This window comes from Pecten maximus, chromosome 1 (genome assembly GCF_902652985.1).
Source record: "Pecten maximus chromosome 1, xPecMax1.1, whole genome shotgun sequence".
In the NCBI taxonomy this organism is placed as follows: Eukaryota; Metazoa; Mollusca; class Bivalvia; order Pectinida; family Pectinidae; genus Pecten; species Pecten maximus.
In genome coordinates, this window is record NC_047015.1 from 4,041,889 (window position 1) to 4,330,246 (window position 288,358).

The window sequence follows — 288,358 nt, forward strand, 5'->3', positions numbered from 1 at the left end:
TTGTAATAAATCTGTACTGTATAGTGTTGTAATAAATCTGTACTGTATAGTGTTGTAATAAATCTGTACTGAGGTGTTGTAATAAATCTGTACTGTATAGTGTTGTAATAAATCTGTACTGTATAATGTTGTAACAAATCTGTATTGTAGTGTTGTAATAAATCTGTACTGTATAGTGTTGTAATAAATCTGTACTGTATAGTGTTGTAATAAATCTGTACTGTATAGTGTTGTTATCAATCTGTACTGAGGTGTTGTAATAAATCTGTACTGTATAGTGTTGTAATAAATCTGTACTGTATAATGTTGTAACAAATCTGTATTGTAGTGTTGTAATGAATCTGTACTGTATAGTGTTGTAATAAATCTGTACTGTATAGTGTTGTAATAAATCTGTACTGTATAGTGTTGTAATAAATCTGTACTGAGGTGTTGTAATAAATCTGTACTGAGGTGTTGTAATAAATCTGTACTGTATAGTGTTGTAATAAATCTGTACTGTATAGTGTTGTAATAAATCTGTACTGAGGTGTTGTAATAAATCTGTACTGTATAGTGTTGTAATAAATCTGTACTGTATAATGTTGTAACAAATCTGTATTGTAGTGTTGTAATAAATCTGTACCGTATAATGTTGTAATGAATCTGTACTGTATAGTGTTGTAATAAATCTGTACTGTATAGTGTTGTAATAAATCTGTACTGTATAATGTTGTAATAAATCTGTACTGTATAATGTTGTAACAAATCTGTACTGTATAGTGTTGTAATAAATCTGTACCGTATAATGTTGTAATAAATCTGTACTGTATAGTGTTGTAATAAATCTGTACTGTATAGTGTTGTAATAAATCTGTACTGTATAGTGTTGTAATAAATCTGTACTGTATAGTGTTGTAATAAATCTGCACTGAGGTGTTGTAATGCATCTGTACTGTATACTGTATAGTGTTGTAATAAATCTGAACTGAGGTGTTGTAATAAATCTGTACTGTATAGTGTTGTAATAAATCTATACTGTATAGTGTTGTAATAAATCTGTACTGTATAGTGTTGTAATAAATCTGTACTGTATAGTGTTGTAATGAATCTGTACTGAGGTGTTGTAATGAATCTGTACTGTATAGTGTTGAAATGAATCTGTACTGTATAGTGTTGTAATAAATCTGTACTGTATAGTGTTGTAATAAATCTGTACTGTATACAACCCAGGTTTCTTGTCCAGTTTACCCGAGGTCCAAGTTCTCGTGTCCAGTATTACCGAGGTCCAAGGTTTCGTGTCCAGTATTACCGAGGTCCAGGGTTTCGTGTCCAGTATTACCGAGGTCCAAGTTCTCGTGTCCAGTATTACCGAGGTCCAAGGTTTCGTGTCCAGTACTACCGAGGTCCAAGTTCTCGTGTCCAGTAATACCGAGATCCAAGGTTTCGTGTCCAGTATTACCGAGGTCCAAGTTCTCGTGTCCAGTAATACCGAGGTCAAAGTTCTCGTGTCCAGTATTACTGAGGTCCAAGTTCTCGTGTCCAGTAATACCGAGGTCCAAGGTTTTGTGTACAGTATTACCGAGGTCCAAGGTTTCGTGTCCAGTATTACCGAGGTCCAAGGTTTCGTGTCCAGTATTACCGAGGTCCAAGGTTTCGTGGCCAGTATTACCGAGGTCCAAGGTTTCGTGTCCAGTATTACCCAGGTCCAAGGTTTTGTGTACAGTATTACCGAGGTCCAAGGTTTCGTGTCCAGTATAACCGAGGTCCAAGGTTTCGTGTCCAGTATTACCGAGGTCCAAGGTTTCGTGTCCAGTATTACCGAGGTCCAAGGTTTCGTGTCCAGTATTACCGAGGTCCAAGGTTTCGTGTCCAGTATTACCGAGGTCCAAGGTTTCATGTCCAGTATTACCGAGGTCCAAGTTCTCGTGTCCAGTATTACCGAGGTCCAAAGTTTCGTGTCCAGTATTACCGAGGTCCAAGTTCTCGTGTCCAGTATTACCGAGGTCCAAGGTTTCGTGTCCAGTATTACCGAGGTCCAAGGTTTCGTGTCCAGTATGACCCATGCATGACATTATAGTTATCACACAATTCAAAATGTCAATTAAGAATCGTTTTTATTTACCGCTATATCATAAGTTTTGTAAATGTCACATACCCTATTTGGTAGTATTCCCCGTCTTTCTCCCACGTGACCGGAACCTTCTTCGCTTTCCGCGCATGTCTCCTGCACTCCGATCCTCTATGACTCGAACCTCGACCCCACTACTCTTTAGAATACCACCTAGCGCTGCTATGTAGTGGATCGCCAAGCGAAGTGTTGCGATCTTTGACAGTTTGTGGTGATCACTAAGGTTCGATTTTGGAACCACACGGCGCAGATTATCGAACGCGTCGTTGAGGGAGTGCATTCGCTGTCTTTCTCTTTCTGTTGCTCCCTCACGAATCAAATCCGGCACGTCTCTTGACTTTTTATTGCTGCAGTTTCTCTGACCTTGGTTCGATTTAGCCACCTGTTGTTGTATATCACAGACTTGGTATTCCTGTGGCCGACTGTCGTACTGATTGTCCAATCCACAGACAGCCATTCCCTGGTCGTTGTTGGACATACAACATTGTTGGTAGCCGTAACCATAGTTTTGCTGAGCCGAGTCGTGACAGTCTGGAGACCACGTGTCTCCGTTCTCCACCCAGTAATCCATGGGGTAGTCCTGGTACCCACTTAGTCCCTGGTTAAGGTCGAAGTATTCCTGGGACGTCCCTCCCGAAACCTCTGTGGGGAACATACTTCTGACACAGATTAAAACGATGTACAATTTCACACAGGCAAATGTAGATTTTTTGTGGGACACTTTTCACGTAATATAATGCGAGTTCAATAATCCCATGAACGATTCTTTCTGTTTAAAGTCTCGAAAGTAAATCCATGTAGAGACAATGATTTTGTTTGTTGTCCGAATGAAATAGGTATTTTGTAAAATTTAAACAGAGGTTCGTGGAATCAGAAAAAAATACATATACCAAAATTATGGGAAATGTTTCCGAAACAATATGCTGCTCCCCCACGGATAGTCGTTGTGGACATTTACTTACTCTAATAGTCTCTAGTAAAGATGATCCTCCCCAAGTCATCACCGCACGGAACACAGCCGACCAATGAACAGCATTTGATAGTGTCGGACTGTATTACAGAAACAGCTTTATACAAACATGACAAGCAGGGAGGGGGATAAATCTAACTCCCCCTCCAGTAAATTAGCCGTACCAATCCCATAAGTCAGATTCGGCGACGAGTCCTACACGTCACTCAATCAAACAGAGTGTGGCATTGGATCGGCTGCCTCTATTACGTATACCTGGTGGTGTACGGAGAGGGGCCGAGGGCGAGGTATAACAGGAAGGTGGAGAGGGCCGAGGGTGATATGTAGCAAGAGATGGCCAGCGGCTAAGGGCTAGGCGTAGCGGGAGCTGGAGAGGGGTCGTGGGTAAAACAGGGTATAGAGCGGGGCAGAGGACGAGATGTAGCGAAAAAAGGGAGAGGGGTCGTTAGTGAAATGTAACAGAGGTTGGAGACGGGCCGAGGGCGAGGTGAAACACGACATGGAGAGGGGCCGAGGGCGAGGTGAATCACGACATGGAGAGGGGCCGAGGGCGAGGTGAAACACGAGATGGAGAGGGGCCGAGGGCGAGGTGAAACACGACATGGAGAGGGGCCGAGGGCGATTTGTAACACGAGATGGAGAGGCGTCGAGGGCGATTTGTTACAAGAGATGGAGAGGGAGCCGAGGGCGAGTTGTAAACACGAGATGGAGAGGGGCCGAGGGCGATTTGTAACATGAGATGGAGAGGGGCCGAGGGCGATTTGTAACATGAGATGGAGAGGGACCGAGGGCGATTTGTAACATGAGATGGAGAGGGGCCGAGGGCGATTTGTGACATGAGATGGAGAGGGGTCGAGGGCGATTTGCAACATGAGATGGAGAGGAGTCGAGGGCGATTTGTAACATGAGATGGAGAGGGACCGAGGGCGATTTGTAACATGAGATGGAGAAGAGCCGAGGGCGATTTGTAACATGAGATGGAGAGGGGTCGAGGGCGATTTGTACCACGAGTTGGAGCGGGGTCGAGGGCGATTTGTAACATGAGATGGAGAGGGGCCGAGGGCGATTTGTAACATGAGATGGAGAGGGGCCGAGGGCGATTTGTAACATGAGATGGAGAGGGACCGAGGGCGATTTGCAACATGAGATGGAGAGGGGCCGAGGGCGATTTGTGACAAGAGATGGAGAGGGACCGAGGGCGATTTGTAACATGAGATGGAGAGGAGCCGAGGGCGATTTGTAACATGAGATGGAGAGGAGCCGAGGGCGATTTGTTACAAGAGATAGAGAGGAGCCGAGGGCGATTTGTAACATGAGATGGAGAGGAGCCGAGGGCGATTTGTAACAAGAGATGGAGAGGGGTCGAGGGCGATTTGTAACATGAGATGGCGAGGGGTCGAGGGCGATTTGTAACATGAGATGGAGAGGGGTCGAGGGCGATTTGTTACATGAGATGGAGAGGAGCCGAGGGCGATTTTTAACATGAGATGGAGAGGGACCGAGGGCGATTTGTAACACGACATGGAGAGGGGCCGAGGGCGATTTGTAACACGAGATCGAGAGGGGCCGAGGGCGATTTGTTACAAGAGATGGAGAGGGGCCGAGGCCGACTTGTAACATGATATGGAGAGGAGCCGAGGGCGATTTGTAACACGAGATGGAGAGGGGCCGAGGGCGATTTGTTACAACAGATGGAGAGGGGTCGAGGGCGATTTGTAACACGAGATGGAGAGGGGTCGAGGGCGATTTGTTACAAGAGATGGAGAGGAGCCGAGGGCGATTTGTAACATGAGATGGAGAGGAGCCGAGGGTGATTTGTAACACGAGATGGAGAGGGGCCGAGGGCGATTTGTTACAACAGATGGAGAGGGGCCGAGGGCGATTTGTAACACGAGATGGAGAGGGGTCGAGGGCGATTTGTTACAAGAGATGGAGAGGAGCCGAGGGCGATTTGTAACATGAGATGGAGAGGAGCCGAGGGTGATTTGGTACAAGAGATGGAGAGGGGCCGAGGGCGATTTGGTACAAGAGATGGAGAGGGGCCGAGGGCGATTTGTAACACGAGATGGAGAGGAGCCGAGGGCGATTTGTTACAAGAGATGGAGAGGGGCCGAGGGCGATTTGGTACAAGAGATGGAGAGGGGCCGAGGGCGATTTGTAACATGAGATGGAGAGGAGCCGAGGGCGATTTGGTACAAGAGAGGGAGAGGGGCCGAGGGCGATTTGTAACACGAGTCGGAGCGGGGGTGATGGGGTTGGGGGAGTGTAGAGAGAGGCTGACAGCGAAGTGTAGCAGGAGTGAGGAGGGGGGGGGGGGGGGGGGGGGGGTAGAGAGGGGCTGACGGCGATGTGCAGCGGGAGATGTAGAGGGGATGAGGTTGATCAGGTCAGAAGATAGGCTAAACTAAATTTGACATGTAGGACTTTTATTTCTGGCGACATCGGCAATCAGTTCTCAACATCGACTTATTAAATAAAACATGCATATATGCTAAGTTAATTTATTAACAATAACTTAGAAATTTTGTTAACTTGATGAGGAATTCATTCATTTTCCCGCTGTCTTGCCTGGCTGTTTTAACCACAACTTTTACTATATTACACTATAACGCGTACATCCCCGGTCGATGGCCGATGTCTCGGCATGTCCCGTCAGATATCACTCCTCGATATATATATATGTTCTGTATTATAATATTATTTCAAATAACACAATGACTAGTGCGAGTCGACAGGAGATTCATCAGATTACTAACTCCATCACTGAGGGGGATTCGCTACAGAAGGTATTTTTTGGTACACAGTAAATGGATGTGGCTGTTTTGTTTAGTGCTTATTGGTGATGGCTATACCGGTCGGGCATGTTGACATCATCATGATCGTCGCCGTCGCCGCCGTCGCCGTCGTCACCATTCCTGAAAATAAGAGTGAATACAAAGAAGAGAACGTCGTGCTATAAGTATGTGTATAATATATCCTGGACCGTGTTTCATTGGCTGCGCCAGTCAAAAATTGATTGTGACGGCATAATATGAACAATTACGTTACCTTCATGAATTACAAATGTACCAGCAAAATGGTTGCTCCGTAAGGGTTTGACTATGTTTCTACTTTAAATGTTTTACTCATGTGACGAAAAGAATCTTAGATTTGTTTTCATTCCATGTGATGTTTATGAAATTATATCTCGGCATGTGCCGCTCCTCAAAGAACGTAAGCGCCATCTTTCACAAATTCGCAGCGAACAGCTCTAATATCGTCATTACCTTCCTTTACTTTAAACATTAGTCTGAATAAGAGATTAGGCACAAGTTATTGAACCTTCTCCCATCATACAATTACATGATTACAATGACATAGACGTAAACACGGATTAGATACATATCTTATACCAGGTACAATTATACAACATAAAACTCTCAAAATCTATTGTTGGATGTAAAGAAACTGTACACACATCTAATCACACTGGTGTTGTTTTTTTTTTTTTTTCCAAACAAACATTTTATTCACTCAGATTTATAGCAATACACATTACAATATTTGTCCTCTCACAAGAGGGCTCTCACTCGTCATACTTCATTCACACACTAATTTAATTTACTAGTTTCCATATTGTGTACTGTACCTTATATATCTATTGACTAGGCCTAAAAAATAAAAATAAAAAATATATTACACGGTTTTTGTGTTGTTTTTTTAAATCCGCTTATCCGACGACCGTATCGTTGTATTACCCGCCATGCTTACATTTCCGGTTTATATTGGGCATGTGGATTACGTATACGGTGGTGTGTGTGCAGTGTACGTATCGTCACACTGGTGTTAAGGTCTGCACAAACACCTGAATTACCAAACAAAAGTAGTTCTAAGTTGAGCTCAATCACTAACGAATTTAAAGTTTGGAGCATAAGGGGCTTCCATTGTCGAAAGAATGACAATAAAAGAAAAAGTAAAATGAATTCTCACATGAATGTCCACATCTTCAACCAGATTCACACTATAAAGATCATATTTGAGGGAACAGCATTTGTGTCTCAGTCTACTATATAAAATGTTCAACTTTCGTTCTCCAATACTGAAGTAAATAGGTAGGAATGACTGTATATTTAAGGTAAACTTTAGATAAATCCTGGAGGGCATTGACCGACCTGATAGACCTAATGAGGTCCAGCTAGGAGTAGTGGAGGGTATAAAGGAAAAATTTGTAAGAGAAAGCCCAAAAGGAGGTAGTGCATATCATTGTCATTTCTAACAATGTACTGGTTATTTTTCTGTTACAGTAAGAGGGAGGAGATCATTTAGATCTTATATACATTGTAACAGCTTACCCTATTTCAGAATGTAAATCAATTTCAATTTCAACAAATTTTATTGACATGGATGGAAAGTCAATAGGATTAGACATCAGGCATAGCCTATCTAAGTATTCTCCTTAGAAACAACAGGTGGTAAGAAATACAAATATAATGTATATGTACACATTGATATATTATAAATTGACTTAAGGGGAAGCAACTCCTTGAGGTTGATAGACTTATTCAATGTTGTTTAGGACAGTAACCCTTTGGCTAAGGGTACTTAATTTTAAATACTCGTTTATTATATTATCAGTGAATAATAGAAAGCAATAAAATATTAATATTCATATAAGTATACTGTTAAGCATAAATATTGGTGATATTGAATTTATCCCCCAACAGATACAGGCCACACAGAATGTTAATCTTCGATACTCGCACAATAAAAAGTCCTGTTATGATATGAGCAGCTTCTCTTTGGCTTTCTTTAACTTTTCATATTGAGTACAGCTATCCCTTAATTCACATTCATATTCTAAAACTGGCCAAATTAATGATTTGTATTTTTTAAAACACTATTCGACTTAACAAATATTTCAATATTTAATTTTCCATATTAATTTTCTTTATTATAGAGTTATATATGGCATTGATAAAAGTCCCCTCTTTTGCGCTGGAAGGAAAAACTACACCCAAATACTTATGATGATCTGTAAAATTTAAATATCTATTGCATCAAAATTTAATTAAAAATCTTTCATTCTTGTAAGCAGAACTTGAAATAAATATTACCCATGTGTTCATGTGTAAAATTTATCACCATCGTAGCGAGCATATCCTTAAAGTGATTTATTTGACCTGATACTTACAAATGTGTAATCTTGACACTTGTAAACAGTTCCAACAATGTAATTTTATTTCCCGGTGATATGTAATATTAGCCATGTGACCTTTACCTTTAAATATGTGACCATATGCAATGGAACATTCTAATGATTTCCGGTGTTACAGTGGTAACAGTTGACAGTGACGTAGACGTTGACCTACACTCAAACCAAAATACCATACATGAACCGAAGTGTCCTAATCTTAGACAGATAAACGAAACGTTTGAGAGAAATCTGAGAGCGCCACCTAGTGGTCAGACGTCTGACCTATATCTATGGAGAACCTGTTTAAAATTTAAGGAAGATCTGTGTTGTAATTTCTTAAAGAAATGTGGTTAAATAAATACTGCTGATTTCATTGTCAATCTTTATTGGCATATTTTTACAAATATAACAAGAAAGTATTAATAAACCTTGCTGAAATAGTAATTTCATACATTCAATGTTTTATGCCAAATGTGGTCTGTTTTAACAAAAATAAAGTAATCAGTATTCCAAGTAGCAAGGGCCAGAGGAAACTCGGGCAAGAGTCCAAGATACTGTATCCGAATCACAGGCGGTCCAAATACTATTGTGTTACAGACCGTGAAGACATTGTATTGGTGTAGTACTGTGTAGTACTGTGTAGTACTGTGTTATACTGTGTAGACATTGTATTGGTGTAGTACTGTGTAGACATTGTATTGGTGTAGTACTGTGTAGTACTGTGTTATACTGTGTAGAGGTTGTATTGGTGTAGTTCTGTGTAGACATTGTATTGGTGTAGTACTGTGTAGACATTGTATTGGTGTAGTACTGTGTAGACATTGTATTGGTGTAGTACTGTGTAGACATTGTATTGGTGTAGCACTGTGTAGTACTGTGTTGAAATTGTATTGGTGTAGTACTGTGTAGTACTGTGTAGTAATGTGTAGACATTGAATTGGTGTAGTACTGTGTAGACATTGTATTGGTTAAGTACAGTGTAGACATTGTATTGGTGTAATACTGTGTATATATTGTATTGGTGTAGTACTGTGTAGTACTGTGTAGACATTGTATTGGTGTAGTACTGTGTAGACATTGTATTGGTGTAGTACTGTGTAGACATTGTATTGGTGTAGTACTGTGTAGACATTGTATTGGTGTAGTACTGTGTTGTACTGTGTAGACATTGTATTGGTGTAGTACTGTGTAGACATTGTATTGGTGTAGTACTGTGTAGACATTGTATTGGTGTAGTACTGTGTAGACATTGTATTGGTGTAGTACTGTGTAGACATTGTATTGGTGTAGTACTGTGTAGTACTGTGTAGACATTGTATTTGTGTAGTACTGTGTAGACATTGTATTTGTGTAGTACTGTGTAGACATTGTATTGGTGTAGTACTGTGTAGACATTGTATTGGTGTAGTACTGTGTAGACATTGTATTGGTGTAGTACTGTGTAGTACTGTGTAGACATTGTATTTGTGTAGTACTGTGTAGACATTAAATTGGTGTAGTACTGTGTAGACATTGTATTGGTGTAGTACTGTGTAGACATTGTATTGGTGTAGTACTGTGTAGACATTGTATTGGTGTAGTACTGTGTAGTACTGTGTAGACATTGTATTTGTGTAGTACTGTGTAGACATTGTATTTGTGTAGTACTGTGTAGACATTGTATTGGTGTAGTACTGTGTAATACTGTGTAGACATTGTATTGGTGTAGTACTGTGTAGACATTGTATTGGTGTAGTACTGTGTTGTACTGTGTAGACATTGTATTGGTGTAGTACTGTGTTGTACTGTGTAGATATTGTATTGGTGTAGTACTGTGTAGTACTGTGTAGTACTGTGTAGTACTGTGTTATACTGTGTAGTCACTGTATTGGTGTAGTACTGTGTAGTACTGTGTAGACATTGTATTGGTGTAGTACTGTGTAGTACTGTGTAGACATTGTATTGGTGTAGTACTGTGTAGTACTGTGTAGTACTGTGTTATACTGTGTAGACATTGTATTGGTGTAGAACTGTGTAGTACTGTGTAGACATTGTATTGGTGTAGTACTGTGTAGTACTGTGTAGACATTGTATTGGTGTAGCACTGTGTAGACATTGTATTGGTGTAGTACTGTGTAGTACTGTGTTATACTGTGTAGACATTGTATTGGTGTAGTACTGTGTAGACATTTTATTGGTGTAGTACTGTGTAGTACTGTGTTATACTGTGTAGAGGTTGTACTGGTGTAGTACTGTGTAGACATTGTAATGGTGTAGTACTGTGTAGACACTGTATTGGTGTAGTACTGTGTAGACACTGTATTGGTGTAGTACTGTGTAGTACTGTGTAGACATTGTATTGGTGTAGTACTGTGTAGACACTGTATTGGTGTTGTACTGTGTAGAAATTGTATTGGTGTAGTACTGTGTAGACATTGTATTGGTGTAGTACTGTGTAGTACTGTGTAGACATTGTATTGGTGTAGTACTGTGTAGACACTGTATTGGTGTTGTACTGTGTAGACACTGTATTGGTGTAGTACTGTGTAGACATTGTATTGGTGTAGTACTGTGTAGACGTTGTATTGGTGTAGTACTGTGTTGTACTGTGTAGTACTGTGTAGTACTATGTTATACTGTGTTGTACTGTGTAGTACTGTGTAGTACTATGTTATACTGTGTAGTACTGTGTAGTACTATGTTATACTGTGTAGAGGTTGTACTGGTGTAGTACTGTGTAGACACTGTATTGGTGTAGCACTGTGTAGACATTGTATTGGTGTAGAACTGTGTAGACATTGTATTGGTGTAGTACTGTGTAGACACTGTATTGGTGTAGTACTGTGTAGACACTGTATTGGTGTAGTACTGTGTAGTACTGTGTAGTACTGTGTAGTACTATGTTATACTGTGTAGACATTGTATTGGTGTAGTACTGTGTAGACACTGTATTGGTGTAGTACTGTGTTGTACTGTGTAGTACTGTGTAGTACTATGTTATACTGTGTAGACATTGTATTGGTGTAGTACTGTGTAGACACTGTATTGGTGTTGTACTGTGTAGACACTGTATTGGTGTAGTACTGTGTAGACATTGTATTGGTGTAGTACTGTGTAGACGTTGTATTGGTGTAGTACTGTGTTGTACTGTGTAGTACTGTGTAGTACTATGTTATACTGTGTTGTACTGTGTAGTACTGTGTAGTACTATGTTATACTGTGTAGTACTATGTTATACTGTGTAGACATTGTATTGGTGTAGTACTGTGTAGACATTGTATTGGTGTAGTACTGTGTAGACACTGTATTGGTGTAGTACTATATAGACACTGTATTGGTGTAATACTGTGTAGTACTGTGTAGACATTGTATTGGTGTAGTACTATATAGACACTGTATTGGTGTAGTACTGTGTAGTACTGTGTAGACATTGTATTGGTGTAGTACTGTGTAGACACTGTATTGGTGTTGTACTGTTTAGACATTGTATTGGTGTAGTACTGTGTAGACATTGTATTGGTGTAGTACTGTGTAGTACTCTGTAGTACTGTGTAGACATTGTATTGGTGTTGTACTGTGTAGACACTGTATTGGTGTTGTACTGTGTAGACATTGTATTGGTGTAGTACTGTGTAGACATTGTATTGGTGTAGTACTGTGTAGACATTGTATTGGTGTAGTACTGTGTAGACATTGTATTGGTGTAGTACTGTGTAGTACTGTGTAGACATTGTATTGGTGTAGTACTGTGTAGACATTGTATTGGTGTAGTACTGTGTAGACATTGTATTGGTGTAGTACTGTGTAGTACTGTGTAGACATTGTATTGGTGTAGTACTGTGTAGACATTGTATTGGTGTAGTACTGTGTAGACATTGTATTGGTGTAGTACTGTGTAGTACTGTGTAGACATTGTATTGGTGTAGTACTGTGTAGTATTGTGTAGACATTGTATTGGTGTAGTACTGTGTTGTACTGTGTAGACATTGTATTGGTGTAGTACTGTGCAAAACAAAGTTTTCATACAGCTGGTGTAGCTTTATATGAAAAGTATATAAACCACAAGAACGACCAACCAAACAACTATTTATTGAACGTTTTGCCGACCAACCAAACAACTGTTTATTGAACATTTTGCCGACCAAGCAAACAACTATTTATTGAACATTTTGCCGACTAACCAAAGAACTATTTATTGAACATTTTGCCGACCAACCAAACATCTGTTTATTGAACATTTTGCCGACCAACCAAACAACTGTTATTAACTATTTTGCCGCACGATGTCCTATAATATCCAATATAATTCACTGCAGTTGTTCAAACACGAAAACATTTTAACTCGTTGCATGACATACTCTATCGTAAAAATATTAGCCCCTACTCCTAATATATCAACAAGTCCGATCTTCTAGTTTTACATTGTTGATATAGTTGGAGTAGGGTTAACAATTTCCTTACGACATATACTAACCAGTAGTCCGAATTTTCTGACGATCTTACTACATTTTGTACGTAGATAGGCCTACGTCAGAACTTCTTACATACATAAAATAAGCAATTTTTCCGACCTACCCTCAGGTCGGCGTTTGAACAACATTTACTCCATTTCCCCTCAATCTGACACATAAAAGGTATAAATCAATTAAAAGGTAAGATACAATTTTATTAGCTTACACACTTATATTACTCACTGGTTATTGTTCACTAAATATATCCGTCCGCATACTTTGCCCTCTCGTTTTCAGAGAACTTCAACGCTACCACCATTACTCGGAACTCCTCGGATGTAACTCCGCAACATCACAGCACAGCCGAGGAGTTCCGATTGTACCACCATAGCTAATCACGTGACCCAAATCTCGTCACAAGGGAGTTTTGCCTGATCTGTTTACATTAGAATCTCGCGAGATCTTGTGTCCTGACGATGGCGGCCATTTTCAAAACTATGCTGAAAACAGGTTTGAAAAGAATGTTGACGGATATATATAGTGAACGATGACCAGTGAGTAAAATATATATGTAAGCAAATAAAATAATATCTTACCTTTAATTGATGTAGAGTCTATACATTTTGTGTGCCAGGTTGAAGGGAATAAGGAGAAATATTGTTCAAACGCCGACCTGAGGGTGGGTCGGAAAAGTTGCTCGTTTTCTGTATGGGTCGGGTTCTGATGTTAAATCGACACAAGGCAGCTTGAAAGGCGATATTAACATCAGAACCTTTCGGAGTAACTAACCAGGTGAGACGTCTTACTACGGACGGAAACCCGTACGAGTTGTGTCCCCTACATCTGTGGTTATACTGTACGAGTTGTGTCCCCTTCATTGACTACTTTAGTGTAGGGGGAGGGGGGGATTAAACATTAAACTCCATTGTTCAATTCGCTGAAGAAGCACGACATGAGTAAATCAAAATATAGCAATGTCCCTAAAGATTTAAGGATCTGATGTATACCTGTACAAGTACGTTTACTTTGACGTATCTGACAGCTATGGACGACTTACGAATCACAGAACTTTCTGTTGGTGTTTTTTCCTTGTCAAATCTGATGTTAATTTCATGATCTGTGTGAAACACGTGATGAAGCCATTTAGGTATTAAGTAGCTGTATGTAATCACTCACATTACCAGACTAAGACTTTATTACCTGCCTATAACCTAAACAACGGACTCGTCCTGCTGTAAAATGTATTATCAGATGACAAAAAACATTCTGTCTTTGCTGTGAGAGTTATCGCTCTTCGCATGCGATTTTACATTACCCGCGCGTGACTTTGAACCACCCGCAACTGGACGAATGATCATGGTTATTTTCTTTTGTAGTTTGCCAGTGGAATTTATAAAATGATACGTCATACACTTTTATATGAATTTCTTTCCCTAAGGCTTCATGATAAACTAGACCTATAGTGAATGACGATGTTACCCTAGACCAGTACCGTACAGTTTTATAAACAATACGACCTTTCTCTACAATGACGTCCATTTATTTAACTGTATTAATTGTGCTTCGTTTCAAATCTAAATGTATTATTTTACCAATTTGTTTGAAGCAGGAATATCAAACTTTTAAACTTCTTAAATGTCTCGGATGTCATGAACATACTACATGTATATGTAATCTGATGATAATGTAAGCTTTACCTATATATGACTGTTCACCCCAAAACGTAGTCCACTCCCGAGACGTGATAAAGAATACACCTGCTTCAAACTAATCAAAATTAATTTTGAAGTGAAATGAAATGTAGACTCAGGGTGTAATTACGACTTCAGATGTGAATTCTTTATTTTGGACGTTACAGACAAACCAGGCTTCCCGAGTGGACCATCGTCCTTGTGGTCAGTGTCCCCATTAACTACTTACACGTGTACCTGAGTAGTAGTAATGACCAGAGCTAGAGTATACGGCCGAACTGTCGTGAGTTACAGTCAGGAGTGCCATGGTGGCAGGATCTCAGAGAGGGTTACAGACGGGTCGAAAGGGGTGCTGGGTAAAGTCATACTGTCCGTTTGTCACTGGTCTGATACATAACACTCACATGACCACATACTTTCTCACACACATACAATGATACCCACGATCACATTACTTGCACATATACAATATCCGTATACCTGGTCTACACGTGTAAAAATGCATTTTATACAACGTTATCTCCAGATTCATGTAAATATCACGGTTTACCTCCAAAAGATGACAGTTTCCACGAGTGGAGAAGATGCGTTTGGATGTAATTAAGATATTTAAGAAAAGTCTCAAAATATAGCATTTTAACCCCAAAATACAGAGCGACGCATTACAAAGTGACATCTAGCCTCACACTTGTTTGACTTCAAAACGTAAACAGAATACCATGATCCCCATCAATTGTCGCATGTTTCACGAGTATTACTAAATATCGAGTCATAACGTCCCATTCTGTTATACGAGTGAAATATATAGAATATCAGGTCTTGAGAAACCACTCAATTATCTAAATTCATTTCTAGAGGCGAAAAGAGAAGAAAATAGAAAAATCGATAGCGCTATCTAAAACGTCCTAATCAGTGACGAATTGTTACATAATAGACTTAAATAAAAACAAACTCTCCTTACTTTCGTGAAGTTTATCTCAAACTTCTGGCGGAAACTCAAAGTTACATATAATTCATACGCGATGAAACAGAACATGGACAATAATTACCAGCTTAACGTACAGCATTTGAGGGAGTTTGGCGACGACTGGTTCATACAACAACCTCCAAAACACACACTTATACTGTACACTACACGCAAACATCTCGCGCATTTAGTTTTTAATTTGGTTTCTATAGGTTTACGTAGATAAAACTGTACACAGTGGCTATCTATCAGATATCGATATAATCTACCTTTCGACGAACCAGATATCTTTGTTAACATGTTTTGTTTTGTAAAACATCGGTCAATCTGTGCTCTATGATTTTAAAAGCTTAGTCTACTGGTAAGTAAGAATAAAAAATATGCTCGATACCTAAAGCAGCTAATTCATTCTTAATGTAACATATCCACACGTCGTTCATATTTACCATTTCATCAAGACATGTTTTCAATACCAAATTATCCGATTGTTTCATTTTTACCAATATTTGAAGACTCTTCATTTTCTAATAATAATTCATGGTAATTTGCCCACTTCACAATAAACAAAGTCATTGAAAGTTGATTTAGACACCTTCAGTAATTTTTTTTTACAGAATTTCAAATGTACGCTTTCGACATCCGAAGCTTTATGGAATCCTCATATTTCCGATGCATATTGCATAACATAAAATACTGTTTACCTGCTAATCAAAAACAGAACAATAAGTTTCCACATTCAAGCAATGATTTCTTAGAGAAGTTGTCAATGAAATTAAAGCTTTTCTACCTTGTTCTGCAAAATGCTTTTGTATCCATTGTAGTTGAACAGCATACCTAAGTATTTAAAACAATCAACAATTTCTATATTGTCATTATTATATTTCTGTGACTCATTATTTCTTATATTTCCACCATTTCTAAACACCATGATTTAGAAACAGTAGTATTTCATCTCGTGAGGTGGAAACTGCGATATTTTTCACCCCACTCGATGAAATATAATTGTTATTCATCAAAATCAAAAACAATACCCTATATATATGTATGTGTAAGACTAGTTGGATGGGTATAACCTCGCGGCATCCGGATTTTAGAGAGGGTGTTTCCCTCGGTGATATTTTGAAGACCGTTAACTGGACTATATATATTAAATCTTGTTTAGATTATGTATTTTTGTAGTAATTGATTATATTATATCTAGCTGTTGTCGTTGCTGTATATTGCTGTTTATATCCTTTAAATAGGCTACCTTACCTGGAAAGCTACAAAAACATTACCCTTAACCGGGCCTTCGAGACGGCCCGCCCCCGTGTGTCCCTGTCCATGATGTGGATAGCAAGCCTGTACTTTTGAAATGTGGTTCTGGCGTATATGCCCGTGCTTTTGTAGGCTAGCTTATTTAGTTTAACAATATTTTAAATTCAAAATTCTTTCAAATATACATACATTTTTATAATTTGGGATTGGAAGTAAGCTTATTTGCATATTGTATTCTCTAAATCAGGGCCCCCGTGCATGAAAACGGAAATGCTGCCTTATAACTGTCACTGTGACATGTTCCAACAGTATAGCATTGTATGATGCATTGTATAGATAAACTGAATGCGTGCCACGTATACATGAATCTTCAACGAGATGCACTATCTGTATTATAAGAAATTAGCTTTGTGTCGTGTTTTATAGCGGGACCATGGCAGTAATCTGGGAAATGTTACGTACAGCCATGTTTACCATAAATGTCTAACACAGAATCCACTAATTAAGGTTTGAAGCTCACGGTCTTTGGCTCTACAATGACAATTTACATATACTTTAAAGAAATCACGACTCCGTTTATGTCAAATTGCATTACCAGTGTAAACACGTGACATCCGACTGATGTCGTCTGCGCCCCACGATCGATCTCTCGTTATCAATATATAGCGTGCTACAGACTTGTATCATTTGTTTGATAGGTTTCCTCCTGTATCCGTTCTGTCAGAAACAGTTTCATATTTCTAAAATTAAAAGCGTCTATGTAATTCCCAGCACTTAAAAAGATCAATATACGCTAGGAATTTCCCGCCAAAATCACCAGTGATTTCCTGTTTCCCCCGCTCTCGTATAGCTTTTATACATGTAGTCTACGGCACTGAAGTAAAATCAGAGTGGATCCCAAGTGTGATCGCCATGACCATTTAGTATAAAGCTGATGTATTTGGACAACCTACCTCGTTTATGTCATGTTCAAAATAATTTCAAAGTCTTCAGCTATACATGCATAACCTTCAGAAATGTAAATTTTATTTTCAGGTATTCAGAGATATAATATCTGTTGTAACTTTTACATTTGTAAGTGTAGTCTTTAAATGCTATTCTACCTTCCACACTTACGACCACATTTGAAGATTTGAAATAAAATTAAGATGTACATAATAACAATGTTAGGTTGTCACTTATTTGTTATTATGGTTTAGTTACCAAGAGTACTGACGAAAAAATGGACTCAAACTTGTTTAAAGACGATATATCTCCGACAAAGAGTAATTATGATCAACTGAATTAATTTTCGGATCATCCGCAAATAGGAACACTTGAGATGAAACACATTCAGGTAAGTCATTAATATATATAACAAATAGACCTGGTCCAAGCCCAGATCCCTATGGAATTCCACTGGTGACTCTGTGCCATTTGGATTGAGTTCCATTGACTTGTACACATTGCTTCCTATTTTCAAGAAAACCTCTGATCCAGTCCCGTAGCTTCGTGTTTATTCCTAACGCTTTGAATTTCTCAATAAGCCTGAGATGTGGCACTTTATCAAAAACCTTCATGAAGTCTAAGTAAACAGTATTTATGACTCCTCCTCTGTCTAGTATTTCAGTCCAGTTATCTAACACTTTCAATAATTGTAATGCCGTTGATCTTTCTCCTAAAAACCCAAACTGGCTTTCGCTAAACAAGTTGTTCTCATCCATGTAATCCATTATTCTTGCTCTGATCAATTTTTCCATCATTTTACACACAATTCTTGATTCTCGATATGCAGTGGACACCGATAGCCATGAATGAATTATCAAAACAATGAACAAATGTTATACAAAATGGTTAAATCGCTGTATCTAATCGTAGTCACTTGAATGAAACGGTCGCTGCATCTAACGTAGGCCTAAGCCAGTAGAGATTCCCTTTTAGTTCGGTGTCATTCGGGACGGATATTGTACTGGGGAAAATATCAACGAATAAACACTTTCTTATCATTCCACTTGCCTTTATATATATATATATATATATCCCAAACACAAAAATGTTAAGAAATCTTTTTGGAACGTTTGACTCAAGTCAGTAAACTGATGAGATTTCGTGTAAACACACTGACAAATATGAAATACATATTGCTCAGCCCTCCAGCTCGGTTTCCGAAATATTTGTTGAAATGCAAGGTGTCTTGAATGAATAAATATCAGAATGAATATTAATATCACAATAACCAGTAATAGCATACCTACAAAATCCAGGAAGGACTGATAATTGAATCCGACAATGATTAGTCTAATATTCAGCGGTGACGTTCGACTTCGCGATGACGGTGTCGTCTTCGAACATATTTGAGCAGAGTCATTTAAAAAAACTACCTCTCAATAAATAGTTTTGTAAAATTATATCATTTACAAATAAAGTATAGAAGATATGAGTCGTGCATCTAAAATAGATGATAAGCTTTCGTTCACAACGACCTATATTTTGTCGCGAAGTGATTTGGTTCACGGAATTCAGTTGCTACGTTGGGAGAATTTGAACTTGACAAGCTTACATTTGTAAGTAAAGAAGTTATGGGATAAACAAGTTCCCCTACTCGTGACGACTGTTTTTCATTTTTATCCAACTCTCGTTAGTTAATTTTCTAATTTTGAAAAGGGTTATTAATAATTGAACTTTTTCATGTTCTCTTTAAAAAAATAAAGGCTTTTCTTCCTTGAGACGCCAATGTATTTTGTGCTAGTGAATCTTCCATTGTAATGAAACATTAATCAAAGGTAACAAAACCTGTCTACAACTTCAATAAAAGTATAATTCTTTTGCTTTTTCTAAAAACAACAGTTTTTGTTTTATCAATATTAACCTTTAAATTCCATTCGTCAGTTTAAGTATACAAACAGTTAATTGTGTATTGAAAATCATTGGCCACTTCCGAAAATAAAATCATGTCATTGGCATACATTTTAAACATAAACAGGTCAATCAATTGTAATCCATAACTCTTATATTAGAGTTTATAAACTCGCTCTCCATGTAATTTACAAATAATAAAAAAAAACATCGGCGACAACGATACACGTATAATAAATTGATCTAATAGAATTTAACAATTTATGTCTAATACCGCTTTTCCAAAGTTTGTACAATAAATTCTGGTGAGTTACACTATCAAAGGCCTTGCTATAGTTTACTAATACGCAGTAGGGTCTTTTGTTTGGTTTTAATGAATTAAACTACATTTATACGTAACACAAAAATAGCGTCTTTTGTTTCAGGCTAAGATTTGAAACAAAATTGAGCATCTGTAACAATAGTCTCCCTTGCACTCCATTCTAAGAATCATTTATTTAACAAAGAAGTAGACATTTTAATGACGTATCAATGTAAGTCCCCTGTATTTATTGATGTTGTTCTTCCCTCCCTTCTTATATAAAGGTACAGTGACTCCTTGCGCCTATGAAAATATATGATCTGTAGCATGAAATTAAATGATATTAACAAAACAGGAGAAAATGCATCCTTACATTCATTAAACTAGATCTATTTGTTAATAATCATATTAATACCTTGTGATTTTCTGACACTGTCTCACTTTTGGTCTTTAGTTGAGCGTTCGCCCCTGTGAGGAAGGCTTTGGGTTCTGTCCCCTAGCCGAGACATACCAGAGTCTTTAAAAATGGTAGTTGCTACTCCTGCTTAGCGTTCAGCATATTTGGAGTGGGACGACTGGTTGGCCCGTTGTCAGTATAATGTGACCGGGTGGGGTGTGCTGCTGGGTGTCTTCGGCAGTATGCTTCATACCGCAGCCTCCCAAAACACACATACGCACTCACCACACACATGCTTGTCGCACGCACGGGAGGCCGTCCTTAAATGACCTTAGCTGTTAATAGGACGTTAAACTAAATAAACCAAACCAAACCAACTCCTATAGATATTTCCTTAATTACAGCAGTAACCTCACCAAGACTTAGTCTGGGTCTAGCTACACATTCAATATGACTGTCTTTTAAAATATTTTATATTGCATCATACAATATCATCGAACCAAGGTTTATCTTTTTTCAGTAGAAGTATGGCGGAGCATAAACAACCAGGTACCTATTGGAAACACAAAAATCAAAGAAAACGACTGTCAATTGAATTCCATCCATAGTAAAGTAGTGATGTCGATCTCGACCATGACGCGGAGATGTTTCGTGGATGGTTGTATTCACGGTGATTTTGGAAACTCCATATGTGAACCAGCGAACTATGACCCGATACCAGCGTTCCATCATTGACATAGGATTATGTGTTAACCGGTTTTCTTGATGGAATAACGAAGGTAGGTCCGTCGATAACGACGATCATTGGAAGGCTAGGGTGACTGTTAGTTTTCCTGGCTGTTCAACACAAATAACGGCTTTGTGTTACAATTTAAACAAATATTTTCTTATATGAGCATCGATGGGTGTCATTTTTACCGAGTGTTCATTAATTCAGAAGCCAAAGTCTGAAAATGTGCTACATGTACACAATAGGATAAGTCAAAATACACCTACTGAGTAGAGTAAACAAAATTGCAGGCCCCTTGCTGTGTTGACGTAGACAGGGCCATTTTGTCGGTTGTTTCTTTATGGCTTTAATTCAACTTCCTATCATTGCCCGATGATTGTGTGTGCTTTGCATGCTTTCTATAATGACAAATGACAAACTTGCAGGGTAGGCCAGTCAGCTATACTGATACAGTACAGTAACGGACTGATGTTCTCGTTCAAATGAAATGTCATATCGTTTTACTGTGTAACCCTACCAGTTTATTGCTGGTATGCTATGTATCTACTCAAAAGTTCAGCTTTTAAAGCTGACACCGACGATGACGACTGCCAGATGTAAACATAAGCAAACGACGGTGTAACACCGCGCGCGTGAAATGCTATGTAAGATAGATATTTTAACATAGCTATCTTACATGGGCAAACACTGTCCAACATGGCGAGATATGAGAGAATACCATTTCATTTCAAATACGTGTTTATTTCAAGTACATTGTTTCTCCGTATCACACAAGCGTAGAGCATCACATCAAATTCTCCCATATAACAATAGTGTTAAGCATCAAATTCTCCCCTATAACAATAGTGTTAAGCATCAAATTCTTCCCTATAACACAAACGTAGAGAATCAAATTCTTCCCTATAACACAAACGTAGAGAATCAAATTCTTCCCTATAACACAAACGTAGAGAATCAAATTCTTCCCTATAACACAAACGTAGAGAATCAAATTCTCACCTATATCATTAGCGTAGAGAATCAAATCCCCCCTATAACACAAATGAAGAACATCACATTCGCCCCTAGAAGCGTCGATCACCGTCTAGACCCTAGTGTCAGTATATATATAGAACATCACATTCGCCCCTAGAAGCGTCGATCACCGTCTAGACCCTAGTGTCAGTATATATATAGAACATCACATTCGCCCCTACCGTCTAGGCCCTAGTGTCAGACGATGACAGAAATGTTAGAAAATACAATCACTGTTCATTCCTATTATGCTGAAATATAAAGACATATATCTGAAGAGACATTTTAAAATTGTCTTTATCGGACTGATGACTCAGAGAAACATAATTTGAGACAGATATTACTCGACACGGAGACAAAGGCACTGGACATTGACATGGGTATCTGTATCTATTAATATAATTACCAATCAGTGAACCCAAAATTAGATAGGCATTGTCACTCTTCACATCTGACCCCTGATGATTGGTACAGATGATATAAGCATGGTCACTGTTCACACCCGACCCCTATGGGCGTGGTCACTGTTCACACCTGACCCCTGATGATTGGTACAGATGATATAAGCATGGTCACTGTTCACACCCGACCCCTATGGGCGTGGTCACTCTTCACACCTGACCCCTGATGATTGGTACAGATGATATAAGCATGGTCACTGTTCACACCCGACCCCTATGGGCGTGGTCACTCTTCACATCTGATCCCTGATGATTGGTACAGATGATATAAGCATGGTCACTGTTCACACCCGACACCTATGGGCGTGGTCACTCTTCGGATCCGGGCCCTGATGATTTGGTGTGGGTGATATTAGCGTGGTCACTTCACATCCGACCACTATGGTCGTGGTCACTTCAGATCAGGTCCGTGATGTTTCGGGGTTGGTAATATTGATTGATTGATTGATTGGGCTTAACGTCCTTGTTCCGGTTATAACCGAGTCTAGGACACCGATAGTTAATTTGGGTGCAGCCACTCTTTATATACCTTGGTGATTTCATATAGTGTAGCTGATGTGGGCGTGGTCACTAGCCACACCCGGCCTTCAGATGATTGGTTAGTGATGTTTGGGCGTAGTTAATATGGGTGCAGCCACTCTTTATGTACCTTGGTGATTACATGTAGTGTAGCTGATGTGGGCGTGGTCACCAGCCACACCCGGCCTTCAGATGATTGGTTAGTGATGTTTGGGCGTAGTTAATATGGGTGCAGCCACTCTTTATATACCTTGGTGATTACATGTAGTGTAGCTGATGTGGGCGATATCACCAGCCACACCCGGCCTTCAGATGATTGGTGTAGTTGATATGGACGTAGTTAATATTGATGTCCAGCCCTCTATTGATTGGTGTAGCTGATATCGACGTAGTCATTATTGATGTCCAGCCCTCTGTTGATTGGTGTAGCTGATATCGGCGTAGTCATTATTCATAACTGGTCCCTTGGACAATGGTCACTCCCACTAAGCGAGACACACGTGCATAGAACAATATTTACCAGTGATGTGATGACAGGTCTTAGTTCGGTAGTATAACATTGTATTATTGATGCTGATTGCGCTACATCTAGTCGTACTCCGACCCGATGGTTATGCTTATCTCCCCTGGGTGAATGTAGGTGGAGTGGTACCATTGATTTGTGTCCACTACAACTGTGAAGGGAAGCGGAACACATGTATACAAGGTGTCATATTTTGTATTATGTGAAGTGTCAGTTACAACGCGAGTAATATTTTTGTGGAAAGTTTCTAGCTTTATTGACATGATATTAGGATACCATAACAATGTTTTATCCTTACTGAGGTAACATCGTCATCATCGTTCTTTATTCCTCTAATTTGAGAGTACAAAGCAACATTGGAGAAGAAAAGAAATAAATTGAAATGGACATATTTACATATTGAATTGTACAATTAAATGCCCTTGCGATGAAGAAATTTAAGATAGCATCTGTCGCCAACTTGTGCTTAGTTACCATAATCGTTGATACCCGGAACAAGACTTACTTATGTCTCCCTTCTGTACAGTGATGTTCATACTGTGACACAGGTGTTCACACTCCGGGGTCGGAATCAAGCTCCACGTCTTCTTACCGGAGATCTGGGCCTGCCAGGATGGCCGCTGTACATAGTCTAACTACAACACACAAACACGCTCGCTGTACACAGTCCAACTACAACACAAAAGATGGTCGCTGTACACAGTCCAACTACAACACAAAAGACGGTCGCTGTACACAGTCTAACTACAACACAAAAGATGGTCGCTGTACGTAGTCTTACTACAACACAGAACGATGGTCGCTGAACGTAGTCTTACTACAACACACAAACACGGCAGCTGTACGTAGTCTAACTACAACACAAAATATGGTCGCTGTACGTAGTCTAAATACAACACACAAACACGGTCGCTGTACGTAGTCTAACTACAACCCACAAACACGGTCGCTGTACACAGTCAAACTACAACACACAAACACGCTCGCTGTACACAGTCAAACTACAACACAGAACGATGGTCGCTGAACGTAGTCTTACTACAACACACAAACATGGTCGCTGTACGTAGTCTAACTACAACACACAAACACGGTCGCTGTACGTAGTCTAACTACAACCCACAAACACGGTCGCTGTACACAGTCAAACTACAACACAAAAGATGGTCGCTGTACGTAGTCTAACTACAACACAAAAGATGGTCACTGTACGTAGTCTAACTACAACACAAAAGATGGTCGCTGTACACAGTCTAACTACAACACACAAAAGACGGTCGCTGTACACAGTCTAACTACAACACAAAAGATGGTCGCTGTACACAGTCTAACTACAACACACAAAAGACGGTCGCTGTACACAGTCTAAATACAACACACAATCAGGGTCGCTGTACACAGTCTAACTACAACACACAAAGACGGTCGCTGTACACAGTCAAACTACAACACAAACACGGTCGCTGTACGTAGTCTAACTACAACACACAAAGACGGTCGCTGTACACAGTCAAACTACAACACAAAAGATGGTCGCTGTACACAGTCTAACTACAACACAAAAGATGGTCGCTGTACGTAGTTTTACTACAACACGCAAACACGGTCGCTGTACAGTCTAACTACAACACACAAACACGGTCGCTGTACAGTCTAACTACAACACACAAACACGGTCGCTGTACGTAGTCAAACTACAACACAAACACGGTCGCTGTACACAGACTAACTACAACACACAAACATGGTCACTGTACGTAGTCTAACTACAACACACAAACACGGCCATTGTACACAGTCTAACTACAACACACAAACACGGTCGATGTACACAGTCAAACTACAACACAAAGACGGTCGCTTTACGTAGTCTAACTACAACACACAAACACGGTCGCTGTACACAGTCAAACTACAACACACAAACATGGTCGCTGTACACAGTCTAACTACAGCACACAAACATGGTCGCTGTACACAGTCTAACTACAACACACAAACACTGTCGCTGTACACAGTCCAACTACAACACAAAGACGGTCGCTGTACACATTCTAACTACAACACAAAAGATGGTCGCTGTACGTAGTCTAACTACAACACAAAAGATGGTCGCTTTACGTAGTCTAACTACAACACAAAAGATGGTCGCTGTACGTAGTCTAACTACAACACAAAAGACGGTCGCTTTACGTAGTCTAACTACAACACACAAACACGGTCGCTGTACACAGTCAAACTACAACACAAAAGATGGTCACTGTACGTAGTCTAACTACAACACACAAACACGGCCGCTGTACACAGTCTACCTACAACACACAAACACGGTCGCTGTACACAGTCAAACTACAACACAAAGACGGTCGCTTTACGTAGTCTAACTACAACACAAAAGATGGCCGCTGTACGTAGTCTAACTACAACACACAAAAGACGGTCGCTGTACACAGTCTAACTACAACACAAAAGATGGTCGCTGTACACAATCAAACTACAACACACAAATAGGGTCACTGTACGTAGTCTATCTACAACACACAAACATGATCGCTGTACACAGTCTAACTACAACACAAAAGATGGTCGCTGTACGTAGTCTAACTACAACACAAAAATACGGTCGCTGTACACAGTCAAACTACAACACAAAAGATGGTCGCTGTACGTAGTCTAACTACAACACACAAACACGGTCGCTGTACACAGTCAAATTACAACACAAAAGGACAGTCGCTGTACGTAGTCTAACTACAACACACAACCAGGGTCGCTGTATGTAGTCTAACTACAACACAAAAGATGGTCGCTGTACACAGTCAAACTACAACACACAAACAGGGTCGCTGTACGTAGTCTAACTACAACACACAAACACGGTCGCTGTACACAGTCAAACTACAACACACAACCACGCTCGCTGTACACAGTCAAACTACAACACAAAAACACGGTCGCTGTACACAGTCTAACTACAACACACAATCAGGGTCGCTGTACGTAGTCTAACTACAACACAAAAGATGGCCGCTGTACACAGTCTAACTACAACACAAAAAGACGGTCACTGTACACAGTCTAACTACAACACACAATCAGGGTCGCTGTACACAGTCTAACTACAACACACAAACACGGTCGCTGTACGTAGTCTAACTACAACACAAAAGATGGCCGCTGTACACAGTCTAACTACAACACAAAAAGACGGTCGCTGTACACAATCTAACTACAACACACAATCAGGGTCACTGTACGTAGTCTAACTACAACACAAAAGATGGCCGCTGTACACAGTCTAACTACAACACAAAAAGACGGTCGCTGTACACAATCTAACTACAACACACAATCAGGGTCGCTGTACGTAGTCTAACTACAACACACAAACACGGTCGCTGTACGTAGTCTAACTTCAACACAAAAAGACGGCCGCTGTACACAGTCTCTTCCACCTTCAACTTAGTAAACTCTGACTGCGAATAGATTAGCATTTATGCAGTGAAAAAGGCTCGGCGGATTAATAAACGCGGCAATCGTTAACATAATTATGATGTTGTCTCTTTGTGACGATATCGAACCCTCAACTAGACGTTGCCATTTTGAAAGGACTGATCAACCCAATTTTAGCGTTTTCTTCTGTTACCCGATGATATCTGCACAAAAAGCTAATGTCGACAAGTGAGTGTTTTGTCAAAAACTAAACTGAAAATTGCGGAAGTGGGTGCATATTGGACTTCGCCATGGGGTAAGCTAACAGCAAATGGCTGAAGCGGACAGTTCCTAGAAAACATTTGACCACGTCACTACTAAAGCTGTGTCAATACACGCTGTGCTTGACAACCATAGTTAATGCGAGACGGAAATTGTGGATTGTGAATATATCAATTAATCAAAAACGTAATAGGTATTTCACTTGTTTTCGATAAAGAAACATACGATACGCATTCCTTATAATATTTCCAAAACAGTTGATGTAATACTGGAATTCCAAAATGGAGACAACTCCTGTACTTACGTGTATGAAGGCACCCAATCCGGTTCCGCCCATGAAGATCCAGTCCAGCGCACTGGATTCCGAGTCGTTTGGTAGGAAGTACGGTTTTTGATAATGTTCTCTGAGAACGCTCGAAACACCAGGGTGACAGTTACTCCTACAAATCAAAAACAACATCTCGTATTGCCAAGTAGCAGAAATTGTAACTCGATATCGACATAACGAAGGGGAAATGTATATATGGGGACGTTTTGAAAAAGTGCGATGACAGTTAATACAGTTTGTTCCGAAAGAGGTGTCTTTTTCGTTGTTTTTTTTCACCATCGACTCTGCCAATTAAATACATGACACATTGTAGATATGTAACGTGCTCATAGTGAGAGCCGTGCTAATGGCAAAAAAAAAATCAACCACGCACAGCAACAACAACAGAGGCAATGGAACTTAGCAATGAGATTTTTTATCGGCTGTGTTTAGTTTAGAAGCCTCTTAAACATATACTTGTGTCACCATTCAGCTGTCATGGAAATGGGAACTCTCATACGAGAATGTTTTTGTTTTTTAAGGATGGAGTCAGGTATGTTAGTTAGTATAGGGAGTGGAGAAATCAAATATTATTGTAGACGTTTTAGGTGTGGATGTTAAAGGCCGATCGAAAGCTCTGTGGAGTTCTTTAAAAGCAATAGCCCATTATTTCCATGTCTGGAATATACAGTATCACAGCTGCGACTGAAGTCTTTATCAAACCGTATTAAGAATGGTAGTTCGAAGTTCTAGGCTTGGCTGAGTCAGTAATTAAACGCTGATAATGACGTCTCTGAAATATTAGGCAGTCAATAAGTATGCACAATACGAGATAGGTCCATATTACTATAATAAGACTGTTACCTGAATGTTAAAACACCAACTATTGTACTGTATGTATGGAATCAGAAGAATACAGATGGTTGTTCGTTATGACACGATTGACATGCTATCTCCGTCAACATTCCGTGTCAGGCGACAATGGCTGATCACTTGTTATACCATCTAGAGTTACCAACACGTAGGCATACCAGATCACAAAACAGGCTTTCTAATTTTATTTACAGAAACACTGGTGATAAAACCAATGTGATTTTTTACATGTTCAGTTTTAACTGTCTCGTGGTAATGCTCTATGGGCAAATATTCAATCCTTTCATATGAATAAGCAGTTAAAAGAGCGAGAAAACGCTAAATCATGTGAGGTAAGCTTCCCGGGGCTCGTTCTGAGATATCGTGATTTGTTTATAGTTCCCGCCAGACTTGTCCCTGTCTTCTGACATGGACAGATGATCTCCTGGACGTGTTCGGTTTCTCTTATTGACTACTCAAATCTTCGCGTGTCTAGTAGCTTTAAAATCGCTTAAAATATCAGTTATCGCAGATTTTATATATACATTTATGAAGATGTTTATCACTATGACTAATTTCTCATCAAGAGCAAAAGGTATCTAATTTCACGGAAGTATGTGACGTTTTACAACGTGCGTTAGCATCAACAACTGACAGCAATTCATTGCAGCAGAAGAGTAGACCATTATATCTAGAAAAATATCGGCCAATATCCCTACAGACATTTACCGTGATATAGTTCTATCATTACAGTACAGACATTTACCGTGATATAGTTCTATCATTACAGTACAGACATTTACCGTGATATAGTTCTATCATTACAGTACAGACATTTACCGTGATATAGTTCTATCATTACAGTACAGACATTTACCGTGATATAGTTCTATCATTACAGTACAGACATTTACCGTGATATAGTTCTATCATTACAGTACAGACATTTACCGTGATATAGTTCTATCATTACAGTACAGACATTTACCGTGATATAGTTCTATCATTACAGTACAGACATTTACCGTGATATAGTTATATCATTACAGTACAGACATTTACCGTGATATAGTTCTATCATTACAGTACAGACATTTACCGTGATATAGTTCTATCGTTACAGTACAGACATTTACCGTGATATAGTTCTATCGTTACAGTACAGACATTTACCGTGATATAGTTATATCGTTACAGAACAGACATTTACCGTGATATAGTTCTATCGTTACAGTACAGACATTTACCGTGATATAGTACTATCGTTACAGTACAGACATTTACCGTGATATAGTTCTATCGTTACAGTACAGACATTTACCGTGATATAGATCTATCGTTACAGTACAGACATTTACCGTGATATAGTTCTATCGTTACAGAACAGACATTTACTGTGATATAGTTATATCTTTACAGTACAGACATTTACCGTGATATAGTTCTATCGTTACAGTACAGACATTTACCGTGATATAGTTATATCGTTACTGTACGGACATTTACCGTGATATAGTTCTATCATTACAGTACAGACATTTACCGTGATATAGTTCTATCATTACAGTACAGACATTTATCGTGATATAGTTGTATCATTACAGTACAGACATTTACCGTGATATAGTTCTATCATTACAGTACAGACATTTACCGTGATACACATCTAGCATTACAGTACAGACATTTACCGTGATATAGTTCTATCATTACAGTACAGACATTTACCGTGATATAGTTCTATCATTACAGTACAGACATTTACCGTGATATAGTTCTATCATTACAGTACAGAAATTTACCGTGATATAGTTCTATCGTTACATTACAGACATTTACCGTGATATAGTTCTATCATTACAGTACAGACAATTACCGTGATATAGTTCTATCGTTACATTAGACATTTACCGTGATATAGTTCTATCATTACAGTACAGACATTTACCGTGATATAGTTCTATCATTACAGTACAGACATTTACCGTGATATAGTTCTATCGTTACATTAGACATTTACCGTGATATAGTTCTATCATTACATTACAGACATTTACCGTGATAAAGTTCTATCGTTACATTACAGACATTTACCGTGATATAGTTCTATCATTACAATACAGACATTTACCGTGATATAGTTCTATCATTGCAGTACAGACATTAACCGTGATATAGTTCTATCATTACAGTACAGACATTTACCGTGATATAGTTCTATCATTACAGTACAGACATTTACCGGATAATACTATGCGTTTGTATGTTGTTAAAGAAAAGAATGATTAGTTTGGTATTATATTTTGAAGTCCTACAATACTTACAGTTATTGAAGGACGGTTTATCAGACGTGCAAGCACCATGATGTCTGTGGTGAGTGTACATGTTTGAGAAGCTGATACCAACTTAATCGTGTTATCCCACTAATCTGCTGAAGAAACCCAGTCACCCCGGCACCCGATCACATGACAACAGGATAATCAGTCATCCAACTCCGAAAATGCTCAGCAGTAATGGCAACGAGAGGCTGGTATGTAACGTAAACGGGGGGGGAATTAATGTAAAGCCTTTACGGGGAGGGGGTCGTAGAATTAAGGTAAAGCCTTAACCACGTGGAGGGAGTAGGTCGCAGAATTAATGTAAAGCCTTTATCAAGGGTGGGGTGGGTGGGTGGGGGTAGGTGGCAACAGAATTAGAGTTAAGTTGTCCTCACGGGGACTAGGGGAGTGGGTTGCAGAATTAAGGTAAAGCGTTCCTGACGGGGAGGGGGCATGCAGAATAAACGTTAAGCTTTCCTCGCGGCTGTGGAGCAGAATTAACCTAAACGTAAAGCCTTCCTCGTGATGAGAGGGGTGATGGCCCCTAGAATTAACGTATAACTTACCTCATGGGGAAGTGGCGGTCGGGGGGGGGGGGGGGGGTCACGCAGAATTAACGTAAAGCTTCCCCTTAAGGAAGGGGGCTCAATTAAAGACCAAAAGTGAGGTGGCATTTGGAGGAAGAATGTAGTTTAGAAAGAAGATATAAGATGCTAATTAAGTCGTCTCTGAACATTGGTCATGATGGCAGTGAAAGGCTAATTATACAGAAGATACAGAAGATGAAACATCGTACTTACCATCCCACATACCAGTGTTTCTCTCCTTCTTTAAAATCGGCTCGATCTTCAGTCATATTTAAAACGTCTTCGAGAGTTTCAAACTCTGTTTTATATGGAAAAAATTGACATTCCTCTTCAACAGCATCTAATGAACCGTTGACGGATTTGTAGAGATCCCTAAAAAATCTGAAACTGAAAGTGTCCATGGCCGTCCATAGCCGGGTAGCGTCCTTCACGAGGACGGGTACGGCGGTGTAGGCGTACTTCCGGATAAACTCCTCTGTGGAAATGTTGGTTTCCATAGGAACAGAAAGTAGATTTTCACAAATCTGACAATTTGTTTTCGGTCTGGTTATTTCAATGACGAAACCATTGTTGTCAATAATACATCTAGAGTGCTTTAAAGCCATCACTATCTCTTCTTTAAAATCGTAATGATACGCAAGACCTCCCAGAAAAATGGACAAAACAGCAATGACGATGGCTAGGCCCCACAACACCCTGTTGACCCAAGGTTCGATTCTCACTTGGACGGTTTTCCCCTGGAATATTGCATGAATGACATCCGGGTCCAATCCTCTATCTATCCCCTCTTTGCGAAGTTCACAAAACTTGTTGAATAATTTAAGCTTTACTTCACTTTTTGCATTCATGTTTTGATCAGCAGTGGAAGCTTGTGAATATTATGTTTCACTGACCAGTGAACCCAAGATATTGCAATAGGTCCGTTTATCTACACGTCTGTCCTCAATTTAATTGGTGAAGTGTGTTCCACCTGTTACTGGTGTGACGTATTTATGTCCGGTCACTGTCCACGCATTGAATTATTCATCCATGTCACATCAAGCACATCAATACGACTGAGTTTACGACACAAATCATCCCCTATTTTCACTCCACTATCAAGGAAGTTAAAGTGTGTGGATCGTTTGTTAAAAACAGCCTTGTATGTACAGTGTATGTTTACAGACTCGTTAAGTTATAAATAGAGTCGGTAGATAAGCTGCTCCCGTACTAATCTGATCGACCGGATCAGACTTGTCGCCAAGTACAACACCGGTACGTGGAGAAATTAAAAAGCCCACGCTTTACCGGTGTTTATACATACAACCGTGTACTAATGTAGTGTCGGCGGTATTGACAATCACCTCATCTATATGTACATCACATAATTGGCCTTTTTGATTGGAACGTGTTTATAATTAATTAGGTCGTACTGGTTTTACTTAATGAGAGAAAATAATGCGAGAACAAATAAAATACATATATAATCAAAATGTTTCATTTTTTCAAAGAGAAAAGATATTCGTGTAACAAGACAATCATTTGACATATATATGGATATTACAATATTATTCAGACCAAGGGCACCTGTCAAACAAGCATAGGAGATTGAAAATTGTATTTTCTAAGGTTATATGTCAACTGTACTTAACGAGGACTTCTTATTTATATTCAAGTTAACCTAACCCTGAATATTTACAGTTGGTAAGTTCAGATTCGCCAGGTTCCCTTTTAAAATCCTGTAATAAATCAGTCGTTTAACAGGTGCCCTTGTTGACAAGTTTAGAACGGTGATGGAATTAGACATTTTTGTCAAACTCGGAGTTGCTGGTCTTTATTCTTAAGTCAAACACCAAATTTAAATGCGTTTTTAAAATAATTACTTATTTCTATGGATGATCGTACTTGGATATGTTTACAAAGTTCCTTATCTTTATAATATCCCTGGTGCTTTATCACGACCCTGGTTTGAAGTTTGCCGTCGAAATCTAAGAAATGGTCACAGTCCGACAAAATGGCTGTCATAGAAAACGAAGACAAGATGCAGTGGACTGTGTCACACATGCTCCAGAGAAGTACAACTTCAGGAAAGACTCTGACAAAAATACCACCCAACCTGGCACTGTGTTGTTGGACGTTACAAAGCATTTCATCTGTTAGGATGATTATAGGAATGAATTTCGTTTCATGCGATAATGGTGTGTTTGGACGATTATTACTGAATTTCATTTTACGTTAGATTGAACTGATAAGATAACTATTACTGAATTTTGTTTTTCGTTAGATTGAACTTATAAGATAACTATTACTGAATTTTGTTTTTCGTTATATTGGACTGATAAGATAACTATTACTGAATTTTGTTTTTCGTTATATTGGACTGATAAGATAACTATTACTGAATTTCGTTTTCCGTTATATTGGACTGATAAGATAACTATTACTGAATTTTGTTTTTCGTTATATTGGACTGATTAGATAACTATTACTGAATTTTGTTTTACGTTAGATTGAACTTATAACATAACTATTACTGAATTTTGTTTTGTGTGACACATCGGTTTGTATCGTGTGGTATTAAATACATGCCCGTCCCTTAGGAGGGACACACTTGTGCTTTCCTTATATTTACGTCAAACAAATCGTTTATAATACAGTACGGAGAAAAAAATTCAAGGTGTGTTGCGACATTGGTAACTACGGCAGCCGTCGTTGCTAAGATACATTCATGTAATATAGCTCCAGTTAATCTACGTAAAGACACCAGTATTGTTAACAAAATTAAAAGAAACAACGTTTTTGTTTTATAGCTTTTACGTTTTTAATTAATTGATATATTTACAATCCACAGTTTCCGTCTCATATTAACTATGGTTGTCAAGCATATGAAACGCCAAATTAACATATATTCAATTAATTGAACCTATCTTTAAATAATTAAAGATAGGTTCATTTCAATTAAAGATAGGTTCAATACAATTGAAGATAGGTTGAATTCAGTTGAAGATAGGTTCAATTCAATTGAAGATATTTTTCACTGATTGGATATGTACTAATGAACATTGTCGATGGAAAATATACCTAACATTACATATTGTGTCTAAGCTAACACACAGTCAAGTTTATTGTTTGTGTTTTACCAATATAATTTGTTTATTGCATAGAAATGAAATATATACACATATATACGTCCCTGTCATTAGTGTCTTTCTGAATTGTCATCTCGTACCTTGTTGATAATGTTGAATTCAAGTTGGAAACAATTTTGTTTGAAAACCCGCATGTTACCGTGGACCTGAATTCAAATGCCGATTTTGCTAGTAACACATATCTATAGGCATTGTAGAAGTTAAACAATAAATAATAAATTAGAAAAAAACAATCAAAATCGATGATGGCTCAAGTGAAAAGGGCCGCGGCGGCCGAGTGGTTAAGGAGTCCCGACACTTCTGGGTAGCGTGTTCGAAATCCACGTGGGGCAGTTCGACCCCTGGTACTGACCGTAGGCGAGTGGTTTTACTCCGGTTAAACAAAATAAACCAAAACCAAACCGGCTCAATTGTCTGCTGTGCAGTTTAAGCAGATATTTGTGTACACTTCCTTTTTACAACAGCAACTTTATAATAATTTGAAAAATCATATATTTGTATCTAACTGATTTATGAGGCGCTGTAGTTTACTATATATTGATTCACGATTTTTATATAAAATCAAATTTTTGGTTTTAAGATATAAAAAATAAAAGCATTAAAATCAACCCCGAAATTCTTGATACAATAAAAAATGTTTGTATAAAATATGTGATAATGGGGTGCCGTTTTATTATTTATTCATCACCACCTCATTTTGTTTAATATCAGAAAATCGATTTTTTGATATTTTTTATAAACAAAAGTGCAGTAAAACGAAGGGCTAGTAAATTTCTGATGTCCAAAGATAGAGATATTTTGTAGTTATAGTAAATGTAACATATTTTCTGATACCCGAAAGTGAATTTTATATGAAAATATTAAAGAATCGAATTCTTGATATCCTGTACCGAACTCTGACATGAATTAGTGGTCTGACGCCCCAGGGTTCGAACGAGTTATGTCCCGTTGATATATTCTTGTTTGAGATATCATTCCTCGTTCAAACTTTATATTTTGATTATTTTAATTCAAGTTTTAACAGATTAATGAGCACTATGAAGTTATATTTAAATTTAAATGACATAGACACTTATTTATTATTGTTTTGGTTGGTGATTTTACCCAGCATGCAGTGCGTAAATAGTTTCAAAATGGAGCACATAGCAATGGTTTGAGGTCTGAGAGCATCATAGTTTCTAGGGAGACAATATATTAAAGGACATATTCCAGATTTTAGCGACATGTTTGCATAGATATATGTGGTATGTATGAAAAAAATCATTACCGTTTTGTCAAATATTAACTGTATCATTTTAAAAAAGACAGAACACATATTAGGCCGAACAGATGAAGTTTCGTCTCCCGTTAACTTCACCTGTCCGGCTGAGATTTAATTCGTTTAGTATACTTATAGTCAATTTGAAATACTAGACAATCATGATACAAGTCCATGTTAATACGGTTGTTTGAAAGACAGGTTATTGGCATATCTTTCTGATGGTAATAACTCGTCATAGGAAGCTATGACTTGTGTGACTTGTAACCTACCTGGTAATTTCGGACCCTCAGTAGTTTCTTGAGTCTACAATTTATATATATAATGATTTGTTTAATAATTCGAACAAAGATATATACCGCCGACGAAAAAAAAAGAAGTAAAATAAGGCCGAGCGGAATTTACCTCGAAACGACCATTATGCCGAACGGGATTTAGGACGAAACGACCCGTCACCGGTCTACATATATATTTAGACGGACTGCAGTAGCTATATTACAAAGGCACTGCTAAGTAAATATCATGGGAATGTGAGCGTTTGTTGAGTACACTCTTTAAGATAAGATAAAATAATAATGAGCATTGGGTTATGTTGAAGTCACGACCAGTAGAAAACTAGAAATAACTTTTGCATATATAAAACTAATGAGAAAAAGTAGGTTTCTTGGGTTAGCATTGGGTGAGAGGGTTGGGGGCCCAATAGGGAAAATAGAAGCAAGTCCTTTTAATGGCTACTTCTAGTTTTAAATAAACCATTGAGATCCCCACCCCATAACCATATAGCATTGTTGGGCATCGAGAGATAAAACACAATCCTGATGTAAAAATAGGCCCAGGGGTCTTTCCCAAACCCAAGGGACTTTGTTCCTTTTAACACATGTACAATATTCATGTTGTGAAAACAATCCTTGGTGTCTTTTCACACACTTAGGGAGTCTGGACTTCGTTCCTGGATTATGTCTTTAAGCAGTTGAGATCCCCACAACATACTGGTAACCATATATAGCATGTTCAACATCAACAAATTAAGCTTTTAACAAATTGAACATGAACATTATTTTGATGGTCATATCCATCCAGGGGAGCAACACAGGCCCTCGGGGCCTCTTGTTTCATTTTAAATTGTACACACTAGGTACATCTTTCAAATTTAAATATACATGTATAACATAAGTATGTGCTTTCATTATTTCAGTTAAAAAAAATTGTGAACCTAGTGCCAGAAACATGGCTGTGTATTTTGATCATCGCCTGGAAACAGATCGATCAGGAATTAACACAGATGCATCATGGTTCAGTGGCCCCCCTATCATTGCTGTCACATCCTATAGTGATGAGAATGGTGGCACAGTTAATCTATTTCTTGATGAGGTAATGTAATTAAATTTAAAATATATATAATATATGTATTTAGCAAGGAAGAATGTGCATTGTGTATTATTTATAACCGACTTTAAACAACTTTGCTGATTTAAGTATCCTAAGTCTGCTACAAAAATTTAACTTCAAAATAAATAAATGTGTAATAGGAAGGAGTATAAAAAATATCCTGCTTGTGCCGGGCTTTAAATAAGAGACCCTTCGCTCTCAGGCAAACATCCTACCAATAAAGGGAAATTCCTTGTTGTCTGAGCTAGCAAGGCGACCTTAAGCTTATACTCTCTACTGTTAAAAATGTATTGAAAACACTATCAACAGCAAAATATAATATTATAAGGTAACCTTTTTTTTGCATTCAGTCATTTATTTTCCTGTAAAAAAAATCTAGATAATTTTTATTTTGATGCAAAATTTCACCATGGCTGTATGTTAATGTTTTTGTTTTTTAGGGTGAAAAGTTATTAGATATTCCTTTACACCGTGCGGGTCAAGCAACATCAGTGGCATGGCACCCGACAAAAAAAATTGTTGCAGTTGGCTGGGAAAATGGAGAATTACTAGTTTGGAATGAAGTTAATCATGAATTGTTTGAAGGTTTACCACTGCACAAAACTGCCATTACTGTATTACACTGGAGCTCATCAGGCTCCAGATTGTCCTCTGGTGACAAGGTGAGATATCATATGCTGAAAAATGTCTTTAGTAAGATTTGCTAAAGCTATTGATTTCTTTTAGCAATTTACTAAATGCTTTAGCAATACAAAATGCTGAAATGAGTAATTTTTCCTTTTGCAATTTTGCTACTACATTCATGTGAAGGATGACACAATAAACAAGTGTAAGCTGTACAAATCATTATTTTACATTGATATTCCTTTATCTGGTGACACAAAATTATCTTTAGAAAGATGGCTTTATTCCTAAAACAATGACTCCATGAATGACAGGTTGCTTTTTGACAGACCGCATTGCCTGAATGAACTGATCATGGCAATATCAAACAACTGCTTTAAACATATAGAAATGGAATTATATAGACAAATCCCATCACCCCTGGCCATGTGAATTGACTGCTGTAAAATGTTATGGCTATCTGCAGGTATCAGACAAATTCACAATTCGTCTGCATCAACTGGCCATTTTAGTGCTGAAATGTAATCGGTAAAACACTTGAAGCTTATCACACAAGAGTGTAATATATTCAAACACATGAATGCATGCATTGCACATAGGTCTATGATAACATGCTCATCATTATGCATATATATACAGGCAGTATTCACAAAGATCGCTATTGTACGAAATTTATTTTATGCATATAAATAGTTAATGTTGTTGGAACTATTTGATTTAATTGATTATTACATGTAGTTGTTTTACCTCAGACTCGACCTCGACCATGATTTTTTGTGATGGATTATGGTTTGACTATTATTCTCTTTATTTCCTCCAAAATGAAGATTTTATAAACAGAATACATACATAAGTGTATATACAAATACATTTGAATGACATGCATGTAGGAATAATTAAATGTGCATAATTGTTTACAAGTGGAATTAATAATAGACTTGTGCATTATAGTCGATTAGTGGTACTATGTACATAATCTACGATAATATGTCTCTATAAACAGACATTACATTTAAGGTGCATTCGAATATCACTTTCAGACATATATATTTACATTCTCATATATTAAATTACTATGATTAATAGATTACACTTTAAATCATACATGCAAACCGTAATTAATGATGTACATGTATATTCATTCAAAAAAAAAAAAAAAAAAAAAACTTTAAATGTAGTGACGTTAGTCACGCTACCGGTAATAAGTTTTTGACATTTTTTCAACAGCAACTACTGTTATTCTTCTGAATTCATCAATATCTACTTTACTCAATTCGAAATGAATTGGTCTACCAATTAGGATATGTATAAGTTCTTTATCCGAGAGGGAATGTAGATAGACACTCAACAATAAACCTGTGTCACTAATACATGCGATGGAACACCATAATTGATCTCTCAGATTATCGATGTAACTACACTCTAATATGATATGGGTTAAAACATCTCTATACATATTGCCGCATTTGTGACATAGCTCTGTCAATTCATTTGTAAAGTTGGAAACGACAATTTTCATAACATAATGTATGGAGTTTCTGCAGCGAGGATATTTCATTGCAAGTTTCCATAACACATGCGGTTCTAATTTATTATGAATAAGCCTAAATCTACTGAATTCATTATCGCTCATCATTCTCTCTTTCCACTCTTTTTCTTCTTTTGACAACACTGACGCTTTCACGAGTTTCTTCCATTGCGGTTTTGAGGGAAATGTACTTGTTTGAATAAATAATTTGATTACATCATTCAATTTATATTTATTAATTACTCTCATAATATCATCCACAATTCCACCTTTGTTTTTGTTTCCACGTAACATAGATTTGTAAAGCCTTCTTAAAAATATACAATATGTCAAAGTACTCTTCTCTAAATGGCATAATCTTCCAAAAAACAATAGTTTTTTAATGTCTATATAACCTTCTAAGGTTGTCCATCCAATCAACCCCAAACACATATCGGTATGGGTCCTGTTATTAAATCCTTGAATTGCTTTGAGAATAAACCTATGTGCCCTCTCTAACATCAAAACTTCATTCCTAGATAAAATCCATAGTTCGCAACCATATAGTGCTGACGTATACACAGTTTGTTTGATTAATTTACCAGCAGTCACGGGGTTCAGTGCACTAGGGTGTGCACCACTCCTAATTAGACACATTGTACCACTTTTTAATTTATTACATGCGCGTTTGGTGCGTTCGTATGAATGTAATGTACAATTTAACATTATACCTACATGGACAATATTTTCAACTTCTTGTATACTTTCATCGTATAGATAAAAATTTGACTTGATATTCTTGTGTTTACTAAAACACATAATTTTACTTTTGACTGAGGAAAACAAAAATCTCCATTTCTTACTATAATCTCACACATCTTAAGCATACATTCTAAATCATTACGTTTATTACTAATAAGACATATATCATCCGCTTGAGTAGGGACGTTTACTCTTATATCAATTACCATTGACCCTTTACCGCTCTGCTCAATATCTTTCAACAATTGATTGATAAATACTAGATACATTTTCGCTGATAACGCACTACCTTGTAAGATACCTCTTTCCATCGGTACATATCTGGACTGTAAACCATTAAACAAAATTCTACTTCTGACACCGGTATATATACCTTTCAATATTTTCCATACTTTGGATTCTAAACCAACTTCATGTAACTTAAAAAGCAGGCCAGCATGCCATACTGTGTCGAAAGCCTTATTGCTATCTAAAAAACTAACATATACATTTTCACCGTTCTCCGTGTTGTACCTCACACATTCTTGCAAGTTAAAAGATGTACACAGACTACATAAGCCTTTCTGGTAGGCCGATTGATGTTTACTAATAAGCGAATCGGAATCTAGAACTGAACTTATTCGTTCTGATAACAACATCTCAAATACTTTAAAAATAACCGGTAACAATGTTATCCCTCTGTAACTGTTGGGATCGTCCTTTGGTTTATTATTTCCTTTGTATAACGTTATAATGGTCCCCCGTTTCCAGTCCGTCGGTATATATTCATACTCTATAACTAGATTGTATAACTTTGCTAGGTATCTGAAAAGCGTTTCACTACCGTTTAAGAGATGTTCGTATACAATGCCGTCATATTTAGATACCTTAAAACATATCCACAACATTCTCCCCCATATTGGTTAATGTTTTTGCAGATATTTCCCTTTTTGTTCATGATAGATCAATAATCAATCATCGATCATTTAAGAAATGGCAATGATCAATCATGAAAGTAAGTGATTCCCAACACTAATAATATTTGTATTTGGATTCATATCGTGATGCAATGTGTCCCATGGGGACAAGGTGAAATATCAATTGAGTTGTATTACCTGGGTCAGGGGACAAGGTGAAATATTATATGACTGTTTTATATATAATAAGGGTCCCATATTTCCCATTCATGTATGCAAACAAGGTCTATGTTTCTATAATCATGATCAGCTTTACTGCTTTTATCAACAATAAAACAGTATTTTGTAAATACTTTACACACTATTTAAACCTTCATACTGTGACTTGATTGTAGTGATCATTTATATATATGTTAATTATGTCTACAGGCGGGTGTACTGATGGTGTGGAAGTCGGATGGGAAGGGTCGTTTACAACAGAATCCCCTGCACCAACACCATATCCAGGAGCCTCTCAGTAAAATACTGTACAGACCAATCCCTCCACCAGACCCTGAACAGTGAGCTATAGATCTATAAATTATAGAGAGCTCCTCATATCTTTGCTTTCTTACAGATTATGATTATTGACAACATCAAATAAATAATCCTATATGCACTGCTTGTATATATAGTCAACAGATCTTATAGTTTTTGTGCTCCCCAAGATATCTCGGCATTGTATATTGAAACGAAGAATTAGGCGTATCTCATCATTTAATTCTAACACAAATTTAATTCAAGGATAATATATATTCAGTTAACTCTTCAGTCCAACAAACAACCCAAGATGTGTACTCCTCATTAATTATATGTAATGTGAATATGTAAAGCATGACTTTCTGAAAACAAAATGATTTGAAGGATGTTTGCAGAGCGATAAATTAGAATTATATGTGAAGTAATCTTAAATTCGTGTATTATTTTATTAGTGATATAGCAGCACTTGCTAGAGCTGCGGTCAGTGGAGACGAGAAAGCTTTGGATCTCTTCACGTGGAAGTCCAAGGGTAAAAGCAATGCCAAGATGACATCGATGTTTGGTCCAACTGAGGCCTTGACATTCTTTGTAGGTGGAGAAAGTGGTACGTAGATTTATTGATCATGGTTCAGTTACATCTACTTATTAGATTCTGTATACTCAATAAATGAATAGAAAGCAAGATTACTGTCCTTAATATTCTTTTTATTTAAATATCTGAAAATATGTATACTTTGTTTTAAGGTTTGGGTAGAACACATTGTATTTATAGAAAATGTGACTTTTAGTTTCCTAACATTGACAAAAATAACTTAACATCATATTCAAGGTTTTATGCTGAATGTTCCATTAATGGTGTCATTTTCAGTTTAAACAGGTACCTCTGTTTTGTTTAATGGACTTTATGAAAATATATGGGTCCTTTTTATTTTCTATATATGTTTCGAATTGCTATAAGAAAAGCTTAAATACAAACTCTAAATAAAATAATTTTACAGGAGGTGTGTATTATATGAATGAGAATGGTCAGTGTACACAGATCTTCTCTGTGGACACTGCTATCCTCCGCTTCCTGTACTACGAAGAAAAGAATGTTTTGATCACAGTCACTGAGAACATGATGCTTACACAACATGCTATAATGCCTGAAGGTGATGCCAAGGAACTGATGAGGGTAAGTGTTTTACCAGGTAACACAACATGCTATAATGCTGGAAGGTGACGCTAAGGAACTGATGAGGGTAAGTGTTTTACCAGGTAACACAACATGCTATAATGCCTGAAGGTGATGCCAAGGAACTGATGAGGGTAAGTGTTTTACCAGGTAACACAACATGCTATAATGCTGGAAGGTGATGCCAAGGAACTGATGAGGGTAAGTGTTTTACCAGGTAACACAACATGCTATAATGCTGGAAGGTGACGCTAAGGAACTGATGAGGGTAAGTGTTTTACCAGGTAACACAACATGCTATAATGCTGGAAGGTGACGCTAAGGAACTGATGAGGGTAAGTGTTTTACCAGGTAACACAACATGCTATAATGCTGGAAGGTGACGCTAAGGAACTGATGAGGGTATGTGTTTAAACAGGTAACACAACATGCTATACCTAATAAATGTGTTGGACCAATAAAAATCAAACAGCAATAATCCATTGAAATCTTTGCTGATTGATCATGTGTTCATTACTTCACTTTTAGAAAAAGGAAACTTTTTTAAAAATGGTAGTCATTGTCCAAAATTGTTTTACCAAATTTACTATTTACTAGCATGTGAAACCCACTAATCCAGTATTTGTCTTAGTCCAACATCTGTATAAATATGAGCATGATTACCTGAAATAAAAAGACTTATATTAAATTATAGGTGAAGATGAGTGGGAGGGGAGAGAACCCTGTTATTTGTTGGGCCGGCAAAAGTACCATAGCAACTGCTACAGGAGAAGGTGTTGTAAGGTAAGTCTGCAATAACTGTACAGTTAGAAACAAATTATTCAACTCTCATTAATTAAGATTCCTGGGACTAGTTGAATTCTTAATGAAATTTTTATGTATAGTCGAATATGTGATAAGCGACCACTCAAGAGAATTTGAAAAACGGTCTCTTAATGGAGAGTGGTTCTTTATCGAGATGATATCTTAGATCTTAATAGATGATCATAAGCTTTTTATTCACTTTTAAATTATTAAATGGAATGAAAAGGATCTTTTTTTTATTTATTTATTTTTCTATCGCTTTGATTTTTATTCATAAAATGTTTTTTAGTGTTATTCCAATTAATGGATTTAATCAAGATTAGTCGTTTTACGTCTGACTATGACTAATCAATCATGATTTTTTGTGATCGATCATGGTTTTTCAAGGCACACATATATCCCTATAATGCCCTTAATGCCTACATCACACATTAAAACACACCACTGTCTTTATCCTTTTATCTTTTATCTTTACCCGTGCACAACTAATAGAAACAAAAAAAAATCACTGCAAATAACCCCATTCACGCCTCTGTGTCAGGACCCCGATGATATAATCATCAGACTATAACATGGACATTTCAAGATTTACATTTGACTTCAACAATTAATAAACGAACAATATCACTGGTAACTTGAAATAAAAAGGCATTAAATCAACATTATTATCGTACCTACCCACCATCCTCATGCAGAGTACGATTCAATGACAAATTGAATACTTGTATAAACTTCACGTGCTGTCCCTGTCACAATTCCAATTTTAACTGTCCTATTATATTTACTTGGCTCTCATTGGTTGATTGTGATCACGTGTTACCTACGACTCTACTGAATTTACATATACGCAAAGATGTAAACAAACCACTGTATATTCATCTGTAAGCTTGAGTACACCACAGGTAAGATGAGGGTTTACCATTTAGCAATTATTTGTATGGCTGTGGTCATTTACGTTTAATTAAGAACCATCACCATATAATAATGATCTACATATATTTCATATGGGTCTCATTCTCCTTTTATAATTATACCGTATGTCTTTACAGAAATTTCAGTATTAGCAATTTGTAGCGATGATACAGACATCGGCCAATAACTAAAGTTTACAGGCCTAGACCTACCGTATCAACATCCCAGCATGTGCTTAACAATTAGTATTTTTGACATCGGGAGCGACTCCCACGAAAATTATGTTTGCCGTTATTGTCAAATTGCGAAAATTTAATTTGTGAAAATTAAAATTTTCAGTTTTAATTGAAAATTGGGAAAATTTTGACCCACGAAAGTAACCGGCTATATGATATAATATAAAATGAATAGAATTTTTTTTTTTTTTTCTAAATGTGAAAATTCTGCTTAACATTTTGTTTTATTGAGAATGAATTTTCTGGTAATAAAGAAATATGGTCAGAAAAGTTACTGAAATGATATTTTGTTTTATTTTGCAGGATGTGGGATCTGGACCATGAAGAAAACTATGTTCTGTCCTTGGATGGACATGGTAGCTACGACTCATCAGAAAACATCATGTGTATCAGTTACTGTGAGGAAAAAGGTAAATAGATTTTTGACAAAATTTTGGTCGGGGGAGCTGTAATTGCTCTTCCACCTGCTTACCTTGACCATGACCTTTGTGGCCTATGTACATTAAGAAAACTTTGGTTACTATATGTTAACCATATCAAAAAGAGCTTTCATATTTGTCACTGGATCTTTCTATTGGTACTACATTTGCGGGCCTGTAGACCTGTTGACTATGACCTTTGACCTACTTCTAAAAACCTTTTCTTTGTGAACAGTCTTTAACCATATTAGCTAGAGCTTTCATATTTGACACATTTTCTTTTTTACAAGACCCTTCTATTGGTACTACAATTTTGGACCTGTTGACCTTGATTGTTACCTTTGACCTACTTTAAAAAGCTAATTCCAAATTTCAACCCACTCGGCAAGCTATGTTGTCATAGATCTGTCAACTCTTGTGATAAAAAGCTTTTGGCATACATGTACTCAGATGTTTACATATTGAAATGATTCATTAAAATCCAGGTCACTAGCTAAAAATAGAACAATACTATCACATTACTGGTCTTCACTCTACCGATACTATTCCATGTAGCAGGTAATACTGTATGTGCCAACATTTGATAAAACTTACAAAATTGATATTCTAACATGGATATTATCTCTCAAATGTTAAAATCACTGTTACTTTCAAAAGAGTTTCTTCAATGAACAAGAAATGTAGGTGGTTGAAGTGAGGAAGAAGGGTATGGTGGACCTTCTGACATTTCCTTTAAATTAGTTGATTGTTTTTTTTTTTGCATTCAATTTTATCTCTTTGTGTAACAGGAGTACAAGAGGATAGGGACTAGAGAGAAGTGTACCTTAATTTGGTGGAATGTTTTGTATTAACTTTCTTTTTATATTACAGGAGTACTTGCTGGGGGTACTAACCTTGGAAATGTAGCCCTGTGGAGGTATTCACCCCCCTTGGGAAGTCGAGTGGTGGATGGAGAACACAAGTGGAAGCTGCAAGCACCAGCTACTGTGGAAGGAAGTATCCGACAGCTCTCTGTAAGTTAACCTAGACTTAACGACATACATTTATTTCTTAATCCGACAGCTCTCTGTAAGATAACCTAGACTTAACGACACACATTTGTTTCTTAATCCGACAGCTCTCTGTAAGTTAACCTAGACTTAACGACATACATTTATTTCTTAATCCGACAGCTCTCTGTAAGATAACCTAGACTTAACGACACACATTTGTTTCTTAATCCGACAGCTCTCTGTAAGTTAACCTAGACTTAACGACATACATTTATTTCTTAATCCGACAGCTCTCTGTAAGTTAACCTAGACTTATTGACTTACATTTGTTTCTTAATCCGACAGCTCTCTGTAAGTTAACCTAGACTTAATGACTTACATTTATTTCTTAATCCGACAGCTCTCTGTAAGTTAACCTAGACTTAATGACTTACATTTATTTCTTAATCTGACAGCTCTCTGTAAGTTAACCTAGACTTAATGACTTACATTTGTTTCTTAATCCGACAGCTCTCTGTAAGTTAACCTAGACTTAATGACTTACATTTGTTTCTTAATCCGACAGCTCTCTGTAAGTTAACCTAGACTTAACGACACACATTTGTTTCTTAATGTTTTTTTTAATTTTAATTTTCATCTTTTTACTGATACTGGTTCTGATAGTCTGGATTTGATGGTTTCATTTATATTCCAAGGATTCCTGATTTTATTTTCATTCCAGTTAAAATAGTCAGACTAATTAAAAGTGATATGTCAATTATGTATTTATACAATTTTACTAATTGTAATAGGAAATATATTTATTTTCATGCTGTCAGACATCATTCTGTCTAATCTTGCAAATTGAATTATTAATGATATCATTGTATCTAATTTGATTCCATTGTCACTGTGTTTACATGGTTTATGTTGGTTGATTTGTGATTTACAGTGGGGATCAAACAAGAACTTATTAGCCGTAAATACCATTGCAAATGTGTTCATGCTCAACGAACAGACAATGAGCTCAAGCTTTTCCAGTCAGGTATGCCTTTCAGTCATAAAAAAAAATGTTTGTAATTATAATTAAAATTGAAGAGTTTTGTGTGTTGATACAGGGGAGATGTAATTATAATTAAAATTGGAGAGTTTTGTGTGTTGATACGGGGGAGATGTAATTATAATTAAAATTGGAGAGTTTTGTGTGTTGATACGGGGGAGATGTAATTATAATTAAAATTGACGAGTTTTGTGTGTTGATACAGGGGAGATGTAATTATAATTAAAATTGGAGAGTTTTGTGTGTTGATACAGGGGAGATGTAATTATAATTAAAATTGGAGAGTTTTGTGTGTTGATACAGGGGAGATGTAATTATAATTAAAATTGGAGAGTTTTGTGTGTTGATACGGGGGAGAATATCCTGTGGCACATCTGTTGTTTGTCCATTAGACTGTTGTCTGTTCGTCAGACATCTGTCTCTTTTTAAAGCTTGATTTCAATGTTTTATCCTTCAACACTACTACTTTTCCTTCGGTCTTAATGAATATTAGCAAAACTTTATTTAGAATTCTAAAAGTATTTAATAGTGCCAGCCATCCGAGTACAGTTACTGTAACTGAAAAGATATGATGCTTGAGTTCCAAGAGAGTATAACTGTGACAAACTATCCACACCAGGTGTCATTCAATTATTGAGACAGGGGAAAAGATTTTGTGACCAGTGATCAGCTAGACTAAATTCAATAGATATATAAGCCTACAGGATGATTTGCATTGAGGAGTAATCCATGGTTTGTCCTCTGTAGCTTTAACAAAATAGCTTTTGGAATACATTTATTTTCCTCTTGGCTTGAAACTGTTCAAATATTATCAAACTTCCAGTGTATCTTTATCGATATTGTTTAAGATTATATAGTAGCTACTTATAAATCTGATCTGTTAATTTTAAAAGGATCCTTTTATTCCCAACCAATGAGTTGTGGTCATCCATCAGTATGACTCACAGAAAACCATGCTACACTAAGCTCACTCCCTGTCATCAAGAATTCACTTTTAGTCATACACAATAACGAAACTGGTTGTTAACAGGCTTCAGACAAAATGTACCATGGGGTATTAACAACCTACCTTGGCACAGTTAATACTTATTTCCCTTTATATACACCAATGTCAACCCTTTATTGCTTAATCTGATTTGTAATATGTTTAAAGACTAATTATTAAGTTTGTAAATCTGACGTAACTGCAACATGTTAATTTGATCTTGAAATTACCAAAATGTAGATTGTTGATACAGATACAACTAAAAGATTGGTCAGAAGTATTTCTTATTTTCCTGTGTGTGTATTTTTTCATACCTACATGTATTTACTACCAGTATGTTGATTATGTTTGGTTTGCGTTCTAACAGACCGCTGTGGTACAGTTTGGCCCAAGCTCCTTGGCTCTGGAGATGTTCACCACTGGGGCACATCATGACCTCAAAACAGAGATCCAAGTCAAAGGTGTCTGTACTACTAAGGTAAGGTGTCTGTGCTACTAAGGTAAGGTCATTTGTCATGTACTACTAAGGTAAGGTCATTTGTAATGTACTACTAAGGTAAGGTCATTTGTAATGTACTACTAAGGTAAGGTCATTTGTCATGTACTACTAAGGTAAGGTCATTTGTCATGTACTACTAAGGTAAGGTCATTTGTCATGTACTACTAAGGTAAGGTCATTTGTCATGTACTACTAAGGTAAGGTCATTTGTCATGTACTACTAAGGTAAGGTCATTTGTCATGTACTACTAAGGTAAAGTCATTTGTCATGTACTACTAAGGTAAGGTCATTTGTCATTTACTAACAAGGTAAGGTCATTTGTCATGTACTACTAAGGTAAGGTCATTTGTCATGTACTACTAAGGTAAGGTCATTTGTCATGTACTACTAAGGTAAGATCATTTGTCATGGAGTCCAACTTCAAATATGTTTCTGACGTCCTCACTCTCAGTTTTGTTAATGAAATATTCCTCTTTTAAATAAATATTCAACCAAAAGCGACACATAACAAAAAGAACTCCCCGGCAGGTTTAGTTCATATTGTATAGCCATAGCACTGCTGCATTACACCAACAACACGATCAGATGTTGGTGGTCATCAGTCAAAGTTAAATGTTACTTTCAAAATGAAGAATCAATCTCAGAACCTCCATAGAGAAATATTTCCTATTCACACCTTAACATCATAACAACAAGTTTGTAACACCTGTTTACATTTGGTGGTTATTGGTCCGTAGTCCTCATGTTGATTATTTTTTCTGTCCTGCAGGATACTTTAGCAGTGTGGAACGGACGTAAAGTGATCACTTACGAATATTCTGAGGATAGAACTATCATTAAGGGTGCAGGTAAAACTCCAATAAATGCAAATATATTAATATGAAAACAGGAAAATGTCTTTTAGACTGTTAAATCATATTTTAGTATTAGAGATCCTCCAATATGGATCATAATGAGTAGAATGTGTAGAGCATTAAAAATGCACAAAGATGAGTGTAACATACAGATTGTCTCAAAGTTAGCTGTTACATGGTATGTTTACTTTGAACTCAAAGTTAGCTGTTATGTTTTCGTAGAACTCAAATTTAGCTGTTATTTTTACTTAAAACCCAAATTTAGCTGTTATTTTTACTTAAAATCCAAATTTAGCTGTTATTTTTACTTAAAACCCAAATTTAGCTGTTATTTTTACTTAAAACCCAAATTTAGCTATTATTTTTACTTAAAACTCAAATTTAGCTGTTATGTTTACTTTAATCTCAAATTTAACTGTTATGTTTACTCAGAACTCATTTAATGTTTCTATTATTATATAATGTGAGTCATATGATTTTATGTTTTCAGGAACATTTTCTACGGAAACAATGGAGGTGCGACTTTACGAACAGAATGTTTACTGTGTAGAGATAGGCAAGGTTCAGGTCCGCACCCACCAGGTAGGCTACGATTGATTGAACTAGAAACTAACAATGAATTTCAATATTTAAGTCTCTGTCATTCAATAATATAATTGAGCTAAAGGTAAATGTTGATATTGGTGTAATTTGCTGGTATATTGTGATGTTGGTAAACATTGCCCTGTTAATACTATTGATATTGATATTGTAGGGTACAGTAAAGCAGGTCATCAACTTCTCGGATGCTGAAGGTCAGCCTGTCAGTTTGGACGTATGTGGTACATCGCTAGTCATCGCCACAAACAACGGGGTGGTCCGTGTGTATGATTTATCTAGGAGGTAACTTTCCCTTTACATAGACACAACATTGGCTAGGTCTGTAACTTTCCCTTTACATAGACACAACATTGGCTAGGTCTGTAACTTTCCCTTACATAGACACAACATTGGCTAGGTCTGTAACTTTCCCTTTACATAGACACAACATTGGCTAGGTCTGTAACTTTCCCTTTACATAGACACAACATTGGCTAGGTCTGTAACTTTCTCTTTACATAGACACAACATTGGCTAGGTCTGTAACTTTCATGTGATTTGTTGAGAATAAAACATTTATCAAAACCTGTTTTAAAAGGCAGAAATCTAATGTTTTGAGAAAAAATCTGGTGACTTTGTAGTGAGAACATTTGATTTTAAATATTGGTAAATTTTTATCTGATTACAGTCATACTTGGTGTTATTCTGTTCATATTAACATAAAGAAAGAAATTAAAAATGAGGGGAATATACATTTCCATTTGAAACATGGAGTGTTAACAAAATTATATTCAGGTAATACCAAGAATATTGAAAACAAAAATGTTTAAATTCTACTGTAATGACAACAATTATTTTGTGCCTTAAAATAATTACTTTGTGTTTTAGGATGTAGAGATCAATGTGATAAAAACTGTTTCCGAGCACATCAGATTTGAAATGAAAATGATAATACTGTATATGACCTAATATGGGTGTCCCTATCCTTTTTCCAAGAAAATTTTTTTGAGTGACAAAATTTTAATGCTGTTCAAAATTAATAATCCGTGTGAAATGTTTTGCTACTTGATTTGTTAAATTTTCTTTAGTATTACCATTTTTACCATTTCCACAGCCTTGGGTATTTTGCTATAAGGTATAGTCTGTTTCATAAATTTCAGAATAACAAATTTTTATAAGGACGCCCCCACTGTCAATAACCCGCACCCTGTGCCCTTATTAGGTCATATACAGTATTTTCAATTGTGGAATTTACTTGAAATTCTTTAGTTTCTCCTATCAATGTTTTGTACTGACCCCATTTAGTTGTTATCTAACATAATGATAAACATTCATTTGTAGATGTATCTTTTTCATAAGTCGTAAAAATTATACAGTAAAACATCAGCATTATCAGAAATATTATTACACATTCACTGTCTTATTTGATTGATTTAAACATACCTTGTTGTCCAACGACAAATGGATGAGAGTTAAGTTCTTACAAATAACAAGCTCTTTCGCTTTTTTCAGAGAAGCTAAGCCAACCAGCCAACCAAAGAATTTAGGGGATGTCATCCCCGGCTTTAATGGAATCATTTCTGCTAGGTGTAATTCAAATGGATCCAAAGTCAGTGTTCTTGTCAAAAATGTAAGTCCATTTCAGGTATTGCCATTCTGAAAACTACAGAAGAGGTATAGGTAATCTTATAAAAATACAGATCATCATTATACGCGATGTGAATATGAAGATCTGACGGTGGCTTGTAAGGGGCCGTGTTTAGGTGACCCCAAACCTTACCAGGCCATATACTATCAAATTTTGTTTACCTTATCAAAAGTGTCTCTTATAAAGCTGTTTGGCAGTGTGTGCAAATTGAACAGGCTGTTGAAACAGTGTTGAGAACATTAATTAGCCTCCGATCTATCTGTTTTTACTTTATCATCTTCCCAGGGTAGTGTCAGTTATAACAAGGAAATCCAAAATCAACACATTGTCTACTAAATATATCATCTTGGGCATGAAGTCGCTGGGAAACAGACTCTGGCATGATTTTGCCAGTTGCATTTTAATTGGGTGGTTGGTGATTGGAACAGGACTCTTTACCAGCCAAGATCATATCTTCAAAACATACTGATGATCTGTATTTTAATGAAATTGAGAAGAGGTAATACATTTCAGAAACAGTATTTTGACTTAAGTCCAGAGTTCTATTTTTATGTAGCATTCTTTATTTGACATATCATACATTGAAATTTGGTAGATAATTGAAAGAACATCAGTTTATGTTAAGTATTGTTACTGTTGGAAGAGTATTCATGAAATGAACAGCGGAATGTATGACATCATTTTTCAGAGTACAAACCATGCAGATCCTAAACTGTACTTTTGGGATGTGGAGTCCGACATTGTTTCTTACTTCAACTTTGAGACTGGGCGTGGTGAGCAGGATGACTTTCCTCCAGAGCAAATAGAGGGTGTTGAGGGGGATACAAATGATGCAGAGAGGTAAACGTCATTGCTCACACAATTCAAGTTTAATCATTTGTCTATAATGAAATATTAATTATTATATTTTTTGGACATCTACCTTCACTGTTTTAGATTCATCTAGTAATCCGATTGTTACTGTGGTCGAAAAAAAACTAATTTATACAACTATCAGGATGTGGCGGTCGCATATTTTGTTAGAAACCAAGTTTTGAGAATTATTATACACATAACACAGAGGAAAGATCCAGGCGGCTGCTGACATAGCTGGGCGGTACCCTATGACCCATTACTGGGATCCCAATGACACCAAGCTGATTGTGTGTGAGGCCAAGGTGATGGCCAGTGCTGTGGAGAAGAAGGAGAAGGAGGAAAAGAAACGCCACTCTCTAACTAAAGCTGTGGAGGAGGGACCAGTAAGTGTTAACTACCTACATCCTATTTCTTATTTTATGTTTTTACAGAGGATTGATGGGCTATTTATTTCTGAATGAGATCTAAATGGACTAGACAAATTGCTAACTGATGACTGTTTTTCGCAGGTGGAGGTGATGCTTGTGTCACTTTTCTGTACACCAGAGAACGGCATCCTGATCCAGGACAGCTTCCAGATGCCAGAGCATTTTCAGGCCCTTCTCGGCATAGAGGTGCCATACTACTACTTTATCAAAAAGGTATGACAGACAATAAAGATGTTTACATTAACATATAAATGGCACAATATAAACTCTGTACAAAGACAGGTCATTTAAACGACTGTACAGTAAATGCCATTCAGTGTGTGCCTGTTATGTTTTTAGCCCACCATCATCAGATGGTGGGCTATTCAAATCGCCCTGCGTCCGTGGTCCGTGGTCCGTCCGTCCGTCCCTCCGTCCCTCCGTCCGTAAACAATTCTTGTTATCGCTATTTCTGAGAAAGTACTGAAGGGATCTTTCTGAAATTTCAGATGTAGGTTTCCCTTGGTGCCTAGTTATGCATATTGCGTTTTGAGACCAATCCGAAAACAACATGGCCGACAGGCAGCCATCTTGGATTTTGACAATTGAAGTTTGTTATCGCTATTTCTGAGAATGTACTGAATGGATCTTTCTGAAATTTCATATGTAGGTTCCCCTTGGTGCCTAGTTATGCATATTGCGTTTTGAGACTAATCTGAAAACAACATGGCCGACAGGCAGCCATCTTAGATTTTGACAATTGAAGTTTGTTATCACTATTTCTGAGAAAGTACTGAATGGATCTTTCTGAAATTTCATATGTAGGTTTCCCTTGGTGCCTAGTTATGCATATTGGGTTTTGAGACCAATCGGAAAACAACATGGCCGACAGGCAGCCATCTTGGATTTTGACAATTGAAGTTTGTTATCGCTATTTCTGAGAATGTACTGAATGGATCTTTCTGAAATTTCATATGTAGGTTTCCCTTGGTGCCTAGTTATGCATATTGCGTTTTGAGACTAATCTGAAAACAACATGGCCGACAGGCAGCCATCTTGGATTTTGACAATTGAAGTTTGTTATCACTATTTCTGAGAAAGTACTGAAGGGATCTTTCTCAAATATCATATGGAGGTTCCCCTTGGTGCCTCGTTATGCCTATTGCATTTTGAGATCAATTGGAAAACAATATGGCCGACAGACCGCCATCTTGGATTTTGACAATTGAAGTTTGTTATCTCTATTTCTCAAAGTACTGAATGGATCTTTCTCAAATTTCATAAGTAGGTTTCCCTTGGTCCCTTGTATTGCATTTTTGGACCAGTCTGTCCTGAAAACAACCTGGCAAACAAACAGCCATTATCGTTAAATCTCAAATTTCTTATATAGCTAGGATTCCCTTGTTTGAAAAGTACTGGAGGGATGTCTCAATTTGCACAGATTAGTAAAATGAAGGGAAAAGTAGAGAAAAGATCAATCTGACATGGAACCTATGAAGATCATTCAATGGTGGGCGCCATTGTTTATTTATTGGATTCATAGAAACAGCTACAGTTCAGACCCCATCACACTTTTGGTAATTAATGACATATTTGACTTTTAACCAATTGAAATTATCATCTATATAAGACAGTAGAATGTGAACAGGGTGTACAGTAAGTATAGATCTGTCTTATTACCATGGTACTTATAGTCATGTAGCTTTACTGGCTAACATATTGCATGCTGTTCTTTTAACAATCATTTTACACATTGTCAAGTTAACTGATGTTTCTATTCACTTGAATTCTTTGTGAATATAGAAATGCTCTAAGGCTCTAAAATATTTATGCTGTCAACAGGATCCAATTTAAAAAAAAAAAAATTTAAACAAGAAAGCAAGGAATTCCTCTTTTTAATCTCTTTGAAGTTTTGTCCCTATTGAAAGAGAAAAACATCAATTTTAAATTGGAGTGATGTCATTGTGATATGTTAAGATTCCAGCAAGTATCATCTTCTGTTTTTGTTAACAGTCAGAAAACCTTAAAGATGAAGAACAGGAGAAGGACGATGCTTCAAAACCAGAAAATCTCATCAAGTCTGAAACTGTCATACAACCCAAACTGGTGGCCAGGAAAACCATGCGTGACTTTGTAGGGCTTGAAAACAGTGACAAGAACACGCGGGAGGCTATGATGAACTTTAGTTACTATCTCACCATTGGCAACATGGATGAGGCATTCAAATCCATCAAACTCATTAAAAGGTTAATTACCAAACAGCCTTGGTCGGCCATTTAGCCTTGCGATACATTCTACCCACTGTCAGAAAATACATTGTATATAATTTGATACAGTTTTGATGTAAAGGCACTTTTAATATCATCATAAAATATTCTGTTTTGAAACTTGTATTTGACATGGTATTAAAAAATTCTGCAAACTTAATATAAGTAGCTTCATTGAATTCATCACGTTTTGTTTAACTTAATATAAGTAGCTTCATTGAATTCATCACGTTTTGTTTAACTTAATATAAGTAGCTTCATTGAATTCATCACGTTTTGTTTAACTTAATATAAGTAGCTTCATTGAATTCATCACGTTTTGTTTAACTTAATATAAGTAGCTACATTTATCACCTTTTCTTTACTTGTATATGTTTAGTGAATCTGTGTGGGAGAACATGGCCAAGATGTGTGTGAAGAGTCGGCGTCTGGATGTGGCCAGTGTTTGTCTAGGTAACATGGGCCATGCTCGTGGTGCGAAAGCACTGAGAGAGGCAATGAAAGAACCAGAATTAGATGCCAAGGTCGCAGTCCTCGCCATGCAACTAGGACTCAAGGTAAGGTTCCCAACACAAGGTATTGAAAGTGTCCTATTCCTGTATAGATTTCTGAGATGTGTTCACACACTAATCCTATTTGTTATAATTTATCATGCCAGATTTATTTTCAGAATGAATAGCCAGTTTGATTTTGTAGCATATGCACAGTCTCATTTAAATAAACATCTAAAAAGGCAAGAAAATGTCTAAGACTTGCTCTTTTAGCAGGTATATACGATATTAATATTTGAATTGTCTCCCTTTATACGCATAAATGTATGAACATTTATATTTTGTATCAATATTTTGTATCAATATTTTGTTGGAAATTAAGAAAGATTTCCATAAATAATGGCATAATTCTTCAAAAAAAAAGATATGTCCAGTGAAAATACTGTAAGATCAGATAAAAACCCCCACAAAAACCAAAACAATAACATGCAACAACTGAATACATGTAAAAAAAAAAAAACACTAAATATAGGATTTACCACTACTATGTCTAAAATGTATCCGTTATTTGTGTATATATGATACTTAAATTCCCAAATGATAGTGACATAGGGATGTATGGGAATTTGTCCAGAAAGATAATGATCTGATTGTTTGTACTGTCCAGAAAGATAATGATCTGATTGTTTGTACTGTCCAGAAAGATAATGATCTGATTGTTTGTACTGTCCAGAAAGATAATGATCTGATTGTTTGTTCAGATTCTATATGCTTTCTTTTTGTTTTGGATTTGTAGGAAGATGCAGAGAGATTACTAAAGAACTGTAAACGATATGATTTACTGAATGAGTTCTACCAATCGTCTGGTCAGTGGATTAAGGTATGGATACAGATCATGGTTCCAGTCTGGTAGTCAGTCATTAATGTGTGGAATAGATAATTAAATGAATTCACTTGACTTATGTTCACAACATCTAGATACATACATGATATAACATTCTGCAATACTGATTGTTAACTAATTTCCAAGTTGGTCAGTAGGACAACATTGTCTAAGAGTAACATATTTTTACAATCCAGGCATTAGAAACAGCTGAAATGTATGATCGTATTCATCTCAGAGCCACCTATTATAACCATGCGAAACACCTGGAAATCAAGGGAGAATACTCTGATGCTATTCCAAAGTAAGTCTAGCTATTGAAATAACATTACCATATCTGCTTTTATTAAAAGAGACCATCACTTTTAGGAAAAAATATCAGGAGCACTATTTAAAAAAAAAAAAATTACTTTCCCTTCATTACAAACATTAAAAGTGTCTGTGTACACTCATCGGTCACAACCACCTGACTCTATTTGGCTTTCTCCCTGTAGCATTTTATACAAATAGCATTTTAAGATTCGAAAACATAATGTTTCTTGAATATTTTTTATGATATAAGAAGAAATCACCGTTAAATGAGTATGAAATCAGCAGTTATATTTACATGGCCTTGTGGAGATTTTATTTTGATGAACTCTAAAGACATGTTCCTTTTTTTTTTTACATTACACTATTTATTTGATGTGATTTTGAATTGAAAATGAGAGTCAAGGAAGGGAATCACAAGTCTGCACAGGAAATGTCAGATTTATAGTGAGGGAGTCACAGGTCTACACAGGAAATGTTATATTTATAGTGAGGGAGTCACAGGTCTACACAGGAAATGTTAGAACACAGGAAATGTTAGATTTATAGTGAGGGAGTCACAGGTCTACACAGGAAATGTTAGATTTTTAGTGAGGGAGTCACAGGTCTACACAGGAAATGTTAGATTTATAGTGAGGGAATCACAGGTCTACACAGGAAATGTTAGATTTATAGTGAGGGAGTCACAGATCTACACAGGAAATGTTAGATTTTTAGTGAGGGAGTCACAGGTCTACACAGGAAATGTCAGATTTATAGTGAGGGAGTCACAGGTCTACACAGGAAATGTTAGATTTATAGTGAGGGAGTCACAGGTCTACACAGGAAATGTTAGATTTATAGTGAGGGAGTCACAGATCTACACAGGAAATGTCAGGTTTATAGTGAGGGAGTCACAGGTCTACACAGGAAATGTCAGGTTTATAGTGAGGGAGTCGCAGGTCTACACAGGAAATGTTAGATTTATAGTGAGGGAGTCACAGGTCTACACAGGAAATGTTATATTTATAGTGAGGGAGTCGCAGGTCTACACAGGAAATGTTATATTTATAGTGAGGGAGTCACAGGTCTACACAGGAAATGTTAGATTTATAGTGAGGGAGTCACAGATCTACACAGGAAATGTTAGAACACAGGAAATGTTAAAAATTGGAGAATTTTCTCCTAGTAATATGAAATTTGAATATGAGTTTGTGTATTCCAGCATATTTTGACTGGTTCCATTTAAACATCCCCAGTAGTATATTTACATTTTTATCGTAACTTGTATTGATTTTTCTAAGTATTATATAATTACAAAGTATTCCTTGTTTTTTTTTCTATTACACTAACAGCTATGAGAAGTCGGACACCCATCGCTTTGAAGTTCCAAGGATGTTATTTGATGAGCCGGAGGCATTAGAACAATACATCAGTAGACATAAAGACAAGTATGTCATTAAACACCTCACAATGAAGGGTATACTGGTTGTCTGTCCATCTGTCCATCTCTAGAGGGAAGATGGCCTGACAAACTTACAGTAAACATTAAATACCTCACAATGAAGGGTATACTGATTGTCTGTCCATCTGTCCATCTCTAGAGGGAAGTTGGCCTGACAAATTTACAGTAAACATTAATTAAAACACCTCACAATGAAGGGTATACTGGTTGTCTGTCCATCTGTCCATCTCTAGAGGGAAGTTGGCCTGACACACTTTTGTATACATTCCTAGCCAGTTTAAGATGCATCGTACAGATAATCATTTAATTAGGGCCCCGCATCGGGAGATGCGGGTGCCCTATAGTAATCAGGTTGTCCGTCCGTCTGTCCGTCTGTCCGTCTGTCCGTCCGTCCGTCCGTCCGTCCGTCTGTCTGTCCGTCCGTCTGTCCGTTTTTTTTTCTTCTGCACAAAAATGATTGAAGGAGATGAAGGATTTGTATCAAATTGGAACTGATGATTCCTCATGCATCCTAGATCAGATGTGTAGTATTTCATGCAAATCGGATTCAAAATGGCTGTTAGGCGGCCATATTGGATTTTAACATTAACATGAAAATACTGGATCTTTGTTGTTTTTAACTGTTCACTATTCGATTATGCAAAGTTGTCAAGAAATAAACCAAGAGTTAACTGACAGAATGATCAAACTCATAGTTCAAGGTCACAAGTGCAAAGGTCAACGGTCAAGGTCATCCTGGGTCGGCTTCAAAATGCCAGGTAATCGACCCTTTTGGATTTTAGCAGTCAAAACAATTTTGACATTTTCTTATCAATGAATGATCTTGTTTTTGATATGCTTTTATATAAATTTGAAACATTAGTTATAGCAGATTGCAGAATTGTTTATTAGGGCCCCGCATCAAAGATGCGGTGCCCCATAGTAATCAGGTTGTCCGTCTGTCCGTCTGTCTGTCCGTCTGTCCGTTTTTTTCTTTTGCGCCAAATTATTGACAAGAGTTGGAGGATTTCAGTGAAAATTGGTACATAGTGGTATTTAGGGAAGCCAAACACAATGGTACCACTTACAAAATCGTCTGTTGCCATGGTAACAAATGGAGGTTTCTGATTGGTTGAAATTTCGATATTGTTCGATTTCGGTAAAAATTGGTACATAGTGGTATTTAGGGAAGCCAAACACAATGGTACCACTTATGAAACCGTCTGTTACCATGGTAACAACTGGAGGTTTCTGATTGGTTGAAATTTCGATATTGTTCGATTTCGGTGAAAATTGGTACATAATGGTATTTAGGGAAGCCAAACACAATGGTACCACTTACGAAACCGTCTGTTGCCATGGTAACAAATGGAGGTTTCTGATTGGTCAAAATTTAGTTATTGTTCAATTTTGGTGAGAGAATTGGTATATAGGGGTTTTGAGGGAACAATGGTTCACCTTTCCAAAACCTGTGTTGTCATGGGAATGAAACAGAGGCTTCTGATTGGTAGAAATTTTGATATTATTTGATTGCGGCGAAAATTGGTACATACAGGTATTGAGGGAAGCCGATTTTCGATGATGTAACATTTTACATATTGACATAAAACCACAATACACACATACATATACAATACTATTACAGTCTTCCATTAGCATAATTTATGACTTATGCAAAGTTGGTCACAATCAAACAAGGTATCAACTGACCAAAGTTCAAAGTCAATGGGTCATATGTTAAGGTCGGATTGACATTTTTTAAATGGTAAATCTTAAGTTGGTCACAATCAAACAAGGTATCAACTGACCAAAGTTCAAAGTCAATGGGTCATATGTTAAGGTCGGATTGACATTTTTAAAATGGTATTAAAGATTTTGTTATGACATTATGAAGGTAAGTTGGTGTCAAGCGACCAAATTTTGAAAATTGATTGGGTCTAAATATAAAAAGTTTTAAAACAAAAAAAGGTGAAAAAAGTACTGGTTTGGATTTCTTATACCTCAAATGACAAAAAAAGGACATTATTAAAATATTTTAAAAAATCCTTTTTTTCTCCCCTTTTCTTCACATTTGGTATGTTTTGTTTTTCAGAAAACCCTCTCAAGTTTACCTTATTAGAATAACTGCATTGAGTTTATATCAGTTTGTGTGCTCCTTGATATTAGATTTGAAACAAATTTGAAAAGTGTAATGCTAGTAGAATTCTTTTAGCTAGCTTTTCCATACAATAATAATAAGCAGTATTGTCAGTGGCCCTATTAATGCTAACATTAATGAAACAATAGCAAAGGTTAATCAAAAACATATATCTAATAGTTTCATGTCAATATATTACAATCAGTGTTTTTCCTGGGTATTTTGGGAAAACTTCAATATGCCAAATTGGGAAAATTTGAGCGCAAACTGTAAATTACACCCAAACACACACATTGAATTTTCTATGCTAACCAATTTTACAGTGCACAGTGTATTCCTAAAAACGAAACTGGGAATTTTTTCATTGATTGTGAAAAGTCGTCATACAAATGTTATTTGGAATTTTCAAGTTGATTTTGGGAAAAAATCAGGCTAAAACGCATTGAGAATGGGGTCGTTTGGCGCACCCAGTTATATAGGCAGGAAAAAAACTGACAATAATTATTACATTTACCCTGAAGGGTCAGACACATAGCGGGGCCCTTTCTGACGTGTCAGTGTTCTAGTTAACTCGAGTGTTAAATCACTAGACACAAATATAAGAATTGTCTAACACTTAGGCCACAATTAAAAACATGTCTATTTCCCCTTGCCCGACCCTATGTTTTGAACTTGGGTAGGTAGGTATGAATTTTTTTTAAAGAAATGAAGATATTTAATGCAGATATAAAAAGTCATGTATTAATACATATAAAAGGTACAACACAAAAAGTTAAGATGCTTGTCGTGATTACAAATTTTATTTACATCACAATCTTCCTGAAGTTTTCAATATAAATTATATTGAAGACAATTAGAAATGAAATAATACTGTTGTAATAATAGGTTTTAAAACAATTATTTCATTTTGTAAGACTGTAGAAAAAATCACGCATTTTCAACATTTTAGAAGCAAAAAACCAAGTCTGACAGTGGTTTTCATGTCCTTTTGGGATGATATGTTTTACAAAGATTGTTTTTCACTCAAATCTTGAATTGATATCTACTTAATTTTCCATTGATTTGATATTGATGAGTGAACGTTTTTAGCCCAACATTATTATATGTTTGCGTCGGCATTGGTTTTTCAAATGTTAAGTTTTTGGTGCAAGTGTTGAAAGGCATAGTAACTTATGGTAATATGGTCCCTGTTAAACTATCCCCTGCCAGAGTTAAACTAAAAGTTTTTTGGGGAAAAAAACAGATTTTTGAAAGTTTTTGGACTTACACAATTTGTGCATGAAGTTTTTGGTGCAAGTGTTGAAAGGTATGAATACATCACTTTATAATTGTACTAGTGTGCTGATAATTGGCAATAGAGCTCTTCTGGAGTAAGACTATCACTTCCTGGAGTAAAACTAAAAAAAAAAGGATTTTTTTTTTTTAAATCTTTTTTTTTTGTTTTTTTTTTTTTTAATATTTGGACTTAGAACATTTTTGTGTTAAGTTTCTGTTGCGAGTGTTGAAACACATAGTAATACATGGTATTAGGGTCCCTGTGGGGGTTAAACTATCCCTTGCAGGAGTTAAACTGAAAGATTTTTTTGGGGGAAAAAAACGACAGATTTAAAAAAAAAATTCTGTAAGTGTTGAAAGCTATTAACACATCATTTTATAATTGTACTAGGGTGTTGATATTTGATAAAAGAGTCCCTCTTGAGTTACACTATCCCTTCTTGGAGTGAAACTGAAAAAAAAAACCCAAAAACAATATGAAAATGCTCACATTAGACAATTTATACAGTTCCACATTTTTCAAGGGAGACAACTCTCGTTAGGATAGTTATCAAAAAACTGAAGAAATAGGTCCAAAAGCAATTATTTAATATATTTATTCAATTTACAACAGCATAGCTTGTCTCCTGAATGTTTGTCAATAAATAATTTACATATATTTAAGCATTGTTGTCATTTTTTTTTAGTTTCATCAGGGTATGAAACAAATTTTGTTTGCAAACTGTATGAATCTGCGTAGCGGATTCTTACAGAAGTTTGCAAACAAAATTTGTTTCATACCCCGATGAAACTAAAAAAAAATTGACATCAACGCTTATAATTTATTTTTGAAAATGATTTTCTAATTTAAAACATGTTTATGTATAATTTTACTGGTTTTAAATGGGATTCTTTTTCTCAAATCAATACGCAACGTCAATATTCGTATTGTGACGTCACATTTTTCGCGCCATTCTGGGAATTTCTTTCATAGAAGGATGAAAAGAATTTTTCGACCGATCACATAAATTGGTATGGTTTTGAAAATTGCATACATACACAATCTGATCATACAATATAAATATTATTAATGCAATTTGTGATACCATACCAATTAATATATTTTAATTATTTATTGACAAACATTTGTGAGACGAGCTATGCTATTCTTGATTCTTTGATGTTTTCTGTTTTTACGTGCATGTAGTGTACCCTTGACATCGTGTGTGGATGATAGTTTTGATGTGTGAATCACAGCTGTACGAAATGGGGCATGCTGGACAATATATCGGAACTCATCAAGCATTTAAGAGACCTCAAACTTCAGTGGTTGATTAAAATTACAGCATGCAAGGTTTCTTTTTAAGTAAAACGAACTAAAAAAAAAAAATTGCAATTTACTTTAAAAAATTTATTCGAGTTGGCAAGATTTCGATGGGTCGGTTGGGCAAGGGGAAACAGACATATTTTTAATTGTGGCCTTAAACTAGGGCAGCTGTACTATTTACAAGGTGACTTTACTATGTAATGTTTTATACAATAGTTTCAGGAATGTTTAAGCTGCTTCAAATGAATAACACTTTGTAACAGTTTGAGTGAACATCTCATTTTATGATTTTAAAGAGAGAGAAATTCTTTGATTGAAAATGATTGATTAGGCATCTTGTGTGGATCTAACTGTTGTGGTATGATACTTCAGGGCGTTACACAAGTGGTGGGCCCAGTATATGGAGAGTACCGGTGAGATGGATGCTGCTCTTCAGTACTACGAGACTGCCCAGGATTTCCTCTCGTTGGTCAGAGTCTACTGCTATTGTGGTAAAATGGACAAGGTACACAGATTTACAGTAAATTGTTTACAACAGAACCTAAAAATCAGCCTATAGTACGTCTTTTGGAATAGGCTAACTTATAGCAGAAATTTTAAATAGCCAGTATTATATAGTAGTCATGTTTTTCAAAGACTTCTAATAATGCAGTTTATTTTTTATATGTAAAATGTAGTGATAAGAATGTTTGACTATTCCAGCTATAAACATATTTGTTTGTTCCATAGGCCTCAGAAATCTGTAATGAGATAGATATTAACATATTTGTTTGTTCCACAGGCCTCAGAAATCTGTAATGAGATAGATATTAACATATTTGTTTGTTCCATAGGCCTCAGAAATCTATAATAAGACAGATATAAATATATTTGTTGGTTCCACAGGCCTCAGAAATCTGTAATAAGACAGATATAAACATATCTGTTTGTCCCACCGGCCTCAGAAATCTGTAATGAGACCGATATAAATATATTTGTTGGTTCCACAGGCCTCAGAAATCTGTAATGAGACAGGTGACCGGGCTGCTTGCTACCACTTAGGTAGACAATATGAAAACCAAGACTTGATCAAAGAAGCTATCCACTTTTTCCAGCGAGCACAAGCTTATGGAAATGCTATTCGACTTTGTAAGGTAAGTAATTTAGCATTTTCAGCCTTAGTGACAGAACAGAGACCCTGGATCAAATGTTGATATTATATATCTATTGATGATACCACTGGTTATATATCTATTAAAAAAACCCCTTTTAATCCCACGTTTATTTTTTTTAAAATACCACTGGTTAATATCAATTTAACCACTGGTTAATATATCTTACCAGGTTTATATCTATCCAGGTTAAATTTCTATCCCAGGTTATTACGAAAAACCCACTGGTTATAATTTTTGGAAAAACCACTGGTATTTTTATCAATTTATAATACCAGGGTTAATTCTTCCACGTTATATCTATTGATAATACCACTGGTTATATATCTTAAAAAGGGTTATATATCTATACACGGGTTATATTCATACCAGGGTTAATTCTATCCCTGGTTATAAAATTTTAATACCACGGGTTTATAATCTATGAAAACCACTGGTTATATATCTATACCATTGGTTTAAATCTAAAACCCCCTTTTTTTTTTGGGGTTTTTAAAAATTCCCTTTAAATCCCAAAGTTTATACTTACCACTTTAAACATACCACGGGTTTAAATCTATTGAAAATACCACGGGTTATAATCATACCACTGGTTATATATCTATACCACTGGTTATATATCTATTGATAATACCACTGGTTATATATCTATATACCACTGGTTATATATCTATACCACTGGTTATATATCTATACCACTAGTTATATATCTATACCACTGGTTACATATCTATTGATAATACCACTGGTTATATATCTATACCACTGGTTATATATCTATACCACTGGTTATATATCTATACCACTAGTTATATATCTATACCACTAGTTATATATCTATACCACTGGTTACATATCTATTGATAATACCACTGGTTATATATCTATACCACTAGTTATATATCTATACCACTGGTTATATATCTATACCACTGGTTATATATCTATACCACTAGTTATATATCTATACCACTAGTTATATATCTATACCACTAGTTATATATCTATACCACTAGTTATATATCTATACCACTGGTTATATATCTATTGATAATACCACTGGTTATATATCTATACCACTGGTTATATATCTATACCACTGGTTATATATCTATACCACTGGTTATATATCTATACCACTAGTTATATATCTATACCACTGGTTATATATCTATTGATAATACCACTGGTTATTATACTCTATACCACTGGTTATAATCTATAACTCACTGGTTATATATCTATACCACTAGCTTATATATCTATATACCACTAGTTATATACTTCTATACAACTGGTTTATATATCTATTTGATAATACAAGATGGTTATATATCTATAACCCACTGGTAGTATATCTATTTACCACTGGTTATATAATCTATACCACTAGTATATATCTATACCACTGGTTACATATTATGATAATTACCCAATGTTTATATACTATCCCACTTGTTTATATACTATACCACTGGTTATATATCTATAAACACTTGTTATATATCTTACCACTGGTCTTATCTATTTGATAATCCACTGGTTATATATCTATTGATAATAACACTGGTTACACTCTAACCAGGTTTTTTTAATATTAAAACCATGTTATTATTTTATACCCGGGTTTTATTTTTATACCTTGTTAAAAAATCAACCTGGTTAATTTTTAAACCCCCGGTTATATACTTTGATAACCACGGGTTTATCTTTTAAATACCACTGGTTATATTCTATTGAAAAACCAGGGTTTATAATCTTTAAATTACCACTTTTTTTAATATCTTTTATAATACCAGGTTTTTTTAATTTTATTTTCTACCCCACGGTTATATATTTCCCAGGGTTATATTTTAAACCACTTTTTTAATATCTAACCACGGTTAAATCTAGAAAATACCACTTTTTATAAAAAACCAGGGGTTATATTTATCCAGGTTTAAATTCTTTTGATAATCCATGGATTTTACCCCTATTTTTAAAACACGGGTTTATAAAATCTTTTGTTCCATGGTTAAAATATTTTCCCGGGAAAATTTTAACCAGGGTTAATATCTATGGATTTTAACCCGGGGGGTTTATCATACCCTGGTTAATATCTTTTGAAAAACCCATTTTAAACAACCCCTGGTTTATTTTACCCCTTTATTTTTTTAATCCCACGGGTTTATAATCTTTGGGAAAATTTACCCTGGTTTATATCTATGATAATCCCCAGGGTTACATATCAAAAGGGTTAATACAAAAAGGTTTATATCAAAAAACCACGGGGTTTATTCTATACCAGGGTTAATACTATACCACTGGTTATATATCTATACCACTGGTTATATTCTAACCAGGTTATATTTTCCATACCCGGGGTTAATATCTATACCAGGGTTATATATCTATGAAAATCCCACGGGTTTATATATCTTTTATAAACCACTGGTTAAAAATTTTATCCCACGGGTTTTAAAATCTATGAAAACCACGGGTTTATTTTCAAAACCCTTTGTTATTATTTACCCGGGTTTTTTATTGATAATCCACTGTTATATATCTATACCATGTTTTTTCTATACCATGTTATATATTTTTGATAAAAAACACGGGTTTATAACTTACCACGGGTTATATCTTTTTAAAACCACTGGTTTATATCATCCACGGTTATTTTCAAAATTTTATACCCCATGGTTTTTTTTTTTTAAATCTATACCACTTTTTTTTCCCCCCCTTTTTAAAAAACCACGGTTTATATCTATTGAAATCCCACGGGTTTTATTCTTACCACGGGTTATTATCAATTTATATACCCACGGTTTATATCTATTGATTCCATGGTATAATCTTTTTTTTAAACCTTTAAAAACCAGGGGTTTATATCTTTTTCCCATTTGGTTTTTTTATCTATACACTTTTTTATATCTTTTAAAATACCACTGGTTTATTTTCTATTGATAAACCCTGGTTTATATATCTATACCACGGGTTTATCTAGATATACCCGGGGTTATATCTATACCCTGGTTATATTCATACCTTTGGGTTTACATTCTAACCACGTTTTATCTTACCACGGGTTTTTAATCTATTTATACCACTGGTTATATTACCCCTTATTTTTGATAAACCACGTTTATATATCAAAAGGGGAAATAAAATCCACGGGTTATAATCTATACCATTTTTTTAAAATTCTATCCATGGTTAAATCTACCCCCGGTTTATATCTATACCCGGTTTAAACTTTGAAAAAACCAGGGTTATTATTATACCACTGGTTTATATCATCCCATGTTATTTTTTAAAATCCCAAAATTTTATATTATGATAATACACGGTTTATATCTTTTAAACCACGGGTTAATTTTTTAAATCCAGGGTTTTAATTCTTTTTAAAACCCTGTTTAAAATTCTTACCAGGGTTTTAAAAATTTATTGATAATACCACTGGTTATATATCTATTTCCAGGGTTTTAATTTTTATTGATAATACCAGGTTTATATATCTATAAAAACAGGGTTAATATCTTTTTAAAACCCGGGTTTAATACCCCTTTAAACCACTGGTTAATATAAAAGGGAAATTAACAGGTTAAATTCTTACCATTGGTTTATAAACCTTTTAATTTTTACCAGGTTATATATCTTTTGAAATCCCATGGTTAATATTTTAAAACCAGGTTATATATCATAAAACCATGGTTTTTAACTTTAAAAACCCGGTTATATATCTTTTACCACGGTTTATATCTATACCAGGGTTATTATCATTGATAATCCACGGTTATATATCTTTTGAAAATACCACTGTTATTATCTAACCCGGGGTTTAAAATTTTTTATAAAACCACTGGTTATATCTTATCCCAACTGGTATATTCTATACCACGGGTTATTTCTATACCACTGGTTTTAATCTCTTACCACTGGTTAATATCTATCCCCTTTGTTAAATTTATTATAATACCATGGTTTAATCTATTGTAAACCACTGGTTATTATCTTACCACTGGTTATTTTATTAAATACCCTGTTTTATCTATTGATAATACCAGGTTATTATCTTACCACGGGTTTAATCTATACCACTGGTGACTATCTATTGATAATACACTGGTTATATATCTATACCACTTGGTTATATATCTATTGATAATACCACTGGTTATATATTAATAATACCACTGGTTATATATCATTACCACTGGGTTATATATCTATTGATACCACTGGTTATATATCTATTGATAATCCACTGTTATAATATTCTATACCACTGGTTATATATCTATACCACTGGTTAATATATCTATGAAATACCACCTGGTTATTATATATTGATAATAACCGACTGGTTATATATCTATACCACTGGGTTATATATTATATGATAATACCGGACTGGTTATATATTCTATACCACTGGTTATATATCTATTGATAATACCACTGGTTATATATCTTACCTGGTGAGATATCTAACCACTAGGTTATATTCTATTGATAATACCACTGGTTATATATCTATTGATAATACCAACTGGTTATATATCTATACCACTGGTTATATATCTATACCACTGGTTATATATCTAGTGATAATCCACGGTTTTTATCACCCCCTGGTTATATCTTTAAATATTTATATTTTTTATACCACTTTTATAATTCCCTTTATATACCACTGGTTTTTTATTGAAAGGGGTTTAATATCTTTTTAAACCCTTGGTTTTTTATCTTTTCCCACTGGTTTATCTAAAAATACCACTGGTTTATTCATACCACTGGTTAAAATTCTTACCACTGTTTAATAATCTATACCAGGGTTTATATCTAACCACTGGTTTATTTATACCACTTTATATTATTTAAACCACTGGTTTTATATCTTTGATAATCCCATGGTTTTTATTTTATACCACTGGTTATATTCTATACCACTGTTTATTCATCCACTGGTATAATCTAAATTTAAACACTGGTTTTATCTATTGATAATACCACTGGTTATATACTATCCCCACGGGTTTAAATTTTATCCATTGATATAACCACTGGTAATATCTATCCCACTGTTATTATCTATAAACCCGGTTATAATCAAAATGTTAATACCCCTTTATATCTATAAAACCTGTTTTTAATCTATTGATAATACCAGGGTTTTTAATCTTACCCGGGTTAATATCTTTTTAAACCACTGTTATTTTCAACCAACGGTTATATATCTTTTATTCCCACGGGTTTATAATCTAAATTGGAATAATACCACGGGTTATATCTATACACGGTTATATTATACCAGGTTTATTCATCCCTTTTATATATCTACCACGGTTATAATTTTAAAAACCACGGTTTATTTAAAAAACCCTGGTTTTTTCTAAACCACGGGTTTTATATTTTTCATTGATATACCACTTTTTATATATCTATTTGTAATACCACGGGTTAATATCTAAACCCACTTTTTATATCTTACCACTGTTAAACTTTTAAACCACGGTTATTTCTATTAAAATCCACGGTTAAACTAAGGGATAATCCCCACTGTATATTTTTAAAACCCTTTATTTTATACCACTGGTTATTATCTTCCACGTTATTACTATACCCGGTTATTATTAAAAAACCACGGGTTTTTAATTTTTTTATAATACCACTTTTATATATTTTTATAACGGGTTATTATTATCCCTATTATATATCTAAAATAAAAAACCCACGGTTTATATAATTTTTTTTTGAAATCCTGGTTATATATCTATACCACTGGTTATATATCTATACCACTGGTTATATATCTATACCCCTGGTTATATATCTATTGATAATACCACTGGTTTTTTACCCCTTTAATTTTTACCCAGGTTATTACCCCTTTTTTTCAACCCTGGTTATATATTTTAAAAACCCGGGTTATATATTCCCCGGGTTTATATACTATTGAAATCACTGGTTTTATCTATACCGGGTTTAAATTATCTTACCATGTTTAATTTTTTAAAATTGGGATTATTTACCACGGGTTTTAATTTTTAAAAACCCAAATGGTTAATATAATACACTGGTTAATATCTATACCAAAGTTATATATTTTTTCCCAGGTTAATATCTATACCACGTTTAACGAAAAACCCAGGTTTATATTATCCACTTTTATACTATAATTTGTTATATATCTTCCCACTTTTTATTTTCTATACCACTTTATAATCTATCCACGGGTTATTATTATCCACTGGTTATATATCTATACCACTGGTTTTATCTAAAAACCATGGTTATATTTTATGATAATCCCGGGTTAAATTCTAACCACTGGTTATATTCTTACCACTGTTAATATCTTACCACGGGGTTTATATCTTTTAAAAACCACTGGTTATATCTTTTAAACCCACGGGTTTATATCTATACCCGGTTATAATCTATACACGGGTTATATATTACCACGGGTTTTATTTTATACCATGGTTTTCTAGATAATCCAGGGTTTTAATATCTTTGGGATAATCCACTTTTATTATTAAATACCACGGGTTTTATATTTTGTAACCAGGGGTTAAAATTATCTATCCCGGGTTTAAAATTTCTATGAAAATCCACGGTTTATATCTATACATGGTTAAAATTTTTAAAACCAGGGGTTAAAATTTCTTTTGGGTTTTTTTAACCCTGGTTATATATCTATACCACTGGTTATATATCTATACCACTGGTTATATTCTAAAAAACCACGTTATAATCCTTTTTTTAACCACTTTATTTTTTCTAAAAAACCAGGGTTTAAATTCTATTGTAATACCACTGGTTATATATCCATTAAAAATTTAACCACGGTTATATACTTTTAAACCAGGTTATAATTAACCCTTTTTTTTTATATATCTAACCACTTTTTATTCTTGTAATACCCCACTTTATTTTTAACCCTATTAATAATCCCACTGTTTTTTCTATCCATGGTTTATTTTATTAAATACCACGGGTTTTATCTTACCGGTATTTTCCAAACCCACTGTTATATATCTTTTGAAAATCAGGGTTTAAATCATAAAACCACGGGTTTTATTTAAATCCACTGTTATATATCTATACCAGGTTTATATCTTTAAGGATTACCACGGTTATATATCTATCCACTTTTTAAAATATTATACCAGGGTTTATATATCTATACCAGGGTTTATATTTTAATAAACCACGGTTATTACACCAGGGTTTTTTATCTATAAAACCACGGTTAATATCTAAAACCCCGGGTTAATATCATACCACGGTTATATCTATACCAGGTTTTAAATCTTTTAAAACCACGGGTTATATCAAATTTGGGATAATAACCATGGTTAAAATCTTTGATAATCCAACGGGTTTATCTATCCCAGGGGTTATAATCTAAAACCACTGTTAAATCTATACCACGGGGGGGGTTTTTTTTTTATATATCTTTTGGGATAATAACCACGGGTTTAATATCTATAAAACCACGGGTTTTATCTTTTTTCCACTGGTTTATATCTTAACTGGTTATATATCTATTGATAATACCAGGGTTTATTCTTAAATTCCCCTTTTTTATAATCTTTTTCCCACTGGTTATATTCTTTGGGTTTTTAAAATTTACCAGGTTAATATCTATACCACTGGTTATATATTTATACCACTGGTTATTTCTTTATAAACCATGGTTATTAATCTATTGATACCATACCACTTTATAATCTATTGAAAAACCACTTTAATATCTATTGAAAATCCCCCTTTTTTAATATCAACCACTGTTATATATTTTTAAAAACCCCCTTTTTTATTATTTTTCCACTGGTTTAATTTTTTAAATACCACGGGGTTATATTCTTTGGGTTTAAAAACCATTAAATTTTTCCCCCTTTTACCTTCCACTGGTTTATTCTATACCTTTTTAAATCTATACCACTGGTTTATTCTATAAATACCACTGGTTTATCTAAAAATTCACGGGTTTATATTCTTACCACTTTTAAATTATCAAAAACCCAGGGTTTTAATTTTAAATCCCAAAATGGTTATTCTTTGATTCCCAGGGTTATATTCTTCCCACGGGTTTATATCTATAAACCACAGTTTAATCTTTAAAAACCACGGTTAATATCTAGAATCCACTGGTTTTATCTATACCACTGGTTATATATCTATACCACTGGTTATATATCTATTGATAATACCACTGGTTATATATCTATACCACTGGTTATATATCTATACCACTAGTTATATATCTATACCACGGTATATTTAAAATCCACGGTTTATTATCTTTGATATCCACTGTTATATATCATTAAAACCACGGGTTTTAAAATTCATACCACTTTATATATCTATACCACTGTTTTTACAAACCCATTTTATAATCTATACCCGGTTTATAATTTATACCATGGTTATTATCTTACCACTGGTTAATTCTATTGATTTTTTCCCCACGGTTAATATCTATGAAAATACCACGGGGTTTTTAATCTATACCCTGGTTAAATCTATACCATTTTTTTTTTAACCCGGGTTATTATCTTTTACCACGGTTTTATCTATTTAATCCCACGGTTATTATCTATACCACTGGTTATATATCTATACCACTGGTTATATATCTATACCACTGGTTATATATCTATACCACTGGTTATATATCTATACCACTGGTTATATATCTATACCACTGGTTATATATCTATACCACTAGTTATATATCTATTGATAATACCACTGGTTATATATCTATTGATAATACCACTGGTTATATATCTATTGATAATACCACTGGTTATATATCTATTGATAATACCACTGGTTATATATCTATACCACTGGTTATATATCTATTGATAATACCACTGGTTATATATCTATACCACTGGTTATATATCTATACCACTGGTTATATATCTATACCACTGGTTATATATCTATACCACTGGTTATATATCTATTGATAATACCACTGGTTATATATCTATACCACTGGTTATATATCTATACCACTAGTTATATATCTATTGATAATACCACTGGTTATATATCTATTGATAATACCACTGGTTATATATCTATACCACTGGTTATATATCTATTGATAATACCACTGGTTATATATCTATACCACTGGTTATATATCTATTGATAATACCACTGGTTATATATCTATTGATAATACCACTGGTTATATATCTATACCACTGGTTATATATCTATTGATAATACCACTGGTTATATATCTATTGATAATACCACTGGTTATATATCTATTGATAATACCACTGGTTATATATCTATTGATAATACCACCGGTTATATATCTATTGATAATACCACTGGTTATATATCTATTGATAATACCACTGGTTATATATCTATTGATAATACCACTGGTTATATATCTATTGATATACCACTGGTTATATATCTATTGATAATACCACTGGTTATATATCTATTGATAATACCACTGGTTATATATCTATACCACTGGTTATATATCTATTGATAATACCACTGGTTATATATCTATACCACTGGTTATATATCTATTGATAATACCACTGGTTATATATCTATACCACTGGTTATATATCTATTGATAATACACTGGTTAAAACCCTATAAACCACTTTTTAATTCTTACCACTTTTTAATATTTTTAAAAAACCCCGGGGTTATTATTTTTAAAAAACCCACTGGTATATATCTATCATTTTTATATATTTTACACGGGGTATTATCAAACCCACTGGTTATATATTATCCACTTTATATATTTTATACCACTTTTAATATTATACCATTTTTTTTTATATATCTTTTGGGGAATAATAAAACTTTATATACTATACCACTGTTTATATTTTTAAATTACCACGGGTTTATAATCTATTGATAATACAGGGGGGGGTTTAATATCTTTAAAAACCACGGTTTTCTACCCCCTATTATAATACCACGGTTATACATCCCATGGTTAATATCTTACCCTTTTTAATATCTATACCACTTTATATCCCCCTTTTTTGAAAATTTACCATGTTATTATCTATACCACTTTTTAAACCCTATACCACGGGTTAACTATTGATAATACCCTTTTTTCTATATATCTATACCACTGGTTATATATCTATACCACTGGTTATATATCTATACCACTGGTTATATATCTATACCACTGGTTATATATCTATTGATAATACCACTGGTTATATATCTATACCACTGGTTATATATCTATACCACTGGTTATATATCTATACCACTGGTTATATATCTATACCACTGGTTATATATCTATACCACTGGTTATGTATCTATTAATAATACCACTAGTCTTAATATCTGCTGTGACTTTGTATAACGTTGGTACCTTAATATTGTAGACTGTGATAATTTTTTATCATTCTCTGTAGGAACATGGTTATGAAGACCAGCTGTTGAATCTGGCTTTACTTGGACGTCCAGAGGACATGATGGAGGCTGCTCGCTACTACGAACAGAAACAAGGATCACAGGACAAGGCTGTCATGCTCTACCATAAGGTATGTAGGTGTGAAAATCTTGGTTGTAATTTCTAAATTGGTATTTTGATTTGACAGCTCTTCTCGCAGTATGTATGTCACTTCGGGAATAGATGGTCATATATTGTTTTGTCCCATCAGTACATGTTCATTAATCAAAATGTATTCTGTTTCATTCTAGGCAGGAAACTTTTCCAAAGCATTGGATCTCTCCTTCAGATCCAAACAGTTTGGAGCATTACAGATGATTTCTGGAGACTTGGATGAGCGAGCAGATCCAGAATTATTACAAAGATGTGGCGATTTCTTCATGGACAATGGCCAGTATGACAAGGCAGTAGACCTCCTTGCCATCGGTAAAAAGGTTGGTGTTGTTGTACTGGGCAGTGAACAATGGTTTGTTAAAGAGACAGCCTGACTAAACCATTAATGATACGAAAAACAGAAATTCAAATACATCAATAATGTCAATATGTGCTGTGTCACTTCTGATGAGAGGTGGGGCTGCATTCTGTAACCAGTTTAGGTGTAAGGTGTATGTAATGTAAGTTTACAATATGATATATAAGATATTTTAGGTTACAAATTTCTTCATGAAGAAGTTTTAGAGATGAAAAGGGTAACTGCAATGTACTTCCTAGAATTAGTAACTAAAGACTAATTTGGGTGAAGAGGGAAAGACTTTGTTTAATTGGGTGTCAACTTGTCCTGACACAAAGCCCTTTGTTTAATTGGGTGTCAACTTGTCCTGACATAAATCCTAAGACTCGAGAGGAAGGTCAAAGTTTTAGTGTGTATATCTGTGACTTATGTGATAGTAGTTATCTTAATGTAGAACATTTCCAATATTACCATAGTTGATACACTGATATATGAGAATATGTACTGGGGGTTTAAGGCATGTTAATCTCACACTCTCCAAAAATGGAAGTAAGTATTATATTGTTTGGTATATGGGACATATTGAGTCATACTTTGCTGTGAGGCCAGTGTTCCAGTGGTTATCAGTTGCAGTGTACAAGACATATGACACAGATTCCACCTTGCTGATCATTTCACATAGCTAATTCTATTGCTGGTTTAGACACACTTTCAAATTGGTTAATAAAGAACTGTAGAATGTAGCCTTGCTTTGTTGTAGCTTTGTTGTAGCTTTGTTAACATGCTGTTTCAGTATTGGGAAGCCCTGAAAATCTGTATGGACCAGCATGTAGAAATAACTGAAGATCTGGCGGAGAAACTCACGCCCAACAAGGAAGACATGGGCAGTGATACAATGGAGCGGGTGAAGATCCTCGAGGCTATAGCTGAGGTGTGCATGCACCAAGGCCAGTACCACCTGGCAACCAAGAAATTCACCCAGGCTGGCAACAAGATCAAGGTATACCATGGTTCTCTCATAGATTTTAGAATGTTTGTGACACCTCATCAAAACAGCTACTTTACACATCTGTTTAGCAGGACATAGACAGATGAATATGTATGATTACCTAAACCTATATATCACTCATATATTATTAACGTCAGGATGCCTTTGGCACCTGCCGTTATAGTCGTGGTGGGTAAATTTTGTTAGTGACACTTTTGTTTCCGGCTAACAATTCCTCTTTTCTGTCATACAACTGATATACATCCGCAGTCTAATATAGTTCCTATTGTGACAGCAATTATTGACATGATTTAACTTATGGTTCCCGTGTTTACTGCAATTATTTAAAATGAAATATGAATGTTTGGTGTTCTAGACTATTTTAGAGTATGAATATAAACATTTTCCTCGTCAGTATATGCAATTTTGTTGGCGTAGGATTACGTAGTTCTGTCTCAATCCTGCCTTGAAAACGAAAGTAAAAAATCAGTTTGATCGTCGTGAAAATTTACATGCGTCCCCAGAGAAACTATCCACATGTCTTAGACTCATATGTTCATCCTGAGTTCATACGCAGGAACATTTCATATAAGCCCAAAACCAACCCTATTTTATGTAGTCAAATGCAGCCGAGCATTCCACGAGATAACTTCAGCTGTCACGTGGCTAATCACGTGATCATCACTAATCGGCCAAAATGGCGGTCATGTCTAAGGTAACTAAACCAACGACCGTTCGCAGTTTCATATTCATTTGTATGTCGCTAGAATACTTAAGAAATATCACCAGGAATCGAAGGCAAGTTGTAACAAACTACATTGCCGTTTTTCATGAGGATTTTATTAAATAAGGTTATTATTTGGTTTTTGAAAAGAATCTAACGATTATGATCTGTGACTGATGTACTGGCGTCTTGTCAAAACTAGATATGCCTCGTCGGACAACGCGACCGCAATTTTCTATCGGAGTTAAAATATGGTATTAGGGGTCATAAAATAGATGTTTGCTAGGCCTAATTAACATCTTATAATATAAATAAAATTTAAAAAACCTTAGGCTGTGTACATCTTGGATTTTATCTTTGGCTATACAACATGTTCTGTTAATAGACCAATTTGTCGATCTTGGATTTTATCTTTGGCTATACAACATGTTCTGTTAATAGACCGATTTGTCGTTCAGTTGATTTTTTTCAAAGTTTACAAGCAGCTTTACTGATTCAAGAGTATATCAATAATCTTCCACATGCATAAAAGAAATAGGGAAAGATTTATACTCAGCTATTGGAAAGTTGTCAGCAGATAAATATGTTATGCATGTTTTCTTGAATATATATAGAATAGGAATAACCAGATTAAGACATTTCATCTGATACAAATGTAACTCTCTGACTAAAAGATTCAATTTTAAATTTCTTATTATATGACCTCGGACCCTGACGTTTCTCAGGGCCTTTGGCCCTTTGATCTAAATGAGTTACAGTGACTGTTGTTTGATTGAATTTGTAAAAAATATCACTAAAAATATCTAAACCTTCTAAATGATGTTGGAAACCAGTAGGGGAACCTTGAAAATGTAAATGCTGTGTGATGTACTAGAAGTGTGGACATTTTATAGTAAACTGACCGATTTATTATTAATAACAAGTGTGACATACTGTGTTACTGATTTATTATTAATAACAAGTGTGACATACTGTGTTACAGGCTATGATTTATTATCAATAACAAGTGTGACATACTGTGTTACAGGCTATGATTTATGATCAATAACAAGAGTGACATACTGTGTTACAGGCTATGATTTATTATCAATAACAAGAGTGACATACTGTGTTACAGGCTATGATTTATTATCAATAACAAGTGTGACATACTGTGTTACAGGCTATGATTTATTATCAATAACAAGTGTGACATACTGTGTTACAGGCTATGATTTATTTTTAATAACAAGTGTGACATACTGTGTTACTGATTTATTATCAATAACAAGTGTGACATACTGTGTTACAGGCTATGATTTATTATTAATAACAAGTGTGACATACTGTGTTACAGGCTATGAAAGCACTGCTGAAGTCAGGAGACACCGAGAAGATTACATTTTTTGCTGGTGTATCGCGACAGAAGGAGATTTATGTAATGGCAGCCAACTATCTTCAATCATTGGACTGGAGGAAAGACCCGGAAATCATGAAAAATATTATTGGCTTCTATACTAAAGGGAGAGCACTGGACTCTCTGGCAGCCTTCTACGATGCTTGTGCTCAGGTAGGCAGAAGAATTCTCAATACAACTGTACTGACTTAGTTAAACTTTCCAGGAGAGATGTTAGTCATTCACTTTGCATTAGCTATCTATATGCTGTATGATGGTCCTGTTCACTATCTGTATGCTGTATGATGGTCCTGTTTGCTATCTATATGCTGTATGATGGTCCTGTTCACTATCTATATGCTGTATGATGGTCCTGTTCACTATCTATATGCTGTATGATGGTCCTGTATGATGGTCCTGTTCACTATCTATATGCTGTATGATGGTCCTGTTCACTATCTATATGCTGTATGATGGTCCTGTTCGCTATCTATATGCTGTATGATGGTCCTGTTCACTATCTATATGCTGTATGATGGTCCTGTATGATGGTCCTGTTCGCTATCTATATGCTGTATGATGGTCCTGTTCACTATCTATATGCTGTATGATGGTCCTGTTCGCTATCTATATGCTGTATGATGGTCCTGTTCACTATCTATATGCTGTATGATGGTCCTGTATGATGGTCCTGTTCGCTATCTATATGCTGTATGATGGTCCTGTTCACTATCTATATGCTGTATGATGGTCCTGTTCACTATCTATATGCTGTATGATGGTCCTGTTCGCTATCTATATGCTGTATGATGGTCCTGTTCGCTATCTATATGCTGTATGATGGTCCTGTATGATGGTCCTGTTCACTATCTATATGCTGTATGATGGTCCTGTATGATGGTCCTGTTCGCTATCTATATGCTGTATGATGGTCCTGTTCACTATCTATATGCTGTATGATGGTCCTGTTCACTATCTATATGCTGTATGATGGTCCTGTTCACTATCTATATGCTGTATGATGGTCCTGTTTGATGGTCCTGTATGATGGTCCTGTTTGCTATCTATATGCTGTATGATGGTCCTGTTCACTATCTATATGCTGTATGATGGTCCTGTTCACTATCTATATCCTGTATGATGGTCCTGTTCACTATCTATATGCTGTATGATGGTCCTGTATGATGGTCCTGTATGATGGTCCTGTTCACTATCTATATGCTGTATGATGGTCCTGTTTGCTATCTATATGCTGTATGATGGTCCTGTTCACTATCTATATGCTGTATGATGGTCCTGTTCACTATCTATATGCTGTATGATGGTCCTGTTCACTATCTATATGCTGTATGATGGTCCTGTTCACTATCTATATGCTGTATGATGGTCCTGTTCACTATCTATATGCTGTATGATGGTCCTGTTCACTATCTATATGCTGTATGATGGTCCTGTTCACTATCTATATGCTGTATGATGGTCCTGTTCACTATCTATATGCTGTATGATGGTCCTATTCACTATCTGTATGCTGTATGATGGTCCTGTTCACTATCTATATGCTGTATGATGGTCCTGTTCACTATCTATATGCTGTATGATGGTCCTGTATGATGGTCCTGTTCGCTATCTATATGCTGTATGATGGTCCTGTATGATGGTCCTGTATGATGGTCCTGTTCACTATCTATATGCTGTATGATGGTCCTGTTCACTATCTATATATGCTGTATGATGGTCCGTTCACTATCTATATGCTGTATGATGGTCCTGTTTACTATCTGTATCCTGTATGATGGTCCTGTTCACTATCTATATGCTGTATGATGGTCCTGTTCACTATCTGTATGCTGTATGATGGTCCTGTTCACTATCTATATGCTGTATGATGGTCCTGTTCACTATCTATATGCTGTATGATGGTCCTGTTCACTATCTATATGCTGTATGATGGTCCTGTTCACTATCTATATGCTGTATGATGGTCCTGTTCACTATCTATATGCTGTATGATGGTCCTGTTCACTATCTGTATGCTGTATGATGGTCCTGTTTACTATCTGTATCCTGTATGATGGTCCTGTTCACTATCTATATGCTGTATGATGGTCCTGTTCACTATCTATATGCTGTATGATGGTCCTGTTCACTATCTATATGCTGTATGATGGTCCTGTATGATGGTCCTGTATGATGGTCCTGTATGATGGTCCTGTTCGCTATCTATATGCTGTATGATGGTCCTGTATGATGGTCCTGTTCACTATCTATATGCTGTATGATGGTCCTGTTCACTATCTATATATGTTGTATGATGGTCCTGTTCACTATCTATATGCTGTATGATGGTCCTGTTTGCTATCTGTATGCTGTATGATGGTCCTGTTCACTATCTGTATGCTGTATGATGGTCCTGTTCTCTATCTATATGCTGTATGATGGTCCTGTTCACTATCTATATGCTGTATGATGGTCCTGTTCACTATCTATATGCTGTATGATGGTCCTGTTCGCTATCTATATGCTGTATGATGGTCCTGTTCGCTATCTATATGCTGTATGATGGTCCTGTTCGCTATCTATATGCTGTATGATGGTCCTGTTCGCTATCTATATGCTGTATGATGGTCCTGTTTGCTATCTATATGCTGTATGATGGTCCTGTATGATGGTCCTGTATGATAGTCCTGTATGATGGTCCTGTGTGATGGTCCTGTGTGATGGTCCTGTATGATGGTCCTGTATATGATGGTCCTGTATGATGGTCCTGTGTATGATGGTCCTGTGTGATGGTCCTGTGTGATGGTCCTGTATGATGGTCCTGTATGATGGTCCTGTGCTCTCAGTAAATGTTTGAGGATGTTTATTTCATTTGTTGTAATCTCTCTTGTCATTTTTAAATCAATGCAGAGATCATGCAAATGATAAAAAGTAAAAGTACAGATGGTTGCGTTTCATATATGTAGGTGGAAATAGACGAGTACCAGAACTACGACAAGGCCTTGGGTGCTCTGGGTGAGGCCTACAAATGTCTGAGTAAGACAAAGATGAGTGATGAAATGCTGCAAGAGGAGAAACTGACACGTTTAAAGAACAAGATCACACTTATTAAGAAGTTTGTGACAGCTAGAAGGTAAGTGTAACAAGATATTTCATCACAACTTGCCAGTTCTACAGCCACAGTCAAAATTAATTTGAGTTATATACTCACAGATATTAGCTCTGATCAGCTGAATCTTACACTTGTGGCTGTGTGATATGGAAATTCTTAACTTGTTAGATATCTTATATTAAGTTATTATTGGGCAGAACTTGTTTGATATATTGCATATGACATGGCCATTATTTCGAATCCTCAATTTGTGGTCATGACCTCAGCTGTCGCAATATATTTCAACCTTTGACTGATTGTCTGCCCTTGTTTTTAGGTCACCTGACCATAGGTCATGGTGACCTATTGCGATAGTCTTTTGTCCGTCGTTGTCTGTTAACTTTTCCTTGTGGACACAATAACTTGATTAAATGTAAACCGAGATTGATGAAACTTTATATACAGCCTTATGTCAATAAGATCTTAGACAAGTTCAGAATTGGGAATTATTTGACAGTAACTTACAGAGTTATTGCCCTTTGTAATAATAATATTATTTGACCTTGTGAACACAATGATTACTTGAGTAAATATCAACCAACTTTGTTAAAACTTTGTATGCAGTGTAATATCAATAAGATTTCGTACAAGTTCGAAAATCAGAATTATTCAACAATAACTTAAATTACTTTAAGAGTTATTGCCCTTTGTAATGATAATATTATTAGACCTTGTGAACGTGATTACTTGAGTAAATATCAAACAAGTTTGATGAAACTTTGTATGCTGCCTATGTCAATAAGATATCAAACAAGTTCAAAATTGGGAATCATACGACGGTTACTTACAGAGTTATTGCCCTTTGTAATAATATTATTATTGGACCTTGTTGAAGCAAATTTTTTCTCGCCAAAATTCGAAAATCATCCAAAATTGCAGATAAATAGTTTCTTCTCTTTTATCTATACATATGAAGGCTTGATATTTAGCACATCGATAGCATGTATGGCTGGCTTCAAATGTTATGCTTAACTTTGACCTTGACCTTCATTCAAGGTTACAGGGGTCAAATGATGAAAAAATTCAATAATTTCAAAATGATTTATTTGGGTCATATTTTGAAGCACCTGCTTTATGAAGATGTGTGCAAGGTTTCTAGGTCAAATCATCAAAAATCTCAGGTGATAGTTAAGGCCCATGGGCCTGTTGTTATATAATTACTCTTGGCTCTCCTGGGCTTCAATGACAAGTGAAGAATTCTCCCATGGATTTCACAGATGGTTGTAACTTCTTGTGCCCTGTTTTTTCTCTGATCTAAATCAAATAAGCTCAGATTTAATTTATAATTGACTGACATTATATTTGACAGGGCGTACGATGAGAATCCAGAGGACACCATCAAACAGTGCCAGGTGTTACTGGAGGAACCTCACCTGGACGATTCTGTCCGTATGGGAGATGTCTATGGCCTCATCATTGAACATTATGCAAGGAGAGAGCGTTGGAAGGCGGTAAGCTATAACATTTCTTGTAAGAAATGTGGTGGTGTTAAACAATTATGAAATGTTAATGGGACAGAGATATCTGGACTTGATCTTAAGTTCATGTGGAATTCCTTAAGTCTGTAGAAAATTTAACGTATTACTTCAGTTTCCCTTACGTAACAGTGTGAAAGTCTTGTATAAAGTTGAGACAAATTAGATAATTTGGAAATTACTTGAAATGTACTTATTTTTATCATTGATTTTATGCGATACAATTCCAGGCCTATGCTGCAATGGAAGAGATGAAGAGTCGAATACCTGCTCTAAACATGGCATACTATGTAAATATGAGAACGATAGAATCAGTACACCGGGCCCTGGATATTCCTCTCAGTAGGACTATCACTAGTAAGATGAATGGTATATATGGAGGGGGTGGGGATGAGGAGGACGGGGAAGTTGTGGAGGAGGAGGTCGACCACATGTACACAGGAGGAGACGATGTATGATATACACTGTTATTTATACCCATAGGACATTTCATTAAATACAGAATGTGATATGGAAATGTGTGAACCAGGATTACTACTACAGCATCACAACTTACAAGTTCTAATTATAATAATTACAGTGCCAAGTGAACCAATAAACTATGCATGGATAGTCTGGTAGTGAGACTCAGCATACCTAGTGAAATCTGATGAGATTGTCAGTACGATCAGCTGATGACATGCATGGTGGTACATTGTGATCTGGTAAACATTGGTTAATGTTACATATAGATAAACGATAAGATAAAAAAGATGAAAAGAGTCAGGCCATTAGGTCTCTTTCTGTTTGACAGACAAGTGTAGTTCTTGTAATATTTCTTGTAATATTTAAAAAGAAAAATTATTAGTTTAGAAAATCAAATTTTAAAAATTTAGAATTGAAGAGTCTGAAACTTTTGGTTCATTTTCACAAACCACAAACTGAATACTAAGTCTGCTGTAGGTAGATGATATACAATAAGTGGTGAAAGTCAAGTGTCCTTTTATCTACAGTCTTATCACTGTTAAACTGATGGCTATTCCATTAAAATTAATAAATCACTTCTATCCATGGTTGGATTGCCTTTCTATTACTTCTATGTATTGTATTAAATAAATTCTAAGGGTGGTACCCCTTAACCAAACCTGGAGTCCTTGGGTGGGGAAGATGTTTTACTGGAATACCCCTTAACCAAACCTGGAGTCCTGGGGTGGGGAAGATGTTTTACTGGAATACCCCTTAACCAAACCTGGAGTCCTGGGGTGGGGAAGATGTTTTACTGGAATACCCCTTAACCAAACCTGGAGTCCTGGGGTGGGGAAGATATTTTACTGGAATACCCCTTAACCAAACATGGAGTCCTGGGGTGGGGAAGATGTTTTACTGGAATACCCCTTAACCAAACCTGGAGTCCTGGGGTGGGGAAGATATTTTACTGGAATACCCCTTAACCAAACATGGAGTCCTGGGGTGGGGAAGATGTTTTACTGGAATACCCCTGATGATCTGTTTTCTAATATTCTGATTGATGGTATCATTTTCAGTCAGAACATATAAATGATCTATTCTATTTCCTCTGTTTAAGAAAATGTTTATTAATTTTAAATTTGTATCAGCTCAAGAAGCTAAGAAATAATGAAATCAAGATGAGACCTATTTTAATTTAAAATAAGCCTGATGTTGATTATGTTGTGTGTTGGTTCTATTGACTTGTAAGTGTGTGTGACTGTGTGGTGACTGGTTATGATAGATAACTGAGGAGGTCCATGTCAGAGTGCTCACTCAACAGCTGTATATCTTATATACCACTAATAAATCATGTGCTACAATAAAATGAAAATTGCCATACTATCAAACTGTGATTTAGAAGCAATAAAATAAATGAAGTAATAAGCGTTTTAATTAAGTACTGAACTGTTATTATTAATTGTACATTCCAAATATCTCATGTAAATTTACCTGCATTAAATCATTTAGTTTCTTATTAATCAAAGCGCTGTATACCAGGATAATCTCTATAGTACAATGTATCACTATTGCTGCTTGTTGTTGATATAGTAGTGCTTTGTAATTTATAATCATTTAGTTATTTATGTATACAGTACATATTGCCTGTGTATTGACATGTACAAGATTTGGTTGTTGTTTATTTTTATAATGTCAAGCATTTTGTATCACTGTTGATACCAGATTAAGATCATTGTATATAATAAATTGTATTTTCTTGATAAATGTTCATTTACATACTTCAAGTAAATTGAAGAATAATTTGTTTGTGATAGATAATACAATGTCGTATAACAACTCTAGTGTGATGTCGGGGTTGTCATACCAATATAACAACTCTAGTGTGATGTCTGGGTTGTCGTACCAATATAACAACTCTAGTGTGATGTCTGGGTTGTCGTACCAATATAACAACTCTAGTGTGATGTCTGGGTTGTCGTACCAATATAACAACTCTAGTGTGATGTCTGGGTTGTCGTACCAATATAACAACTCTAGTGTGATGTCTGGGTTGTCGTACCAATATAACAACTCTAGTATGATGTCTGGGTTGTCATACCGATATAACAACTCTAGTGTGATGTCTGGGTTGTCATACCGATATAACAACTCTAGTGTGATGTCTGGGTTGTCATACCAATATAACAACTCTAGTGTGATGTCTGGGTTGTCATACCAATATAACAACTCTAGTGTCATGTCTGGGTTGTCGTACCAATATAACATCTCTAGTGTGATGTCTGGGTTGTCATACCAGTATAACAACTCTAGTGTGATGTCTGGGTTGTCATACCAATATAACAACTCTAGTGTGATGTCTGGGTTGTCATACCAATATAACAACTCTAGTGTGATGTCGGGGTTGTCGTACCAATATAACAACTCTAGTGTGATGTCTGGGTTGTCATACCAATATAACAACTCTAGTGTGATGTCTGGGTTGTCATACCAATATAACAACTCTAGTGTGATGTCTGGGTTGTCATACCGATATAACAGCTCTAGTGTGATGTCTGGGTTGTCGTACCAATATAACAGCTCTAGTGTGATGTCTGGGTTGTCGTACCAATATAACAACTCTAGTGTGATGTCTGGGTTGTCGTACCAATATAACAACTCTAGTGTGATGTGTGGGTTGTCATACCAATAGAACAACTTAGTGTGATGTCTGGGTTGTCATACCGATATAACAACTCTAGTGTGATGTCTGGGTTGTCATACCAATATAACAACTCTAGTGTGATGTCTGGGTTGTCGTACCAATATAACAACTCTAGTGTGATGTCGGGGTTGTCGTACCAATATAACAACTCTAGTGTGATGTCTGGGTTGTCGTACCAATATAACAACTCTAGTGTGATGTCTGGGTTGTCATACCAATATAACAACTCTAGTGTGAGGTCTGGGTTGTCATTGGTAAAACTTTATGGTGTTGGCTTCAGCAGTCAAAGTCAAATACCAATACTCATTTAATTGATCTGATCTGCTCTTCGGTAAGTTTGTACAACTGTTGTTCTTTAATGAGAAGTGTTTAGTAACAGTTTTGTCAGTATCAGGAAATCACTTTATTTATGATAAGGACAATACCAGTCTCCATTAAAATTCTCATTTTTCCATTTTCATTTATGCTTACATTCATTCCAAAAAAGAATCTAATTTGCTTTTATTCTCACATCACTTTTGTGTAGTAATACATTTTGTGTAATAATTAACGACCACTTAGAATACTGATAAGTTAAAGGTACTCATTGAAAGATGTCATGAAATATGTTTATTATGTGTAACTGTGATTTTGCTGTAGGACAGATGGAAGCAAGTGTACATTATTGGTGTGTCCACTGGCTAGTGTAGATAAGGTTTACATTCTATATACTTTGCACATGTTGGTTTACAAATATAAAAATGTCGTTTGTTTATGTCATAGCACTGCCGTCCACAACTGATGATTTTAGAATCTCTTTATTCTTAATATGCACATCCATCCTTCTACCCCCATAGGAAAGTTAATCCCACCTCATCGTCCTTCTACTGTAAAGGTTTATTAATCCCACCCCAAGGATGATTTTTTTGATGTCTGAGACAAAGTATCTGACATCTTATCACAGATAGGCCACTGTTTCAGAAAGGAAGCGATAGTCTGGAGATTAGAACTAATGATAGTGTCAATAACCTTATTTTTGTGAGAGATTAATTTCTGTTTGTTTCTGTGAGATAATTATGTAAGTTACCGACTTAGAAATCCCAACATACCTCATCACTCTGATGCATTAGTTTGATGTTTGATCTGAAGACTGAAATGAACTTGTTGTTAACAACTTTCTCCTGTTCAACTGCTTACTCTTTTGCTACTACATCTTGTATGGAAGTTTCTATCCACCAATTCTCGGTTGTGATCATTTTATTATCGTTTTTATTTTCCTGCCATTGCTGTTGTAATCATGCAAGTTGGCTTTACAAGTGAACGATACATACTGGGATATAATTATATGATAAGTGTATAATTATATAATTGGTTATTGGTGTCTAAGTGTATAGTACTATTATCGTATGTTAATTATATGGTACTAATGATGACAAATTGTATACAACATATCTCTTCAGCCGTCCAACTTCTTAACTTGTGAAATGAATGATTTCCAATAAAATGGAAAAAAAAAAATTAATTTTATTTTGTTTGTTCACATCATTTTGATGCTGCTGTATTGTAGGTATATATTTGACTGGTCCACATCAAAATGTGGTGTGTTATAGTAATCAGGTTGTTGGTGTCTGTCAATACTTACTCAACTTGCTAGTGGGGGTACATTAGTGTTTCATTCAGTTGTCACCTATAGGAGATATAATATACTTTGATTTAGGTTTTATCACAAAATTCTCTCTCAACATGTGCTTTGTAGCGACAGAATTAACAAAAATTAAAATATTTTTTGAAATTCGGATTGACTTTCAGGTTGTACCTCTAAAGACAACTCCCCATCCTGGCCATTCTCCATGAGTTTTTGGGTTACTGCTCATGCAATATCTCAAGTGCTGATGACATTTACTTTCAAAACTCTACTCCTGGATAACCCCAAAGCGAATTGCTATGTTCTGAAACATCATTGAGGAAGGGCGATCATATTTTATATAAATAAGGCTGCTCTGACCCTGGGACCTGAGTGGAGGGGATCCAAAAGAGGATTTTTGATGAATTTTTGCTTTTAAATTAAAACCCTACTCCTTAACCATTGGGTTGATTACAGCCAATTTGGTGTGAAACATAATTGAATGGGGGATCATATCTCATAAACGCCTGGTGCGTGAGTAACGGGGCCCGAAAAGGGGAACTTTGGCGAATTTTGATTTAAAACCCTACTCCTTCTTAATCCTTGGATGGATTACCACCAATTTTGGTGTGAAACATCATTGGGGAAGGGTTATCATATTTTATATAATTGAAGCTAGTGTGACCCATGGGGCCAAGAGGCAGGGGCCCCAAAAGGAGAACATAGCTGTAATGTTGCTTTCTATATATGATGGTTCAATTGTCAGATGACCGTTAAGGGCCATGGTCCTCTTAGCTCATCACGGTCCTATATAGTCAGAAGTAGTAGGACTTAAAAAGAACATTATTCAGTACATCCTTCAATACATCACAACATATCAATCATCCTTCGTATCAATTCTCAAAGTCGCTCAATGTTCCAATGTGAACAATATGTGAAGAAGATATTACCGTAAACTATTCTACCAAAATGACGTAGATATGGAAGAAGTCCTCAAAACTGAAGTGTCCTGGGCATTCAGAAACAATTGATGGAACAACTACAATGGATGAAACCCTGCAAGGAGTGAAATACTCTGATAGGAACAATTGGAAGACCTTAAGAAACATCAAGGACGGGCAAATAGGATAATATCAAAACCAGCATCTTCGAAGGTATTGAAAACAGAAAGCCATTCTCCAAGTATAGAATTAACTCCATCAGGTCAGTCTCCTAAAATAAGGGGATACTATTAAGTAACAAGCAGTCAATAGGGTACATTTTCCAAAATGATTCCCAGAAAAATCATACCAATAGTTGAGAAGCGTATTGTCTCTGGGGGAGTCGACCATAATCCTCATATTCCCCTATCGTATACGATATCATGACGATGCCAACGCCCTACTGCTTGCCGACGTTTGCATAAATACCACCGGGTAAATGCGGATCTTCAGCGGGACCTAGACAACTTATAAGAATGGTCGGATACCTGGCTGCTAAAATTCCACCTGGACAAATACAAAACGGTGTATTTAGGAAAGAAGAATAGATCTATCCAACAATTTACATTTGTATCAGGATGTCGATGGTCTAAGAAAAACAGTAACGTTATCAGAGGAAACGGAAGAGAAAGGCATTGGAATAATTGTCGATAATAAATTAAACTTTAGAAATCATATACAAGCAGCCGTAGACAAAGCTAACCGAATACTTGGAACAATCAGAGGATCATACACACGCTTGGATAAACAATCATTCTGCTTACTGTATAAAGATTTAGTTCGACCCCAGTTTGAATATAGAGCATGCATACGGAAGCCATACAAACAATAGGACATTCATTGATCTGCTAGAATACAGAACTAAAAGATCTCTCGTATGAAGAACGATTACGTCGCTTTAAACCCCCGTCGTCACTTTATCGACGTAATAGGGGCAACATGATTGACGTTTTCAAAATGATGAAGAGCGACTATGAGTCGACAGCATTACACGGATTTTTACAAATATAGCAAGACAGAAGGACCTGGGGACATTCACTCAGCCTAGACAAATCAAGACGTAGACTGGACATGAGGAAATATTTGTTTACTCAAAGACTTGTGGACAACTGTAGCTATCTACCAGCAAATGTAGTTCAAGCTCCAAATTTAAACAGTTTCGATAACCGCTTTGACAAATTTTGGAGTAAAGTCAAAACATAAACACTGATATATCTTTGTTTAAATATCATATGGATACGATCTGAATACAGAAGCAATTATGTCTGCGTTCAGCATATATTGAGTTACTTATTTATTATCAAAGCGTCTTCCAAAACAGCATTCAATATCTGAAGGTATAAGAAGATCTTCCTATATGCGTTACCTAGAGTAGATATGTAACAAATACTTTGTGATATTGACGACTTGTTGACACTACAAACTCCTCATTAACAGTCGTGTATCTCAATCATTAATTGCAACGTTACCAGAGGAGACAGCTTATGATGAACACGATTAGCATTTCTAGATAGTAACAACCCTGTTTTTTCCCTTTTGCCCTCGGATTTTCGGGTTTGAGTTTGAATTTCTATTTCGTTTTGATTGTAGGATGTCATGTGAATGTTTATAAAAATGTGATACATCTATTAAGTACTTATATTCAAGATGTGGAATAGTATTATCAATACCCATTACCCAATACTGCAGACAAACTATATCAGTAACACCACCAAATTGTCACCCATACTCAAATAGTGCATACAAATTTTATCAGTAATACAAATTGTCAACTATACTGCAGGCAAATCATATCAGTGACACCAACAAATTGTCACCCATACTCAAATAGTGCATACAAATTTTATCAGTAATACAAATTGTCAACTATACTGCAGGCAAATCATATCAGTAACACCACCAAATTGTCACCCATACTCAAATAGTGCATACAAATTTTATCAGTAATACAAATTGTCAACTATACTGCAGGCAAATCATATCGGTGACACCAACAAATTGTCACCCATACCCCGATACTGCAGACAAACTTCATCAGTGACACCAACAAATTGTCACCCATACCCCGATACTGCAGACAAAGACATTAGTTCCTCCTACATCGCGTCGTTGCACTTCTCGTTTGCTGATTACACGGAAGTTAATCTGATGATCATTTCAAGACTTGCGATCCCTCCTTTAATGCGATTCATGAGAAGTGACGGACCGAACCTTCATAATAATATAACCAGGGTGACTTAGATAGCCATTGGAAGGTAATAATGTTTTTAAATTCAAATCTTACAGTATTAACTCATATAACAGTTTCTTTCATTCTTTATGTCTATATCTATTTCCGTGAATAACTAACCGAAGAATAGATTGCACTGTCCCCGATCTCTGATAAGACAGAGAACAGACGCCATTCTTTCCACACGTATCACGCATGCTCAGGTCAGCAGAACTCAGCCCTTTAATCATATCCTGTCTGGAGTCAAGCTTACGTTCACGATTAAAATTGTATTTCCAGAACTAGATGTTTATAAATATTGTGTCTCATTTTGAAGTTGACGTTTACTTTTATTTAAGTTGTCTACATATAAATATGAGTCAATCCGTATAGCTTGTTTATATACTTAGTATCAAAATCAAAGAAAGACAATCGAATAGGGTTTTATAAGAGGATTTCGTTGAATGATAGAAATTCAATAAGATTAACGTTTAGTATTAAGTATACATATAAGTAAATTGCGATTTCTAGCAAATATTAAGTTAATCAAATCTATAAGCTTACAGCAAGTTCTATGTCTGTTTGCTTTACTTTTTTTTTGTTAACCATTGTTAGACCTCTTTTAAACATCTAGGACGGAACATTTTGTTATCTCCAACACCGCGCCATTGCTGGGCCTGTGCACTAAACCACCTAAACATGTTAGACAGATTACTGTATTTCGCCACCTTGTCTGTGATATTTCGTTACGGTAAGTGTTTGTAGATGAGTTAGTAATGATGTACACGTTATATAATGATACTATGATTGTATTATGGTTTGACATGTACACAGTATATAATGATACTATGATTGTATTATGGTTTGACATGTACACGGTATATAATGATACTATGATTGTATTATGGTTTGACATGTACACGGTATATAATGATACTATGATTGTATTATAGTTTCACATGTACACGGTATATAATGATACTATGATTGTATTATGGTTTGACACGTACACGGTATATAATGATACTATGATTGTATTATGGTTTGACATGTACACGGTATATAATGATACTATGATTGTATTATGGTTTGATATGTACACGGTATATAATGATTGTATTATGGTTTGACACGTACACGGTATATAATGATACTATGATTGTATTATGGTTTGACATGTACACGGTATATAATGATACTATGATTGTATTATAGTTTCACATGTACACGGTATATAATGATACTATGATTGTATTATGGTTTGACATGTACACGGTATATAATGATACCATGATTGTATTATGGTTTGACATGTACACGGTATATAATGATTGTATTATGGTTTGACATGTACACGGTATATAATGATACCATGATTGTATTATGGTTTGACATGTACACGGTATATAATGATACCATGATTGTATTATGGTTTGACATGTACACGGTATATAATGATACTATTATTGTATTATGGTTTGACATGTACACGGTATATAATGATTGTATTATGGTTTGACATGTACACGGTATATAATGATACTATGATTGTATTATAGTTTCACATGTACACGGTATATAATGATACTATGATTGTATTATGGTTTCACATGCACACGGTATATAATGATACTATGATTGTATTATGGTTTCACATGTACACGGTATATAATGATACTATGATTGTATTATGGTTTCACATGTACACGGTATATAATGATACTATGATTGTATTATGGTTTCACATGACGATATCTACAGCCTTTCTCTCATTGACACACATATATATATATTTAATTGAAACACTATATACTTTAATAGTATCAACAAAACAAAAACAATACAAAAATATTCGATGTTTGACAAGTATTCTTACGCAGTTGACAGTTTGGCCTTTCCAGGTAAAAATATAGAAATTGCGATTTCTAGCAAATATTATTCATATAATGAACAATAGAAATGTAAATAAAGGAATGGTAGTATATTTTCTCTTCAGCCATCAAAACACGACATAACTCCCCATACACCCTAAATCATCAAGGACTGAGCTATGAAATAAATATATCAAGTGGTTGATTATATAAAACGTTGTCGGAATCATTCTTTGCTAAATTTATAGTCAACTATGTAATAGATACATAATGGGTACGAGTGATGTATCGGATATATCACACGAGTGCGTAGCACGAGTGTGATATATGCGATACGTCACGAGTACCCATTTTGTATCTGTTTTATCCAATGACAGCCGAGGTTTTGTCACCCACGTGCCTAGGGGTGGAGCTATAAAATTGATCAGAACCTGTCACTGTGATATGTTTCCCGCCAATTTCTGACACGTTTTGTTTTCTGTCACAGTAGCCCATTCATTTCTAGTGAGACTGTCAACCATGACGGATCAGGTACTGATCACTGATGTCGATGTGTTCACTGACCTCGACGATATAACATTATCACAGGCCGTAGATAAGTATGAGTATGAACTTGAAGATAGTGACACGGTAGCTACTGACATTGGAATAGTTGATACCAAGGAATTAGCTCAGCCAATTGTTGTAAATGAACTGAATGGTAATGTGAAAAACATGTGAAAGGCTGCAGGATTCGAGGGAAATTACATAAACCATTCCGGAAAGAGGACCTGCGCTACTTCCCTTTACCAAGCAGGTAAGTCTAAAATCATATCGTTTGAACAAATTGTGAAATGAAATATTTTTCGTAAATTTCGATATTCACAATGTCACAAAATCCTTTCAAAATCCGTGAAATTGTTTAAAGAAATCAATGAATCGGTTAATCGGTATTTTTATCCACTCGTCTTGTTATCATTTTCATCACTATTTTGTTTATGATAGGATTTTTGTGCAACGAAAGTATATTGTTACATTAAGCGTAATCTGTATAACCATTTTTTTTAAATGACTGAAATTTGATATGTGATCATGTAATGTATGCTTTTTTTTACTGACCTGTTAAAATAGATTTTACTTAATAAAATATGAACAGGGTTTTATATTCTGTTTGGTCAGGTTTTGATGAACAACTCGTGGACAGAACGGTACATCGCAGCAGGGCTGTACGTGCATACAAGGTGAAGAAAGAAGACGGAAAATTTCTAAACGGCACTCGTATTTCATTAAATTTTGTTTGAAATGCATTTCCTGTCTTTGTTCATTTGTCACGCCTACATTTGAAATTGGCCCCGCCTCAAGACTGAGGCATGGACCAATCAGAAATGCCATGTGATATTTCAGATATCACATATGTGATATTTGAAATATCACATATGTGATATTTGAAATATCACATAGTATGCAATATATCGCCAACAAAAGATCAAAGAAAAACCGAGGCGTCATTGGATAATTATATAGATACAATGTTGTCTGAATCATTCTGCTAAATTTATAGACCACTATTGATATAGACAAAATTTTTTCTGAATCATTCTGCTTAATTTATAGACTACTATCTATATAGATAAAATGTTGTCTGAATCATTCAGCTTTATGTACCACCAAATATATAAATGTATCGAAGGATACATGCATGACAAAATCTTAAGAGTTCTTTTAGAGGCAACATTGTTCAAGACCGTGTAACTACAGAAATCACTACATTGTTCAAAAAGACCGTATAACTACAGCAATCACTACATTGTTAAAAAAGACCGTGTAACTACTGCAATCACTACATTGTTAAAAAAGACCGTGTAACTACAGCAATCTCTACATTGTTAAAAAAGACCGTGTAACTACAGCAATCACTACATTGTTATAAAAGACCGTGTAACTACAGCAATTACTACATTGTTAAAAAAGACCGTGTAACTACAGCAATCTCTACATTGTTAAAAAAGACCGTGTAACTACAGCAATCACTACATTGTTATAAAAGACCGTGTAACTACAGCAATCACTACATTGTTAAAAAAGACCGTGTAACTACAGCAATCTCTACATTGTTAAAAAAGACCGTGTAACTACAGCAATCACTACATTGTTAAAAAAGACCGTGTAACTACAGAAATCTCTACATTGTTAAAAAAAGACCGTGTAACTACAGCAATCACTACATTGTTATAAAAGACCGTGTAACTACAGCAATCACTACATTGTTAAAAAAGACCGTGTAACTACAGCAATCTCTACATTGTTAAAAAAGACCGTGTAACTACAGCAATCACTACATTGTTAAAAAAGACCGTGTAACTACAGCAATCTCTACATTGTTAAAAAAGACCGTGTAACTACAGCAATCACTACATTGTTAAAAAAGACCGTGTAACTACAGCAATCACTACATTGTTAAAAAAGACCGTATAACTACAGCAATCACTACATTGTTAAAAAAGACCGTGTAACTACAGCAATCACTACATTGTTAAAAAAGACCGTGTAACTACAGCAATCTCTACATTGTTAAAAAAGACCGTGTAACTACAGCAATCACTACATTGTTATAAAAGACCGTGTAACTACAGCAATCACTACATTGTTAAAAAAGACCGTGTAACTACAGCAATCTCTACATTGTTAAAAAAGACCGTGTAACTACAGCAATCACTACATTGTTAAAAAAGACCGTGTAACTACAGAAATCTCTACATTGTTAAAAAAAGACCGTGTAACTACAGCAATCACTACATTGTTATAAAAGACCGTGTAACTACAGCAATCTCTACATTGTTAAAAAAGACCGTGTAACTACAGCAATCACTACATTGTTAAAAAAGACCGTGTAACTACAGCAATCTCTACATTGTTAAAAAAGACCGTGTAACTACAGCAATCACTACATTGTTAAAAAAGACCGTGTAACTACAGCAATCACTACATTGTTAAAAAAGACCGTATAACTACAGCAATCACTACATTGTTAAAAAAGACCGTGTAACTACAGCAATCACTACATTGTTAAAAAAGACCGTGTAACTACAACAATCACTACATTGTTAAAAAAGACCGTGTAACTACAACAATCACTACATTGTTAAAAAAGACCGTGTAACTACAGCAATCACTACATTGTTAAAAAAGACCGTGTAACTACAACAATCACTACATTGTTAAAAAAGACCGTGTAACTACAACAATCACTACAGTGTTCAAAAAGACCGTGTAACTACAGCAATCACTTCATTGTTAAAAAAGACCGTATAACTACAGCAATCACTACATTGTTAAAAAAGACCGTGTAACTACAGCAATCACTACATTGTTAAAAAAGACCGTGTAACTACTGCAATCACTACATTGTTAAAAAAGACCGTGTAACTACAGTAATCTCTACATTGTTCAAAAAGACCGTGTAACTACATCGATCACTACATTGTTAAAAAAGACAGTATAACTACAGCAATCACTACATTGTTCAAAAAGACCGTATAACTACAACAATCACTACATTGTTAAAAAAGACTAACTAAAGTGTAACTACAGCAATCACTACATTGTTAAAAAAGACAGTATAACTACAGCAATCACTACATTGTTCAAAAAGACCGGATAACTACAGCAATCACTACATTGTTATAAAAGACTAACTAAAGTGTAACTACAGCAATCTCCACGTTCTCCACGCACTGGTCATTTAAAATAACTGTTCAACAACTGTTTTAGTCTGTCCTCCTACAAACTTTGCTGTGTTATTTGTCGATCACTACATTGTTAAAAAAGACTAACTAAAGTGTAACTACAGCAATCACTACATTGTTAAAAAAGACAGTATAACTACAGCAATCACTACATTGTTAAAAAAGACCGTATAACTACAGCAATCACTACATTGTTATAAAAGACTAACTAAAGTGTAACTACAGCAATCACTACATTGTTAAAAAAGACAGTATAACTACAGCAATCACTACATTGTTAAAAAAGACCGTATAACTACAGCAATCACTACATTGTTATAAAAGACCGTGTAACTACAGTAATCTCTACATTGTTAAAAAAGACTAACTAAAGTGTAACTACAGCAATCTCCACGTTCTCCACGCACTGGTCATTTAAAATAACTGTTCAACAACTGTTTTAGTCTGTCCTCCTACAAACTTTGCTGTGTTATTTGTCGATCACTACATTGTTAAAAAAGACTAACTAAAGTGTAACTACAGCAATCACTACATTGTTAAAAAAGACAGTATAACTACAGCAATCACTACATTGTTCAAAAAGACCGTGTAACTACATCAATCACTACATTGTTATAAAAGACTAACTAAAGTGTAACTACAGCAATCACTACATTGTTAAAAAAGACAGTATAACTACAGCAATCACTACATTGTTAAAAAAGACCGTATAACTACAACAATCACTACATTGTTAAAAAAGACTAACTAAAGTGTAACTACAGCAATCACTACATTGTTAAAAAAGACAGTATAACTACAGCAATCACTACATTGTTCAAAAAGACCGTGTAACTACATCGATCACTACATTGTTAAAAAAGACTAACTAAAGTGTAACTACAGCAATCTCCACGTTCTCCACGCACTGGTCATTTAAAATAACTGTTCAACAACTGTTTTAGTCTTTCCTCCTACAAACTTTGCTGTGTTATTTGTTGATGTAAACTATGTAAATCACTCAACTAATTATATTTTAAAAGTGGACAGTACTTTATGTGGCAGACCTTTTATCCAACCGCACGAGGTGAAAATCGTAGGAGGACGGGTCGCCAAACAAGGATCACTGCCATGGATGGTATGCTTATGTTTTTATATATCTCACAGATAACATTACCATGCATTGTATACTTACTTTGTTACGTATATCATCACACCACTAATAACATTACCATGTATGGTATACTTACTTTGTTACATATCTCATCACACCACTAATAACATTACCATGTATGGTATACTTACTTTGTTACGTATCTCATCACACCACTAATAACATTACCATGTATGGTATACTTACTTTGTTACGTATCTCATCACACCACTAATAACATTACCATGTATGGTATACTTACTTTGTTACGTATCTCATCACACCACTAATAACATTACCATGTATGGTATACTTACTTTGTTACATATCTCATCTCACTAATAACATTACCATGCATTGTATACTTACTTTGTTACGTATATCATCACACCACTAATAACATTACCATGTATGGTATACTTACTTTGTTACATATCTCATCACACCACTAATAACATTACCATGTATGGTATACTTACTTTGTTACGTATCTCATCACACCACTAATAACATAACCATGTATGGTATACTTACTTTGTTACGTATCTCATCACACCACTAATAACATTACCATGTATGGTATACTTACTTTGTTACATATCTCATCACACCACTAATAACATTACCATGTATGGTATACTTACTTTGTTACGTATCTCATCACACCACTAATAACATTACCATGTATGGTATACTTACTTTGTTACATATCTCATCTCACTAATAACATTACCATGTATGGTATACTTACTTTGTTACATATCTCATCACACTAATAACATTACCATGTATGGTATACTTACTTTGTTACATATCTCATCTCACTAATAACATTACCATGCATTGTATACTTACTTTGTTACGTATCTCATCACACCACTAATAACATTACCATGTATGGTATACTTACTTTGTAACATATCTCATCACACTAATAACATAACCATATATGGTATTGTAATGTAGTTATGTATTTCATCTACCAAATAATATTGCCATGTATAGTATAGTGAACCTTTATATCACAAAGTTAATATTATGTTGGGGTCCTTGTATAATACAAAATTAATAATAGGTTGTGGACCTTGTATAATACAAAGTTAATAATAGGTTGTGGACCTTGTATAATACAAAGTTAATACTAGGTTGTGGGTCAGGTATAATACAAAGTTAATACTAGGTTGTGGGTCAGGTATAATACAAAGTTAATACTAGGTTGTGGACCTTGTATAATACAAAGTTAATACTAGGTTGTGGACCTTGTATAATACAAAGTTAATACTAGGTTGTGGGTCAGGTATAATACAAAGTTAATACTAGGTTGTGGGTCAGGTATAATACAAAGTTAATACTAGGTTGTGGACCTTGTATAATACAAAGTTAATATTATGTTGTGGTCCTTGTATAGTACAAAGTTAATAATAGGTTGTGAATCTTGTATAATACAAAATTAATAATAGGTTGTGAACCTTGTATAATACAAAGTTAATACTAGGTTGTGGGCCTTGTATAATACAAAATTAATATTATGTTGTGGTCCTGTTATAATACAAAATTAATATAATGTTGTGGACCTTGTATAATACAAAGTTAATAATAGGTTGTGAACCTTGTATAATACAAAGTTAATAATAGGTTGTGGACCTTGTATAATACAAAGTTAATATAATGTTGTGGACCTTGTATAATTAATACTAGGTTGTGGACCTTGTATAATACAAAGGTAATATTAGTTGGTGGACCTTGTATAATACAAAGTTAATATTATGTTGTGGACCTTGTATAATACAAAGTTAATACTAGGTTGTGGGTCAGGTATAATACAAAGGTAATATTAGGTGGTGGACCTTTTATGATACAAAGCTAATATTATGTTGTGGACCTTTTATAATACAAAGTTAATAATAGGTTGTGGACCTTTTATAATACAAAGTTAATAATAGGTTGTGAGCCTTGTATAATACAAAGGTAATATTAGGTGGTGGACCTTGTATAATACAAAGGTAATATTAGGTGGTGGACCTTGTATAATACAAAGTTAATACTAGGTTGTGGACCTTGTATAATACAAAGTTAATACTAGGCTGTGGGTCTTGTATAATACAAAGGTAATATTAGGTGGTGGACCTTTTATGATACAAAGTTAATTTTTATGTTGTGGACCTTGTATAATTCAAAGTTAATATTATGTTGTGGACCTTGTAAAATACAAAGTTAATTTTATGTTGTGGACATTTTATAATACAAAGGTAATATTAGGTGGTGGACCTTTTATGATACAAAGTTAATATTATGTTGTGGACCTTTTATAATACAAAGTTAATAATAGGTTGTGGACCTTGTATAATACAAAGTTAATACTAGGTTGTGGACCTTGTATAATACAAAGTTAATACTAGGCTGTGGGTCTTGTATAATACAAAGGTAATATTAGGTGGTGGACCTTGTATAATACATAATTAATAATAGGTTGTGGACCTTGTATAATACAAAGGTAATATTAGGTGGTCGACCTTGTATAATACAAAGTTAATATTATGTTGTGGACCTTGTATAATACAAAGTTAATACTAGGCTGTGGGTCTTGTATAATACAAAGGTAATATCAGGTGGTGGACCTTTTATGATACAAAGTTAATATTATGTCGTGGACCTTTTATAATACAAAGTTAATAATAGGTTGTGGACCTTGTATAATACAAAGTTAATACTAGGTTGTGGACCTTGTATAATACAAAGTTAATATTATGTTGTGGACCTTGTATAATTCAAAGTTAATATTATGTTGTGGACCTTGTAAAAAACAAAGTTAATATTATGTTGTGGACCTTTTATAATACAAAGTTAATATTAGGTGGTGGACCTTTTATGATACAAAGTTAATATTAGGTGGTGGACCTTTTATGATACAAAGTTAATATTAGGTGGTGGACCTTTTATGATACAAAGTTAATATTAGGTGGTGGACCTTTTATGATACAAAGTTAATATAATGTTGTGGACAGTGTACGATAGGATGTTAATAACTTGCTATCTTTGTTTTGTCCAGGCCATGCTGATGGAGGTCGGTGAACAAGCGTGTGGCGGCAGTATAATAGCAGACAATCTCATTCTCACCGCCGCCCATTGTTTCGAGGAGTACGTCTATATATTTGTATTAAGTTACAGAAATCATTGGTAGAAATTAATGAATGTCTGTGCCAGGTCATTCTCCCTCTCTATGTCATAGTCAGTTATCATTATCTACAAACAATTTATAATTTTGTACAAATCATCACAAGCCATATTTACAAGATGTTTGTGACATCATGTTACACACGTGCTTGAATATAATCTTGAATGTCTACACAGACTAATCACCACGTCTATATCCCAATTCACCATCGGTTAAGTACACAACTTCCCTAAATCTTATACGTGTTAATTGTTAAGCCAACTCTGCGTTTTTTTAACGTCCCTTCTTCTGGAGTTTCACACTTTTAGTTCATGAGAATATATAAAGAAATACAAAATATTGTTATAGCGCAGTCTTATTTTCATTGTTTAAACAGTTAAACCTATTTTGATTCCCCTTATATCAGATGGCGCAGTCTTTTTCATTATTTCAACAGTCCTTTAAACCATTTTTATTTCCCTAATATCAGATTGTGCAGTCTTTTTTTTTTAACTATCACACTAGCGTAAAAATATAATTTTTTATGACATTTAGACACGCGGTCTAAATTTATTTTAATGTCACACTGACCTACTTCCGTGGAACGTAAAAATGTTCTTCAGTTAGATTGGGTGGCCGTCCCAGAAGCGGACGCCTGCGCATTACGTCGCGACTTCAAGATAGAGACAATGACAACAGAGACGACACGTCAAATTGTCGGCGCCCGTGGTCGGCCAGTGTGTCCAAGAACGGATTGCAATCGGTAGCGAGAGTTTCAATTAAGGTCACGATGACCCTATGTTGGTCAACAACTTACGCAGAGGCAACGCCAACATCGAATGCAGTGGCTACTTGCACATGCACCTCATCAGTTTCATTTGGTCTATTGGAGACGCGTATTGGTCACAGACGAGTCTCGCTTTACACTTTACAGGCTAGATGGACGATAATGTGTCTATCGACATCGTGGTGAGCGATATTCTGACGCTTGTGTAACGGAAAGTGACAGATTCGGGGAAGGGTCTGTTAGGTTTGGCCAGGGATATCTCAAGTCGTGAAAACATCTATCATGGTCATCGATGGTGACCTTACAGCAGTAAAATATCGAGATCAGGTCCTGAGACCACACATTCTTCCTCTTATCCATCAACGTAACATTACGTTGCAGCAGGACAACGCGAGATCCCATGTTACTATGCTTTATCGTGACTTTCTGGCTCAAAACACCGTTCCAGTTCTTGATTGGCCACCATACAGTCCCCAATCGAATAATTGTGGGACGAGCTAGACAGGAGGTGTCCTTTCGACCAGTTTTGATTCCCCTTATATCAGGTCATGTAGTCTTATTTTCATTATTTAAACAGTCCTTTAAACCCATTCTTATTTAACTAATGTAAGATGGTGCAGCCTTATTTTCATTATTTTGATAGTTAAATAAAAAAAAAACCATTTTTATTCCCTTAATTATAAATGATAGAAGCTTACACTCATATACAAGAAATCCACAAAACTCTGCCACTGTGGTTCCGCACTGGATTATTCAACCTCCGCTTCATTTATACATCACGTGACATCACAGCGTAAACAGATCGCAGCATATATAGCGAGTTATGTAGGTGTATCATTTTTGTTGTGATGATAAACTCGAATGAAAGCCAGTTTGAACTCAAATTCTTATGTAATTGCTAACATTACTAGCTAGTTAATGAGTTAAGAATATTGAAATCATCTTAAATAGTAGACACAAACATGCATAGATGCATAGATGCATAGATATGAGCAACACAGGGCGCAAACACATGTGTCGTGTATACAAACAAAACGTGTACATGGATGTAAATGTCAAAAATGGCTAAAAATTAAGTACAAAGATAAGAAAAAAACCACACAGTGCAAGGGTTGGTTGATAAGTTGTGAGCCTCATTTTGAAGGATTTCAATTTTGCCGGACATATTGTATTATTTTTCAACGTAATCCCCTTCAGTATCTATACACTTTTGCCAGCGGTGTTTAAGGGCCTCATTGCTGTTCAGAAAAGTTATTCACTGCATGTATGAAGTCTTCATCGTAGTGAAAGTGGGTATCTGAAATAGCTTTTTTTTTTTTTTTTTGAAAGTTTTGGAAATAGATGAAAAGTCTGATGCAGCGAAATCAGGTGAATAAGGCGGATGCTCAATAAATTTAAAGCCACAATCGTATCGTCCTGGTCGAAGAACACATCTTTAGTGAGCTTTCCACGGCGCTTAAGTTAAATATTTTCCAGTAACTGCCTCAGAAGTGAAGCATAGTATGTGTCATTGATTGTTCCCTTTTGGAGATAATCTATCAGCAGAATACCACATGCATCCCAGAAAAACGAGGCCATAACCTTCCCAGCTGATGGAACAGTCTTTGCCTTCTTTAGTGGGGGAGAGCCAGGGTGCTTACATTGCTTCGGTTGTTGTTTGGCCTATGGGATAATATGATGGATCCGTGTTTCAGCCAGGGTGACAAATCTCTGAAGAAAGTTGGTAGGATCGTCCTCAAAAAGGTTAAGATTAGTACGCGATAATGTGCGCCTGGTGTGCTTCTGATCAACTGTCAGAAGTCTTTGTACCCATCGGGCCGAAAGTTTTCTCATTGCAAGATCCTTGGCCAGAATGGAATGTACTCTTTCCTGTGAAATGCCAACGCTACTGGCTATATATCTTTCTATTTTCTGTCAGTCATAACAATATCATGAACTTTATTGACCATATCTGGGGTTTCAACTGTCTGCCGCGTTTGAATTCCGCCAACCACCTTTTCAATGTCGCATATCATTATGGATATCCTTAGCTGTTTTACCTTTTTATGCAAATATTGGATCACTCTTCTCTCACCGATTTTGCCCATTGTGCAAAAGCCGTTTGCATTGTTTACTTTAGATTGCTACATCGTCGATATAAACTAATCAAATGAGACAAGTCCTTGGGTACACGGCCCTATATAGTCACAGAATAATAGGACCTAAAATGAACGTCCTTGAGTATCTCTTTCAATACGAGGCTCACAACATATCAATCATCCCTCGTATACTTGTTAAATCAAGTGTAACTTCGAGCATAACTACATTACAAACCTATCAGGCTGTCTAGTCGAGTATCCTGCAGAACTTTCCAGAAGCAATGCGAATTCCTCGTTCGACTCTGCTGACGAGGCCTCCTTCGCTCTCTTCCACCTTTCCATATAGTTGCCGATATTTATACGACTTTCTATGACGTTCGCTATCTTGTCGTGTCCTCGTCTTCTTGCCTATTCCGATTTCAGTGACCCATCAGCTAATTGCTCACTCGGAGAGCCGCGTTCGTTTCTGATCGTGAACTTGTCTGCGCATGATCGCATTGATAGTCGTTGGCGACGATTACATTTTGCACTTCGTGTCGAAGTTAAAATTTCAAAAAACTTTCAATTTTAAGAACTTTGTGTTATGTTCGGACGTCGAGTGTTGTATTAAGGTAAAGTTTATAACTTTTACTAGTTGAGAAAATTGCAAGATTCCCGTTTACTTTTAGTTTGATGCCATACATTAATTTCAACGACAGAAAATCTAAAATGGGAAAAGGCTGCACCATTCCATATTTAAGTAGGAGATGGCGCAGTCTTATTTCAATTATTACAACAGTTCTTTAAATACATTTTGATTTTATTAATATAAGATGGCACAGTCTTATTTTCATTTTTTTAACAGTTCTTTAAATCCATTTTGATTTCTCTAATACCGTATATCGTTTTTTTTAGCGTATGCCAAATTTCGCGTTTTCTGTACAAAATGACACGTTTAATTTTTAGCGTATTTCATTTTTAGCGTTTTCACAACGTGTAATTCAAATTTTAGCGTACATATGTTTCATATACAACAAAAACGAAGAAGTACAGTAATAATAATTTATCTACACGTTTGTTTGCTTCAGCAAACTCAGGTCTGTCCCTGACCGGATTTTCTTTGTCCTTCCGTGTAACGATTACAAATCGTAGCATGGCCATGTTTCACTTGGCAATGCGACTCTCGTTATGATTTCAAATAGAGCTATACAAAGGACAAAACATATGGTCAACTGTGAGTACATTTTTATTGAATAAAACAGTTCAGTCGAGTCACGGCCAATTAAGCACACCTGTATACGGCATGTGTAAACAGGTGATCGGTTCATGCCAACACCCCTACAAGGGAGCTAACTCTTACTGTAAAATGTGATCAATTTTAGCGATAACTTATAATTCGCGACCGAGTCTGGTCGCGAAAATAGCGAAAATTAGACACTCGCTAAAAAAAAACCGATATACGGTATAAGATGGTCCAGTTTGATGTTTCATTATCATAACAGTTCTTTAAACCCATTCTTATTTTCCTGCTATAATATGCTCCAGTTTTATTTTCACTATTTTGACATTTCTTTAAACCCATTTCGATTTCCCTTATATAAGATGCTATCATAATGTTTGTGTTTTCTATTTTCATCTTCACCCGTTTTACCTTTTCCCAATAATGACGTCATCAATTGAATGATCAATTATGCAAAATGTAGTTTTTGCACATTACCAATGATAACGCTAAAGGGAGATAAGTAATAACAATCAACAAAGTTTTGTTTATCGGATGATTGTTGATTTTTTCTGGTTTACAGTCCTGGGAGTCTGAATCCAACCCGATGGGAGGTTCGTGTTGGGGCGTATCATGTAAACTCACGTACGACATACGAAAGTGTCCACCATGTTCAGAAGATCGTAATGCACGAATCGTATAACACAGTTACAGTCGAGAATGATGTCGCTGTTATGGTATTATCTCAGAGAATAAACTTTAATAACATGGTAAAACCAATATGCCTTCCACCAAACTCCATCCACGTCACCGTAGGTCAGCGCTGTTTGTCTGCTGGCTGGGGTGATACGCAAGGTAAGTTATATGTGTGGTGATGTCTGCTGGCTGGGGGATATGTTGTCTGCTGGCTGGGGGATACTCAAGGTAAGTTATATTAGTGGTGTTGTTGTCTGCTGGCTGGGGGATACTCAAGGTAAGTTATATTAGTGGTGTTGTTGTCTGCTGGCTGGGGGGATACGTGATGTAAGTTATATTAGTGGTGATGTTGTCTGCTGACTGGGGATACGTGATGTAAGTTATATTAGTGGTGATGTTGTCTGCTGACTGGGGGATACTCAAGGTAAGTTATATAAGTGGTGTTGTTGTCTGCTGGCTGGGGTGGCAACAAGGTAAGTTATATTAGTGGTGATGTTGTCTGCTGGCTGGGGGGATACGTGATGTAAGTTATATTAGTGGTGATGTTGTCTGCTGACTGGGGATACGTGATGTAAGTTATATTAGTGGTGATGTTGTCTGCTGACTGGAGGATACTCAAGGTAAGTTATATTAGTGGTGTTGTTGTCTGCTGGCTGGGGTGACAACAAGGTAAGTTATATTAGTGGTGATGTTGTCTACTGGCTGGGTGATACGTAAGGTAAGTTATATTAGTGGTGATGTTGTCTGCTTGCTGGGGTGATACGTAAGGTAAGTTATATTAGTGGTGATGTTGTCTGCTTGCTGGGGTGATACGTAAGGTAAGTTATATTAGTGGTGATGTTGTCTGCTGGCTGGGGGATACTCAAGGTAAGTTATACTAGTGGTGTTGTCTGCTGGCTGGGTAGATAGTAAGTTAAGCTATATATGTGATGATGCAGACAATATTAAAGTGTAATATCACTTTCTTGAGTTTATAAATCCTCGTATTTACTTGAAAACAGGTCGATAATTGTTTAATATCCGTTTGGTTATTGTTTTTTTAAAATTTGTTTTGAATAAAAATACGACTGTTATATAGTTGACTTATGACCATTGTACAGGAACTGGTTCCAATAACGTGCTCAATCAGGTGTTCGTCCCAGTCCAGGATGACAACACCTGTTTACGTAGTGACTGGTACGGACAAGAATTTCTACCCGCCACCTCCTTCTGTGCAGGATACGAACACGGTCAGAGAGACAGCTGCTTGGTATGTTAACAAACAACAAATATATCTTATTCGTTTGACAAGAAAATTCAAACAAATTCCTTATTCTTACTCCTTAACGTTCCAAACGATACTTTAACAGAAAGATTAACCCAGTACTGGATGTTTAGATTGCCTCTTCCTGTGAAGAGTTGAGTACGAGTGAATTGGTTTTTTTCTTTCAATATCTTTATGTTAAGCTTTTAATAGTTTATAACATTTAAGTAAAAACGAATATGACTTGGTTTATAGGGAGACAGTGGCGGACCTCTGATTTTTAAATCTAACGGAACGTGGTACCAGTTAGGTAAGATGATTCTTAATACAATATGTCCACAGTTATATGTATCATACAGATAACGTGTTGTGCCGGTCAACTACAGTTAAGGTACATGACGACACTTCTGACATAAAATCTCCATTAAGATTTATTTTACCTGTAAACCCAGGGCTTCTTAGGAAGCCTCTACGGTAATCGCACCTGGCAAAATTTATTTCCTTTAAAAAAAATCCAGAGCCATTTCTGGAACTAGTATCATTATAAAAATAAAACGAAGTTGTTTATCCATTTGTCTGAAAGGTACTGCTATCAATATTTTATCTGAGTATTGTTTATAAATACCAAAAATTCATTGACTCATGTACCTTCCCCTCTGAAGTGGTCTTTTGTATTTTTAGAACTCAAGCATAGGAGTACCTTTGTAAATGCCATATGGTTATCCATAGAAAAGTATAATTTCCTGTTATCTTCTTTGAGATAGCTTTTTTAAAAGTTTCCACTTATTCTTGCTGTAAACGAACCAACAATTTGGTTTATTAGGAAGAGTTGGTAGGCATTATGTTCCATTTTCAAAAGAAAAAAAGGCAAAACCATAACTTATCTCGCAAACACCAAGGTGTTTGTACAAACTATTTCAATAGCAAATAATATTTACTGGAGGTCTGGTCATGAACCTTAAACGTCATTCGGAAGATTTTTTTAAATAACCGATATAATCTTCAATTATAGCTTACATTGAAATATTTATACTGATGTCTGACATCCAGGTATCACCAGCTGGGGGTATGACTGCGCCCAACCGAAGAAACCCGGGGTTTACACTGACGTCACAGAATACAAATCATGGATTCAACATCAGGCAACCTTAAACGGAGCTCATATTATTACAAGTGACGGATGATTTAAACGTAACCTATCGTACAATAGTTTTATATCTATATATTATTACAAGTCATGGATGATTTAAACGTAACCTATTGTACAATAGTTTTATATCTATATATTATTACAAGTCATGGATGATTTAAACGTAACCTATTGTACAATAGATTTATATCAATATATTGTAGTCCAGGTACAGCACTCATTGTTGTCTTTCCTCCCTTTACGGATGATCACCTGCGATACTTATTAGTATGATGTTTGTATTGATAAAACCTTTTGCCTCACGACAAAATAAAAGGTAGTTTGGGTCATCCTCACGAAGACTTGACATTATCAACGTGAGAAATAGACACGATATGTGTAATTAAGATGTTCGTTATTTTAAAGAAATATTATTATTCTGGTAATAGTTATGGGAAATAAATCCAAACCGAAACTGTACTCATAGTTTCAATGTTTTTGTGATAAGAATTCAGGTTCGCACTCCAGTATTATCATGATTTGTTTTAAATTGTATTGTAAATTGTACAACAAAGAAGTTCACAATATTTGGGCATGTTCTCAAACTGCTTGAGTATGTTCTTGTCCTTGATAAGTGAATGCATGATGATTTTTCAACAGAAAAGTAAAAGAAGAGGGTAGCATACTTGTAACACACCTATGTTTTTTACCCCGATCGGTGGTGAAAAAGTATCACGTCACCTGCCCGACCACGTGGGCTTCCCCCAGGGTTCTTTTCACTTAAATACCCCTCGCGCGCTTCCACCAGGGCCAATAAACGTGATTATTACATTAAATTGAATAACCTGTTTCGCAATTGGTGTAAAATAAAGTTTACATTTGTAAGAACCGGTTATGCCGAACCACATTGTTTCTGGATCAGCAAACGCCTTGGATGTGTTACCAGAAGAAGTATTATGACGATTCAGGTTAAGACAAAACAATATCGTTCTGTTGATACAATGGGCGCGCAATATATACTCCAAACAAGGTTTGAGTACGATCTTACTGTAGCACTGACTTCAATACAGACACAAACATTAGGTCACATCGAATACGAGGTTTGAGTACGATAGCACCGACTTCAATATTAACACAAAGCGGAGTTGTGACAAAGTGCAATTAAACTAAAATGATGAAGAGTGTTTTCATTCTTAATGACTCTATTTTAGTACATTTAATTTCACTCGCGGTGTTGTAACTGGAGACTGACGCTTTGGATACATTGCCAAACAGTGCTCTGAGCTAGACTCGAACAGGTGCATCCTAACAGGAATCAGTTGAAGGTACTACAAGGTAAAACAACAGTTCACTGAAGACCACGGGGAAGAAAGGTTTGGGTACGGCACGCGGTAGAATGCAAATGTCAATCGAATGAGCAACCATCTCTGAGACTTTCTGAGCCCACAAAGACAATCTGGCGTCAATATTTGAAACGGATTCCAATCACAATGCCGACGTCTAGTTGTCAGATAACGAGAGGGCAAAGTTCGAACGTTTGGCAGAGCAGTGAACCGCGCCAATAGCTTCCATGAGAAACTGAAAATCGGGGGTAATCGGAAATCGAGCGTACGAGCAGCTGAACCTTAAATCATGTCTAACGTGGGATAATATGATATGCACGGGTGATTGGACGATATATGCATTGAGTGGTGGCTTCATCGACATGAACTGATTCGGCGACACTGTCAATATTGAGATCTGGTAGCATCCAGTAGCATCGTTCTTATATATAATCTTGAAGGTATATACCTTTGATTAACCATTACTAATACACATCGTTTTGATGTCCTCGATGCATCGAAACTCTACAAAAGAGATGCGAGTGTTGTAAGTTGCTGGTGCAGTTCAGAATCATACGGCTGCTGCACTAGAGGTTGGAGTCTCGGGAAATTAGTAAGAGCTAGGTAACGGCGATATTATTCTTCAAAGTTGGTGTCAGGTCCTCGTCGAAATAGTGCAACGTGATGTGTAGCATTCCAAAAAAGGTCAATAAATTGTTCTCAAAAATGGAAGACGCTGGAACATGTCTTTAGTCTGGTCTTAACGATATGCTGGCCAGATCTTTCAAATGAGCGTCGGTCGACTGATAGCCTTGATACTACCAATTATTTTCGTCATATGTCACGTAGCGAAATAGAGTTCCTCACAATACAAATGCGAAATTACACTTAAAATCATCCGAGTAGATTGAACACAAAAATACAAATGTCTATTGCGATCGCAAGTTCATGAATCAAGTCATCAATGTGTGATGACGTAACATCGAGAATGTCCTCAAACATTGAAAGAGATTGAGAACAGATCCCGTTTGATGTTAATACTACACTTCAGCACAGATGTTCCAAGACTGCTTGTTCGCCACCAGAGTCTTCTAGGCATGGGTAAACGCTGCCACCACGCCATTAAAGACAACACTGTTTAATTTAATGTTTAATGTAGTGTTTTTTATGTGAAATTCAAAGCACAGCAACAAAATAAAGATACAGACCGAAAGAACAACTAGACACCCTGAGGCCGCTTACGTTACCAGACGCAAGGTCGCTTAAGGCAACGAAAATAACTGGCAGGAAGCACAGATAATTGCGGATAATATTCCATACATTTTCAGGATAAGAACTAGTTATTTGAGCACACCTTTTTATTTGTTCATTTTTATCTGTTTTTCCGATGACGATTGAAAATGCGTCACGTAAAAATGGATGCTGGCATTATTCTTCGTGGATTTTTTTCTGTTTTATACACAACCTATATAAGATACCTTGTTTATATATGTGAGGCAGTATTAAAGCCACATCCATATATCGATATCATTATTAAATATATATAGTTAAACGTGCTGTTTTATGTACCTTCAAAGCAAAATGAAAGTAGCAGACACGTCCTCGCATTTATTTCTGTTAAAAAAGCACCACCCGTTGGTCAGTGAGTTATAGGATGTCGCCTGTGACCTGGACTCTGCGTGATGTTGGTTTGTCTCCTGTGACATGGACTTTGTCGTGATGTTGGTTTGTATAATACCATATGTCTCGATGAACGCCATACCAGAATCGTGATATTCCCGTTGAAAACCAGAAATATTATCAAAGTTCTTACATAATGGCGACCTATTTTAATGGCCATATCTACTTGACCTGAAGCCACTGACCAGACCTCACTTGCCAACAGATGACCACGATGAGGACATTAATTGTATTTGGACTGCTTACTCTGGCTTTCGGTAAATATTTCTTTTCACCATTCAAGAAACTTAAAAATCTAGCATATCTAAATAACTGATCAATATCCAATCCAACTTGTTGATGAGGTTGAAATGTTTCGGATTACTAGTACAATGTACATCTTTTAAATATTGCTGAAATTTGTTTGTCATTGTTTTTTCTATTGTTTGGTATTTGTGATAAGGATATATAAACGACTATCCATTTCCTATGTTTCATTGATATCGCATTGAGCAATGTGTTTTCTTGTACTTTTGTCTTCTTTTGAGACGAAATATAACTTCAGTGAGACTTCAGTAACTACACCGTTTTAATAGTTTACTCATGATAATTCTACATATATTGATGCTCGTTTCACTGCAGCCAAACCCGGAGGCAGGAAGCCACAGGGACAAGCTGTTAGCCTACAGAACATCAACACAAGCGGATGTGGTACACAAACATATCTGCCGTCCTCTACTTACATTGTCGGTGGGTCCGAGGCAACACCTAACAGCTGGCCATGGATGGTTAGTTTTACTATTTGTAATTGGGAATTGTGACATATCATCGTCATCATGGTTGTTCCTTTGTAGGTATACCATGACCTTATTGATAAAACGGAAATGTTCCCAGGTAGCTCCACATGTGGTACCTGTTTGTTGTCTTCCAACCTTCTGCTTTCGTTTAATTGATATTGGTTTATCTATTCTCTTTTTGTCTTTGCGTGTGGAGGATGTGATTTATATTTGTTTAACGACAAAATTTCAGTGTCTGGTATGATGCTAAATATTCACTGCATCATAGAACAGTGATGCTTGACCATTTTTTCTATATTTGTCCGCATGCTTGAACAGCACACCCTGTGTTGCAGAAAATGTCTCCAGTCTTTTTCTTTTGTATCATCGGACGCTAACGATACAATATTTCTTGTTTATTCTATGTTGAGGAATTCTTCTGTTGAAAGTGAAACATAAAGTTAAAAATGAAATAGAACAAAAAGCCAGGGTTGTACAATAGACATATCAGATATAAGCAACTTTTAAAAGTTCCCATCTGTAATATATAAACAACTTTGATGTTTAGGCTCTTCTGGAATACAATGGATACCATGTTTGCGGTGGCACCTTGATATCCGACAGACACGTGTTGACGGCGGCTCACTGTGTCGAAGGGTATGTACTTATACCATACATGAAAATACTATTCTAAAGCTGAACATAGTTTTAACATACACTGCTTTTATCTTCAGAAAAAAAACTCGTTATTGTTTTTGTTGAATGTTGTTATTTGCATGATGCTCGCTCATGAACGGCAACAATAGTTAAATATAAAGAGTACCTTGCTTAACGATTGATTACGATATTATTACAGGACAATGGGGGTGGCTTCCAAATGGACAGTTCGATTGGGTGTTCACGACAAAACTGGGACAGGTTCCACGGAGCAGAGCTCTTCATTAAGGTCCATTACCAGTCATCGAAGGTACAGCAGTGCCAACATAAACAATGATATCGCCATAATGGAGCTCAGCAGCCCCGTCACTCTCAATGATTACGTCACACCTGTCTGTATAACTGAGACGGACGTGGCGGCGGGTACTAACTGTGTATCAACAGGCTGGGGAGATACCCAAGGTAATACTGAAATCATCTAGTGGCTAGTAACAGTATATACCCCGACTCTGGGGAGATACCCAAGGTAATACTGAAATCATCTAGTGGCTAGTAACAGTATATACCCCGACTCTGGGGAGATACCCAAGGTAATACTGAAATCATCTAGTGGCTAGTAACAGTATATACCCCGACTCTGGGGAGATACCCAAGGTAATACTGAAATCATCTAGTTACATTATATACCCCGACTCTGGGGAGATACCCAAGGTAATACTGAAATCATCTCGTGGCTAGTAACAGTATATACCCCGACTCTGGGGAGATACCCAAGGTAATACTGAAATCATCTAGTTACATTATATACCCCGACTCTGGGGAGATACCCAAGGTAATACTGAAATCATCTAGTTACAGTATATACCCCGACTCTGGGGAGACACCAAAGGTAATACTGAAATCATCTAATTATATTATATACCCCGACTCTGGGGAAACATCCAAGGTAAAACTGAAATCATCTAGTTACAGTATATACCCCGACTCTGGGGAGACACCCAAGGTAAAACTGAAATCATCTAGTTACAGTATATACCCCGACTCTGGGGAGACACCAAAGGTAATACTGAAATCATCTAATTACATTATATACCCCGACTCTGGGGAGACACCCAAGGTAATACTGAAATCATCTAGTGGCTAGTTACAGTATATACCCCGATTCTGATTTGTTAGTGTTCGTTACCTTAACATGACTATATTTTACAAAGTAGTTATGCAGTTGCATTCTGATTCTTCGACGGTATTTTATGTCTCAAGATTATTTTAATGTTTCAATCTTGGCTAGATATCCCCATTTTTAGATTTGACAAAAAGATATGTGGTTATATTTTCTGACTTTGATTCGAAAAGTTTTGAAAAAATAATTGTCTTATATTTTGATTGTTTTATATTTTAAAGAGTAATTTGTTTGATATTTGAAAGAGTAATTTGTTTTGTATATATAATCGTTTACTGTTAAATTTACTTCTTAAATCACGCGTGGAAATCTTATTATTTTGTATTAAGTCAAAATCCAAATAAAAGTTTAATTTAATAGTACATTTTTGATTTACTGGTTAAATCCCGACTACTACACTGTCTATTTCACAACAATCGTGATAAAATGTCGATTTGGTAGATTTTTGGTCCTTTCAAGGTATTTGATTTTGCTATAAACAAAAATAAACTTGTTGATTGGCTACAATAATGGTTTTTTCCGTGTAGGGACGGGATCATCGGACGTGTTGCGACAGGTAACTGTACCTATCATTTCCCAGCAGACTTGCTCCAGTAGTCAGTACTACGGCAGTTATCTGGACACTAAAACCATGATCTGTGCCGGTTTTCCACAGGGAGGCAAGGATTCCTGTCAAGTATGTTAGCTTCAAACATAATTCATCAAAGTTATTATTTACTGCACAGAAACAAGTGGTCCTAAATAAAGAAGCATTGATGAGTGATTCCGAGAATTACAGCATTTAGGAGTAAAACGTCAATGTAGTCAAAAAGCAATATTGTGATCATATTAATACATTTTACGTCTATTTAGTGTGAATTTTGCATAGAAGACGTCAATCAATTTTGGAATTGCATACGTAATCAAATGAATAATATTATTAATAATTAGGAAACGAAAATGAATTGATAAAGACCCAACATTTAGAACGTTCAGAAACACTGGTATTTCAGATCGTAGACGGTTGCGAAATATTTACATTGTTTTGTTATTCCATTATCTTTAACAAACGATACGATACATAAACAATGTTCTAAATAAATGCTGATATTGATTACAGGGAGATAGCGGTGGACCATTGGTGTGTCCTACTTCCGGAAATACTTGGGCTCTTACAGGTGAGTATTAATTAACAAATACTTACAGGTGAGTCCGTGAATTAACAAACACAGGTGAGCCAGCAAATTAACAAATCAGGTGAGTCAACAAACTAAATGAATCATCACATTAACAAAAACCTACAGGTGAGTCAACAAATCAGCAAATAATTACAGGCGAGTCAGTAAATCAACAATTACTTACAGGTGAGTCAGTAAATCAACAATTAGTTACAGGTGAGTCAGTAAATCAACAAACAATTACAGGTGAGTAAGTAAATTAACAAATGCTTACAAGTGAGTAAGTAAATGAACAAATACTTACAGATGAGTCATTAAATAAATGAAAAATTATAGGTGAGTCAGAAAATTAATAAATACTTATAGGTGAGTCAGTAAATTAAGAAATAATTATTCTTTTGCTAGAGAAATCATGTGACAATATGTTCCATACGTTTGAAATAGAAACATTTTATCAACAGCGATTCTTTTCTTGGATGTATTGTGGATGTTTTCTTTGAATATTGTAATAATTGTACTTAATTCATCTAGATTACAATGACTTGTCTAAGGCTTATTTTATAATACTGTATTATGTTTATTTGTCGAAGGTGTTACAAGTTGGGGGTTCGGGTGTGCCGAGGCCTACAGCCCTGGTGTCTATACCCGTGTGTACAACTACATCAGCTGGATCTCAAACAACATGTAATAACTGTTCTTATATTTGTATCGAAATAAACATCACATACCCCAGAGAGATTTGTATTGTTTATATATATAAATCATAATCTTTAAGAGCTTTGTATCCAGCGATGTATATACAACATGACTGAGATATTATAGATATATAATGATATATTATTAGCATTTTTGTGATATACAGTAAAGTGTATACTTAAATCCTTAACGATTTGTGGTTTTATATCGTGGTACTTGTATGACATAAGCTAGAATCCTGCGATCTGTACTTGTTGTATATAGTTAAGTTAATACTACATACATATACAGAAGGGGTGATTTTCGTATAATTTTAAACAATACTACAAGATCCTGGGAGATTTGTATCATTGTTTTAAACAGCGAAGTTAATAATGAATAATCCTGTGAGAGTTGCATTATTTATATGTAAAGATATGAATAAAGTTTCGCTTTTTTATTGTTGGGAGACTTTTATGTGTTAAAAATGTGAAATGTTTATATAACTAAAATCGATTTATCATTTAATCTAATACTCTAACAACATATGGAAATGCTTTCCTTTGTTTCAATATATCTGACGATATTATCTTTGTCAATAAAATTAGCTTGATTAAGTAATACCAATAAAAATAACAACAAAAACGAATATAGTGTGGACTTTATCACTTTAATACAACTCCAATTGAAATCAGTTCAACAAAACAAATCAATGATCAACATTGCTTTAACAAACAGTTTCCTATTTTAACAAACAGTTTCCTATTTTAACAAACAGTTTCCTATTTTAACAAACAGTTTCCTATTTTAACAAACAGTTTCCTATTTTAACAAACAGTTTCCTATTTTAACAAACAGTTTCCTATTTTAACAAACAGTTTCCTATTTTACGTAACAGATTGACATGTTTTGAGTTTACAGTTTATACATAAAAGATTTATTTACTTCAGTATATAATCAACAGATTAACATATCTTGAGTTAACAGTGTATACATACAAGATTTATATACTTCAGTATATAATCAACAAATTAACATATTTCTTCTGTTGCTATCACAGTTAAACCAAGAACAGCGGACTCATAAGTATGCCTATTCAGCTGCCAAACATAACCTTTGAACACAAATTAACGAGTTTTGTGGATTTGCAATTTACACTGTTCTCAAATATTTAACAGCATAAATAATATTCAATCGTTAATCAAGGTTGAAATTATTTTTGTATATTGGAAAGAATATTGTCAGATACCGCTTCCTCCACTTTACCCCAACCTTACACAGTTAATCCATACCTACAAGAAATCCGGTCTTTGTAAATAGAATTTAAACAATATAAACATTTTGTTCGCAACATTAAACAATGTTTTACAATCAGAAGGTATTTCTGGAGTACTCATTAATTGTAACTTTTACAATAATTGTCTATTTATGTCCTTGTTTGATGGTTTAGGATACACCTAATACAACTGTTCAGACAGTGGTTTGATAGGATACAACTGTTTCAACAGTGGTTCGATAGGATACAACTGTTTAGACAGTGGTTTGATAGGATACAACTGTTTAGACAGTGACTTGATAGGATACAACTGTTTAGACAGTGGTTTGATAGGATACAACTGTTAAGACAGTGGTTCTATAGGATACTACTGTTTAGACAGTGGTTTGATAGGATACAACTGTTTAGACAGTGGTTTGATAGGATACAACTGTTTAGACAGTGGTTCTATAGGATAAAACTGTTTAGACAGTGGTTTGCGGACACCAAACTATCATTTTTTAAAGTTAACATGATCCTCTGTCCTGTCGTTTTTGAACTAAACGCTAACAGATTTTTGTAAACATTACCATTTAACAATATAAACAGTTTAGCAACCAACAACGTCTACGTCCAATAGAATTCATTTGAATGGCGTTATTATGTACACAGTTGATATTATATGAATGTCAATGTCAATCTAATTATACTCATTAAAACAAACCTAATGATAAAATTATGTAATAATAATAGAAATAATACAACAAAATCACCATCTTTTAAAGAAAGATTCAAGTAATAATCGGTATTCTGGACTGAAACTAGAAAATAGGCGGAATACAGCTACAATCTCGGGTAAAAGTGACTTATTGTAATTTAGATGTGAATGTTAAAAAACAAAATTGATTGCCAGCGTGTAACAAAACACTAGGTATATACCATGATAACTCCTCTAAACCCCACATAGCTCTTACCTGTTTGACACCACATTATAATTGAATCTATTTCTATTCGTATTCTTCCTAATTATTGACAATCAGTAATATACCTATATAAAATGAGAAGGATGAACCAAGCGACCCACATGACATCAAGAGAGCAATGTTTGATCTCCATGGTTACCTACAGATACGACAAGTCACCAATTATCAATCATTATCCTTGGTTACCTACAGATACGACAACTTATCAATTATCAACCATTAAACTGTTAAACCTCGACCATCTAGAGAATATCCTAGGGGATCCGATGTTTTGTGTAATATAAGCGGAAAAGGTTTGACATGAATGGTTGATTTATAAAGTTTTCCGGCGTTTGTTCAAATAAAGTATATTGGGGATTTGAAAGCAAACTGAAAACTGAAATATTACTGCCAGCTAATTAAGTTAATATAGCCATCATCGACTGGGAATATATCACCTTAAGAGTAATGATCAGTCAGATGTATAAAAAATTTGAGGAGAGCATTACTTATTTTGCCAAATTTGAATTGAAACAGATATTAAATGAAAAAGAATGGCGATAAATTGAAGTGTAAGGTTTGACATAGATCTTTATACAGCCCGCGTAAAAACCTTCAGATATTACCATACAACGACATCAACAAATATCAGTTTTTCTTTGACTGAAATGATTGAAAACTAGCATACTCGCATCCCCACGTGACCTGTTCCTGAGATTTCCTATTAAAGTTACGACGCCTTAATTATATACAAGTGACGCATTTACTTCTGGAATGTACTTAACTCTGTCTGTCCATCTCTGTCTCTGTCTGTCTATCTCTGTCTCTGTCTGTCTATCTCTGTCTCTGTCTGTCTGTCTGTCTCTCTCTCTCTCCTCTCTCTGTCTCTCTCTCTGTCTCTCTGTCTCTCTGTCTCTGTCTCTCTGTCTCTCTCTCTCTCTCTCTCTCTCTCTCTCTCTCTGCCGGTTTGTGTATACATTATGTAATAACCATGCATTACCTCTATAAAAATAATTTTCTTAACAACTTGTACCTTGTACCTTTTTATAGTAGTATGACATGGTGTCTCTTCGAAAAATTTCCGTTATTATATGCAGTGGGAGACCTTTTCATAATATTAATTTTCTTGTGATTGTTATAGTAATATGATATATCTAGGTATATTTTGTGACAAACGTGTGTATACATAATGTATATTGTGACCATTATAAACATGTATAAACATCTAGATAATCATTGTGTCCTTTGTATTAGTATGCTGTTAGGTACACTGTCTGCGCGATAATGATCAGAAACAGATTATCATTTGTATTCGGCTGTAAAATTGATATCACTTCCCTTGACGTGGTGTGAAAAGACCGATAATTCAAATTCGGTTTGGTCAACACGATTCTGTTTGATATCGTACATGGCAACACTCATTTACAAATACTTCTCAATTAAAATATTTGTGATGAACTAAAAATCATTAATCATTAATCTGGAATATTACGACGCACGTCTTATCTTATTCACAAATATCGCACTTAACAGAAAATACACGGCCGTAACAGCAAACAATATAATATATCCGAGACCGAGTTTACAATCAACACTCTCAAAATAGTCGAGAATTATGCCACCTACAGGGGTGGCTAACGCATTGGGAAGAACCAAAGCTTGGTGCCACACTGCGATGTGATTGGCTTTGTCTTTGTCATCCTGAAGTACGTCCATCACAAGTGCAAAGTCTACCGACTGGAACGAACCGAAGCCGATTCCTAGAAAAAAGACACTTTAATCAACAAAAGACGTTAACATGAATAATTAGGTGAAGTGTATGTCTTATTACACCAATACCTACTTAACAGGAAAACCATGACGTTTATTACACGAATACGTACTTAAAAGGAATACCATGACGTTTATTACACCAATACGTAACGAAATGAATACCATGACCTTTATTACACCAATACGTACTTAACAGGAATATCATGACGTTTATTACACCAATACGTACTTAACAGGAATGTCATGACGTTTATTGCACCAATACGTACTTAAAAGGAATGTCATGACTTTTGTAAAACCAATACGTATCGAAAAGGAATGTCATGACGTTTATTACACCAATACGTACTTAACAGGAATGTCATGACGTTTATTACACCAATACGTACTTAACAGGAATGCTATGATGTTTATTACACCAATACGTACTTAAAAGGAATGTCATGACGTTTATTACACTAATACCTACTGAACAGGAATGTCATGACGTTTATTACACCAATACGTACTTAACAGGAATATCATGACGTTTATTATACCAATACGTACTTAACAGGAATATCATGACGTTTATTACACCAATACGTACTTAACAGGAATATCATGACGTTTATTACACCAATACGTACTTAACAGGAATATCATGACGTTTATTACACCAATACGTACTTAACAGGAATATCATGACGTTTATTACACCAATACGTACTTAACAGGAATATCATGACGTTTATTACACCAATACGTACTTAACAGGAATATCATGACGTTTATTACACCAATACGTACTTAACAGGAATATCATGAAGTTTATTACACCAATACGTACTTAACAGGAATATCATGACGTTTATTATACCAATACGTACTTAACAGGAATATCATGACGTTTATTATACCAATACGTACTTAACAGGAATGCCATGACGTTTATTACACCAATACGTACTTAACAGGAATGTCATGACGTTTATTACACCAATACGTACTTAACAGGAATATCATGACGTTTATTACACCAATACGTACTTAACAGGAATATCATGACGTTTATTACACCAATACGTACTTAACAGGAATATCATGAAGTTTATTACACCAATACGTACTTAACAGGAATATCATGACGTTTATTATACCAATACGTACTTAACAGGAATATCATGACGTTTATTATACCAATACGTACTTAACAGGAATGCCATGACGTTTATTACACCAATACGTACTTAACAGGAATGTCATGACGTTTATTACACCAATACGTACTTAACAGGAATATCATGACGTTTATTACACCAATACGTACTTAACAGGAATATCATGACGTTTATTACACCAATACATACCGAAAAGGAATGCCATGACGAGAGCGATGAAGTAAGCATTATAACCACTGATGTAGGTCAGCGTGGAAGTACTCACAGACATGATCAACGCTGAAAGATAACCACAGATATAGCACCGTCTAACTATACAGTCTCTAACTGATCTCAGCAGGGCTCAAAAAAGTATTTCGTTTCATTTTATTTTGATTTCTTACTTAAATTCATTTAAATCTAATGCAATTACCTTGATTCTCTAATTAAAATATTATGTTCAATTAAATCCCGAGATTCTAATTGTACATGTAGTGTATAACAAAATTGATCAGTTTTCTTATTTTAATAAAAAAAATTACGACACGAAATAATCAATGAGAGGATGAGGTTCGAGGTATTATATATATAACACTACATAAAGAGTGATGATGCCACGTCGAGTTACTTCCACGAATTTTCGAGTTATTATCCTCAAATTGATTATCTCGCGTTTTAATCCGTACGTGTTAAAAGTACCTACAAATAATCCAACACTGGTTATGATATAATGTTTTTTTCACATTCATATACAACATTTGATAGCATTATTTCTCTATGGTACAATGTAAGATTTGTTTATAAATAGCACCCACTGCACGATTCATAAGAGACGACTAAATTTGCGACCTTATCTTGTCCCTGTGAGGAAGGCGTAGGGCCCTGTTCCCTGGTCAAGAAAAACCAAAGCTATAAACATGGTAATTGCTGCTCTTGTTCGACAGCTTTGTGGTTAGATTGAAAGTGGACATCTTATAGTAATTTCAGAGTAAATACTAGAAGTGATTATATCAGAGAATATTACTATTTTATTCATGGGTATAATATTTAAAGGTCAGTAAATGTCACCGGAGTGTACTTTTAACCCATAGGTGATAGGGTCTTATAATAAATAATATTCATCAATACCTCTGTAATACCTGTTTATATGTCTTTAATATTTTAATATCATAGTTACCTGCGCTGATTATCATAGGTTTCCGTCTTCCAAATCGATCGGATATCACGCCGAATATTATCGAACTGTAACAAACGCAATACAATTATTTCAAATAACATAACTTACTGCCATTTTAACAAATAGTTTAACTGATATGCTTGGAAGATTGTAGACATTGAGTTTCATTGTTTAACATACGTTCGGTGATTATACATTACATCTTTGGCATTAAAGTAAACATTTACCTTAACATACATCGGTGATTATATATTACATCTTTGACATTAAAGTAAACATTTACCTTAACATACGTCGGTGATTATATATTACATTTTTGGCATTAAAGTAAACATTTACCTTATGGAAGCAGCACATAGTAGAGGAAGTAACATCATTGCGACTGCGCGAGACTCTGACCAGCAGAAGGGGATATGAATCATGTCTGACACCCAATATTCAAGGAAGCTGTAATGTAAACAGATCTCAACGATAATTAAGAAAGGTAACATAAGCTGTAATATAAACATATCCCACTGGTTATCTCTTCCGTTAATACTCCACCCTGTATCACCATGACATACCAGTTAACTTACCCTGTTACCGTCGATACACCCTGCTGCATAAGAAACCTCGTGATGAACACCCAACGAAAGTCATGTTCTATAAGAAATCAAAGTAATTCGTCATTATTTATCTATTATGATGTGCGGATTGTGAATGTTAATTTAGAAACAGAACGGAACAAACGCATATCCTTACCTTTTAAAGGCTCCCAAAATGCGGTAAATATTGATGTGCAATCTGAAATATAAATCATTAGTTAGTTAATATTGTTATTTCAAGGAAGGTAGAGTAAAGATACAATGTTTATTGTATTTTTACCTTTTAAGTATAGAAATATATTCAATGTATAAAAGTGATATTTTTATTTCTAGAGACCAATCAAATTACTACTTACAAACGACAACTGGGAAATAAAAAGCTTATCCAGTATATTTTGATATACAAATGTAAAACAGAATATCTAAAAGTATCATCAGTATACCAAATATATTTCACTCCTAAATTTTTTTAGCCCCACCAGTGAAATATGTTTGGTATTACTGAAGATACAGTTATATATCCTTTATTGGTATTACTGAAGATACAGTTATATATCCTTTATTGGTATTACTGAAGATACAGTTATATATCCTTTATTGGTATTACTGAAGATACAGTTATATATCCTTTATGTATTATTTAAATGACTACTGTCAGAGAACTCTTAACAAAACTGACGGTAGTAGGAAAGGTGTAAAATGTAACACGGTATTGATAAAGAAACAACGTGTATAATTATAACCCAGTGGCCCCAATAATCTGCTGGTATTACTGTAGAAACAACGTGTATGATACCCTCGTGGCCCCAATAATCTGCCGGTATTACTGTAGAAACAACGTGTATAATTATAACCCAGTGGCCCCAATAATCTGCCAGTATTACTGTAGAAACAACGTGTATAATTATAACCCAGTGGCCCCAATAATCTGTCGGTATTACTGTAGAAACAACGTGTATAATTATAACCCAGTGGCCCCAATAATCTGCCAGTATTACTGTAGAAACAACGTGTATAATTATAACCCAGTGGCCCCAATAATCTGCCAGTATTACTGTAGAAACAACGTGTATAATTATAACCCAGTGGCCCCAATAATCTGTCGGTATTACTGTAGAAACAACGTGTATAATTATAACCCAGTGGCCCCAATAATCTGCCAGTATTACTGTAGAAACAACGTGTATAATTATAACCCAGTGGCCCCAATAATCTGCCAGTATCACTGTAGAAACAACGTGTATAATTATAACCCAGTGGCCCAATAATCTGCCGGTATTACTGTAGAAACAACGTGTATGATACCCTCGTGGCCCCAATAATCTGTGGTCATCCGACGACATACCCAGCGGCTCGGACACACCCTTTGCAGGCCTCTCGCGTGTAGTAAACACTGTCAAACACACGCTCACCATCACAACTGCTATGGCGGTCCCGTACGCACCAAGAACACCAATTTGCTACCAAGACAACATGTATATTTTGTATACAAAGATGTGGTAATTACATATTCCAAATTTAAGAGTCATTAAAATTACATGTCAAATATTTGTAGTGAAGACCTTCTATGGAGCTAATTCAAATAAGTCTGATAGCCTGAGTCTTATTTTGTAACTCTAGGAATTAATGTACCAAATGAAGTTTTATAATGTCATTGTCTTCTTATTGTCATACACGGACCTACCACATACCGTGAAACAGGTTCCAACAGCCGCACCGCTCAGGTTTCCTAGTAGTATCATGGCACCCATCACGCCAGAATTAAATCCTGCCAATAGATTGGTGTTAACAATAGGTATATTAAAACAATAAATATTTGTTTTCGGACTTGATAAAATGTTATTTTGAACCTCGCTGTAAGATGGGAAATTTTCATATGTACAATGTAATAAGTTAATATACAAATGTAGCTGTAATTGGTAATATTCAGCAATGATATGTAACATTTGACCTTATTTTGTTGAATGATATTTTCAGTATTAAAAGTTCTTTTTTTGACTTGCTGTGAGGGATGATGTTTTTGGTGTCGGAATGTGATATTTATCTCGCTGTGAGGGATGATATTTTGGTGTCCCGAATGTGATATTTATCTCGCTGTGAGGGATGATGTTTTTGGTGTCGGAATGTGATATTTACCTTGCTGTGAGGGATGATATTTTGGTGTCGGAATGTGATATTTACCTCGCCGTGAGGGATGATATTTTGGTGTCCCGAATGTGATATTTACCTCATCGTGAGGGATGATATTTTTGGTGTCGGAATGTGATATTTATCTCGCTGTGAGGGATGATATTTTGGTGTCCCGAATGTGGTATTTACCTCGCTGTGAAGGATGATGTTATTTTTGGTGTTGGAGTTTGATATTTATCTCGCTGTGAGGGATGATATTTTGGTGTCGGAATGTGATATTTACCTTGCCGTGAGGGATGATATTTTGGTGTCCCGAATGTGATATTTACCTTGCCGTGAGGGATGATATTTTTGGTGTCGGAATGTGATATTTACTCGCTGTGAGGGATGATATTTTGGTGTCCCGAATGTGATATTTATCTCGCTGTGAGGGATGATGGTGTCGGAATGTGATATTTATCTCGCTGTGAGGGATGATATATTTGGTGTCGGAATGTGATATTTACCTGGCTGTGAGGGATGATGTTATTTTTGGTGTTGGAGTTTGATATTTACCTCGCTGTCAGGGATGATGATATTTTTGGTGTTGGAGTTTGATATTTACCTCGCTGTCAGGGATGATGATATTTTTGGTGTTGGAGTTTGATATTTACCTCGCTGTGAAGGATGTTATTTTTGGTGTTGGAGTTTGATATTTAACTCGCTGTGAGGGATGATATTTTTGGTGTTGGAGTTTGATATTTACCTTGCTGTGAGGGATGATGTTATTTTTGGTGTTGGAGTTTGATATTTACCTCGCTGTGAGGGAAGATAATATTTTGGTGTTAGAGTTTGATATTTACCTCGCTGTGAGGGATGATATTTTTGGTGTTGGAGTTTGATATTTACCTCGTTGTGCGGGATGATGATATTTTTGGTGTTGGAGTTTGATATTTACCTCGCTGTGAGGGATGATGTTGTTGGTGTCGTAATGTGATATTTATCTCGCTGTGAGGGATGATATTTTGGTGTTGGAGTTTGATATTTACCTCGCTGTGAGGGATGATGTTGTTTTTGGTGTTGGAGTTTGATATTTACCTCGCTGTGAGGGATGATGTTGTTTTTGGTGTTGGAGTTTGATATTTACCTCGCTGTGAGGGATGATGTTATTTTTGGTGTTGGAGTTTGATATTTACCTCGCTGTGAGGGATGATGTTGTTTTTGGTGTTGGAGTTTGATATTTACCTCGCTGTGAGGGATGATGTTGTTTTTGGTGTTGGAGTTTGATATTTACCTCGCTGTGAGGGATGATGTTATTTTTGGTGTTGGAGTTTGATATTTACCTCGTTGTGAGGGATGATGTTATTTTTGGTGTTGGAGTTTGATATTTCCTCGCTGTGAAGGATGATGTTATTTTTGGTGTTGGAGTTTGATATCTACCTCGCTGTGAAGGATGATGATATTTTTGGTGTTGGAGTTTGATATTTACCTCGCTGTGAGGGATGCTGTTGTTGGTGTCGTAATGTGATATCTACCTCGCTGTGAAGGATGATGATATTTTTGTGTTGGAGTTTGATATTTACCTCGCTGTGAGGGATGATGCTATTTTTGGTGTTGGAGTTTGATATTTACCTCGCTGTGAGGGATGATGTTATTTTTGGTGTTGGAGTTTGATATCTACCTCGCTGTGAAGGATGATGATATTTTTGGTGTTGGAGTTTGATATTTACCTCGCTGTGAGGGATGATGTTGTTTTTGGTGTTGGAGTTAAGATATCTACCTCGCTGTGAAGGATGATGATATTTTTGGTGTTGGAGTTTGATATTTACCTCGCTGTGAGGGATGATGTTGTTTTTGGTGTTGGAGTTTGATATTTACCTCGCTGTCAGGGATGATGATATTTTTGGTGTTGGAGTTTGATATTTACCTCGCTGTCAGGGATGATGATATTTTTGGTGATGGAGTTTGATATTTACCTCGCTGTGAGGGATGATGATATTTTTGGTGAGTTTGATATTTATCTCGCTGTGAGGGATGATATTGTTTTTGGTGTTGGAGTTTGATATTTACCTCGCTGTGAAGGATGAGACTTGTCGGCGATTAGAGCATTATACGGTACAGTAATGATGGCGAATGCAGTGGTGACGACCAGGTAAAATACTATGTACATTGCTGTAATATAAAACTACTTTAGTATCAACATATCATAACTAGAGAAGAGTAAAGTAAAGGTATGTATATTTTCCTACCTCAATATATGGTTGTTATTTAACTCCTATTGTATGAAACATTCAGTTTATATCAAATGTGGTATAAACTCTTTTGGTTAGAGGACTCGGTAACTTTGACTGGGACTATTATTTTTAACGTTTCAAAGTTAACCTTTAATGGGTTTTGATTGATAGATATATATATTAACGTATTTCATTCAATATATTGCGCTGGGTAAGTTATTATTTGTTCGAATTTATAATAAATTGTTAAATGTCCACAGGTTTCTGAAACTGTTTAGTTTTGGATATAGATAAGATGGATTACAATATTTACAGGTCAAGTCATCCTCAGACTAGCTTTTCTATTGTGGTAGAAACAGTTCACAAATTTGGTTGTTGTGTATGGCATTACTTTCACTCGAGTTAGTTATTTATCTTTTCCAAAGTTACAAAAGATCATTCGCTAAACCACTCATGGTGTAACCTCTGTGTATATAGGTAATATCATTAGGTAAAGGATATGTTTACATAAATGTGAAATATAAAAATAACATATTATCAGAAACAATTTCTTCAAAATCTGTTAATCTAATAAGTCAACACAGGCATACTGTTACTATGTGATGGAGTCTATAATGTATTATAATATAAAGTAGTTACCATCCATAATGTATTATAATATAAAGTAGTTACCACAATGTATTATAATATAAAGTAGTTACCATCATTTTTTAAAACAATAAATAAATTTATCAGATCGTTTAAATTCCTTACGTAAGCTCCCCACTGGCTCAGATTCTAGTTGAGATATGTAGGTTTTTTTCTCCGGGAGTAAGATGGAGGCTGGTTGTGACCCCCTGAGGACAGTGTGCTGATGTTTAAACAGTCTGGCATCCGAGTTGTTCCAGAAAGGGAAGCAGCGGTGAGCTACAAGGTCACGGTTACACTGAAACATATACATACAATGATATGACAATGTCGATTACAATGGGGAAAAATCATTAAAAAAGTCATTAACTTAACAAACGTCCAACACGATTTGATATTGCCAGACCGTGTTGATCTACATTTGATTATATCACTACACTTGTTCTCAATCTCTTGGAGTTCAATAATACATGTCAATGATACATGTCAATAACACATGTCAATGATACATGTCAATAATACATGTCAATGATACATGTCAATAACACATGTCAATAATACATGTCAATAATACTTGTCAATGATACATGTCAATGATACATGTCACACATAAGTTTCAATCATACGTGTCAAAAACACGTCAATAATAATGTCAATGATACATGTCAATGATACATGTCAATGATACATGTCAAACATAAGTTTCAATCATACGTGTCAAAAACACGTCAATAATAATGTCAATCATACATGTCAATGATACATGTCAATGATACATGTCACACATAAGTTTCAATCATACGTGTCAAAAACACGTCAATAATAATGTCAATCATACATGTCAATGATACATGTCAATGATACATGTCACACATAAGTTTCAATCATACGTGTCAAAAACATGTCAATAATAATGTCAATCATACATGTGAAGTATAATGTTAATAATACATGTCAGTCATAATTTCAATGAAATATGTCAATAAAACATCAATGAAAAATGTCAATCACACATGTTTATCTTACTTGTCAATTTCAATGTCAATCATACATGTCAATCATACATGACAATCATACATGTCAATCATACATGTCAATTATAATGTCAATCATACACGTCAATCATACATATCACTCATACATGTCAATCATACATGTCAATCATACATGTCAATCATACATGTCAATCACACGTGTCAATCATACGTGTCAATCATATGTGTCGATCTGTATTTTGTTCCCACTTGGCTTTCATTTAATAGACTGATTATCTCGGGCAGACAAGTTACAACTGTTTTACTGTTTTATAACTGATAATTGGTTATGAAGTGTCCTATGTGTGACGAGGTGGGAGATATAGACTATAATTGGTTATAAGGTGTTCTATGTGTGACGGGTGGGAGATATAGACTATAATTGGTTATAAAGTGTTCTATGTGTGACGGGTGGGAGATATAGACTATAATTAGTTATAAGGTGTTCTATGTGTGACGGGGTGGGAGATATAGACTATAATTAGTTATAAGGTGTTCTATGTGTGACGGGGTGGGAGATATAGACTATAATTAGTTATAAGGTGTTCTATGTGTGACGGGGTGGGAGATATAGACTATAATTAGGTATAAAGTGTTCTATGTGTGACGGGGCGGGAGATATAGACTATAATTGGTTATAAGGTGTTCTATGTGTGACGGGGTGGGAGATATAGACTATAAATGGTTATAAGGTGTTCTATGTGTGACGGGGTGGGAGATATAGACTATAATTAGTTATAAGGTGTTCTATGTGTGACGGGGTGGGAGATATAGACTATAATTAGTTATACGGTGTTCTATGTGTGGCGGGGTGGGAGATATAGACTATAATTAGTTATAAGGTGTTCTATGTGTGACGGGGTGGGAGATATAGACTATAATTAGTTATACGGTGTTCTATGTGTGACGGGGTGAGAGATATAGACTATAATTAGTTATAAGGTGTTCTATGTGTGGCGGGGTGGGAGATATAGACTATAATTAGGTATAAGGTGTTCTATGTGTGGCGGGGTGGGAGATATAGACTATAATTAGTTATAAGGTGTTCTATGTGTGACGGGGTGAGAGATATAGACTATAATTAGTTATAAGGTGTTCTATGTGTGGTGGGATGGGAGATATAGACTATAATTAGTTATAAGGTGTTCTATGTGTGACGGGTGGGATATATACACTATAATTGGTTATAAGGTGTTCTATGTGTGACGGGGTGGGAGATATAGACTATAATTAGTTATAAGGTGTTCTATGTGTGACGGGGTGGGATATATAGACTATAATTAGTTATAAGGTGTTCTATGTGTGACGGGGTGGGATATATAGACTATAATTAGTTATAAGGTGTTCTATGTGTGACGGGGTGGGAGATATAGACTATAATTAGTTATACGGTGTTCTATGTGTGACGGGGTGGGAGATATAGACTATAATTAGTTATAAGGTGTTCTATGTGTGACGGGGTGGGAGATATAGACTATAATTAGTTATAAGGTATTCTATGTGTGACGGGGTGGGAGATATAGACTATAATTAGTTATAAGGTGTTCTATGTGTGACGGGGGGGGGGGGGGGGGGGGGGGGGGGGGGGGGTATATAGACTATAATTGGTTATACGGTGTTCTATGTGTGTGACGGGGTGGGAGATATAGACTATAATTAGTTATAAGGTGTTCTATGTGACGGGGTGGGAGATATAGACTATAATTAGTTATAAGGTGTTCTATGTGTGACGGGGTGGGAGATATAGACTATAATTAGTTATAAGGTGTTCTATGTGACGGGGTGGGAGATATAGACTATAATTAGTTATAAGGTGTTCTATGTGACGGGGTGGGAGATATAGACTATAATTAGTTATAAGGTGTTCTATGTGTGACGGGGTGGGAGATATAGACTATAATTGGTTATAAGGTGTTCTATGTGTGACGGGATGGGAGATATATACTATAATTAGTTATAAAGTGTTCTATGTGTGACGGGGTGGGAGATATAGACTATAATTAGTTATAAGGTGTTCTATGTGTGACGGGGTGGGAGATATAGACTATAATTAGTTATAAGGTGTTCTATGTGTGACGGGGTGGGAGATATAGACTATAATTAGTTATAAGGTGTTCTATGTGTGACGGGGTGAGAGATATAGACTATAATTGGTTATAAGGTGTTCTATGTGTGACGGGGTGGGAGATATAGACTATAATTAGTTATAGGGTGTTCTATGTGTGACAGGGTGGGATATATAGACTATAATTAGTTATAAGGTTTTCTATGTGTGACGGGGTGGGAGATATAGACTATAATTAGTTATAAGGTGTTTTATGTGTGACGGGGTGGGAGATATAGACTATAATTAGTTATAAGGTGTTTTATGTGTGACGGGGTGGGAGATATAGACTATAATTAGTTATAAGGTGTTCTATGTGTGACGGTGTGGGAGATATAGACTATAATTAGTTATAAGGTGTTCTATGTGTGACGGGGTGGGAGATATAGACTATAATTAGTTATAAGGTGTTCTATGTGTGACGGGGTGAGGAGATATAGACTATATTAGTTATAAGGTGTTCTATGTGTGACGGGGTGGGAGATATAGACTATAATTAGTTATAGGGTGTTCTATGTGTGACAGGGTGGGATATATAGACTATAATTAGTTATAAGGTTTTCTATGTGTGACGGGGTGGGAGATATAGACTATAATTAGTTATAAGGTGTTTTATGTGTGACGGGGTGGGATACATAAACATGAAAATGATGGCCCTTACTTACCGTATCTGATGAATTTTGAGACTGATCGACTCCAGATCTCCTGTGGAATAAGTAAATTCATCTTTTGTTTAAACATACATAAGAAGTAAAGTTAAAAAAATATATAACTATTGAGGAATGACTTATAATGTTTACATCATTAACAAACAATGATAGAGAAACTAATTTGAACAGGTGCCGGGTATCAAACTATAATATCTGAATCATTTCATGTGACGGGTGGAATAGATACAATTTTCTAGGGACTAGTTCTGATGTGGTGAGGGATGGTGCAGGTGCCAGTAAGGCTATAATTCGTTTTAGAATCACATTGTGACAACTGGTAATATTTGCGAAGTTTAAATTTCGGTTAAATTCAGCAAATGCATAATTTTGAAAATTATTGTGACCGGGTGCGATTTTGTATTAACCTGTATTCAATTTCACTCTCTGTAATTGGGGTGATCTATGTTAGAAAGGCGCATTGATTCAGTTGGGGTGGGGTTAACCACAATATACAAAGGGTCTATTCAGAACGGTGGGAATTAACTCCTGCAAATAATTCCATAAGGATCCAAAATTTACGGCTCGAAATTTAACAGCTATAACAGTAAGTTCTAGAGACTTGGGAATAGTGCTTAAATATAAGCTGTTTTTGGACGAGTAAAGAGAGCAAAAAGACTATAATTAGTTATAAGGTGTTCTATGTGTGAACGGGGTGGGAGATATAGGACTATAATTAGTTATGAAGTGTTCTATTTGTGACGGGGTGGGGAGAATATAGACTACAATTAGTTTTAAGGTGTTCTATGTGTGACGGGGTGGGAGATATATACTATAATTAGTTATAAGGTGTTCTGTGTGTGACGGGGTGGGATATATAGACTATAATTAGTTATAAGGTGTTCTATGTGTGACGGGGTGGGAGATATATGACTATAATTAGTTATAAGGTGTTCTATGTGTGACGGGGTGGGAGATATATACTATAATTAGTTATAAGGTGTTCTATGTGTGACGGGGTGGGAGATATAGACTATAATTAGTTATAAGGTGTTCTATGTGTGACGGGGTGGGAGATATAGACTATAATTAGTTATAAGGTGTTCTATGTGTGACGGGGTGAGAGATATAGACTATAATTAGTTATAAGGTGTTCTATGTGTGACGGGGTGGGAGATATAGACTATAATTAGTTATACGGTGTTCTCTGTGTAACGGGGTGGGAGATATAGACTATAATTGGTTATAAGGTGTTCTATGTGTGACGGGGTGGGATATATAGACTATAATTAGTTTTAAAGTGTTCTAAGTGTGACGGGGTGGGAGATATAGACTATAATTAGTTATAAGGTGTTCTATGTGTGACGGGGGTGGGAGATATAGACTATAATTAGTTATAAGGTGTTCTATGTGTGACGGGGTGGGAGATATAGACTATAATTAGTTATAAGGTGTTCTATGTGTGACGGGGTGGGAGATATAGACTATAATTAGTTATAAGGTGTTCTATGTGTGACGGGGTGGGAGATATAGACTATAATTAGTTATAAGGTGTTCTATGTGTGACGGGGTGGGAGATATAGACTATAATTGATTATAAGGTGTTCTATGTGTGACGGGATGGGAGATAGACTAAAATTGATTATAAGGTGTTCTAAGTGTGACGGGGTGGGAGATATAGACTACAATTAGTTATAAGGTGTTATATGTGTGACGGGGTGGGAGATATAGACTATAATTAGTTATAAGGTGTTCTATGTGTGACGGGGTGGGAGATATAGACTATAATTAGTTATAAGGTGTTCTATGTGAGACGGGGTGGGAGATATAGATTATAATTAGTTATAAGGTGTTCTATGTGAGACGGGGGGTGGGGGGGGGGGGGGGTATATAGACTATAATTAGTTATAAGGTGTTCTATGTGTGACGGGGTGGGAGATATAGACTATAATTAGTTATAAGGTGTTCTATGTGTGACGGGGTGGGAGATATAGACTATAATTAGTATAAGGTGTTCTATGTGAGACCGGGGGTGGGGGGGGGGGGGTATATAGACTATAATTAGTTATAAGGTGTTCTATGTGTGACGGGGTGGGAGATATAGACTATAATTAGTTATAAGGTGTTCTATGTGTGACGGGGTGGGATATATAGACTATAATTAGTTATAAGGTGTTCTATGTGTGACGGGGTGGGAGATATAGACTATAATTAGTTATAAGGTGTTCTATGTGTGACGGGGTGGGAGATATAGACTATAAGTGGTTATAAGGTGTTCTATGTGTGACGGGGTGAGAGATATAGACTATAATTGGTTATACGGTGTTCTATGTGTGACGGGGTGAGAGATATAGACTATAATTAGTTATAAGGTGTTCTATGTGTGACAGGGTGGGATATATAGACTATAATTAATTATAAGGTGTTCTAAGTGTGACGGGGTGGGAGATATAGACTATAATTAGTTATAAGGTGTTCTATGTGTGACGGGGTGGGAGATATAGACTATAATTAGTTATAAGGTGTTCTATGTGTGACGGGGTGGGAGATATAGACTATAATTAGTTATGAAGTGTTCTATTTGTGACGGGGTGGGAGATATAGACTATAATTAGTTATAAGGTGTTCTATGTGTGACGGGGTGGGAGATATATACTATAATTAGTTATAAGGTGTTCTGTGTGTGACGGGGTGGGATATATAGACTATAATTAGTTATAAGGTGTTCTATGTGTGACGGGGTGGGAGATATAGACTATAATTAGTTATAAGGTGTTCTATGTGTGACGGGGTGGGAGATATATACTATAATTAGTTATAAGGTGTTCTATGTGTGACGGGGTGGGAGATATAGACTATAATTGGTTATAAGGTGTTCTATGTGTGACGGGGTGGGATATATAGACTATAATTAATTATAAGGTGTTCTAAGTGTGACGGGGTGGGAGATATAGACTATAATTAGTTATAAGGTGTTCTATGTGTGACGGGGTGGGAGATATAGACTATAATTAGTTATAAGGTGTTCTATGTGTGACGGGGTGGGAGATATAGACTATAATTAGTTATGAAGTGTTCTATTTGTGACGGGGTGGGAGATATAGACTATAATTAGTTATAAGGTGTTCTATGTGTGACGGGGTGGGAGATATATACTATAATTAGTTATAAGGTGTTCTGTGTGTGACGGGGTGGGATATATAGACTATAATTAGTTATAAGGTGTTCTATGTGTGACGGGGTGGGAGATATATACTATAATTAGTTATAAGGTGTTCTATGTGTGACGGGGTGGGAGATATAGACTATAATTGGTTATAAGGTGTTCTATGTGTGACGGGGTGGGAGATATAGACTATAATTAGTTATAAGGTGTTCTATGTGTGACGGGGTGAGAGATATAGACTATAATTAGTTATAAGGTGTTCTATGTGTGACGGGGTGGGAGATATAGACTATAATTAGTTATACGGTGTTCTCTGTGTAACGGGGTGGGAGATATAGACTATAATTGGTTATAAGGTGTTCTATGTGTGACGGGGTGGGATATATAGACTATAATTAGTTTTAAAGTGTTCTATGTGTGACGGGGTGGGAGATATAGACTATAATTAGTTATAAGGTGTTCTATGTGTGACGGGGTGGGAGATATAGACTATAATTAGTTATAAGGTGTTCTATGTGTGACGGGGTGGGAGATATAGACTATAATTAGTTATAAGGTGTTCTATGTGTGACGGGGTGGGAGATATAGACTATAATTAGTTATAAGGTGTTCTATGTGTGACGGGGTGGGAGATATAGACTATAATTAGTTATAAGGTGTTCTATGTGTGACGGGGTGGGAGATATAGACTATAATTGATTATAAGGTGTTCTATGTGTGACGGGGATGGGAGATAGACTAAAATTGATTATAAGGTGTTCTATGTGTGACGGGGTGGGAGATATAGACTACAATTAGTTATAAGGTGTTATATGTGTGACGGGGTGGGAGATATAGACTATAATTAGTTATAAGGTGTTCTATGTGTGACGGGGTGGGAGATATAGACTATAATTAGTTATAAGGTGTTCTATGTGAGACGGGGTGGGAGATATAGATTATAATTAGTTATAAGGTGTTCTATGTGAGACGGGGGGTGGGGGGGGGGGGGGGGGGGTATATAGACTATAATTAGTTATAAGGTGTTCTATGTGTGACGGGGTGGGAGATATAGACTATAATTAGTTATAAGGTGTTCTATGTGTGACGGGGTGGGAGATATAGACTATAATTAGTATAAGGTGTTCTATGTGAGACCGGGGGTGGGGGGGGGGGGGGGGGGGGGTATATAGACTTAATATTAGTTATAAGGTGTTCTATGTGTGACGGGGTGAGAGATATAGACTATAATTAGTTATAAGGTGTTCTATGTGTGACGGGGTGGGAGATATAGATTATAATTAGTTATAAGGTGTTCTATGTGAGACGGGGGGTGGGGGGGGGGGGGGTATATAGACTATAATTAGTTATAAGGTGTTCTATGTGTGACGGGGGGGGAGATATAGACTATAATTAGTTTATAAGGTGTTCTATGTGTGACGGGGTGGGAGATATAGACTATAATTAGTATAAGGTGTTCTATGTGAGACCGGGGGGGGGGGGGGGGGGGGGGGGGGGGGTATATAGACTATAATTAGTTATAAGGTGTTCTATGTGTGACGGGGTGAGAGATATAGACTATAATTAGTTATAAGGTGTTCTATGTGTGACGGGGTGGGAGATATAGACTATAATTAGTTATAAGGTGTTCTATGTGTGACAGGGTGGGAGATATAGACTATAATTAGTTATGAGGTGTTCTATGTGTGACGGGGTGGGAGATATAGACTATAATTAGTTATAAGGTGTTCTATGTGTGACGGGGTGGGAGATATAGACTATAATTAGTTATAAGGTGTTCTATGTGTGACGGGGTGGGATACATAAACATGAAAATTATGGCCCTTACTTACCGTATCCGATGAATTTTGAGACAGATCGACTCCAGATCTCCTGTGCAATAAGTAAATTCATCTTTTGTTTAAAACATACATAAGAAGTAAAGTTAAAAAAATATATAACTACAATGTATTGAGGAATGACTTATAATGTTTACATCATTAACAAACAATGATAGAGAAACAAATAATTTGAACATGTGCCGCGGTATCAAAATAGATAATCTTAACTCATTTCAGTGAACGGACAATACAATCTTCTGAGGGCACTATGTTCTGATGTTGGTGAGGGATGGTGCAGGTGCCAGAAGGCTATATTCGTTTTTAGTACATCACAATTGTATCAACTGGTAATATTTGCGAAGGTTTAAATTTCGTTAAATTCGCAAATGCATAAAATTTTGAAAAATTTAATACCTCGTCGATTTTTATTTAAACCTGTCATTCACATTTCACTCTCTGTAATTTGATCTATGTTAGAAAGGCGCATTGATCAGTTGGTGGTTAAACCCACACAATATGAACAAAGAGGCTCAATTCAGAACTCGGTGAAATTAAACTCCTGCAAATACATTCCATAAAGGAAATCGCAAAATTTTACGGCCACGAAATTTAACAGCTATACAGTATTCATAGAGAATATTTGATCAGTGTCTTAAAATATAAGCTGTATTTTGCGAGAGTAAAGAAAGACAAAAATGACAAACCTCGGCCAGCCATTTTTGTACTCCTGTCCCGAGCCAAAAACACAGCTTATATTTCAAGACACTGACCATGTATTCTATTTATCCTGCAATAGTCATCAAAATTAAGCATTTTTAAGGGAAGCGGTATCAATATTGTTCCAAATATGTTCGTTTTTAAACGTTGTCCCACTTTGAAGGTCAGTGGAATTGACGAACGTCCTAAGATTCTAAAATACAGCTGTTTTCCATCACTGCTGTATGCAGCAAAAATATATGTGGTGAGTGTATTCCGAAAATGCGGATATTTCACGCCGGAGGGCCTATCAGCGTCTGGGTTACAGATAAATATTCATGGCGCCCGTTCTATTTATATATCACCAAGTGTATGTATATTGACAAAACATATAATCTAACAAGATGTAATTTGTTATATTGACAATAAATACAATCTAACAAGCGGTTAATTGTTATATTGACAATAAATACAATCTAACAAGAGGTTAATTGTTATATTGACAATAAATACAATCTAACAAGCGGTTAATTGTTATATTGACAATAAATACAATCTAACAAGCGGTTAATTGTTATATTGACAATAAATACAATCTAACAAGCGGTTAATTGTTAAATTTACACTCAGTTATGATTAATTCCACCTTTCGGATATAAATCCCTATAGGTTCATATGAAAGAATTCCATACTTACAATAATGTAACTTTTGATGAACTCAAAGCCATTCCGATCAGTCCCAAGCTATAACAAAAGAATAAAGAACAGTGAGAATGAACAGATGCTGACTGCCACAATATACCTATATATAGTAAAATTAGTTCTGTGATATCTAAAAAGTCCATAATCAAATTTGTCCTGAATTTTCCATCAGTGTCACAAATTAAGTAGCAATGAAGTGCAATGACATCAGTTTATAACAAAAGAAATACGGCATCATGTTAAGTAGACTACATACTGTGACCGGATGAGGAGAAGGGGTAGGGGTAGAGGTAGGGGTGGGGGAAGGAGAAGGGGTAGGGGTGGAGGTAGGGGTGGGGGAAGGAGAAGGGGTAGGGATGGAGCTAGGGGTGGGGGAAGGAGAAGGGGTAGGGATGGAGCTAGGGGTGGGGGGAAGGAGAAGGGGGAGGGATGGAGCTAGGGGTGGGGGAAGGAGAAGGGGTAGGGGTGGAGTTAGGGGTGGGGGAAGGAGAAGGGGTAGGGATGGAGCCTAGGGTGTGGGGAAGGAGAAGGGTGGTAGGGGTGGAGGTAGGCGGTGGGGGAAGGAGAATGGGGTAGGGGTGGAGTTAGGGGTGGGGAGTAGGGTGGGGGAAGGAGGAAGGGGGTTAGGGATGGGCTACGGGGTGTGGGGCAGGAGAAGTGGCGGTAGGGTGGAGGTTAGGGGTGGGGAAGGACGAGAAGGGGTGTAGGTGTGAGGTAGGGGTGGGGGAAGGAGAAGGGGGTAGGGGTGTGGAGTTAGGGGTGGGGGAATGAGAAGGGGTAGGGGTAGGGGTGGAGGTAGGGTGGGGGAAGGAGAAGGGATAGGGGTGGAGGTAGGGTGGGGGTGGCGGGATAGGTGAGTCGGTATGGGATGGATGGCTGGGTGGGTGGGTGGGAAGGAGGGGTAGGGGTGGAGGTAGGGGTGGGGGAAGGAGAGGGGTAGGGTGGAGCTAGGGGTGGGGGAAGGAGAAGGGGTAGGGATGGAGCTTGGGGTGGGAGTAGGAGAAGGGGTAGGGGTGGAGGTAGGGGGGGGAAGGAGAAGGGGTAGGGATGGAGCTAGGGGGGGGAAGGAGAAGGGGTAGGGGTGGAGGTAGGGGTGGGGGAAGGAGAAGGGGTAGGGGTGGAGCTAGGGGTGGGGGAAGGAGAAGGGGTAGGGATGGAGCTAGGGGTGGGAGTAGGAGAAGGGGTAGGGGTGGAGGTAGGGGTGGGTGAAGGAGAAGGGGTAGGATGGAGGTAGGGGTGGGGAAGGAGAAGGGGTAGGGATGGAGCTAGGGGTGGGGGAAGGAGAAGGGGTAGGGATGGAGGTAGGGGTGGGGGAAGGAGAAGGGGTAGGGGTGGAGGGTAGGGGTGGGGGGAAGGAGAAGGGGTAGGGGTGGAGGTAGGGGTGGGGGAAGGAGAAGGGGTAGGGATGGAGCTAGGGGTGGGGGAAGGAGAAGGGGTAGAGATGGAGCTAGGGGTGGGGGAAGGAGAAGGGGTAGGGATGGAGGTAGGGGTGGGGGAAGGAGAAGGGGTAGGGGTGGAGCTAGGGGTGGGGGAAGGAGAAGGGGTAGGGATGGAGGTAGGGGTGGGGGAAGTGGGTTGTGATGGGGTAGTGGTGGGGTAGGGGTAGTGGTGGGGGTAGCAGTTGAGGTAGGAGTGGTGGTAGGAGTGGAGTTAGGTATGGAGGAGAAGACGGGGTAGGGTGGGGGTAGGATTGGGTAGCGTTTGGGGTAGGGGTGAAGGAGGAGTGGGTAGGGATGGCTCTGAATCCATAATGTAGTTTTGTTTTGTAGTTTTGTAAAACAAAACTACATATACTTTAGAAATGCTGCAAATTCTACCTATGGTCACTGGTTTTACTCCTGAGAGTCTTTAGTTTCAGAAATCAATTGTTAATTTTACGACATTAACAAGATAATTAAATCGACTAGGAATGATTTTCTATGATGCTAATAACGTTTACCATAAAGCGACAGTGCCCGCTATCATTACCGGTCTCCGTTTACCAGCCTGCAGAGTCAGCCTGTCACTTAGCATGCCAATTAGAGGACTTGTGATGAAAGTCACCGCTGAAATATAACATTCTCATAAATCAAATCAAATCATGGCAAGTTCGAGCTGGTAAACTGTGTAATTACCTTGCCACACTGATAATCGAATGGTGTGCTAGGAACCGACAATATCCTGGGTCATTCTCATCATTACAGTCAGATGTTGGAGGGAACACAGCACTAAACAATGTAACTATGCCAACGATTATAGAATACTGTATAATATTCATTGATTATTATTGTTATATTTTCACCTGTGAAATATCGAGAATTATTCATTCTATAAAAGCGACAGTGAAAAATATATTTTCTTATTTTACCAATCAAAACACTGCTTACAAACTACGATGGAAAAAATTAACCAGGTATATTTTGTTACAAAACTTTAATAAACAGAATATCGAAGAGTTACTTAGATACTATATTCAGTATTACTGAAGACACTATAAGATATCCTCTTTATTTCACTTACGACGCATATTCCCATTTATTGTAGAACATTCAATGTTTCAGGAAACTGACATACATACTGACTAGTCAAAATGCCATTCTTTTGGAACAGATTTAATGTCTATATACAAACATATTACCTGGTATTATGTTCTTACTCTTTTGGACACATATCATTCTATTGTAATTCCATAGTTCATGGATATCCCTCGTCCTTCTGGTACATTTCGTTTACAGGACGTGATCTACTCTTGGTTTAACCTAGGTTTCCGTGACTAGTACGTCCAGGACGTGACATACTCTTGGTTTAACCTAGGTTTCCGTGACTAGTACGTCCAGGACGTGACATACTCTTGGTTTAACCTAGGTTTCCGTGACTAGTACGTCCAGGACGTGACATACTCTTGGTTTAACCTAGGTTTCCGTGACTAGTACGTCCAGGACGTGACCTACTCTTGGTTTAACCTAGGTTTCCGTGACTAGTACGTCCAGGACGTGACATACTCTTGGTTTAACCTAGGTTTCCGTGACTAGTACGTCCAGGACGTGACATACTCTTGGTTTAACCTAGGTTTCCGTGACTAGTACGTCCAGGACGTGACATACTCTTGGTTTAACCTAGGTTTCCGTGACTAGTACGTCCAGGACGTGACCTACTCTTGGTTTAACCTAGGTTTCCGTGACTAGTACGTCCAGGACGTGACATACTCTTTGTTTAACCTAGGTTTCCGTGACTAGTACGTCCAGGACGTGACCTACTCTTGGTTTAACCTAGGTTTCCGTGACTAGTACGTCCAGGACGTGACATACTCTTGGTTTAACCTAGGTTTCCGTGACTAGTACGTCCAGGACGTGACCTACTCTTGGTTTAACCTAGGTTTCCGTGACTAGTACGTCCAGGACGTGACCTACTCTTGGTTTAACCTAGGTTTCCGTGACTAGTACGTCCAGGACGTGACCTACTCTTGGTTTAACCTAGGTTTCCGTGACTAGTACGTCCAGGACGTGACATACTCTTGGTTTAACCTAGGTTTCCGTGACTAGTACGTCCAGGACGTGACATACTCTTTGTTTAACCTAGGATTCCGTGACTAGTACGTCCAGGACGTGACCTACTCTTGGTTTAACCTAGGTTTCCGTGACTAGTACGTCCAGGACGTGACCTACTCTTGGTTTAACCTAGGTTTCCGTGACTAGTACGTCCAGGACGTGACATACTCTTGGTTTAACCTAGGTTTCCGTGACTAGTACGTCCAGGACGTGACATACTCTTGGTTTAACATAGGTTTTCGTGACTAGTACGTCCAGGACGTGACATACTCTTTGTTTAACCTAGGTTTCCGTGACTAGTACGTCCAGGACGTGACATACTCTTTGTTTAACCTAGGTTTCCGTGACTAGTACGTCCAGGACGTGACCTACTCTTGGTTTAACCTAGGTTTCCGTGACTAGTACGTCCAGGACGTGACCTAGTCTTGGTTTAACCTAGGTTTCCGTGACTAGTACGTCCAGGACGTGACATACTCTTGGTTTAACCTAGGTTTCCGTGACTAGTACGTCCAGGACGTGACATACTCTTGGTTTAACCTAGGTTTCCGTGACTAGTACGTCCAGGACGTGACATACTCTTTGTTTAACCTAGGTTTCCGTGACTAGTACGTCCAGGACGTGACCTACTCTTGGTTTAACCTAGGTTTCCGTGACTAGTACGTCCAGGATGTGACATACTCTTTGTATAACCTAGGTTTCCGTGACTAGTACGTCCAGGACGTGACCTACTCTTGGTTTAACATAGGTTTCCGTGACTAGTACGTCCAGGACGTGACATACTCTTGGTTTAACCTAGGTTTCCGTGACTAGTACGTCCAGGACGTTACCTTCTCTTGGTTTAACCTAGGTTTCCGTGACTAGTACGTCCAGGACGTGACCTACTCTTGGTTTAACCTAGGTTTCCGTGACTAGTACGTCCAGGACGTGACCTACTCTTGGTTTAACCTAGGTTTCCGTGACTAGTACGTCCAGGACGTGACATACTCTTGGTTTAACCTAGGTTTCCGTGACTAGTACGTCCAGGACGTGACATACTCTTGGTTTAACCTAGGTTTCCGTGACTAGTACGTCCAGGACGTGACATACTCTTGGTTTAACCTAGGTTTCCGTGACTAGTACGTCCAGGACGTGACATACTCTTGGTTTAACCTAGGTTTCCGTGACTAGTACGTCCAGGACGTGACATACTCTTTGTTTAACCTAGGTTTCCGTGACTAGTACGTCCAGGACGTGACCTACTCTTGATTTAACCTAGGTTTCCGTGACTAGTACGTCCAGGATGTGACATACTCTTTGTTTAACCTTGGTTTCCGTGACTAGTACGTCCAGGACGTGACCTACTCTTGGTTTAACCTAGGTTTCCGTGACTAGTACGTCCAGGACGTGACCTACTCTTGGTTTAACCTAGGTTTCCGTGACTAGTACGTCCAGGACGTGACCTACTCTTGGTTTAACCTAGGTTTCCGTGACTAGTACGTCCAGGACGTGACATACTCTTGGTTTAACCTAGGTTTCCGTGACTAGTACGTCCAGGACGTGACCTACTCTTGGTTTAACCTAGGTTTCCGTGACTAGTACGTCCAGGACGTGACATACTCTTGGTTTAACCTAGGTTTCCGTGACTAGTACGTCCAGGACGTGACATACTCTTGGTTTAACCTAGGTTTCCGTGACTAGTACGTCCAGGATGTGACATACTCTTTGTTTAACCTAGGTTTCCGTGACTAGTACGTCCAGGACGTGACATACTCTTGGTTTAACCTAGGTTTCCGTGACTAGTACGTCCAGGACGTGACATACTCTTGGTTTAACCTAGGTTTCCGTGACTAGTACGTCCAGGACGTGACCTACTCTTGGTTTAACCTAGGTTTCCGTGACTAGTACGTCCAGGACGTGACATACTCTTGGTTTAACCTAGGTTTCCGTGACTAGTACGTCCAGGACGTGACCTACTCTTGGTTTAACCTAGGTTTCCGTGACTAGTACGTCCAGGACGTGACATACTCTTGGTTTAACCTAGGTTTCCGTGACTAGTACGTCCAGGACGTGACCTACTCTTGGTTTAACCTAGGTTTCCGTGACTAGTACGTCCAGGACGTGACCTACTCTTGGTTTAACCTAGGTTTCCGTGACTAGTACGTCCAGGACGTGACATACTCTTGGTTTAACCTAGGTTTCCGTGACTAGTACGTCCAGGACGTGACATACTCTTGGTTTAACCTAGGTTTCCGTGACTAGTACGTCCAGGACGTTACCTTCTCTTGGTTTAACCTAGGTTTCCGTGACTAGTACGTCCAGGACGTGACCTACTCTTGGTTTAACCTAGGTTTCCGTGACTAGTACGTCCAGGACGTGACCTACTCTTGGTTTAACCTAGGTTTCCGTGACTAGTACGTCCAGGACGTGACATACTCTTGGTTTAACCTAGGTTTCCGTGACTAGTACGTCCAGGAGAGTGACATACTCTTGGTTTAACCTTGGTTTCCGTGACTAGTACGTCCATGCAGCAGAATACACTTGTCCTCCTACAGATGTATATTACATTATGTAAGTGGCAGTATAGTTAGCCTACCTGCCCCGCTTGCCACCATGCCACCAAGCCATCGCCCCTTGGCGGCCTCACCAACCAGCGACCGGATCTGGGCAGGAACCACTGTGAGAGTAAATATGTATATTGTATGTAAATGGCATACTTTCCTGCTAGTGGGGACATGTTTAAAGCATCAATGAGGATATGAAAATATCTTACCCTCCACAGACAACAGCAGAAACATAAGACTGAGTCCAAACCATGACAGATTTAACAGTAGAACGTGCGCCTTACTAAGGATCTCTGGTTCCTCGGCGACTATTATCTTAGCTTCCTCACTGGAACACCTGAAAAATAAATATTGTCTTGGTGGAATAATTTGGTGATGTTTACTTAATGTTACACTTGTAATAACTAAACATACGATCGCTATTTGTTGGTACCTATTTGGATACGTTAGAAATAACTTTTGAAGATAAAAGATTTATAACCTATCGTTGGCGGACTTATATCAGGAATACAGCAGAATTAGGTCAGTCCTAGGAATACCAAGGACGATTGTGCTGACCCCATCCTTCCTACCATTGACCAAATTAAAAACAAAAACACGGATTCCAATCTAATCTTGTTAACAGCAAATTTAAATACATTGGGTCCCACGTGAACAAGTACCGGGTCACCTGCCCGACTAGGTGGGTAATCCCCGGGTTCTCCGGTTTCCTTCCTCAGTAAGACCCCTTCCGTCCGGGATAACAAGCGTGACTAATATAAACTAGTATAACTGGTGTCACGACTTGGTGAGATCTGCGTGAGATAGCAATATCAGCCATCAAGGAAGATGGACGTGTTGTCCATGATCCCGTTCTTGTGTACTCTGTCTGATTTATGTATCTGCCTTGTATCTATGATAATGAATATTGACTGTTTTAATGAACATTGGAAACACTATCGGTTTATTGTCGATTTCGTCAACTAACATAAGGACTTCCGATAGGCTGTCCGTCTTGGTTAAAGAAATATGACTAACACGAAACAGACTATAACACATTGAACAGTTACAATCGTGCTTTGATGAATATAAGCACTTCGACAGGTGTGTATTATTCATGATATCTTAAGTGTTTGTTGTGGCCAGTATGATTACTTGTACTTTTCTTTTGATTGCCATAGTAGCTATAAAGGAAACAATCTTGTAAAAGACTTATCTGGGAACAGTAATTGAGTAATGAATTAATCTATTTTTCATTGATATTAATTAGTAACTGGTAAAGACCTCCGATCGACTTGTCAGACAGCCATGACAAGGTTAGTGTGATAAAGAAGATCGTACAATAACCTTATTTTTTCGTTTCAGGGAACAAAATAAACCAACAACTTCTTTAAAGTTACAGGGATTTTTGGAGTGTGATATACGTGCTTCATTTGTCGACTTAAGGTCAGATTTTCCTGTTTTTAATTCATTCTTTTGGGATACTTATCGTAGTGTTATACTTACTTTACAGCATACACCTGTAGATATCAGATAACGTATAGCGATGTCCTTACTTAGTATGTTCTATACTGCCTTCCATACATTAGATGATTATTGATATTCTTATCCCAGTTCTGTTTGTTTTCTAAGGTTATGGAATTGAGAAAATATAACTTCCATAATTCAGACCGTCTGTTCCTAAATGTTACACTTTTCTATCATTGTATTCTTCGGTTTAAATGTATGGAGGTGAACATGGCGAAGATAATAGTTGGTAAACATGTAAAACTCAGTATGAAATACGCCTGCTGTAATAAATGTCGTTATTAGGCAGCCTGGCGACTAAATCCCTGTATCTGGTCTGTTAGTTGGGAAATAGCATATATCGTTTCATCAGAATCCGCACGATATCAAATGCTGGAACATACAGACTCAAAACTTCCCGTGTACCTTTATACGTAAGAATGGGGAATGGTCGGACAGGTGTCGTTGTACCTGTATACGTAAGAATGGGGAATGGTCGGACAGGTGTCGTTGTACCTGTATACGTAATAATGGGGAATGGTCGGACAGGTGTCGTTGTACCTGTATACGTAACAATGGGGAATGGTCGGACAGGTGTCGTTGTACCTGTATACGTAACAATGGGGATTGGTCGGACAGGTGTCGTTGTACCTTTATACGTAAGAATGGGGAATGGTCGGACAGGTGTCGCTGTACCTGTATACGTAAGAATGGGGAATGGTCGGACAGGTGTCGTTGTACCTTTATACGTAAGAATTGGGAATGGTCGGATAAAATGCTGTTATACATACTGTTCCTCCGTGTATAACTTTTTGCCCTTCTGTCCATCTAAGTTACTCATTTCCATTGATGGCCAGTCCCACTGGGGGTAACCAGGGCGGATCCTGCTCCGACTGTCCTATATAGACGAATCCACTCCTCTAGGATGACTCTGCAATATGTGAAACAGATTATTAAATATGTTTATTAAACAGTTGAGTAATTATATCAATCTTCAACAATTTATCTATTTGTTATATCCTATTTGTGACGATTTCTTGTGTTGTATACTCATTATTACGTACCTACGTCATACGGGCCACTATTTCTATGCCACATTATGATAAAACATTTATCACAACTGATCACAGAACTAGAGTAGATGTGAATGAACAGATAATCTGATGGTACTCGGTTCTTCAAATTTCAAATGAATATTTTACACGAAACGCTCAGTGAAAAGTGGTCATGACTGACGACGTCGATGGATTTTGCAGTCAGATGACTGTATGATGGTATTTTTTCAACTGGATAACCCAATGACTGCTAGGAAAGACTGGATGACAACCGAGAACAGAATGGTGACAATGGAAAGACTAGTACCAGGGTGTAGTGAGGTAGCATCCCACTCCACACCTTCCGCGAGGAGGAGACCTACAACCAGCTACGAGTGAGACAACATAACAACACCAAAGAGTCTTCCGAGAAAGGGAGGGAGGGGAGGGGGGGATGAAAGATTCAACATAGCAGAACACACGGCAAAGACATGGCTAGTACAACGGACTTTGATTGGAGAAAAGACGAAGTAGTCGAAGTGCAAGTGTGGAAAGGTCTACAAGAACTTGGGTAGATTGCGGATCCACCAGGCGAAAGCGAGGTGCCAACCTGGAGCGATACATCAGCAGCGCACAGGTAGGAGACCTGATGAGACGCAGAAGGTTCCCAGCAAAGAGTCACACCACAGTGCTGAGGACCTCTCTGCTGATGTGACATCACAGCCAGACACCCCGAATTCATTAGGGGGAGAAGCGAGTCAAGGGGCTCAAGCAGACAATGACCACACAGAGAGGAGGAGGGAACGGGTGAATTGGCCTAAGATATTTGACAAAAGCAGATGGAAACAACTGTATGAAGACCTAGATAGTGTATTGGAAGCAACGCTGCAGGGCAGGAGTGGAGAAGAAAAGGAGAAAGTCACTGACAATGATTGTTTGTATTGTCAGCTGTGAGAGATTTGGTGTAGAAGAGAGAAGAGCAGGAGTAGTCCACCAGCCTAACAGAAGACAACAGGACGTGGCAAAACTTCGGAAAGAACTGGAGGTACTGAGGCGACAATACAGGGATGCAAATAAGCAAGAGATGTTGTTTGGATTACAGCAATTAAGATCTGACAATAGCGGAAAGCTTAAAACACTACAGAAGGCTGAAAGATATAGAAAGAGAAGATCGGAGACAACAAGGGAAAGGGCAGCATTTATAGCCAACCCATACAAGTTTACAACCTCACTTTTGGGTGGAGAGAGATCTGGTAAGTTGGACGTCTCCAAACAAGAAATAGAGCAACATGTGGAAGAGACACATTGTGATGCCAGGGCCAATTGGTATACCTTACAAAGTTTACAAGATGTGCCCAAAATTTCTACGACGGCTCTGGGGTCTCTGGGGGATCTGGAGGAAGGGGAAAATTCCGGAATGCTGGCTGACGACGGAAGAAATATTTATTCCGAAGGAGAAGAACTCTGCATTCCTAAACCAGTTCAGAAGCAAATTTTCTTTGCCATACTCGACTGAAGAATGCCTACATACATGACATCTGATGAGTATATATATCCTCCTGTGCAAAAAGGAGGGATTCCAGGATTCCCAGGATGTATCGAACACACCAGTGCAATCAGGCAGCTTATCACAGAAACAAAGATTAATCACGGAGACTTAACAGTTGTTTGGTTGGACCTCGCCAATGCATACGGTTCTGTCCCCACTAACTGATCTTCAAGGCTCTGGAACATTATCACATCCCGGAACATATCCAAACAATTGTGAAGTGCTATTTTATTAACATCAGGATCCGGTTTACAGTTGGAGAGATATCAACATCATGGCAAGCACTTGAGAAGGGTATCGTGACTGGATGCACGATATCTGTCATACTCTTTGGGATAGGGATGAATTTGATCATCAATGCAACAGACAGGGTAACTAAAGGACCTAAAACTTCATCAGGAATGCGATCACCACCAAATAGAGGATTCGTGGACAACCTGACGATAACAACTACCACACATGTACAGGGGTGATGGATCATATCGGCTCTAGAGGCAATTGTTGGATGGGCAAGGATGAAGTTTAAACCGAGGGAATCTAGATGTCTCGTCTTGAAAAGAGGGAAGGTGACCAGAAAGTTCAAGCTCTCAATACAGCAGGAGGATATACCAACGATTGTGGACAATCCAATCAAGTGCTTTGGGAAGTGGTTTGATGCCAGCGTGAAATTAAAATGCTGTATTTACAAGCATAAACTTTTCCCTCCCCTGACTTGGATTCACACAATGTACGATGTCACCATTACTAAAGTTGAAGCTCTTGAGAGAAAGATCAACAAGTTTCTACGACGTTGGCTTGGAGTCTCTCCAAGTTTTACCAGTGTGGGCCTGTACAGCACGACAGCAAAATTACAACTACCCATATCATCAATGGTGGAAGAGTTTAAGGTGGAAAAGGCTAAGCTGGAAGAGATCCGGAAGTCAAAGATGGCGGGAATGGGAGCACGGGGTGCATGGATGAGATGGGAGACAACTGAAAGGCATTGTACATGGTCAGACATCTGGAAATTGGAACCATTGGAACGATGGGGAATGACAGAAAACCCCAGGTGCTCGCTGTGTGATCCTCTGGGTAACTTGGCCCATGTACTGTCATCGTGTAAACTACTTTTACCCAGGGGAGATATACATGGAGGTACAACAGGGTTCAGCGGGAGCTTTAACACGTTGGAAAAAGAAAGGCAGAAAAAGAGAAGATGTATGAAACAACAGCCCTACATTAACTTTGTAAGATCTTGAGAGTCAGACAGCAAAACAACAGTACCCCAGGGGGGATACAGGACGGAGCTCAGAACTGGGAGATTCGGGTTTACTGGTTTTTCCAGAGATCGTCCTTATCAACCTTCGTCCAAATATTCTACTGTGGTCACAGCAAGGGAAGAAAATGATAATGCTTGAGCTGACTGTCCCCTGGGAAAAGCGATGTCAAGAGGCATACGAACGGAAAAGAGAGAAGTACGCCAACCTTGCTGATGACGTGAATGCGAATGATGGTGTGTTGGTCATGCCAGTAGAAATAGGGGTGCAGAGGATTCCCTGCACAGTCCATGTCGAGGATGTTTGCTGCTGTAGGAATCCAGGGGAAAGACCGAAAGGGCAGCTGTACAACGACTGGCAACAACAGCAGAGAAGGCGTCCAGCTGACTTTGGTGGAGAAGGGAGGACAGGAGCTAGAAGCCATCCATCGACGGGCAGTGATTTGGTCCAATCACTGTCGACTCGCCACCTTTAGGGCGTTCCAGGATAGGAGTCGAAACGCCCAGTGAGAGGTGGTCCCGGCTGACGTCGTCGATGGACTTTGAAGTCAGATGACTGTATGAAGGTAAGGTTTTGTGCCATACTTAATAAGCATTTTAACTAATTTTGATGAAAATGATATGAACGAATGGCGGTTTTTGGTTGTTTTATATGTTTTGTTGTTTGACATACATACGAATAATATATATAAAAAATACACTTGAAAAAACACGTTGTTTGAAGCATACCTGCTTTTATTTCTGAACCTGTATAATGCTTGATAACATCAACTGCATAGATACAGTGTTTCTAGGAAATGTTTTGTGAAGTCATAACAAAGGTGACAGTTTGACGTCATGATTAAATGGAAGATAATTAATCTATAGATTATATGATGTATATCTGATGGTTTACTATAGTATAAGATTCGTTTAAGTACAATATAAGTCGATGAAACGTTAGCAGTACTCCCTGACACAACAACAATAAACGACGACTTTATCTATAAAATTACAATGATTTAGAGTCCCAGGAGAGAATGTTTAATCCCCATCTGGTGGTAAGGTTATCAATAAAGATGACGTCAGTATTGAGAGCATGACCGAATCCCCTCAGCAGTCTCATAACTTTAGAAAATTTAGTGGACACATTCTGCAGCCACCAATATCATTTTTTTCAGACAACAGCCCAATTCTGCTGACACCAATATATTTTTTCCACACAACAACCCTATTTTGCTGACTCTAGTATAATGTTTTCAGACAACAACTTCAGTCTGCTGACTCTAATATCATTTTTTTTCAGACAACCCCATTCTGCTGACACCAATTTTATTTTTTTCAGACAACAGCCCCTGTCTGCTGACACCAATTTTATTTTTTTCAGACAACAGCCCCTGTCTGCTGACACCAATTTTATTTTTTTCAGACAACAGCCCCTGTCTGCTGACACCAATTTTATTTTTTTCAGACAACAGCCCCTGTCTGCTGACACCAATTTCACTTTTTTCAGACAACAGCCCCTGTCTGCTGACTCTAATTTTATTTTTTTCAGACAACAGCCCCAGTGTGGGAGGGTCTATACGGATGGAATAGAACACATATATGGGACTAAATGTGTGTTTTGGGGTAAATAAATATCTTATTTATCCATTTATGTAAGGTAGGTGTTATGTCACGCCCGATTTTATTGCATTTGTAGCAAAATCTTACCTTAATCTTAACCTGCTAATCGATAATATCATTAGGGAGTATTTTGGAAAACTTGTGACATGGACCTAATACGTGTAGATATATATCGGGTATCTTCACAGTTGCTACATGCTTGTTTATATAGGGCTATACAAACAGTGTTAATGTGTTATTATACAGCTGTAGATCGGGCAACGAGAAACATATAATTTTGTTACTCTTACGTTTTATTTAACAGACAAAGTGTAATGAGTTAGAATGTTGTCGAATTGTCGTTCCGCATCACACGGATGTCGAATTCATTTATCCCTGTACAACCATGATGATAAATAATTAAAGTTAAATGTATTCATTAGAGATACAGTAAATGTGAACTTAGTATGTGTCCTTTCCATCAGAATGCCAAAGATGTAGGTGTGGTTTGATGTATCCTTACGATTGTTTATCTAACTGTCGTGTACACACTTTCTATACGACCTAATTGTGTCGTCTGTCACTAACCGTCGTGTACAAACTTTCTATACGACCTAACGTGTCGTCTGTCACTAACCGTCGTGTACACACTTTCTATATTACCTAATATGTCGTCTGTCACTAACCGTCGTGTACACACTTTCTATGTGACCTAACGTGTCGTTTGTCACTAACCGTCGTGTGCAAACTTTCTATGTGACCTAACGTGTCGTTTGTCACTAACCGTCGTGTACAAACTTTCTATGTGACCTAACGTGTCGTTTGTCACTAACCGTCGTGTACAAACTTTCTATATGACCTAATTGTGTCGTCTGTCACTAACCGTCGTGTACACACTTTCTATGTGACCTAACGTGTCGTTTGTCACTAACCGTCGTGTACAAACTTTCTATATGACCTAATCTGTCGTCTGTCACTAACCGTCGTGTACAAACTTTCTATACGACCTAACGTGTCGTCTGTCACTAACCGTCGTGTACACACTTTCTATATTACCTAATATGTCGTCTGTCACTAACCGTCGTGTACACACTTTATATACGACCTAACGTGTCGTCTGTCACTAACCGTCGTGTACACACTTTCTATATGACCTAATTGTGTCGTCTGTCACTAACCGTCGTGTACACACTTTCTATATGACCTAACGTGTCGTCTGTCACTAACCGTCGTGTACACACTTTCTATGTGACCTAACGTGTCGTTTGTCACTAACCGTCGTGTGCAAACTTTCTATGTGACCTTACGTGTCGTTTGTCACTAACCGTCGTGTACAAACTTTCTATGTGACCTAACGTGTCGTTTGTCACTAACCGTCGTGTACAAACTTTCTATATGACCTAATTGTGTCGTCTGTCACTAACCGTCGTGTACACACTTTCTATGTGACCTAACGTGTCGTTTGTCACTAACCGTCGTGTACAAACTTTCTATATGACCTAATCTGTCGTCTGTCACTAACCGTCGTGAACACACTTTCTATATGACCTAACGTGTCGTCTGTCACTAACCGTCGTGTACACACTTTCTATATGACCTAATTGTGTCGTCTGTCACTAACCGTCGTGTACACACTTTCTATATGACCTAACGTGTCGTCTGTCACTAACCGTCGTGTACACACTTTCTATATGACCTAACTCGTCGTCTGTCACTAACCGTCGTGTACAAACTTTCTATATGACCTAACGTGTCGTCTGTCACTAACCGTCGTGTACACACTTTCTATATGACCTAACTCGTCGTCTGTCACTAACCGTCGTGTACAAACTTTCTATACGACCTAATCTGTCGTCTGTCACTAACCGTCGTGTACACACTTTCTATATGACCTAACTCGTCGTCTGTCACTAACCGTCGTGTACAAACTTTCTATACGACCTAACGTGTCGTTTGTCACTAACCGTCGTGTACACACTTTATATACGACCTAGCGTGTCGTCTGTCACTAACCGTCGTGTACACACTTTATATACGACCTAATCTGTCGTCTGTCACTAACCGTCATGTACAAACTTTCTATATGACCTAACTTGTCGTCTGTCACTAACCGTCCTTTACAAACTTTCTATACGACCTAATCTGTCGTCTGTCACTAACCGTCGTGTACACACTTTCTATATGACCTAACCGTCGTGTACACACTTTCTATACGACCTAATTGTGTCGTCTGTCACTAACTGTCGTGTACACACTTTCTATACGACCTAACGTGTCGTCTGTCACTAACCGTCGTGTACACACTTTCTATATGACCTAACTCGTCGTCTGTCACTAACCGTCATGTACAAACTTTCTATATGACCTAACGTGTCGACTGTCATGTCACTAACCGTCGTGTACACACTTTCTATATGACCTAACGTGTCGTCTGTCACTAACCGTCGTGTACACACTTTCTATATGACCTAACTCGTCGTCTGTCACTAACCGTCGTGTACAAACTTTCTATACGACCTAACTTGTCGTCTGTCATTAACCGTCGTGTACACACTTTCTATACGACCTAATCTGTCGTCTGTCACTAACCGTCGTGTACACACTTTCTATACGACCTAACTTGTCGTCTGTCATTAACCGTCGTGTACAAACTTTCTATACGACCTAACTTGTCGTCTGTCACTAACCGTCCTTTACAAACTTTCTATACGACCTAATCTGTCGTCTGTCACTAACCGTCGTGTACAAACTTTCTATAATGACCTAATCTGTCGTCTGTCACTAACCGTCGTGTACACACTTTCTATATGACCTAACGTATCGTCTGTCACTAACCGTCGTGTACACACTTTCTATATGACCTAACGTGTCGTCTGTCACTAACCGTCGTGTACACACTTTCTATATTACCTAATATGTCGTCTGTCACTAACCGTCGTGTACACACTTTCTATACGACCTAACGTGTCGTCTGTCACTAACCGTCGTGTACAAACTTTCTATATGACCTAATATGTCGTCTGTCACTAACCGTCGTGTACACACTTTCTATACGACCTAACGTGTCGTCTGTCACTAACCGTCGTGTACAAACTTTCTATATGACCTAATCTGTCGTCTGTCACTAACCGTCGTGTACACACTTTCTATATGACCTAACTTGTCGTCTGTCACTAACCGTCGTGTACACACTTTCTGTATGACCTAACGTGTCGTCTGTCACTAACCGTCGTGTACAAACTTTCTATATGACCTAATCTGTCGTCTGTCACTAACCGTCGTGTACACACTTTCTATATGACCTAACGTGTCGTCTGTCACTAACCGTCGTGTACACACTTTCTATATGACCTAATCTGTCGTCTGTCACTAACCGTCGTGTACACACTTTCTATATGACCTAGCGTGTCGTCTGTCACTAACCGTCGTGTACACACTTTCTATATGACCTAACGTGTCGTCTGTCACTAACCGTCGTGTATACACTTTCTATATGACCTAACGTGTCGTCTGTCACTAACCGTCGTGTACACACTTTCTATATGACATAACGTATCGTCTGTCACTAGCCGTCGTGTACAAACTTTCTATATGACCTAACGTGTCGTCTGTCACTAACCGTCGTGAACACACTTTCTATGTGACCTAACGTGTCGTCTGTCACTAACCGTCATGTACACACTTTTCTATATGACCTAACGTGTCGTCTGTCACTAACCGTCGTGTACAAACTTTCTATATGACCTAACGTGTCGTCTGTCACTAACCGTCGTGTACACACTTTCTATACGACCTAACGTGTCGTCTGTCACTAACCGTCGTGTACAAACTTTCTATATGACCTAATCTGTCGTCTGTCACTAACCGTCGTGTACACACTTTCTGTATGACCTAATCTGTCGTCTGTCACTAGCCGTCGTGTACACACTTTCTATATGACCTAACGTGTCGTCTGTCACTAACCGACGTGTACACACTTTCTATACGACATAACGTGTCGTCTGTCACTAACCGTCGTGTACACACTTTCTATACGACATAACGTGTCGTCTGTCACTAGCCGTCGTGTACACACTTTCTATATGACCTAACGTGTCGTCTATCACTAACCGTCGTGTACAAACTTTCTATATGACCTAACGTGTCGTCTGTCACTAACCGTCGTGTACACACTTTCTATATGACCTAACGTGCCGTCTGTCACTAACCGTCGTGTACACACTTTCTATATGACCTAACGTGTCGTCTGTCACTAACCGTCGTGTACACACTTTCTATATGACCTAACGTGTCGTCTGTCACTAACCGTCGTGTACACACTTTCTATACGACCTAATTGTGTCGTCTGTCACTAACCGTCGTGTACACACTTTCTATATGACCTAACGTGTCGTCTGTCACTAACCGTCGTGTACACACTTTCTATATGACCTAACGTGTCGTCTGTCACTAACCGTCGTGTACACACTTTCTTTATGACCTAACGTGTCGTCTGTCACTAACCGTCGTGTACACACTTTCTATATGACCTAACGTGCCGTCTGTCTCTAACCGTCGTGTACACACTTTATATATGACCTAACGTGTCGTCTGTCACTAACCGTCGTGTACAAACTTTCTATATGACCTAACGTGTCGTCTGTCACTAACCGTCGTGTACACACTTTCTATATGACCTAACGTGTCGTCTGTCACTAACCGTCGTGTACACACTTTCTATATGACCTAACGTGTCGTCTGTCACTAACCGTCGTGTACACACTTTCTATATGACCTAACGTGTCGTCTGTCACTAACCGTCGTGTACACACTTTCTATATGACCTAACGTGTCGTCTGTCACTAACCGTCGTGTACACACTTTCTATATGACATAATCTGTCGTCTGTCAGTAACCGACGTGTACACACTTTCTATATGACCTAATCTGTCGTCTGTCACTAACCGTCGTGTACACACTTTCTATATGACCTAACGTGTCGTCTGTCGCTAACCGTCGTGTACACACTTTCTATATGACCTAATCTATCGTCTGTCACTAACCGACGTGTACACACTTTCTATATGACCTAATCTGTCGTCTGTCACTAACCGTCGTGTACACACTTTCTATATGACCTAACGTGTAATCTGTCACTAACCGTCGTGTACAAACTTTATATACGACCTAGCGTGTCGTCTGTCACTAACCGTCGTGTACACACTTTCTTTATGACCTAACGTGTCGTCTGTCACTAACCGTCGTGTACACACTTTCTATATGACCTAACGTGCCGTCTGTCTCTAACCGTCGTGTACACACTTTATATATGACCTAACGTGTCGTCTGTCACTAACCGTCGTGTACAAACTTTCTATATGACCTAACGTGTCGTCTGTCACTAACCGTCGTGTACACACTTTCTATATGACCTAACGTGTCGTCTGTCACTAACCGTCGTGTACACACTTTCTATATGACCTAACGTGTCGTCTGTCACTAACCGTCGTGTACACACTTTCTATATGACCTAACGTGTCGTCTGTCACTAACCGTCGTGTACACACTTTCTATATGACCTAACGTGTCGTCTGTCACTAACCGTCGTGTACACACTTTCTATATGACATAATCTGTCGTCTGTCAGTAACCGACGTGTACACACTTTCTATATGACCTAATCTGTCGTCTGTCACTAACCGTCGTGTACACACTTTCTATATGACCTAACGTGTCGTCTGTCGCTAACCGTCGTGTACACACTTTCTATATGACCTAATCTATCGTCTGTCACTAACCGACGTGTACACACTTTCTATATGACCTAATCTGTCGTCTGTCACTAACCGTCGTGTACACACTTTCTATATGACCTAACGTGTAATCTGTCACTAACCGTCGTGTACAAACTTTATATACGACCTAGCGTGTCGTCTGTCACTAGCCGTCGTGTACACACTTTCTATACGACCTAACGTGTCGTCTATCACTAACCGTCGTGTACAAACTTTCTATATGACCTAACTTGTCGTCTGTCACTAACCGTCGTGTACAAACTTTCTATATGACCTAACGTGTCGTCTGTCACTAACCGTCGTGTACACACTTTCTATATGACCTAACGTGTCGTCTGTCACTAACTGTCGTGTACACACTTTCTATATGACCTAACGTGTCGTCTGTCACTAACCGTCGTGTACAAACTTTCTATATGACCTAACGTATCGTCGGTCACTAACCGTCGTGTACACACTTTCTATACGACATAACGTGTCGTCGGTCACTAACCGTCGTGTACACACTTTCTATACGACATAACGTATCGTCTGTCACTAACCGTCGTGTACAAACTTTCTAAATGACCTAACGTGTCGTCTGTCACTAACCGTCGTGTACAAACTTTCTATTCAAATTAACGTGCCGTTTGTCATTTACCTCAGATGTTTACAGCCTGGATTTTCTCAAGTACGCAGTAACCATCAACACACACAGCTGTCGGTGTAAAGGTGTGTGTATCGCGTTCGATAAAGAAAGCTGTCGAGCAGTCCTAAAATTAGTCTAGAGCAGAACAGTGTGTGTTTGGGTGTTTTGTAGACCAGTGTTAGCCACGTCATACCCCAAATAAGATTATACCAAATGTGCTCCCAATGTATTATGAAACGTATCACGCAAAAACATCATTTAATTATCGATTATTCTCCCAAGATATTGCTACCGTACCAGTGTATAGTCCCTATGGAGCATCCTCTGATGGAACTCCCTGCTCTGCTGTACAGCAATTTCCTAATGAAAATCAATTGTTTTGTGTCAAATATATACGGAGCACGTGAAATGTAGTGTCTGTATAATGAGGACAAATTGACAGGGATTCACTTTATATATACGTTCTAGTTGTAGCTGATACGTCAAAGTAATAGAAACAAATGACCTACACCATACAGCAGCATAACGACATAATAACAATAGAGTCGATACCAAAACAAAGGAGAACAATAGGAGACGCACCGTTGTTGCGGACACGATAACGCTATTGTTTATAAATATAATCCCCGGGCTAAACCAAACTTCACTTTGGTACATATATTACAGTGTAAGGTCATAATTGCAGTTGTATGTTAAATAATCCAGGCTTAAGCGGAAATTGAGTGACTTCGGTGTCATATTATAACTGAAAACTTGGTAAAACCGGAAGTTGATAGTTGAATAATGGCAGCAGTGTCATATTATCATTAGAAAACCTGTCGATACCGGACGTTAAATTACACCAGTTTCATTTCATAACTAGAAAACCTGGCTGTACCGGAAGTTAAATTGCATTAGTGTTATATTAATACTAGAAATCCTGGTGTGAAGAAATCGGGCTATCTCGGAAGATAATGGAGTATTCTCTAATGTCATAACTACAAGAAAATCAGGATAAACCGGAGGTTACATGTTAATGAAATTAACGCTTATATCATAACTACATCAGGTTATACCGGAAGTCGAACGGCAGCAGTACCGCATTGTAAATAGGAATCCACGATATACCGGAAGTCGAATGGTAACAGTGCCGCATTGTAAATAGGAATCCAGGATATACCGGAAGTCGAATGGTAGCAGTGCCGCATTGTAAATAGGAATCCACGATATACCGGAAGTCGAATGGTAGCAGTGCCGCATTGTAAATAGGAATCCAGGATATACCGGAAGTCGAATGGTATATTTTGTAATATCAGAACAACAAATCAACCATACTGCAAATGGCACAGTATCGTAATATAAGTAGGAATCTATGATAAACCTACAATATCACATCCCATCTGCATCTGAAATCATGCTTTACAATTTCTTTTGTGATCAACACTCTTTAACTGTTAGCCATTCGTGTTATTTAGGTCAACTTTTTGAGTTAGTTTAAAAACAGACGTTGACCATGATGTTACTGACCATGAAGCTGTATAGTCATAATAGATATAAATGAAATAATGGAGGTTGTCGTGGATACCTAATGTTTATTGATTAAGGTGCATTGAAATAACAAGTAAGCTATGACGGTTAGAAGACCCTTGTTTGTTCCACGTATCATCGTAGAACTAGAGCAATGGGAAACTGCCGTTTAAACTACTGTACAGTTTTATCCAGTACAACGTTAATTGTTTAGAAGATTAGGGTAGGCATATACTGTACAGCATTGTGGAATTCGGCTGATACCTACATGGGCGTGTTTGTATACATAATGGACAATCATCACTTACCGTCGGTACTCAGACAATCTAAGCACTTCAGCACATCAATCTAATTCCTCTTCCAAAGAAATCTTTACACAAATGAATAGTTGTATTTCTCCAAATCACCAGCTACCCATAACATCATCTGGTCACCATCATCTCTGTTGTTTAGATTTTGGTCGTCTTCTAGAGAGTGTCTAAACCCTCCACAGCTTCTTATCGATCGGCTGACTGCATCAGATAAAGGCTGGACGCATACTTGTGTATGGCACTATAGCCAGCTTTATACGTAAATACATCACTAAACCAGATGTTACTCAATCGATATCGATACAACAGATTCACGAAAGTCTAACGAGAGTTACAGAGGATAGGACACACCAAACATATCCATACGCAATCATCAGTACGTCATAATCAGATACAATTATACGTATGTCATAATCAGATACAATCATTAGTATGTCATAATCAGATATAATCATCAGAATGTCCTAATCAGGTACAATCATCAGTACGTCATAATCAGATACAATCATCAGTACGTCATAATCAGATACAATCATTAGTACGTCGTAATCAGATATAGTCATCAGTATGCCATAATCAGATATAATCATCAGTATGTCATAATCAGATACAATCATCAGAACGTCATAATGAGGTATAATCATCAGTATGTCATAATCAGAAACAATCATTAGTACGACATAATCAGATACAATCATCAGTACGTCATAATCAGATACAACCATTAGTACGTCATAATCATCAGTACGTCATAATCAGGTACAATCATTAGTACGTCATAATCAGAAACAATCATTAGTACGTCATAATCAGATACAATCATTAGTACGTCATAATCAGATATAATCATCGGTACGTCATAATCAGATATAATCATCAGTATGTCATAATCAGATATAATCATCGGTACGTCATAATCAGATACAATCATCAGTATGTCATAATCAGATACAATCATCAGTACGTCATAATCAGATACAATCATCAGTACGTCATAATCAGATACAATCATCAGTACAATCAGATACAATCATCAGTACGTCATAATCAGATACAATCATCAGTACGTCATAATCAGATACAATCATCATTATGTCATAATCAGATACAATCATCAGTACGTCATAATCAGATATAATCATCAGAACGTCATAATCAGATACAATCCTTAGTAGGTCATAATCATATACAATCATTAGTATGTCATAATCAGATACAATCATCAGTATGTCATAATCAGATACAATCATCGGTATTTTATAATCAGGTATATAATCATTAGTACGTCACAATCAGATACAATCATCGGTACGTCATAATCAGATACAATCATTAGTACGTCACAATCAGATACAATCATCAGTACGTCATAATCAGATATAATCATCAGAACGTCATAATCAGATACAATCCTTAGTAGGTCATAATCATATACAATCATTAGTATGTCATAATCAGATACAATCATCAGTATGTCATAATCAGATACAATCATCGGTATTTTATAATCAGGTATATAATCATTAGTACGTCACAATCAGATACAATCATCGGTACGTCATAATCAGATACAATCATTAGTACGTCACAATCAGATACAATCATCGGTACGTCATAATCAGATACAATCATTAGTACATCATAATCAGATACAATCATTAGTACATCATAATCAGATACAATCATTAGTACGTCATAATCAGATACAATCATCAGTACGTCATAATCAGATACAATCATCGGTACGTCATAATCAGATACAATCATTAGTATGTCATAATCAGATATAATCATCAGTATGTCATAATCAGATACAATCATCAGAACGTCATAATGAGGTATAATCATCAGTATGTCATAATCAGAAACAATCATTAGTACGACATAATCAGATACAATCATCAGTACGTCATAATCAGATACAACCATTAGTACGTCATAATCATCAGTACGTCATAATCAGGTACAATCATTAGTACGTCATAATCAGAAACAATCATTAGTACGTCATAATCAGATACAATCATTAGTACGTCATAATCAGATATAATCATCGGTACGTCATAATCAGATATAATCATCAGTATGTCATAATCAGATATAATCATCGGTACGTCATAATCAGATACAATCATCAGTATGTCATAATCAGATACAATCATCAGTACGTCATAATCAGATACAATCATCAGTACGTCATAATCAGATACAATCATCAGTACAATCAGATACAATCATCAGTACGTCATAATCAGATACAATCATCAGTACGTCATAATCAGATACAATCATCATTATGTCATAATCAGATACAATCATCAGTACGTCATAATCAGATATAATCATCAGAACGTCATAATCAGATACAATCCTTAGTAGGTCATAATCATATACAATCATTAGTATGTCATAATCAGATACAATCATCAGTATGTCATAATCAGATACAATCATCGGTATTTTATAATCAGGTATATAATCATTAGTACGTCACAATCAGATACAATCATCGGTACGTCATAATCAGATACAATCATTAGTACGTCACAATCAGATACAATCATCAGTACGTCATAATCAGATATAATCATCAGAACGTCATAATCAGATACAATCCTTAGTAGGTCATAATCATATACAATCATTAGTATGTCATAATCAGATACAATCATCAGTATGTCATAATCAGATACAATCATCGGTATTTTATAATCAGGTATATAATCATTAGTACGTCACAATCAGATACAATCATCGGTACGTCATAATCAGATACAATCATTAGTACGTCACAATCAGATACAATCATCGGTACGTCATAATCAGATACAATCATTAGTACATCATAATCAGATACAATCATTAGTACATCATAATCAGATACAATCATTAGTACGTCATAATCAGATACAATCATCAGTACGTCATAATCAGATACAATCATCGGTACGTCATAATCAGATACAATCATTAGTATGTCATAATCAGATATAATCATCAGTATGTTATAATCTGATACAATCATCATTATGTCATAATCATATACAATCATCAGAACGTCATAATGAGATATAATCATCAGTACGTCATAATCAGATATAATCATCAGTACGTCATAATCAGGTATATATTCATTAGTACGTCATAGTCAAATACAGCTGTGATATGTATGGTTTGTCCCTAGATTGACATTACAGATAGCTGTAACCTTTATATAGTTGCTGTTTTCAGATTGACATCACACACCTGTAATCGGTATTTGGTATTTTCATACATAAAGTTCAAAATCAGTAAAAAATATCATCAGATGATTAAAGGACTCGTAATTGTACGGAAGTTTGTTTCTGTTTTCATACTTGATACACGTATGGTATATTTGATACACGTATGGTATATTTGATACACGTATGGTATACTTGATACACGTATGATATTCTTGATCACGTATGGTATATTTGATACGCGTATGGTATATTTGATACATACGAGTCTTAAAACACTTTATAATTTACTTACTTATGACATATTTTGCGAATATAACAGGATGAAATTCGATAATATGCTGTATCAACCACAATGTGCAATTCATCTGTTTGTCGTTTGTATAGATGCATTTATAAAGGAGATGATTCAAAAAGACTCAGAGACAGACATTCTCCACCTTCTCCTCTCGGGGAGTTCCATCAGATCAATAGAGATTGTCTCTTAACATGTCTGTGCTGTCTTGTTATCTCCCGTTATTCAAATGAGGAGTAACCTCCCTTTCACTGGACTCTGACTGCTTACGAAGCAGGCATGCCCTCATTTAAAGCGTCCAAATTCCATTTTGGTGCAACTATTTTGCAGGTGTATTATGAAAATTATAGCATGTTCCATGTGGGAATCGTGTTTATTCACACTTTCGCTATACATATATAATCTGTGTATACATCCCAGTATCTTGGTTATCCCATAATATATTGTTATGTTAAACATATATATATAGCGCTTCACGTGTCAGCATAGACACACATTTGATTGGTCTTCTAGTCATTATCATGATATCTTATCTCCATACAACGTCAACAATTGTTATACAAAGTTCCAGATTTCTAAAGAAGTGACATCCACATTGTCAACAATTGTTATATAAAGTCCCAGATTTCTAATGAAGTGACATTCCGCAATGTCAACAATTGTTATATAAAGTCCCAGATTTCTAATGAAGTGACATTCCGCAATGTCAACAATTGTTATATAAAGTCCCAGATTTCTAATGAAGTGACATTCCGCAATGTCAACAGAGTTTCATTGTTATAAAAAGTCCCAGATTTCTAATGAAGTGACATCCACAATGTCAACAATTTTTACATAAAGTTCCAGATTTCTAATGAATTGACGTTCAACAATGTCAACAGAGTTTCATTGTTATATAAAGTCACAGATTTCTAATGAAGTGACATTCCACAATTTCAACAGTGGTTTGATCGTTATACAAAGTCAAAAAGGCTTTTCAGTTGCTCAACTTGCTAGGAGGTATGTATGGGAATAAAAAAAAAAGATTTAACATGGCATGCTGTATTTTCAAATCATGGAAACAGAAGATTTACTGATAAGTCGAATATTTTCGATTGTTCGGGAACTAATTTCAATATCATATTTTAATTTAATTTTAATTTTTTTCACAATATTTTTGTTTTTAGATTTTTAGTCATGAAAAAGTTCATATTTTGTGTTAATGAATTGCTTTTTCAGATATTGGTGTATAGTTTAGAACAAGGTTTATTATTGTCAGTTCCTGTTTTGACTGGTGTTGATTTCATGGTTTGTTTACATTTGGATATATGTAAGGTTTAGAGTTCATGGGGGGTCCTCTTAATACATCTGAACTGTGCATTCCTGAAGTACCAGGGCAGTATTAAAGGCCAATTCCATATCAGTTATTTATACATAATGATATTGAACACAAAACGAGGATTCTTTACATTCCGGGTGTATTATTCCTTTGATTGATGTAAATATTGTGTGGGGGAACTTACCAAAATCTGAATTCACATGATGTGTCTTTAAATATTGAACCTTTTTACTCAGAGACATGTTACTTATCTCAAATTCCATCGGCCATGCGTAAAGACTGGCGGCGGTTTAAAGATTGATCTATTGCACCAGTGGTCAATCATGGATTACATGTTACAAGCCCCAAAGTTTTTTATTAGAATTGCTCAGCTAAATCCTGATACTAGATTATCTGCCCTGAAACTTATATCAGACATATCCTAGAGACCATTATTTCGGTAAATTGGTAGAACTTTACAATGTATACGTATCTGATGTATGCTACCCGATAGTAAACTGATTGAACGTTTAACAGTGTTGTATATTGTGGTGTGATCGTCAATGGTGGTCTGGATCTAATCTCAGATTTAAAGTGACGTACAAATCATATATGCAATCATTATACTAATCATTATATTTTATTCCGTAACTTTAATCAATACCATGACACAAATTCATTATGCCTGGGTCTATGCCACTCTTAATTTTCAGCGTTTGATAAATTCTGCAGACGGGCTTCTTATGACCAATGCCATCATTAAATAAGACCAATATGCATCTCAACAGCTGGAAATGTAGAAACTATCCTCGGCAACACCGGTGTTTATAAACGTAAGTCGAATAAGTCTTCCAGTCTACACTGTTTAAGTGTCCCAACTTCTAGGACTTGTTCCTCACATCACGATTCATTTGAAAGATCACTGCAGCTGAAAGAAAGAGTTGTACGTAGTTTATGTAATTAAATACACGGGCACATGCGGTCAGGTTTTCTAAACACATGTCTCCCCGAATATATCATTACTTTCATAATAACATGCTTCCTGATTCAAACATATTTTATTGTCAAAAAGTACAAAGGGATTGGGCACAAGTTTTTGCAATTTATCAACGCCCTTTCCCAAAACAAATACAAAATTACAATATTTGACAAAATAAAGACTAAAGGTCACCAATTCAATATGTTTGTACCATCTCTGTAACATTGCTCTCCGATTGGTCAAAAGGCAGGAAGTACAGAACAAAGAAATATCATGCATTTTAAAATCTATTACTTGTTTTTATAAACTTGTGCACATTTCTGAATATGATTAAATTAGTGTCTACAGGCAGATGAACATTTCCACATAGGAGTAACTATAAGTTTATAGCTGCATCGATATCTACATTTCGAAGAATAAGAAAAAGTAATTGCCTCTGTATATCATAATTTGGACACTCAAAGAAAAAATGAAAGGCATATTCACAGGGGTTACCACAAATACATTCAGCATTTTCTACCAGGTTAAAACGAAATAAGTTATATTTGAGAGAACTGTTTTGATACCTTAACTTAGTATGAATTGCATTAATTTTCCTATCACCAAAATCATAATATCTGGTGTAATAACATTTTTGAAAATGCTCAAGCTAGGAGAAGATATAATATTATGATCTAGTTCGTTCCATAGACGAAGAGTTGAAGGTAAAAAGGATGAATTTCTATTGGAAAGCCTATTGTTAGGAATAACAAAATTATTTCTATTTCTCAATGCATAAGGGGTGTTTTGAGCAACAGATTGGGGCACTAGAATATTTAAAAAAATCCGGAGTTATATTATTTATCATCTTATACAGTAATTGTAGTTTTCTTCTATTATGTCTATCCGAAAGTGCCTCTAGACCCGTTTCAATGTATAAAGAGTTGCTACTAGCATATGAAGGTAAACCAGTTATAATACGTGCCGCTTCACGTTGGGCCTTTTCTAATACATTCTAACACATTACACCCATCCCATAATTCACACGCATGTTCCAAAACCGGTAAGATAAATGTTTTATATATTCTTATTAATGTATCACGTTTAAGCATGTATTTCAATATTCTCAGAGCATTGAGCTTTTTAAGAACAGAAGTATAAGTATTTTCAATATGGTCACTCCATTTACCTTTCGAATTGAAAGTGACGCCCAAATGTCTATGGTTATTACTAAAGTTTAGGAACTCGCTTTCAAATTCCAATTCAATGACCTCTTCTAAATTGTTAGAGTTCGAAATAAAAATTACTTCTGTTTTACGTGGATTAAAATCTACCAACCATCTCTTTGCCCAAGAACTTAAAGATTCCAAGTCCTGGTTAATATTTGTTTCAATTTCATTACAAGAGGCAGATGTACTCATAGGTGAAGTATCATCAGCAAAAAGACGTGAAGCAGAAAGCAGAAATTCAACAATATCATTTATATAAATCAGGAATAGAAGGGGACTAAGGATAGAGCCCTGTGGTACTCCTGTCTTAATATTACCAGTATCAGAGACAGAATTGGATATGAATACTCTTTGTTTTCTGTTTGTAAGATAGTTACTTAACCATGTCAACAATTACCAGATATACCGTAGGAATTTAATATAATTAACAAACCCTTATGCCATACAAGATCAAATGCTTTTGATATGTCACAAAATACTAAGTAAACGTGTTTTTCTCCTCAAGGGCTAAACAGATATTGTGATATATTTCAATTATATGTAGTTGATGAACAGTGGAGTGACCAGGCATAAAACCTGATTGATACTTGTAGAAGAGAGGCTTTTCAATAAAGTAATTGTGGATATGTTTATAAATAACACGCTCGAAAACTACGGTTGATAATAAAGTTATTGGTCTGTAATTAGACGTAGAGTGCCTATCACCTTTTTTGAACAATGGCATAACGGTAGCCATTTTTCACATATTTGGATAGATACCAGGGGAAAGTGATAAGTTAAAAATGATTTCAAGCGGCTTTGCAACTGACTGTGCAGTATGTTTCAACATATGGTGGCTTATCCCATCATGACCAGAGGCTTTACTTAATTTCAAAACTTTCAATATATCAATAATTTCTGATGTCTACCCTTAACGAGCTCAGCGTTTTATCAGTTTTTTGTTCTAAAATAGGAATATCTGAATTACTATCATCAACATCGGTTATAGAACAAAAATACGTATTTAAAATATTTGCTTTGTCACCGTCGTTCGTAACTATATTTCCTAAAGCTGGATCTATAAGAGTAGGAATAGATTTGGAGTTACCCGATGATTTCATGAGTTTCTTAATTAATCTCCAATATGTTTTAGGATCTGAGGAAGAATACTCAATCATTCCGTTAACATTTTCATAAAAATATTGACGAGAATGTTTCTTCATTATGTTGACTTTATTTCGCTGAGCCTTAAATGTGTTTATATCATGCTGAAGAGAAGAACGAGCTTTCTTATGTAATCTGTCACGAATCCTTATGTTTTTCCTTAGTTCCGATGTCATCCACGGTTTATCTTTGATCGAATCGTAATCTCTTTAAATGGAATACATATATGAGGAAAATCTAAATAATTTTTGCTAAAGTTTTCACACGCAATATCAACTGACCCGCACCTTGTTATCATATTCTCCCACTCAAAATTTGATATTAAATCATTGAATTTATTAAAATCTGCATGCTTGTATACCCATACCTTACGTTTATAAGAAGTTACAATTGAAGAAGGAATTTCAATAGATACTAGACTACAATCGTGGTCACTAAATGATCTTTCAATAGTATTAACTGATGACTCAATATATTTGATTGAATCCGTCAAAAAGATCGGATCAAGGTGACTAGACCTGTATGACCAGTTCAAGTAGGTTCATCAATGACATTAATAAGACCAAAAGTCGATATTATATCGGACAGAATGTGTTGTGGCGATATAGTGAACATGTCAACATTCAAATCTCCATTAATAACTAAATTTGGTGATACTTCAAGTGCTCTTTCAATTGAATAATGCAAGTTTGGCCAAAAAGGGTTTACATCATTTTCAGGTCTATAAATTGTACATATAAGTATAATGGAATTTTGAGATTCAATCTGAGTCCATACTACCTTACCCCCAGGAAATTCAAGTTCATGAAGTCTTTTGAATTTTAATTGTTCATTTACAAAAACCAGAATACCACCACCTGCGATCTAGACGAATAGGGTTATGATAGCCCTCTAAATGAAGATTTTCTGATAAAACATGCTCATCTAAGTGTGTTTCCGTAAGTCAAATAATATCATATCCCCCATAAATGGAAAATAGATAATTTATTTGACCCTGGATTGGATTCTATATCCATGTCGGTTAGTATCAATAGTAAGATTATTAAAGTAAATTAAATATTAAGAAATTATGAGTTTAACAAATGAAATACGGAAAGGGCAAGCCATAGTATGTTTTTTCTTAAAGATTGGAGAAAAGTTAAAAAAAAAAAAAAAAAAATATTATAATCAAACATCTGCCGTAAACCCTCGAGTAAAAATTCCCAATAGCTCATGATATCATTATCCATTGTCAAATGATAAATTCATTTGAGAAAATATTTGGCGATTGGACAAATTTCCAAGTATAACAAAAAGTGCTGACCAACGTTTTGAGCATTTCGGAGAACAACATGACAAAAAAACACAGCTATCAGTAACACATGGAACAACAGCTATATACATTGATATGTAGAAAAGATTCCACAACATTGATAGAGACAGACCGACTCTTTATTAAGTGTCGATCGCGGTGCAACGGAGTAATACTTCAAATTTGCAAAAAGGAAAAGAAGTAAAAAAAGAAAAGGAAAAAGAAAAAAGAAGAAAAAGAAAAAAGAGAAAAAGGTATAAGGAGTAAAGAGGAAAAAAAAAGAAAAGAAAAAAGCGAAAAGGGGAAAAAAGGAGAAAAAGGGAAAAAAGGAGAGAAAGAAAAAGAGAGAGAAAAAGAAGAATGAAAAAAAGGAGAAAAGAAGAGAGAAGAAAAAGAGAAAAGTTTCCGAGAGCTTCAATGTAGGGCGCCATATTAGTAAAAGAAGGATAATGCAAAATATATCTTTATGCAAAGGTCATACTATAGTTCGATTAGATAAGTGTGAAAATATTATGTAAAACTAAAACGTACGCAACCATAACACACGAAACATACTTGGAGAGAAACATACAATGGGAATAATGTAATATGTTAAGTAAACCATAAAGAAAAACCCAAAAGTATCAGATGAAACACCGCATGCAACAGTGCCGATGACTATATTCCGTACACATCCGCCCTCTGACCACCACATTAGGGACAGTTCATAGGTCTATGTGGCCATTAAGCGAACGTATACCAGAATATAGCCAATGGAACTGCAGCAGACGACAACCTCATCAGATTTTAAAATCAAAATTTGCTATAAATCTTAATAGACATATTTTCTCAAAACATATATATATATTATTTTCCCATATGTGCCGTAGTGCATTTATCAAACTTCGTAAATTATATGCAGGTATAATAGTTACATTAACTTAACCACTTTTCAAAGGTGCGAATTTCTTAAGTATTTGCTAGAAAAATAAGATAGCCTTAATATCAAAGACAATGGTAATACAATGTATTAAATTACCCCATATTTCACATATACAATACTGGTACAAACATCCTTTCTCCGGAAAAAAAAAGAAAAAAAAGGAGAAAAAAAAAGAAAGAAAAAAGAAAGGGACCGAATAGCTATATAAAAATACTTATGAAAAAAATTATTTTACATATCAGAATTATAAGTGTATTCACAACAAATATGAGCAGGTATTTCAGACCAAAAAAAATGAATAAAAACGACATGCCTCCTCCTCGCCTGTCTCATTACTTTGAGTTGAGCATTACTTGATGGCGTGTTGTCGATGAAAACTCTTACTCCTCCGGAGTACCAAGTCGTATTGTAATGTCTCATGTGTCTCTATGTAAAAGAAAATATTGGAGTTTCACCCTCGTTTAATGGTTTATATTTAAATTTTGAGTTATCAGGGCGATTCTTTTTGATTTTGCAAATGCATATGTAAATCACTTAAATCATTTCTGTTGTCATTTGAACATGTGTGACCTATCTAAATCATTCCATATTCTCTTATAGGGTAAGGAGGTAGCATCACTCTCGCTGGCAGTGTTAATGTTGGCTACTATAAGTAGCTAATACACGGAATCATAAACCTAGTAAAACACAACAGAATTAAATTGTTAGCATTGTCACGATCTTAAATTATTTCCCATTTTCCACGTTTATTTTCCTTGTTTTAAAAGCCTGTTTCCCCTTCCTTCTGTATTGCTTCCTTAACCAGCTATCTATCATTTATTTATTTATCTATTCATTTATTTAAAAGCAATTAATTCCAGAGCCGAACTGTAGACATGAATTTATTTGAGTTTGAGTGTTAATGAGGGAGCATCTGTTGATTACGAAATAATAAAAATTTATAAACACATATTACTGTCGTTCATGTAAACAGTAAACACACATTACTGTGGTTCATGTAAACAGTAAACACACATTACTGTCGTTCATGTAAACAGTAAACACACATTACTGTGGTTCATGTAAACAGTAAACACACATTACTGTGGTTCATGTAAACAGTAAACACACATTACTGTCGTTCATGTAAACAGTAAACACACATTACTGTGGTTCATGTAAACAGTAAACACACATTACTGTGGTTCATGTAAACAGTAAACACATATTACTGTGGTTCGTGTAAACAGTAAACACATATTACTGTGGTTCATGTAAACAGTAAACACATATTACTGTGGTTCATGTAAACAGTAAACACACATTACTGTCGTTCATGTAAACAAGCGGCTATATCGAACCTGTACGGTGATTAATTGATTTATAATACCATAAATCGACAAAAACAACATTATATCCTTATTAACAATTTCTTTTCCTCTAACCTGAACGGGGAACTTACATAAAATGGATAAAATCACAAACAGGAAAAAAATAGATGTTAATGTTATTCAGTTTAAACTATCACGCGTTATTATATTCATGCATATGCACTGTATGATAAACAAAATGCTTGGATTGATCATAGCTTGTCATCAAAGCATGGTAGATGAACTAATTAATAGACAAATAGATTGTATGATCGATAATATTGTTACGCAATGGTATGATATCATTTTTTTATTCACGTTATCGGGACTGTAGGCATGCGTACCTGAACGATTGCTCTCGATTGTATTTTGAGACGTGCTCATATCTCTACCTACTAAATAGGTAGGACTTATATGGTTTCAATTCGAACATTTGAAATTTGGATCAAAGGTCAACATCAGACATGTTTCATTTTACTAGAGGACATTTTGTCGTGACACATTAAAATAGTGTTGCTTGGATTTTAACAGGGGGTCAACTTACCAAAGATCGAGATCACTCGGTCGAAGGTCAAGGTCAAATTGTTTATTTTCTTTACTGACCATTTTGTTATATGACACTCTGAAGCAATGTTGATCGGAGTTGAACAAAGAGTCAACTAACCAAAAGTCAAGGTCAACAGGCCAAAGGTCAAGGTCAACTGTGAATCTTTTTACTGATGAGCTTTTTGTTAGGACACTTTGAAGCAATGTTGGTACAAATTTAGCAAGACGTCACTTGAATATAGGTCGAGGCCACTGGGTTAAAGGTCAAATATTGTATCTCATGACTGTCAGATTAACATTTTATTACAACAGAAAGAAGTGCTGTTTGTGTCGTTGGGTCAGAAATCAAGATAAAATTTTGTAACATTTCATCGATGATTATTTTGTTATAACACTATGAAGCACTATTGGTCTGAAATAAAGGAAGGATAAACATACCGATGGTCAAGGTCACAGGGTCAAAGGTCAAGTTAAGCTTTGAATTTTCCGCTGATGAACATTTTGTTATGGCATTATGAAGCAACGTTTGTTGGAATACAATGTCAACGTCACTAGTTCAACGGTGAAGATTAAACTTAATATGAACTACATAGGTACTTTCCCTAGACTCCCGTTATGATGGTTTATACACCTGTATCAGGGACTCTACCTTAGGTAAGTTCCCTAATCTCCTATCGTGACAGTTTACATACGGTTGATACACCAGTTGAACTTCCTTGTATCGTTTCTAATTCATATCCTATATACACATTATCGTCAAGCAAAAAATACCCGCAACTTATGTGACGGCGAGACATCCACGTTCTTATAATACATATATATATCTGAGTGTAAAGATTTCAACTTAATCAGGTATGTGTGTACAATTTGCACCCATGTATGTTTATACATTGGGATCCAGGTATTCATATGATCATATTAAGTATCAGGCCGACCATCACTGCGCCATTGAAACTTTCCTTTTAAGAACTGAATATGTTGCTGAGGAATAAGCCGAGGGTATTTCTGGCTAGGCGATCACGTGGCGTAGATCGTGAGTGCGAGGCCCTGTCAGGGCACGAGTCCCTTTGTCATTTGTGTTACTTTTATGTCTTATTAAAATTCCTTTTTGAATTCAATTAACTGATCTTATCAAAGTTCTTTACGCATATCGCAGTATATGTTTTAAATGATTGCCTGCGATATCTCCGGTCTTTGTATCAACACAATACATAATGGAAAAAGCTATCTTTAGATATCATTCGAATTCTAGTGAGTTCGGATATATCTGAAGATTTTGTATTCATCAAAATTCAAAGAGAGCTTGATAAATGTTATGCTAATGAATGTAATATATTTAATCTCTTTATAGGTTATGTCCATATATATGTCATACTGCGCTTTTTAGCTGCCTGGTGTCATATGATGATTTCAAAAAAGTCTTCATTAAAATTTCAATATTGTAGTATTTGATATAATATTACACAATTCACATGTTTGTTGCATTATGGCAATGCAAAAGATATTTCTAATCTATATGACATTATGACATATCTTCATGAACACGAAATAATTTTAACATGGCGGTATTATGTAACTGTTGATCAATAGATTATTAATGGACAAGTCATAGTTTATAATGTCCCCATTATAACAACAAAGTGAACCAACAAAACTCCTTAAAGTACAACTTGAACAAAATGAGCATATTTGAAAATATAAACAAACTTTGTGTGTCCGAGAATATTAACAAAATTAGCGTGTCCGAGAATATCAACAATATTAGCGTGTCCGAGAATATTAACACAATTAGCGTGTCCGAGAATATTAACAATATTAGCGTGTCCGAGAATATTAACACAATTAGCGTGTCCGAGAATATTAACACAATTAGCGTGTCCGAGAATATTAACAAAATTAGCGTGTCCGAGAATATTAACAAAATTAGCGTGTCCGAGAATATTAACACAATTAGCGTGTCCGTGAATATCAACAATATTAGCGTGTCCGTGAATATCAACAATATTAGCGTGTCCGAGAATATCAACAATATTAGCGTGTCCGAGAATATCAACAATATTAGCGTGTCCGAGAATATCAACAATATTAGCGTGTCCGTGAATATCAACAATATTAGCGTGTCCGTGAATATCAACAATATTAGCGTGTCCGAGAATATTAACAAAACTAGAATGTCCAAGAATATTAACAAATCAGTATTTCCGAGAATATTAACAAAATTAGTGTCCGAAAATGTTAACAAAATTGGTATGTTTGCGAAAATATTGAAATAATCTTTTTTGCACCTTTTTCTACAGCCAGTAAGAAAAAAAAATGCCGCTATTAATGAAAAAAACCGTGTATTTTATTTACATTTATAGAATTAACTGAAGTCCTTGCTTCAATCTTCTTTATCATTTAAAGCAGTATATTTAAAGTAGGATTACTGAGAACGGAAAAGAACAGTGATTTTGTGTGTGTTATAGACAACAGAAAGGGAGGACACGTTTACTGAGAAAACATCAAACTAGTATAGAACAAATAAAGAGCATATGTCAGTTCTAAAACGTTCATACCAGTTATAAAAGTCACCCTTTTATAAAAGTAACCAAACTCATATCCGTACATCTACTTCATTCACACTGATTGGAAAATGCTAGACCGAAGTAGTTCTCAGAAACAAAAAAATATCCACAGGCTTGTTAGACCACAGAAAAACAGAAATATCACTTATCAAATAATACAACCTCTACAACTAATACAGGGAATAACAATATATCAATAAGCTTGTACGAGAACAGAACAAGTAATACATGGAATGATAATATATCAATAAGCTTGTACGAGAACAGAACAATAGAAATGTCACTGATAAAATCATACAACTAATACAGGAAGGAAAACATAATATATCAATAAGCTAGTACATGTATATCGCTGATCAAATCATATCACAAGTAGAGGAAATATTTTGTAGTGGTTTACGGTATTTGTGGTACCTATTGTGTTTTGTAGTGGTATACGGTATTGGTGGTATCTGTTGTGTTTTGTAGTGGTATACGGTATTGGTGGTATCTATGTATTTTGTAGTGGTATACGGTATTGGTGGTATCTGTTGTGTTTTGTAGTGGTATACGGTATTGGTGGTATATATTGTGTTTTGTCGGGGTATACGGTATTGGTGGTATATATTGTGTTTTGTCGGGGTATACGGTATTGGTGGTATCTGTTGTGTTTTGTAGTGGTATACGGTATTGGTGGTATATATTGTGTTTTGTAGTGGTATACGGTATTGGTGGTATATATTGTGTTTTGTAGTGGTATACGGTATTGGTGGTATCTGTTGTGTTTTGTAGTGGTATACGGTATTGGTGGTATATATTGTGTTTTGTAGTGGTATACGGTATTGGTGGTATATATTGTGTTTTGTCGGGGTATACGGTATTGGTGGTATCTGTTGTGTTTTGTAGTGGTATACGGTATTGGTGGTATATATTGTGTTTTGTAGTGGTATACGGTATTGGTGGTATCTGTTGTGTTTTGTAGTGGTATACGGTATTGGTGGTATATATTGTGTTTTGTAGTGGTATACGGTATTGGTGGTATCTGTTGTGTTTTGTAGTGGTATACGGTATTGGTGGTATATATTGTGTTTTGTAGTGGTATACGGTATTGGTGGTATATATTGTGTTTTGTAGTGGTATACGGTATTGGTGGTATATATTGTGTTTTGTAGTGGTATACGGTATTGGTGGTATATATTGTGTTTTGTAGTGGTATACGGTATTGGTGGTATCTGTTGTGTTTTGCAGTGGTATACGGTATTGGTGGTATATATTGTGTTTTGTAGTGGTATACGGTATTGGTGGTATATATTGTGTTTTGTCGGGGTATACGGTATTGGTGGTATCTGTTGTGTTTTGTAGTGGTATACGGTATTGGTGGTATATATTGTGTTTTGTAGTGGTATACGGTATTGGTGGTATCTGTTGTGTTTTGTAGTGGTATACGGTATTGGTGGTATATATTGTGTTTTGTCGGGGTATACGGTATTGGTGGTATCTATTGTGTTTTGTAGTGGTATACGGTATTGGTGGTATCGATTGTATTTTGTAGTGGTACACGGTATTGGTGGTACCTATTGTGTTTTGTCGTGGTATACGGTATCTGTGGTATCTATTGTGTTTTGTAGTGGTATACGGTATTGGTGGTATCTATTGTGTTTTGTAGTGGTATACGGTATTGGTGGTATCTATTGTGTTTTGTAGTGGTATAGAGTATTTGTGGTATCTATTATGTTTTGTGGTGGTATACGGTATTGGTGGTACCTATTGTGTTATATGAAATACATACCTGATTGTAATATAAACGTTATTATCAGATAAGATCTCATTTATATATAATTTTAAACAAGGCTGATCATATCAGATATGAATTTAAATATAAATATAGACTAACAAAGCATAACTTGGTAACATTCACTGGACTTTGTTTTTGTCATGTGTATATACCCACGTGTTACACACATATCCCTATACCATTGTATGCGAGTCGTCCGTGGTAGTATCATCAACAATGGCCAGTACAGGTAGGTTATTGATTTTTATGTTATATTGAATGTGTTAATTTATTGTTAATTTGATATCTTATTGATATCATGACTCTCGAATATTCAGCTTTTATTTCATTTGATATATGTTTTACAAATATTCAAAAACAAATTACTCCTGTTAGTCATCATAACATACAGGTGAAACGGAGACTTTTAAATCGAGGTATGTCTACAGATAATGTCATGTATCGAACGTCCGGGCACTCTTACTAACACTGTAACAGTTAAATGATCCATTTTCCCCTGAATAAATGATAGATATTCGTGGATATATAAAACATCGTGGTCTTTTTTTTTATCCAAATTTGATTTTGAGCTTCATTGAACATTCGATATTGCCAATAGTGCTTTTGTCCCATGTTTTGTCCCTAATAACATTACACAAACCTTACTGTTCCGGGTATGTTTTGTCCCTAATAACATTACACAAACCTTACTGTTCCGGGTATGTTTTGTCCCTAATAACATTACACAAACCTTACTGTTCCGGGTATGTTTTGTCCCTAATAACATTACACAAACCTTACTGTTCCGGGTATGTTTTGTCCCTAATAACATTACACAAACCTTACTGTTCCGGGTATGTTTTGTCCCTAATAACATTACACAAACCTTACTGTTCCGGGTGTGTTTTGTCCCTAATAACATTACACAAACCTTACTGTTCCGGGTATGTTTTGTCCCTAATAACATTACACAAACCTTACTGTTCCGGGTATGTTTTGTCCCTAATAACATTACACAAACCTTACTGTTCCGGGTGTGGTTTGTCCCTAATAACATTACACAAACCTTACTGTTCCGGGTGTGGTTTGTCCCTAATAACATTACACAAACCTTACTGTTCCGGGTATGTTTTGTCCCTAATAACATTACACAAACCTTACTGTTCCGGGTATGTTTTGTCCCTAATAACATTACACAAACCTTACTGTTCCGGGTATGTTTTGTCCCTAATAACATTACACAAACCTTACTGTTCCGGGTGTGGTTTGTCCCTAATAACATTACACAAACCTTACTGTTCCGGGTATGTTTTGTCCCTAATAACATTACACAAACCTTACTGTTCAGGGTATGTTTTGCCCCTAATAACATTACACAAACCTTACTGTTCCGGGTGTGTTTTGTGCCTAATAACATTACACAAACCTTACTGTTCCGGGTATGTTTTGCCCCTAATAACATTACACAAACCTTACTGTTCAGGGTATGTTTTGCCCCTAATAACATTTCCCAAACCTTACTGTTCCGCGGGTATGTTTTGTTCCTAATAACATTACACACACCTTACTGTTCCGGGTGTGTTTTGTCCCTAATAACATTTCCCAAACCTTACTGTTCCGGGTGTGTTTTGTCCCTAATAACATTACACAAACCTTACTGTTCCGGGTATGTTTTGTCCCTAATAACATTACACAAACCTTACTGTTCCGGGTATGTTTTGTCCCTAATAACAATACACAAACCTTACTGTTCCGGGTATGTTTTGTCCCTAATAACATTTCCCAAACCTTACTGTTCCGGGTATGTTTTGTCCCTAATAACATTACACAAACCTTACTGTTCCGGGTGTGTTTTGTCCCTAATAACATTACACAAACCTCACTGTTCCGGGTGTGTTTGGTCCCTAATAACATTACACAAACCTTACTGTTCCGGGTGTGTTTTGTCCATATCGTCACTACGTTATGTACGGTATCCATCACCAATGATAATCTGTCGTCCGTCAGGAAGAAAGATAATAGGCATTGTTCGTAAGTTTCTTTTTATATTTGATTAGATCCTTTCAGATAAGGATATATGCATATATTTTGCATATGTATATTAACCGTGACAATTGCTCTGGAATAGGAAATAATATTGAAAGCCATTCCATATAGAACATCTATAGGCCTAAAGTGACGGGTACAAACGTGGTTTGTACTCGACATGTACCAGTGTTATCAATACGCATTGATTGATTGATTGATTGATTGATTGATCGATTGATTGATTGATTGTATTGAAAGTCAGTAGGTGAACTCATGTATCAGTGCAAGTGATACAGGTAGATATCCAGAACGTACACTATATGTATGGTCGACGAATATCATTGATGATATATCACACTACCATTAGCACATTTCGCGAGTACTGAAATTTGTTTTACTATACGGTTGATTTGAACCTTACAAAGCATTTTATTTCTCTAAATATCCTTGTACTTTTTTCTCCATCCAAACCGTAAGTTTATTAACAACAAAAACTGATGGAACTACAGATATAAATTGTCATCTACGATTCTTTTTCTGTGCGATTAAGGACGAGCAATTAGATTATATCTTGTGAGAAAAACGATTGGAATTTAATCAGCAATAGCCATTACCTTATAATATTCACCTGTGTAAACAGATAGAAAAAAATATTACTTGACAAATTATACACTTCAAAGATAAATCGGTTTATGTGACATCACTGTCACCATTACAACACAACATAGAATATAGTGACTCATTCTGCTTTTTATTACGGCATTATATCACGAATGAATGCGGAATGGTGTAAATTAGTAGACATGTATCCAATAACCTATACCTATACATACAACTGATAACACGATGTCAAAGCACAGGGGAAGAACCTAAGGTAACGTCACTATTATCTACGGATATCAACATCCTCTTTGATAGCTGAACAAGATATTAAAATCAATTGTTTGATAAAAAAGAAAAAAAACCCGATTTGATATTACATCAATGAACTTATATGGCAATGACCCTCTGATCAATATTATCAATTTTCAGACGTAAATATGCATGACATGGAACACTCGAACTACATATCATAAAACAAATACAGTGATTCCCAATAAGACAGGGTATGGACCATACAGGTTCTCAGTTGCCTTCGTCTACTTGTTCCTCTCGAAAATGTGTGTGGTAGGCTATTTTCGTCGGCAGTCGGCATCATTCAAAGTGTGATATTGATAATGAATCGACTAGGACAACCAAACGTCATAGGTCAAGGCGATTTAGGAATGGATAATTTTATTTGTATATCAGTAAGGTATCTGATAGGGTTTGGTATATTTTACCTACATTCGTATGGTATAAAAGATAGATTTTGAACCGAGGGTTTTACGAAACATTTAAGCATGTACCAGTGTGATCGAAGTAATATTAACTCGTAGGAAGAAGAAACACCCACTGAGTTTCTGTACCCTTTCCAAAAAATAGGAAAAGAGAAGTTATCTATCAACACTTATACGTTCATTTATCATTATGTTGTGGTGGTCAATAGACACGTCATAATAACTAATATGATGGTTAATCCCATAGAAGAATAAATATTGTAAAAAATTTAAATATAAGGGAAATCAATAACATCATTTACAAGGACGTAAGTATAATATGGGGATGTTGTATGGGAAACTGATCAGATCAGAATAGAAATATTCCAAAATCTATAAAGAGAAAATTAGAAAAAATAACGATAAGGGGCATCACACAGTTACCTTTATTAAGAAACTTTTAGTTATAACACAATACAGTATGTTAAAAGTACTGTACACCAAATGTTAAACAAAAAACCGCAATCGCTGGACTGAGCCTAAATGATATGTATGTAAGGAGTCAGGCATAAACCAAGAAACAACCGATTTATTATTCAATCCAGTGTTCCTTTGTAGATATAAAAAAAACTATTTAAAAAGAGTTTCCCCTTGGAGAAAAAAATACGACCTAAGCCTGTACCTCAGTATATCTACAACTCGGCTTACCTGTGATGACGTTGTAGTATATATATATATCTCTTGTGTCAGTATATCTACAACTCGACTTACCTGTGTTGACGTTGTAGTATATAGATATATCTGTGTCAGTATATCTACAACTCGGCTTACCTATGATGAGGTTGTAGTATATCTACAACTCGGCTTACCTGTGTTGACGTTGTAGTATACAAATATATATTTGTGTCAATATATACCGCATATATTATATAACATCGTTAACACAATAGTACTGCATCAGTATATCTACAGCTAGGTATAAATCGTCACTATGTGCTACGACAGTGAAATATGTTATCACATCCTGATCTATTTGCTTTTGCTAAGATTAAACAGATTTTTTTTCAGATGATCCAGATTATTTGACAATGAACCAGTTCCCATCAAAGACAAAAGGTAATTAGGATCTACGATCGCCTTAAAAATATAAGTATATATATGTTATATATAAGTTCAGTTCGGAAAATTCTCTCTAGTTGAGTACATGTTTTTAAAAAGAAAACTTAAAGCTGGCTTGAGTTATACCTGTGCACGAAACAGACCCGTGTACGATTATATTCTAACATGCTTCACAAGGTGATCCCGTGATAGCTAGAGGTGGGATAAATCGATTTCACATGAGGAAGGGGTAGACAGCAGACACGCACTATGACGCCTCGCAATAGCGTAGCGTCATCATTTTATGTAGCGTTACCACGTTGTTGATAACGTCGTCAATTTCTACACACATTTCCATAAGTGCGCGATGGGAGAGATTCACAACACCTTACGATTTGTTACATTTTATGCACAGTTAGTGAGAAAATAATCTAACGTGGATCTATATCGTTGTCAGGAATACCTCAACCCTCGTGAAAGACTTTGGCTGGCCAGTCACAAAACCCTACACTCGGGTTAAGATCCTTTTAATCTTTCTGATGTTATAACAGTAAGGTCTGTCATAGGTACAACATTTTATTCTTATTGCTTTATATTAAAGCGAACTTTGTTACAGATGGACAAGGACATGCGACAATGAAGAAACGACTGTCGAGCAATAGAGGTAATGCTAATTACTACTATCTGATTGATAATGATTGAGATTGTACGTACTCTGTAAATTGTTTGTAAAATGACAGAAAACAAAGTGATTACTTTCAATGAAGAAAGTCATACCTTATGAACCTTTCTGAAGTTTTTATCACATATCATTATAAGTATAAAAAGTGTTTTAATTATTGTTTAATATAAATCATTTTCTTCTTTCATTTGATATGCATTTTAATATCTCACTGATTACTAGATATCAAATAACTTAAACAATACACGTAAATATGGTATAGGACACAAACAATGAGTACAGATGTTATTGTTTTAGCTTCAGATCTAATACCAAAGGACACTGTGCACATTATATACGAGGATGATGGCGCTGATATCGCGGACACTTTATATAAAACGTTAAGTAGTGATACTTTGGGGATAACAGTTTCCAAGAGTATCCTTGCACGTGCAAAAGAAGACCATGATGTCCGCACTAGATTCACTGTCAACACCATCATAATGACACCGGACTTTATCAGGGCTGTCAAGGAGAACGAGGAAGGTTATTTCTCTGATGTTTTTATGACTGCTAGGAAAACAATTATGATGATACCCAAACAATTCGACATGGATGAATGTAGGAGTGTGCTGGTACACAAATACCAGATGAGTTCGAAATGGCCAGTGACACACATTGGTACTTCAGGAATATCATTCAAGAGATCAATTCTGGATGTACTGGAGTTGGTGGAACAGCGAAATTCCGCGCCAACTTTGAAACTGTGCCGTATTGTTCCAGGAACAATCTGTTCGGTAAGTGTGAATACATGAACATGCTATGTTACGGCATTGCTTACTAAAGTATTGGAACAGAAATACCACATCAAACATGATAATTCTACATAAAGCTTCGAGTTCAATAATTAACTGTAAATTAGCGATATGTATGCTAAAACTGTATTTCAAAAACATAATTAACCGTTCTGTTGTTCTTTTTGAAAAACACATTACATGCATTGATATTTTTATAAACAGGTTCGTGACTCTGTTTTTTACAAACAGGTTCGTGACACTGTGTTTTATAAACAGGTTCGTGACTCTGTGTTTTATAAACAGGTTCGTGACTCTGTGTTTTATAAACAGGTTCGTGACACTGTGTTTTATAAACAGGTTCGTGACACTGTGTTTTATAAACAGGTTCGTGACTGTGTTTTATAAACAGGTTCGTGACTGTGTTTTATAAACAGGTTCGTGACACTGTGTTTTATACATAGGTTCGTGACACTGTGTTTTTTATGAACAGGTCTGTGACTCTGTGTTATATAAACAGGTTCGTGACTCTGTGTTTTATAAACAGGTTCGTGACTCTGTGTTTTATAATCAGGTTCGTGACACCGTGTTTTATAAACAGGTCCGTGACTCTGTGTTTTATAAACAGGTTCGTGACTCTGTGTTTTATAAACAGGTTCGTGACTCTGTGTTATATAAACAGGTTCGTGACTCTGTGTTTTATAAACAGGTTCGTGACTCTGTGTTTTATAAACAGGTCCGTGACTCTGTGTTTTATAAACAGGTTCGTGACTCTGTGTTTTATAAACAGGTTCGTGACTCTGTGTTTTATAAACAGGTTCGTGACACTGTGTATGTGGTGTTTCGTTCTGACGTCCCGACACAAGTGACAGTTACCGTACAAAATGAACGAGGATCTGACGTCACCATAGACACCACCCGTATAAACGCCTCCATGTTTTCTTTCAAACCAAAAGGTAGGTTTATCTTTACAATGATTCAATGTGTACTTCACACGGTATTTTACTTTATTCCCAAAGCAAGTCTTAAAACGGACAGGAGATTAATATGATTATGTTACAATAAATGTGTTTAATAATTAAAGAAGATCTCTCAACCATAGCTTACCTCATAGTTCTTACTTATCTAGTTTTCCACGCGACGCTATAGCCGATTGATAGCATTACTTACATGTATCTATTTGTTTACCGTTTTTATAGGAATCACACACGGCGAAAAGAAAATTGAAGTGAACGTTGGTGACGTATGTGCTGGAGTCTGTTCATTGACCATCCAATCCCCAATGGAGGTGTTCTCCGATATCATCTCTGACGTCGTCAGTCCAGTTTCGTTCATGTGTGATGTCATGAGAGTCTCGGAGAAGAGCAAGGAAGAATTAGATACTGATTTCGTAGACAGACTTACAAATGGTCAACGTTCAAATCCAATCAACCATCTTGTCACAGGCAATTATTGTCATAATGGTTTGTTCAGTTGAAACCGCTTTTTCGCTAACTAAATGGAAATAATTTATTATGGCAGCGTTTCGATATAATTTCAACAAAGGTTCGAAAATGAGCTAATCTATATCGATAACATCATTGTATTTCAGGGTGTCGACTAGGATCCAGCTATTTATCGTTCCCATCGAAGACAAATTCATTAACTATACTCTTAATAACGTACCTGACCTCTGTATTACATCTAGATAGCCAGTTACGTATCGGTAAACTGTATACCACTCCTCTGTATTACATCTAGATAGCCAGTTACGTATCGGTAAACTGTATTCCACTCTTCTGTATTACATCTAGATAGCCAGTTACGTATCTGTAAACTGTATCCCACTCTTCTGTATTACATCTAGATAGCCAGTTACGTATCGGTAAACTATATCCCACTCTTCTGCATTACATCTACATAGCCAGTTACGTATCTGTAAACTATATCCCACGCTTCTGTATTACATCTAGATTACCAGTTACGTATCGGTAAAGTGTATCCCACTCTTCTGTATTACATCTAGATAGCCAGTTACGTATCGGTAAACTGTATCCCACTCTTCTGTATTACATCTAGATAGCCAGTTACGTATCGGTAAACTATATCCCACGCTTCTGCATTTCGCCGCCCACTACGGACTTTCTGGTCTCTGCAAAATCTTGCTGACCTACCCCGGGGTGGATATTGCCAAACGACTAAGGAACAGGGACGGCCGAACACCCTATGATCTCGCTAAGCTGGCAGAAGAGAGATATATAGCAGAAATGGTAAATAGCACGCGTATGACATATTTATCTCAGTCAGACCCGAAGTGTTTCATATCAAGGTGTACTATTCATTATGTTGTAATATGATATAATCATAGTTAGATCAACTCCATTACATATGTTCAATAAATCTGGGAGGGCGACATCTGTAATGGCCATGACAAATATTAACACAGACCTTTCATTTCAAAACTCGTTACACTAATTGGTATTTCTATACATACCACACCACATCGTATTGTTTATGTTGGGGTCCTAGCTTGTGTAAAATCTAATTGTAGTTTATCATTGAAATGTTTTGCTGATGTACAGTCTATAAAAAACTCTTCAAAAATATGTTAAGTGAAGTTTGATGAGCAATTAAAGATTGGGGACATTTCTGTCGTAAAAGAGAGTAAAGTTGAGTCGTCAGATTTTACAAATAGTTCCTAAATACTGGTGACATTTATTAACTTTTATGTAGCACTAATATTTTTACCTTACTTGACGTGTATTTTGTCTTAAAAAGTGTAAACTGATTTGTTTTCAAATGAAAAATGATAATTCAGATATATATGTATTCTTTAATGTTATCTAAATACAGGAGGTACATTGTACACTGTGATAATGATTGTTTTTACACTTTTAGACAAGGAGGTACAATGTGATAATGATTGTTTTTACACTTTTAGACAAGGAGGTACACTGTGATAATGATTGTTTTTACACTTTAACATCAGAAGGTGAACTGTGATAATGATTGTTTTTACTCTTTAAGATCAGAAGGTGAACTGTGATAATGATTGTTTTCACACTTTAAGATCAGAAGGTGAATTGCGATAATGATTATTTTTACTCTTTAAGAGAAGGTATACTTTGATAATGAATCTTTTACACAGACCTTAAGTTCACAAGAACAGCTGTCGTAAAAGCGTGTTTTTCGTCGTTTTTGACCTTAAACTGTTATGTATACTTTTCCAGCTGACTGATAGCGATTGTACTGTAGAGCGACGTCACAGCCGCCGAGGTAGGTACCATACACAATGATATAGAAGTATTGATAAAATTAACTGACAGGCCTATCTATATCAATTAAAGTTGGCGTTTAGCAGGCTGACACACGGGTTCACTATACTTCAATTTATCACGCTCCTTATGAATATAACATGGTGTTTCTCTTTTCACATAACACACAAGTAAAAATTATTTAAAAGCAGCAGTGTCGGGCTGCTCGGTTCGCTTTGTTTTAGCCATAGTGTTAATTCTACAGATGAAGTTTATTTCAAATTGTATTAGGAAAATGTAAGAGCAAAACATAGAATTGATCAAAAGCAGCTTCAATCATAAATCCGTCTTAATTTATAGAAGTAAAGTAAATAGAGTAAATTACTATATATTTCTATCATTTTTGTGGTCTCTCCGCAGTGTACATTTACATCAATTACCGGACAAACGACAACCGACAAAGAAATATACTTTGTAAACAGTGAATGTTTGTTGATAGTCGTACAAGACTTCACTTTTCCTTCATCTGTTGACCTAACAAAGGGAAAGGAGACAACCGCAATCGTGTAATTAACCGTATAAGCCGTTATAGAACATTGCTTTACGAGATATTTTATGTGAAACCTGATGGATGAACGTTTTTTTTTATTTAAGGGGTATCAGCGTTGGAATTCGACAGCGGTGCGGTACGTATGATAAATCATTGCTAGTTTCGCATTAAAAATCAAAGTTACCGAGGAAAACAAGCGTGGTCGGAAAGGTAAAGTCGAGTGTGCATCCCATGGAGCTATCCCACCACGAAGTATAACTTACCATACGATATTATATAGTGATACACGATATGTCGTCTTTGTAATATAGACTATTAACATCTTAAGTAAAATTACTCTTGTTTCAGTTTTCCATTCCAAAGGACCCTTCCGATGATCCGAATTTCAGACCGCCGACACCACCCAGGGGTAAGAAACAGTTCCCTATATGAGAATAGTGTTTTATAATACATCTATTAAGAATTCATTGTTCACAACAAATCACTTAAGATTGGCAACCCGTTCATACCAGTGAAAAGATATTACTGGTAATTTGTCTATGGGAGGTTATGTAGTGATTCTATCGACGTATTTGTTGATTTATATTTATTAATTGAAATAGTTCCTACTAGGGTAAGATCCATCATGTTCTCGTCGCAAGAAGATTAGAACGTAATTTGTCAATAAATGAGTTTTGTTTGGTTCAAGAAAAAAAGGTGGTTACCCAAAAGGGTCAAAGGTATTAAATTTGATTATAATAAAGAGGACAAACTCGAGGTCTATCTCACTCTTTGGTCAGATAACTATATGTTCATTTAAAGGGAAATTCTTTGTCATGTAATATATTGAATTTAGAGTTAAAAGCAAGATATAAAGACTACAGTTATTCAGAGGGTCGAGACATTAAATTGACGTCATATTTACGTTAATGTTTTTAGAAATGGCAACATCGATTTTTTATTGTAAAATATGTGAGCTGTCTAACTTAAACAAGCCCTGATTGCTAATACATGACAAATACATATACTTACATATCTACATGTATTTTGTTTTACAATTACATAAGCCGATGATTACAGTCGTGTTTCTGTATTTAAAGGGAGACAATCAGTGGAGCAGGTATGTTGTCTTTATTTATCTATTTATATTGGTATCGATCCTTTTTAACTCAGTTTAATCCAGTGATGCTGATAAACCAATGAATATATATATATTTACTTTGAATCCTTGCATTAAGGAGGTTGCATTTATTGGTAACCATTGAATAAGTGATGTTTTGCTTGTACATTGTAACGCGTTTTTTTCCAACTTGGGTTAAATACACCTTTCTAATACATTGCAGGTTTGGTCACACCGAATGACTGCTGTGTGGGAGGATATATCTACACCTCCTCTACAAAATGACTGCAACAATGGCGACGAATACGGAACCATCAATGATCTATTGACGTACCATTTTTAGTGGTCGTCTCACTCAATAGGGATTTCATAAAACATCCGTCAATGTCCTGGAGGACACCCGTAAATATCACGGAGGACACCCGTCAATATCCTGGAGGACATCCATCACTATCATGGAGGACACCCGTCAATATCCTGGGGGACATCCATCACTATCATGGAGGACACCCGTCAATATCATGGAGGACATCCGTCACTATCATGGAGGACACCCGTCAATATCCTGGAGGACATCCATCACTATCATGGAGGACACCCGTCAATATCATGGAGGACATCCTTCAATATCCTGGAGGACATCCATCACTATCATGGAGGACACCCGTCAATATCCTGGAGGACATCCATCACTATCATGGAGGACACCCGTCAATATCATGGAGGACATCCGTCACTATCCTGGATGACATCCATCACTGCATGTATTACAAAGAATTGCAAAATCCTCAGTGCCAAAAACACCAAGACTAGAAAATAGCATTCGGCTGTGAGCCAATAACTTCTAATAAGCACATGGCTTGTGTAGTTTACATGTACATTGTATATTAACATGGTGAGACATTCTGAAAATGTTTACGACTAGAATGTTTGGAGAGGTATTGTGTACTCTTATACTACCATCATTTTAATTGAGTTAACGTTTTTTCCTGTTTGCATCAAATCAAACTTACACTGCAAAATGTATCTCTACATGTAGACTGTTTACAGATATGTAAGGTATCCCTATATGTAGATACAGTTTACATATATGTAATGTGTCTCAATATGTAGACTGTTTACAGATATTTTATATCTCCCTATATTATGTAGAGACTGTTTACAGATATTTTATATCTCCCTATATGTAGAGACTGTTTACAGATATGTGATATCTCCCTATATGTAGAGACTGTTTACAGATATGTAGTATGTCCCTATATGTAGAGACTGTTTACAGATATGTAGTATGTCCCTATATGTAGAGACTGTTTACAGATATGTGATATCTCCCTATATGTAGAGACTTTTTACAGATATTTGATATCTCCCTATATGTAGAGACTGTTTACAGATATGTAGTATGTCCCTATATGTAGAGACTGTTTACAGATATGTGATATCTCCCTATATGTAGAGACTGTTTACATATATGTGATATCTCCCTATATGTAGAGACTGTTTACAGATATGTGATATCTCCCTATACGTAGAGACTGTTTACAGATATGTGATATCTCCCTATACGTAGAGACTGTTTACATATATGTGATATCTCCCTATATGTAGAGACTGTTTACATATATGTGATATCTCCCTATATGTAGAGACTGTTTCAGATGTGTCATATCTCCCTATATGTAGAGACTGTTTACAGATATGTGATATCTCCCTATATGTAGAAATTGTTTACAGATATGTGATATCTCCCTATATGTAGAGACTGTTTACAGATATGTAATATCTCCCTATATGTAGAGACTGTTTACAGATATGTGATATCTCCCTATACGTAGAGACTGTTTACAGATATGTGATATCTCCCTATATGTAGAGACTGTTTACCGATATGTGATATCTCCCTATATGTAGACTGTTTACAGATATGTGATATCTCCCTTTACGAAGACACTGTTTACAGACCTCAGTGATGTAATGTGGATTGACACCAAAACAACTTGAAGGCATGTTTTATTCTTAAATTCAAATCAGCTTCACACGTAACAGCATAAAATTACAATTGTTTCAATACATTTAGTTCCAATGTACAAATATATTGCATGTGTTTCTAAAACAGTATTATATTTCATGTAAGCTAATATTACATAACGATCAATAAAACCAAGAATATGTATCGGAATTGCATTGTTGTAGCTAATGAAATAATGGCAGCATAAGATTGATTTTTGTATTACTTGTTATCAGGTATCCGGTGGTAATATAGGTATATAACATTTATATACTATAGTATAACAAATTACCTTGTATAATTATGACACCCGAAATACGAATAATATCACAAACATATATTATTATCATAAATACAAACACGAACGGAACTATGTACAGGCAGTTAAAAGTTAAATAGGAAGTTAAAACTAGAACTGTCGCCAGGATGGCTAATACCCCCGCAATCTGCACGAGTCATTGGTAAATTGGAACTGTAAATTAGAAGCTAACTAAGATAACCTAGTAATATAGTAATCAGTTGCCATGGAAACCATAATTTTGAGGAAAAGAAAGTGGCATGCACATCTACACCTGGTCCCCTACATTTGTGTGACGTTTCATTGAAATCGGCTCTTCGATTTTGGAGGAGTTGTCCGGACAAACTTAAAGTTATGGTTCTTATCGGAAAACCTGTTTAAAGTGACCAGTTGTCATAGCAACCATAATTTTGGAAAAAAGAAAGTGACATGCACATCTACACATGATCATTAATATGTGTGTGAAGTTTCATTGGAATCGGCCCATCGGTTTAGGAGAAGTTACCCGAACAAAATATGTCTACAGACAGACGGACGGACGGACGGACGGACGGACGGACAACCTGATTCCAGTATACCCCCTAACTTCGTTGCGGGGGTATTGATAGGATTCAATATCAATGGAAAAGAAATCGTTTTTAAATTTGACGTCAAAATACTTAATCATTTGTTTTATCATTATTGTATGTAACGTCACTGTAAATAAGATAATGGAATAATGCTCAGTAGGTATACAGCAAACGTTCATACAATAACATCACGGTTATTTAACAGATAAATATGCTTGTATACATGGCAAATGTATGCAGTAGAATAGACTGAGGTTTGGATAATATAATGTTTATATTTACAATAGTACACACTGAGGTATGGGTAATGTAGGAGTTATATGTACAGTATTACAGACTGGGGTATGTGTAACGTAGGGTTGATATTTACAGTATAACAGACTGGGGAATGGTTAATGTAGGGTTGATATGTACAGTATTACAGACTGGGGAATGGTTAATGTAGGGTTGATATTTACAGTATAACAGACTGGGGAATGGTTAATGTAGGGTTTATATGTACAGTATTACAGACTGGGGAATGGTTAATGTAGGGTTGATATTTACAGTATTACAGACTGGGGTATGGATAATGTAGGGTTTATATTTACAGTATTACAGACTGGGGTATGGGTAATGTAGGGTTTATATTTACAGTATTACAGACTGGGGTATGGGTAATGTAGGGTTTATATTTACAGTATTACAGACTGGGGTATGGGTAATGTAGGGTTTATATTTACAGTATTACAGACTGGGGTATGGGTAATGTAGGGTTTATATTTACAGTATTACAGACTGGGGTATGGATAATGTAGGGTTTATATTTACAGTATTACAGACTGGGATATGTGTAACGTAGGGTTGATATTTACAGTATTACAGACTGGGGTATGGGTAAAGTAGGGTTGATATTTACAGTATTACAGACTGGGGTATGGGTAATGTAGGGTTGATATTTACAGTATTACAGACTGGGGTATGGGTAATGTAGGGGTTATATTTACAGTATAACAGACTTGGATATGGGTAATGTAGGGTTTATATTTACAGTATTACAGACTGGGGTATGGGTAATGTAGGGTTTATATTTACTGTATAACATACTAGGACATAGATACATATACTCGCCTTAATTCCAACAACTGACTTACTTCTTAATTGGAATACAAACCTGTAGAATAACTCTTATTGAAAGCCAATTTACCGAGGTTAGTTTATTAATATCATAACGTACACGCCGTACATCCAGTTCAATGCCAAAATATTATTTGACTGATGGTATAATAGGTATAATAAACTGATTTATAATTTACAAGGTACATGTTAAATGTTATTAACATAATTATCAGGACACAAAGTTAGCATGACGCCAGGTTGGAGTAACAGTATAATGTTGACAAATTCACATAATTAGTACATAGAATATTGACGTGCATTGTAAATTTACTGATGATATAAAATGTTGACATAAATTCACATAATCAGTACATAAAATATTGACATAAATTTACAAAATCAGTAAATGAAATGTTGACAAAAAGTCGCACTCAATATATAAAAGGTTGGCATGAAATTACATATGAGTAAAAAATGATGACATATAATCATTTTTAAGTTCACAATCCAGAAAAATGAAATCACGTGAATGTTGACACAACACCATGTATTAATTAATAATCTTGAAATGAAATCACGTTAATGTTGACATAAAATCATGTATTAGTTAATAATCTTGAAATGAAATCACGTGTAATGTTGACATAAAATCGTGTATTATTTCACAATCTTGAAATCTTGTTATATATCATGCATCCGTGTTCATATTTGTCATGAAGTAACGTGTTCCAGTACATAGTTGACAAGAGGTCCCATTTAAGTGTACCAATGTTGTCAGCATTATCTGAATATATATCACACCGACAGATCATTTTTACTTGGCAATGCAAGTACAACTACGTTGTTGTCCTTAAGAACCCGGCTCATTCTCAGTGATTTACGTCTCTGAAACATAAATCGGGTGTCATTTAAAATTTAAATCCACACAATAATGAACAACGATGTTATATTCCAGGGGAATGATTATCAAACATTGAAACGAGTATTAAGATGTCTGTGGCGATATGTTGTATAATGCAATTTTTGTTTAAAATAAACAAAGCATGTAAATTTACATGTATATATACAACACATACAAAATTCGTCGATATTGATTTATACACACATATTCAGCTGATATTTATCGTTCGCCTGTCAAATAAACACGGTAGTAATGTTGATTTAATGATTTTTTTCCTAACAAGGAAGTTATCTTGCTTAAAGGAATTAATATACTTGTCAGTTATTGTAGAACACGGTACCTGATACCTATTATAGGTAATAGTAATATGTCCTGGTGTAGATAAGCTCAATTTTGATTAATCCAGATTCGATTGAGACTGTACAAGGCGTAAACACAGTCTGTATTTACACCATCGTACTGTTTATTCTTGCTACGATATAAAATCTTTATTTAAATATATTTTTGAAAAGGCATCAGAACTATAATTTTATCTAGCGCGGACATCACATTACGGACTCAGAATTACTCAAAATAGGAAAGTTATCAAACAGTATAACAGTAGACATGGTACATGTTTAGTTCTTGTAGAAATTAAAATATTTAATATCAAAACAAAGCCTGGTGGAATGTTTTTTTACCGAATTTAGTCAAATTTCATTGATGATTATTAAATGGCCTCGTAATAAGAATTTAGCAGGGGGTTCAAACATCTAGATACTACGGAGAACTATGGAGTGTACTGGGATATATATACCGTATTACCATAATCTAGGTCAACTTTATTCAAATAAAGTTAAAACTGATCTGTATTATAAGGCCCTGCATAATTACCGGATGATTTTATTCGTACCAACAAACCAAAGTTATCACTATGATAAGCACGACACAAATACGTAATATAAGACACTCTGTACGCTAAAACTTTATTTCTATTTTCTATCCTATAGAAGTCACATATACAAACGTTTAAAAGGGTTCTTTAGAATCTAGCGCACGCATATTTGAGGACAGCAACCTAAACGATTCAAATGAATGGTGATGTGTTGATCTTCCTGGTGTAAAGTTGTCACACAGGTCACCTCAAGATGGAATGTGATCACGTGTTATTTGTTAATCCAAATGTGTAGAAACAGGGAAAGTCTAAGGTATGACGTATCTATAGGGATCAATGAAGTGTTTTGTGTTAGATAATGGTAAGAGATTAATACCAAATACTGCCAGGAGTTCTGAATAATACAGCGTACAACTGACTTACATTTCAATGAACATTTGTGTGAGCAATAAAGTTAACATATTAAGTTGCCAATAAAATGTAAAGTTACGACATACTTACATCAATTTTCTTTTTAAAGGGATTTTTCATCTTTTTAAAAGTTCTTTTATTGGTCTCACTTTTCTCTTCTGTTTTCTGACAAAAAGTAAATAATAAAAAAAAATTAACAAGTAGTCGGTTATGCATTGGAGACGGTATTTTGTCAATTTCTTCACATATTTTAAGGCAACTTTCACCTGGTTATCTTAGTTGTGTACAATAAATTAGTCAGTATCAGTAATTTGATCAGCGCACAGGAAAGGAAGGTATGGAATAATACAGGTACTTTTAAAGGCAAATAGATAACGACATGTAACAATACAGGTAAGTCATTAAGGAGTTGGTGATGACACGTGACATTACAGATAAGACATTAAGGAGCTGGTGATGACACGTGACATTACAGGTAAGACATTAAGGAGCTGGTGATGACACGTGACATTATAGGTAAGACATTAAGGAGCTGGTGATGACACGTGACATTACATGTAAGATATTGAGGAGCTGGTGATGACACGTGACATTACAGGTAAGATATTAAGAAGTTGGTGATGACACGTGACATTACAGGTAAGATATTGAGGAGCTGGTGATGACACGTGACATTACAGGTAAGACATTAAGGAGCTGGTGATGACACGTGACATTACAGGTAAGACATTAAGGAGTTGGTGATGACACGTGACATTACAGGTAAGATATTGAGGAGCTGGTGATGACACGTGACATTACAGGTAAGATATTAAGGAGCTGGTGATGACACGTGACAATACAGATAAGATATTAAGGAGCTGGTGATGACACGTGACATTATATGTAAGATATTGAGGAGCTGGTGATGTCACGTGACATTACAGGTAAGCCATTAAGGAGCTGGTAATGACACGTGGCAATACAGGTAAGACATTAAGGAGTTGGTGATGACACGTGACAATACAGGTAAGACATCAAGGAGCTGGTGATGACCCGTGACAATACAGGTAAGGCATCAAGGAGCTGGTGATGTCACGTGACATTACAGGTAAGACATCAAGGAGCTGGTGATGGCACGTGACAATACAGGTAAGACATTTAGGACCTGGTGATGACACGTGACAATACAGGTAAGACATTAAGGGCTGGTGACGATATGTTTGGATTTTAAATAATTGTTGATCGTAATTGTTGTTGTAGTTGTTTGGTACAGAATGATCTGTCAAACTTTTAATAAATGCATATTGCTATATCTCATACGATTTCTACTTGAGGCAGCACTCACACCTGTTTCATATGTTCAGCTATAGTCAATAGATACCTGTTTGGTGTTTGTGTCGTTTTGTTGTATTGCTCTTTTACCAACCAATTGTGGTGGTTTGGGGGACACCAATACTTCCTCTTCTTCACAATCTAAAATAGGAGAATATGGTAATTGACCTATTGACAAGTAGTTTAAATACATATCTCTGTTTATCTTCTGGATATCCAATAGCATCATTGAACGGCCATAAAAAGACGAACAAGCTGAATGATACACTGTACACTCGCTACATTAGTGGGCTGACCTCAAATAGATCACAATTAACTCGTTATATGTGTCGGCTGACCTCCCTAGATTACAATTAACTCGATATATGTGTCGGCTGACCCCCATAACTCGTTATATGTGTCGGCTGACCTCCCATGACTCGTTATATGTGTCGGCTGACCTCCCATGACTCGTTATATGTGTCAGCTGACCTCCCTAGATTACAAATAACTCCTTATATGTGTCGGCTGACCTCCTTAGATTACCATATAGCTCGATATATGTGTCGGCTGACCTCCCTAGATCACTATATAACTTGATATATGTGTCGGCTGACCTCCCATAACTCGTTATGTGTCAGCTGATCTTCTACAGATCACTATATAACTTGATATACTTTATGTGTCGGCTGACCTCCCAAAGACTGCTATATGACTCGGTACAAGTGTCGTGTGACCTCCCACAACATATTACTATATTATACTCGCTACATGTGTCGTGTGACCTCCAACAACAGATTACTATATCATACTCGCTACATGTGTCTTGTGACCTCCCACAACATATTACTATATCATACTCGCTACATGTGTCGTGTGACCTCCAACAACAGATTACTATATCATACTCGCTACATGTGTCTGGTGACATCCCACAACATATTACTATATCATACTCGCTACATGTGTCTGGTGACATCCCACAACATATTACTATATCATACTCGCTACATCTGTCTGGTGACATCCCACAACATATTACTAGATCATACTCGCTACATGTGTCTGGTGACCTCTCACAAAGTACTATATTATACTCGCTACATGCGTCTGATGACATCCCACAACATATTACTATATCATACTCGCTACATGTGTCTGGTGACATCCCACAACATATTACTATATCATACTCGCTACATGTGTCTGGTGACATCCCACAACATATTACTATATCATACTCGCTACATGTGTCTGATGACATTCAACAACATATTACTATATCATACTTGCTACATGTGTCTGATGACATTCAACAACATATTACTATATCATACTCGCTACATGTGTCTGGTGACATCCCACAACATATTACTATATCATACTCGCTACATGTGTCTGGTGACATCCCACAACATATTACTATATCATACTCGCTACATGTGTCTGGTGACATCCCACAACATATTACTATATCATACTCGCTACATGTGTCTGGTGACATCCCACAACATATTACTATATCTTACTCGCTACATGTGTCTGGTGACCTCTCACAAAGTACTATATCATACTCGCTACATGTGTCTGGTGACATCCCACAACATATTACTATATCATACTCGCTACATGTGTCTGGTGACCTCTCACAAAGTACTATATCATACTCGCTACATGTGTCTGGTGATATCCCACAACATATTACTATATTATACTCGCTACACGTGTCTTGTGACATCCCACAACATATTACTATATCATACTCGCTACATGTGTCTGGTGACCTCTCACAACATATTACTATATCATACTCGCAACATGTGTCTGGTGACATCCCATAACATATTATTATATCATACTCGCTACATGTGTCTGGTGACATTCAAAAACATATTACTATATCATACTCGCTATATGTGTCTGGTGACATCCCACAACATATTACTATATCATACTCGCTACATGTGTCGTGTGACCTCCAACAACAGATTACTATATCATACTCGCTACATGTGTCTGGTGACATCCCACAACATATTACTATATCATACTCGCTACATGTGTCTGGTGACATCCCACAACATATTACTATATCATACTCGCTACACGTGTCTGGTGACATCCCACAACATATTACTATATCATACTCGCTACATGTGTCTGGTGACATCCCACAACATATTACTATATCATACTCGCTACATGTGTCTGGTGACATCCCACAACATATTACTATATCATACTCGCTACATGTGTCTGGTGACATCCCACAACATATTACTATATCATACTCGCTACACGTGTCTGGTGACATCCCACAACATATTACTATATCATACTCGCTACACGTGTCTGGTGACATCCCACAACATATTACTATATCATACTCGCTACATGTGTCTGATGACATTCAACAACATATTACTATATCATACTTGCTACATGTGTCTGATGACATTCAACAACATATTACTATATCATACTCGCTACATGTGTCTGGTGACATCCCACAACATATTACTATATCATACTCGCTACATGTGTCTGGTGACATCCCACAACATATTACTATATCATACTCGCTACATGTGTCTGATGACATTCAACAACATATTACTATATCATACTCGCTACATGTGTCTGGTGACATCCCACAACATATTACTATATTATACTCGCTACATGTGTCTGGTGACATCCCACAACATATTACTATATTATACTCGCTACATGTGTCTGGTGACCTCTCACAAAGTACTATATTATACTCGCTACATGTGTCGTGTGACCTCCAACAACAGATAACTATATCATACTCGCTACATGTGTCTGGTGACATCCCACAACATATTACTATATTATACTCGCTACATGTGTCTGGTGACCTCTCACAAAGTACTATATTATACTCGCTACATGTGTCTGGTGACATCCCACAACATATTACTATATCATACTCGCTACATGTGTCTGGTGACATCCCACAACATATTACTGTATTATACTCGCTACATCTGTCCGCTGACCTCCCCCATATTCACATATCAAGCTACAGTTTTTACTGTTTTATTTCAACCGATAAACTAAATATATACAGACAGTGATCTTGTTTATTGTAGTGTATAAAATGGCTTACCTTCGTAAGATACGATTGGGATACAGGGGAATCCTCCTCCGCGTTCTCCCTTTGTATTCTAATAATGAAATTCGGTAATATAATCAAGGCTAATAAGTCTGTGAGAGATCATGTTATCGAAATCACACAAAAAAAATATTTAAGGCTTCGCAAAGTATGCTTAGCGAGGAAACGATTGTATAACATCAGGTATATTATTGATCATGTATTGTCTTAATTTTGTACTATTCAGTCATATAAATTGCTTTGTTTTGGGGTCTAGCAATGAGTATTGACCATGATCATTTTTTGTTAATTACCGATAAATAACCTCTTACTTGGTCACTGTTCGCCTCCTCTGGAATTGTAGTGCCGGGATTGGAGGATAAAGAATTCTTCCTTTTTATTTTGAAAACATTGGAAATTGTTTTTGAAAACGATTGTTTTTTTCGTCCGAATGATCCACTTGCCTGAAATGTATAATTATGTTTTATTGGTATTACATTTCCTGTAGGAAACACGACACATTGTGATGTGGTCTGCCCTACAGATAGGTCATAAACATTCTACCTGCTGCTCCATTTTATGATCTTAAGAGACCGCTAAATTTAGGATCTTATCTTTTCTCGCCTTTTTAAAAACTTTATGCTACCTATCTAATATCTACCTTGCCAATGCCTCACTTTTCCCTGTCCGAGACCTACCAGTGTCAACATATGTAGCATGTAGAGGATCATAGAAAAATAAAACAAAATACCCCCTCCCTCCCCCAATAATTTAAACATTAAGGCACTTTCCTAATCATAACAATGTAATTGCCTTTTGCTGGAACAATTTGTCAAAAGTAACATCCTTTTGATTATTTTAGAATTTATAGAACTTTATCTTCTTCCTGAATAACATTTTGATTTTATTTTCCTTTTTTCCCCAAAAAATAACCTGGCTTTTGTCTATTTCAGTCTTTTTGTTTCTTTGAACTGAACCATGGTGAACCTTATAACCAAAATATAATTTAGTGTAATGGTTAGCCTTATAACCGAGATATAATATAGTATTGTTTTCTAATAATGATTATTGTGCTCCATATGCGATAGTAAATAGCTCATACTGAGTTTTAAAACACTTTTCAAAATTTAAGGCTAATCGTGTGCAGAGAAAAAGTCCTCCTGCGTTAGGGCACAGTGTTGTTGGGGGACTGATCCAAGGGCCCCTATCAGCTATAGATCTACATTTGTATGTATATAAACAACATATAATACAACGACATGATATATAAACAGTACTAGAAAGACAATATAAGTTATATATATAGCGGCTGAAAAAACAACAACCATAAACCCTTCGGCTGGTGTGGGCCGAGGGCGAATGCTAGCGTGACATTTACAGAGCCAAGTTCTATGATTGCACGCTATGGGACCAACGGCAAAGACATTTAAAAATATAACGCACGCGAAGATGCCAGAGTGTTAATATACATTTCGTCCAAAAATGGATATATATGAAAGCAGCGTAGCAACCACAGAAAAATATAAAGAAGCAGTGGATATATGATAACATGAAAACTTTCATCAAAATCTAGTTTCAGTGACACGAACTACCTGTACAGAAACTAAGATATTACATAAATACTTATTACTCAACACCATGGTAACTATCGTCCGTGAAATGGTAATTGATCTAATTAATACATGTTTATTGTGTATAAAGTCTGAAAAACTCTCAAAACATCCTGTAGAGAATCAAATTGGTCAACGTCCATGAGAATAGATATATATAGAATTGATTAAGACTGAACATATCACCGCGAGATACAGATTTGTATCCAGTGGTGACAAGTGATTATAACAACAAACTCACATACATCAACACATATTGTAACCTTAAAGAATAGGTAACAACATCATGTTTAGTCGTGCGTGGTAGCGAGTCAGTGTGGTTTTTAACTAACATACATTTGTTGGTACACAGACACAAACGTAACGCCGGGGAAAGCCTGTATGAAATCTTATCATAAAGTTTTTGATATGGAAACAGGCTATTAGGCCTACTAGTCTGAACCAGGAAGAAGCGTAGATATTCTGGATTTATTGTGTATCCGTCACATGTTCTGTATATATCTATAAGCAATTGTCTTTCTTTGTTCATATATTACATCAGCCCTACCTGCTGATAAAAGCAACGTTTAAACATCCAATGAAATGACGTCTATAAAAGGTGTTATTAACCAAGGACACAATGATAATATATAACACAGTCAACACAACGATAATATATAACACAGTCAACACAACGATAATATATAACAGTCAACACAATGATAATATATAGCACAGTCAACACAACAATAATATATAACACAGTCAACACAACGATAACATATATAACACAGTCAACACAATGATAATATATAACAGTCAACACAACGATAATATATAACACAGTCAACACAATGATAATATATAACACAGTCAACACAACGATAATATATAACACAGTCAACACAACGATAATATATAACACAGTCAACACAACGATAATATATAACACATTCAACACAGTGATAATATATAACACAGTCAACACAACGATAATATATAACACAGTCAACACAACGATAATATATAACAGTCAACACAACGATAATACATAACACAGTCAACAAAACGATAATATATAACACAGTCAACACAACGATAATATATAACACAGTCAACACAACGATAATATATAACAGTCAACACAACGATAATATATAACACAGTCGACACAACGATAATATATAACAGTCAACACAACGATAATATATAACAGTCAACACAATGATAATATATAACAGTCAACACAATGATAATATATAACAGTCAACACAATGATAATATATAACAGTCAACACAATGATAATATATAACACAGTCAACACAATGATAATATATAACACAGTCAACACAATGATAATATATAACACAGTCAACACAACGATAATATATAACACAGTCAACACAATGATAATATATAACAGTCAACACAATGATAATATATAACACAGTCAACACAACGATAATATATAACACAGTCAACACAACGATAATATATAACACAGTCAACACAACGATAATATATAACACAGTCAACACAATGATAATATATAACACAGTCAACACAACGATAATATATAACACAGTCAACACAACAATAATATATAACACAGTCAACACAATGATAATATATAACAGTCAACACAATGATAATATATAACAGTCAACACAACGATAATACATAACACAGTCAACACAATGATAATATATAACACAGTCAATACAATGATAATATATAACACAGTCAACACAACAATAATATATAACACAGTCAACACAACGATAATATATAACACAGTCAACACAACAATAATATATAACACAGTCAACACAATGATAATATATAACAGTCAACACAATGATAATATATAACAGTCAACACAACGATAATACATAACACAGTCAACACAATGATAATATATAACACAGTCAATACAATGATAATATATAACACAGTCAACACAACAATAATATATAACACAGTCAACACAACAATAATATATAACACAGTCAACACAATGATAATATATAACACAGTCAACACAATAATAATATATAACACAGTCAACACAATGATAATATATAATAGTCAACACAATGATAATATATAACACAGTCAACACAATGATAATATATAACAGTCAACACAATGATAATATATAACACAGTCAACACAACGATAATATATAACACAGTCAATACAATGATAATATATAACACAGTCAACACAACGATAACATATATAACACAGTCAACACAACGATAATATATAACACAGTCAACACAACGATAATATATAACACAGTCAACACAATGATAATATGTAACACAGTCAACACAACGATAATATGTAACACAGTCAACACAACGATAATATATAACACAGTCAACACAACAATAATATATAACACAGTCAACACAGTGATACTATATAACACAGTCAACATAACGATAACATATAACACAGTCAACACAACGATAATATATAACACAGTCAACACAACGATAATATATAACACAGTCAACACAACGATAATATATAACACAGTCAACACAACGATAATATATAACACAGTCAACACAACGATAATATATAACACAGTCAACACAACAATAATATATAACACAGTCAACACAACGATAATATATAACACAGTCGACACAAAGATAATATATAACACAGTCAACACAAAGATAATATATAACACAGTCGACACAACGATAATATATAACACAGTCAACACAACAATAATATATAACACAGTCAACACAACGATAATATATAACACAGTCGACACAAAGATAATATATAACACAGTCAACACAAAGATAGTATATAACACAGTCAACACAACGATAATATATAACACAGTCAACACAATGATAATATATAACAGTCAACACAATGATAATATATAACACAGTCAACACAACGATAATATATAACACAGTCAATACAATGATAATATATAACACAGTCAACACAACGATAACATATATAACACAGTCAACACAACGATAATATATAACACAGTCAACACAACGATAATATATAACACAGTCAACACAATGATAATATGTAACACAGTCAACACAACGATAATATGTAACACAGTCAACACAACGATAATATATAACACAGTCAACACAACAATAATATATAACACAGTCAACACAGTGATACTATATAACACAGTCAACATAACGATAACATATAACACAGTCAACACAACGATAATATATAACACAGTCAACACAACAATAATATATAACACAGTCAACACAACGATAATATATAACACAGTCGACACAAAGATAATATATAACACAGTCAACACAAAGATAATATATAACACAGTCAACACAACAATAATATATAACACAGTCAACACAACGATAATATATAACACAGTCGACACAAAGATAATATATAACACAGTCAACACAAAGATAATATATAACACAGTCGACACAACGATAATATATAACACAGTCAACACAACAATAATATATAACACAGTCAACACAACGATAATATATAACACAGTCGACACAAAGATAATATATAACACAGTCAACACAAAGATAGTATATAACACAGTCAACACAACGATAATATATAACACAGTCAACACAGTGATAACATATAACACAGTCAACACAATGATAATATATATAACAGCGTTTACACACGAAAATACCATTGAAATATCATACTGATTGGACAATACTCATGCAACCACATCCACAAGATAAGATTAGTAAACACTAAAAAGCGTTAGGCAGCCCGTTAAAAGGACGTTTTCATAATCAACTACATACAGATACGAGTCATCTTTGAAATGTAGATAGAAAATACAATGGAGTGAAAATGTCGATATTTTGTCGTACTTGTGAAATATGTGTATATGTTAGATTCAGTAAGTTTTCTCAGACGAAGAGATTCAGAGAAATCAAAGCGTCAAACTATTTGAATATTCTCTCTATATATGTAACGTGACTACTACCTTACGACTATTCCGACTAAGGCGAATGCTATCCTTGTCAGATTCACTGCACCTTCGGACTGGGAACCTGTATAGAGGAGGACTCTCAACAAACCACGTGGTCTCCCCTGAATAGAAATATAGTCACACATAACACACGGCAAGTCATGGCGCGATTTCTTCTTACAAGGATCATGGCATATCATGCTTAATTAGTTCCCTACCGGTGAAACTGGGGGTACTTTAGGTTTTCTTCCCGTCCGTCCGTCCGGCCGTCAGTCAGTCAATTGCCTGCACTTTTCTTCAAGGTATTATTGCCTATATATTAAGTTCCAGTTTCAGGGTTTTTTTTATGAAGGTCAAGGTCAATGTTAGTATTTTTTATTGTTGGACGGTCGGGAACATCAATTGCTTAAGCAATATAACATCAAACGGCCATTGCTATCTTACACAGTATAACATCAAACAGTCATTGTTATCGTACTCAGTATAACACCAAACAGTCATTGTTATCGTACTCAGTATAACACCAAACAGTCATTGTTATTTTACTCAGTATAACACCAAACAGTCATTGTTATTTTACTCAGTATAACACCAAACAGTCATTGTTATTTTACTCAGTATAACACCAAACAGTAATTGTTATTTTACTCAGTATAACATCAAACAGTCATTGTTATTTTACTCAGTATAACACCAAACAGTCAATGTTATTTTACTCAGAATAGCACTTACGAAACATTTGTAATGTTACTTTTATAACTATTAGTGAAAAAAGAGCTTACCTTCTTTCCGGCCTTCTGGTAGAGGATTGAAAGTTTCCGGTAAGGGATCAGAAATTGCTGGTCCTTGATATGATTTTGACACCAAACCTCTGGCTATAGAATCTGAAATAAAGACCCGCTTTAAAGAACTACTTATGATAAAGAATAGAAGTCTTTATTTAAACTTGTTCACTTATTGGGTCAACGACTTGTCTCACATCGAGTCATGCATAATTAAAGATGAACAGTATGTAAAACAATGAATTGTAAAGATACTTTTTTGAATAAGGTAGATAATTAACACTAAAATATTTCAAAAACGCACGGTGTTCCTAACCAACCAGTTGTAGGAGAGACCTACCAAGTTTAATGTACAAGCTAATGTTGAATTTACATGTAAATGATTTTGCTGATTTCAAGTGGATTTCTTATATCAAGGATATACTTAATAGTACGAGACTAAGTTACGTTTGGTTACATCAAAATATCTGCACTATGAATAAAAATTACCTCAAATTACGTTTAAAAATATCCTGCAAGATTAATTTATACAACAGTGGTATACTGATATTGATAAATCTTCCCGTGGTAAAACATATGCAGTATTTAAACATCAGTTCCAGATTGAAAAAAATATTTAACTATGCTTAAACAAAAAGATAGAATAACAATATGTAAATTCAGAACTAGTAATATATTTCTTCCGGTAGAGACAGGGCGATGGACCGGAACGTCTCGTGAAAATAGGGTTTCTCCGCTATGTTTTACTGGGGTTGGATGCGAGTATCATTATTTATTTTTATGTTCAAATATATATGTAAATCAAATTCGTAGAAAGTATATACCTAGTTATTATATATATTAACCCATCTATTCATAAAATGAAAGGATTATCATCATTATGTAAATCTATCTATGTTCATCCAATTACTAGAAAGACATCTAAAAAATAATATGTGAATTTCAAACATCAACTTGTAAAAATAAAACAATATAAAATAACGATAAACATGTACATGGACTTGCTTTGAGCTGCGTCATTACTTACCATAGTCGCCGGAGGGCCGAAGGTCACTAACGGAACTGCTCAGAGAAACGTCAGGGACACTTTTAGACGTTTTAGACTTTCCTGCAAATACAGAAGAGTGATAAACAATTTACTTATATCTTTGTCCTCGAGGTTATTAAACAAATCAGCACAATCATATATAATCATATTGTAACAATACGTGATATGTACTGAGTAAAACAATGTCTAAACAAAGGTGTTAACGAGACCGACATAAACAGGTGGAAGAGGCATCAAGCTTATCTATCCATTCAAATTTCCTAGAACTATATCTAAATCTTCACCACTGTTATAACAGTCTCTAATGTTATATAATGATCAAACCCTTACTATGAACAGGCTAACCAAACAGTCAGAATTCAAGCTTAGTGTGATTATGGTCGGTTCCTTCTGTATATAGATATTGGTGATTAAGAGAGTTTGAGTCTGAAGCCCCTGAATCCTGATGTATACTAACGTGTTGTTGACATATCCATATAGTCGCTTTCCCTGCCAACATAGGAATGCTGCAGCTCAGACACACCGCTATCAACGTCCCGAGTGTCATTCCCGCCATTTTTGTCTCGCATTGAGGTGCCGGTATGTTCTACAGGGAAACAGCAGTCTTCAGGGGAATCCATTATTCCGCTATCTGAGCTTCTTGACACTGAATATGTTTTGTTTGAAATATATAAATTCAGTCAATCTAAATAAAAATAAGTTTATTATAACTACATGTATTGAAATATCAAACACATACAAGCCAATATGAGACTGTTAAATGACATCTTACCATTTGTGTGCCCAATGCCGTTCTGTTTATCCAGCAGCTCTGCCAGGTCTGTAAAGCCGTTCCTCTTTGCAATGTCTCTTGGAGTCTCCTGGTTGCGGTTACGCCTGAGACAAGCCGATAATAAACAGGGAACTTGGAGCAGTTCATTCGTCGACTTCAGCAAATTGGTATCGGCACAGAAATGGAGGAGAGTAGGCCATTCACTGTCATTGTCTGAATCATGGCAGAAAATATCACTGAGCATGGACCGGTTCACAGATAATGGCCTTAATGGTTTCTCGTATAATATAACATATATTTCAAGAATATGACAGAATATCGATATTTTCACGAGTGCGAAGCAAGAGTGAATTCTTTTTAAATATTCTGTCATAGGAGTCAAAATATGATATATTAAACGGGAAATCATTCAATTTTCTTTTTATTTCATTTGATATACTTAAAAACAAAATTGGAAACATTGAAAAATTAAAGGCATCAAAAAGTGCGGGAATCAGTATCATAATTCATGACGTCATCTCTTTGTGGCGTTACACCCTGTCAACTTGACGTCGCCATTATGAAAGGACTTATCAACGAAATTTAAGCGTTTTCTCCAGTTATCAGAGAATCTGTGCATGAATAGCTAACGTCAATTGAGTATTTTGTTTAAAAAAACTGGTCTGAATTTTTGAGAAATACAGCCAAAATATACATTTTATCTATAATCGCTTCGTTTAGAAAAATCAGCAACTTTCAATTAGTTGAATACAAAGGTTCGCTCAGTCTGATTGGTCAAAAGCGAAAAACTTTTATTTTCACTGCAATATCTTATATCTTCACTGTTCATCGTTGCAGTTTTATCAGCTTGATAAATTTCTATATTTCACTGGCAAAAATGCAATAAATGTATACGCCTATATGTTATCCTAAGTCGGTATCAATAACAAAACCAAAACGTATTCAAGAATCAGTGATGCTTCATGCGTATTCCAGGCATAAACAATCAGTTATACACACATCAGCCTTCTGTATGCTAGCGTTGTTTGTATACTTGTACTGTATACTTGTACTGTACACTTGTACTGTATACTTGTACTATATACTTGTATCGTATACTTGTACTGTACACTTGTACTGTATACGTGTACTGTATACTTGTACTGTATACTTGTACTGTATACGTGTACTGTATACTTGTACTGTATACGTGTACTGTACACTTGTACTGTATACTTGTACTGTATACTTGTACTGTATACTTGTACTATATACTTGTACTGTATACTTGTACTGTATACTTGTATTCTATACTTGTACTGTACACTTGTACTGTACACTTGTACTGTATACTTGTACTCTATACTTGTACTATATACTTGTATCGTATACTTGTACTGTATACTTGTACTCTATACTTGTACTGTATACTTGTACTGTATACTTGTACTATATACTTGTACTGTATACTTGTACTGTATACTTGTACTGTATACTTGTACTGTATACTTGTACTGTATACTTGTATCGTATACTTGTACTATATACTTGTACTGTATACTTGTACTGTACACGTGTACTATATACTTGTACTGTATACTTGTACTGTATACTTGTATCGTATACTTGTACTATATACTTGTACTGTATACTTGTACTGTACACTTGTACTGTATACTTGTACTATATACTTGTACTGTATACTTGTACTGTATACTTGAACTGCATACTTGTACTGTATACTTGTACTGTATACTTGTACTCTATACTTGTACTGTATACTTGTACTGTATACTTGTACTGTATACTTGTACTGTATACTTGAACTGCATACTTGTACTGTACACTTGTACTCTATACTTGTACTCTATACTTGTACTGTATACTTGTACTGTACACTTGTACTGTATACTTGTACTCTATACTTGTACTGTATACTTGTTCTGTATACTTGTACTGTATACTTGTACTGTATACTTGTACTGTATACTTGTACTCTATACTTGTACTGTATACTTGTACTGTATACAAGTTGTACCGTACACTTGTACTGTATACTTGTACTGTATACTTGTACTGTATACTTGTATTGTATACTTGTACTGTATACGTGTACTGTATACTTGTACTATATACTTGTATCGTATACTTGTACTGTATACTTGTATTGTATACTTGTACTGTATACTTGTACTGTATACTTGTATTGTATACTAGTACTGTACACTTGTACTGTATACGTGTACTGTATACTTGTACTGTACACTTGTACTGTACACTTGTACTGTATACTTGTACTGTATACTTGTACTGTACACTTGTACTGTATACTTGTACTGTATACTTGAACTGCATACTTGTACTGCATACTTGTACTGTATACTTGTATCGTATACTTGTACTGTATACTTGTACTGTATACTTGTACTGTACACTTGTACTGTATACTTGTACTGTATACTTGAACTGCATACTTGTACTGTATACTTGTACTGTATACTTGTATCGTATACTTGTACTGTATACTTGTACTATATACTTGTACTCTATACTTGTACTATATACTTGTACTGTATACTTGTACTGTATACTTGAACTGCATACTTGTACTGTATACTTGTACTGTATACTTGTACTGTATACTTGTACTGTATACTTGTACTGTATACAAGTTGTACCGTACACTTGTACTGTATACTTGTACTGTATACAAGTTGTACCGTACACTTGTACTGTATACTTGTACTATATACTTGTATCGTATACTTGTACTATATACTTGTATCGTATACTTGTACTGTATACGTGTACTGTATACTTGTACTGTATACTTGTACTGTATACTTGTACTGTATACTTGTACTCTATACTTGTATTGTATACTTGTACTATATACTTGTATCGTATACTTGTACTCTATACTTGTACTATATACTTGTATCGTATACTTGTACTGTATACTTGTACTATATACTTGTACTCTATACTTGTACTATATACTTGTATCGTATACTTGTACTATATACTTGTATCGTATACTTGTACTGTATACTTGTACTATATACTTGTACTGTATACTTGTACTGTATACTTGTACTATATACTTGTATTGTATACTTGTACTATATACTTGTATCGTATACTTGTACTCTATACTTGTACTATATACTTGTATCGTATACTTGTACTGTATACTTGTACTGTATACTTGTACTCTATACTTGTACTGTATACTTGTATCGTATACTTGTACTATATACTTGTATCGTATACTTGTACTGTATACTTGTACTATATACTTGTATCGTATACTTGTAATGTATACTTGTACTGTACACTTGTACTGTATACTTGTACTGTACACTTGTACTGTACACTTGTACTGTATACTTGTACTGTACACTTGTACTGTATACTTGTACTGTATACGTGTACTGTATACGTCTACTGTATACTTGTACTGTACACTTGTACTGTATACTTGTACTGTACACTTGTACTGTATACGTGTACTGTATACTTGTACTGTACACTTGTACTGTATACTTGTACTGTACACTTGTACTGTATACTTGTACTGTACACTTGTACTGTACACTTGTACTGTATACTTGTACTGTACACTTGTACTGTATACTTGTACTGTATACGTGTACTGTATACGTGTACTGTATACTTGAACTGTACACTTGTACTGTATACTTGTACTGTATACTTGTACTGTATACTTGTACATGTATCAGCCTTCTGTATGACAAGCGTTGTTTGTATACTTGTACATGTTTTAGCCCTCAGTATGAACAGCGTTCTTTATATATTTATGTTTACATTTCCGGTCTCAATAAAATATGAATAAGATATGGTAAAATTTACTGAAATATACTAATACAAAAATAAGATGTTTGAAATATCTTGCAGGAATCGAATAAAAAAACGATGCTACCGAGGAACTATATTTTGTTTACTTCTGTAGTTGACAACTTTCCCCGTCAAATTATCATCAGCTGTTTAGCGACCCAATTAATTGTCCTGCTACTACTAATTGTTTAACACCGAAAAAAGAATGCCGATTTAATTTTTGATAGCTTTAAATAAAAGCACTGGTTGAAACGTAAACATAAGGAATAATTCTTGTTTTTATCGTTTACTCTTATCGTTTTTACAGACATTTCAAAACGCAGTTAATATACCAGTAAACGACAAAAACAAGTACAGTTTGTGCATGCATTAGCCTTTTACATGACAAGCGGGTTTTGTTTTATTTATTACATTTATACCAGTGAAATATAAAAAAAAAAAATATTCATTCTATAAAAGTGATAATTTCACTAGTGAGAAATAACACATTTTTTAATATTGAAAAATATTATTTTTTGCTGATTTGACCAATCAAAAAATAATTAGAAAATAAGCATGCCTCGTCCGTGTCTCCCAGTTCAGAGTCAGACGGAAAGAAATATAAAAGAATCAGAGTAATGAACTAACTGTTACACATGAGTGATGATATCCGATCATTAGGACCACACAGTAAGCCGTACACATGTCAGGACTTCCCCTCACAAGGTCAACTAGTTACGCCATTTTGGATTGAGCGCTAAACGCGCAGTAATCTGGGTTGTTTTGACGGGAACTTTCATAAAATAATCATATTCTAAGAATATTTCGGCTACTTTTCTAAAGAATATAAACTTGAATACATATTCAAATAAAACAATTGATTGAAATATTTTTGAAGTTATTATACATTTGTGGATTTCTGTACTTTGGACTGTATTTTGTCGTGTATATTTGTCTAGATATGAAAGCGGTAAACGCATGAAAACCTTCGAAATAGGCCTTGTTAGCATACAGAGAAGGTTTTCCGACGAAAAGCATGTAATAAACAGAATATTGAACTGTACCATCAGTAATACCTAATACATTTCACTCGTGTGGATAATATTTCAATGTTTTTCACTCCTGCGGCGAACTCGTGAAAAAGATTAAAACATTATCCACACTCGTGAAATATATTTGGTATTACTGTAGACAAAGTTAGATATCCTCTACATGTATATACTTGTACATGCCTCCGACATGACAAGCATTTATTATATACCTGTACATGTATGAAGCGAAGCTATTGATTTTCCTATACCTGGTTTGTCTCCCATCACCAGATCATCAAAATACTCCGTTATCCTCAGATGTCTGCACTTTTGTGACAAGTACTCATCCAGTTGTTCGTGGTCGGTGTCGGATATTCTCAAGGCCTTACACAATAGATGTACCGGATCAGTCTCCCTCTCCAGGATATCGTGTATAATATCTAGCCTTGAGGCCGGACTGGAGGGGTTCGAAACCGTCAAATTTCCAGTATTTGTAGATACCGAGCCAGAATGTTCAATGTCATGACTTTTTTCCGAATTTTCCCTTTTCACCTCGTTCTGGTACTGCCTGTCAAATTGACATTCTATTGAACCAAGATCCTGGTCTTTACAGGTAGCCAAGAATCCAATACTGTTATCATGGATGAGGTTCTCTAGAAAGAAGGAGATACAGAATCAGTCACGCTGAAGTGTTCAGTAAAATAACAAATGGAGTGGTCTCATTTACTTTTTGAGTAAGAAACTTTTTACACTAGGGATACTTTCAACAATATTACAATGTAACACGCTTCTTGAGTATTGTTATATTATTTTGTAATTTACATTGTTAACTTACAAAGAGAGACTTTAGATATACATACTGGGAATCCGGGCCTTGTAAACCGCCTGCTCGATTTCCTCTGTTGGTATGGTTTCTCCTGAGTCTAAATTCAGCATCACGTTCGAGTCAGCTTTCCGGTCTAGCAGAATAAATAATTCTCTGGATTCGTCCTCCTTAAATAGTCAGTATGTTGTTTATTTAAATTTGATAACAAGAATATAACGAAAAGGTTTAGAGTAGTTTAAGTTAACAGTAAACAGAAATCAATCCAATATTTATCATTATGTCCCTTTGATGTGCTTTAATAGTTTACTACTTCCGTTTGCATCTAAAAACAAAGTAGATGAACTGTTAATTTATACGACGACAGACCTACCTCACTATAGGGAAGCTGTACAACACTATGAAGGGCGTTGACTTGACGGGTCGGTGGTAAAGTGTCATAGTCAACTTCATCTGACGACCGCCTCTCATCAGAGCACGGCTCGGGCACAAGTTTGAACAGTGGATCCTCCACACAACTCTCATCGTCATCAACCTCATCCCCGCCGTGTAGACTCTCGTATAAGTTGATAATGGTCAACAAAAGTCCCTTTACTGAGTCCCGGGTTTGTTGGGGACTGTAACAGATCCATTTGAGAAGTTGACTTTGGGGATTTCCTCTCGACACAGCATCGTGGAACTCCTTGTTACTCGTTCCCAGTAGTATAGCTAGTGAATGTCTAATACTACAAGTTTGAAACTTTTCAAACGAATTCGTCAAAAGAAAATCGGGACTGACAAGGATTATGTTGACATCATATTTTGTAGTCTCGAGCCAGGGAGACCCCATCTCGTGTAGCTCCGTCGGTATGTCATACTGGGGTTCGCTTAACTTTTTCTGCAGAAATGATCCCCAAGAACCTCCATCTGACAGACTGTAATGGATGACAGATTTACCAGGTCCAGGAGAGGCCATGTTCAGTCTGTAAATTAGAACACATCCGAGGGGGTGAACATATTGAAACAAATAATAGGAAAATTATCGACGTAGATATTTAAAACAATGATCGGGCAAATTTACAATGATTTACACAAGTACAGTAACAGTAGCTAGCTTAAAATAAACTTAACATAAAGAAATGCAAGTCATGAAGAGAATAAGGTTTTCTGATGAAAGCGTACGACAAAATCTTGTCCTGGCCATACAGAATAGTGCGGTAAACCCTGTGGCGTTTATAATCTTGTCCTGGCCATACAGACTAGTGCGGTAAACCCTGTGGCGTTTATAATCTTGTCCTGGCCATACAGAATAGTGCGGTAAACCCTGTGGCGTTTATAATCGTGTCCTGGCCATACAGAATAGTGCGGTAAACCCTGTGGCGTTTATAATCTTGTCCTGGCCATACAGAATAGTGCGGTAAACCCTGTGGCGTTTATAATCTTGTTCTGGCCATACAGACTAGTGCGGTAAACCCTGTGGCGTTTATAATCTTATCCTGGCCATACAGAATAGTGCGGTAAACCCTGTGGCGTTTATAATCTTGTCCTGGCCATACAGAATAGTGCGGTAAACCCTGTGGCGTTTATAATCTTGTCCTGGCCATACAGAATAGTGCGGTAAACCCTGTGGCGTTTATAATCTTGTCATGGCCATACAGAATAGTGCGGTAAACCATGTGGCGTTTATAATCTTGTCCTGGCCATACAGACTAGTGCGGTAAACCCTGTGGCGTTTATAATCTTGTCCTGGCCATACAGAATAGTGCGGTAAACCCTGTGGCGTTTATAATCTTGTCCTGGCCATACAGAATAGTGCGGTAAACCCTGTGGCGTTTATAATTTTGTCCTGGCCATACAGAATAGTGCGGTTAACCCTGTGGCGTTTATAATCTTGTCCTGGCCATACAGAATAGTGCGGTTAACCCTGTGGCGTTTATAATCTTGTCCTGGCCATACAGACTAGTGCGGTAAACCCTGTGGCGTTTATAATCTTGTCCTGGCCATACAGAATAGTGCGGTAAACCCTGTGGCGTTTATAATCTTGTCCTGGCCATACAGAATAGTGCGGTAAACCCTGTGGCGTTTACAATCTTGTCCTGGCCATACAGACTAGTGCGGTAAACCCTGTGGCGTTTATAATCTTATCCTGGCCATACAGAATAGTGCGGTAAACCCTGTGGCGTTTATAATCTTGTCCTGGCCATACAGACTAGTGCGGTAAACCCTGTGGCGTTTATAATCTTGTCCTGGCCATACAGACTAGTGCGGTAAACCCTGTGGCGTTTATAATCTTGTCCTGGCCATACAGAATAGTGCGGTAAACCCTGTGGCGTTTAAAATCTTGTCCTGGCCATACAGACTAGTGCGGTAAACCTTGTGGCGTTTATAATCTTGTCCTGGCCATACAGAATAGTGCGGTAAACCCTGTGGCGTTTATAATCTTGTCCTGGCCATACAGACTAGTGCGGTAAACCCTGTGGCGTTTATAATCTTATCCTGGCCATACAGAATAGTGCGGTAAACCCTGTGGCGTTTATAATCTTGTCCTGGCCATACAGAATAGTGCGGTAAACCCTGTGGCGTTTATAATCTTGTCCTGGCCATACAGACTAGTGCGGTAAACCCTGTGGCGTTTATAATCTTGTCCTGGCCATACAGAATAGTGCGGTAAACCCTGTGGCGTTTATAATTTTGTCCTGGCCACACAGAATAGTGCGGTAAACCCTGTGGCGTTTATAATCTTGTCCTTGCCATACAGACTAGTGCGGTAAACCCTGTGGCATTTATAATCTTGTCCTGGCCATACAGAATAGTGCGGTAAACCCTGTGGCGTTTATAATTTTGTCCTGGCCATACAGAATAGTGCGGTAAACCCTGTGGCGTTTATAATCTTGTCCTGGCCATACAGAATAGTGCGGTAAACCCTGTGGCGTTTATAATACTGCTTTACCTTGTTCCATTTGACCACTGTTGACATTTTAACCAAAGTCATGCGAAAATGTGAAAGTGTTGTTACCATTATAGTAAACAGTTGACACTTTATCTATAAATCTCTATTTATCATGGTAAATCCATGGCACCCACGTACTAACTGGTGTTGGAATGTCCCAAGAGTTAGCACATCTCTCAGTCAAAACTCCACATTATCAGGTGTATAAATATGACAGCTATTTATGGCTAGTTACTGTAATCATATTTAAAATTGGGGTGACCATTACACAGCTCAAACAGTAAATCTAGTTCACTTACCTTTTAGATGTGTTACTATTTGACGTAGGTGAGAAAAGTGGCGTGCTACCTCTTGCCTTACCGTCTGTGGGAATAAAACATCACAATATTGGTATGCCTGCCTTACACTTGGATGTTTTCCTTATCCTTAACTTCCTGTTTGACGGTTAATACACATCGTGGCCTATTTTAGTATCGGTGTCAGTTACAGGTGCAAACAGGAAGACTTTTACCATTCGCTAAGTAATATATATAAATAAAGCTTTTACTTCAATGGACACCTTGATCGAACAAAAAGATATCGTAGGGCATAAGGTGGTGTAGGAATGGATTAGATGACAAGAGTACCAAACAGTCAAGCCATAAATAGAGACAATAAAAAAGAGGGACTACATAAACAAACAATGCAAATATCAATACTAATCAGAACCACGTTGAAAACAAAACAAAGATGAACCTCTGACAATTGTACAACAATAGTTACACTTTAACATTAATTATCAAAGTCTAAAAACAGAAACACGTCATACCATACCACAAACAATAACTGAACGTGAAACAAAAAACTGAAATGAACCGTGAACATACATTTTAGAGAACATGAAAAAATCAAACTGACAGTAAATCTCGGACACACAGACACATATAGAGATCGGGAACACATCAAACTGACAGTAAATCTCGGACACACAGACACATATAGAGATCATGAACACATCAAACTGACAGTAAATCTCGGACATACAGACACATATAGAGATCGGGAACACATCAAACTAACAGTAAATCTCGGACATACAGACACATATACAGATCGGGAACACATCAAACTGACAGTAAATCTCGGACACACAGACACATATAGAGATCAGGAACACATCAAACTAACAGTAAATCTCGGACATACAGACACATATTGAGATCGGGAACACATCCAACTGACAGTAAATCTCGGACATACAAACACATATAGAGATCAGGAACACATCAAACTAACAGTAAATATCGGACATACGGACACATATACAAATCAAGAACACATCAAACTAACAGTAAATCTCGGACACACAAACACATATAGAGATCGGGAACACATCAAACTAACAGTAAATCTCGGACACACAGACACATATAGAGATCGGGAACACATCAAACTGACAGTAAATCTCAAACATACAAACACATATAAAGATCAGGAACACATCAAACTGACTGTAAATCTCGGACATACAGACACATATAGAGATCGGGAACACATCAAACTAACAGTAAATCTCGGACATACAGACACATATAGAGATCGGGAACACATCAAACTAACAGTAAATCTCGGACATACAGACACATATAGAGATCGGGAACACATCAAACTAACAGTAAATCTCGGACACACAGACACATATAGAGATCAGGAACACATCAAACTAGCAGTAAATCTCGGACATACAGACACATATAGAGATCAGGAACACATCAAACTAACAGTAAATCTCGGACACACAGACACATATAGAGATCGGGAACACATCAAACTGACAGTAAATCTCAAACAAACAAACACATATAAAGATCAGGAACACATCAAACTGACAGTAAATCTCGGACATACAGACACATATAGAGATCGGGAACACATCAAACTAACAGTAAATCTCGGACACACAGACACATATAGAGATCGGGAACACATCAAACTGACTGTAAATCTCGGACATACAGACACATATAGAGATCGGGAACACATCAAACTAACAGTAAATCTCGGACATACAGACACATATAGAGATCGGGAACACATCAAACTATCAGTAAATCTCGGACATACAGACACATATAGAGATCGGGAACACATCAAACTAACAGTAAATCTCGGACATACAGACAGATATAGAGATCAGGAACACATCAAACTAACAGTAAATCTCGGACATACAGACACATATAGAGATCAGGAACACATCAAACTAACAGTACATCTCGGACACACAGACACATGTAGAGATCGGGAACACATCAAACTGACAGTATATCTCGGACACACAGACACATATAGAGATCGGGAACACATCAAACTAACAGTAAATCTCGGACATACAGACACATATAGAGATCGGGAACACATCAAACTAACAGTAAATCTCGGACATACAGACACATATAGAGATCGGGAACACATCAAACCAACAGTAAATCTCGGACATACAGACACATATAGAGATCAGGAACACATCAAACTAACAGTAAATCTCGGACACAAAGACACATATAGAGATCGGGAACACATCAAACTAACAGTAAATCTCGGACATACAGACACATATACAGATCAAGAACACATCAAACTGACAGTAAATCTCGGACATACAGACACATATAGAGATCGGGAACACATCAAACTAACAGTAAATCTCGGACATACAGACACATATAGAGATCAGGAACACATCAAACTAACAATAAATCTCGGACACAAAGACGCATATTCAAATCAGGAACACATCAAACTAACAGTAAATCTCGGACATACAGACGCAAGTAGGAATCCAGTCTAAACGAATCTAGTACAATACGAGTCCGGTACATACGAATCCAGTACATACCAATACGGTACATACGGATCCAGTACCTTGTATGTTCATTCGAAAGAATAACATTTAAAATCTTTTTTATTATTATTGAATTGAAAACAATCCGACACACAGTACAAAGCTTTGCCGTGACGATGATCAACATAGCGCCAAAATGACGTCATAGTAACGCATTTGTTCTCATTATTATCCTCGCTGCGTTTGATTCATTCGTAGCGCATAGCGAAATATTTCAATGATGTTGATGAAAATGACGTAACAATTACGTTTTGTGATCTTGACTGCATCTATACGTTCATAGATGCAGTCCAGATTAACACTGAGGCAATAGGAGACTATGGTGTCAAATGTAAATATTTCAACATCAAATATTTACATTTTCACTTCGCTCCGCCTCAATGAACATAGTAAACTCATATCACTTCATTTCCCGTTGAAGATTTTGGGTCGCGTGCTTCTGTTCTGAGAGACGAATCACTTTCTTGCCGGCGTGTGAATACATTCACTGAGTTTACAATGGCGATCGAGTTCTGTACCGCCTCAGACTTGAATGCACTTTCACTTTGTGAATTGTGTAACATTGTTATAAACGTATATGAACACAAGTGGAATAGCCGCTTTATGTGCTAATAAAAATGCCAGTATAATTCAGACAGTTTAGAAAACAGGATATGACAGAACACTGACACTCTTGATAGCACCGAGCTCATGACCTACGTAGCGCAGTAAGTCTAACGTTAGCTGTATTTCGAATGCCATGCTTAATACAATTTCAGTGGTCACAGAAAATAAACCTCAATTTAAACACTATTTAACAACACAAAACAGACTGGTAGCAGAAGTATGCTATATCGAGAACAGGGACACAATATTGTCGTAATTTGACTCAATCTAAACATATGGAGGACACAAGTTTCCGGCCGTCGAATACCGCCAATTTTCAAATCAATGTTTCTTTACTTACTATTATCAGAATTTACATCCCAAAACGCCAGTGCGACAATGAAATCCAATATGTCAAGAACACCATGTACATCACCAGCTAACCTGTGACTAAAATCTACATTGTTACACTTTTCCTCGAGCTCTGAATATCCCGGCTATTAGACTGCATCACATCATTTTTTTAACCGAGTCCCTGTGTCTCGAGTGACCAAATCACACACTATACTGTCAACACTGCACTTTAAATTCGTATTTATATGGGTATTGCTAAGTTTTTATTATACAATATCATAAATATTTGTTATAAATAAGTATTTTACCTTGAAAATATCGTATCTATGTGTATCAACATCGTAATAATCAAAACGTGTATGGCATTATATTTTGTGTTGCTTTGGCGACGAGAATAGTTGACTGTCTGCTGTTCCACTACTGTGCACACATGTACGATAAGTATAACAATGTTACAAAGTGACACACTTACGTCACACTGTTGCGACCGAATTTTGCAATCTGGTGGCGAAGTTTTTAATTTGGTTAACGTAAATATAAGTATTGATTGTCAATTTTGTTGCTTGCATGGACTGATGAAGGGAAGTGAACCTCGCGCAAATGGTACATGAACTGCTTCGCAGTTCACTTCATTTGCACGAGGTTCACCAGTTCATGTACCATTTGCGCGAGGTTCACTTCCCTTCATCAGTCCATGCAAGCAACAAAATTGACAATCAATCCTTAATTGCATGTGTGTATTCTGAAAGGCGCCAATATTCAAACGAATACATGTTATCGACAGCGATTTACAGAATATGGAATAGGAATTTTAGAATAGATAATATCGGTGTCATTGTGGTAACATGGTCACATGGCCACTAATAACCCATAGGTTAATCAAAAGGAAATGTTATGTGACCGTTTATCTGTACACATTTTTTTTTTTTTTTTTTTGAGGTAAAACATTTTGTTTTTTCTATTATTCGTATTTGCGTGATATATCGTCCATTGTACAGCTGCATGTATACCGATCATATGACACGTAAAACCTAACGAGGATCGCGTGTCTTCCTAATAAACAAATAGACACGTGTTTTCTGCACTGATCTTTCTGTACTGAGAGGTGATATAACGAGGAATTCTTACCTTGTGTCGGCTAAAGCTACCTATTGTCGCATAGCGTATCTACGGTCACAACTTGTTATAGACTTATATCATAAAAGGGAAAAGAGACTGCAGTGGAAATATACAGTTCCCCGCGGAGCGAAGAATGACACGCTCGCGACATACTCGAAAAGCAAATATCTCATTTCCAATGTAGACTTACGGACCTTTATGCACAGTGGCAGGGAGCCAGCCATTTTATAAATGACAGGAATAAAGGAATTGTCCTACCAACCAATTTGATCAAAACCACGTGTTGTTTGTAGAAAACTTAGAGAAGCCCTATGTGGCATGTTTTGTTTTTTTTTTAAAAAGGTCCGAGTGGCCTGTGCTATGGCCTACGTAGTGTTGCCCATCAGAAGAGTGACATTTTTCGATAGAAAACACTATCAAAACAATGCCCTATGCTGCAAAATAGTCTTATCTCAAAAGTATGATTTATTGCAAATTATGAGCTCAAACATCTAGGTAGATATTGCTTTAAAAATATGTACTTAAAGACAAAAACATTTCAAATTTTGAGAGAATGTTTTAGCTACGTCAATATTTTATGGCAGTTATACGCCCACTTCCGGTTCTTATAAACCATGCATATTTCGTAATTATTTAGTATATTATGTTGAGTAATACAGGTAAAAATTAAAAAAAAATAATGGGAACCGCTGAATTTGACATCTTAAAGTCAAGTTGTGGGAAGGTCAATCTTTATAAACGTCTAATAAGCAGAGTAGTACGTGCGTGTTTCATAATTAAACACAGAATTCAAAGTAATTTATTTTCAAAACTGTTCTCATATAATCATCAGTTAATGGAGATGTAGATTTTATGATCAACTATATAGCAATATGTGAAACAACTGAGATACACAATCTAAATAACGAACATTTCAGTATTTAATGAATTACATAATACTCTATCTCGGACATCGCCATTACATGGAGAATAAACTACAGCAACATAGGAACTTTATAAAGGTTTACAACGCCGTGACAACTTAGTGGGTCAGACCAACGTAGTGTACACTAATGTAGAGTGATGTTTAACAAGGGGAATAGAGGCCGATCGGAGGTTAAGAATGTTGATTGGGGATATCTGTTAAAGTCAGGACGTCTAAGAAATATGTTTCCGTCACTGAACCAGTACCGTGCAGTTGTTATCATTTCACTGGTTTGCTATCAAATGACCACGTGATTATCAAACAATTATGTACATTTTCTCGTGATCAATAGCCAGTTTCCTAAGGTTTATCATGGGGTCAAACATTATTGTGTCTGGGCGTAACGTGTGCTGAGTAAGAGACACTACAATATCTGATTTGCTAGCAAGAAATGTTGTAATAATAAATGGAAATATTTCAAATTTCAAATCTATTGATAACAAATAATTCTAATTTGAATTGTTATGTGCTAACCAATTTAATTTCGATAATATCGAAAATCTAACCGTAATTTTTAAATCAACTTAAAAAAAGTAAGGCAAGCTGATATGGTGCGTGTACATGAAAACAAATATTCTGAATGTCTTTGTCAATATCAGCAAACAGACAGCATTATAGTAGCAGTGAAGGACAACATATAGTATTAGTAACAGTGGAGACAACATATAGTATTAGTAACAGTGGAGGACAACATATAGTATTAGTAACAGTGGAGGACAACATATAGTATTAGTAACAGTGGAGGACAACATATAGTATTAGTAACAGTGGAGACAATATATAGTATTAGTAACAGTGGAGACAACATATAGTATTAGTAACAGTGGAGGACAACATATAGTATTAGTAACAGTGGAGGACAACATATAGTATTAGTAACAGTGGAGACAACATATAGTATTAGTAACAGTGGAGGACAACATATAGTATTAGTAACAGTGCAGACAACATATAGTATTAGTAACAGTGCAGACAACATATATTATTAGTAACAGTGGAGGACAACATATAGTATTAGTAACAGTGGAGGACAACATATAGTATTGGTAACAGTGGAGACAACATATAGTATTAGTAACAGTGGAGACAACATATAGTATTAGTAACAGTGGAGGACAACATATAGTATTAGTAACAGTGGAGACAACATATAGTATTAGTAACAGTGGAGGACAACATATAGTATTAGTAACAGTGGAGGACAACATATAGTATTAGTAACAGTGGAGGACAACATATAGTATTAGTAACAGTGGAGGACAACATATAGTATTAGTAACAGTGGAGGACAACATATAGTATTAGTAACAGTGGAGGACAACATATAGTATTAGTAACAGTGGAGGACAACATATAGTATTAGTAACAGTGGAGGACAACATATAGTATTAGTAACAGTGGAGGACAACATATAGTATTAGTAACAGTGGAGGACAACATATAGTATTAGTAACAGTGGAGGACAACATATAGTATTAGTAACAGTGGAGGACAACATATAGTATTAGTAACAGTGGAGGACAACATATAGTATTAGTAACAGTGGAGGACAACATATAGTATTAGTAACAGTGGAGGACAACATATAGTATTAGTAACAGTGGAGGACAACATATAGTATTAGTAACAGTGGAGGACAACATATAGTATTAGTAACAGTGGAGGACAACATATAGTATTAGTAACAGTGGAGGACAACATATAGTATTAGTAACAGTGGAGGACAACATATAGTATTAGTAACAGTGGAGGACAACATATAGTATTAGTAACAGTGGAGGACAACATATAGTATTAGTAACAGTGGAGGACAACATATAGTATTAGTAACAGTGGAGGACAACATATAGTATTAGTAACAGTGGAGGACAACATATAGTATTAGTAACAGTGGAGGACAACATATAGTATTAGTAACAGTGGAGGACAACATATAGTATTAGTAACAGTGGAGGACAACATATAGTATTAGTAACAGTGGAGGACAACATATAGTATAGTAACAGTGGAGGACAACATATAGTATTAGTAACAGTGGAGGACAACATATAGTATTAGTAACAGTGGAGGACAACATATAGTATTAGTAACAGTGGAGGACAACATATAGTATTAGTAACAGTGGAGGACAACATATAGTATTAGTAACAGTGGAGGACAACATATAGTATTAGTAACAGTGGAGGACAACATATAGTATTAGTAACAGTGGAGGACAACATATAGTATTAGTAACAGTGGAGGACAACATATAGTATTAGTAACAGTGGAGACAACATATAGTATTAGTAACAGTGGAGACAACATATAGTATTAGTAACAGTGGAGGACAACATATAGTATTAGTAACAGTGGAGGACAACATATAGTATTAGTAACAGTGGAGGACAACATATAGTATTAGTAACAGTGGAGGACAACATATAGTATTAGTAACAGTGGAGGACAACATATAGTATTAGTAACAGTGGAGGACAACATATAGTATTAGTAACAGTGGAGGACAACATATAGTATTAGTAACAGTGGAGGACAACATATAGTATTAGTAACAGTGGAGGACAACATATAGTATTAGTAACAGTGGAGGACAACATATAGTATTAGTAACAGTGGAGACAACATATAGTATTAGTAACAGTGGAGGACAACATATAGTATTAGTAACAGTGGAGGACAACATATAGTATTAGTAACAGTGGAGGACAACATATAGTATTAGTAACAGTGGAGGACAACATATAGTATTAGTAACAGTGGAGGACAACATATAGTATTAGTAACAGTGGAGGACAACATATAGTATTAGTAACAGTGGAGGACAACATATAGTATTAGTAACAGTGGAGGACAACATATAGTATTAGTAACAGTGGAGGACAACATATAGTATTAGTAACAGTGGAGGACAACATATAGTATTAGTAACAGTGGAGGACAACATATAGTATTAGTAACAGTGGAGGACAACATATAGTATTAGTAACAGTGGAGGACAACATATAGTATTAGTAACAGTGGAGGACAACATATAGTATTAGTAACAGTGGAGGACAACATATAGTATTAGTAACAGTGGAGGACAACATATAGTATTAGTAACAGTGGAGGACAACATATAGTATTAGTAACAGTGGAGACAACATATAGTATTAGTAACAGTGGAGGACAACATATAGTATTAGTAACAGTGGAGGACAACATATAGTATTAGTAACAGTGGAGGACAACATATAGTATTAGTAACAGTGGAGGACAACATATAGTATTAGTAACAGTGGAGGACAACATATAGTATTAGTAACAGTGGAGGACAACATATAGTATTAGTAACAGTGGAGGACAACATATAGTATTAGTAACAGTGGAGGACAACATATAGTATTAGTAACAGTGGAGGACAACATATAGTATTAGTAACAGTGGAGGACAACATATAGTATTAGTAACAGTGGAGACAACATATAGTATTAGTAACAGTGGAGGACAACATATAGTATTAGTAACAGTGGAGACAACATATAGTATTAGTAACAGTGGAGGACAACATATAGTATTAGTAACAGTGGAGGACAACATATAGTATTAGTAACAGTGGAGGACAACATATAGTATTAGTAACAGTGGAGACAACATATAGTATTAGTAACAGTGGAGGACAACATATAGTATTAGTAACAGTGGAGGACAACATATAGTATTAGTAACAGTGGAGGACAACATATAGTATTAGTAACAGTGGAGGACAACATATAGTATTAGTAACAGTGGAGGACAACATATAGTATTAGTAACAGTGGAGGACAACATATAGTATTAGTAACAGTGGAGGACAACATATAGTATTAGTAACAGTGGAGGACAACATATAGTATTAGTAACAGTGGAGGACAACATATAGTATTAGTAACAGTGGAGGACAACATATAGTATTAGTAACAGTGGAGGACAACATATAGTATTAGTAACAGTGGAGACAACATATAGTATTAGTAACAGTGGAGGACAACATATAGTATTAGTAACAGTGGAGGACAACATATAGTATTAGTAACAGTGGAGGACAACATATAGTATTAGTAACAGTGGAGGACAACATATAGTATTAGTAACAGTGGAGGACAACATATAGTATTAGTAACAGTGGAGGACAACATATAGTATTAGTAACAGTGGAGGACAACATATAGTATTAGTAACAGTGGAGGACAACATATAGTATTAGTAACAGTGGAGGACAACATATAGTATTAGTAACAGTGGAGGACAACATATAGTATTAGTAACAGTGGAGGACAACATATAGTATTAGTAACAGTGGAGACAACATATAGTATTAGTAACAGTGGAGGACAACATATAGTATTAGTAACAGTGGAGGACAACATATAGTATTAGTAACAGTGGAGGACAACATATAGTATTAGTAACAGTGGAGGACAACATATAGTATTAGTAACAGTGGAGGACAACATATAGTATTAGTAACAGTGGAGGACAACATATAGTATTAGTAACAGTGGAGGACAACATATAGTATTAGTAACAGTGGAGGACAACATATAGTATTAGTAACAGTGGAGGACAACATATAGTATTAGTAACAGTGGAGGACAACATATAGTATTAGTAACAGTGGAAGACAACATATAGTATTAGTAACAGTGGAGGACAACATATAGTATTAGTAACAGTGGAGGACAACATATAGTATTAGTAACAGTGGAGGACAACATATAGTATTAGTAACAGTGGAGGACAACATATAGTATTAGTAACAGTGGAGACAACATATAGTATTAGTAACAGTGGAGACAACATATAGTATTAGTAACAGTGGAGGACAACATATAGTATTAGTAACAGTGGAGGACAACATATAGTATTAGTAACAGTGGAGGACAACATATAGTATTAGTAACAGTGGAGGACAACATATAGTATTAGTAACAGTGGAGACAACATATAGTATTAGTAACAGTGGAGGACAACATATAGTATTAGTAACAGTGGAGGACAACATATAGTATTAGTAACAGTGGAGACAACATATAGTATTAGTAACAGTGGAGACAACATATAGTATTAGTAACAGTGGAGACAACATATAATAAGTAGACAAATGTACATAACACAATACTCATAAACAGTGTGGATATCTATACGGTAACAGTGGAGTGACAAACATATGTAGGTACATAACACAATAACACATGAGACAGTGTGTATTCAAGTGGAGGACAACATATAGTATTAGTAACAGTGGGGACAACAATAACAACACATAGTTGTAACATGAGGTACAACAATAGATATAACAGTGGGAATCTGTATAGTACATACAACAATATCTATCAAGCAGTATATGTATAGTACATAACACAATACCATCATCAAACAGGTGTGGATATACTGTATAGTACATAACACAATACCACCATCAAACAGGTGTGGTATATCTATATCGGTACATAACACAATACCACCATCAAACAGGTGTGGTATATCTATATAGGTACATAAGACAATACCACCATCAAACAGGTGTGGTATATCTGTATAGGTACATAACACAATACCACCATCAAACAGGTTTGGTATATCTATATCGGTACATAACACAATACCCTCGTCAAACAGGTGTGGTATATCTGTATAGGTACATAACACAATACCGCCATCAAACAGGTGTGGTATATCTGTATAGGTACATAACACAATACCCTCGTCAAACAGGTGTGGTATATCTATATAGGTACATATAGAGAATACATGGTCAGTGTCTTAAAATATAAGCTGTATTTTGGCGAGGGTAAAGAAAGACAAAAGTGGCGAGCCTCGGCGAGCCACTTTTGTCTTTCTGTCCCGAGCCAAAAATACAGCTTATATTTTAAGACACTGACCATGTATTCTATTTATCCTGCAACAGTCATAAAAATAATCATCAAAAATAATCATTTTGAAGTGAAACGGTGTCAAAAATGACAGAAATATGTTCGCCTTTCAAACGTAGTTTCACTTTGAAGTAGGTCAGTCGAACTGACGCACGTGCTAAGATTCCAAAATACAGCTGTTTTCCGTCACTGCCGTATACAGCAAAAATATATACGGTGGGTGTATTCCGACAATGCGGTGGCAGTTGCAGGATAAAACACAATACCACCATCAAACAGGTGTGGTATATCTATATACAATGTAGGTACATAACATAATACCATTATCAAACAGGTGTGGTATATCTATATAGGTACATAACATAATACCATTATCAAACAGGTGTGGTATATCTATATAGGTACATAACACAATACCACCATCAAACAGGTGTGAAATCAAACAAAAGTACATATTCCTGTCAGGTTGTCACAAAAACTTGCATAACGCTGATTGGTCAGAGTTGTCGCTTTATACTGTAAGATATGCGGAACTCGCACCAATTCTGGTTTGCGCTTTCCTGGAAGAGTTTTTCAAACGACGATAAAAAAAGTTGATATTTGTATGTATATTTATGTAATATAGATATACTGCTTCCGTAAACATTCTCGTAAGTAGTTATGAATGTGAACATCAAAACAGGAAGTCAACTGAACATAAGAATTTTATCATTTTTATGGTTGATTTACCCTCCTAAATATCACAGGGAAATCATTCTTACTATGAATTTTTTTTTCCGAAGACGTAAATTTACTTCCTTTCCTCGAAAAACAAACTGGATTTTCTAAGTAAATAGCGAACCTTTCATTCTTAATGCTTTGATATAGCAGTGAAATAGGATAAATTGTAGTAGCATCGGACATGTGACTGTACAAGAAAAGGGGTTAATAAGCTACACAGAGTCTGACCTTATAACACAGAGTCTGACCTTATAACACATAGCCTGACCTTATATCACAGAGTCTGACCTTATATCACAGAGTCTGACCTTATAACACAGAGTCTGACCTTATAACACAGAGTCTGACCTTATATCACATAGTCTGACCTTATAACACAGAGTCTGACCTTATAACACAGAGTCTGACCTTATAACACAGAGTCTGACCTTATATCACAGAGCCTGACCTTATAACACCGAGTCTGACCTTATAACACAGAGTCTGACCTTATAACACACAGTCTGACCTTATAACACACAGTCTGACCTTATAACACAGAGTCTGACCTTATAACACAGTCTGACCTTATAACACAGAGTCTGACCTTATATCACATAGCCTGACCTTATAACACAGAGTCTGACCTTATAACACAGAGTCTGACCTTATATCACAGAGCCTGACCTTATATCACAGAGTCTGACCTTATAACACAGAGCCTGACCTTATATCACAGAGCCTGACCTTATATCACAGAGCCTGACCTTATAACACAGAGCCTGACCTTATATCACAGAGCCTGACCTTATAACACAGAGTCTGACCTTATATCACAGAGCCTGACCTTATATCACAGAGTCTGACCTTATAACACAGAGCCTGACCTTATATCACAGAGCCTGACCTTATAACACAGAGCCTGACCTTATATCACAGAGCCTGACCTTATAACACAGAGCCTGACCTTATATCACAGAGCCTGACCTTATATCACAGAGCCTGACCTAATATCACAGAGCCTGACCTTATATCACAGAGTCTGACCTTATAACACAGAGTCTGACCTTATATCACAGAGCATAACCTGATATCACAGAGCCTGACCTTATATCACAGAGCCTGACCTTATAACACAGAGCCTGACCTAATATCACAGAGTCTGACCTTATATCACAGAGCCTGACCTTATATCACAGAGCCTGACCTTATAACACAGAGTCTGACCTTATAACACATAGCCTGACCTTATATCACAGAGCCTGACCTTATATCACAGAGCCTGACCTTATATCACAGAGCCTGACCTTATAACAAAGAGCCTTACCTTATAACACAGAGCCTGACCTTATATCACAGAGCCTGAACTTATATCACAGAGCCTGACCTTATATCACAGAACCCGGCCTTATATCACAGAGCCAGGCAGATTATCACAGAGCCAGGCCTGATATTACAGAACATTAATGCATTCTGCTGAAACAGAGTTACTGAGTTACCTACCAATCTACTAAGCTACACCAGAACTAAATTTGTACTGTACTACACATACTACTGTATTTAATAAAAAAAATACATTACATCAATATATAGATGCGTCAACATGTTAATACAAAGTTTTAACCATTATTAGGTAAGCATGTTATTGGACTCGTGCATAGACTGCAATCTGACGTTGACATTTCTAAAGTGCTTTCTTTTATCTAAAATTGACATTACATCAATGCAAGATAATGATCACGTGACATGATGGAATTGTCGATGCCAGCTGTGACGTCATAAATTGATGTGAAAGGGGCATTCTTTAATCAGTATTATAGTTTGATATGTCAAAAGCCTAAAGACGAATGAACTGTTGACTTATTAAACGACCTCAATCAAATCCATACTACATTGACACGAATGTAAGATTTTATCTATGACACATAAATGATAAAATAGGTATACACTATAAAATATACTTCCTTATAAGTCTGGCTAATTGGGACAAAACCATCACGGAACATGCCTGATATGTGATAAAAAGAAATATCACACCCGTGAAAGTATCGTATATCTACCAAATGGGCACAGGTTGTGGAAGGACAGTTTACAAACGCTATGATGTAATAATAATGAGTTGTAAAAGGAACACCACCAATACTGTGTCGTGTCGACATACAATTGTTTAAAAAATAACTAGTCGGCACTTGGCATTTCTGGTATAGACCGGCCAACTCCTACACTCGGATTGAGCGATCCCTGTCCCAAAAAACAGATCCGCCATGTTATATTTTATGATTTTTATACTCGGGGTGAGGTACCCTTGTCCCAAATAACAGACCCTGAAAGATTTATTATTCTCAATATATAGGGTTAAGGCGGCTTGATTCCCCGTTTAAAACGTCACTTCAACAAGGCATCGACGTCACGACAACAATTCAATTACGTTATGTCAGTCATCTAGGCGAAGGAAGCACATGTGAAAAAAAAGCTAACAAGGCTTATAGTAATACCAAGATATATACTGGTACAGGTAGATGCATTGAATCTAGGTCAACTCTCCATTAATTTTGGGCAATAAATAATCGAATCTTCAGTAACCTGTGATAACAATAGACAAAATAACATAAGCCACTCACCTGTTATCGGTAAGGACAACGCCTGCCATATATGTAGAGTTTACGTGATATTTACCGACAACTGAAGTAGGTCTCTACCTAGGCTCACTTCCTCTTCTGCTTTTTATCAAAACTTCCATTATATCAATTCTATAAATACATTACAAACAGGGTAAGGTTGGGGAAATTCCCTTGTCCTTCCTGCTTCCATACTGTTGACTCATATTTTCTATCCGAGGACGGGAACTCTGCAGTCATCTAAAAACCAGCTTCACCTCAGGGAAATCCCCACTATTTAACATAACATTGTTAGAGTCAGTAAACATATTTCACGCATGGACAATAATTGTCACGTAAACAATTTATGTTTAATACACAGAGAATGTATCCTTTGTAGACTTGAACACTGATCATTTCACTGGTAATAACTCCACCAAGTCAACTGTAATAACCTTTATACATATATTAACTTATGTATGCTAACAATACATTTAGTTTAAATATCTAACCTTACCACTAACGACACAGAGGTTTTTGTGTCCTATCAGTAGACATACCCGGTATATCACTTGTGTGTCCTATCAGTAGACATACCCGGTATAACACGTGTGTGTCCTATCAGTAGACATATCCGGTATTACACTTGATGTAGTAGCTGGTTACGTGGTGTGTGTGTCCTATCAGTAGACATACCCGGTATATCACTTGATGTAGTAGCTGGTTACGTGGTGTGTGTGTCCTATCAGTAGACATACCCGGTATATCACATGTGTGTCCTATCAGTAGACATACCCGGTATATCACGTGTGTGTCCTATCAGTACACATACCCGGTATATCACGTGTGTGTCCTATCAGTAGACATACCCGGTATAACACTTGTGTGTCCTATCAGTAGACATACCCGGTATATCACATGTGTGTCCTATCAGTAGACATACCCGGTATAACACTTGTGTGTCCTATCAGTACACATACCCGGTATATCACTAGTGTGTCCTATCAGTAGACATACCCGGTATATCACTTGTGTGTCCTATCAGTAGACATACCCGGTATATCACGTGTGTGTCCTATCAGTAGACATACCCGGTATATCACTTGTGTGTCCTATCAGTAGACATACCCGGTATAACACGTGTGTGTCCTATCAGTAGACATACCCGGTATATCACATGTGTCCTATCAGTAGACATACCCGGTATCTCACATGTGTGTGTCCTATCAGTAGACATACCCGGTATATCACATGTGTGTCCTATCAGTAGACATACCCGGTATCTCACTTGTGTGTCCTATCAGTAGACATACCCGGTATAACACGAGTGTGTCCTATCAGTAGACATACCCGGTATATCACATGTGTCCTATCAGTAGACATACCCGGTATATCACATGTGTGTCCTATCAGTAGACATACCCGGTATATCACATGTGTGTCCTATCAGTAGACATACCTGGTATATCACATGTGTGTCCTATCAGTAGACATACCCGGTATAACACTTGTGTGTCCTATCAGTAGACATACCCGGTATAACACGTGTGTGTCCTATCAGTAGACATACCCGGTATATCACTTGTGTTTCCTATCAGTAGACATACCCGGTATAACACTTGTGTGTCCTATCAGTAGACATACCCGGTATATCACATGTGTGTCCTATCAGTAGACATACCCGGTATATCACTTGTGTGTCCTATCAGTAGACATACCCGGTATAAAACATGTGTGTCCTATCAGTAGACATACCCGGTATATCACTTGTGTGTCCTATCAGTAGACATACCCGGTATATCACTTGTGTGTCCTATCAGTAGACATACCCGGTATATCATTTGTGTTTCCTATCAGTAGACATACCCGGTATATCACATGTGTGTCCTATCAGTAGACATACCCGGTATATCACTTGTGTGTCCTATCAGTAGACATACCCGGTATATCACGTGTGTGTCCTATCAGTAGACATACCCGGTATATCACTAGTGTGTCCTATCAGTAGACATACCCGGTATATCACATGTGTGTCCTATCAGTAGACATACCCGGTATATCACTTGTGTGTCCTATCAGTAGACATACCCGGTATAACACGTGTGTGTCCTATCAGTAGACATACCCGGTATATCACATGTGTGTCCTATCAGTAGACATACCCGGTATATGACATGTGTGTGTCCTATCAGTAGACATACCCGGTATATCACATGTGTGTCCTATCAGTAGACATACCCGGTATATCACTTGTGTGTCCTATCAGTAGACATACCCGGTATAACACGAGTGTGTCCTATCAGTAGACATACCCGGTATAACACGAGTGTGTCCTATCAGTAGACATACCCGGTATCTCACATGTGTGTGTCCTATCAGTAGACATACCCGGTATATCACATGTGTGTCCTATCAGTAGACATACCCGGTATATCACTTGTGTGTCCTATCAGTAGACATACCCGGTATAACACGAGTGTGTCCTATCAGTAGACATACCCGGTATATCACATGTGTGTCCTATCAGTAGACATACCTGGTATATCACATGTGTGTCCTATCAGTAGACATACCCGGTATAACACTTGTGTGTCCTATCAGTAGACATACCCGGTATAACACGTGTGTGTCCTATCAGTAGACATACCCGGTATAACACGTGTGTGTCCTATCAGTAGACATACCCGGTATATCACTTGTGTGTCCTATCAGTAGACATACCCGGTATAACACTTGTGTGTCCTATCAGTAGACATACCCGGTATATCACACGTGTGTCCTATCAGTAGACATACCCGGTATAACACATGTGTGTCCTATCAGTAGACATACCCGGTGTAGGCGTCGAATACGCCTCGAAATCGTTCTGGCTATCGTAATAATAAATGAGGTCAATTCCATCTTCCTGGCTTCATCTGTGTTTATTATCTTTGACATCAATTCAACTACATACATGTACATTACAGGTGTAGTGACTCAATGATAGTTCTACGTAGATAGATTGACTGTAACGAAAAGAAACAGTACTTATTAGACTAATTAACTAAGCAACAGTTACTATTATGCCTTATCATCTATAACACATGACGAGTTTGATCTGTAGATGAGATCGAGACAACTCGCCCTCTACTATTCAGTATACAATACACATGACTTGACAAGACTAGGACTGTAGGCGTCGAATACGCCTCGAAATCGTTCTGGCTATCGTAATAATGAATGAGGTCAATTCCATCTTCCTGGCTTCATCTGTGTTTATTATCTTTGACATCAACTACATACAAGTATAGTACAGGTGTATTGACTCAGTGATAGTTCTACGTAGATAGCTTGACTGTAACGAAAAGAAACAGTACTTATTAGACTAATTAACTAAGCAACAGTTACTATTATGCCTTATCATCTATAACACATGACGAGTTTGATCTGTAGATGAGATCGAGACAACTCGCCCTCTACTATTCAGTATACAATACACATGACTTGACAAGACTAGGACGTTTCGGCCCAGATTGAATTTAACCGAACCTGATAAATATAGCAAAATACAATACTATTACGATACTATTACTCTTACACATTTATAGCGAGTTAAACAGCAATGAAACAGCAATGTATCAATCATATGATAGCATACAAATACAGCAGAAATCAAGTGATAGACTAGAATGCACGAGGGACTTGTCGTCTGTCCACGGTTCACCGACATATTTATATATTGGCCGAATTATCCAAAATGACATTATAACATGATGACATGAATTACTAAACAAGCATAAATCTTATTCAAATCATTCAACAGTAATTAGTTACCGTATCGTATCCTACGATAGTCCGAACGAATCTTCTCATACTCAAAACATGTGCTGCGCTTGGATAACGCTATCCCATAATATTCGTCTATACTAAAACCGGAAACCGGATAACCGTATTTTCCGGAATCTTAACAAAATTACCACAAACGAAACTAAACAATAAATTCAACATAAAACTAACATTTAGGCCGTAACATACCGGCCCCTTAATCGAGGCTTCAACCGAGATTATCAATTCGCAAAAACGGCCTAATAACCATCAAACACATCAATTAAATCATTATGCTTAATCACAAAATAATTACAATTACAAAAGTACATCTGATATTCTAGTTCGAATTGTCCTTTCACTCAAGCGTTCACCGTATCCATTACTCAATGTCTGACTCGAGCAAGAGCACGAGTTTGGTCACTGGACGCGTTAACACATTGGAAGGGGTCTTAACCTTCACGAATCGCACAATGTCATGTTTGTCTTTCACAACTTCCTGAATCCTACCGGTTATCCACGCATGCCTAGGTGTACTATCAGCGATCAGCACAAGATCTCCAGTCTGCATATTACGTCGTTTCTTCATCCATTTCTGGCGTCCTTGCAGAAGCGGTAAGTATTCCTTGGTCCACCTATTCCAGAAAATATCTGAAAGGTACTGTATCTGTCTCCACCTCCTTCTGGCATAGTTATCCGTGGCGACGAATGTTCCAGGTGGGAAATACTCTCCAGGCTGAAGCAATAGCAGATGGTTTGGGGTCAAAACCCGTAGGTCAGTTACGTTATCCGATGCTTCAGTTAACGGGCGTCCATTTAAGATAGCCTCTACCTCACAAAAGAGTGTCTGAAGTCCTTCGTCATCCAGTTTCGCATTCTGCTCATGCATAACAGAGTACAACACCTGTCTCACAGACCTAATGAGTCTTTCCCAGACTCCGCCGAAGTGAGAACCGGAGGGAGGATTGAATTCCCACTGAATGCTAATCTGCAACATGTTATCACGAATTTTGTCTGTGTTCCATTTCTGAATATTTTCCTTCATTTCTCGTTGAGCACCGACAAGGTTGGTTCCATTATCCGATCTAATAAATACAGGTTTTCCTCTGCGAGCGATAAATCGTCGAATGGAGTTGATGCAAGAATCTGTATCGAGCGACGCAGCAACTTCTAAATGGGCCGCACGAGTCACAAGACAGGTAAACAATACCCCATATCGCTTTACCACACTCCTTCCACGTTTCAGTTCAAAGGGTCCGAAGAAGTCCATCCCAGTTCTGCTGAAAGGAGGCTGATCAGCTGCGAGTCGCTCTGCGGGTAAGTTTGCCATCTTTTGCTCAACACATGGAGCTCTGTATTTCCTACAAGTCACACATTTGGAAAGAATAGATTTCACCAGAGTGCGAGCACCAACAATCCAATATTTTTCTCGAATGAATGCAAGAACAGTGTTCTTTCCTAAGTGACCACATGATCTGTGGGCATCATCCACAACGAGTCTCGATACGACAGATTCCCTAGGCAACACCACGGGGTGTTTTGCATCATACGAAATTTCAGCTCTTTCAAGACGACCTCCTACGCGAATGACACCATCTTTAACAAAGGGGTCCATCTTGAATAATTTCGAAGTCTTCTTGAGTTTTCGCGACTGAACACCATTGTCCTGGTGAAGGATCTTGCTTTCGGCTGCGAAGTACTTTCGTTGCTCATACTTAATCAACGCGGCTTCAGCTCGTTCCAGAATATCCACAGACAGGCACGCTGTACGAAGGTTTTTCTGTCCTTTGAGAAGTCTATCCTGTCTCTCTTTCGACAATGCTAACTTTATTTTCTGGTCGCGTTTCACAGGATCAGATTCTGAACTGCTGATGTCCTGTTTTATCTGCCGGCTCCTCTCAACAGCTCCCTGCAGGTTGTCCATAGCTCTCATAAGCCATCCAGTAGCTCTCCTAAGCTTATTAAAGTTGGAGTAATAGTCGAAAAGATTTTCGACACCACTGTTTGTGTCTAAAACAACTGATGTAGCGCACGCAGTCGTCCTTATTTCAGGATCATTCTCTTTATCCGTGATCTTAACGTCCTTTTCCACAACGGGCCATTCACGTTCGGATTTCCAGAGGAACATTGGTCCACGAGTCCACGAGTCAGGCAACTTCGAAATGCTCGTTCCTCTTGATGCAACATCAGCTGGATTCTCCTTAGTGTTGATGTAATACCAGTCATCTTCCGACGTAGCTTCGTGGATAAGAGCAATGCGGTTAGCTACGAACGTGTGAAAGCGCAAATTCTTGTTTGCGATATACCTTAAGACTGAAGTGCTGTCAGTCCAAAAGAAGAATCGATCTATATTGTAATTCAGCTGTTCTGTCACCATCCTGCTCAACTTCACTAGAGAAGAGGCTGCTGTAAGTTCCATCCAGGGTATAGTCACTGCCTTCAGTGGTGCGACTCTCGCCTTCCCGAACAAGAACGTGCAGTGGATCTTTCCGGTGACATCAACGAGTCGAAGATAGAATACCATTCCATATCCAATGTCACTTGCATCTGCGAAACCATGAAGTTGACAGGAGGTTACCTTGCCGAGGTTTTTCCCTTTGTAACACCGATCAATGGTAACATGCTCTAGTTCAGGTAGCTGAAGCAGCCAATCGGTCCAGTCCTTCAGATCTTTTCCTGTGATCTCCTCATCCCATCCCTTACCATCCCTACAAAGTCTTTGCAGAATTGACTTGGCCTTAAGAACAAACGGGGATGCAATTCCTAAAGGATCGTACACTGAGCTGGTTACTGATAGAATACCTCTTCTAGTAACGGGCTTGTCTTTCATCTGAATTTGGAATCCAAGGGAGTCATTCTCCATGAACCAATAAACTCCGAGAGCTCTTTCGATAGGTGGCTTACTATCCAGACTCCACAACTTGACGTCTAGGGCACGATCACCCTCTGGAATAGATTCCACAACCTCATCACTGTTACTCGTCCATTTGGTAAGTCGGAATCCTCCGGATTTACACATTTGAGTCACATCATGTATAAGACTAATCGCCTTCTTCTCTGTAGCAACGGAGGTCAGACAGTCATCGACATACATATTTCTTTTCAGTGCGTCCTGAACTTCTTGGGGAAACCGTTCTTGACTGTCCTTTGCAGTTTTCTGAAGAGCAAAGTTGCAAACACTGGGAGATGATGAGGCTCCAAACAGGTGAACCGTCATCCTGTAGCTCCTTGGCTCATTCGCAGTATTCCCGTTGGGCCACCAGTAAAATCGCAGATAGTCTCTTTCATTTACTGGGACCTTCACCTGATAGAACATCGCTTCAATGTCTCCAATGACAGCCACTGGTTCCTCCCGGAATCGCATCAACACACCAAGAAGATTGTTTGTAAGGTCAGGTCCCTGGAGTAAGTTGTCGTTAAGGGAGACACCTTGATATCGAGCAGAGCAATCAAACACCACTCGAATCTTGTTCTTTTTCTTGTGGTATACACCATGATGAGGAATGTACCAGACCTTTCCTTTGTCAAATCCCACAGGTGCTGGTTCCGCATGACCTTTTACCAACAGTTTTTCCATGAAGGCAGTGTAATCTTCTTTGAACTTGGGATCTGCCTTGAACCTGTTCTCAATGCTGCGTAATCTCCGTTTAGCCATTACCGAGTTATCAGGCAAAATAGTGACCTTGTTACGAAAAGGCAACGAAACGCAGTAATGTTCTCCATTCTTATAAATAGAGTTTTCAGCCATATCCAAAAATTGTTTGTCCTCCCTCGAGTCTTCTTTTCTATCGTCAATAAGACGCTCAGGGAAATCGAGGTTCATAGATCTCTTAACCATGTCTTCGATGTCTTCTCCTGAATCCTGAATGTGAACTCTGTTGACTTGTATAGTACCGCTTTCTCGAAGAACATTCCAGACCACCCATCCAAGCTTAGTTCTTGTAGCATGTGGTGATCCACTAGGGCCTGCAAGTATCTCAATAGGCGAGTAGGCATCTGGTACGTTGCTGCCAATCATCAAACCTATCTCACAGTTAGGCTCAGCTAGTGAAACCTTTGCTAAGTGTTCCCACCTTGACACCTCTGCTTGTGTTGGGATGTGCTTCTTAGACACGGGCATTTTCTCCTTCGTGAACACTCGCGGAAGATCAATAGCATTTTCCGAGTCAATGTCACTTACTTGCAGTCCACTGATGGAAAATGTGTTCATGATAAATGGCTCACCCATTGTACTCAGTGTAAGCTGTGTCTTCTTACCTCTAGCTCCAAGCTGTTTCATAACTGTCTCGGTGCAAAACGAAGCGCTACTACCTGTATCCAAGAATGCGTATGTCTCTATACTATGAGGTTTATCACGCAAGCGAATTCTAACTGGGACTATCGCCATGGCACAAGACACATCCCCCTTTTGATCTTCTTTTGCGATAGCATAACCAGTACTGGCATTCGATACACTAACAACTGACGAGCTTTCTTCGTTGTGTAAGATAGATGGATGACTTTTTTTGCATATGCCGCACTTGGAACGATTACGGCATCTCTTCGACATGTGGCCTTTCTTGAGACAGCCAAAGCATAATCCCTTTTCTTTAATGAAGTTGACTCTTTCGTTCATAGGTTTGGTAGTTATCTTTTTGCAAGTATCCAGAGAATGGGAAGTAGAGTCACAGAAGAAACACTTATAATTCGGGGCTGGAGGAGGTACGGTGTCACTGGTGCTCTTAGGTATAGAATCTGTAACAATCTCTGGAACTGCATTGCTGGAACGTGCAATCTTTTGCGGAGTCTTTGGTCTTGAAGTCCCAGTGGCAATACTTCCATACGTAGGGTCGTTGATTTTCTTAGCCTCTGTCTTCACAAACTTCACTAAGTCCTTGAACCGAACCTTCCTCTTTGCTTCCTTGTACTTATATACTTGGTTCCTCCATTTATCATGCAGATAGAAGGGTAGTTTGAGCATTAATTTCTTAATATTGTCCGAGTAGTCAAGAACGCCATTTGATTCTGTGCCAACTGCATTATCACACTCTACAAGAAACAAAGAGAAGTCATCGAGTGCTCCCCCTTTTCCTTTTAAAAAACTCGGAAAATTTTGAGCGTTTTACCCCTGTCCCAAAAAAAAACACAAATCCGGCCCTTTTTTTCTTTTTTTTGAATTTTTAAAAAACCCCCGGGTGGGGCCCCCCTTGGTTTCCCTTTTTTCCCGGACCGGGAAATTTTTTTTTTCTCAATATATTATTTTTTTTAAAACCCTTATTCCCCTTTTAAAAAACGGTAATTAAAATCCCGTCCCCCTTCCCATTTACTTAATTGCCCATCCAGGCAAAAACCCATTAAAAAAACCAAAAAGGCTTATAGGGAAAATATATTTAAACATAAAAATTGTTAGGTCAAAATTTTTCCATTTTTGGGCAAAAAATTAACGAAACCTTTTAATGTTTAAAAAACAAAAAAAATATCCCTTTGGGGAAGGACAACCCTCTGATATTTAGGTTTTAATTTTTTTAAAAAACAACTGAAAAACTTTTCCCAATTATTTCCCTTTGTTTTTAAAAACTTTATTTAAATATTCAAAAATTAAAAAACAAACAGGAGGGGGGGGTTTGTCCTTCTTTCCATCCCCGGGATATATTTTTTTCCAAGGGAGGAAATTCCAGGTTTAAAAAGGGCCTTAATCAGGGAAACCCCCTTTTTAACCAATTTTTAGAGGTTCGTTTTTTCCCTAAACCAGGGGACAAAACCCGGGTAAACTTTTTGAATTAAAAGAGCGGGTACCTTTGTGCTTGAAAACCCCGGTATTTAAACTGGTTTCCCCCAATAAAGTAAAACCATCCCTATTTTCCCCTTTTTTTAAATTAGTAAAAATTCCCTTTAGTTTTCCTTTTCAAAACCCTTACCCTAGAAAAAATTTTTTGGTGTCCTTCATTGACATACCCGGTATATCACTTGTGTGTCCTATAAGTGACTTTTCCCCGGTATAAAATTGTTTTCCTACAGTAGCCCTACCCGGTTTTCCCGGGGGTTTTAAAAGTGGGCGCCCCGGTTGTGTGGGGCCTATCAGAAAGACATCCCCTTTTTAAAACACTTGTTTTAAAGAAACCTTGGTTTAAAAAGGGTGTGGTGTCCTACATAGAAAAAACCGGGTTAAAACACTTTGTGCCCCTTTTGTAGCTCCCCGGGTTATATAAACCTGTGTGCCCTACCCGCAAACAAAACCGGTAAAACACTTGTTGTCCTATCAGAGACTCCCCGGGTTTATAAAACATTGTGTGCCTTCAGTAACAACCCGGTAAAAATCACGGTGGCCCCAAAGAGACATCCCCGGGGTAATCACTGTGTGCCCTATCAGTAACAAAACCCGGTAAAAACACGGGGTGCCCTATCATGACATCCCCGGTTTTAACATGTGTGCCCCTACCGTAGACTACCCGTATAAACTTGGGGGCCCTATCGTAAAAATTTTCCCGGTATAACACTTGTTTTTCCATCAGAACATCCCCGGACACCCGGGGTTGTGTCCTTTTTAGTGAAATACCCGGAATATCACTTTTGTGTCCTATCAAAGAAAATACCCGGTATACACTTGGTGTCCTATCAGTGACTCCCCCTTTATTTTACTGTGGGGTCCTATCTAGACAAAAACCCGGGTATATCACTTGTCTGCCCCAATCGAACATCCCCGGGTATAAACCCCGTTGTTTTCCAAATCAAAAGACAAAACCCGGGTTAAAACACGGGTGTCCATCAGTGACATACCCGGTATTCCTTGTTTTCCTATCTAGACTTTCCCGGGTATTACGTGGGGTCCTATCAGTGACATCCCCGGGTTTTCCACTTGTGGTCCATGGGGCCCATCCCCGGTTTAAAACCCGGGTGTGTCCTTCAGTAGCCCATAACCCGGTAAATCACTGTGTCCTATCTTTTAGACATCCCCGGTATACCCGGTGTGCCCTATCAGTAGACATCCCGGTATTTTTAAGGGTTTTGTCCTATCAGTAACATCCCCGGTATCCTTTGTGTGCCCTATCATTTAAAAACTAGGGGGTTTGGTGTGGGCCCAAACGTGAATCCCGGTTACCCAAATTTTTTAATAAATAGGTAAAGGTTTTTCCCCATCTTCCCGGTTACCCTGTGTTTTATCTTTGACACCCCAATTAAATTTTACCTAAATGTCCCTTAAAACAGGTGTGTTTTCAAAAAGTTTCCCCGGAATAATTCCCCTTGTAAACCCCCGGAAACAGTTTTATTAGACAATTCCCCCTAACCATTTTTTATGACCCCCCCTTCTAAAAACCATGGGTTTGTTTAAATTTTGAATAGGAGGCCAATCCCCCTAAAACTTTTTTCAGTTCCAATAAATAAATGAAAATTAACTTTGGCCCAACTTGAATTTTTTTTAACCAACCCAATAAATTACAAAATCCCAATAATATTTCATAAAAAATTACTTTAAAAAACCATTTTTTAGCCGAAAAACAACCCAAATTAAAAGGGCCTTATAAATCTATCATGCATACAAAAAACAAAAAAACCCATAAACAAAAAAAATTTTAAAAATAAAAAAAAAAAAAGAAAAAAATAAAAAAAAAAAAAACAAAAAAAAAAAAAAAACAAAAAAAATAAACCCAAGAGAAAATAAAAGGGGATAACTAAAATTGCAAAGGGGGACTTGTCGTCTGTCCACGGTTCACTGAAATATTTATATTTTGGGCCCCCGGAACCCCCCAAAAATGACATTATAACATGATGACAGAATTCCTAAAAAAGCATAAATCATATTCAAATTTTCACAAATTTAAGTTACCGTATCGTATCCTCCGATAGGTTCCAAAACGAATCTTTAAATCCTCAAAACATGTTCTGCGTTTTGGAAAAACGCAAATTCCCATATATTCGTTTTAAACAAAAACCGGAAAACCGGAAAAACCGTTTTTTCCCGGGAATCTTAACAAAATTACCACAAAGAAACTAAAAAATAAAAATTCAACATAAAACAACTTTTGGGGCCGAAAACAAAAGGGGCCCCTTTAAACGAGGTTTAAACCCGAGTTTATAACCCCCGAAAAAAGGGCCCTAATAACCTAAAAAAACACATAAATTAAATCATTATGCAATCAAAAAAATCACAATTAAAAAAAGTTAAAACCTGAAAATTTTTAGTTGGGGAATTGCCCTTTCACTCGAGCGTTAAACCGTATCCTTTTACTCAATGTCGGCCCCAAACCCAAGGGGCACAAGTTTTGTAACGGGGAACGCGTTAACCCCTTGGAAAGGGGAAAATCTTAACTTTCCCCCGAATCGAAATAATCATTTTTGTTTTTTCCAAATTTCCCCTGAATCCTCCCGGGTTTTTACCCACCCCCCATGCCTGGGTGTACAATCGGGCGATCACCCAAAAGGGATCCCCAAAGCCCCTGATTTTTCCTTTCTTTTTTCACCTTTTTCTGGCTTCCTTCAAAAAGCGGAAAGTATTCCTGGTCCACCTATTCCAGAAAATATCTAAAAAGGATTTGTATCTGTCTAACCTCCTTTGGCATAGTTATCCGTGGGGGACGAAGTTCCAGGGGGAAATACTCTCCAGGCGGAAGCAATAGAAATTTGGTTTTTTGGGGTAAAAACCCTAGGGTTCATTACGTTACCCGAGGGCTTCATTTAAACGGGCGCCCTTTTTTTTAAAAATGGGCCCTCTCCCCCCACAAAAGAGTTTTCTAAAAATTTCCTTCTTTCACCCATTTTTTCGCATTTGTCTGCATAAAGAGAAACCAACACCTGTTCCTTCACGCCCAAAGGGGGCCCTTTCCCAGGCCCCCCCCGAAGTGAAAACCGGGGGGAGGTTTAAATTTCCCCAAATAAATGCTACTTTTTGCAACATGTTATCACAAAATTTTGTCTGTGTTCCATTTTAAATATTTTCCTTCATTTTCCGTGAGAAACCCGGCCCAAGGGTTTGGGTTTTCCCTTTTTCCGTTTCTAATAAATACAGGTTTTCCTTGCGACGTAAATTTTTCGAATGGAGTTGTTTCCCGAATCCTGTATCGAGCGACGAAAGCAACTTCAAAAAGGGCCCCGGCACGAGCACAAGACAGGTAAACAAAAACCCCCATATCGCTTTACCAAACCCCCTTCCCCGTTTCATTTTAAAAGGGTCCAAAAGAAGTCCCCCCGGGTTCTGCTAAAAAGGGGGGTGAAAATTTTGCGAGCGCTTGGGGTTTAAGTTTCCCAAATTTTTTGCTCAACCCATGGAGCTCTGAAATTCCTAAAAGGGCACCCTTTTGGGAAAAGAATAGATTTCACCAGGATTTGCAAAGGCCCCAAACCAACCCCAAATATTTTTCTCGAATGAATGAAAGGGCCCGTTTTTTTTTCCTAAGTGACCACATGATCTGTGGGAAATCATCACAACGAGTCTCGATACAAAACAGTTTCCCCTAGGCAACACCACGGGTTTTTTTTTGCATCATAGGGAAAATTTCAGCTCTTTCAAAAACCCCTTTCCTAGGGGGAATGACACCATCTTTAAAAAAAAGGGGTCCATCTTGAAAAATTTCAAATTTCTTATTTTTCGCGATAAAACACCATTGTCCTTGTAAAGGGATTTTGCTTTCGGTGCGAAGTATTTCGTTGCTCATCTTAATAAAACCGGGGGCTTCAGCCCGTTCCAGAATTCCACGGGACAGGCAACCTGTCGAAGGTTTTTTCTGCCCTTTTTGAGAAGCCCTATCCTGTCTCTCTTTCGACAATCCCTAACTTTTTTTTCCCGGGTCGCTTTTCCCGGGATCAGATTCTAAAAGCTGAGGTCCTTTTTTACTCCCGGCCCCCTTCAACAGCCCTGAAATTTTGTCCTTTAGCTCTCAAAAAGCCCCCCCGTGCTCTCCAAGTTTTTAAAAAGTTGGAGTAAATTTCCGAAAAGGTTTTTTGGGGGACCCCACTGTTTGTGTAAAAACCAACTAGGGAAGCGCACGCAGTGTCCTTATTTCGGGGATAAAATTCTTTTCCCCCGTGTTTCTTAAATCCTTTTCCACAAGGGGCCCCTTTTCACGTTCGGTTTTCCAAAGGGGGAACATTGGCCCACGGTCCAGGGAGCCCGGCAACTTCGAAATGCTCTTTCCTCTTGTTTGCAACACCCAGCTGGTTTTTCCTTAGGTTGAGGAAATACCCTTAAATTTTCCGCCCTACTTCGGGATAAGACCCAATGGGGTTTAGTACAAAAGTGTAAAGGGGCCAAATTTTTGTTTGCGAATCCCTTAAACTGAATTTGCTGTCAGCCCAAAAGGGAAAATCGATCTAGGGTTGTAATTCAGCTTTTCCCTTCCCACCATCCTGCCCAACTTCACTAGAGAAGAGGCAGTGAATTTCCCCGGGGGTATAGTCACTGCCTTAAGTGGGGGAACTCTCGCCCCCCGGGGAAACAAAACAAAGAAATGGATCTTCCATGACATAAAGGGAGTTGAAGATAAAATACCTTTTCCAACCCCAATGTCAGGGCATCTGCGAAACCATGAATTTTGACGGGATTTTCCCCTTCCCCAGGTTTTTCCCTTTGTCCCCCCGATCAAGGGTAACATGCTTGGGTTCCCGGTATTTAAAAGCACCCAAATTTCGGTCCAGTCCTTCAAATTTTTTTCCGTGATCCCCTCACCCCACCTTTAAACCATCCCTAAAAAGGTTTTTTGCAGTTTGGGGATTTGGGCCCCTTAAGAACAAAGGGGGATCCCAATCCAAAAGGGGACGTACCTGGGCGGGCCCCCGTTTAGAAACCTCTTTTTAGTAAGGGTTTGTCTTTCATCTGAATTTGGAATAAAAGGGAGTCATTCCCTAACCCAAATTAAAACCCCGAGAGCTTTTTCGATGGGTGTTACTATCCAAAATCCACAACTTGACTTTTGGGCCCGACCCACCCCGGAAATAGATTCCACAACCACATACTTTTACTCGCCCAATTTGGTAAGTCGGAATCCTCCGGATTTCCCACATTTGAGTCACTCAGTAAAAGACTAATCGCCTTTTCCTTCTCTGAAAGGAAAGGGAGGTCAGACAGTATCGACAAAACATATTTTTTTTCAGGGTGTCCTAAACTTTTTGGGGGGGAAAAAACCTTTTTGGACTGCCCCTCTGCAGTTTTTTGGAAGAAAAAGTTAAACACGGGGAAATTTGATGAGGCTCCAAAACGGGTTTAAACCGTCATCCCTGTACCCCTTGGGCTCTTTCGCATTTTCCCTTTGGGGCCCCACCGAAAAAATCGCAGATAGTCTCTTTCTTTTTAACTGGGACTTCACCTGTATAAAACACGCTTCAAGGTCCCCCAAAATGACCCACGGGCCCCCCCCCCAATGCTAAACACCCCCAAAAGATTTTTTGTAAGGTAAGGTCCCTGGAGTAATTTTTTTAAAGGGGAAAAACCCCCTTGATATCCCCGCAAGAAATTAAAAACACCCTCGAATTTTGTTCTTTTTTTGGGGTATACCCCATGATGGGGAAAATTGTCCCAGACCTTTCCTTTGCAAATCCCACAGGGGGGCTGGTTCCGCATGACCTTTCTCCAACGGGTTTTTCCATGAAGGTGGTAAATCTTCTTTGAACTTGGGATCTGCCTTAAACCCCTTTTCTCAATGGGGCGTAAATCCCGTTTGGGCTTTTTCCGAGTTTTTCGGCAAAATAGGACCTTGTTACAAAAGGGCCCAAGGGAAAACCCCGTAAGTTGCCATCCTTATAAATGGGTTTTCACCCATATCCAAAAATTTTTTGTCCCCCCTGATTTTTTTTTCTATCGCCCAATAAGACGCTCAGGGGGAAATCCATTTTCATAGATCTTTAACCAATTTTTCAAATGTCTTCCCCCCAAAACTCCCTAAATGTGAACTCTTTGACCCCCTATGTACCTTTTTCTCGAAGAACTTTCCCAAGACCACCCTCCGAGCTTAGTTCTTGTGGCAATGGGGTGACCCCAAAAGGGGCCTGAAAGGGATCTCAATAGGGAGTGGGGCATCGGTTTTACTTTTGCTGCCAATCCAAACCCAAAACCCTTCTAACATTTTAGGCTCGCTAGTGAACCCTTTGCTAAGTGTTCCCACCTTGACCCCTCTGTTGGGTTTTTGGGTGTGTTTCCGGGCCCACGGGCTTTTTTCCTTCGTAAAACACTCCCCGGAAGATCAAATAAAATTTTCCGATTTAATGTCATTACTTGCGGGCCCCACTGATGGAAAAATGGTTTCATGGGAAAGGGGCTCCCCCGGGGGATTTAAAGTTTTTAAGGGCTGTTCTTTTTCCCTTAACCCCCCAAGGGGTTTCAAAGGTTGGTGCAAAACAAAACCCGCTACTACCTGTACCCAAAATGCGTATGTCTTTTTATGAGGTTTACCCGGGCAACCCGAATTCTAACGGGGACTATCCCTGGCAAAAAGACCCCACCCCCCCCTTTTGATCTTCTTTTGCGATAGCAAAACCCAGAAAATTGGCCCATTGATACACTAAAAACTGACGAGTTTTCTTTTCTTTTTTGGTTAAGATGAGGGGATGACTTTTTTTGCATATTCCGCCCTTAAAAAAAAAAAACGATTACGGAAATCTCTTCGACAAGGGGCCTTTTCTTGAGACCCCAAAAGCCAAACCCCCTTTTTTTAAATGAAGTTGACTTTTTCGTTTTTAGGTTTGGCGTTTTTTTTGAAAATTTCCCCAAAGAGAAGGGGAAGTAGAGTCACAGAAAAAAACCCCTTATAATTCGGGGCTGGAGGAGGGAGGGGTTCACGGGTGCTTTTTAGGTATAGAATCTGAAACCAATCTCGGGAAAAACCTCCCTTGTGGGGGCGTGCATCTTTTGCGGAGTCTTGGTCTTGAACCCCAGGGGGCAATACTTCCAAAAGGTAGGGCCCGTTGATTTTCTTAGCCTCTGTCCCCACAAATTTAAACTAATTTCCTTAAACCGCCCTTCCTTTTTGCCCTTTACTTATAATTTGGGTTCCTCCTTTTATCATGAAAGATAGAAGGGTATTTTGACATTAATTTCTTAATATTTTTCCGAGAGTCAAGAACACCATTTGATTTTTGTCCCAAACTGAAATTATCCATTTCTAACAAAAAACCCAAAGGAAGTCATCGAGGGGCCTTGGGGGTCCCCAAAGGACGAATGGGGGGGCCAGTCTAATGCTTCTTGGGGAAAGCGGGTCGTATAAATTTCCTCATCCCCAATACGATCCCCCAGCTGACTCATGGCTCCCTTAAACCCTTTTGCCCCAAAGATGGCTGAATCCTGACACCACTTTATGTGTTTCCCGAAGTAAGTTTTTCAAGGTAGTTCTCCTTTCATCGTCATATCAGTTTTGGGATTAAAAACCTTCGAGCGAAATTGACGAAATTAAAAACTGCCCATATTTAAAAGGATCTCCATAAACTTTTTTTTCCTCTGCCCCAAGGGTTTTTTTTTAAAAGTTGAACTACCGACTGAACTACGGTTTTTGGGGAAGGGAAAAAAACAACATATTTTTCAGGGAGTGTTCTCGATGACAAATTCTGCTTTCCCAGGCTATGCGGTCCCAGGGGCATCCAAAAGGACTGGAGGGGGCTTGCACAAACACTTTTATCTGTAAATGTACAGGCAAGGGCGCGGGTTAGGTAGGTTTAAAACGGGGGTTTTCTCGAACGCAAAAGCCTGGTCCAAAGGGGGCATTAAGATTTTCATTTAGTCCCCACTTGTCGAGTACCCGCTTCTCGCTTGAGCGACAGCTATTTCCGGTTCAAGTTCCAGCCCCTTCCCCTTTGATTTTTGCGCAAAATTTGCTACTCAAATTTATGTTTTTTTGATAAAGCTGTTTTTCCCTTTTCTCTAAATTTTAAACCCCAACCCCGTTTTTTTCTTTGATACTTTTTTGAGGGGCCGTATGAAATGGCAAATACTGGGAAAAGGATTCCCTTTCATCCTTTTTGGATCAGTTTTTTTTATAATGCCTTGGTCTATTTTTCGCCGCCAAAACTCAACTCTCGGCTCAGAAAAAAAGTTTTCTTACTCAAATTTATAGCAATCCGCGAGGAAAAATTTGTTTTCAATCCCAAATTTTGAATTTTTCGCAGAACCTTTCTCTTGGGCCTTTGAAAAAAAACTCATCAGGGTCATGGGAAAGACTTTGGGGCCCGCCCAAAAAGTCATACAGTTCCCCAAAAATTTTTCGAAAATCAATCATCCACATACTGGGATTTTTACGCACAATAACCAAAGGTTCGTCCCTCCTTCAGTGGCTATTTTTTTTAAATAAACTTTCTGAACCCACATGGGGACTTTTATTTTTTGTTTCAGCTGTTCCCCCTTGGGAAAGCATGCCCCCTTTTTCACTAAAAAATTTTTGGCCCGTCCAGAACGAAAATTTAAAATCCTACATGTTAAAACCTTTTTACGGTTTCCCCTTTTTCTATAGCCTCTTTTTCCCAAACGTTAACAAATTAAAAGTTGAAGATCATACCTCTTAAATCTGGGAGATTTCGTTCGAAAATAGGCCTCGAATACGCCCCGAAAACGTTTGGCCCATCGTAATAATAAATGAGGTCAATTTTCCCTCTTCCTGGCTTCATCCTTTTTTTTATTATCTTTGACATCAATTCAACTACAAAACTGTACATTACCGGTGTATGACTTTAAAGAAGTTTTTAAAGTTTGATAGATTTATGTAAAGAAAGAAACAGTACTTTTTGACTAATTAACAACAAAAGTTTTCATTATGCCTTATATCTTATAAAAAAACATGAAAAGTTTGATTGTAGATGAATCGGACCAAACCCCCCTTTTTACTATTCCCGTATACAATAACATGACCTTTACAAGACTAAAGGGCGTTTTTGGCCCCAAAAATGAATTTAAAAACCCAAAAAACCCCAAAATAGCAAAAAAAAATACTATTACGATACTATTCCCCTTACACATTTTTAAACGAGTTAAACGCAATGAAAACAAAAGGGCAATTATAAAACATAATAGCATTTCAATACAGCAGAAAAACAAGTGATAGACTAAAAATGCACGAGGGACTTGGGCGTCTGCCAAAGGTTTACTGACAATTTTTTTATTTGGCCGGAAATTAAAAAATTTTTTCCAAATGACATTTAAAATGATGACATGAATTCCTAAACAAGCATAAATCATATTCAAATCATTCAACCGTAATTTTGTTACCGTAAACGATCCTAGATAAATCCCGGAAAAGAATCTTTTTCATACTCAAAACATGTGTTCGCTTGGATAACGCTATCCCCCTAATTCGTCTATACTAAAACCGGGAAAACCCGGGAAAAACCGTAATTTTTCCCGGGAAACTTTAAAAAAAAATTACCACAAAGGGAAAACCCAAACAAAACTTCAAAAATAAAAAAAAAAATAACATTTAGGGCCCTAACACCCGGTAATATCATTGTGTGTCCTATCATTTTGACATACCCGGTAATCACTTGTGTGGGCCTATCAGTAACCTTTTTCCCGGTATATCATTTGTTTGTCCTATCAGTAGACTTTTCCCCGGGATATCACATGTTTGTACTATCATAACATACCCCTTTTTATCATTGTTTCCCCATCATAGCATTAAACCCCGTATTTAAAACTTGGGGGTGTCCCCATCAGTAGACTACCCCATTTTTCACTGTGTGCCCCATCTAGACAACCCGGTTATTCACTTGTGTGGGCCTAAACAGTTTTAAAAACCCGGTATTCACTTTGTGGCCTATAAATGACATAAACCCCGGGAAAATCACGTGTGGGGGTTTGTTTGTAGACATACCCGGTATCACTTGTGTGTCCTATCAGTAGACATACCCGGTATATCACTTGTGTGTCCTATCAGTAGATATACCCGGTATATCACATATGTGTCCTATCAGTAGACATACCCGGTATATCACATATGTGTCCTATCAGTAGACATACCCGGTATAACAAGTGTGTGTCCTATCAGTAGACATACCCGGTATATCACGTGTGTGTCGTATCAGTAGACATACCCGGTATATCACTTGTGTGTCCTATCAGTAGACATACCCGGTATATCACTTGTGTGTCCTATCAGTAGACATACCCGGTATTACACGTGTGTGTCCTATCAGTAGATATACCCGGTATATCACTTGTGTGTCCTATCAGTAGACATACCCGGTATATCACTTGTGTGTCCTATCAGTAGACATACCCGGTATATCACTTGTGTGTCCTATCAGTAGACATAACCGGTATATCACATGTGTGTCCTATCAGTAGACATACCCGGTATATCACTTGTGTGTCCTATCAGTAGACATACCCGGTATATCACTTGTGTGTCCTATCAGTAGACATACCCGGTATATCACTTGTGTGTCCTATCAGTAGACATACCCGGTATATCACTTGTGTGTCCTATCAGTAGACATACCCGGTATATCACGTGTGTGTCCTATCAGTAGATATACCCGGTATATCACATATGTGTCCTATCAGTAGACATACCCGGTATTACACTTGTTTGTCCTATCAGTAGACATACCCGGTATATCACATGTGTGTCCTATCAGTAGACATACCCGGTATATCACTTGTGTGTCCTATCAGTAGACATACCCGGTATAACACGTGTGTGTCCTATCAGTAGACATACCCGGTATAACACTTGTGTGTCCTATCAGTAGACATACCCGGTATATCACTTGTGTGTCCTATCAGTAGACATACCCGGTATATCACATGTGTGTCCCATCAGTAGACATACCCGGTATATCACATATGTGTCCTATCAGTAGACATACCTTGTATAACACTTGTGTGTCCTATCAGTAGACATACCCGGTATATCACTTGTGTGTCCTATCAGTAGACATACCCGGTATATCACTTGTGTGTCCTATCAGTAGACATACCCGGTATATCACGTGTGTGTCGTATCAGTAGACATACCCGGTATATCACTTGTGTGTCCTATCAGTAGACATACCCGGTATATCACTTGTGTGTCCTATCAGTAGATATACCCGGTATATCACATATGTGTCCTATCAGTAGACATACCCGGTATAACAAGTGTGTGTCCTATCAGTAGACATACCCGGTATGTCACGTGTGGGTCCTATCAGTAGACATACCCGGTATTACACTTGTGTGTCCTATCAGTAGACATACCCGGTATATCACTTGTCTGTCCCATCAGTAGACATACCCGGTATAACACTTGTGTGTCCTATCAGTAGACATACCCGGTATATCACATGTGTGTCCTATCAGTAGACATACCCGGTATTACACTTGTGTGTCCTATCAGTAGACATACCCGGTATATCACATGTGTGTCCTATCAGTAGACATACCCGGTATAACACGTGTGTGTCCTATCAGTAGACATACCCGGTATATCACATGTGTGTCCTATCAGTAGACATACCCGGTATATCACTTGTGTGTCCTATCAGTAGACATACCCGGTATAACACTTGTGTGTCCTATCAGTAGACATACCCGGTATATCACGTGTGTGTCCCATCAGTAGACATACCCGGTATATCACTTGTGTGTCCTATCAGTAGACATACCCGGTATTACACTTGTTGTGTCCTATCAGTAGACATACCCGGTATAACACTTGTGTGTCCTATCAGTAGACATACCCGGTATATCACATGTGTGTCCTATCAGTAGACATACCCGGTATATCACTTGTGTGTCCTATCAGTAGACATACCCGGTATAACACTTGTGTGTCCTATCAGTAGACATACCCGGTATAACACTTGTGTGTCCTATCAGTAGAGATACCCGGTATATCACTTGTGTGTCCTATCAGTAGAAATACCCGGTATATCACATGTGTGTCCTATCAGTAGACATACCCGGTATAACACTTGTGTATCCTATCAGTAGACATACCCGGTATATCACATGTGTGTCCTATCAGTAGACATACCCGGTATATCACTTGTGTGTCCTATCAGTAGACATACCCTGTATAACACGTGTGTGTCCTATCAGTAGACATACCCGGTATTACACTTGTGTGTCCTATCAGTAGACATACCCGGTATATCACTTGTGTGTCCTATCAGTAGACATACCCGGTATATCACATGTGTGTCCTATCAGTAGACATACCCGGTATAACACATGTGTATCCTATCAGTAGACATACCCGGTATAACAAGTGTGTGTCCTATCAGTGGACATACCCGGTATATCACTTGTGTGTCCTATCAGTAGACATACCCGGTATTACACTTGTTTGTCCTATCAGTAGACATACCCGGTATAACACTTGTGTGTCCTATCAGTAGACATACCTGGTATTACACGTGTGTGTCCTATCAGTAGACATACCCGGTATATCACTTGTGTGTCCTATCAGTAGACATACCCGGTATTACACTTGTGTGTCCTATCAGTAGACATACCCGGTATAACACTTGTGTGTCCTATCAGTAGACATACCCGGTATATCACATGTGTGTCCTATCAGTAGACATACCCGGTATATCACTTGTGTGTCCTATCAGTAGACATACCCGGTATAACACTTGTGTGTCCTATCAGTAGACATACCCGGTATAACACTTGTGTGTCCTATCAGTAGATACCCGGTATATCACTTGTGTGTCCTATCAGTAGACATACCCGGTATATCACTGTGTGTCCTATCAGTAGACATACCCGGTATAATCACTTGTGTGTCCTATCAGTAGACATACCCGGTATATCACATGTGTGTCCTATCAGTAGACATACCCGGTATATCACTTGTGTGTCCTATCAGTAGACATACCCGGTATAATCACTTGTGTGTCCTATCAGTAGACATACCCGGTATATACACTTGTGTGTCCTATCAGTAGACATACCCGGTATATCACTTGTGTGTCCTATCAGTAGACATACCCGGTATATCACATGTGTGTCCTATCAGTAGACATACCCGGTATATCACATGTGTGTCCTATCAGTAGACATACCCGGTATAACACGTGTGTGTCCTATCAGTAGACATACCCGGTATATCACATGTGTGTCCTATCAGTAGACATACCCGGTATTACACGTGTGTGTCCTATCAGTAGACATACCCGGTATATCACTTGTGTGTCCCTATCCGTAGACATACCCGGTATAACACTTGTGTGTCCCTATCAGTAGACATACCCGGTATAACAAGTGTGTGTCCTATCAGTAGACATACCCGGTATATCACTTGTGTGTCCTATCAGTAGACATACCCGGTATATCACTTGTGTGTCCTATCAGTAGACATACCCGGTATACACTGTGGTGTCCTATCAGTAGACATACCCGGTATATCACTGTGTGTCCTATCAGTATACATACCCGGTATATCACATGTGTGTCCTATCAGTAGACATACCCGGTATATCACTTGTGTGTCCTATCAGTAGACATACCCGGTATATCACATGTGTGTCCTATCAGTAGACATACCCGGTATATCACATTGTGTGTCCTATCAGTAGACATACCCGGTATACACTTGTTGTGTCCTATCAGTAGACATACCCGGTATATCACTTGTGTGTCCTATCAGTAGACATACCCGGTATATCACTTGTGTGTCCTATCAGTAGACATACCCGGTATAACACTTGTGTGTCCTATCAGTAGACATACCCGGTATAACACTTGTGTGTCCTATCAGTAGACATACCCGGTATATCACTTGTGTGTCCTATCAGTAGACATACCCGGTATATCACATGTGTGTCCTATCAGTAGACATACCCGGTATAACACTTGTGTGTCCCTATCAGTAGACATACCCGGTATATCACATGTGTGTCCTATCAGTAGACATACCCGGTATATCACTTGTGTGTCCTATCAGTAGACATACCCGGTATATCACTTGTGTGTCCTATCAGTAGACATACCCGGTATATCACTTGTGTGTCCTATCAGTAGACATACCCGGTATATCACATGTGTGTCCTATCAGTAGACATACCCGGTATATCACATATGTGTCCTATCAGTAGACATACCCGGTATATCACTTGTGTGTCCTATCAGTAGACATACCCGGTATATCACATGTGTGTCCTATCAGTAGACATACCCGGTATATCACTTGTGTGTCCTATCAGTAGACATACCCGGTATATCACGTGTGTGTCCTATCAGTAGACATACCCGGTATAACACTTGTGTGTCCTATCAGTAGACATACCCGGTATATCACTTGTGTGTCCTATCAGTAGACATACCCGGTATATCACATGTGTGTCCTATCAGTAGACATACCCGGTATAACAATTGTGTGTCCTATCAGTAGACATACCCGGTATATCACAGTGTGTGTCCTATCAGTAGACATACCCGGTATATCACTTGTGTGTCCTATCAGTAGACATACCCGGTATAACACTTGTGTGTCCTATCAGTAGACATACCCGGTATTACACTTGTGTGTCCTATCAGTAGACATACCCGGTATATCACTTGTGTGTCCTATCAGTAGACATACCCGGTATATCACATGTGTGTCCTATCAGTAGACATACCCGGTATAACACGTGTGTGTCCTATCAGTAGACATACCCGGTATATCACATGTGTGTCCTATCAGTAGACATACCCGGTATATCACTTGTCTGTCCCATCAGTAGACATACCCGGTATAACACTTGTGTGCCCTATCAGTAGACATACCCGGTATAACACGTGTGTGTCCTATCAGTAGACATACCCGGTATATCACTTGTGTGTCCTATCAGTAGACATACCCGGTATATCACATGTGTGTCCTATCAGTAGACATACCCGGTATATCACTTGTGTGTCCTATCAGTAGACATACCCGGTATAACACTTGTGTGTCCTATCAGTAGACATACCCGGTATATCACATGTGTGTCCTATCAGTAGACATACCCGGTATATCACATGTGTGTCCTATCAGTAGACATACCCGGTATATCACTTGTGTGTCCTATCAGTAGACATACCCGGTATAACACTTGTGTGTCCTATCAGTAGACATACCCGGTATATCACTTGTGTGTCCTATCAGTAGACATACCCGGTATATCACTTGTGTGTCCTATCAGTAGACATACCCTGGTATATCACATGTGTGTCCTATCAGTAGACATACCCGGTATAACAAGTGTGTGTCCTATCAGTAGACATACCCGGTATATCACGTGTGGGTCCTATCAGTAGACATACCCGGTATTACACTTGTGTGTCCTATCAGTAGACATACCCGGTATATCACTTGTCTGTCCCATCAGTAGACATACCCGGTATAACACGTGTGTGTCCTATCAGTAGACATACCCGGTATATCACATGTGTGTCCTATCAGTAGACATACCCGGTATTACACGTGTGTGTCCTATCAGTAGACATACCCGGTATATCACTTGTGTGTCCTATCAGTAGACATACCCGGTATATCACTTGTGTGTCCTATCAGTAGACATACCCGGTATAACACGTGTGTGTCCTATCAGTAGACATACCCGGTATATCACTTGTGTGTCCTATCAGTAGACATACCCGGTATATCATTTGTGTTTCCTATCAATAGACATACTCGGTATAACACTTGTGTGTCCTATCAGTAGACATACCCGGTATATCACTTGTGTGTCCTATCAGTAGACATACCCGGTATAACACATGTGTGTCCTATCAGTAGACATACCCGGTATAACACGTGTGTGTCCTATCAGTAGACATACCCGGTATAACACTTGTGTATCCTATCAGTAGACATACCCGGTATATCACATATGTGTCCTATCAGTAGACATACCCGGTATAACACTTGTGTGTCCTATCAGTAGACATACCCGGTATATCATTTGTGTGTCCTATCAGTAGACATACCCGGTATATCACTTGTGTGTCCTATCAGTAGACATACCCGGTATATCACTTGTGTGTTCTATCAGTAGACATACCCGGTATATCACATGTGTGTCCTATCAGTAGACATACCCGGTATAACACGTGTGTGTCCTATCAGTAGACATACCCGGTATATCACTTGTGTGTCCTATCAGTAGACATACCCGGTATATCACTTGTGTGTCCCATCAGTAGACATACCCGGTATATCACTTGTGTGTCCTATCAGTAGACATACCCGGTATATCACTTGTGTGTCCTATCAGTAGACATACCCGGTATATCACATGTGTGTCCTATCAGTAGACATACCCGGTATATCACGTGTGTGTCCTATCAGTAGACATACCCGGTATATCACTTGTGTGTCCTATCAGTAGACATACCCGGTATATCACATGTGTGTCCTATCAGTAGACATACCCGGTATAACACTTGTGTGTCCTATCAGTAGACATACCCGGTATATCACTTGTGTGTCCTATCAGTAGACATACCCGGTATATCACTTGTGTGTCCTATCAGTAGACATACCCGGTATATCACATGTGTGTCCTATCAGTAGACATACCCGGTATAACAAGTGTGTGTCCTATCAGTAGACATACCCGGTATATCATTTGTGGGTCCTATCAGTAGACATACCCGGTATATCACTTGTGTGTCCTATCAGTAGACATACACGGTATATCACATGTGTGTACTATCAGTAGACATACCCGGTATGTCACGTGTGTGTCCTATCTGTAGACATACCCGGTATGTCACGTGTGTGTCCTATCAGTAGACATACCCGGTATTACACTTGTGTGTCCTATCAGTAGACATACCCGGTATATCACTTGTCTGTCCCATCAGTAGACATACCCGGTATAACACGTGTGTGTCCTGTCAGTAGACATACCCGGTATAACACGTGTGTGTCCTATCAGTAGACATACCCTGTATAACACGTGTGTGTCCTATCAGTAGACATACCCGGTATAACACGTGTGTGTCCCATCAGTAGACATACCCGGTATATCACTTGTGTGTCCCATCAGTAGACATACCCGGTATATTACTTGTGTGTCCTATCAGTAGACATACCCGGTATATCACTTGTGTGTTCTATCAGTAGACATACCCGGTATATCACATGTGTGTCCTATCAGTAGACATACCCGGTATATCACATGTGTGTCCTATCAGTAGACATACCCGGTATATCACTTGTGTGTCCTATCAGTAGACATACCCGGTATATCACATGTGTGTCCTATCAGTAGACATACCCGGTATATCACATGTGTGTCCTATCAGTAGACATACCCGGTATTACACTTATGTGTCCTATCAGTAGACATACCCGGTATTACACTTGTGTGTCCTATCAGTAGACATACCCGGTATATCACTTGTGTGTCCTATCAGTAGACATACCCGGTATATCACATGTGTGTCCTATCAGTAGACATACCCGGTATATCACTTGTGTATCCTATCAGTAGACATACCCGGTATATCACTTGTGTGTCCTATCAGTAGACATACCCGGTATATCACATGTGTGTCCTATCAGTAGACATACCCGGTATATCACATGTGTGTCCTATCAGTAGACATACCCGGTATATCACTTGTGTATCCTATCAGTAGACATACCCGGTATATCATTTGTGTGTCCTATCAATAGACATACCCGGTATATCACTTGTGTGTCCTATCAGTAGACATACCCGGTATATCACTTGTGTGTCCTATCAGTAGACATACACGGTATATCACTTGTGTGTCCTATCAGTAGACATACCCGGTATATCACTTGTGTATCCTATCAGTAGACATACCCGGTATATCACTTGTGTATCCTATCAGTAGACATACCCGGTATATCACTTGTGTGTCCTATCAGTAGACATACCCGGTATAACACTTGTGTGACCTATCAGTAGACATACACGGTATATCACTTGTGTATCCTATCAGTAGACATATCCGGTATACAAAATGTATCACATGTGTGTCCTATCAGTAGACATACCCGGTATAACACATGTGTGTCCTATCAGTAGACATACCCGGTATATCACTTGTGTGTCCTATCAGTAGACATACCCGGTATATCACTTGATGTAGTAGTTGGTTACGTGTTTTGTGTCGCCAAGCCCATACAAACCCTCTCCTCAAGTCAATGACAGTACATCATTTTATAGAAATGCCTTTAGAAACCCCCTCTTCAGTATAACTACAGTACATCATGTTAAGATAAAGCAATAAAAAAAAAAAACCACCCACGTCAATCATTAGTTTCATCAATACCCCCAAGTTGTAAGTATATGTGTTTATATTATGCATTGCATATATGTCTTAATATTGCTTTGTTATGTAAGCAGCTTGGTGGGTTTTTTTTACCTTGTATTCGGTATATAGATATACATTGTGTATACTATCTGTTGAATTCTTATACGTCAACGACCAGGAATGCTGATAGATTTTGTTACACCGTTAGTATTAAACTAAAGTCAATAACCTGACAAACCTAAAATCATCACGACTCCTTTATGTGGAAGTTCAATTTCTCCTAATACATTTGTATCATACCACATCATACCTCTAAGGATGATGTTAACAAAGCACCATAACGCACGAGACATTCTATGATATTACACTTTTATATCAAATTTGTATAAAATACATGAACTATTTTTCATCACGAAGTCGCATCTTTATGTCAGATGTTTCCATGATCAATAAGTTATCGTGATAGTAATTAATCATTTATATCGCTTATTTTCTTTATTAGATTTGAAACTTTATATTTACAATATCTTCATGATGGGACAAAAAACCAACAAATCTGTCATGTGTAATACATTGTTTTCCTTCAAACAGATTTTGCCTACATCCTGGTTATGTCTGCTGAGATTGACAAATGCTTATATATATGTAGAAATGTGTCCGGTGGATATCCCTAATGGTTTGTTTTTATAGTTCATGTTAGATAAAACGTGATTATTTGTGGCGTTTAAGTCCTGAATGTTCTAACTCAAAGTCGATAAAACGAGGTCAAAATATAAAGTCAGCGACACCTGCCAGGTACAATATTGTAAATTGTAATCCAGGTGATGTGTCCTACCTCATGTCAAGCCGCTCGTGGAATATGCTGCTTGTTAGCAACCATCTTCATATCTGGTTGTTACGTGCTGTGCATGTCTGTCTCCGAGAGAAGACGGATTACAATTTTTTTTTTTTAACTTGTGTCTGATCCCATTTGCATATTTGATTTCATCACATTAATTTAAACTCATATATCCGGTCAGTCATGTTTTGACAGAAAGGGTCTATGGGAATATACTCTATTTAAATCTAATTGTTTGTATCTTGGTATTTATAACGAATCATTCATAAATAATTGTTTATATCCTATTGTTCAAATTAATTTGTTTATATCCTATTGTTTAAATTAATTTGTTTATATCCTATTGTTTAAATTAATTCGTTTATATCCTATTGTTTATATCTAATTTGTTTATATCTAATTGTGTGTTATTTGGACATTGTATTTATCGATGTATAACTACTTTTCTAGAGTACCTAGAGAAATTGCCTGATTCTGTTTGCCTGTCTATAATTATATTTGATATATGTATTTGATAATATTCAATTAACATAACGGTCTTATCACTACTGTATATTCAATCAAACATCCATAAAGAAAGGATTACTGTCTTAAGAATATTGAACAAGGATGTACCTCCGCCTATCACAATCACATCAATATACATTTTTACAATAAATATGTTTCTTACCTAAAAAAAAAATTAAAAAAAAAAAGTATATGTGTTTATGTTTTCCAAATACTTTTGTAATACAGGTTACATAGGTAATCTGTAAAAACTATTTTTTTAATTGCCCATGTATTTTGCATTATAAGTTTTAGTTTTCTTTTGTTTTTAGTTAAGATGTAAGTCCCCATTGCCAAGTTAGATAAATCTATATATTATATTCAAGGGTTTCAAGTTGTTTATCAATCTGTGATCTCACTCCATTAGTAATAGTTTCTGTCTGTCTGTTAATATTCTCTGATCTCTTTCCATTAGTAATAGTTTCTGTCTGTTAATTCTCTGATCTTACTCCATTGGTAATAGTTTCTGTCTGTCTGTTAATATTCTGTGATCTCTTTCCATTAGTAATAATTTCTGTCTGTCTGTTAATATTCTGTGATCTCTTTCCATTAGTAATAGTTTCTGTCTGTCTGTTAATATTCTGTGATCTCTTTCCATTAGTAATAGTTTCTGTCTGTCTGTTAATATTTTGAGGTCTCATTCCATTAGTAATAGTTTCTGTCTGTCTCTCTGTCTGTTAATATTCTGTGATTTCATTCCATTAGTAATAGTTTCTGTCTGTTAATATTCTGTGATTTCACTCCATTAGTAATACTTTTAGTAATACTTTATGTCTGTCTGTTAATATTTTGTGGTCTCATTCCATTAGTAATAGTTTCTGTCTGTCTGTTAATATTCTGTGATTTCACTCCATTAGCAATACTTTCTGTCTGTCTGTTAATATTTTGTGGTCTCATTCCATTAGTAATAGTTTCTGTCTGTCTGTTAATATTCTGTGATCTCACTCCATTGGTAATAGTTTCTGTCTGTTAATATGCTGTGATCTCATTCCATTAGTAATAGTTTCTGTCTGTTAATATTGTGTGATCTCATTCCATTAGTAATAGTTTCTGTCTGTTAATATTGTGTGATCTCATTCCATTAGTAATAGTTTCTGTCTGTTAATATGCTGTGATCTCATTCCATTAGTAATAGTTTCTGTCTGTTAATATTGTGTGATCTCATTCCATTAGTAATAGTTTCTGTCTGTTAATATTCTGTGATCTCATTCCATTAGTAATAGTTTCTGTCTGTCTGTTATATATTCTGTGATTTCACTTCTTTAGTAATACTTTCTGTTTGTCTGTTAATATTCTGTGATCTCATTCCATTAGTAATACTTTATGTCTGTCTGTTAATATTCTGTGATCTCATTCCATTAGTAATAGTTTCTGTCTGTCTGTTAATATTCTGTGATCTCATTCCATTAGTAATAGTTTCTGTCTGTCTGCTAATATTCTGTGATCTCATTCCATTAGTAATACTTTCTGTTTGTCTGTTTATATTCTGTGGTCTCATTCCATTAGCAATAGTTTCTGTCTGTCTGTTAATATTCTGTGATCTCATTCCATTAGCAATAGTTTCTGTCTGTCTGCTAATATTCTGTGATCTCATTCCATTAGTAATAATTTCTGTCTGTCTGTTAATATTCTGTGATCTCACTCCATTGGTAATAGTTTTTGTCCGTCTGTGTTAATATTCTCTGATCTCACTCCATAAGTAATAGTTTCTGTCTGTCTGTTAATATTCTGTGATCTCATTCCATTAGTAATAGTTTCTGTCTGTTAATATTCTGTGATCTCACTCCATTAGTAATAGTTTCTGCCTGTCTGTTAATATTCTCCGATCTCAATCCATTAGTAATAGTTTCTGTGATCTCACTCCATTAGTAATAGTTTCTGTATGTCTGTTAATATTCTGTGATCTCGTTCCTTTGGTAATAGTTTCTGTCTGTTAATATTCTGTGATCTCACTCCATTAGTAATAGTTTCTGCCTGTCTGTTAATATTCTCCGATCTCAATCCATTAGTTGTAGTTTCTGTGATCTCACTCCATTAGTAATAGTTTTTGTTTGTTAATATTCTGTGATCTCATTCCTTTGGTAATAGTTTCTGTCTGTTAATATTCTGTGATCTCACTCCATTAGCAATAGTTTCTGCCTGTCTGTTGATATTCTGTGATCTAATTCCATTAGCAATATTTTCTGTCTGTCTGTTAATATTCTGTGATTTCACTCCATTAGTAATAGTTTCTATTTGTCTGTTAATATTCTGTGATCTCATTACATTAGTAATAGTTTCTGTCTGTTAATATTCTGTGATCTCATTCAATTAGTAATATTTTCTGTCTGTCTGTTAATAGTTTGTGATCTCACTCCATTAGTAATAGTTTCTGTCCCTCTGTTAATATTCTGTGACCTCATTCCATTATATTAGTAATAGTTTCTTTCTGTCTATCTGTTAATATTCTGTGATCTCATTACATTAGTAATAGTTTCTGTGTTTCTGTTAATATTCTGTGATCTCACTCCATTAGTAATAGTTTCTGTCTGTCTGTTAATATTCTGTGATTTCATTCCATTGGTAATAGTTTTTGTCCGTCTGTTAATATTCTGTGATCTCACTCCATTAGTGATAGTTTCGATCCGTCTGTTGATAGTCTGTGATCTCACTTCATTGATAATGTAAACGATGTTTTTAAGTCGGCCATCGTGTACGTAATAACACTGACGTAACCAGTCTGTAAGGTCGGTCATCATGTACGTAATAACACTGACGTAACCAGTCTGTAAGGTCGGTCATCGTGTAGGTAATTACACTGACGTAACCAGTCTGTAAGGTCCGCCATCATGTAGGTAATTTCACTGACGTAACCAGTCTGTAAGGTCGGCCATCGTGTACGGAAATAACACTGACGTAACCAGTCTATAAGGTCGGTCATCTTTAACGTAATAACACTGACGTAACCAGTCTGTAAGGTCCGCCATCATGTAGGTAATTACACTGACGTAACCAGTCTGTAAGATCGGCCATCGTGTACGTAATAACACTGACGTAACCAGTCTGTAAGGTCGGTCATCGTGTACGTAATGTTACTGACGTAACCAATCTGTAAGGTCGGTCATCGTGTACGTAATAACACTGACGTAACCAGTCTGTAAGGTCGGTCATCGTGTACGTAATAACACTGACGTAACCAGTCTGTAAGGTCGGTCATCGTGTACGTAATAACACTGACGTAACCAATCTGTAAGGTCGGTCATCGTGTACGTAATAACACTGACGTAACCAGTCTGTAAGGTCGGCCATCGTGTATTTAATAACACTGATGTAACCAGTCTGTAAGGTCGGCCATCGTGTACGTAATAACACTGACGTAACCAGTCTGTAAGGTCGGCCATCGTGTACGTAATATTACTGACGTAACCAGTCTGTAAGGTCGGCCATCGTGTACGTAATAACACTGACGTAACCAGTCTGTAAGGTCGGCCATCGTGTATTTAATAACACTGATGTAACCAGTCTGTAAGGTCGGCCATCGTGTACGTAATAACACTGACGTAACCAGTCTGTAAGGTCGGTCATCGTGTACGTAATATTACTGACGTAACCAGTCTGTAAGGTCGGCCATCGTGTACGTAATAACACTGACGTAACCAGTCTGTAAGGTCGGTCATCGTGTACGTAATAACACTGACGTAACCAGTCTGTAAGGTCGGTCATCGTGTACGTAATAACACTGACGTAACCAGTCTGTAAGGTCGGCCATCGTTTACGCAATAACACTGACGTAACCAATCGGTAGGGTCGGTCATCGTGTACGGAAATAACACTGACATAACCAGTCTGTAAGGTCGGTCATCGTGTACATACAATGTAATGATACTGACGTAACCAATCTGTAAGGTCGGTCATCGTGTACGTAATATTACTGACGTAACCAGTCTGTAAGGTCGTCCATCGTGTACGTAATAACACTGACGTAACCAGTCTGTAAGGTCGTCCATCGTGTACGTAATAACACTGACGTAACCAGTCTGTAAGGTCGTCCATCGTGTACGTAATAACACTGACGTAACCAGTCTGTAAGGTCGGCCATCGTGTACGTAATAACACTGACGTAACCAGTCTGTAAGGTCGGCCATCGTGTACGTAATATTACTGACGTAACCAATCTGTAAGGTCGGCCATCGTGTACGTAATAACACTGACGTAACCAGTCTGTAAGGTCGGCCATCGTGTACGTAATAACACTGACGTAACCAGTCTGTAAGGTCGGCCATCGTGTACGTAATAACACTGACGTAACCAATCTGTAAGGTCGTCCATCGTGTACGTAATAACACTGACGTAACCAATCTGTAAGGTCGGCCATCGTGTACGTAATAACACTGACGTAACCAGTCTGTAAGGTCGGCCATCGTGTACGTAATAACACTGACGTAACCAGTCTGTAAGGTCGGCCATCGTGTACGTAATAACACTGACGTAACCAGTCTGTAAGGTCGGCCATCGTGTACGTAATAACACTGACGTAACCAGTCTGTAAGGTCGGTCATCGTGTACGTAATAACACTGACGTAACCAGTCTGTAAGGTCGGTCATCGTGTACATACAATGTAATGATACTGACGTAACCAATCTGTAAGGTCGGCCATCGTGTACGTAATAACACTGACGTAACCAGTATGTAAGGTCGGCCATCGTGTACGTAATAACACTGACGTAACCAGTCTGTAAGGTCGGCCATCGTGTACGTAATACACTGACATAACCAGTCTGTAAGGTCGGCCATCGTGTACGGAAAAAAAGACTGACGTAACCAGTATGTAAGTTCGGTCATCGTGTACATACAATGTAATAATACTGACGTAACCAATCTGTAAGGTCGGCCATCGTGTACGTAATAACACTGACGTAACCAGTATGTAAGGTCGGCCATCGTGTACGTAATAACACTGACGTAACCAGTCTGTAAGGTCGGTCATCGTGTACGTAATAACACTGACGTAACCAGTCTGTAAGGTCAGTCATCTTGTATTTAATAACACTGACGTAACCAGTCTGTAAGGTCAGTCATCGTGTATTTAATAACACTGATGTAACCAGTATGTAAGTTCGGTCATCGTGTACGTAATAACACTGACGTAACCAGTCTGTAAGGTCGGCCATCGTGTACGTAATAACACTGACATAACCAGTCTGTAAGGTCGGCCATCGTGTACGGAAAAAAAGACTGACGTAACCAGTCTGTAAGGTCGGCCATTATGTACGTAATAACACTGACGTAACCAGTCTGTAAGGTCGGCCATCGTGTACATAATAACACCGACGTAACCAGTCTGTAAGGTCGGTCATCGTGTAGGTAATAATAGCACTTATGGCAATAAACCATATAGTGCCGTTATCAGAGGGCACATGAATTATTGGTGTTGTGCAACCTGACGCCTATTTGGCGAAAGTGATAATCGAGTTATCTCCCTTGTTAAAGGAAGAAAACTTTGTGAAGATCAGCCAGAGAGTTATCAGGCTAAGTTTATCAAAAATTTACTTGCTTAAATACTTTATTTCTTCAATATTCAGATGTAATACATTTCAATGATATTTGATGATATATTGTCAGTGTAAAAATTGCTTATATTAATAATGTGTACCGGTTGATGGCACCGGATCGTTGTTCAATATATGAAATGGCGTGGTCGGCCATATTTCTTCATATCTCGTATATGATATATTTGAGACCGCTGATGATAGTCAAACAAATCTTCAAGCCATCGGAATGAAATATCTGGCGCAACAATTTTGAGATTCAGTCCAATTGTAGCATATTTTGTCGCACCGTGCTTATGTTTAAATCAAACGCCAATGGTCGACTCGTCCCAATCGCACCACGTTGGGTCGAGTTGTCTTTTATTCAAATTGGGTCTTTGTCGGACTTGGCCGATGGCGTCACGTATATAGGGTCGAGTTGTCTTTTATTGAAATTGGGTCAAAGTATGTTAATGTATATTGATTATGGAACTTGGAAGCAATTCATAAAAGTTGATACTTTAATAATATATGAAATTACCCGTATACTCTATTCATCTGCTATAATATATCAAAACAGTGATCATGTATTGGAGCAGAAAATGTAAGACAGGGGGTACCATGGAGCCAGCTGTTAGTCAACCGGAGGAGGCTACAGTAGAGCAACCGTTGGTGTCAGCTGAGAATGTGAGGCCACAGTCGGTTCAACAGGAACAGATCACAGCTGGCAATTAACAGACATCAAGGGAACCCGAGTACATATACAATGGGTATGACAATACTAACACATATATGACAAGTGTAAATGATAATTTAGGCTTGCATGTAGCAGCTAATGTTAAACAAACAAACAAAATATCAATGGTGAATATATTGAGCTTGCCCATATGTTGTCACACTCCATGGGGATATCTGACGGTACCCACAAAATTTCTTTGATTGATGGGGAGTTATAGTAGTGAAGCCCAAAACACAAACCCCTAAAATATCTGATATAAGTAAATGGACTGATGCATTTATAATATATAAGTATCTACACCCCTGTTCAATTTAGGCTTGCATGTAGCAGCTAATGTTAAGCAAAAAATAATCAATGTGGAATATATTGAGCTTGCCCACTTGTTGTCACACTCCATGGGGGTATATGAAAATACCCACAAAATTTCTTTGATTGATGGGAAGTAAGTAGTGAACCCACAAAATATCTGATATAAGTAAATGGATGGATGCATTTATAATATATATAAGTATCTACACCTCTGTTCATTCAGGGCAACTGCATGGGCTATTGAAATATATGCAGATTGTTTGCCTTGGGGCACAATGATGTGGTGGTACTGGATGGTTGAAGTATGATGAGCAGTACTGGCTTAGAAAGTTGCAAAAACAAAAACAAAAAACAAAAACAAAAAACAAACAAACAAACACAAACAAAAACAAACAAAAACAAAAACAAAAAAACACAGGAACATGGGACATTATTGACAATGTAATGTACTTGATATATATGCAGCCACAGAAGCAGGCGTTGTCACAGACACTGAATCATAACTCACAAAAATGCTTTGATTTCAATTACAAGGGCAGTTGTGCTCGGTCACATTGTACTTACTCATAAATGTATTCGGTGTAATGGAGGGTATGCCACTCTCTATTGCTTTAAGGCAAACAATAGAAATTCCAATTCCTTTCAGTCAAAACCAAACTTCATACACTCAGTCTACGGTCCCAGAACAAAACAAGCAAGATAAGGAACACAAACAGTTATGGCTTTAAAAATGTTCAGCACTGGGTTACTAAATATACAAACATGTCTGTAGGGAGGCTTCTTCTCCAAGGGTTTAAGAGTGTTTCTAAACTTCATTATTTTTGCCCCAAGGGGGAAAAAAAAAAAAAATTATGCAGGAAGTAGAATTAGGTAGGGTGGCAGGTTACTTTGATAACAAACCCATCGCATAGTGGAATAGTTCTCAAACAGGATGGAAAGTCGTGCCTAATAACACATCTCTCATTGCAATTAGGGGATAGCATGGATAGCAATATTGACCCTGATATGGTTTCAGCCCAATACTCATCATTGGATAAAGTTGTTGAGATGATAGCTGAGTTGGGCAAAGGTGCATTATTGGGGAAGATAGAGACCATCCAGCTGATTTTCCATTGTTAGGTTTTAAGTTTCAAGACAAATACTTGGACAAATGTTTACCTATGGGTTGCTCAGTGTGGGGTAGTTTATTGAAAAGTTTTCATCTTTTATTGAGTGGATTGTCGGAGAGAAGTCTGGTGAACAAAGTTTAGATCATTATATAGATGACTTCATATTTGCTGGGAAGGACAAAAAGGATACATGTGCTAGCCTCCTAGGCTTGAAACATGTCGAGACATTGGTATACCCATCGCTGAGTAGATATCTGAGGGTCCAACTACAACTGATATCCTTAGGTCTTGAAATTGACACAGTGGACATGGCAATTAGGGTCCCACAGGAAAAAGTTGTGGTATTAAGGACAGAGATTTGGGAAGTTTTAGGTAGGGGGTACAGGTTAGATTACAGGATTTACAGTCTGTAGCAGGGATAATGTCATTTCGTACTAATTCTTGAAATATTCTTACTCGGTAGTAAGGTTTTTGTATGCCTAACATGACATAAAAAAAAAAAAAAAAAAAAGTTGAATAAATACTCTAGCTTTTGGTATATTAGAGCTGACCTAGAGATGTGGTTGCAATTGTTAAGTCAATTCAATGGCAAATGCTGTTATTTTTAGGGAAAAGTCTTGGAATAGTAATGTGGATTTAGTGTTGGGATAAGACATGCCAGATTACCTATTACTGTTGATCTGTTAGCAAGCATTATATCAGTCTTGACAAAAATATAAAATATGCAGTTCCCAATATGAGGTTAGCTTTGTTTAGTTGTGCCTGTTCATTGGCTTTCTATGGATTGTTTTCGTGTTGGAAAAATTACTGTCAGTAGTAGTAGGGACATGGCTTACAGGGTTGTAACTGTTGCACAAGTATCACTTCAGGGAAGTGCTGCTAAAGTAGTGTCCTCACCAAAGCATGCACTAGCTTTGGCTGTAACATTAATTTTCTTTACAAGTCCCATTCATTCAGAATTGGGGTAACTACATCGACCTCCCTATGTGGTATGTCTACTGAAGATATTATGGAATGTGGTAGGTGGAAATCCAGTGTTTACAAAAGATACATCATAATTCCAACCCCAAAAATAATTGTAAAGTGTTAGTACGCATTTTAAGATTTGTAGGTACCTGAGGGAAGGTCTGGATTCTTGTCTGACATCAATCATTAAATATGACTTTGTTCACAGTCGGGTTTGCCCAGGAGGGGTACACCTTGGGCTGTCTCGCATTGGATTAACAGTGTGGTGGCAGTTTAAAGGAGGTACATGTATGGTCATTTCGGACATCAAAAGTAAAATTTGTCACTTGGGAAATTTGAAACTGATCAACCAGCAAGGCTTGTCATACACTGTTGGGGTAATGACATAGGTAACACTTGGGTTGGGTGTATTGAATATAATTAAAGAAGATCATGTATTTCCTGAGGTCTGAGTTCCCTGGGACATTATTGATATGGTTGTAAATATTACACCGAAGGAGTTGGCGGGGGGCCATAAGTCATTACGCACTTAAAAAAGTCTGAAAGAGATTGAACAATACAATTTCTGATCATGTTTTATAGCATAGTGGAGCTGTTGTACTTTATACAGACTTGAAATTAGATAACCATTTTTTTTCTGAAAGATGGGGTCCACGTGTCTCCTTTGGGTAATGACCTCTTTCTTAACACCTTAAAAAAAACAAAAACAGGTTCTTCCCTAACAGTTACTAGTTCACAGTTACAAGTAACATGGAACAATAATGACATGTTAGGATTTTGGTCACAGCCTTGTACCGGGAAATGTGTCGCCTCCTCTTCTGTCTTCGTTTGGCTGTGAATGAGTTTCATGTGGATAACTCATTCATATGGCAGATTTCGCGGTACAAGCATTTATTGGTGATTATTGAGTTATTGATTGATATTGATTGATGTATATTGCGCATATTGATGCGAATCAGTGATATCTGTTTCCCAGTATCTACTAATCAGTATTGTCATCTGATTGATTTGTAGTCAGCTGAAATCTGTTTCCCAGGATCAGCTGATTAATTGATTTGAATTGTTGTTGAATTGGTTGAGAACTGTTTCCCAGGATCAGCTGATTAATTGATTTGAATTGTATTGTTTAATTGGTTGAGAACTGTTTCCCAGAATCAATCGATTAATTTGTTTGATTGAAATTGAATTTATTGTTGGCGTGCCATTATGGTCTATTGACAGACCGGCCGCCATATCTTGGCAATAAAGCTGTGACCATAAATCCAAATTTAAATTGTTTGTGATATGTGCATCTATTGATAACACCGACGTAACCAGTCTGTAAGGTCCGCCATCATGTAGGTAATTACACTTACGTAACCAGTCTGTAAGGTCGGGCATGGTGTACGTAATAACACTGACGTAACAAATCTGTAAAGTCGGTCATCGTGTTCGGAAATAACACTGACGTAACCAGTCTGTAAGGTCCGCCATCATGTAGGTAATTACACTGACGTAACCAGTCTGTAAGGTCGGTCAAGGTGTACGTAATAACACTGACGTAACCAGTCTGTAAGGTCGGTCATCGTGTACGTAATAACACTGACGTAACCAGTCTGTAAGGTCGGCCATCGTGTACGTAATAACTCTGACGTAACCATTTTGTAATGTCGGCCATCGTGTACGTAATAACTCTGACGTAACCAGTTTGTAAGGTCGGCCATTGTGCATATAAGGTTTATATACCATTGATTAAAGGGAGAAAACCCTTACAGAAATAAATGACTCTTGCAACCTTATGTCTAGGAATTAAAATATGTTATAATAGGCCTAGTTTGTTTAGAAATATTAATTGACAAGTGGTTGTTAACAAGAATTTTGTTGGATATTTCTAGAAAAGAGATGGTTGGAGCATGTGCTTGAAATATTTTACAATGTAGTATAAATAACAGGAGAGACAAATTGTTATTCAGAACAGGTTTACAATTGTCAAGGAGAAATATATGAATTCTGTTAGATTTTTAATTGCCTGATACTGAGAACTGGTCTACAATTGTTAAGGAGAGCTATGTGAACTGTTGTATTGATAAACATTGTTAGTTCATGATCAGGAGAAACGGATAGGAAAGGATTACTCAAGGACAGCTGTAATAAGATAATCAATTACAGTGTTGATTTGATACACCACCTTGTACATCACTTAATTGTAATTGTGAATTATCTCTGTAACTTTCTTAGTTTTGTATATATCATTAAATTGTTTTTTGAACTTTGCTGCTGGGCTTCTTCTTTCTGTTATTATCACGTAACAGAAATTAGGGAATCTTTCTGGTTACGAATTTAAAATCAGAATTAAATATTTGAAATATCAACATTTACTTTGAAATTGATTCATACTTAAAAAGTAACAGCTAAGTATTTATGGCTGCAATTATAAAGGAAGAACATTTTGTAGAAGAGCATTCCAAGGATGTTCTGCGAAAGGTAGCAAGATTGAGTTATTGTTATTAGAGAAACATTTAGGTTTAACTGTAAAACCTCTAATGAGAAAAGCTGAAATTAGAAATTTGATTATTAGACACTTTGTTGAAAATGAGAAACTTGACTCAAGTGCGTTAGATAGTATAGAGGAACTAGTCAGTCAGGAAGTTGATATGTAAGGCCTGATATATATTGTTTGTCATTATAAGAAATAACAGACTACCGGGTAATAAAGAAAGCTATTTGAAAACTTATGAACTTGTTCCTGAGGATTCTAGCCAGAATTTTCGAAATTCTAAAAAGAAAGAAGAACAACTCATGTAGAATTTGCTCGAGAGGAGGAATAATTGTTCAATAGGTTGTGTGACTCAAAAGAAGTTGACAAAGATTATGACAAACTTACGCAAACATTGTTAATAGAAAAAATTAGACGTTGTATCCATGGAATTATCGAAACTCATCTAGATGAGAGAAAAGTCGAATCACTGAGTGAAGCGGCTGTAATGGCTGATGATTACGCTCTCAGCCACAAAGGTTCATTTATTAAAACCAGTTCGTCAAGAGAAAAACAGTACCTGTTAAATTTAGTCCGCCTAGAAACACAATCTTAATTGTCCCTTCTGATTTCAAACCAGATCGAAAGGAGGTTTCTGATCTTGCAGTAGCTGACGATCATTTAAGTCCAGGATTAGGTGACACTTTTATGGCTTACGATCGAGACGATATCAGTGGCAAGGTTGATCTTTCGAGTAATTCTGTAGACTCTGATGTAGATAGAGGTGTTCTTAGCAAGGGTACTTTTATTGTGGATATGATGAGTACATAATCTTTGAGGAGTTTATAGCAGAACAGGAAAAAGATCCTTAACTCTCTTTGTATTGTAATCAGGCTTTGAGTGAGGAAGAGGCTGAGAAAGTCCCAGTGTGTTACTTTCATAGGTCAGTGTATTGATGCACAAGTGGCGTCCTCCGGATGTGTCTCCTGAAGAAGACTGGAAGGTTGTGAATCAAATAGCTGTCCCACTGAGGTAACGGAGATACATTCTGAGTTTGTCTCATGATTTACCTATGGTAGGGGATTTAAGTATGACAAAGAAATATAACAGGATTTTAGATCATTTTTTTACGCCTAAATTGAGTTTTGTAGGTCTTGTCATACATGTCAGGTGGTAGGGAAACCTAATCAGAAAATCCCTGTGGCACTTTTGCATCCCATTTCAGCTTTTGAGGATCTTTTTAGTAGGATTATTATAGACTGTAGATCATCTCACTAAAACTAAGTCTAAGAACAAGTACCTTTTGACTATTATGTGTGCTTCCACACGCTTGCATGAAACCTCTCCACTCAAGAATATTAAACTCCAAACATAGTCAAGGCTTTTATTTTTTAATTGTGTATTCTTTACACTGGTTGGTCTGTTTTGGTTGTTTGGTGTTAAGAGACTCAATATAGGAATCTCTTGGTTTCAGCCAACTTGAACTTGTGTTCGAACACGCTGTTCGTGGTCCTTTGAAAATCCTTCAGGATAAAATTTTAGATGATGATGTTTGAAATGTGAATCTTTTAGAGTATGTGTCTAAATTTAAGCAAAGGTTGACAAGAGCATGCGCATTGGCAAGAGAAAACTTGGCTCACACTGAAACAAAAAATGAAAATATGGTATGATAACGATGCACAAGCAAGAAATTTGATCCAGGTGACAAAGTTTTGGCATTATTGTCAATACCAGGTCGTCCTTTGCCAGCTAGATACTTTGTACCTTATGTGGTAGAGAAAAAGGTCTATGATTTAAACTATGTTGTACAAACTCCAGGGAGGCACAAGAAATCTCACATGTGTCATATCAATATGCTTAAAAAGTATGTAGAGAAGAAGAGAGAAAACCCCCTCAAATTGTTGTTACTTTGGCCTCTGTACCATCGCACTATGAAGGTACCGTTGATATTAGTCGAGTAGGATTATGTGGTGGTGTACAAGATGTAGAGTTGTAGGTGTAAAATGTGATATTAAATTACGGAATTCAGATATGCTCGCGAACTTTGACGAAAACTGCCGGATAAAGAAAGGAACGAAATGAAACGTCTGATTCGTGAGTACACAAGCATTTATTTCAGGATACGTCAGGAACAACAGTTATGATATATGCCACGACGTCGATGTTGATGACGCAACACTTGTCAAACAACATCCACTTAAGGAAGAGTAACTGAAGAAAGAAATAAAATACATGCTGGACAATGCAGGTAAAATCGAAAGGAGTTTTCTAGGTGTTCTGATACCTAAGCCAGGTAAGTCCTACCGATTATGTATGGACTTCAGAAAAGTGAACTTTGTTAGTAAACAGACTCATATCCAATTCCGAGGATCAACTCGTGTATTGACAAAGTCGACAAAGCCAAGTATGTTAGTAAAGGAGGTGGTGCATGGCGGCCCACGGCCGAATCTTATTTTATGCATGATATTATGATAGACTTTTACCAAATACATGTCATTTTAGACACTAAAACGAAAATTGGCAAATGCTGTATACGCAGCGCCACCTAACATGATTTCTGTAAAAAATGTGTACCCTCCCTTTTAAATTATATATATTTCTTGTACAAAAGTACTTGATAAATTTCATATTGCATTGATAGTCTCATGTGATGTTATATTTTATAAAACGTGTGTTTAGCATGAATTTGTATAATAGAAAGTGTAATTACAGCTTTTTTAGCAAAATTTTCAGTTAAAAATTTACCTTCTTGAAATTTTCTTTTATTTGTTAAGTAGATAAAATGTAATAATCGTTGGAGTACTATCAAATTTTGCTTTTAAAAAACATGTTTGCATATTAATCTTGATACACAACCAAAAAAAATCATCAAAAATTACTGGATAACAAAAGATTTTTGCATACAAAGAAAGGTGATGAAGTAAATTGTATTAAAAAAACCCTGTCTGACACAAGCAGTAAAGTCTGATTGCATTGTTATTTTTGTTGGATTTTTAGCATTTGCCTCTATTTTCAGTACTTTCGGTACTTTGATATGTTGTCCAAAATTGGGGGTGTATGCATTTAACAATAATAAAATCTTGGCATATCCAGTAATTCACCAAATAAAGTTGTTTCATTAAATGTTCATGAATATCCATAGATTATTTCTAACCGGAAATTTTGATAGTACTCCATCAATAACTTTGTGGTATTAGACTTTAAATGAAAAGTTAAAAACAATGATTTTCACAAAGATGACATCAAATTAGGCTGAAATTTAATTTAAGTGTCACGGAGCGTGATGATTCATATACAAAATTAAACCTTAAACAAATGGGGTGAATTTGTTTTACAAATAGGAAATAAAAATATGTTCTATAATAGTTAGTGGTCAAAACATTAGCTTCTTATGCAGTTTGATGGGGAAATAATGAAATCACCAAAAAAAGAATATATACATTGAGGATTGGAAATTAATTCCTCCCACGTAATCGGGGATATTATGCTTTTGACAAAAATATGTTTCCGGGAAAAAAATCGCTGTGGGCCGATATAGCCCTCCTATGCACCACATCCTTTGATCTATTAAAAGGATACTCATCGGTTTCTCTCACAGAAAGAGCCACGGAAGTGTCGGCATTCGTCACATCACAAGGCCTGTACCAGTATAAAGTTATGTCATTTGGTATGAGAAATGTTCCGGCATCTTTTTGTAATAATGTCATATAGTAAATGACACTTAATAGTAAGTATTAGTAACACAATCAATTTATCAATTTCACAATAGGACCGTTAGGATTCTATAAGTTCAATAGGATGCCATTCGGATTAGTGAACGCGCTGGCGACTTATCAAAGATTGATGGAAGAATGCCTTGGCGATCTCCATACCATCATTTGCTTTGTCTATATACACGACGTCATAGTATTTTCAGTCACATTCAGTGAGCACATAGAGAGGTTAGAGTTAGTATTTGAGAAGATCAGGCACCATGGATTGAAGCTAGCTCCACAGTACTATTCTTATTTCTAGAAGGAAGTGAAGATTTTTGGTTTTGTTGTTTCAAAAGACGATATAGAAGGAAAAGATAACTGACTTGCCTAAGCCCTAAGAGGATTTAAGACGTATCTTTAGAATCTGTGGATACTACCGTAAATTTGATAAAAGTTTTTCTGCTACTGTCAAGCCTCTGGACGAACTATTACCACCTACAAGGAAGAAGGCCTTTCAACCGAGAACAAGACTGCATCACTTGTATGTAAATGGGGGAAAGAGCAGGAAACAGCGTTGCAGACCATGAAGAGTGTTTTATCCTCATCGCCTGTTCTTGGATATCCATAAATGACATTTGACGTGCATACAGATGTAAGTGGACTTGGTCAAGGTAGGATCCTTTACCAGCAACAGGATGGAAGACAGTGTGTCATTGCTTATGCAAGTAGAGGATTGACAAAGTCTGAGCGGAATTATCCTGTCCATAAATTGATTTTGTTAGCTTTAAAGTGGGCAGTGACTTACAAATTTACGGATTACTTGTACGGAAGGAAGTTTACAGTTACCACTGACAACAATTCACTGACAATGTTATAATTTAAAGTTGGATGCGACAGGACATAGAGGGCTGACTGCATTATCTGCGTTTGACTTAAACATCATCTACAAGCCAGGAATGAGCAATACAGACGCTGATATTATGTCTAGACTGCCATCCTACATTTAGGAGTCTACATCCCTTTGAATTCTGTCAAGACAATTTGCGGTGCAGTACAACAGCCAGTATCATGGATTGAGACAGTTTTCATGTCTACTTCATTCATTGATGAGCAACTTGTGGACTCTGGTCAGAATATTCAGGAGATGTCTTCTAGAGATTGGAGACGAGCTCAGGACAGAGATCCGGTAGATGTTATTCTGTGTTGGAATACCAGAAGCGAGACAGATCAGTTAGATCCTGATCAGCAGACTTCGTTAAGTTCCTTCGACAGATTAAAGATCGAGAAGGGTGTGATTTATCAAGAAAGCAGCTATTATTACCTCCTACTTTTCGGAAACAAGCCTTATATGGTCTTCACAATTATGTCGGACACCCCGGACTTGATAGGACATTGTCGCTGCTACAGAAACGTTTTTATTGGTCAGGAATGACTCAGGACATTGAGAGATAGGTGAAGAAATGTCGACGCTGTATATCTAGGAAGGCAGTTACTCAGAAATCTCCATTACTGAATATCCAGACAACTCAGCCGCTGAAGCTAAAGTATATGGATTTTCTTACTTTGTAATCATCTTAAGGATGATTCCAGCATATGCATTGCACTTGTTGTGACGTTTCACTTTACAAAGTACGGCCAAGTCATTCCTACAAAAAACCGGACCGCTAAGAATACAGCTGAGGCATTTTTCTACAACTTTGTTGTAGATTACGGAATGCCTAGACGTATACACTTTAACCAATGTGCAAATTTTATTTGAAACTTGATCCACCCGTTATGCGCTATAGTCAGCATAAAGAAGAATAGGACTGCACCACATCACCATATGGACAATGGAAGCTGTGAGAGGTTTAGCAGAAAAAAAGCAAAAAAATAAAAATAAAAAGGGTTTAGCGGGACGTTTCTTGGAATGATGGGTACTTTGGATCCGAAGGATAAAGGAGACTGGAAAAGGCACTTCAGTCCTCTTGTTCATGAATACAACAGCATACGGCACGACAGCACAGTCTATCTCCAATTGTCTTGATGTTTGGCAGGCATTCTAGGTTACCAGTCGACTTGGCATTCGGGAGACATTGGAGGGAAGCATAATCAGCTAATGTCCAAGTTTGTATCGTCTCTTCGCGAGAACCTAAAGAATGCTTATGACTCTACAAGACGGTTTACATCTACAGGTGCAGAACACCCGAAGAGAAATTATGACAGAAAGGCTAGAACAGTTGCTTTACAGGATGAAGACGGAGTTCTGGTTCGGATTATGGCATTTGAAGGAAAGCACAAGAGTTCCGACAAATGGGAAGAGGATGAATTCATCGTGATTCGTCAGCCTTATCCAGATGTGCTTGTCTATGTCGTCCGCAAGTGTAATGGAGATGGAAAAGAACGGACATTGCGTCGCAATCTGCTCTTGCCCAATCAAGCAAGAGGAGAAAAACGTTGTTTAGGAGACCACAGACAGCGGCTCCGATGATGAAGATATCGACGCACCAGTCGTCATATATGATCCTGTAGAGGGCCCTCTATCCAAATTGGAGAATGGGATATCTGCACATCCAAGGAAGGATACTGCGGCGTCTGATAAACAAGAAGAGTCTGCCCAGCCTGATGATGGTGACGACTGTCATCCGACTTTCGCACTGGACGAAACTCCGCCTGGTGACTGCTAAGTCTCAGAGAATGAAGAGACGGGTGTGTTTCGGTGCAGGAACACCAAGATATGGCAGCATCAATTGCACCACGGATACCAACGCCAGCTCCTAGAAGATCGACGAGAGCTAGGCAGCCTCTTTTGTGGCAGCGGTCAGGAGCGTTCGTAATGAGCCAAGTATGTCCAGGGATTTTCACGGATTGGATCACGAGAGCAGAGTACTTACAATGCCCGGTTGGGCGTGGAATACTCGCTCCTGATCGGGTATCAGATGCTAGCGTTAGAATCGTGTGTGGAGATGTGACATGGTAGATCTATTGTTTCCAGCTGGACTGCTGTTTTTATTCTACATATTTTATATAGGAATGTGTTTTTCCTTGTTCTTTAAGGGTCATCTATATAGCAGAATAATGTTGAATTTCAAACACGAATAAATATATAAAGATTTGCACAAAAATAGTCATGTAATATACCAAAATGTTTGTTTGGACATGTAGCTTCTTACAATCACCAATAATTTGCTGTAGATGATATCAGTTTCTTCTAAAGAGTAACTTTGTGGTAAGATGTAGCGTGGAATAATTCTAAGTCACACAAATGACCAAACCTGAAAAATAGCCAAGCTGTTATGTTCACAAGTGTCTATAGCACAGGGTAGGAGCATTTGTTTGACCGGATTTTAATGTATGAACGTATAAACACTTATTTTGTTTTGACCTTGAAATGCAAGTGGCGACTGTGAATAATATTACACAAATATGGCTTAAAGGGAGTCATTTCAGTTAATAAAAATGATCCCATATCGTACTTTTAAGACATCTGATCATAGTAAGAAGGACCTTTTAAAGTCAAATTGTTAAACTGGCGAGTTTGCGGCCTTTTACAGAAATAGGCATATTTTACCCCAAACTCAACAGTTGAACATTTTTTCCTAAAAGCAGTCTTCTTGCCACTTCAAGAATTCTTCATATTGTCTAATTAGAGCATTTTTGGTGTTTTAAATATCTCCTTATATGCCATATGTTTGTGATATCATTCACGACCGCCATTTGCATTTCAAGGTCAAAACAAAAACAGCGTTTATACATATACTAACGTCAAAGCTGGTCAAACCAATGCTCCTATTTTGTGCTTTAGACACTTATGAGCAAAACGACAGGACAAGTTTGTGTAATATATGAGATACAAATGAGTTAATTATGTCCCCCTGAAACATGCATTTTTCTTACGTTTTGTTGAAATTTACAAACAGCTTAACACATTACATGTCAACAGCAAGTCCCACGAAATATACTAAAAGTTCATCATGTTACTTCTTTGACATTGCACCATAGTAGGGATTTATAGGCCTGTACAATATCAATGTTTTTACTGGATTTGCTGTTTAGATGCCCCTTAACATTCGCACTCTTTTCCTTTTATTTTTATTTGATTGTTCCTATGATCTATGACATAGCTTCGATTAGCCATTGTGATATTTTGTTATTGAATGATACTTACTAATAGGTATTGGTAATAAATAGTTTGATTATGTATATAACTATCATTTATTACTGTGTATATCATATGGAACTACTGTCAATGAGATTAGCAAAAGGTTTGATCTGTGCGCCAAGGTCGGCTATCGTGTACGCAATAACACTGACGTAACCAATCGGTAAGGTCGGTCATCGTGTACGATATAACACTGACGTAACCAGTCTGTAAGGTCGGCCATCGTGTATTTAATAACACTGACGTAACCAGTCTGTAAGGTCGGTCATCGTGTACGTAATATTACTGACGTAACCAGTCTGTAAGGTCGGTCATCGTGTATTTAATAACACCGACGTAACCAGTCTGTAAGGTTGGCCATCGTGTACGTAATAACACTGACGTAACCAGTCTATAAGGTCGGCCATCGTGTAGGTAATAACACTGACGTAACCAGTCTGTAAGGTCGGTCATCGTGTACGTAATAACACCGACGTAACCAGTCTGTAAGGTCGGCCATCGTGTACGTAATATTACTGACGTAACCGATATGTAAGGTCGGCCATCGTGTATTTAATAACACTGACGTAACCAGTCTGTAAGGTCGGTCATCGTGTACGTAATAACACTGACGTAACCAGTCTGTAAGGTCGGTCATCGTGTACGTAAAACAGAAGAGAATTGTGCCCTAATTTTAGCCATTGTTGGTGTGTCTGTAACGTATCGGGTAATTCAATACAAACTTCCGCAAGTGAATCGATAGAACTTCTATAAGCCGGAAGTCGGGAAACATGTCACCAGCCGACAGATCATTTCAACCTACAGAATTTGTGACGTATATTACTGAAAAATCACGGAAAAAACATATGATTTGAACGGAAATGACAGCCTCACCCATTGGTCGTGACAAGCAAAATAAATTCCTTATCAAAGACAGAAATCAAACTTTGGGATACTGGACCACTTTTCGAATCTAAGGACACGATATGAGCCGTAAATTGCTCGAAACGGGAAACCATTCTACAACCTGGTCGATAAGTCATTTGCGACCAACGTCGCTTGTTGACTACACTTAATTATAACATCATAACCTGGGCGACACGTTGGCCTGAAATTGAAGAAAAAGATATGCACTTATAAAAGTAAACTTTGATGGTATTTCACATGTAAGTGGTGCTGGAATTATTGCGCTAATCTGCTTTTTTCTTTGATGTTGATTTCTATTGAAGTCGAATGGTATTGTAAATACGTTAAAGTCCAGATATCTGATTAAGACTACATGTATCCTATTTTGTAATAACGAATTAGTGATAATAACATACACTCATATATCGATATGACAACACGATGCCATAACATGGATCCAGAAATCTCAACAAAATGAAACACAACAGGAACCAAGGGGACACCATAACAACAGGAACCGACTATTGTAGGACGAACTTACTCTGGTTACATGAAATATACATGCGTAGAGAAACAAAAGTTACAATGCGCATGTCTAGTCGACTTTGCTCAGCCACTTGGTCCGACTATAGCAATTAGATCTCGTTTGAGCATGCGTCACTATTTTGACGCATGGTAGCGATTGGTTGTTTATACACATATGTAATCACATTAGACGGAATAGCCTAACTAAAGTAAATCATTGACGCCCGAAATAGGGGGGACACCATAATAACAGAAACCGGCATGGATATACCGTAATAACAGAAACCGGCCAGGGTATACCTTAATAACAGGAAACATGTCGAGACCATGATCACAGGAAAAGAAGAAGGGACACCATAAGAAGAGGAACCGGCTAGGTAAAACCATAAAAGCAGAATACGGCAAAGGGATACCAAAATACTAGGAACCGGTGAAGGGACACCAAAACAACAGGAACTGACTAGGGGACACCATAATAACAGGAACTGACTAGGGGACACCAAAACAACAGGAACTGACTAGGGGACACCATAATAACAGGAACTGACTAGGGGACACCATAATAACAGGAACTGACTAGGGGACACAATAATAACAGGAACTGACTAGGGGACACCATAATAACAGGAACTGACTAGGGGACACCATAATAACAGGAACTGACTAGGGGACACCATAATAACAGGAACTGACTAGCAAACACAATAATAACAGGAACTGACTAGGGGACACCATAATAACAGGAACTGACTAGGGGACACCATAATAACAGGAACTGACTAGGGGACACCATAATAACAGGAACTGACTAGGGGACACCATAATAACAGGAACTGACTAGGGGACACCATAATAACAGGAACTGACTAGGGGACACCATAATAACAGGAACTGACTAGGGAACACAATAATAACAGGAACTGACTAGGGGACACCATAATAACAGGAACTGACTAGGGGACACCATAATAACAGGAACTGACTAGGGGACACCATAATAACAGGAACTGACTAGGGGACACCATAATAACAGGAACTGACTAGGGGACACCATAATAACAGGAACTGACTAGGGGACACCATAATAACAGGAACTGACTAGGGGACACCAAAACAACAGGAACTGACTAGGGGACACAATAATAACAGGAACTGACTAGGGGACACCATAATAACAGGAACTGGCTAGGGAATACCATAATAACAAGGAACGGCTAGAGGACACAATAATAACAGGAACCGCCGAGGGGACACAATAATAACAGAAAAAAGCGAGGAGACGCCATTGTAACATGCAGGTACCGGCGAGTTGACGCCATGATAGAAGGAGCCGCCGAGGGGACATCATAACAACAGGAACCGGCGAGGGGACACCATATAATAACAGGAACCGGTGAGGGGACACCATTACAACAGGAACTAACTGCGATAACGTAGCTCTGGACGACGGACGGACAATTTCTGACAGATGGCCGTCGTCAGGGCTACGATTTCTTTCTATTGATGATAGTTTTGCAAGACAATAAACCTCGAAAATGCTGCCAATAGTGGATGTCGTGTAACTTTAGAGTACTATTTAGTATAATTAAACATTTCTAATGCAATTTTGGCAATGTATTAGAATGAAGCTACTACGATTAAAAACACGTTATCAGATATATTTAACAAGTTTTTTGTAAGGTTTGTGAAGAAAGAACATCTTATTTGGTGTAATTATTCAATTTCAGAATGTTTGACCTTGCTTACAGATGCATATAACTTCGAGTATGTTTAACTGTTGAAATCACGCGGAAATCGCATTAGCATTAATTTATTCTGATTTCCTTATAAGGAATTGAACTTTCCATTTGTAGCAAAGATGGTGGCATGTTTTAACTGATTGTATCTTGCTTATTTTGGATGTTACCGTTTATTGTCAAAGAAATGTGCAGTTTTCTGGATTGAATATTGATAATAGATACCAGAATCATCAATTTACATATGTTTTTTTCATCCGAGAAATTATAGCTAAAATATTGCCCGATGAGAATCACATCGGGGCTTGCTACACTATCGGCAATGGGAGGGACTTCATACCCTACCGGAGAGCAGGATACGGCGAGGGGACACCATACCAACAGAATACGTCGATGGGACACCATACCAACAGGAACCGGCGGGGGACAACATAACAACAGGAGAACACAATAACTAAGCCAACTGTGAGACGTCATACATGTTACAACACAAACCTTTGGAACACGATAACAACACCTACCATGGGCACATCAATATAACAACAACCTTTGGGGACACCTTAGCAACACCAACCATGGGAACACCATAACAACACTAACCTTTGAGGACACCATGACAACACACACCTTGGGGGACACCATAACAACACCAATCTTTAGGGACACCATAACAACACCAACCTTTAGGGACACCATAACAACACCAACCTTTAGGGACACCATAACAACACCAACCTTTGGGGACACCATAACAACACCAATCTTGGGGGACAACATAACAACACCAACCTTGGGGGACAACATAACAACACCAACCTTGGGGGAACACCATAACAACACCAACCTTGGGGGAACACCATAACAACACCAACCTTGGGGGGACACCATAACAACACCAACCTTTGAGGACACCATAACAACACACACCTTGGGGGGACACCATAACAACACCAACCTTTGGGGGGACACCATAACAACACCAACCTTTGGGGACACCATAACAACACACACCATGGGAACACCATAACAACACCAACCTTTGGTGACACCATAACAACACCAACCTTTGGGGACACCATAACAACACAAACCTTTGGTGACACCATAACAACACAAACCTTTGGTGACACCATAACAACACCAACCTTTGGTGACATCATAACAACACAAACCTTTAGTGACACCATAACAACACATACCTTGGGGGAACACCATAACAACACCAACCTTTGAGGACACCATAACAACACCAACCTTTGAGGACACCATAACAACACCAACCTTTGAGGACACCATAACAACACCAACCTTTAGGGACACCATAACAACACCAACCTTTGAGGACACCATAACTACACCAACCTTTGAGGACACCATAACAACACCAACCTTTAGTGACACCATAACAACACCAACCTTTAGGGACACCATAACAACAACAACCTTTGAGGACACCATAACAACACAAACCTTTAGTGACACCATAACAACACCAACCTTTAGGGACACCATAACAACACCAACCTTTGGTGACACCATAACAACACCAACCTTTAGTGACACCATAACAACACCAACCTTTAGGGACACCCTAACAACACCAACCTTTGGTGTCACCATAACAACAACAACCTTTGGTGTCACCATAACAACACCAACCTTTGGGGACACCATAACAACACCCACCTTTGGGGACACCATAACAACGCCAGCCTTTTGGGACACCATAACAACACCAACCTTTGGGGACACCATAACAACGCAAACCTTTGAGGACACCAAAACAACACCAACCTTTGGAGACACCATAACAACACACACCTTTTGGGGACAATATAACAACACCAACCGGGGATTACAACAGGGATTTGTCCACTAATCGTTCGGTGTTTGTTGTGTAATGCCACATGAATACATGTACACCTTTGTTATATCACATGACTACATGTTCACCTGTGTTATATCACATGACTGCATGTACACATGTGTTATATCATATGACTACATGTACACATGTGTTATACCACATGACTACATGTACATCTGTGTTATATCACATGACTACATGTACACCTGTGTTATATCACATGACTACATGTACACCTGTGTTATATCCCATGACTACATGTACTTCTGTGTTATATCACATGACTACATGTACACCTGTGTTATATCACATGACTACATGTACACCTGTGTTATATCACATGACTACATGTACACCTGTGTTATATCACATGACTACATGTACACCTGTGTTATATCACATGACTACATGTACACCTGTGTTATATCACATGACTACATGTACACCTGTGTTATATCACATGACTACATGTACACCTGTGTTATATCACATGACTACATGTACATCTGTGTTATATCACATGACTACATGTACATTTGTGTTATTTTACATGATTTTATGTTTACATGTTCTAATCCTTATATCACATGTTCAATCCCATAACTACATGTACGTACACGTGTTTTATATCACATGATAACATATTCACAAGACAACATGGAGTTGAATGGTATGGCTAAGCAGCAAACTCCGCGAAATGTTGGAGGACTCCATGACTTACACAAATCGCTCCGATCCCTTGGGAATGGAATGGTATCACACACGGTAGGAACATTGGAGCTGGTTAAGAGTGTCAAGCCTAAGGGTAACCTGTGCGTGCGGAATGCATATATATTGAAGGGGGTTATCTCTTGGTAGGTCTCAACGGAATATCATGGTACTGATACGAGTTCTCCTAATCCGATGTAATGATATCCTGTCCGTTATTGTTCATTTATGGACGCCCTAAAGATTCGACACAGCCATATTGTATTCGTCAGACTGAGTTTAACTGATAGAGAGAAATGTTGGGTATCCCTGATTCTACTCCACAAATCTATTATAGCTTAAGCCATTGTAAGCCTTAAGACTTCATAGGAGCTGTGTTTTGTTTAGATCGAATCAGTAAAGCGTTTTGACATTTAATACAAATAAAGTAGGTTTTATCCCTGGAGACAACATTTAAAACATTATTTCAATGAAAGTAATGATATTTTTGTTGAAGAAAAGCATATACAATTCTTATGCGAAAAAAAACTAGCTGCAGTCCTATGGAAGAGCAAAAATCTTACGCGGGAACCGAACAAAATACTATTTAATTATACAATCTTATGCACATACGGACAAAAGTGTAATTCCCTAATAAAAATTGTTGTAACGTGAACAAAATTTAGATCAACATGGAAGCCGTTTATATACCAGGACAAGATGGTTACCGGATAGGTAGTCTCTTCTGTTTTAGTGGACACGACACCAACCATACAAACCATACAAACCATCTACATGGTTACCGGATAGGTAGGCATCTTCTGACTTAGTGGACACGACACCAACCATACAAACCATACAAACCATATACATGGTTACCGGACAGACAGGCGTCTTCTGACTTAGTGGACACGACACCAACCATACAAATCATACAAACCATATACATGGTTACCGGATAGGTAGGCGTCTCCTGACTTAGTGGACACGACACCAACCATACAAACCATAGAAACCATATACATGGTTACCGGATAGACAGGCGTCTCCTGACTTAGTGGACGAGACACCAACCATACAAACCATACAAACCATATACATGGTTACCGGATAGGTAGGCGTCTCCTGACTTAGTGGACGAGACACCAACCATACAAACCATACAAACTATATACATGGTTACCGAATAGGTAGGCGTCTCCTGACTTAGTGGACACGACAAACCATACAAACCATACAAACCATATACATGATTACCGGATAGACAGGCGTCTCCTGACTTAGTGGACACGACACCAACCATACAAACCATACAAACCATATACATGGTTACCGGACAGACAGGCGTCTTCTGACTTAGTGGACACGACACCAACCATACAAACCATATACATGATTACCGGATAGATAGGCGTCTCCTGACTTAGTGGACACGACACCAACTATACAAACCATACAAACCATATACATGATTACCGGATAGGCAGGCGTCTCCTGACTTAGTGGACACGACACCAACCATACAAACCATACAAACCATATACATGGTTACCGGACAGACAGGCGTCTTCTGACTTAGTGGACACGACACCAACCATACAAACCATACAAACTATATACATGGTTACCGGACAGACAGGCGTCTCCTGACTTAGTGGACACGACACCAACGCTACAAATCATACAAACCATATACATGGTTACCAGATAGGCAGGCGTCTCCTGACTTAGTGGACTCGACATCAACCATACAAACCATATACATGGTTACCGGACAGACAGGCGTCTTCTGACTTAGTGGACACGACACCAACCATACAAACCATATACATGGTTACCGGACAGACAGGCGTCTTCTGACTTAGTGGACACGACACCAACCATACAAACCATACAAACCATATACATGGTTACCGGATAGGTAGTCTCCTGACTTAGTGGACGAGACACCAACCACACAAACCATATACATGGTTACCGGACAGTCAGGCGTCTTCTGACTTAGTGGACACAACACCAACCAAACAAACCATACAAACCGTATACATGGTTACCGGACAGACAGGCGTCTCCTGACTTAGTGGACACGACACCAACCATACAAACCATACAAACTATATACATGGTTACCGGATAGACAGGCGTCTTCTGACTAAGTGGACGAGACACCAACCATACAAACCATATACATGGTTAACGGATAGGTAGTCTCCTGACTTAGTGGACGAGACACCAACCATACAAACCATACAAACCATACGCATGGTTACCGGATAGACAGGCGTCTTCTGACTTAGTGGACACGACACCAACCATACAAACCATACAAACCATGGACATGGTTACCAGATAGGTAGTCTCCGGATTTAGTGGACAAAACACAAACCATAAAAACCATATACATGGTGATGACAAGGAACTACATTTTGGAATAAACGATCCCTTCGTTTTTTGTTGCCTTTTCTCTTTTCAACTTCATTTCACGAACCCTTTATTGTTGTTTTTCCTCGTCGGAAATCAGCATTTGTTAAAGAAATTGTGATGTTGGACAATTCTCATTTTGAGGTACTAGAGAGGAGTGTGGACAAACCTGAAGGGTAGACTTCCGACACGCACTAAGGTATCTCATTGATGAATCGTAACGCCATACAGCCCATGTGAATGGCAAATCTCCACTTTTAACCATAACTGGACTTTGTTAATGTGACAAAATAATCAGACGTGGGTCTGTTCCCGAGCCGACTGCCAGCCTAACTATATACTCGCTATATACTTAGTCTGCCTCTACCCAGGTTAAGATCAACCCCGCCCCAAACCCCACCCCACCGGACTAGGGAATATGAAAATGTGATAATTGTGTATTTACCCTATATCGCTTATATGATTATCCTAATTGATAGATAAATTCTGAGCACGGGTTCATCTGTAAGACGACTCGGCACTGTTCCAGACTGTTCAGTGGTGTACCGTCGTAATTTCCTCCGTGAAAAGTCGCTGTAACGTAGCTGTATATTATAATTGACCAGGTGATTTGATGACAGGGCATTGGGAATGTTATATCATCTGTATTATTACAAAAAAATCTGAACACTATGGTCAACTGTCCGAGTGCTGTTCCGAAGGTTTCAAGCTTGAGAGCTTCCTTTGCTAGATGAACTTCGCCAAAATATAAAAGCAATTCACTGAACAATGAGACCAAATATCGCTTAATTACGTATGATGGTAAATACTTGTCGACATCCAGAAATCACTTCATGTTCGACCTGTTGTATCAACTGGAGATAGTTATACAGGATGTATTACAGGTCGTGTCTAATTACAATACCCAGCACGAGAATCCGGAACAATAGACAAAAACAGAGAATAACAACACGTTACCTTAGTAACAAAGATCATTACAGATATCAAGCCAAACTGTCAGTTTCAAAAAAAAAAAAAACACAGGGTGTGAATTCTCTCTAAATTACAGAGTTCTCTATCACCATTTGACAAGTAGTCACTCCTGCGCTTCTCTTGTCCCTACACTTGGCCTGACTCTCGTGATTGTATTACTCTTTTGGGAGAATATGTTCTCCAGTACATTTGTATGTGTGGTAGTCTGTCTATTATCGTGTTTATTATCTGTCAATTTATTGGGAAGTGGTGTTGAACTTTCCTGAACACTTCAACAGGATTATCACAACATTTAGGCCATATGTCGGCACGAGATCCACAATCAATACATGGTGTCCACAAACGATGTCAATTTGTTGTTTAGGTTTGGTATCTTAAAAATTAGTCTTGTAAGTGCGGGTTTGTTCACATCTCTTCACCTGACAAAAAACGATTTGTAGAGTCTTGTTAGTCTGGTTTTGTATAAATATCTCCATCTTACATAGTCTTGGTACTGTCGTATTTTATGTATGGTTAAGCTGTGTTGAAATCAATGATTTCTGATTGATAAAGACTCTGTGACATTAGTGGCAAGATATCCCAACTTGATATGTCGTCGATAAGGCAGAAGACGATAAACTATCTGATACACCCGATCTTATTATACTGATAATGTAATGAGGGTCTCTGTAAAATCTTCTTTTGTTCATGTTTTGCCTCTTTTTTCCACAAATTTTCACTTAGAATTGCGGTATTTAAAACTACTACTTACAACGGACGATGCAATTGTAGCGGAGCGGACCGGGTCGATTATCGACGATCAAGTAGATCAATTGGTAGAGCATCCGGCTCAGAGGTTCTGGGTTGAACCCTGGTCTGGCCTGGTAGAGCATCCGGCTCGGAGGTTCCGGGTTGAACCCTGGTCTGGCCTGGTAAAGCATCCGGCTCAGAGGTTCTGGGTTGAACCCTGGTCTGGCCTGGTAGAGCATCCGGCTCGGAGGTTCCGGGTTGAACCCTGGTCTGGCCTGGTAAAGCATCCGGCTCGGAGGTTCCGGGTTGAACCCTGGTCTGGCCTGGTAGAGCATACAGCTCGGAGGTTCCGGGTTGAACCCTGGTCTGGCCTGGTAGAGCATTCGGCTCTCAAGTTCAGGGTTGAACCCTGGTCTGGCCTGGTAGAGCATCCGGCTCGGAGGTTCCGGGTTGAACCCTGGTCTGGCCTGGTAGAGCATACAGCTCGGAGGTTCCGAGTTGAACCCTGGTCTGGCCTGGTAGAGCATTCGGCTCTCAGGTTCAGGGTTGAACCCTGGTCTGGCTGTGCATTTTTCCATTCCCTTTACATTTCGTACCTGTGACCAAACCTAGTTTCAAGTGAGGTGGATACTAGACAAGGGGATACCTGAACCTGGGCTGTGAAGTTGTTAGGTCTTCGGGGTCGAAGACTTCAAAAGGGAGGGAAGAGTTTAGCGGAACTGGACCGGGTCGATCATCGGCGACTAGGTAGCTCAATCGGTAGAGCATCCGGCTAGTGCTCTATGGTCCCGGGTTCGAACCCCGGTCTAACCGTGCATTTTCCCACTCCTCCAATACAATTATTATCAGTATTGTCAAAATTCAAACTATACACATTTTTTATATGCAATTCAGAAATCATTCTTGGAAAGCAGGAATGAAAAAATGTCGTACATCTAAAAAAAAATTATTGCCACAACAAATAATTCCCGGATACTGGCAATATTAGTATGTTTATCGGCGTATCCGGAAACCATTTCCGGGTTAAGGTTTTACCGCAAACTCATTTTACGACATCGACTGAAAAGATTTATGAGTCTCAATGACCAATGATTTACGAAATAGAGGCCAGCAAATGGAGATGTCGTTAAACAGTAATTGGGCCATTCTACGATCGCTAATATTTGTTTTCTCTCCAAACCCGTGCTGGCGGGCGTACATCATATATGAAATAGCCAATTAAATGGGAAATCGATGCGAGGTATTATACAAATAAACAAATATCTCGTTTGCTGACAATGGTGGCCATGTTCCGGGCCTGTTGGTGAGTTACAGCGTAAAAAAGTGGTCAGCTTTAAACAACTAATCTATTTACTTCCTGAATAACTTACCAAAATATTCTGTTCCCTAATAGTAGGCGAAAGAATACCGACGTGTAAACAATACCTTAGATTCTAAAATCGATAAAACCTGAATAAAACCTGAATAAAAGACAGATTCGCATGCAGACACTAGAACATTTACAAGGAGCAGAAAACTGGCTTTCTACTTTTTAGTCCTTAGTGGTCATTGCAAAAGACGGAAACATGTATATCATTAGTGGTTTTAGCAATACATAATGTATGCCGAATAATGAATAGGAAATTGAACCATGTATATAGCTGTTAACTCCTTATTGGCCTGATCAGTGGTTCTCGGCGGGAGTAGGTGAAATCTTGAAGGAAATTTTAAGATATAGAAAGAATTATCTGTACAATAAATCTTGTAAACTTTGAACAGATATAACTTACCATCCAATCATAAACAGAGTATGGAACGACAGAACTTACCATCCAATCATAAACAGAGTATGGAAAAGATATAACTTACCATCCAATCATAAACGGAGTATGGAACAGACAGAACTTACCATCCAATCATAAACAGAGTATGGAACAGACAGAACTTACCATCCAATCATAAACAGAGTATGGAACGACAGAACTTACCATCCAATCATAAACAGAGTATGGAACAGACAGAACTTACCATCCAATCATAAACAGAGTATGGAAAGACAGAACTTACCATCCAATCATAAACAGAGTATGGAACGACAGAACTTACTATCCAATCATAAACAGAGTAATGAGGTCAGTAATCCTCTACACCCTTCATGAACCTGTGTCTTCTCGATACCTAGACTCGCCACCTCTCTCTAGAATCTTAAAGTTATAATTAAAACTCAGCTTTATGATTTTGTCTCGAGGATATGTCTGATCCTAGGTTCAAAAAAGAGGGAGATAATCTAGTATTATAATTTCGAATATAAATAATTGTAGCTTTAAATACTCAATATAATTACTAAAGCCAAATTGTTGTCTCATAATAATGTTTTTTTTTTTGTTTTTTTCTTAAGTTCTATATCAAA

At 37.0% G+C, this 288,358-nt stretch overlaps 8 protein-coding genes and 2 long non-coding RNA genes across 17 annotated transcripts; 4 read left to right on the plus strand and 6 right to left on the minus strand.

Annotated features, from left to right (window-relative positions):
- Window positions 1-1,751: 1,751 nt before the first annotated feature.
- LOC117325869 (neurogenic differentiation factor 1-like) lies at window positions 1,752-2,893 on the minus strand. The gene has a single exon (XM_033882403.1). It carries the CDS (start codon window positions 2,763-2,765, stop codon window positions 2,139-2,141), a length of 627 nt encoding a protein of 208 aa, XP_033738294.1. The 5' UTR covers window positions 2,766-2,893; the 3' UTR covers window positions 1,752-2,138.
- Window positions 2,894-21,581: 18,688 nt separating this feature from the next.
- On the minus strand, window positions 21,582-32,321 carry LOC117322749. 2 transcript variants are annotated; one of them, XM_033877698.1, is made up of 4 exons: window positions 31,382-32,321; window positions 27,397-27,532; window positions 23,884-24,013; window positions 21,582-23,529 (listed from the first exon to the last, which is right to left on the minus strand). In XM_033877698.1, the coding sequence occupies exons 1-4, from the start codon at window positions 32,002-32,004 to the stop codon at window positions 23,444-23,446; spliced, it is 975 nt and encodes a 324-aa protein (XP_033733589.1). In that variant the 5' UTR covers window positions 32,005-32,321; the 3' UTR covers window positions 21,582-23,443. The 2 variants fall into 2 exon arrangements, with proteins under 2 accessions (XP_033733589.1, XP_033733581.1); XM_033877690.1 differs by having other exon boundaries at window positions 31,370-32,320.
- A 3,094-nt stretch (window positions 32,322-35,415) lies between these two features.
- On the plus strand, window positions 35,416-83,709 carry LOC117322767 (intraflagellar transport protein 140 homolog). Of its 5 annotated transcripts, XM_033877726.1 has the most exons (33): window positions 35,416-35,528; window positions 36,738-36,913; window positions 37,372-37,593; window positions 41,150-41,280; window positions 41,692-41,843; window positions 42,238-42,372; window positions 42,507-42,547; window positions 43,108-43,196; window positions 44,669-44,775; window positions 45,655-45,797; window positions 46,708-46,800; window positions 48,168-48,278; window positions 49,070-49,148; window positions 49,645-49,736; window positions 49,909-50,036; window positions 51,246-51,363; window positions 52,070-52,221; window positions 52,442-52,619; window positions 52,746-52,877; window positions 54,657-54,889; window positions 55,290-55,467; window positions 56,198-56,281; window positions 56,482-56,588; window positions 57,928-58,023; window positions 63,107-63,239; window positions 63,724-63,867; window positions 74,322-74,450; window positions 74,611-74,793; window positions 75,604-75,810; window positions 77,859-78,071; window positions 80,864-81,030; window positions 82,358-82,499; window positions 82,754-83,709. In XM_033877726.1, the coding sequence occupies exons 2-33, from the start codon at window positions 36,770-36,772 to the stop codon at window positions 82,979-82,981; spliced, it is 4,491 nt and encodes a 1,496-aa protein (XP_033733617.1). In that variant the 5' UTR covers window positions 35,416-35,528; window positions 36,738-36,769; the 3' UTR covers window positions 82,982-83,709. The 5 variants fall into 5 exon arrangements, with proteins under 5 accessions (XP_033733617.1, XP_033733600.1, XP_033733608.1 ...); XM_033877709.1 differs by lacking the exon at window positions 42,507-42,547 and having other exon boundaries at window positions 42,238-42,413; window positions 82,754-82,981; XM_033877717.1 differs by lacking the exons at window positions 35,416-35,528; window positions 42,507-42,547 and having other exon boundaries at window positions 36,770-36,913; window positions 42,238-42,413.
- A 186-nt stretch (window positions 83,710-83,895) lies between these two features.
- On the plus strand, window positions 83,896-87,157 carry LOC117322800. Its single transcript, XR_004531590.1, has 2 exons — window positions 83,896-85,870; window positions 85,910-87,157. It is a non-coding gene; the product is annotated as an uncharacterized LOC117322800 (long non-coding RNA).
- A 3,936-nt stretch (window positions 87,158-91,093) lies between these two features.
- LOC117340089 (transmembrane protease serine 9-like) lies at window positions 91,094-114,963 on the plus strand. Its single transcript, XM_033901880.1, has 14 exons — window positions 91,094-91,214; window positions 97,082-97,176; window positions 100,241-100,329; window positions 104,992-105,263; window positions 106,205-106,353; window positions 106,603-106,657; window positions 107,398-107,528; window positions 110,663-110,735; window positions 111,100-111,245; window positions 111,802-111,890; window positions 112,090-112,352; window positions 113,598-113,746; window positions 114,170-114,227; window positions 114,818-114,963. Exons 1-14 carry the CDS (start codon window positions 91,163-91,165, stop codon window positions 114,913-114,915), a joined length of 1,719 nt encoding a protein of 572 aa, XP_033757771.1. The 5' UTR covers window positions 91,094-91,162; the 3' UTR covers window positions 114,916-114,963.
- On the plus strand, window positions 92,819-93,620 carry LOC117322807. Its single transcript, XR_004531591.1, has 2 exons — window positions 92,819-93,130; window positions 93,493-93,620. It is a non-coding gene; the product is annotated as an uncharacterized LOC117322807 (long non-coding RNA).
- A 3,075-nt stretch (window positions 114,964-118,038) lies between the features above and the next one.
- Window positions 118,039-158,310, minus strand: LOC117322813. 2 transcript variants are annotated; one of them, XM_033877763.1, is made up of 17 exons: window positions 158,122-158,310; window positions 145,275-145,414; window positions 143,208-143,335; window positions 143,031-143,111; window positions 138,871-138,976; window positions 136,926-136,973; window positions 130,566-130,605; window positions 126,889-127,060; window positions 125,972-126,073; window positions 123,484-123,560; window positions 123,138-123,252; window positions 121,950-121,991; window positions 121,784-121,850; window positions 121,548-121,655; window positions 121,209-121,273; window positions 120,242-120,331; window positions 118,039-118,879 (listed from the first exon to the last, which is right to left on the minus strand). In XM_033877763.1, exons 2-17 carry the CDS (start codon window positions 145,328-145,330, stop codon window positions 118,608-118,610), a joined length of 1,569 nt encoding a protein of 522 aa, XP_033733654.1. In that variant the 5' UTR covers window positions 145,331-145,414; window positions 158,122-158,310; the 3' UTR covers window positions 118,039-118,607. The 2 variants fall into 2 exon arrangements, with proteins under 2 accessions (XP_033733654.1, XP_033733649.1); XM_033877758.1 differs by lacking the exon at window positions 130,566-130,605 and adding an exon at window positions 135,546-135,585.
- Window positions 158,311-187,450: 29,140 nt separating this feature from the next.
- On the minus strand, window positions 187,451-228,055 carry LOC117322827. Of its 2 annotated transcripts, none has more exons than XM_033877774.1 (15): window positions 227,929-228,055; window positions 213,108-213,171; window positions 210,253-210,841; window positions 209,917-210,049; window positions 209,287-209,709; window positions 204,210-204,422; window positions 203,895-204,083; window positions 203,417-203,497; window positions 202,390-202,491; window positions 201,623-201,729; window positions 196,359-196,490; window positions 196,042-196,099; window positions 192,976-193,067; window positions 191,703-191,777; window positions 187,451-190,311 (listed from the first exon to the last, which is right to left on the minus strand). In XM_033877774.1, exons 3-15 carry the CDS (start codon window positions 210,832-210,834, stop codon window positions 190,222-190,224), a joined length of 2,277 nt encoding a protein of 758 aa, XP_033733665.1. In that variant the 5' UTR covers window positions 210,835-210,841; window positions 213,108-213,171; window positions 227,929-228,055; the 3' UTR covers window positions 187,451-190,221. The 2 variants fall into 2 exon arrangements, with proteins under 2 accessions (XP_033733665.1, XP_033733670.1); XM_033877779.1 differs by having other exon boundaries at window positions 209,326-209,709; window positions 227,929-228,054.
- Window positions 228,056-230,767: 2,712 nt separating this feature from the next.
- On the minus strand, window positions 230,768-234,120 carry LOC117322853. Its single transcript, XM_033877796.1, has 2 exons — window positions 231,718-234,120; window positions 230,768-230,909 (listed from the first exon to the last, which is right to left on the minus strand). Exon 1 carries the CDS (start codon window positions 234,083-234,085, stop codon window positions 232,091-232,093), a length of 1,995 nt encoding a protein of 664 aa, XP_033733687.1. The 5' UTR covers window positions 234,086-234,120; the 3' UTR covers window positions 230,768-230,909; window positions 231,718-232,090.
- A 27-nt stretch (window positions 234,121-234,147) lies between these two features.
- Window positions 234,148-257,325, minus strand: LOC117340100. Its single transcript, XM_033901890.1, has 4 exons — window positions 257,295-257,325; window positions 242,635-242,721; window positions 234,287-236,736; window positions 234,148-234,255 (listed from the first exon to the last, which is right to left on the minus strand). Exons 1-4 carry the CDS (start codon window positions 257,323-257,325, stop codon window positions 234,148-234,150), a joined length of 2,676 nt encoding a protein of 891 aa, XP_033757781.1.
- Window positions 257,326-288,358: the final 31,033 nt, after the last annotated feature.

Excerpts from the sequence above, each read along its gene's own strand:
- LOC117325869 (XM_033882403.1), bottom strand. The coding sequence starts at position 2,765 with ATGTTCCCCACAGAGGTTTCGGGAGGGACGTCCCAGGAATACTTCGAC.
- LOC117322749 (XM_033877690.1), bottom strand. The coding sequence starts at position 32,004 with ATGAATGCAAAAAGTGAAGTAAAGCTTAAATTATTCAACAAGTTTTGT. Across the intron at positions 27,533-31,369 it reads AAACACTGGTATGTGGGATG|GAGTAACTGTCACCCTGGTG; the intron begins GTAAGTACGATG and ends TTTGATTTGTAG. Across the intron at positions 23,530-23,883 it reads TGTACAGAAGGGAGACATAA|TTGTAGTGGACACAAATCAA; the intron begins GTAAGTCTTGTT and ends TTCCCTTCACAG.
- LOC117322767 (XM_033877726.1), top strand. The coding sequence starts at position 36,770 with ATGGCTGTGTATTTTGATCATCGCCTGGAAACAGATCGATCAGGAATT. Across the intron at positions 43,197-44,668 it reads ACAGGAGAAGGTGTTGTAAG|GATGTGGGATCTGGACCATG; the intron begins GTAAGTCTGCAA and ends TTTATTTTGCAG. Across the intron at positions 49,737-49,908 it reads TTCAGGTCCGCACCCACCAG|GGTACAGTAAAGCAGGTCAT; the intron begins GTAGGCTACGAT and ends TTGATATTGTAG.
- LOC117340089 (XM_033901880.1), top strand. The coding sequence starts at position 91,163 with ATGTTAGACAGATTACTGTATTTCGCCACCTTGTCTGTGATATTTCGT. Across the intron at positions 97,177-100,240 it reads AAGGATCACTGCCATGGATG|GCCATGCTGATGGAGGTCGG; the intron begins GTATGCTTATGT and ends TGTTTTGTCCAG. Across the intron at positions 111,891-112,089 it reads GCGGCTCACTGTGTCGAAGG|GACAATGGGGGTGGCTTCCA; the intron begins GTATGTACTTAT and ends ATATTATTACAG.
- LOC117322813 (XM_033877763.1), bottom strand. The coding sequence starts at position 145,330 with ATGGAAATGAGTAACTTAGATGGACAGAAGGGCAAAAAGTTATACACG. Across the intron at positions 121,851-121,949 it reads ATTTTGGGAGCCTTTAAAAG|AACATGACTTTCGTTGGGTG; the intron begins GTAAGGATATGC and ends GATTTCTTATAG. Across the intron at positions 118,880-120,241 it reads CGTCATGGCATTCCTTTTCG|GAATCGGCTTCGGTTCGTTC; the intron begins GTATGTATTGGT and ends TCTTTTTTCTAG.
- LOC117322827 (XM_033877774.1), bottom strand. The coding sequence starts at position 210,834 with ATGGCCTCTCCTGGACCTGGTAAATCTGTCATCCATTACAGTCTGTCA. Across the intron at positions 209,710-209,916 it reads TTACAAGGCCCGGATTCCCA|AGAACCTCATCCATGATAAC; the intron begins GTATGTATATCT and ends CCTTCTTTCTAG. Across the intron at positions 203,498-203,894 it reads TATGGATATGTCAACAACAC|GAAAGTCTAAAACGTCTAAA; the intron begins GTTAGTATACAT and ends CTGTATTTGCAG.
- LOC117322853 (XM_033877796.1), bottom strand. The coding sequence starts at position 234,085 with ATGGTGACAGAACAGCTGAATTACAATATAGATCGATTCTTCTTTTGG.
- LOC117340100 (XM_033901890.1), bottom strand. The coding sequence starts at position 257,325 with ATGTATATTGATGTGATTGTGATAGGCGGAG. Across the intron at positions 236,737-242,634 it reads ACCAAATTGGGCGAGTAAAA|AGTGTGATAATGCAGTTGGC; the intron begins GTATGTGGTTGT and ends TGTTTCTTGTAG. Across the intron at positions 234,256-234,286 it reads AAGGGAAAAACCTCGGCAAG|ATGCAAGTGACATTGGATAT; the intron begins GTAACCTCCTGT and ends ATGGTTTCGCAG.